Source organism: Oncorhynchus clarkii, chromosome 6 (genome assembly GCF_045791955.1).
Source record: "Oncorhynchus clarkii lewisi isolate Uvic-CL-2024 chromosome 6, UVic_Ocla_1.0, whole genome shotgun sequence".
NCBI lineage: Eukaryota > Metazoa > Chordata > Actinopteri > Salmoniformes > Salmonidae > Oncorhynchus > Oncorhynchus clarkii.
Genome location: NC_092152.1, coordinates 30,201,796 through 30,445,769, shown reverse-complemented (window position 1 = coordinate 30,445,769; position 243,974 = coordinate 30,201,796). Strand labels below are relative to the sequence as shown.

At 43.1% G+C, this 243,974-nt stretch overlaps 8 protein-coding genes and 2 pseudogenes across 12 annotated transcripts; 3 read left to right on the top strand and 7 right to left on the bottom strand.

Moving 5' to 3' along the window:
• Positions 1–4,747: 4,747 nt before the first annotated feature.
• On the bottom strand, positions 4,748–23,502 carry LOC139412347 (myeloperoxidase-like; annotated as a pseudogene).
• Positions 23,503–27,065: 3,563 nt separating this feature from the next.
• LOC139410943 (surfactant protein Bb) lies at positions 27,066–36,768 on the top strand. Its single transcript, XM_071156628.1, has 11 exons — positions 27,066–27,308; positions 29,385–29,446; positions 29,900–29,974; positions 30,356–30,481; positions 30,635–30,769; positions 30,925–31,005; positions 31,098–31,281; positions 31,507–31,649; positions 31,860–31,940; positions 33,231–33,341; positions 36,169–36,768. The coding sequence occupies exons 1-11, from the start codon at positions 27,257–27,259 to the stop codon at positions 36,202–36,204; spliced, it is 1,086 nt and encodes a 361-aa protein (XP_071012729.1). The 5' UTR covers positions 27,066–27,256; the 3' UTR covers positions 36,205–36,768.
• Positions 36,769–36,999: 231 nt separating this feature from the next.
• LOC139410942 (ubiquitin carboxyl-terminal hydrolase 39-like) lies at positions 37,000–44,695 on the bottom strand. Its single transcript, XM_071156627.1, has 13 exons — positions 44,197–44,695; positions 40,578–40,656; positions 40,407–40,501; positions 40,156–40,292; positions 39,806–39,958; positions 39,320–39,545; positions 39,126–39,200; positions 38,878–38,945; positions 38,543–38,731; positions 37,893–38,035; positions 37,645–37,780; positions 37,411–37,497; positions 37,000–37,287 (listed from the first exon to the last, which is right to left on the bottom strand). Exons 1-13 carry the CDS (start codon positions 44,243–44,245, stop codon positions 37,234–37,236), a joined length of 1,491 nt encoding a protein of 496 aa, XP_071012728.1. The 5' UTR covers positions 44,246–44,695; the 3' UTR covers positions 37,000–37,233.
• A 218-nt stretch (positions 44,696–44,913) lies between these two features.
• LOC139410941 (UPF0561 protein C2orf68 homolog) lies at positions 44,914–49,192 on the top strand. Its single transcript, XM_071156626.1, has 4 exons — positions 44,914–45,132; positions 45,529–45,644; positions 45,728–45,873; positions 45,949–49,192. The coding sequence occupies exons 1-4, from the start codon at positions 45,023–45,025 to the stop codon at positions 46,069–46,071; spliced, it is 495 nt and encodes a 164-aa protein (XP_071012727.1). The 5' UTR covers positions 44,914–45,022; the 3' UTR covers positions 46,072–49,192.
• Positions 49,193–57,668: 8,476 nt separating this feature from the next.
• Positions 57,669–72,048, bottom strand: LOC139410940 (S-adenosylmethionine synthase-like). The gene is made up of 8 exons (XM_071156625.1): positions 71,805–72,048; positions 70,462–70,539; positions 69,996–70,231; positions 69,736–69,879; positions 69,120–69,338; positions 65,679–65,861; positions 62,107–62,240; positions 57,669–61,383 (listed from the first exon to the last, which is right to left on the bottom strand). Exons 1-8 carry the CDS (start codon positions 71,896–71,898, stop codon positions 61,281–61,283), a joined length of 1,191 nt encoding a protein of 396 aa, XP_071012726.1. The 5' UTR covers positions 71,899–72,048; the 3' UTR covers positions 57,669–61,280.
• An 8,859-nt stretch (positions 72,049–80,907) lies between these two features.
• Positions 80,908–117,421, bottom strand: LOC139410954 (phosphatidylinositol 4,5-bisphosphate 5-phosphatase A-like). Its single transcript, XM_071156667.1, has 13 exons — positions 116,887–117,421; positions 96,156–96,717; positions 93,496–93,603; positions 93,038–93,146; positions 88,471–88,587; positions 87,158–87,333; positions 86,779–86,890; positions 86,520–86,629; positions 86,190–86,397; positions 85,850–85,987; positions 85,616–85,699; positions 83,747–83,851; positions 80,908–83,493 (listed from the first exon to the last, which is right to left on the bottom strand). Exons 2-13 carry the CDS (start codon positions 96,701–96,703, stop codon positions 83,167–83,169), a joined length of 2,142 nt encoding a protein of 713 aa, XP_071012768.1. The 5' UTR covers positions 96,704–96,717; positions 116,887–117,421; the 3' UTR covers positions 80,908–83,166.
• A 9,710-nt stretch (positions 117,422–127,131) lies between these two features.
• LOC139412346 (selenoprotein M-like) lies at positions 127,132–128,329 on the top strand (annotated as a pseudogene).
• A 2,930-nt stretch (positions 128,330–131,259) lies between these two features.
• Positions 131,260–224,524, bottom strand: LOC139410952 (smoothelin b). Of its 5 annotated transcripts, XM_071156658.1 has the most exons (21): positions 224,059–224,524; positions 196,636–196,799; positions 194,903–194,981; positions 194,576–194,654; positions 189,005–189,084; positions 178,169–178,271; positions 172,176–173,098; positions 171,143–171,188; positions 167,015–167,665; positions 158,942–159,012; positions 140,001–140,195; positions 139,578–139,653; positions 139,176–139,208; positions 138,012–138,194; positions 137,823–137,885; positions 137,630–137,705; positions 137,341–137,496; positions 137,131–137,257; positions 136,692–136,843; positions 134,252–134,433; positions 131,260–132,618 (listed from the first exon to the last, which is right to left on the bottom strand). In XM_071156658.1, exons 1-20 carry the CDS (start codon positions 224,107–224,109, stop codon positions 134,286–134,288), a joined length of 3,456 nt encoding a protein of 1,151 aa, XP_071012759.1. In that variant the 5' UTR covers positions 224,110–224,524; the 3' UTR covers positions 131,260–132,618; positions 134,252–134,285. The 5 variants fall into 5 exon arrangements, with proteins under 5 accessions (XP_071012759.1, XP_071012761.1, XP_071012758.1 ...); XM_071156660.1 differs by lacking the exon at positions 139,176–139,208; XM_071156657.1 differs by lacking the exon at positions 134,252–134,433 and having other exon boundaries at positions 131,794–132,618.
• Positions 224,525–226,718: 2,194 nt separating this feature from the next.
• Positions 226,719–234,262, bottom strand: LOC139410955 (TRAF-type zinc finger domain-containing protein 1-like). The gene is made up of 12 exons (XM_071156668.1): positions 233,966–234,262; positions 233,567–233,603; positions 233,335–233,470; positions 233,145–233,198; positions 232,598–233,039; positions 232,100–232,399; positions 231,857–231,921; positions 229,958–230,212; positions 229,553–229,691; positions 228,726–228,933; positions 227,389–227,440; positions 226,719–227,297 (listed from the first exon to the last, which is right to left on the bottom strand). The coding sequence occupies exons 2-12, from the start codon at positions 233,599–233,601 to the stop codon at positions 227,259–227,261; spliced, it is 1,725 nt and encodes a 574-aa protein (XP_071012769.1). The 5' UTR covers positions 233,602–233,603; positions 233,966–234,262; the 3' UTR covers positions 226,719–227,258.
• Positions 234,263–234,549: 287 nt separating this feature from the next.
• LOC139410958 (MOB kinase activator 1A) lies at positions 234,550–240,700 on the bottom strand. Its single transcript, XM_071156672.1, has 6 exons — positions 240,478–240,700; positions 239,744–239,910; positions 239,412–239,505; positions 237,119–237,252; positions 236,846–237,009; positions 234,550–236,585 (listed from the first exon to the last, which is right to left on the bottom strand). Exons 1-6 carry the CDS (start codon positions 240,489–240,491, stop codon positions 236,508–236,510), a joined length of 651 nt encoding a protein of 216 aa, XP_071012773.1. The 5' UTR covers positions 240,492–240,700; the 3' UTR covers positions 234,550–236,507.
• Positions 240,701–243,974: the final 3,274 nt, after the last annotated feature.

Here is a 243,974-nt window from a genome sequence, read left to right as displayed (position 1 = left end):
ATCACAAATGGAAGTTTCAGTGAACACAAAACGTTTTATTCAGCCTATAGTGCAGTGACATCAATCACCTGTTTATAATATTGGCCTTTTCATTAGGCAACTTAATAAATGATTATTATTCGATGTCTTGTTTATTATCACTTTGTAATCTCTCAGTGCTGCGTACAATTACCGCTGCAGGGAACAAACCCAAATAAATAACATAGACACAACATTCCATTTGAATAAAGGCCTACTGCTGCCATATTTGTCCCAGACATATGCATGAATGGCCTACAGAAAGACAGCTAGGCCTTCATGTTGCAGCAAAGTTGTCTAAAGAGTATAAAATTGAGAAAGCATTTAAGTCTAGGTTACTTGAACATGTAGAATGTAACTATTGTAGCCTACGCAAACATATTGCATCTCCAGCAAAACTATTGGCCTATTTAGTTTGATATTCAAAACGTGGCCAACGTTTCTGTTCTATTGCTTGCGTTAGGCATTCAATTGTAAATGGTCTTTTTAATAGGATAACTGGATTAAAAGTAGAAAAGCAACAAACCTGAATATCTTATTTGGCATTTTCAGTCGCGTCATCAGTAAACACAAGAGTGCACTGCACCTGTCTACTCTCCCTGAACAATGCGCAGTGATTGAAAGCTGTGATTCGATTAAGGATATTAGTGCTAAACAATTGTAGTCTGGTTGTTCTTCACTGCTATACATTCGTGCTGCTCCTCCAAGACAGTGCTGTCAGTCTGAGGAAACACGGTTGGAACTTCTGTCAAAAATTATACAGACACAGTATATGTTAGATATGTTTCAAACGAACACAGGAGAAATAATTATATCCGCTATAACAACAGGCAATGCAATGACAACACATCCATGAAAAATAATTTGGATTTATGTGTACATTTTACATTGTAGCCTAGTCTATTTTTTTCTATTTGCTAAATAGACCATCAATATATATTTGGGGCACAGTTCCAAAAGGTGGAGGAATCAGATATCATGCTTAGATAGGATGTGAACCCGTGTTCAATTGAGTAAACCACATTTCAGTTATAAATGCGTTCAACCTTATTATAAAAAATATTCTAGTTGGAAAGTTAAACCCCAGTTCCCATGTGGGTGTCACGGAAGAGCCTGCGCAGAAAAACCGATACATCTGCACTTTGTCTATCTGCAATAAACACTGGCTGTGTGTATTACGCGTTTTACTCAGGTTATTTGCACCATGAAATGAAAAACGATTTACATAAAAGCTGATGACAAACTGCTGTTTCTATATGCCTGTTGACCGGTGTGCTCGAAAAGCTGGCCGATCATACGTATTTATGCGTTTTAATATACAGAAACTTGTTTTTAATTAATTTCCGTTGTTTCTTTATCCATACTTCTGTATCTGAAAAGGAACGTTTTTCCATCCCTTGCTCCTTGCTGAGGCTATTGTCTCTGGATTGAGCTCGAGCCCCTGAACAATGAATGTAAATCTCCCCCCTTCGATCCCGCCTCAACCGACCATCTGCCAGCGCGACGGAGTCAGATGTTCCCCCAATTATAAGAACAGTCTTGCGGAATCCTCGCCACTGATTCTCCGCCCCTCCCTGAGTTCGTTCCATACTCTTTTGCCCCGCATCCCGACTTGTTTGATTGACAGCTCTGCTTAACCCGAAACCATTAAATAACTACAGATGCTGAAGTAGGTAGGCCTAATACACATCTTGTGAATTCCTCTACAGAACACTACTAGAGATGACATAGCACCCATAGCTAAAATAACCGCACTTGCTTTTACGGATTTTGGCATTGAGGGCTGTCTAGGGCAGGTTTAGGCTACTTATTGTCAACTGTAGCCTACCTGCTTTATGTACCCACTTACTCTCAGGTGAATGGAGTCATCTACTGGCAGGAGAAAGACCTTCTTGACTTGAGGACTCATGCAGGAGGACTATTATCTTTTAAAAATTAGGTTCCTCAGAAGCGCTTGAAGGACCCTCAGAACATCCTCAATGCAATGATTGCGCACTGAGTGTAGGATGGCTATACAGAACACCGCAAATAGTTGGATGACATTAAAAAAACGGACTAGATTTTATTGACATGAGTCCTGTTTGCACGTGGGAAGTTAATGGACCAGTCATCGGGCTTTAGAGGGAAACAACCTGTTTAACTTTACAGATGGGTAGGCCTAGCCCATAGCCATGTAGCCATATCGAATGAAAAATGGATTTGCTCGCTTCGTAATATTGGAGCAGATACCCAGGCGAAAATGAGGATTAGTCAAACCACCTTGAGCGACACAAACGGCTTTCCAATCAATTTTACTCGCTGAGACGGTCAGTGAGTGTTTACGGGGTCTGGGGTGAGGAATCAGTGACTGCTAGACCGAACAATGGTGTATCGTGTGCCACTCGCCATCTCCAGGCATTCCCTCGCTCCCACGGGAGTACCAGCCGCCACTTTCTGGGAGGGGGAGGGGGGGTGGCCCATGACGCAGCAGCTGGCTCTCGTCCCCTCTGTCCACTACAGAGAGAACAACGGGATAATGCGGCCCACCACGTCCGTATCGATCGCTATATATTGCGCTCATTTATTTGTTTACTTATTTAAGTAAGGTAAGTCCCCGGCGACTATAGACGACAACAATTAAAATGGTGCCCAGTCAGACCACATCTTATGTTATCCTCTGCTTTCAGCCTACCATTCTATTAATTTTCTAAATCATAATCTTTACTTCACGAATAAAGCAAACATTTTATTGAAAGGCTAGGAAAGATGTTAATTTGACTGATTCGTTTGCTTTAATATTGAGGATGATTGGCTATAAGATAAGTAGGCCTATTAAAGTTGACAAAATATTAAAGTTCTGTTTTCTGTATCCTATATGCATATTGGTGTTGTTTTTGTAGCAAATATTTCTGTTACTCATTTTCCACAACGAAAACACGCACAGCCTAGCCTAGGCCTATGCACAACAAGTTATGTTGAGTTTATTGTACTTTTTTGGCACATATTGACTCTTTTAGGCCAATCTTCATAAAACTAACATTAAACATAGATTATTAATTATATGTGTGATAAACCACATACTGCAGTGTAGCCTATAGACCATAATCTGAGCAATCCAAGTAGATTTTGAGACATTCGTATTATATGAAAATCCCTACATCTGAGAAGAAGGGTGCAAATCGATGTGGAACCCTCACGCCCCCCTTTGGTTGAGCGTGAAGTGAACATGCTGTGTGTTGTGTGTATCGCAACTCAAACAATGTGAGGTGAGGTCTTGACTTGAGGTGACACAGAAGACAGAGAGGAGCATGTGCACGTGTCATTTGATTGTATTCATAATTTATCATTTGAAAGATGAATCACAGTCAGAAAATAATTGTTTATCAAAGTATACTCTTCATAATAATTTACATCATCCCGAGTGGCGCAGCGGTCTAAGGCACTGCATCACAGTGCTAGAGGCGTCACTACAGATTCCGGGCTGTATCACAACCGGCAGTGAACGGGAGTCCCATAGGGCGGCACACAATTGGACCAGCGTCGTCCGGGGTAGGCCGTCATTGTAAATACGAATGTGTGACTTTCCAAGTGAAATAAATAACAAATAATAAATAAAAACATTCGAAATTTACTGTATAAATGTTGAAACATTAGCTTTAGAATGAATGTTTTGCCGACCCAATGGCAGGTAGGCTCCCTGAGTAACGCAGGGCTCGCTTCTTATTTGTCATCATTTTACCATCACCCCAAAACTCATCATTAGCATATATTAAGTTATTAGGTTTTGTTCTAAGTGTTTAATGTGCAAGATCTAACGATATAATTGAATTAGCCAACAAGTTCATAAGAAGGAAAATACATACCAACAATTAGAAGAAAGTCAAATTAAATAAAATACAATTAACAATCATAAAGCTATCCCAATGCATATCAATCATAAAGCTATCCCAATGCAAATCAATCATAAAGCTATCCCAATGCATATCAATCATAAAGCTATCCCAATGCAAATCAATCATAAAGCTATCCCAATGCAAATCAATCATAAAGCTATCCCAATGCATATCAATCATAAAGCTATCCCAATGCAAATCAATCATAAAGCTATCCCAATGCATATCAATCATAAAGCTATCCCAATGCATATCAATCATAAAGCTATCCCAATGCATATCCCTGATGTGTTAAGATTAATTGAATCTAACTCTCCCACTCCTCTTTCTCTCCTATCAGTGACTCGCCCACTCCTCTTTCTCTCCTATCAGTGACTCGCCCACTCCTCTTTCTCTCCTATCAGTGACTCGCCCACTCCTCTTTCTCTCCTATCAGTGACTCTCCCACTCCTCTTTCTCTCCTATCAGTGACTCTCCCACTCCTCTTTCTCTCCTATCAGTGACTCTAACACTCCTCTTTCTCTCCTATCAGTAACTCTCCCACTCCTCTTTCTCTCCTATCAGTGACTCTAACACTCCTTTCTCTCCTATCAGTGACTCTCCACTCCTCTTTCTCTCCTATCAGTGACTCTAACACTCCTCTTTCTCTCCTATCAGTGACTCTCCTACTCCTCTTTCTCTCCTATCAGTGACTCTCCCACTCCTCTTTCTCTCCTAGTGCAAGTATAACAAACCAGTGAACTGACCTCTTTTCTCCTTGATGATCTGTTAAAGCTTATCATACATTAAAAGATAATAAAAAATGAATTTAAATAATTTAAAAAGACAGAAAAGGTAGCTTAGTTGAAACCTGTGGGTCAGAGAGGGCTCTGGACAGTGAAGATCAGGTGCCCTGAGAAGAAGCTGTCGGAGGTCATGCTGTTGCCACCGTAGTAAGTTGACAGCCAGATCTTGTCCCCCATGTTGAGCTGCAGCAGTGTGCCTCCAGTAGCCGTGATGTAGCCGTTCTGCTGGGTGGTGAAGGAATGCAGCACCAGCTGGCCGTTCCTCCGCAGGTCCACACTGCCCACAATCTGTTATATGGTGCAATGGAACTCAAACTCGTAGACGCCTGGCTCCACGCAGGTGAACTCCCCCGTCCTGGTGTCGTAGTGGTTCTGTCCATTGTAGATTACCTCATAGAATTGGATGGGCTGGCCTGGGGTAGTTGTAGCCGAGCCGCACGGCGAGGGCAGATTTTGCGGAGATGCCAGGCAAACCACGTGGCCCTTGTGGTCCTGAGTGAGAGAGAGTGAGGTTAGGAATGATGTCAACACTACAACAGACACTATTAGTTCTAACAGTGGTTATGCTTCTCCTTGTTAAATACTATTAGTCATAACAGTTGTTATGCTTCTCCTTGTTAAATACTATTAGTCATAACAGTTGTTATGCTTCTCCTTGTTAAATACTATTAGTCATAACAGTGGTTATGCTTCTTGTTAAATACTATTAGTCATAACAGTGGTTATGCTTCTCCTTGTTAAATACTATTAGTCATAACAGTGGTTATGTTTCTCCTTGTTAAATACTATTAGTCATAACAGTGGTTATGCTCTGGGGGACCTCATCAGATAACCACTTAGCACCTCACATCAGGCCTAGTGAGTGACTACCAGAATATTTATGACATAATACAGACAGTAATCATATACAGTGGCAAGAAAAAGTATGTGAACCCTTTGGAATTACCTGGATTTCTGCATAAATTGGTCATCAAATCTGGTCTGATCTTCATCTAAGTCACGACAATAGACAAACACAGCGTGCTTAAACTAATATCACACTAATTATTGTATTTTTCTTGTCTATATTGAATACATCATTTAAACATTCACAGTGTAGGTTGAAAAAAGTATGTGAACTCCTAGGCTAATTTCTCCAAAAGCTAATTGGAGTCAGGAGTCAGCTAACCTGGAGTCCAATCAATGAGATGAGATGTTGGTTAGCACTGCCTCGCCCAATAAAAAACACTCACAACATTTGAGTTTGCTATTCACAAGAAGCATTGCCTGATGTGAACCATGCCTCAAACAAAATGGATCTCAGAAGACCTAAGATTAAGAATTGTTGACTTGCATAAAGCTGGAAAGGGTTACCAAAGTTTAAAAAAGCCTTGATGTTCATCAGTCCACGGTAAGACAAATTGTCTATAAAAGGAGAAAGTTCAGCAATGTTCCTACTCTCCCTAGGAGTGGCCGTCCTGCAAAGCTGACTGCAAGAACACAGCACAGAATGCTCAATGAGGTTAAAAAAAATCCTAGAGTGTCAGCTAAAGACTTACAGAAATCTCTGGAACATGCTAACATCTCTGTTGACGAGTCTACAATACATAAAACACTAAACAAGAATGGTATTCAAGGGAGGACCCTACGGAAGAAGCCACTGCTGTCCAAAAGAAAAATTGCTGCATGTCTGAAGTTTGCAAAAGTGCACCTGGATGTTCCACAGCGCTACTGGTAAAATATTCTGTGGACAGGTGAAACTACAGTTGAGTTGTTTGGAAGGAACACACAACACTATGTGTGGAGAAAAAAAGGCACAGTACACCAACATCAAAACTTCATCACAACTGTAAAGTATGGTGGAGGGAGCATCATGATTTGGGGCTGCTTTGCTGCCTCTTGGCCTGGACAGCTTGCTATCATTGACGGAAAAAATAAGTCCCAAGTTTATCAAGATATTTTTCAGGAGAATGTTAGGCTATCTGTCCGCCAATTGAAGCTCAACAGAAGTTGGGTGGTGCAACAGGACAACGACCAAAAACACAGAAGTAAATCAACAACAGAATCGCTTCAACAGAAGAAAATACGCCTTTGGAGTAGCCCAGTCAGAGTCCTGACCTCAAACCGATTGAGATGCTGTGGCATGACCTCAAGAGAGCAGTTCACACCAGACATCCTAAGAATATTGCTGAACTGAAACAGTGTTGTAAAGAGGAATGGTCCAAAATTCCTCCTGACTGTTGTGCAGGTCTGATCCATCACTACAGAAAACGTTTGGTTTAAGTTATTGCTGCCAATGTAGGGTCAACCAGTTATTAAAACCAAGGGTTCACATACTTTTCCCCCCCTGCACTGTGAATGTTTACACAGTGTGTTCAATAAAGACATGAAAATGTATGTGTGTTATTAGTTGTGTTATTATGTATGTGTGTGTGTTATTAGTTGTGTGTGTTATTAGTTTGTATGTTATTAGTTTAAGCAGACTGTGTTTGTCTATTGTTGTGAACTAGATGAAGATCAGATACAATTGTTATGACCAATTTATGCAGAAACCCAGGTATTTCCAAAGGGTTCACATACTTTTTCTTGCCACTATACATGTAAATGGGGGAGAGAAGGGATGGTGGAGGAGGGTGGTGATTTGACCTTCTGGTCCTGGTGACCCTCTCGGTCCTACTGGTCCTTGTTTAGTCGAGCCAGTTCCACCAGATTTGGGATCTGTGTTGGACCAGGTTCAATAAAAAATAATACTAGAAATCATGTATTACTTCCTGTATATATTGACAAAGTCATATCTTTCTAACTCGCACTTGAGAACACACACATTCCCACCTCAGTAAGGCTCAGTTAAAGAGAGATGTATGTCACACGAGGCCTCAGATCAACACTCACTATCACCATTGTCCTTCCAGGGGCTGAAGTCAAAAGCAGGCATGTCTTCACCAAGGGTGTAACCGGACTCACGGGGGTGATACCGGAAGGGTCTCTCAGGGACATCAGCGATGCCAGTGTTGTCACAGGTGACGCGAGCCAGAGATGTCTTCCCCAGGCTTTTTTTCTGATCCTTGGTGAAGACTATCGTTTTCCCACCACAGTCTGATACACATCACAAAACAGGGTTTTTGTAAATTATGACTGAAGAGTCAAAGATATGAAAGTCCAAACAAGACATTGCTGAGTCCTTTCTAAAAAAAAGGTGGTTTGGACCCTATGCTGAGGTGGCTGGTGGGTCGTCAGGCTAAACTGAACACTCAGGACCACATGATGAGCTGAGGGGTAGGCTGTTTGAGTTTTCCGTTAAAAGGTCCCTGGTCATGGGCTCTCTCAACCGAGACCACGGACTCCCCAGTAAGGTACTCCATCTCTCTGTCTCCTATCCTCTATTTCTCCCGCTCTCTGATTAACTGTCTCATCTAGAAGCTTATCTTTCTCTACAGTAGAACTTTCCTCCACTTATACCACACATGGGAGGACTACTGTCAAAGCTCTCCACACTGTCTTCTATGTGATACTGTATTTCTGTAAAAGGCTGACAATTAACACTTCATCTTCTTGTTACCCCTCTCAGGTTACAACAAATGGTGTGGGTTATGTAACCTGTCCCAGGCCCAGAACCTGGCAATGGTGATAAACAACACTGAGCTGGCCCAGAACCTGCTGAGCCTCTATGGGACTCCTGACAACATTGATTAGGCAGGGTCGTTTATAGACTCTCAATCCACAACATGTTTGACTGTATTTAACAGAGCCTTTTTTTAGCTAGGTAAGTCAGTTAAGAACAAATTGTTATTTTCTATGACGGCCTAGGAGCCATGGGTTAACTGCTTTGATCAGGGGCAGAACAACAGATTTTTACATTGTCGGCTCAGGGATTTGATCTTGCAACCTTTTGGTTACTATTCCAACGCTCTAACCACTACTGCTACCTGGGGGAGCAGATAGCAGTAAGGCCTGATCCAGCTATACTTTAGTAGTAATAATAATACAACCTTATTTTGATCTATACACTTTTAGTGTACAATGGGAAATCACTTATGGTGAATGTAAATGTTCCCCTGAGAAGTGGGACTGAGAGTTGTACCTTCAAAGACAATCCTCCAGGGGGCGAAGAAGGCCCTGTGCAGCAGCTGACTGGGGAACTGGGCGTTCTCATTGTAGTTCTCATCCAGACGGAAGATATTGGAAGATATTGGGCTGGATGGACAGTTGAGCGAAGAGGTAGGCAAACACATTGGAGATGCTGGAGTCGACATTCTCATCATAGCCAGGGTAGGTGGACAGCTGCCTTGCAATGAAGTCTGGGCCCACAATGTGGAACAGGAAGTCCTTGAAGGTGATCACCTGTGAGAGGAGGAAGGACATGTGTGACAGTTTAATCACCCAGCAACTCAAACCCATGTGTGTAGGTAACTACAACAATGTTATGACCTGTGTAACTTTGAACTCCATGTACAGATAGAAACTGAGCTAAATTAAATAGATTTGTTATTAGGCTCTCATTGGAATTACCTGGAAGTAGCATCCCATGATCTTGCGGGTCTTCTAGTAGGTGATCTCTCCAGTCCAATGAGGGTTGAGCTGGGTGAGGGTGCGGGTCATGTGGTTGTGTTCACGCAACATCATTGTGGGCATGGAGGTCAGAGCAATGTTCAGGATGCGTTTGGACACCTCCCTCACCTGGACAGTTGGAGAAAAGGATCCCTCTGGTGAGACTGAAGGAAATGTTGCTGCAGTGCCACTAGAGTACTAAGGATCGTACTGCTAACACTATCTTAATCCTAAGGATCAAGATAACAAGGATAGTTAATAGTGTAGCTTAATCAGTATGATACTATTGGTAATGATAATACGGTTGTAGTACCAGGGGAAGGAGGTTCCCATTGATTTGCATGTTCAGATCCCAGCCCTTGGCCAGTGAGATGCCATCCTCATACTCAGCAAGGAGACAGTGGGTGAAGGGTGTGTTGGCAGAGCCTCTTCAAGGGTTTTCCCTGGAGAGAGGGGGAGGGAAATATACATTGAAAAAGTGAAGGAGATGCCATGGTGATATTCATGTTTTTGGCTTGCGTCACTAGTCCATTCCTTCCTTCTGTGATTTTAGGCCAGTATGTGTTGTGCAACAACAGGATGGTGTAGGAGACTTGTTGCTTTGATGTCATTATTTGGCTTACCTGTTGTTACAGACACTGGTGGCTGTGCGAAACCTTTTCAGGTTGGGGTGGTTTTGCAGGAAGTGGTGCGGGCCATGGCTGAGCAGCAAGTCAGATCAGCAATAGTCTCCAGATCCTCAGAAGAGATTAGGTCTGTGCGGAAGACAGACAAGAGAGCCAGTGAGCTGTGTGATCTGAGTGTTGATGGGGACATGTGTATGGAGCAGTCAGGGTATTTTTTCTAAACCCCGGGGAAATGCCAGAAAAGAGACGTGTGAGAAAAACAGGATAGAGAAACAGGTGTGTGAGAAACAGGACCGACCCGTGGCGTTGAGTGAGCGCTTATGGATGCTGTGTTTTTTTGGTAGATCTTTCCAGGGGTGTTCTCCATGTTGTCTACAGCCCGCACCGCTGAGCGGGCGTCCCGGGCAGGCTGCTTCAGCAGCTGCAGGATGTCTGCAGGTCCAACAGCATTACTCTTTACGTGTGATAAACTCCTACAGGGGGGCAGTGCAGGGACATGAGCCAATGGTACAACTCACTGGTACTGTATGTAGCATCGCAAGCCAGGCGTCTAGGCACTCTTACAGTGAGCTATACATGGCTGGGAAGTTATGTGGTGTACCATAAAGACATTTCCACATAGAAATACACATTCTGTACAATACATACACAAACTGAAACATGTTCTGTGATTCATACATGACACTGAAAAATTTATTCTGATCTACCAGGCTCCAATGGGAAATTTCAAAGAAGAGTTTTCAGACTCAATCTTTTCTGGATTACTCATAGTCCGCATCCACTCTTGCCTTAGCATCATTTTACGTCATCTTGCTCACGCGCCCTTCTGAAGACAAAATAAGCATCTTTCAATTCCTGTGACTGATCTCCACATGTTATACGTATGTCTAGTGCTGGCAACATTCTATATGCAAGAATTATTTATTCAAAGTTCATTTGATTGGTCCATAATAAATGAGAGCACATTCAGGCATTTGTTACCAATTTATGTTCTGACCAATTTATGAAATACTTTCTCTCTTCACCCTTTTCACAGAATGCAATCATTTTGGAAGTTTTATGAAAGGTGCTAAAGCCATCACTCACGTGCATTCACCTGGCTTAACAAAGCACAGGTACAGCCCAAAGGCCAGAAGGCACAGAAAATGCAATAACACACACACAGGATGTCATAAGTTTCCCACAGCCAGACATGTGATGGATGTTGTGGTCACAAAACGAAAACGACGCATACTCTGTGAATTTTAGATCTGTAATTTTTCAGATTGCTTTTACAGGTTTTGAACATTCATGTAAAAACAAAAGTATGTACTACAATCAACCACAATTCATTCAAATTGTACAATTTATCATGGCCCAAACACACCAGCACAGTCGTTAAGAGGGCACGAAAACACCTCCTCCTCCTCAGGATGCTGAAAATATTTGTCATGGGCCCTCAGATGCTCAAAAAGTTATACAACTGCACCATTAAGAGCATCTTGACTGGCTTCAACACCGCTTGGTATGGCAACTGCTTGGCATCCGACCATAAGGCACTACAGAGGGTAGTGCATATGGTCCAGTACTTCACTGGGGAAGAGCTCCCTGCCATCCAGGACCTTTACACCAGGTGGTGTCAGAGGAAGGCCCTAAAAATTGTCAGACTCCAGTCACCCAAGTCATAGACTGTTCTCTCTGCTACCGCAGTCAATTGGTACCGGAGTGCCAAGCCTGTGACCAAAAGGCTCCTGAACAGTTCCTACCCCCAAGCCATAAGACTGCTGAACAGTTTATCAAATGGCTACCCAGACGATTCGCATTGACACCATTTATTTATTTTTTGCCGTTTGCGCTGGCTTTATGCAAAATCACTGGACTTTAACCACATACTCACACATGCTACACTGACACACATGCGTGTGTGTGTGTGAGTGTTGCAGTAGATTGAAGTAGAAATGTTACATGCATAACTTTTAAATGCTTCCAGCGCTTCAGTCTTTTAAGCGCAGACTATTTTACACCTGGCTTTGTATGACAGCACCTTTACTGGGCCTTTAAATGAGTTACTCTTTACAGTTTACACTTAATGGGATAGTTCAGAGAAATAATGTATTCAGATATTTGTTTTCTTACCTCATAAGCAGTCTTCGGACTGCTCTTAAAGGAAAACTCAGCCCAAAAATCTTTGGCTGAGAGTTTCCTTTTGCGAGGGCGGAGACTTCAGAACTCCCAATTTCTAACACGCATGGGCACAGAACTTAAACACGCATGGGCACAGAACTTCATCACGCATGGGCACAGAACTTAATCACGCAGCTGACCAAATTTTTGTTCTAAGGAGTGACTGCAATCAACACTGGTTTTGGTAGAAAAGTCACTGCCAATAAACGCTTATGTTAGCATTTTCGGACTAAAAACATTATTTTACTTAGCATAGTGTGTCTGAAGTTGCACATCACACTATTGTTTGACTGTTTTTGAATAAAATGTCCTATATATTTTCTTGAATATCCTCTGTATTGTGTGCTTATTGTTTAACCATTGATATGCTCGAAGGGCCATTTTGAGACCTTATGGAGAAACAGTTACTGCTGAAATGTCTAACAATTTCATGTCCATCTTTTTGTGAGAAATTACATTGGTCACTCAAAACATTTATAAAGTATAAATAGTCCGCACTTTGGATGAGGCCTTACAAATAGAGTTAGTAGAAGGACCTGTAATAAACATATAGTGAATTATCTTATGAATCATTATTAAATACTTTAAAAGTTATTTATAAATGTGTCAATAACTAGGTTATAAAATTTACAATGTGGTAGTAGGTTTAATGACTAATAAATGAATAAACTATTCACTAATCCATTATAAATGCTTTATTTTATTACCAGGTAAGTTGACTGAGAACACGTTCTCATTTGCAGCAACGACCTGGGGAATAGTTACAGGGGAGAGGAGGGGGATGAATGAGCCAATTGTAAACTGGGGATTAATAGGTGGCCGTGATGGTTTGAGGGCCAGATTAGGAATTTAGCCAGGACACCGGGGTTAACACCCCTACTCTTACGATAAGTGCCATGGGATCTTTAATGACCTCAGAGAGTCAGGACACCCGTTTAACAACCCATTCAAAAGATGGCACCCTACACAGGGCAGTTTCCAATCACTGCCCTGGGGCATTGGGATATTTTTTTAGCCCAGAGGAAAGAGTGCCTCCTACTGGCCCTCCAACAGCATCTGGTCTCCCATCCAGGAACTGACCAGGACCAACCCTGCTTAGCTTCAGAGGCAAGCCAGCAGTGGTATGCTGGGTGGTTTGCTGGGTGGTATGCAGGGTGGTACGCAGGGTGGTACGCTGGGTGGTACGCAGGGTGGTATGCAGGGTGGTATGCTGCTGGCAAATTATTATGTGGAGTTATTATAAAGTGCTACCAAATCATTATTTTCAATGTGCCACTGGCCAATATAACCACTGTGTGATTAAGTGCTGGATTTGCTTTATAGCTCGATTGACATTTAAAGTCAATGTTCCCACGTTCACAGAGACTACATTCACGGTATGTCGGCTCAATCAGAAATTAGCTATACATTTTAATGCAGATCTTCCACGATACTTTGACGATATAGATTGAATCCAGCCCTATGTATAGGGTAGTTAAAGAAATAATAGGCCTAAACATACATTTTGTTTACCACCTTGAATGTAGAGAAATGCAGTTGCAATGGAAAAAGAATGTCACAAATTTGCAGTGCCTTCAGAAAGTATTTCTACCCCTCGAGTTATTCAACATTTTGTTGTGTTACAGCCTGAATTCAAAATAGATTAAATATATGTTTTTTCTCACACAATCCAGTGGTTCCCAACTCTGGTCCTGGAGTACCCCGAAGAGCATACATTTTTGTTGTAGCCCCTGACAAACAAACCTGATTCACCTCATTGAGGGCCTGATGATTAGTTGACAAGTTGAATCAGTTGTGCTTGTCCGGGGCTACAATGAAAATGTGTAGTATGGGGGTACTCGAGGACCGGAGTTGGGAACCACTTCAAGAGCACCTCCTCCCAGCTGCCCACTGCACTGAGGATAGGTAACATTGTCACCACCGATAAATCCACGATAATCGAGAATTTCAATAAGCATTTCTCTACGGCTGGCCATGCTTTCCTCCTGGCTACCCCAATACCGGCCAACAACTCCACACCCCCCGCAGCTACTTGCCCAAGCCTCCCCAGCGTCTCCTTCACCCAAATACAGATAGCAGATGTTCTGAAAGAGCTGCAAAACCTGGACCAGTACAAATCAGCTGGGCTAGACAATCTGGACCCTCTCTTTCTAAAATGATCCGCCGCCATTGTTGCAACCCCTATTACCAGTCTGTTCAACCTCTCTTTCGTATCGTCCGAAATCCCTAAAGATTGGAAAACTGCCGCGGTCACCCCCCTCTTTAAAGGGGGTGACACTCTAGACCCAAACTGTTATAGACCTATATCCGTCCTGCCTGCCATGCCTTTCTAAAGTCTTCGAAAGCCAAGTTAATAAACAGATCACTGACCATTTCGAATCCCACCGTACCCTCTCAGCTGTGCAATCCGGTTTCCGAGCTGGTCACGGGTGCACCTCAGCCACGCTCAAGGTACTAAACAATGTCATAACCGCCATGGATAAAAGACAGTACTGTGCAGCCGTCTTCATCGACCTGGCAAAGGCTTTCGACTCTGTCAATCACCGTATTCTTATCGGCAGACTCAACACCCTTGGTTTCTCAAATGACTGCCTCGCCTGGTTTACCAACTACTTCTCAGACAGAGTTCATTGTGTCCATTCGGAGGGCCTGTGGGGGTACCACAGGGTTCAATTCTCGGGCCGACTCTTTTCTCTGTATATACAGTGCCTTGCGAAAGTATTCGGCCCCCTTGAACTTTGCGACCTTTTGCCACATTTCAGGCTTCAAACATAAAGTTATAAAACTGTATTTTTTTGTGAAGAATCAACAACAAGTGGGACACAATCATGAAGCGGAACGACATTTATTGGATATTTCAAACTTTTTTAACAAATCAAAAACTGAAAAATTGGGCGTGCAAAATTATTCAGCCCCCTTAAGTTAATACTTTGTAGCGCCACCTTTTGCTGCGATTACAGCAGTAAGTCGCTTGGGGTATGTCTCTATCAGTTTTGCACATCGAGAGACTGAAATTTTTTCCCATTCCTCCTTGCAAAACAGCTCGAGCTCAGTGAGGTTGGATGGAGAGCATTTGTGAACAGCAGTTTTCAGTTCTTTCCACAGATTATTGATTGGATTCAGGTCTGGACTTTGACTTTGCCATTCTAACACTTGGATATGTTTATTTTTGAACCATTCCATTGTAGATTTTGCTTTATGTTTTGGATCATTGTCTTGTTGGAAGACAAATCTCCGTCCCAGTCTCAGGTCTTTTGCAGACTCCATCAGGTTTTCTTCCAGAATGGTCCTGTATTTGGCTCCATCCATCTTCCCATCAATTTTAACCATCTTCCCTGTCCCTGCTGAAGAAAAGCAGGCCCAAACCATGATGCTGCCACCACCATGTTTGACAGTGGGGATGGTGTGTTCAGCTGTGTTGCTTTTACGCCAAACATAACGTTTTGCATTGTTGCCAAAAAGTTCCATTTTGGTTTCATCTGACCAGAGCACCTTCTTCCACATGTTTGGTGTGTCTCCCAGGTGGCTTATGGCAAACTTTAAACGACACTTTTTATGGATAGCTTTAAGAAATGGCTTTCTTCTTGCCACTCTTCCATAAAGGCCAGATTTGTGCAATATACGACTGATTGTTGTCCTATGGACAGAGTCTCCCACCTCAGCTGTAGATCTCTGCAGTTCATCCAGAGTGATCATGGGCCTCTTGGCTGCATCTCTGATCAGTCTTCTCCTTGTATGAGCTGAAAGTTTAGAGGGACGGCCAGGTCTTGGTAGATTTGCAGTGGTCTGATACTCCTTCCATTTCAATATTATCGCTTGCACAGTGCTCCTTGGGATGTTTAAAGCTTGGGAAATCTTTTTGTATCCAAATCCGGCTTTAAACTTCTTCACAACAGTATCTCGGACCTGCCTGGTGTGTTCCTTGTTCTTCATGATGCTCTCTGCGCTTTTAACGGACCTCTGAGACTATCACAGTGCAGTTGCATTTATACGGAGACTTGATTACACACAGGTGGATTGTATTTATCATCATTAGTCATTTAGGTCAACATTGGATCATTCAGAGATCCTCACTGAACTTCTGGAGAGAGTTTGCTGCACTGAAAGTAAAGGGGCTGAATAATTTTGCACACCCAATTTTTCAGTTTTTGATTTGTTAAAAAAGTTTGAAATATCCAATAAATGTCGTTCCACTTCATGATTGTATCCCACTTGTTGTTGATTCTTCACAAAAAAAATACAGTTTTATATCTTTATGTTTGAAGCCTGAAATGTGGCAAAAGGTCGCAAAGTTCAAGGGGGCCGAATTCTTTCGCTAGGCACTGTATCAACGATGTCGCTCTTGCTGCGGGGTGATTCCCTGATCCACCTCTACGCAGAAGACACCTCTGGCCCTTCTTTGGACACTGTTAACTAACCCCCAAACAAGCTTCAATGCCATACAACACTCCTTCCGTGGCCTCCAACTGCTCTTAAACACTAGTAAAACCAAATGCATGCTTTTCAACCGTTCGCTGCCCGCACCCGCCCGCCCGACTAGCATCACTACTCTGGACGGTTCTAACTTAGAATATGTGGACAGCTACAAATACCTAGGTGTCTGGCTAGACTGTAAACTCTCCTTCCAGACTCATATTAAACAACTCCAATCCAAAATTAAATCTAGTATCAGCTTCCTATTTCGCAACAAATCCTCCTTCACTAATGCCGCCAAACACACAAACTGACTATCCTACCGATCCTCGACTTCGGCGATGTCATTTACAAAATAGCTTCCATTACTCCACTGAGCAAACTGGATGCAGTCTTTCACAGTGCCGTCCGTTTTGTTACCAAAGCCCCTTATACCACCGACCACTGCGACCTGTATGCTCTCGTCGGCTGGCCCTCGCTACATATTCGTCGCCAGACCCACTGGCTCCAGGTCATCTATAAGTCTTTGCTAGGTAAAGCTCCGCCTTATCTCAGCTCACTGGTCACGATAACAACACCCACCCGTAGCACGCGCTCCAGCAGGTATATCTCACTGGTCATCCCCAAAGCCAACACCTCATTTGGCCGCCTTTCCTTCCAGTTCTCTGCTGTCAATGAATGGACGAATTGCAAAAATCGCTGAAGCTGAAGACTTATATTTCCCTCACTAACTTTAAACATCAGCTATCTGAGCAACTAACCAATCGCTGCAGCTGTACATAGTCCACCTGTAAATAGCCCACCCAATCTACCTACCTCATCCCCATATTGTTTTTATTTACTTTTCTGCTCTTTTGCACACCAGTATTTCTACTTGCACATCATCATCTGCTCATCTGTCACTCCAGTGTTAAATTTGCTAAATTGTAATTACTTCGCTACTATGGCCTATTTATTGCCTTACCTCCTCACGCTATTTGCACACACTGTTTATATACTTTCTTTTTTCTATTGTGTTATTTGACTGTATGATTGTTTTTTCCATGTGTAACTCTGTGTTGTTTGTGTCACACTGCTTTGCTTTATCTTGGCCAGGTCCTGAGAACCTGTTCTCAACTAGCTTACCTGATTAAATAAAGTTTAAATAAAAAAATAATAAATAAATAAATAATGACAAGGTAAAAACATATTTTTTTAAATTTTGGCAAATGTATTGAAAACTAAATACAGAAATATCTCATTTACATAAGTATTGAGTCAATTACAGCTTTGAGTCATCGGCAATTACAGCTTTGAGTCATCTTGAGTAAATCTGTATCAGCTTTGGACATCTGGATTTGGAGATTTTCTCCCATTGTTCTTTGCAGATTTTCTCAAGCTCTGTTAAATGTGGTTCGGCGGTGAACAGTAATAGTCAAGTCTTTCCACAGATTTTCAATGTGATTCAAGTCTGGACTTTTGCCTGTATTTGGCTCCATTTATTGTTCCCTCTATCCTTTACCAGTCTCCCAGTCCCCGCAGCTGAAAAGCATCACTGTAGCATGATTCTGCCACCACCATGCTTCATGGTAGGGGTGGTGTTAGATGGGTGATGAACTGTGCATTTCTCCAGACATAGAGCTTTGTGTTCTGGACAAATAGTTTTTGTTTGATGAGACAATTTTCACTCAACAATATTTGCTTTTTGCAAACTCCAGGCATGCTGTCATGTGCCTTTTTCTCAGGAGTGGCTACCATCTGGCCACTCTGCCATAAAGCGCTGCAGAGACTGTTGTCCTTCTGGCAGGTTCTCCCATCTCAGCCAGGGAACTCTGCTGTTCTGTCAGAGTGGTCATTGGGTTCTTGGTCACCTCCCTCACCAAGGTCCTTCTTTCTGGGTTGATCAGTTTGGTTGGACAGCCAGCACTAGGCAGAGTCTGGGTAATTCCATATGTTTTCCACTTCCCATTGATGGAGACCACTGTGCTCTTGAAAACTTTCAACACTCTAGAAATGGTTTTATACCCTTCCCCCCAATATATGCCTCATCACAATGCTATCTCTTTCTAAATCATGCCCAAACCACAGGAGGTTGGTGGAACCTTCATTGGGGAGAATGGGCTTGTGGTAATGGCTGGTGCGGAATTAGTGGAATGGTATCAAATACCATGGCCGATTAATTAGGGCCGATTTCAAGTTTTCATAACAATCGGTAATCGGTTTTTTTGGACACCTATTTTATTTATTTTTTAACACCTTTATTTAACTAAGCAAGTCAGTTAAGAACACATTCTTATTTTCAATGACGGCCTGGGAACGGTGGGTTAACTGCCTTGCTCAGGGGCAGAACTTCCGGTTACTAGTCCAAAGCTCTAACCACCTGCCTTACATTGCACTCCACGAGGAGCCTGCATGGCAGGCTGACTACCTGTTATGCGAGGGCAGCAAGAAGCCAAGGTAAGTTGCTAGCTAGCATTAAACTTATATTATAAAAAACAATAAATCTTAATATAATCACTAGTTTACACATGGTTGATGATTTTACTAGTTTATCTAGCGTGTGCTGCGTTGCATATAATCGATACGGTGCCTGTTCATTTATCATTGAATCACAGCCTACTTCGACAAACGGGTGATGACTTAACAAGCGCATTTGCGAAAAAAGCACTGTCGTTGCACCAATGTACCTAACCATAAACATCAAAGCCTTTCTTAAAAATCAATACACAAGTATATATTTTTAAACCTGCATATTTAGTATATATGCCTGCTAACATGAATTTCTTATAACTAGGGAAATTGTGTCATTTCTCTTGTGTTCCGTGCAAGCAGTCAGGGTATATGCAGCAGTTTGGGTCGCCTGGCTCATTGCGAACTGTGTGAAGTCCATTTATTCCTAACAAAGGCCGTAGTTAATTTGCCAGAATTGTCAATAATTATGACATAACATTGAAGGTTGTACAATGTAACAGGAATATTTAGACTTAGGGATGCCATCCGTTATAATTAAGTCTATGATTTGATAGAGCAGTCTGACTGAGCGATGGTAGGCACCAGCAGGCTTGTGGGCATTCATTCAAACAGCACTTTCGTGCGTTTTGCCAGCAGCTCTTCGATGTGCTTCAAGCATTGAGCTGTTTTTTGACTTCAAGCCTATCAACTCCTGAGATTAGGCTGGTGTAACCGATGTGAAATGGCTAGCTAGTTAGCGGGGTGCGTGCTAATAGCGTTTCAAACGTCACTTGCTCTGAGACTTGGAGTAGTTGTTCTCCTTGCTCTGCATGGGTAACGCTGCTTCGAGGGTGGCTGTTGTCGATGTGTTCCTGGTTCGAGCCCAGGTAGGGGCGAGGAGAGGGACGGAAGCTATACTGTTACACTGGCAATACTAAAGTGCCATAAGAACATCCAATAGTCAAAGGTATATGAAATACAAATCGTATAGAGAGAAATAGTCCTATAATTCCTATAATAACTACAACCTAAAACTTCTTACCTGGGAATATTGAAGACTCATCTTAAAAGGAACCACCAGCTTTCATATGTTCTCATGTTCTGAGCAAGGAACTTAAATGTTAGCTTTTTTACATATTCCAACACTTTGTTTTTGCATTATTTAAACCAAATTGAACATGTTTCATTATTTATTTGAAGCTAAATTGATTTTATTGATGTATTATATTAAGTTAAAATAAGTGTTCATTCAGTATTGTTGTAATTGTCATTATTACAAATACATGTAAATAATTGGCCGATTAATCGGTATCTGCTTTTTTTTGGTCCTCCAATAATCGGTATCTGCGTTGAAAAATCATAATCGGTCGACCTCTACTTCCCATGTGTTTGACGCCAATCCATTCGCTCCATTTTAGCCATTACTTTGAGCTATCATCCCCTCAGCAGCCTCCACTGATCCAAACAATTGAATTGGCCACAGGTGGACTCCAATCAAGTTGTGGTGACATCTCAGCTCATATCCGTGGGAAGTAGTTAAGGGGTGGGGGTTCTGCATCTTTTTGCAGAGGGGGGATGCAGACTTTTTTTTACTAGTCCTGTAGTAGCAGACCGATATAGACGTCTTCAGCGCGGGCAAAGGCCCAGTTCACTACATTTGTAACTAAATGTACACTCCATGACCAAAGGTATGTGGACACCTGCTCGTCGCACATCTCATTCCAAAATCATGGGCATTAATATGGAGTTGGTCCCCCCTTTGTAGCCTCCACTCGTCTTTCCACTAGATGTTTGAACATTGCTGCGGTGAATTGCTTCCAGTCAGCCACAAAGGCATTAGTGAGGTTGGGCACGGATGTTGGGCGATTAGGCCGGGCTCGAAGTCGGCGTTCCAATTCATCTGTGCAGGCCAGTCAAGTTCTTCCACACCGACCTCGACAAACCATTTCTGTATGGAACTCACTTTGTGCATGGGGGCATTGTCATGCTTAAGTTGGAAAGGGACTTCCCAAAATGGTTGCCACAAAGTTGGAAGCACAGAATTGTCTAGAATGCCATTGTACACTGTAGCATTAAGATTTCCCTTCACTAGAACTAAGGGTCTAGCCTGAACCATGAAAAACAGAACCAGACCATTATTCCTCCTCCACCAAACTTTACAGTTGGTACTATGCATTCAGGCAGGTAGCCTTATACTGGCATCCGCCAAACCCAGATTTGTCCGTCAGACTGCCAGATGGTGATGCATAATTCATCACTCCAGCGAACGCATTTCCACTGCTCCAAAGTCCAATGGCGGCGAGCTTTACACCACGCCAGCCGACATTTGGCATTGTGAACAGTTCTTGTGCTGACATTGCTTCCAAAGGCAGTTTGGAACTCTGTAGTGAGTGTTGCAACCGAGGACAGGTGATTTTGAAATGCTACATGCTTCAGCAGTCGGCGGTCCCATTCTGTGAGCTTGTGTGGCTTACCACTTAGCGGCTGAGCCATTGATTCTCCTAGACATTTCCACTTCACAATAACAGCACTTACAATTGACCAGGGCAGCTCTAGCAGGGCAGAAATTTAATGAACTGACTTGTTGGAAAGGTGGCATCCTATGACAGTGCCACGTTGAAAGTCACTGAGCTCTTCAGTAAGGCCATTCTACTGCCAATGTTTGTCTATGGAGAATGCATGGCTGTGTGCTCAATTTTATACACCTGTCAGCAGTAGGTGTGTCTGACATAGCCAAATCCACTAATTTGAAGGGGTGTCCACATATGTTTGTGTATATATAGCGTATTAGTGTGTCTACCAGCACTTGTAACTTGAGTCTGATATTTATCTGTACAAAACAGTTAATCTGATGATACTTGTGGAATATAAAAATACTTGCTTGATATATATTTTCCAGTTTCTTGAAATACTTTGCAAATTAAACTTACAGTAGTGAGTGCATACATGTTCATACTTTTTTGTACTGGTCCCCCATGAGAATCAAACCCACCATCATAGTATTGCGAGCACTATGCTTTAACAACCTAAGCACAACATCACAAACCACTTAAATGTACTCAAAGACTGTATTGTGCATTGTTTTTCTTCATGGTTTTTCTACAGGTACAAACCTAGATGACCAGCCTATGCACAATACAGTAATGAACATTTACATTAAGTGGTTTGTAAGGATGGTAAATTAATACTGCACAAAAAAATCATGTTATTTGATTTACAAAATATATGTATTTGATGTGGATGATTTGTGTCTTTGCCCATAACTTTGCACCTTTTAGATGTAAATGTTGAAGGACAGGGTTTTGTTATTTCTAGATTCCATTAGAATGACAATCGCAGAGAAAGGTACAGGGCAACAACTTTTTCAATTCCAACTATTGAATCCTCCAAGATACTGTTCTTAATTATACAACAACCTTTTTTTTTGCCAAAGTGGCGATGCTGAAATATTTGTTTTGCCCTGGTACAGTTGTCTATCTGTCCGCTAATATTAGCAAAGGCCAAGTAAAATAATATGTTTTGTATAATTTCTCGTATTATTATTATGATTTTTCAGGGAGTGCTGCAGCACCCTCAGCACCCCTGCTTCCGGCTTCTATGCCTGAGCTCAAATACATGAGTGTCATAGCAAAGGGGTGTGTACTTATGCAAATCAGATGTTATGTTAAATTAGATGTTTGTTATATCATTTTCAACAAATTTGCAAAAATGTCTAAAAACATGTTTTCACTTTGTCATTTTGGGCATAAGTCAAGGGGTTTGAATGTATTTACACGTCGAAAACAAGTGTTGCAAACTGAAATGGTCATTGTTACGGATACAGTTATCCTGTGTGTGTATCCTGTGTGTGTGTGTTTCTTTTCTCTCCTTCTCCCCTCACAGGTGAAAATCATCACTCCCCAATCAGTCAACAATCAACCCATCAATCAGAAGACACACCTCCTCCTGTTTCCTACCCTGTAGTCACGAGCCTTAAAATCCAAACATAATCCACGCACTCATATGCAACATGTAAAAATATGCTTTTTTTGCTGGCGTTCTATAAGAACTTCCCATTGTTCTGCCACCAACTTGAAGTGCATCGCCCTCGCGTGGCAATGTTTGCAAAACACAGAAAGGCATCTGTTGTTATTTGAGAGGCTTTGAAGCCATCTGTTGGCCATATTGGCACTCCCCAGTAGGAGCAGTCATCCATAGGAATTCTATAATATTTAAATGAAATGTTTTCATAGGAAAAATTACATGTATTGAACTATTTTTGTTGTAGTGGGGACAGTAACTTTAGTAATCTAAAAAAGAGTATACTTCAAGGATTTTTTTAATATATATTTACATTTTTATTTTTATGTTTAGCTCAGATAATTTAATTTAAAAGTATGCTTTAAGGTGTCTGTAATAGAATAAATGTAGCAAAATCAAATGCAGACATGAATAAATGCATTTCTAGCTAATAAATGCATGAATAAATGCATTTAAATGCATTTAGATAAGAGGAATACCTATGTATGAATGCTGTTAATTGACTACAGAGTTCAACACCATTGTCCGCTCCAAGCTCGTCACCAAGCTTAGGACGCTGGGACTAAACACCTCCCTCTGCAACTGTATCCTGGACTTCCTGACGGGCCGACCACAGGTGGTGAGGGTAGAAAACATCACCTCCGCCATGCTGACCCTCAACACGGGGGTCCTACAGGGGTATGTGCTTTGTCCCCTCCTGTACTCCTTGTTCACCCACGACTGCATGGCCACGCACGTTTGTTTGCTGACGTTTGCTGACGACACAACGGTGGTAGGCCTGATCACCAGCTACAATGAGTCAGCCTATAGGGATGACCTCTCCTTCAACGTTAGTAAGACCAAGGAGCTGATCGTGACTACAGGAAAAGAGGGGGCGAGCACTCCCCCATCCGCATCGATAGGGCTGCAGTGGAGCAGGTCGAGAGCTTCAAGTTCCTCAGTGTCCAAATCACTAAAGACTTAAAATGGTCCAAACACCCATGCCCAGTCGTGAAGAAGGTGCAACTATGGCTCTTCGCCCTCAGGAAGTTGAAAACGTTTAGCATGAGCCCTGAAATCTTCAAAAAGTTCTACAGCTGTACCATTGAGAGCATCTTGAATGGCTGCATCACTGCCTGGTATGGCAATAGCACCTCCCTCGATTGCATGGCGCTACAGAGGGGGGTATGGACAACCCAGTACCTCACTGGGGCCGAGCTCGCTGCCATCCAGGACATCTATATCAGGCGGTATGGAAGGAAGGCCCGGAAAATCGTTAAAGACTCCAACCCCTCAAGCCATAGACTATTCTCTCTGCTTCCACACAGCAAGCAGTACCGGTGAATAAAGTCTAACACCAACAGGCTCTTCAACAGCTTCTATCCCCAAGCAATAAGAATGATATACAGTGAGGCAAAAAGTATTTAGTCAGCCACCAATTGTGCAAGTTCTCCCACTTAAAAAGATGAGAGAGGCCTGTAATTTTCATCACTTCAACTATGACAGACAAAATGAGAAGAAAAAATCCAGAAAATCACATTGTAGGATTTTTAATGAATTTATTTTCAAATTATGGTGGAAAATAAGTATTTGGTCACCTACAAACAAGCAAGATTTCTGGCTCTCACAGACCTGTAACTTCTTCTTTAAGAGGCTCCTCTGTCCTCCACTCGTTACCTGTATTAATGGCACCTGTTTGAACTTGTTATCAGTATAAAAGACACCTGTCCACAACCTCAAACAGTCACACTCCAAACTCCACTATGGCCAAGACCAAAGGAGATCAGAAACAAAATTGTAGACCTACACCAGGCTGGGAAGACTGAATCTGCAGTAGGTAAGCAGCTTGGTTTGAAGAAATCAACTGTGGGAGCAATTATTAGAAAATGGAAGACATACAAGACCACTGATAATCTCCCTCGATCTGGGGCTCCACGCAAGATCTCACCCCGTGGGGTCAAAATGATCACAAGAACGGTGAGCAAAAATCCCAGAACCACACGGGGGGACCTAGTGAATGACCTGCAGAGTTCTGGGACCAAAGTAACAAAGCCTACCATCAGTACCACAATACGCCCCCAGGGACTCATATCCTGCAGTGTCGGACATATCCCCCTGCTTAAGGCAGTACGTGTCCAGGCCCGTCTGAAGTTTGCTAGAGACCATTTGGATGATCCAGAAGAAGATTGGGAGAATGTCGTTTGGTCAGATGAAACCAAAATATAACTTTTTGGTAAAAACTCAACTCGTCGTGTTTGGAGGACAAAGAATGCTGAGTTGCATCCAAAGAACACCATACCTACTGTGAAGCATGGGGGTGGAAACATCATGCTTTGGGGCTGTTTTTCTGCAAAGGGACCAGGACGACTGATCCGTGTAAAGGAAAGAATGAATGGGGCCATGTATGGTGAGATTTTGAGTGAAAACCTCCTTCCATCAGCAAGGGCATTGAAGATGAAACGTGGCTGGGTCTTTCAGCATGACAATGATCCCAAACACCACGCCCGGGCAACGAAGGAGTGGCTTCGTAAGAAGCATTTCAAGGTCCTGGAGTGGCCTAGCCAGTCTCCAGATCTCAACCCCATAGAAAATCTTTGGAGGGAGTTGAAAGTCTGTGTTGCCTAGCAACAGCCCCAAAACATCACTGCTCTAGAGGAGATCTGCATGGAGGAATGGGCCAAAATACCAGCAACAGTGTGTGAAAACCTTGTGAAGACTTACAGAAAACGTTTTACCTCTGTCATTGCCAACAAAGGGTATATAACAAAGTATTGAGAAACTTTTGTTATTGACCAAATACTTATTTTCCACCATAATTTGCAAATAAAGTCATTAAAAATCCTACAATGTGATTTTCTGGGATTTTTTTTCTCATTTTGTCTGTCATAGTTGAAGTGAACCTATGATGAAAATTACAGGCCTCTCTCATCTTTTTAAGTGGGAGAACTTGCACAATTGGTGGCTGACTAAATACTTTTTTGCCCCACAGTATAGCTAACAAAACTGTATATCTGAGTTAACCTTGTATCTTTAATTACCTTTTATTTTAAGTTGTTCACTGTCTCTGCATACTCACAGGGCCCTACACACTCACACACACACTCACTCCATAATATGCTCACTTACACATAATATCCACATACATTTATACTGACTCTACACACATGCACACCCACTCACATACAAGCTACTGCTACTCTGTTTAGCATATATCCTGTTGCCTAGTCAACTTATCCCTATACATATCTACCTCCAGTATTCCTGTACATTGTAAATATGGTATTGTAACTGACCCTGTACAGTATGCTTATTTGCTTCCTTATTGTGTTCCTCATATTTCTTCTTCTTTTTTGGGTGTTTTTCTAGTATTACATTGTTATTGATTATTGCATTGTTGGGTTTTGAGTTTGCAGAAAGAAATGTCACTGTGCTTGTGCATGTGACATAAAAACTTGAAACTATAGCTTCCAAAATATTTTTTACAACGGTGAGGGGAGTGCCAAGATGGAGGAAAGGTGGCTTCAACACAGCGCCCCCTATTAGTCTTTTAGTGTATATATAAATTATTGGTTGTACCCCATGAGAACCCAAAATATAGGCCAATAGAAACTCTCGTTTGCGTTGCAAAACGTTCTCCGTTTGGAGTAAATAGTTTTGAAACGTTTTTCAACCGAATAAGGTAGTGGATGCACTCCTGGTAAGGAACATTTGACACAGCAAGCCATAACATGTGACTCTTGTTTTTCGACTCTGCCTAAACCATAAAGAATGATAGAGGACTCTTCTTTGTATCGTTCATATTATGGCGTCCGTAAGTACACGGGCAGTGCAATTGAGGCCATTTCCATTTTGAAGTAGTCACATTTATTCTTCTACTACTTCTATGAGTTGGTAAACAAACTAAACCGGTGAATACTGCCACCTGGAATTAGTTGTTGGAACAGGTATAATGCCAAGATTGGCGATTTACTGCCACCTGAAGTTATGGAATGTTAACTCACAAGTATAATTAATTGGCTATGGATGGAATTATGTGATCCTTCCTTAACCCATAGGGAAGGTTTTCCCAAACTCGGTTTTGCACTACACAGCTGATTCAAATAGTCAGCTAATCATACATCTTTGATCATTTGAATCGGCTGTGTAGTGTCAGAGCAAAAAGCAAAACGTGCACCAAGTTTGGGAAACGCTGTAATAGGAAGTCCCACCCAGTTGACAATTTCAAAATTATGAAAGTCCTCAATGGCGCTGCCTATGCTAACATAGGCTTTGGGGCACTAAGAGTCCTCTATCTAACTCTATGGCCTAAACGCATTATTCCGTCTCTAATCTGTGCTTCCGTACTCATAGCCATCGGAAAGATCATACTACGGTCACTTTTATATAGGACCGACTGTAAAATCATTCTCTGTCCTCCCTTACGATGGCGTTTTTACAATTGATTGTCTTGATCTTCATGGCATCTTTTTGTATTGGTAAGTAGCTACTTGACTAGCTTATATATTATTCTATGTTTACAGTCTTTTTGGCAAACCCTTGTCTAACGAGTCGCTGTCACTATATATGAACAATTACAAAATTAGACCTGGGATTCTGCACAAATTCATCAGTTAAAACTGCGCTATGAAGCAGTCGTGCTTTTTTCATTAATTAGTAATGCCAGATCATGGAAGATATTTAGCTTCATTCCCACTAGGCACATACTGGTGCAATCAACTCAACAAAATTACGTTGAACCAACGTGGATAGACGTTCGATTGACGCCTATGCCCAGTGGGTTTTTCTTTGCGAAACGTAGATTACATTAGGCCTGTTCAATATTTGGGACATGACACGGTCTGGTTCTTGCCAGATTAGTATACCAGTCTGTTTATGCAACTCCCATTTTTGTAGACCGAGATATAGATAAATATGAAAAGGGTATTCTGGTGTCACACCTTTCCTCCCCCATCTTTCAGTTCCCGTTTACTGTGCAAATATAGAATACCATATTCTCTGCAACTATTGCAGAAATACGTTAGGCCGTTTTAAATTTGGGACATGATGCGGTCTGGTTCTTAACAGAATGGAATACATTTCTTGAGCTGAAATAAAAAATCACAAAAAGCTTATTCCTCTAAAATGTTGTGCACATAATTGTTTACATCCCTGTTAGTGAGCATTTATCCTTTGCCAAGATAATCCATCCACCTGACAGGTGAGGCATATCAAGAAGCTGATTAAACAGGCTGATCATTGATTTAAAAAAATACACACAAAACACAGGTACACCTTGTGCTGGGAACAATAAAAGGACAATGTGCAGTTTTGTCACACAACACAATGCCACAGATGTTTCAAGTTTTGATAGAGGGGTGCAATTGGAATGCTGGGGGGGGGGTATTTATGTCTGTAATAAAGCCCTTTTGTTGGGAAAAACTCATTCTGATTGGCTGGGCCTGGCTGCCAAGTGGGTGGGACTATGCCCTCCAAGGTCCACCCATAGCTGCACCCCCGCCCAGTCATGTGAAATCGATAGATTAGGGCCTAATGAATTTATTTCAATTGACTGATTTACTTACTCTTTGAAATGGTTGTATGTTGTGTTTATATTTTTGTTCAGTATATAAAGCTCCACTCCACACTTAATTCCTAATGTCTACTGCTTGCAAAGTCATCTTTTTTCATATAAATGTAATGTTTATTTGCATGACAATAATTGTCCTGACTTTTAAGAATACCTGAATCGCTTTGCTTTTCTGATTGGCAAGTTTCACCATTCAATTATTTTAGATCTACAGGAGTGCAAGTTTCACCATTCAATTATTTTAGATCTACAGGAGTGCATGTTTCACCATTCAATTATTTTAGATCTACAGGAGTGCATGTTTCACCATTCAATTATTTTAGATCTACAGGAGTGCAAGTTTCACCATTCAATTATTTTAGATCTACAGGAGTGCAAGTTTCACCATTCAATTATTTTAGATCTACAGGAGTGCAAGTTTCACCATTGCACGGACCGTGGCGATACGTTGGCACAATTATTACAATATGGCAAATCTTAGTCAATTGCATTCTATCCATGCTTGCTTTTGCAAGCTACCCGAGACATGGAGATAGGTGGGAGGGCATACAGGCTGTTGACAATTTATTAATGCGCAATTTGCTTAAATATGTAATGGAAACATTTCAACCACAACATTTTTATTCGACACTAGGTTTCTGCAGATTTTTTTATTTTTATATGTGTGATGTCATTACGTCCATCTGTTTAAAAAAATAAAATAAAAATACGATATGTAAATGGAACGCACCCAAGCAGGCAATTGTCGCATTTATTTTCTATGCAAACTTTCTAATTGGCGAAGAAATAAAAAATCTCTGGACAAGTTCATGGAAACATAGCTGTTGGCAAGAGAGCACAAACAAGACTGGCACCCAGGCTAGTACCTTGTTCCAATATCTGAATAGAAATTATGTCTCGTACTAAAGTCTGCATCTGACCTAGTTAACAACTTTTATTTATACTAACAAACTAAACTGTGGTTTATTCTGTGGGATCTTCACAGGTGAGACCATGGTCATCGGTGAGCCTACCAGGCCCAAGTTGGGCATCACACAGCTGTCCTCAGTAAGATATAAATGGCTGTATGTGTGAAACCAACAGATCTAACATGTCTCTTCCAGGACCAGGTTTGATGGAAACTACACCGGTTAACTCAAGTAGTCCCCTGTTAACAGTTAACAATTGTACAACTTGTATACAACTTGTATTCTCTATTCTAGGGAATATAGCCCAGTACTTGGTTCATAAAGCATTCATCACATCTATAGAAAACTCCATATCTTGGCCACATATTTCTAGTAACACCAAGCCTGTTTCACCAAGTCTGTACTTTCACACACTAGAAACAAGTTATTTTTCAACTTCAGAAAGACAGTTGTTGTGGTGCGCATTTTTTCATCAGAGATTCCATACCTGAACTGTAGAGCATGTGGTTGTTAGGTTAGAGATGTAGGGGGTTATGACTGAAAATGTTAATTGATAGTTACTCGCTGACCTCTCACCTTCCCCATCTACCAGACAACTGACATCTGCTCAGACTGCAGCCAGATCATTGAGCTATTCACAGACATGATCTCCAACACTGACACCCAGGTGAGTACCCATTCTGCTGAAGTATGTCTTCTCTCATTTTATAGTTGTAGCCAGAGTTGCAGATAACACCCTGACCAGAAAGTGGTACTTCAAGTAAATCTGAAAAAAGCCTTCTGTTCCCCCCCCCTCCCCCCCATCTTTCAGTTCCCGTTTACTGTTCCCATCTCCCCCCCCATCTTTCAGTTCCCGTTTATTATGCAAATATAGAATACCATATCTTGCAACAACTCCCGTACAGTACAGTCAACAGTTGAACTCTGCGCTTGAAACAAAGTCTACTAGAAGGATGTCAAATTGACATGTCATTGTGCATCTCACCCCATAACAAAGTGAGCCACCAATAGTGTACTGTAACTGTATATGTACCTATTAATTGTTTAGGAGCTGATCCACAACACCCTGGATGCCCTGTGTCTGCGCCTCCCCATAGTTGAGGCTCAAAGCCACTGTATGTCCCAGGTGCATATGTACCTGCCCCAAGCCCTCCAGTACCTCACTGGCATACTGGTGAGTGCCTGAGAACTGCAAACATGCAGAGAAAGGAAAGTCTGGTTTACAACGTAACCATCCAAAAATGTTCCTACATTGTATCATGGGCAATAATGTTGTTATTCTATAACATAAGGACTTATCAATTGTCTTTCTCCTTCATATCTGTAGAAGCCAGGTGAGACGTGTATGGTCCTGGGCCTGTGTGCTGTCCGCTCAGAGAGAAAAGCGCCCGAACCGCTTCCTCCCACTTTCAATGACATCGATCTTTCGAATGCTGTACTTGACTCAGGCACCAGCCCAGAGGTGAGTGTGAGCGCTGAACTTTTGTACAGTCTAGGAACGGAAGTCTCTTCCCTACCCTTCTTTGTTTGTTTGTCAATGTGTTTTTCTAGTTCTGCATGGTTTGTCATTTTTCTGTCTGCACTGAATGCTCTCTCACCAGCTGATCTCCTCTCCAGGTGCAGATCAGCCCACAGTGTACCTTCTGTGTTTATCTTATGAAGAAACTGGAGAGCATGTTGCCTACAGAGAAGACTGAGGTAACTCTCTCAATAAGTCTATATATTTCTCACAAGTGTCCACACTCACTAACACGCAGACACATTTTGTTGGACACCCTTGACCCTTACAGGATGCCATAGTGAAGCTAATGGGTGAGGTGTGTGGCCTCCTGCCTGCAAGCTACAAAGACCAGTGTGACGACTTCATCAACAAGTATGGAAAGGAGATTGTTGACTTCCTGCTGTCGTCAGCCGCCCCTCACTCCATCTGTGCCCTGCTGCACCTGTGTCTGTTCCAGGAGACCCCCAGCATGGGTGAGTGGGGTGATTTGGTCAGACCAGAGCTCTCGTTTCAATCACAAGGTCAAATGTGTGTGGTCTCATACTGATATGACTATGTGGGCTACACATTTCCTTTCTACTCTCTCCTCCTTCTACCCTCATCGTTCATGCTCTCCTTGATCTGTAGATTATCTCTGTCTCCCTTGGCACTGCTCTTCCACATTGTAGCCCTCTGTAACCCTGACCCCCCCTCTCCAGAGATGCCCCTCCCCTCTGACTGTGATTCCTGCCGTACGCTGGCGGTTCTGAGCCGGCTCCACCTGGGTCTCAACGCCACTGAACCTCAGACCTCCTCTTTCCTCCAGTCTGTCTGCCTGAAGCACCCCAATGCCGTCCCCAAGGTCTGCCCAGCCCCTATGCCCTACATCCACCCCTTAGCCCCTACATGTTTATTTAGAAGCCCCAGTTTCATCTGGCGTAGAAGGAGAATAGGCCTAAATATAGTGCTCTGTGCTGTAGTCGCCGTAAGATACAACAATAACAAAAAGCTTTCAGTTGTGTTTAAAGCATTGACGTCAGTTTCATTGTGCCTGTCTTTGTGTTCTATCCAGTGTGAAATGTTCACCAAACTCTACGGTCCCAGACTACAGAAGGTTCTGGGAAGCCAATTGGATGCTCCGGATACATGTGAGGTAATTAAACCATTCCCATCCAGCCGTAGGAGAGGGTCCTCCTCTGACTCTACAGTGTCTATAATCCCCAGACCACTTCTTCTAATTACTAACCATGACCACTGTCCCATTGACAAGTGGTTTGATTGTGTGTAAGATGACTGAGTCTTGTCTTAGTTAGTATGGGCTCCAGAGTGGTGCAGCGGTCTAAGGCACTGCATCTCAGTGCTTGATGCTTCACTACAGACACCCTGGTTCGATTCCAGGCTGTATCACAACCGGCCGTGATTGGGAGTCCCATATGGCGGCGCACAATTGGCCCAGCGTCGTACGGGTTTGGCCGGTGTAGGCCGTCATTGTAAATAGGAATTTGATCTTAACTGACTTTCATAGTTAAATAAAATAAATGTAAAAACGTATATCACCTGACTATACAAAACTTTGTCCTGAGTGTACAAAACATTAGGAACACCTGCTCATTCCATGACAGACTGAACCAGGTGAATGGGATGATCCTTTATTGATATCACTTTTTAAGTCTACTTCAATCAGTCTAGATGAAGGGGAGGAGACAGGTTAAAGAGGGATTTTTAAGCCTTGATACATGGATTGTGTGCCATTCAAAAGGTGAAAAATATTTAAGTGCCTTTGAACAGGGTTATGTGCTTTTCACACTCAACAGTTTCCCATGTGTCAAGAATGTTCCACCACCCAGGCCTCCCCGGTGGCGCAGTGGTCTAGGGCAGAGACCAGAGACTCTGGGTTCACGCCCAGGCTCTGTCACAGCCGGCCGCAACCGGGAGATCCATGGGGCGACGCACAATTGGCCTAGTGTCGTCCGAGTTAGGGAGGGTTTGGCCGGTGGGGATATCCTTGTCTCATCGCACACTAGTGACTCCTGTGGCGGGCCGGGCGCAGTGCACGCTAACCAGGTCGCCAGGTGCACGGTGTTTCCTCCGACACATTGGTGCGGCTGGCTTCCGGGTTGGATGCGCGCTGTTAAGAAGCAGTGCGGTTGGGTTGTGTTTCGGAGGACACATGCCTTTGAGACAAGATAGTAACTACTAACAATTGGATACCAATAAATTGGGGGTAAAATGTAAAACAAATAAGAAAAGAATGGTACACCATCCAAACAACTTGACATGACTGTGGAGTTGGAGTCAAACTGGGCCAGCATCCCTGTGGAGCGCTTTTGACACCTTGTAGAGCATGCCCTCAGCATATTGAGACTGTTCTGAGGGCAAAAGGGCGTGCAACTCAATATTAATAATGTTTTATACACTCAGTGAATATCTCTTTGTCCTCCAGAGAGCTGATATGTGTGTTGCTGTGAAAGAGCAGCACCTTCTGGGGAAGAACCAGTGTACCTGGGGACCCAGTTACATCTGCAGGGACTTGAAAACTGCTCAGGGGTGTGGTGTAAGTAAACTAGATCTGCCATGGGCCCGGTTTCCTGATTGCGATAGAACGAGTGTTTTTAACAATGCATTTTTCCTACAACGATCGTAGATGTAACATGCGTTTCCCAAAACCATGCAGAGAGAGCGGACGCTAAGTGTGTCGTTGGAGCATGTGTCAATACTGGGAGTGCTTCTCTCGGATCAGGTTTCTCTTTTCAAATCTTTAACATTCAAATTATTTCACAATACTGACGGATCAGCTCCTAGAGAGATATTACCACCTACGGATGTGAATATTGAGGTGGCTAATTATAATGCTTACCCAATCAAAATGCACTAAATAACCGATTTGGCACATTATTGCGCGCTTGCTAGGCTACACATCATGAAATATTGAGATGACTTAGACAGTAGCCTACAAGTAGCAAAATAACTCAACTGATTGAACATGAAATGTAGGCTATTTCAATATGTTATACTGTACGTTGCTTGTTTGCATCAACTGCAAAGACATTGGCAACTTTGTATTTGTAGTCAACTTTATTCAACTTAGTTTTTTTTATTGGCGGTCAGAGACGGATAAACCATGTGATTCCATGTTTAGCGAAGATCTTCTGTGTATAAAAGCATCTAACGACAAACTAACAACAGCTGGTACCCTTACAGCTCATTGAAATAATGCTTAATTCCTCCTGAAAAGTGATTAAATTAAAGCTATTTTATCATGGAATACTTGCATGCCTTTGGTATGTCATAGAATAAAGCAAAGAAGCTGTGAAAAGAGATGAATTGTTGCTTATTCTACAAAGATATTCAAAAATAGCCTGGACACATTTGTTGGTACACCATAGAAAATATAAATAATTGGATTTAGGGATATTTCAAACAAATTAGTTTCTTTAATTAGTATTACACGTCTCCAATCTTGTAATCAGTCATTCGGCCTATTTAAATGGATAAAAGTAGTCACTGTGCTGTTTGGTATCATTGTGTGCACCACACTGAACATGGACCAGAGAAAGCAAAGGAGGAGATCAGAAAGGAAATAATAGACAAGCAAGGTAAAGGTAAAGGCTACAAGACCATGCATGTCCAAGCAGCTTGATGTTCCTGTGACAACAGTTGCAAATATTATTAAGGTGTTTAAGGTCCATGGAACTGTAGCCAACCTCCCTGGGCGTGTCCGCAAGAGGAAAATGGACTCCAGATTGAACAGAAGGAGAGTGCGAATGGTAGAAAAAGAACCAAGGATAACTGCCAAAGAGATACAAGCTGAACTCCCAAGGTGAAGGTACGTCAGTTTCTGATCACACCATCCGTTGCTTTTTGAGCTAAAGTGGGCTCCATGGAAGAAAACCCCAGGAGGACTCCACTTTTGAAAGAAAAACATAAAGCCAGACTGGAATTTGTAAAAATGCATATTGGCAAGCCACAATCCTAGGAGAATGCCCTTTGCACAGATGAGTCAAAACTGAAGGCTTTTGGCAAGTCACATCAGGTCTTTGTTCACAGATGATAAAATGAAGCTTTCAAAGAAAAGAACACCATAATGACAATGAAACATGGAGGTTCACCCAACTACCTCATTCCCCAAATAATTTATTTTTGCTATTTTGCACCCCAGTATCTCTATTTGCACATCATCATCTGCACATCTATCACTCCAGTGTTAATGCTAATTTGTAATTATTTTGCCACTATGGGCTATTTATTGCTTTATACCTCCCTAATCTTACTACATTTGCACACACTGTATATAGATTTTTCTATTGTGTTATTGGCTGTATGCTTGTTTATCCCATGTGTAACTCTTGTGTTGTTGCTTTATCTTGGCCAGGTCACAGTTGTAAATGATAACTTGTTCTCAACTGGCCTACCTGGTGAAATAAAAAAGGCTTGGTTATGTTTTGGGGCTGCTTTGCTGCGCCTGGCACAGGGTGCCTTGAATCTGTGCAGGGCACAATGAAATCAAGACTATCAAGGCATTCTGGAGCTAAACGTACTGCCCAGTGTCAGAAAGCTCTGTCTCAGTCGCAGGTCATGGGTGCTCCAACAGGAAATGACCCTAAACACACAGCTAAAAGCACCCAAGAATGGGTAACAACAAAAGATTGGACTATTCTGAAGTGGCCTTTTATGAGTCCTGATCTGAATCCTATCGAACATCTATGGAAAGAGCTGAAACTTGCAGTCTGGAGAAGGCACCTATCAAACCTGAGACATCTGGAGCAGTTTGTTCAGGAAGAATGGGCCAAACTACCTGTTAACAGGTGCAGTCGTCTCATTGCAGTGATTGCCTCAAGGTTGTGCAACAAAATGAAGTTATGGGTCCCATAATTTTTCTCTATGCCATTTGTTTTATTTACAATAAGTGGAATAAAAAAATCATAAGCAAAGTCTGATTTATATTAAATATGGAACAAACAATGGTGGATGCCAATTACTTTGGTCAGTTTCAAGTTATTACAGAGAAAATTGTTGTAATAAAAAATAAACTTTTGTGGAGGGATGCCAACACATTTGAGCATGTCTGTAGCTGTTCTACGAGTGGTCTGAGGCAGGCTACGACTTCCTTAAATTTGATTAATTGCAACGTTAACAATGGTTTTGGGAAACAGCTTGGCGATTTAACTATGCTCATACAAAGGTTCTAACGAACTTAGCCTTAAGATGTTTTTGGGAAACTGGGCCATGGTCTTATCTAATACAACAACCTAAGCTATAAGTAAATTAAACTATAGGACATGTCTGCCGTGGTGTGTTGTCTGAAAAACAACCCGACCCACACCAATGCTTTGCTGCCTTATTTCTGATCTGGTTTTATTTTCATTTTGATACAACTCCAGATGGTAGACTTCTGCCAGAAGGTGATGTGGAACTAGAGCTGAGAACCACTCCCAGAGTTCTCCCTCCATGGATGAAGCTGATGATTTAACTGCCAAATATATGTTTTAGTATTGCACTTGTTTAGTGATTGCACTATTGCTTTTCTTTGCCACAGTTTAAATTCAATATTTTGTCAACTTCATTTTACAGGTCATCTGATATTGCACTGAGCAATGAGTAAAATTTCTGGATATTTAATTCCTTTATTTTCACTTCTGGTAGACTGTTGTAACACTGAGATGATTTGATGTCAGGTTTGATTTGCACCGGGTGGGCTGTTAGGAGTACAGTAAGTAATTTAGTCAAGCAATGTAAATAATTGACTTTAAATAATATTGGACCTATTTAAGCACATATCCACAAGTATAACAATTTATATTTGAAATGTGACTTTTCAGTTGTAGGTAATAGTATCTTCATATACAATCAGTCATAATCAGGAAGAACATAGTAAATGTAAGTGGCAAAGTGTCTTGAAGAAATGAGTGAACATGTACCTCCTGTTGAGAAACCCTTTCAATCAGTAATGTGAACATTAATTAACATTTTTATTCATTTAATGTACAATTGTTAGATTTCATTTTTGTGATCCAACTAAATGTACATGAGTATTTATCCTATAATGCTTACAATAGGAACATCCTTTTGCAACCCTCACTATTTGGTAATGTCAACATTTTATTTCTTGTTTTTACTTCCATGTTTCACAAATAAACTAAAAAGACCCAACCCAAATCAATACATTTCATCCAAAAAGGTAAAACATCAAATAATATTAATGACTGGAAACAGACATTTCAAAGCTGGTTTATTCCACCATTTACAGTTAAAGGTTGAATAGTAGACATTGTTTTCTCTATCCAAAATCCACCAATAAAAATACCTGGTCCTCATGTGGTGGGGGCTTACCCTGAGGTCATCTTGAACAGTGTCCAGTTCCACTCTAGTGGCTTTTTGGGGCTCGTCTGACCACTGGCCGGCATGTGACATCTCTCTCCTGTACAATCAATCTTTCAATGCCTTATTCACGCCCCTGTGTGGTTAGTTGTGTCATCTTCGTTCTCTCTTCTTTTCCAAATCTGGAACGAAGAGAACCACACAACACAACTGACAGTTACAGGGAGTCAGTAACTTATCTAGACATAAACCTGTAAATTAGAGAACAGCATATGGTATAATCAATGTGACACAATAGAGCTTACCTGAATGTAGGCCTCCGACAGTGTGATCATCTGGGGCAGGATATCTGTCACCTGCAAGTCCTGGAGCTCGTACCACTTCCCAGTGCCCTTCAGTGACCACACATTAGCACCAATAACTGAACAGGATGAGTATTTATTTCACAATGTCATAAAATACTGTACATCTAAAGCTCTGCAAATGTGCACCTCTAGAGTACACTAGCAGAAAGTCCTGAAAACGCAGCTGTCACTTACATGATGCAGGACATGCATTCTGTATGCCCCCTCAGTGGGCTTCCCATCATGCACCACGTTGGCCACCAGGTCATAGGTGGTGTTCTTCTCTGTGACCTGTGCCTCTTCTGTCAGGTACTCACGAAGGTCTACGTTCCTGATCAAGGAGCAAATGCAAGGAGTCAAAAACACAGACATGAACTCATCAGGCTGAGCATGATGCTAAATTACCATTGAGTACATGGGGAAAGTATGCAACAGTCTCTTACGTGATGGGAAAGTTGACGATGGTGGGGTTCTTCTCCACAAAGAAGTTGTTCTTGGTGAACCTCTTGATGCAGAAGATGAGATAGGGGGGCAGCTTGAGCAACTGGAACCTTTTGAGGAAATTCTCTTTGTAGGTTTTATACTCCTAAAAGAAAACAGGAGTGTGAGGGACCAGAGGAAGGGGCGAAGAAGTGAAGAAAATCAAGAGGTGATAAAGCACTTAAGATTATGTCAAACAGAAGCTTAAGTCTCACAGGCCATCCTTCCAAATCTTGTCTCGTTGACTCGACATTTGAAAGATTTTGCTTAGGATGGGAGCGCTGGCTGTTAACACTCACTTTTGTTTTAATAACCTATGAAGCATTAGTTTTGTATCCTATGCTAGCTAGCTTAATGCAAATCAGAAACATTTTCAGAAACAACATTGGTTGGTAGAGCAACCCATGCAAAATATTTGTTTGGCTTAATAAGTGACAACGCATCACTAGTTTCCATCTAGCCCACCCCTCGCGTTTTGTTTGAGGCTTTCAAACAAAACGTGAGAAGCCTAGGCTTCTGAGGCTACTTTTAATTTAACTTGGAGAGATGGTTGGCTTGAAGATAGGAGTGCTAATCCTTTGAGCTAATGTAAGTAGGAGTTTGAGGGCAGTACCTTCTCTGTGTTGCCGTTAAACTTGGCCAGGATGTTGAAGAGGGGGACCTGTGGGATGATGAGCTGCTCCTTCTCATCCTTGTACAGTGGGGCTGTGGGAAGGTCAAGGGTCAGGAAGAGGAAGGTGGACTCCGACATCTCCTCCTGGTACTCCTCCTTCAACAGCAGAGCCACCTTCTCTTCTGGTGGCTGGAGAGAGAAAGGCATGTAACATTAACAATTTAGCTTTTAAAATCTGTAATCATATTGAAGTCAAGAATTCACAAGTAAAAATGTAAACTTTGATACAATGATGCAGTCTTCCTTTTACAAAGGTCTGACAATAAGCCACTCGCCAAATCTGGATGAGGAAGCTTCTTGGAGAATATACGCATGGAACCTTGGAACACTTTGGTGAGGCTTGCTATATTGGCGATAGGCGAGAGATGGGAAAGAAGAGGGAGATATCTTTGTTAATATCACAGGTTGTACAGTAAGGCAGACAACACTGACTTATAAGGACAATGAAAAAGGATTAAGTCATATCCTTCCTCAACATCACTCCCTCGACCCCAGTCATCAGTCCCCTCCACGTCCCACTCACAAGGTTTCTTCTTGGTTCCTCCCAATGCACCATGCAGAGCGTTCATGAACCAGGACAGAAAGTCCACAGCATCCCCTGCAGGACAGAGACCAGTCAGCAGATTTGCAACACATACATTTTACTGTACTAAAAACATTTTGTTCTTGAGAAACAAGGCTCTCAGCCTAACTGAATGTGATATAATAAAATCCTGCCTTGCTTGGTGATCTGGAAGTTCTTCTTGCTACACAGCACTACAGCCTGCAACATCTCGTGGGGTGACACGTGGGCCTTGAAGTTCCGAGGGTTCCACAGCTTGCGCATCAGCTCACCGAATCGCTGCACCAGCAGGAACATGATGTCACCAGGTGGCCTACGGATGCCGCAGTAATTCTCCTCTTCCAGAAAGTAGTTCCGCAGTGGGGGCACATTGGACAGGGCCTGAAGGGTTAAAGATAGTTCACCATAATCATTTTACAATTTAGCAGACTCTCTTATCCAGAGCGACTTACAGTAGTGAGTGCATACATTTTCGTACCGTTCCCCTGTGGAAATCAAACACACAACCCTGGTGTTGCGAGCGCCATGCTCTACCGACTGGGTCACATGGATGATCATCACACAGGAAAAGGTTAAGCAGCATGTGAATGGTGAGAGGTCTGATTCACCAGTGGATACTCTGTGGTGGATAACAGTCTTACCTGCAGCACCACATTAGCGTAGTCATTAGCCTTGATGTTGTTGAGCCCTACGATACCAGGCAGATAGGTGGTGCCATCATAGGCTCGATACAGCTTGCCCTGCTTGTCCAATCCAGAGATGTGCTGTCTGGTGAATGTGGGCTTCAGTACATACTAAACACAAAGAACAAAAATATATGACCACCTCCATTATTGCACAAACCATGGCTGAACATAAACTGTTCAACTTTATTTCAGAACTATTGGTTTAGCACCATTTAATCAGTGCATGTTTGAATCAATGCATCTGACACCTCTGAAATGGTCTTATTACAGGGTTAATGTGTGCAAACCCATGTCTGTGGACCCACCGTGATGTCTTCCAACGATGAGTCAATGATCTCGTAGTTATCTGGCAGACAGTAGAACTTAAGTGTGTGCAGATTGAGGAACACATGGTGGGTGAACTGCACACTGTGAGTATAGGCATGGGACTTCAGACCTCTGCCTGGAAGAGACACACACACACACACAACAGTTTAGGTTGAGGTCAAATCATTTCTGAAAATGTTTCAGGTAGGGAGGGAGATAACGACGTTAATCTGAAGTATTGATGATTTACCTTGGAAGTATTTCCCACAGATGAGACAAGCATAGACGTTGATGTGGGAGAGCGAGATGGAGCACAGCTTCTCAAAATCAAAGTCCAGCACACTCCTGAAGACAAAGGTGTTAGAGGTGAATGACAAATATTACACATTCAGTGTTAAAACCAGTGGACGTTTAATGTTACCTATTGATTGTGTCGAGGTAGGGACAGTGGCGACTTCTGCGATCCTCAGATGAACGGCCTACTTTCACAGGCACTGTAGCTATAAGACAACACGTCAACAAACAATTCAGTGTAACTCGCTAATGTGATGCCTAGCAATGACAACAATCGTGGGTATCTAGCTAAGATTAGCTACGTTGCACCAGAGATTTGTGTTTACAAAAGGCCTCTGGCTAACACTAACTTAGCTAGAAGTTGCCAGAAGATATTTACTATACCATTACGCTTGGACTGCGCTGAGTTCGGAACACAGTCATGGTTACATTAACGCTTCGAACACACTGACAGCATCATTGCGCAAAATAGTATGTAGCATAATCTGGATATGTATGCACTCAAAATTCAACATTCACCTTCTGCTACCATTTCTGTCAAGCCACCTACACATACGTATGCACCCCACCGAACACACTGGGGGGGTCGCTGTATTTTTTATTTATCCCCCCCTCCCCTTTTCGTGGTATGCAATTGGTAGTGACAGTCTTGTCTCCTCAATGCAACTCCATACGGACTCAGGAGAGGCGAAGGTCAAGAGCCGTGCGTCCTCCGAAACACAACCTAACCAAGCCGCACTGCTTCTTGACACAATGCCCACTTAACCTGGAAGCCAGCCGCACCAATGTGTTGGAGGAAACACCATACACCTGGCGACCTTATCAGCGTGCACTGCGCCCGGCCCGCCACAGGAGTCGCTAGTGCGCGATGGGACAAGGAAATCCCTGTCGGCCAAACCATCCCCTAACCCGGACGATGCTGGGCCATTTGTACGCCGCCCCATGGGTCTCCCGGTCGCGGCCGGCTGCGACAAAGCCTGGACCCAAACCCAGAATCTCTAGTGGCACAGCTAGCACTGCGATGTGAGCTTAACATAAAAACTAAAATTATATAAAACACATTTTCCTTAAAGTATTTATGTTACTGTCCCCACTACAACAAAACAAATACTTAAATACATGTAATTTTGTCCTTGAAACATTTAACTGAAGTAATGTAGAATTGCATTCATTCCTATGGGGGATTGCTCCTACTGGGGAGTTCCAATATGGCCGACTGGTGACGAAAGCCTCTCAAAGCCAATACATAGCGTCAGCAATCCAGGGTTTATATACATCATTTTTTCTGACCCCATTTCTCACACAGGCTCCAATGTGTCTTAATGTAGTTTTTTACATGTGCAATGTCACGACAGGAACACAGTTGATACTTCAACTCCTGTTGGAAGAAAGATGGCAGAAGTGGATGCCTTGTTCGAATCAAGCAGCGCGTCGAGCAAAGTTGGTGAAGACGAATGTTATGAATGGCCAACAGTAGTAGTGAAAACTGGAACAAAAAGGAAATTGGAGTATATGTGTATGTATGATAATGAATCGCTTCTTGTTGGGAAGCGTTTGTTGAGTAAGGATACATATGTGGGAGACCCGTTTGAGGAGTTGAAAATTGTGAAATATGCTCTGGGAAAAGTGGAGTCTATCAGAGTGACCAGGAGTGATCTTATGTTGATGAATTGTATTTCTGAAGAACAGAGGAAGATTGCACTGAGCCTCAAAAGAATCTGGACAACAGAAGTTTTGAACTTCGGAGTAGAGCACCCGTCAAAGGAGTCATCTCAGGGGTGACGACCAATGTTCAGCCTGAATACCTGAAGTTAAATCCTGGTGTGATTGGTGCCCGGCGCTGACACGCTGGGTGAATGAAGAAAAATATGAAAGTCTGTCAGTCCTGACAGAGTATACTGAAGACCGGTGTGTAGAAGGACAACGGTGTTGCAATTGTGATGGGGATTATGATCCCGGGTTCCTGGAGTGCCCTGTAAAGGTGAAGGAGATTGAGGTGGCAAAAGTTAGAGCGGAGGCAATTAAAATAATTGAGAAAACAAGCGACGCTAGTGAAGATATGGTAGTGGATGAACCACAGCCTGTAGTAAATGTTTGCTGCCAGTCAAAAGATAAAGGTGGATTTTGTGGTGTTCATTGCCACAATTGTAAACTGTACGGCACAAGTCTCAAAGAAGTCTGGACATTATTGTGGCTGCGGCCAAAACTTTTCTGGGACTTAATGATTTTACATCTGAAGACTGCAAGGGGTACTGGCTCCGGAAGACCAGCCCTCCCTGGTTCCCCTTGAGCCTGTGTAGGGATCAGATCCATTTTATTTTTTTAACAGAAAAGTTGGGTTCGTTTAGTTTATTTTTTGTTACGTTTTTTTTGGGAATCCTGTTTTCACCCTGCACAGTAGGTGGCGGGATGCACATTAAATTGTGCGATCGGCAATATACCATAAAAGTGGGCTGAGTCACAGACGTGATCTTCCCGTCTGGTTTTGCGCCCCCTCGGGGTAGTGCGGTGGAGTAGATCTTCGTGGGCTCTACTCAGCCTTGTCTCAGCGTAGTAGGTTGGTGGTAAGTTGATAACCCTCTAGTGGTTTGGGGGCTGTGCTTTTGCAAAGTGGGTGGCGTAATATCCTGCCTGGTTGGCCCTGTCTGGGGGCATCGTCAGACGGGGCCACAGTGTCCCCCAACCCATCCCTGTCTCCAGTATCTATGCTGCAATAGTTCCTGTCTTATCTGGTGTCCTGTGTGAATTTAAGTATGCTCTCTCTCTCCCTCCCGGAGGACCTGAGCCCTAAGATCATGCCTCAGGACTACCTGGCCCGATGACTCCTGGCTGTCCCCAGTCCACCTGGTCGTGCTGCTGCTCCAGTTTCAACTGACCTGTTCACCAGATGTGCTACCTTGTTCTGGACCTGCTGTTTTCAACTCTCTCTCTCTCTACCACACCTGCTGTCTTGACCTCTGGTTGCTCAGCTATGAAAAGCCAACTGACATTTACTCCTGAGGTACTGACCTTTTGCACCTCCCTCAACCACTGTGATTATTATTTGACCCTGCTGGTCACCTATGAACATCTGAATATCTTGAAGAACAATCTGGCTTTAAATGGCCATGTACTCTTATAATCTCCACCCGGCCCAGCCAGAAGAGGATTGGCCACCTCTAGGTTTCTTCCTAGGGAGTTTTTCCTAGCCACCATGCTTCAAAATGTATACCCGGGGCGGCAGGGTAGCCTAGTGGTTAGAGCGTTGGACTAGTAACCGAAAGGCTGGAAGTTCATATCCCCGAGCTGACAAGGTACAACTCTGTCGTTCTGCCCCTGTTCCTAGGCCGTCATTGAAAATAAGAATTTGTTCTTAACTGACTTGCCTTGCTAAATAAAGGTTTAAAAAAAAATCTGAATTGTTTGTGGTTTTAGGCCGGGTTTCTGTATAGCATTTTGACATCTTCTGATGTCAGGCCTTAATAAATACATTCGATTGATTAAAGAAGAAGTGCGTTCCCGTGCAGCTCAGTGTAAACAAGCGTAACGGTAGGGTCGGTATCTTCTGGCAAATCTAGACGGACACTTGATACTGGGATCTTAGCTAGTTAACAATACATTAGTCAGCTAGAACTAGCTACCTACCAACAATGTTATGTGTTAACTAGCTAACTGGGCAAGCAAACATTAAAATATACGTTTGGAAATAAACACCAGCTTGTTACGAGCTTGAGTTAGGTTATACACGGTTTGAAATCGTTAACTACCTTCATCGTCTTCAAAGTCAAGTTCTCTCTCCCGTTTTACAGAGACCATCGTGTTAATCTTTGTTGCGTATGAAAAAACAGAGCTGATAATAATAACTAAAGTCAGGGTTGAGTTGATTTTACTAGCTGCACACCTCCAAAACTCCCGGTTTCAATATCAAAAATGGCCAACCAGAGTTTAACCCCATATTTTCAAGTTGACTCTGGCAAAAACAGAACGGCGGAGATTGAATAGTGTTAGACATACCCCATATTTTCAAATTGACTCTGGCAAAAACAGAACGGCGGAGATTGAATAGTGTTAGACATTTTTATTTGGGCCTCCAAAGAACAACGCAGCTTTCAAACAACTTTAAATAATATACTTCATTAGGATTAAAAATGTGAGAGAAAAAAAGTATTTGCAAGGGTAGAAGCTTGATCCGAAAAATAAATGATGGACAAGCTCGTAACTCCGTGTGCAATTCCAGTTAGACAGCAGCCCAGCCCACTTCGGAATGGTCGTCACTAGTTACCACAGTCACAAAGTCATACACCCCGCCTATTTATAATTTTTATCTTCTTAAAATATGATTTTGAAACCTTACCTTAAACACAATGATAAACCAATGGCTAACCATAACATTAAATTAAGATCAAAAGCACGTTATTTTTTGTTTTGATTCGTTTTTACAATAGCCCATTTTAACTTAGTGGATGTGATAACTAGTAGTAAATCCCTTTGAAAGATTGATTAACGTTACGATGCAGCTTGTGGTGTTGTGCATATAAAGAAGTACTAATGTTCCATCTTAAATACTAAATACATTGTCCATCATCTCTCACGATGGAGATTTTGCGGGATGATGAAGAACAAGAGCTCAAATATAAACGTACGGGTCGTTTGGACATGAGCCATGGTTTCTTACACCACATTCGAAGGAACCAGATTGCCAGGTGAATCACTAATCTGAGCTAACATGCCGTGCGGGGTGTATATTTTGTCGATCTATTTTGTCAATGTAATCAATTATGAGAGCGTGCAGTTGTTTAGTTTCGAGGGTTTTCTTGATAATGTTGAAATTCATCGCTAGTACGCCTACTCACTCCAACCTATACTGGTCATGCGCACAACGTCTAACAGAGAACTGCCCCTCTTCAGAGTATAAATACCATTAACAGATATTGCTCTCTGCGGTGTACAACTACACCCATCATGGATATTGTTAGAAGTTGGACACTCACAATCATTCCAATGGTTTGAATTAAATTGCCTTGTTACTCTCTAATTTATATAAATAATGTTTCTCTTACTGAAAGATTCAGACACTGACTTATCACTTTGTCTTGCAGAGATGACTATGATAAGCAGGTAAAGCAGGCCAATGAGCGTCAGAGGGCCAGGCTCACCACTACCCCCCGACGCCCCCGCCGGCCAGATATCCAAGTGTACCATCCTCGACGTGGAAGTAAGAAACCACTGCTGCTAGTATGAACTTCTGTCAACTTGGAAGACACAGTTTAGTGGTAATGTGTATGTATGTGTCTCCAGATGGATCTGAGCCAGGAGTGGGTGCAGAGACTGAAGAGTGGAATGAGAGTGGGTCGAGTACAGAGCCAGAGACCCATGGAACTGAACTCTTCTGGCTGGACTACCAGGCTGACTCTGGCTGTGTCACCTCCTTCATTGTACACAAGGTCTGTCTGTCTAGTGTCTATATTTTTATGATGATGCGCATCCTGTGCCCTCGTGACCTGTTTCCTGTCTCTTAGGAGGACAAGCCAGAGAGGGTGGTGGAGCGTGTAGCAGAGAAGAATGTTCTGGACTCAGCCATGAGGGTGGCACTGCAGGCCCGGGTTCGAAAGGAAATGGATAAACGTCTGGACAAACGCTGAAGGAAGTGAATGAAGTTAACAGTGATGAGAGGGGTGAGGAGGAGTCAGAGGCCTCTGTTTACCCTCCAGCCAACCATCTTCCTGTATGTAAGGAATGCTAGTAGCAGAGGACTACTGTGGACCCACATTCTGAGAGACTGTTAACCAGGATCTGAATGACGTCACACAGCCATGCCGTCCCCTCTGTGCTAGGGTACAGCCATGGGGAAAAGACTGACTTACAGAAGGGTAAAAATGGAGCCGTCCTCACATCTCTTGTATTGGGCTGGCATCTCTGACCCTGGGTCATGTCTGTAAGGGGCCCTGTGAAACTGCCGTTGTCTTGTGGTTGAATGGACCATTGGCTGTCAACCTGCTCCAAAGAACAGAGCTGAGAACATGGGCCCCTATCTGAGCCACACCAGGGTAAGGCTGGGCAGTATACCATATTTTACAATATACCGGTATTGACACACGGACTGGTTTTCATTTAGCTTCTTAATATAAATCTACAAGCATTCTATAATTAGTTTGTTTCTTACATCTGTAAACCTCTAGTTCGACTTGTTTTAGCAAGTTGGGCCTAAATCCTGTTAGCTACTAATGCTAATTGCTAGCTAGCTAATAAATGTACTGAATCAGAGCAAACGGAATTAGCTATACAGCCTGATAATACCAGTGATAGTGTAGACCTAAAACAGCATGTTTGTGCAACAGTATCTTCAAAATCAAAGAAGAAGCAAGAATGTTAGCTACATGAAGAAGCTAAGAGAAAACATTCAATGTAGCCACAGATTGAACAGTCGCCTAGAAACACTTATCAACACTTTTGTTCCTAGTTCCTACCCTGTCGCAATAACTCGTCCCTGGCATTTATTCATTGTCATGTCAAACACTGTATTCAAAGTGCCAACTATTATTCTAACTATAGAATTAGAATAATCATTCTATTTCCATAATTCCAACAGTTCACCCAAGTGTTTTTCTCTAAATCACAAGTCAAATTGCAACATTTGGTTAAAAATAAGGCACAGATTGTTTGCCCATATCGTGCAGTCTTACGTGGAAATGATCTCAAATGAGTGCAACAAATGTATTAAAATGCACATTTTGGGGGGGGGGGGGGTTGAAGTTGAATTAAACAGTATAGAACAATCCGAATGGAGAAAGACCCATTGAAATCACTTAGAATGTATGTCTTTCCACCCTAGAGTCATACACTACTCATAAATAACAGTTTGAGCTTTTATTATTCAAAAACATAAAATACCGTCCACTTTTTGTTTTAATACTGTGATATTTTGGCCATATTAACCCCCACACCCACCAGAGGCCACTTTTTTAAAATGAACCTTTATTACAACTAGGCAAGTCAGTTACTGCCCAATGGGACTCCCGATCACAGCCAGTTGTGATACAGCCCAGGATTGAACCAGGGTCTGTAGTGACACCTCTAGCACTGAGATGCAGTGCCTTAGACCGCTGTGTGAGGCAGTTTCAAGGGTGCGTGCACACACGCCTTGCATGTGGCAGTTTTCCCGCAATGGTTGGTATTTATACATTTTGAACTATTCCCACGCAAATCTCAGACCATGCGTACCCACAACTTCTAGTCAACTGTATTGCAAGCAAATATTGTTATTTTGGGGGAAATTTAGGTGTTTGATGCACAGGAATTATAATGGTAGGCTAATATCATTAAAACCTATAGGCCTAATTATAAAACAGATGCATTTGTCATTGGTAAAAATATTGCACCCAATATATTTTTTACTTTATTATATAAGCCTACATCATAATCTTATTGCAGGGCATATCTCTCCTTTTCTGACATGCCGCTACATAAACTATTATGCTACCATTTATCCATCCCTCATTCCATGGCCAACCATGCTAGAAAGTAAATAGACCGGTAGCCTATGACAGTATGGTTAGGCTATAGTTGTGCGAAAGGAGCGCAACATAATAGCCTGTTTAATCTCAACGCCTATACCATGGAGATAGACTAACAATCATGTATTGATAAACAAAATATTTCACAACAATTAATATTTTGCATAGACGTGTGGACTGTAGGCAGCAATTGTTCAATAGAAAATCAATCTTGCAGAATGCGTGGCCTTTTCTCACTGTAGACGTAAAGCATAATTTGTTTTAAAAAAGTAACGGCAAAAGATTAAAACATTCTGCCCACACCTCTACAGAAATGTGATCACATTTGCCATTGCGCTTTCCTTTAGCAACTATCACGGCCCAGTTCCAACATCTCCAAATAATACAGCAAATGAGGGCATTGCTATTACCATAAAAGGTGAATGGAGGGCATTTTCCCAGCGGAGGTGTAGCGCTCGTTCTCACACACATATGGTTTAGCTCTGATTTACCAATTAAGCATGCATATATGTTCTGTGCGAATGTTTGATAAATCCCAATAATTTGTTTGCATTCAAATCCTAGATGCTCCACGTACGCCAGAATTTAGTTTGAAATGTATCCACGTTGATAAATGAGGCCCCAATCCCCAGAAACTGGGACGCCACCCCTGTGAATTTATTTTTCACCACACAGTGACATCCTCTTCCCCATAGAATGTGCGCTGTGTTTACAAAATGTGTACTTTTTGTTTATATGCATGTGGTTTAAATCCATTGGAGGCTGCTGAGGGGAGGACGGCTCATTTTAATGGCTAGAATGGAGCAAATGAAATGGCATTAAACACATGGAAACCATGTGATTGATGTATTTGATATCATTCCACCCGTTACACTCCAGCCATTACCACAAGCTCTTCCTCCCCAATTAAGGTGCCACCAACCTCTTGTGTTTACATTTTATTTGGCAAAGTGATGTGACTGGGATGTCATTGCAGGTATGTTTTTTTTGTTGTTTTCATGAAAAAGTTACCATGTTGATTTGCTGTCTGCAGGGTTACATGAGGTCACTGTGACTCAATATGACTAAGGCAGGAGAGCAAATCAATTGGTCATAGCTGATTCTTGTTTGTTTAAAAAATGTGCTGTGGTCATGACTTCTCTAATTTATTTTTGATTGGCCTATATGTTCTAAGAGTTTTTTTATACTGTCATTTTCTGTAAAGATCCTTATTGTTTCAGTATTACATATTAAATATTTATTTTCCAAAGGTGTTTATTGTATATTTATTTCGAAAAATTGTTTGGATGTTCACTGTATGCAGATTTAGTGTGTGAGTACACAGTTTTGTTAAAGGTGAACGAGACTGTACGTTACTCTATCCTTCTCTTTCTCGAAGACAAGAAAACCTTTTCCAGGTCAATGTTTTAATTTACGGCCTGGGTGATGTATGGCGAAGGCTGTACCATTAGTATGGAGGATAAGGTCATTGTCATGGTTTAAATTCCAGATGATGTGCTTCATGCAATCCTAAATTATATGGCCAGATTAGACTAGCGAAGGTTGTGGAGTGAACAGAAAGTACAGGCCTGTATAATGGGGAAATAACTCCTCTAGGGGCAATGTAATGTTACTATTTGTCACTAGGGGGAAGCATCTATCATTTTGACTTAGACAGGGCACTGAAATGTTCCAGTTTGATGTTCAATACAACAACATTGATCCAACTTGTATTTTTCCATATATTCTCCTTGATGCTCTTACAACATTCCCCTATTTATATGGTTACAATTTATATTTCAATAATGACAGGTGTGAACATGTTTAGACTAGGTTAACACAAATGCATTTGAGTTAAATGACCTCAACACTTTCATACCGATCAAATAATTATAAGTATTGCACCGCAATGTTACTTATTTTGGAAAAAAATTTTGGTTCCTTATTTTGGAAAACTGACTAGCATGGTTAAGTTGTGTAACCAGAGTCAGGCATTGAACCAGAGTGATAGTATCCTGCAACCCTAAGAAGTCACATGGCTAACCTCCATTCATACCACAGGCCTACTAACACTAGTTCACTAATGCAAGGTCATAGAGTTGTATAGAGATCGCAACATTGTATCTTTCCCATTATGGCGGCTGTGATCTCACGACAGCGCCATTGAGGCCATTTCCAAGTAGCCAATTTTAATATACTACTTCTATAAATTGCCAAAACTGTAAACTGCCACTTGGAGTGTGTTGTTTGAACAGGTGTAAAGCCAAGGTTGGAAATGTACTGCCACCTGCATTTATGGAATGTTTTCTCACAAGTGTAATTAATTGGCTGATCCCTCCCGATGACCTGGATGGAATTATGTGATCCTTCCCTAACCCATAGGAAGTCCTACCCAGTTGACTACTTTAAAATGGTCCTCAGTGGTGCTGCCCATACTAAAATGTTTTTTGGGGCACTAGAGTCCTCTATACAACTCTATGTGCAAGGTTTGGAAACTTTGTTAGAGATTAGATTAAAGAACTAACTAAATAATGTTTTTTTTCTTGAGCTGTGGTACAACTTGTTCCTAAGGGACTCAACAATCCCATCCAAAGAAGAATAGAAAGGCAGATTAGAACTAACATTTCAGTGGACAAACTTCTGATTCCCACCATTTGTGGGCGATTAATTCATTGTTTTCAGCAATGCATGAAAATATGTAAACTTTATCCCAGGGCCACATGCCTGGCCAGTCTTTGTTGCTGTTACATAAAAACCCCTTTTCAGGAGGAGTGGTCTCTGTGATGCTATTGGTGGAACAAGGTCACACCCCTTTGGACTCATGCCACCCCCCACGGACTCCTGTGTTATAACAGGTTCACATGTTAAGACTGCATGACTGACTAGACAACAATATTCCTCCAGCAATGACGGAATTGTAAAAATAAAACCAGTGTAACTCCATTAAATTGAGATACTGGATGAGATCAGAGATGCATAGATATCAAAAGTTCCTTATATTATAATTTACAAAAGCATAAAAATCCATAGTAAAATTATGTTTTTATGGTTCACGTAACCCTATAAATTGTATTTTTGTAGCTAGAGAAGTTGCCCTGGGGCCACAGACCTATGGGCTTTGAGAGGTAATGAAAAAGACAGACAGATTAGATTAGCGTCATCCATACACCAGAGGAAGCTGGTGGGAAGAGCTTTAGGAGGACTGGCTCATTGTAATGGCTGGAATGGCATAAATGGAATGGTATCAAACGGGGCAGCAGGGTAGCCTAGTGGTTAGAGCGTTGGACGAGTAACCGGAAGGTTGCAAGTTCAAACCCCCGAGCTGACAAGGTACAAATCTGTCGTTCTGCCCCTGAACAGGCAGTTAACCCACTGTTCCTGGGCAGTAATTTAAAATAAGAATTTGTTCTTAACTGACTTGCCTAGTTAAATAAAGGTTAAAAAAAATATATGGAAACCACATGTTTGACTCTGTTCTATTTACTCCATTACAATAAGCTCCTCCCACCAGCCTTACTCTGGATGGAAGCACAGGATTGGGCTGGGAGACACTACTTTTTTTATCCCAACAAACATGATAAAAACATCTGACATCTCTACTAATGTTGCATCTACCTAACCCTGCAGAGCCACACCCCTAACCTCGGGCCAAAGAGCCAACTGGCCTGATCATGACCTCACCATGACACTACCCCCAACGCCCATTCTTGGAGTCCATTGAGACTCAGAGAACTTTATCCTCCAACTCTTCATACCAAAGTTTGTAAACTAAGAATGTACAGTAATAGAATGTAAAATAAAATAATTTCCATAGGTTTTTTGTTTAGCCTCATCTCCAAGGCAGTGGAGGCTTCTGAGGGGAGGACAGCTCATAATAATGGCTGGAATGGAGCAAATTGAATGGCATCATTCACATGGAAACTGTGTTTGATGTATTTAATACCATTCCACTAAATCCGCTCTAGCCATTACCATGAGCCCATCCTCCCCAATTAAGGTGCCACCAACCCTCTGTGCTCCAAGGCTGTATAAACCTGTCAAACACATGTACTGTCATTTCACCTCTGTTTTGTCTACCTCTTGGACAAAACACACTTAGCTGATACACATCCTTCCCTAAGTGATAACATTAGCTACAGTATAGTTTTATAACACTACACTCCTTCAAGAGAGGGTCAACAGCAGTGGAATTGTGCTGCGACAAAGGTGGCTCAGGCTTGATTAAACCACTCTGCCCCTACCTCCTCCATTCATATTTGTCGATCACATAGGTATTTTTTGTGACTCTAATTGTGTGAAGTACTGTATACAGTACCTTCATAAAGTATTCACAACCCTTGACTTTTTACACATTTTGTTGTGTTACTGGCCTCCAAACAATAACCCATCATTTCAAAGTGGAATTATATTTTTAGACATTTCTAGAAATGAATTCAAAATGAAAACCTGAAAAGTAATGAGTCAATAGGTATTTAATTATTGCAAGCCTAAATAAGTTCAGGAGTAATTAACAAGTCGCATATTAAAATGTATGGACTCACTCTGTGTGCAATAAGTTTTTAACATCATTTTTGAATGACTACTTCATCATCTCTGTACCCCATGCATACAATTATTTGTCTCTCAATTGAGCAGTGAATTTTAAACACAAATTCAACCACAAAGGAAACTTTTTCAATGCCTCGCAAAGAAGGGCACCTATTGGTAGATGTGTAAAATAAAAAGCAGACATTGAATATCCCTTTAAACATGGTGAAGTTATTAATTATACTGAATGGTGTCTCAATACACCCAGTCACTACAGAGACACAGGTGTCCTTCCTAACTCAGTTGCCGGAGAGGAAGGAAACTGCTCAGGGATTTCCCATGTGGCCAATGGCGACTTTAAAACAGTTAAAGAGTTTAATGGCTGTGATAGTTTTCTCCTGAGGATGGATCAACAACATTATAGTTACTCCACAATACTAACCCAAATGACAGGGTGAAAAGAAGGAAGCCTGTACAGAATAAAAATATTCCGAAACATGCATCCGGTTTGCATTAAGGCACTAACGTAAGTCTGCAAAAAAAATTGGGTTAATTAAACACTCCATGCCACTGTTGAACATCTTAAACTAGATGGAAAGTTATAATGGACCTTTACGTTTTCAAATAACTGCCCCTTTTCTGGCCCACAACTTGGTTTTGACTAACAAATTGGTCAGCCCTCCACTGAATTTAGAAATCCTGATGTGGCCCTCAACTCAAAATTATTTCCCACCCCTGGTATACCTAATTGTGAATAAATCCATGGATGTGGTGGATTGAGGCTGCCGTAGTGCAGCCATAATGCAAACCCCAGCAATCTAACAGTGCGAGTTAAAAATAGAAGTTTGAAAAAAACATTCTTGACGTGTGAGTGGACAGCAGCTGCAGAGTGTAGTCAATTAGTGGCAGACAGTTTGGACACATCACAAGAGTAACTTGAGTATCGAAGCTATTCGTGGTCCCTGGTTAGTACAGTGTAACTGTAGTAATGTACTACCTCATGATCCGTAAAATGTGCTTAGGTAGTCCTACTGGAGGTTCCTGGAAATGACAGAGTCAAGACATTAATGTCAGTTTTATTTGGTGTCACAGGGGAGTAGTTAGACTGATGACCTGGACAGGTTGATCACACTTACAGAGAACTGATTCAATTACTATATGGAATTATATAAGTCATTATATGAGGTTGATGATCTCTATGTCTGAGGACATATTCCAGTGCTCCGGAAGCATCAGAAGAAAACAAAGAATGAACAGCTAACATTTAGTCCATTGTTCATTTTGAACAGCTAACCTTTTGCTTTGGAGTCTTCCTTCAGGGTAGACACGTGTCCTAAAGCCGTCAAGCCATGTGAGCCACATACAGCCAACCACACACACACACAGTAGCAGCCACTCCTGTTGAGGCATAGGTTTGCCAAATTCTTTAGGGAGGCACAAGAGAAGGACATAAAACAAACGAATAAAACCCCACGTCAAGTTTGACTGTTTATGCTTTCAACAATTTTGTTGTTGTTGCTGTGACGTTATTTGCAGATTGCATCTCGATTGGCCATATGTTAATGAGGGCCTGTGGGAATTCGAGGGGGTTCACGAGGAAAGCGTCTCTCTCACGCTTGTAATGTGAAGGCATATCAAGCTAGCAATAAATGTATCTTCATAAAGATACACTGTTTGTAGTTATTGTACTCACGACCAGTTAGATTGCACAACTGTTGCCTTTGTCAAGATGGCGATAAACCGGAACAGGCAGAAACAGAATGGTGCCCAGGCTATAGCACAACATTGATACCCAATCTCCTTCGAGATTAGACAGACTCTGGGTTGAGCTACTATGAAATCCATTCATACATTTAAAAACCAGCCAGACAAATACGGTACAATGTAACAGAGCGGTGAACACCGAAGTAATTAGAAGAGAAGCAGCTCAAAAGATTACTCATTTTGAACAGCTAGCCAACCTACTGGTTTGGAATTGTATTAACGAACTGAACAGGATTTGGCTGCTGGTGATAAATGGCCTGCTTCAGAAAGTGTTTCTATTGTCAATCAGACATTAAATGCTTAAATGCCTTTGTAATTCTTTGGGATGTAGATTACTTTAAGAATTACTGGTAGAAAAATCCGTAGAGGACAATGGCGGCCTTTTATATGTAATCAGGAAGTGAAATATAACTGGGCTAACTTGGGCTGGATGCCAGGAACCTCACGATACGATATTATCACGATAAGACGCAATGTATATATGTAGCGATTCTATATGTATTGCAATTCGATGCTGTGATTTTACTGCGTTTCGATATTTCTCACCATATGACTTCTGAAGAGGAACAAGAGAAAGCCATGAGTGTTGACCAGTCATGGAAATAAGTGCTGAAAACAAATTGTCTCCATACGTAAACATATGGGAAACTGAAGGAATGATTTATGTCAGTGGGCCAAGGAGGTGTGTCTGCGTTCTGTGAGGTGATTGGTTTACGAACAGCTGAAGGTGCGTGTTTTCGGAGTAGTTTTTGCAGCCTAGGTGCTGGCGTGTACCCCAGGGCCGAGACACAAATTCAACCGAAAACTGCAGTAAAACATATTCTAAAGATTGTTTGTCCATCAACTTGAATCTGGATTAATCTTTAATTCCTTCAGGCTGGGAGTACAGTACGATACCAAAACTCAAGTATCTGTTTTAGCTATACGTGCAAACTAAGTCCGTGCTTTACTAAATTTGCTACCCAGAGGCAGTCAGTAAAGGCTGACGAGATATAGCGCTGTCCTTTTCGAGAGTAAAAAACGACCGTGTTTTAGGGGGTGGTATTTAATGTGCAATGTACTGTTTTAGCTAGTGATATCGTATCATTTTGACAATATTGCAATATTATTTTTGTGCTATATGGCCGTACCTGCACCAAAACTCCAGTATAGAATATACTCAGAGAAAACCATTGGGTGGGTCATATTTTAAAAGTTTAAGTCACCTTAATTATCCATATCTCTCACATGTAACAAAGTCAAGATGGTGCCAAAGTTTCTAATTCTAAACACTTAAAAACGGACCAAGTCGATTTTTTCTAGAACTCTAAAGGCACGACCTAAAATCGAACCAATGTCTTAAAGTTGAACATATTACTCCAACGTTCCAACCAACCTAAAGAAAGCGACACGTTTTCATTTATCTTAAGAGGATGGCATGCATTTGCGCAGTTCTGCGCGAGGAGATCGTTAGCTCCGATGACGTGTTTCTGCGCATGAGCTTAGTTAGTAATAAGTGTCATGGTGACGACGGCTATGATTTTTGTCAATTTTATTTAACTAGGCAAGTCAGATAAGAACACATTTTTTACATTGACTGCCTATCTAGGCCAAACCCTAACGACGCAGGGCCAATTGTGCGATTGTTTATCCCATGTGTAACTCTGTTTATGTCGCACTGCTTTATCTTGGCCAGGTCGTGGGTGTAAATGAGAACTTGTTCTTAACTGGCCTACATGGTTAAATAAAACAAAACTCCCAATCACTGCCGGATGTGATACAGCCTGGATTCGAGCCAGGGTCTGTAGTGACGTCTGCGATGCAGTGCCTAAAGACCGCTGCACCACTTGGAAGCCCAATTAGCGGGACACCAGTCCTTTCTTGTACAAAACTGGTCTTTTAAGGTCTGACTTGAGTTATTTACAATAACTGACTAAATGTAGAATAGTAATACATTGATTAATCTGAAGGTATGAATTCTGAGAATGCATTTGAGTTGTTTCCCAGAAGACAACCCAGATCTTTTTACAAGCAACATTTAATAACACTAAGCAAAATATGTACAAACATGAGTGATCATGAGAAGGTAGGAAATAGAATTCAAGACAGACCTCAAGATATAAATATTGAAGATGTGATAGATGGTCTGAACCAAATATGTTGTCCTTGGCTCTGGTTAGGCCATATGGAGGTGAACAAAGGAAAGATGGCAGTGTGTCCTCATTTGTCCTGAGTTGAGGGGTTCCTTGCTCCTTTCCTCTGAGTTGGGAAGGTCCCCAGTTGCTTTGTCTGATGGCTCTATGAGCTGCAGAGGGTGTGCCCTAAATAGTCTTCTTTCCTTGAATGTAGTCTTAAAATGTACTGGTCAGGCGACACTAGCTCTTTAAAGACTATGTCTCCTACAGGGACCGTTTAGTGCATGGGCTCTTCAGTCACAATTTATGTACCGAATTACAGGTACAATTCCATTAAAAAAAGTACTTTGCGTAACTTCAGTTCACCAGTTCTTGCCATTAAAGCTGAAGGTCCAGGCCCTTCGGTCAGCCTACTGAAGATGGAGGTTCTTCTCCCTCGAGAAAGGTCCAGCCAGATAAAAGGCTAAGAGGGGGAGCAGTGCCTTTTCTAGTCCTGTGAGGTAACATGAAAATTCACCTAGATGTGAAAGGCCACTTCTATAACCCGGGGTGCACGTTTTTGTCCTAGCATTACACAGCTGATTCAAATAACTAATTTAAGCTTTGAATCATGTGTAGTGCTAGGGCAAAACACATGCACCCAGGGGTTGGGAACAGGTCAGAGTTTGGAAATTCAGTAATCCATAAAAGTTCAGCTTTAGACAAAGGATGGTTAACATGTTAAAAACAGCTTCATTACATCACCTACAAGTGTGATCGGTGAGTTCTATTGGAGATGCAGTCTCTGCCCATCTTCATACTGTACCGTTTGACAGTACACAAGTCAGTACACAAATACAGGTATAATTTCCCACCACAATATTTACCATTTCTTGTTGACTAAATACATTTGACCTGACGAGTCACTGTGCTGGGGAAAACACTGTCAAAGCCACCATAAAACTGTCGAAGACTTGGGAATCGCTTTTCAAGGCAAATTTACAACCATTGAATTAAAATGCAGTACTGTCCCCAGGGGTTCTCAGGTAAAAACAATAATTTAAAAAAAAACCAAAAAAAATTCTGTGCTGCAGACCCAGTTATGAAACAGGTGTACTCAATGGCTCAAATACCCAGAGACACATGAATTATGGCAAATTGCACTGCCATTTTTTCATATTCACCACCCATGATACTTGACTTTGATAACACCAGTCGCTAGTTATTGATGGATGTGTGGCACCACTGGTCAAAGATAATTCCATGTGCACAAAGATCTAGCTACAGAATACACTGACATTTCATTTATGCATTTTAAAAATGTTATGCACAAACTGACAATGAATGACACCAAAAACATGCTTCATGAAGGAAAGCAGACATTTATTACAGATCTTTGACATGAGAAATCAGTATCTAACCTCTGAAGACAGAAGCATTGAGACAAGATCCCTGTTCCTCAGGATGTCGGACCTATGTTGATGAAGAGCAGGAGGGGAGAAAGTACAAGTGGGAGGCACTCTTACACTCAGTAGCCAGAAGACTAGCCAGTGTCAAAATATTGAAAAGCACAGAGGGAAACCCTATCCATACAAACAAGTGACAGCTTGTAAACGAGGCTGGTTTCTCTGTACCACACCAGCCAAACGTTGCCATCTCTTTATGCAAGGATAAGGGGGGACTAAGAATGGCCTCATTGTATTGACCACACATGTAGTAAATACAATCTCACCCCATACAACCGCAGTCCAAAATACTCATCACATCAGCCTGTGACAGTTCCGTGGAGGCAGACCAAAGCTTTTCTGTAGGACACTTTGGAACCATTGAAAATGTTACAGCATTCAGGAAAGTCAATGTGAGATAAAAAATAAAAACCCTCTGGGGTTTAAGCTGCCTTCTGAATCCTTGGCTTCTCTGTATCCACACCAAGATTCAGAGAACAAATAAATATTTAAAAAAAACGTTGTGCCAGTATTAAGAGCTCTTCATTGTGGCAAAGACAGCCTTCCTTCAGGATAAAGAGGGTGGTTTCTCTGTAGCTACACCTGCCCTCAATACCCAAGGAAGAGCCTTGACAAACCATTTTGTAAAAAAAGCAGAACAATATGAAATTAAACTACCTTTTGAAGGAGTTTAACATGACATGCCAATGACAACATGTTTTAAACAATCAAGTATAATCAACACCCCTACAGACCATAGCAGTGACATAGCAGCTTCTGACTTTTCTGTATTACATCAGAACAGCACAGACATCTGCAGGGGCATCCCAGATTTTACTGCGTATATTCAAGAAAGTTACTTGAAAATAAATCAAGATTGTCTCGGTTCTCAGCCTGCAACGCATAGCAACAACTACTGACCCTTAACTTGCATCCTCAACAAATGATAAGGGGAGTGAAATAAAGCTTCAAAAAGGATTTGGGGTGGGTCACAAAACCAGAAAGTAGTGTCAACCAAAGGGAAACGATTAAGGGGCAGGGGGCCTTCATTCAGTAGCACCAGTAAAATTAATATGATCTTGGTAAGTCAGACTTAACATAAGCAAAATATTTGAAAGGACAGCTAAGCCCGAATAACCAAACTACAGAATGTACAGTTCCTCAGTCATGCTGGGCAGGGGCTAAGCGTTGTAGTGCGAAAGACTTCAATGGAAGAGGAAGACTTGGCTAACCGCATAAAGAGCCTAGTAACACTGTACAACAAAGTGGGACTTGAATGGGGTGTAGCTTAGAAATCGAGGCAGTAAAGGGAGCGAGACTGCTACAGCTGTATTAGATCAAACTAAAGCTGTGATATTTTTATTTATTTAACTAGGCAAGTCAGTTATGAACAAATTCTTATTTACAATGACAGCCTAGGAATAGTGGGTTAACTGCCTTGTTCAGGGGCAGAATGACAGATTTTTTGACCTGGTCAGCTCTGGGATTCAATCTAGCAACATCCGGTTACAGGCCTAACGCTCTAACCACTAGGCTACCTGTCGCCCCAAGGTGGATAGAGAATCTATAGACTGACGTTAACAATTGTTCCCATTTGAAAGCTGCAATTTTAAAACACTAAACACTATTAGAATAGCCTATGAGAAATACGCTTCATAACTAACTTGTCTTAATGCTTTTGATAAGCATACTAATTAAAAATGGCCTGCAAAGGCAAGCTTCGCAACTAAGGCATGTTCAAAACTACTGATTCAATTTTACTATCGTTTGTTCTACCTCATTACCTTAAACCAATCATGTTTAGGTAATTCAAAAACACCTCAACTTTGAGAGCCTTGAGCACCGTAAAATAAATTCATTGAAGTAGTAGCGGGAGAAAACCAGCTTGCATAAACTGAATTCATATTCATATGAAAGGTAGAGAAAATATCAAATTAACGTTAGTTTTTGGTGACCTCAAAATAGAGTGTAGAGGCCTCCCGGGTGGCGCAGTGGTCTAAGGCACTGCTAGCTGTGCCATCAGAGACTCTGGGTCCGAGCCCAGGCTCTGTCGCAGCCGGCTGCGACCGGGAGGTCCATGGGGCGATGCACAATTGGCCTAGTGTCGGCCGGGTTAGGGACGGTTTGGTAGGGATTTCCTTGTCTCATCTCGCATTAGCAACTCCTGTGTCAGGCAGGGCGCAGTGCACACTGACCAGGTCGCCAGGTGCAGTGTTCCCTCCGACACATTGGTGCGGCTGGCTTCCGGGTTGGATGCGCGCTGTGTTAAGAAGCTGTACGGCTTGGTTGGGTTGTGTTTCGGAGGACGCATGGCTCGACCTTCATCTCTCCCGAGCCCGTATGGGAGTTGTAGCGATGAGACAAGATATTAACTACTAACAATTGGATACCACAAAATTGGGGAGAGAAAGAGGATAAAATTCCTAAAAAAATTAAAAATAGGGGTGTTGTACAAAAAAAAAAAAGTCTGTGATTAGATCATCCCTAACCAAATCAGAATATCAAATTCAATTCGTTACCCAGGTGTTCTGGCTCTGGACCTGGACCAACCCATTGGCTTCTGGGACCAATTAAAGGAAAGGGGGATACCTAGTACAACTGAAGATTCCTCCGCATTTAACCAAAATCAGAGGTGCGGGGCTTAATCGACATCCAAGTTGACGCGCCCGGGGAACAGTGTGTTAACTGCCTTGCTCAGGGGCAGAACAGATTTTTACCTTGCCAGCACAGGGATTTAATCCAGCTACCTTCCCGTTAGAATGCGTTCTAGAAATTGGTGAGGTATCCAAACTCCGTGCGGAGAAGAAACTACTAGCCCTGTCTAAATTGTGCTCTTGCATTCAGTAAGTTGCTTATTACATTTATTGAAATAGGTTATGCAGACTAGAGCAAAGGAATAGGCCACTTGGCATGTCCTTGCCTGGCCAGCTCTTTACAGCGTGATGCCAGTCAAGTTGAAATAGGCTAGTCCACGGTCACATCACAATATCACCATCAACGACAGCCGTCAAGCATATTCAATATTGTAATAGTCGTAAAACCCCAATACGTACTTTCAGATTTTCCTAACTTAATTGTTTAAAAAAATTATAATCACATGTACTGTTCACACTTAAGTCCACAATGTAGGGGGGGAAAGAGGTTCTAAGTGTTGTGTTCTAGGTGGACAGATCAGCAAATTAGAATCAGAAGTTGTCTGCATCTGCCATAGCCTCCATTCAAGTCCCTTTCTGATGCGCTGTGAAACCAGATGAGTCAGTAGGGCGAGACGGCTGGTGGAAGAGATTAGCTAGCTAACATTATCCTCTCAACATTACTTTCCTGAAATATTTTGAGAATGTTGGTAGTATTACATTGACTACTAACAGCAAAAATACAGTACAGATGACTGGAGAGAGGAAGTAGAAAGGGGGTAGGGTTCTAATACCCCATTAACAGGGAAGATAATTAAGGGCCTTTCACCCCGAAGACCATGTAGGCTTCTCTGTAGTATACACCAACAGGCCTGGGGGGAAAAGGCTTCACAAGTTTAGTATTTTAGCTTTTTGGGCATCTCCCATGGGAAGGAGTCCCGGCCAAAGTGGCCGTAGGCAGCGGTCCTCTGATACATAGGCTTCTTCAGCTCCAGCTCCCTGGAATACACAATCAACTAATTTAGCAGCCCATCACAGGAAATGACCTCAGATCAACATCAATTCTCAGCCATAATGCTAAAAAAAATAAAAAAAATAAAAATAAATAATAAATAAATAAAAAAATCAACCAATAGGGAGTGTCGAGAGCCATGGAAAGAAACAATCAGAAAGGTTAATTAGGCCAGCTAGTAAAGAGGGGGAGGAAGGGATAAAGCGTCAACACTTACCCTGCTAACCAACTCATCCTTGAGCAGTGTGGGGACTGGAGCTTGGAGATTGAAAGCGCACTGATCCCATTTATGAAATGTCATTGAACTTTAACAGGGTCTGAGAAACCAATGACCTTCCAGTTGGATGTGAGCAGGAAACCCTTCATCGTGCTGGGTATTTAACATGCCATCTGACAACCTCAACTGTAGCTCTCGAAGCTTTAACCTTTGGCATTACATACTATACTTCACTGGCATTTAAAGCAAGACTGTTTGGGTAGGGGTGGAATATCAGGTTTGGCCAAGCCCAGATTGCTGCTTTCTTACGTGTCAGTAGCTACTGGTTATGTCATTAATCACAGTAGCGAATCATATATTAAAGGGTTAGAACCATCTGAACACCAGCTGACAGCTCAGGCAGAACAGAAAGACAGGAAGCGTGAGTTAAAAGGCGAGTGACAGAAGGGGCAGAGTCAGAGAGGCACACAACTTCAAAAGGGGTACACTTTACCTGACAATGACACCAGGACGAAGGTCAAAGTTTCTCTTGACGATGTCCAGTAGCTCCCGCTCACTCTTCTGAGATGTGCCGTAGTGGAATATGGAGATTGAGAGGGGGTGGGCTACTCCGATGGCATAGGCAACCTGATGTATAGTTGTGAGCATACAAACATGCATCAGACTTTAGGTTTGATTTCGTGGCACCCCTTTGTGACCGATTTAAGTATAGTACATTTGGAAAACATTCAGCCCCCTCCACTATTGTTAGGTTAGAGCCTTTGTAAACAAAAAACCTACACACAAATGACAAAGCAAAAACTGTTTTAGAAATTAAAGACAAACTTCAAAAACCTGAAATTACATTTGCATAAGTATTGAGACCCTTCACTCAGTACTTTGACGACACACCTTTGGCAGCGATTACAGCCGCGAGTCCTCTTGGGTATAACACTACAGGCTTGGCACACCTTTTCTCCCATTCTACTCTGCAGAACCTCAAGCTCTGTCAGGGTGGATAGGAGTGTTGCTGCACAGCTACTTTCACATCTCTAGAGATATTCGATCAGGTTCAAGTCCAGGTTCTGGCTGGGCCACTCAAGGACATTTAGAGACTTGTCCTAAAGCCACTCGTGCGCTGTCTTGGCTGTGTGCTTAGGGTTGTTGTCCTTTTGGAAGGTGAACCGTCGCCCCCCCAGTCCGAGGTCCTGAGCACTTTCTCTGTTCATCTTTCCCCTCGATCCTGACAAGTCTCCCTGTCGCTGAAAAATATCCTCACAGAATGATGCTGCCACCACGCATCACCGTAGGGATGGTATTGGCCAGGTGATGAGCAGTGCCTGGTTTCCCCCAGACGTGACACTTGGCATTCCGGCCACAGAGTTAAATCTTGGCTTCACCAGACCAGAGAATCTTGTTTCTCATGGTCTGAGTGCTTTAGGTGCCTTATGGCAAACGCCAAGCGGGCTGTCATGTGCCTTTTACTGAGGAGTGCCTTCCGTCTAGCCACTACCGTAAAGGCCTAATTGGTGGAGTGCTGGTTGTCTTTGTAGAAGGCTCTCCCATCTCTACAGAGGAACTCTGGAGCTCTGTCAGAGTGACCATTGGGTTCTTGGTAGTGCAGCACCGATATGACATTTTCCTTGCAAAAACAATAACCGATTTAATTTGATCGGCCTTAAGCATTCTAGTACACTTAAATAGTTCACACATATGGACGCAGCGGTCTAAGGCATGGCATCTCAGTGCAAGAGGCATCACTAAAGTCCCAATGTGTGAATCCAGGATGTATCACAGATTGGGAGTCCCATAGGGAAGCGCACAATTGGCCCAGCGTCGTCCGGGCCGTCATTGTAAATTTGAATTTGTTCTTAACTGACTTGCCTTGCTAAATAAAGGCTACACACACACACCACACTGACCAAAAAGTTGTTGGCATTTACACATGTCCCCATTACCAGTAAAACAACCAAAACCTATTTCTTTCACTTTCTTGCGGATTCGTTGTTCATTTGTTCAGTCGTTTCATTCTCAACCAGGATTTCTATGGAATGCCGTTTGGGTCTTTGCTCGTCAAATAACGCTATTTGGCGTGTCAAATAAGCTTGATGACCAATCAGGACCTGAATATGACTGCACATCACATAATTTAACGCGTTTATTAATTTTGTACGTAGTTATTGCACATGTCGTCGATACATATGCTATGATGCTGGTAAAGTCCACGCACCTACAGTGCTGGTCATAAAAAATAGCTAGCTCATGGCTGCAAACAATGTGCTTCCCCAAAAACATAGCAAAACGACATCCGTTTCAGTAGTTATAGTTAGCTAACTATATAGCTCGGTGTCATCTAAAATAACCCTAATTTCTAAGACAGTTCTTATTTCATTAATGGTGGTCAGACCATCTATGTGAAGCTAGCCACAATAACGATTAGCCACAGTGGCCTTTAGGTTTAGCCTTCAAAATAAAAGCATGGCACACATCCATTTGTATTCACTTGCATCACTGTCAATGAGATGCGGTTTGCCTTAAATGTATTGACAGTGATGCAAATGAACACAAAGAGTAGAATTATGCCACACTTATTTTGAAGGCTAAATCCAAAGTCCACTATTGTGGCTAGCTTCACAACCTGGTCAAGCATCACTAGCCAGATGAAGCTAGCTGGCTGCTTATAACGTTAGCTTTGGCCAACAGGGTTAAGTAGCTGGCTAGCCATTTATTTTCATGAACTGAAGTTCAATTTAAATAGCCAAACAAGTGGCAACCTAGCTAATGCTTACAAGGATTCCTAAATCATTGTTAAGAATAATGAAAATGACTGCAGTTTCTACTGGTCATTGTTTTCAGACTTGTTGTATTGTTGCTAGCTAGGTACCAAGCTAGCTACCCTAGAAGTTGCGATCGAACAAATGATACTTTATTACCAACGCGGTATTGTAAACACATTGTTTGTGGCCGGTGTTTACAGACTTTTGTACAGCTTTGACAGTGCTACCATCTTTTACACGCAAAGTACCCAAACGGCTTTCCATAGCATGTTGTGAAGCTATGACTAACGCCGGTAGGGCAACATCTGAAAAATAGCGCACTCTGTAGTGTGTACTGCTGCCCGACCAGTCGGCAAAAGCCAACATCACCCACAACAGAACAGTTGATTGTCAAGGGGAATGAATCCCATTATCTTGGCTTTAATGGATTTAGCCTTTGAATTCTCTTAAATTCTTACTCTTTCAAATGACTGCTTGAGCCACACAGCAGACATTGTGTGCCAAGTTAATGCTGTGTTGACTGTGTAGTGCAAAATTTTACGTGGTGTCATTATGTCATGTAGCTTCGTTATACAAGTATGCACGTTAGCTTTGACATCGGTTTTTAACGTTGGGCCGATACAGAAATGGGCAATTTTAGCTCATTTCGTACGATTCCGGTATAGCGTGCATCCCAAGTTCTTGGTCACCTCCATGACAAAGGCTCTTCTCCCCAGAAGACAGTTTGGCCAGGCAACCAGCTCTAGGAAGAGTATTGGTGGTTCCAACTTCTTACATTTAAGAATGATGAGGCCAATGTTTATGCGGACCTTCAAAGCACGAGACATTTTTAGTACCCTTCCCCAGATGTGCCGCGACACAATCACGTCTCTGAGCTCTACGGACAATTCCGTCAACCCCACGGCTTGGTTTTTGCTCTGACATGCACTTGTCAACTGTGGGACCTTAGGCAGGTATGCTTTTCCAAATCATGTCCAATCATTTGAATTTACCACAAGCGCACTCCAATCAAGTTGTACAAACATCAAGGATGATTAGTGTAAACAGGCTGCACCAGAGCTCAATTTCAAGTCTCATAGCAAAGGGTCTGAATAATTGTCAATAAGGCGTGTTTATGTTTTAGAAATGCAGTAACATTCTAAAGACCTGTTTTCGCTTTGTCATGTATAGATTGACAATTTTATTTAATCCATTTTAGAAGGCTGTAACAAAAATGTGGAAAAAGTTAAGGGGTCTGAACACATTCCAAATGCTCTATACATGAGGTGCATCAACATCAGTCTCCTTATTAGGATCACCCTGCCCTCACCTGGACAAGGACCCGCTTGCACAGCTCAGCCTTCACCAGAGACTTGGCCACCCAGCGGGCAGCATAGGCAGCAGAGCGGTCCACCTTAGTGTAGTCCTTCCCTGAGAAGGCTCCTCCACCATGGGCACCCCAGCCTCCATAAGTATCAACAATGATCTTACGGCCCGTCAAGCCAGCGTCACCCTGCAGGGAAAGGAGTAATAGGTCATAACGAGTCCTTTTCAAGTTACCCCAAAATAATTCTGACCGTAGTAAAAAACTATGGATCAAATTGCATGTAAAAATGCTTAAACAAGCCCATGCATCAAAGTTACTTTAGCGTTTGCCCCTTCAAGCACATACCATAGATGCCCAGTCCTACCACTACTTATCAGGGTTCCTATACAGTCAGATGGAATTTCAAGATTAAAACATTCCTAATGAACAATTAGCAGCATCTTTATGTACATTAAAAAAAGGGTAATGTACTATTGACACTGGGAGGCTACTTTGTGTGCCCATGTACCATCTGTCATTGTGCAAGGCACTTACCACACCCCCCAAAGTAGAATGCCTTAGTTAGGCAACTAATATATAAATAAAGTGGTCAACCCTCAGTCTGGAGAGCTACTGGGTGTACATGCTTTTGAAACCCTGCTCAAAACAGAGCCAGTTTAGCGGCTAATTTCTAAAAATGTGGTTGGTTGGAGGTGGACTGGAATAAAAGCCTGCAGACCCATTAGCTCTCCTGGAGGATGGTTTTGACCACCCTTGATGCCTTAAATTGTCACCAAAGCCCCATATACTACCCACCATTGCGACCTGTACGCTCTCGTTGGCTGGCCCACGCTTCATACTCGTCGCCAAACCCACTGGCTCCATGTCATCTACAAGACCCTGCTAGGTAAAGTCCCCCCTTATCTCAGCTCGCTGGTCACCATAGCATCTCCCACCTGTAGCACACACTCCAGCAGGTATATCTCTCTAGTCACCCCCAAAACCAATTCTTTCTTTGGCCGCCTCTCCTTCCAGTTCTCTGCTGCCAATGACTGGAACGAACTACAAAAATCTCTGAAACTGGAAACACTTCTCCCTCACTAGCTTTAAGCACCAACTGTCAGAGCAGCTCCCAGATTACTGCACCTGCACATAGCCCACCTATAATTTAGCCCAAACAACTACCTCTTTCCTTACTGTATTTTAATGTATTTATTTTGCTCCTTTGCACCCCATTATTTTTATTTCTACTTTGCACATTCTTCCATTGCAAATCTACCATTCCAGTGTTTTACTTGCTATATTGTATTTACTTTGCCACCATGGCCTTTTTTTGCCTTTACCTCCCTTCTCACCTCGTATATAGACTTGTTTATACTGTATTATTGACTGTATGTTTGTTTTACTCCATGTGTAACTGTCGTTGTATCTGTCGAACTGCTTTGCTTTATCTTGGCCAGGTCGCAATTGTAAATGAGAACTTGTTCTCAACTTGCCTACCTGGTTAAATAAAGGTGAAAATAAAATAAAAAAATAATTTGCTCATTCAGTATGTCAAATATCAAAAATGGTAGGCTACAAATAATTTTAATTCAGCTGAAGCAAGCCCACAAATTCTCATTGGGAAATGTACCTTCTAGTTGTCATATCTTGGCTACCTTAGTGTTGACTTCTCAACTCAATAGATGCTAGTCAGTCTGCAATGTCCCATACATTGGATCCCCAAATCAACTGGAAGTATCTACCAAACAAGTTGAAGCCACATAATCCAGAAGGCTACAAATAGTTACCTAAAATGACAAGTCAAATTATTTTGATTTGATTAAATGTGATTGAACCGAATCACAACTAATATAATGGCAAAGTGAATTGTTTGTTTTGTCAAGAAGATTCATTTAAATTAATTGTTCCAAAAAGTAAATCAACTTTGTAAGACCTAATTTGCAAGTAATCAGTGGAATTTGGGGGGAAAGAAATGCATGTCATTCTGCTATGTAGATTTTTTTTAATATGCCTAAATAAACTACATTAACTTTCACTCTTGAGTTCCAAATATCTCTAACGGTCACCCCAGTGTGAGTGGTTTCATGCATGGGACTTAATGCACCGTTCCAAAATGTGACCGTTATAAAACAGGATAGTTAATTAGCAGGCAGTGCAGTGCCTGCTATCTATAGGCTGTTTCAACTTGTCAATTTCAAATTATTTTCTAACAACTTGTATTTTCTAGCAGTTTGAATTGAGGTGTTCCGCCTCATTAATTCACATAGAATTAATCCATTTCAGTGTCAGACAATTTATGTTTGAGGCATAATGTATTTTAAGTTTTATTCACATTTAGGTACTGGTGACAAATAATACCTTCCGATTTTTGCATGATTGTAATGGACACCTATGATGCGTTTAAAATACTTTTGAATGTTGTACTGATTATAATGAACTAATGCTAAGCTATTTGCCATGTTTGTTGATATTCTACAACGCATTCTGGGTGTAACTTAAACATCTGTAAGACCAAAGATATGAGGTGAAGGAATGGTTGGTTCACTCATCTTGCGAGTACACTTCTGGAAGTGAATAATCCTACACACCAAAGCAGAGGACACTTTACAACCAACTAGATAACCCCTTTCCCATTAACATGCATACTACAAGCAGACCAAACTCATCTGGTCTCTTATCTTTGGTTGACGTGAAAAGAGAAAGGTAAAGAAATATGGCGATGTGCACAAACTACCCATCATCAGATTACTTCAGATTTCTAGAAGTGTTTTAATCAACATTGATCTCACCAATGTGATGATTTATAGTAATTGCTATTGCCAATTCGTATTGTGTTTTATGTCAGCCTAGAGTTATCTAAATATGACCAGTTGTGTTACGTCAATCTTTCCTCTGTTAGCGCTAGGACTAATGTAGCCTACATTTTACAGTTTGGATGATTGTGTATACGGTCGCTACTTCTGTGAATGTCTGAACATGGCATCCAAAAATAAACTGGTCATATTCAGTACATAACTTTGTAAGGACTGTAAAAAAAACAAAAAAACATTCTAAACAAAGCGGTTTGAACGTACGCTGCAGGGGCCACTAGAATGATCACATGAACGTACACTGCAGGGGCCACTAGAATGATCACATGAACGTACGCTGCAGGGGCCACTAGAATGATCACATGAACGTACGCTGCAGGGGCCACTAGAATGATCACATGAACGTACGCTGCAGGGGCCACTAGAATGATCACATGAACGTACGCTGCAGGGGCCACTAGAATGATCACACCCATTTGTTGGTACATGTTAAAAAGTTAATAGAAATTATGAAACACATTTCCATGACTTCGCCAAAACTTTTAAAATTATATCATTTTCCTAAACTTTTCCAGGTCTGGAAAACAATTTAAATTCAACGACTTTTCCAAGATTTATGACCTTTCGAACCCTGACTTATTTATTGTCTCACCTGTGGGCCTCCGATGACGAAGCGCCCGCTGGGCTGCATGTGGTAAATGGTGTCATCATCCAGGTAAATGCAGGGCACCACAGCCTTGACGATCTTCTCCTTGAGAGCGTCACGCATCTCGTCCAAGCAGATGTGCTCATCATGCTGCACGGAGACCACAATGGTGTGGACACGCACCGGCAACATGGCGCCACGGTCTTGGCGGTACTGAACGGTCACCTGCACACAGAAGCATACCAAGATAGAACGACAGCAGGATTGTTCAACCGCAGGCATAGATTAAGGTTGCGTTTCCCCTGCTCAGACATTGCACACATCAACCAATGGATGCAAAAATATTTTTGCACCAGAAGGCAAAAATATATGACGTGGTTAAACCAAGACCTAAACTACCAATTCAGGCGTTGTAAGGTCTGGCATGCGTCAGCCATGTCTGACCAGGGGAACAACCTAAAACGAGTTGGAGTTACTGCTGGCCACAAACCAGGTTGGAGAGCTTGAGTAAGAAAACTAATATTGCACTCATCAGGTGGTATGATAAACAAACTAGTTTGTCTTAGTCTTAGACTATTTACATAAGGCTGAAATGACTATCGATTGCACACACGCAGCTTACCTGGGTTTTGGAGTCAGGCCGGAGCCAGGGCAGGGCGCCATTGCGACGCAGTTCAGCCATCTTAGCGTTGAGCTTGTGGGCAAGCATAATGGTGAGGGGCATGCACTCCTCCGTCTCATCAGTGGCATAACCAAACATCAGGCCCTGACAAAAGAAAAAGTAGAACTTTTACATCTGAAAAGAAAGCTGCATATTTAGCTTACTGATAAATGTACAGCTAACGTCACTAGTGCAGTGGTCCTCTGCACCCCAACTCATACCTGGTCCCCTGCCCCAACATCCTCCTCATTGCGGTCAATGTGAACACCCTGGGCAATGTCTGGAGATTGCTGCTCTAGGGCCACCAGCACATTGCAGGTCTTATAGTCAAAACCTTTAGAGGAGTCATCGTATCCAATGTGGCGGATGGTGTCGCGAACCACCTTCTGATAGTCCACTGTAGCAAGCGACGTCACCTCACCTGCCAGCAGGATCATCCCAGTCTTAGCAACAGTCTCTGAAAAAGGTGGAGGGGGAATAATACATTAACCATATCAATCAGGAAAAGCATATCAATCAATACTCATCTGGCAAAACGTTGAAGAGTTGTGCCATAATATAGGCCTACTACCATTAACAAGATACAGAAAGTTTGAGATTCTTCCATTCATGTGGTGTTCACAGCTGACTCCAGGGCAGCTAGAAGTTGCATCAGACAAAAATAAAATAACATGCTTTTTTCCTTACCACAAGCAACTTTAGCATCAGGATCCTGCTTGAGATGGGCGTCAAGCACAGCATCACTGATCTGGTCACAAATCTTATCTGTAAAATACAGATGTACCAGTTCACAATGCTACATCAACATTTGTGCAATTTAGTGGTATGTTGCTTGTTCAAGAGCATGTAAAGCAGTGCAAAAATAGTAGAGTTCTCCAATAGGTTTGGATTATGCTGAAAATATTTGTATTGTACACTGTTCTACCGACTACAGTCTGAGTTGTATACATGCTGTACCATATGTCAGGAGTATGGCGATGGTGGGAGGGGCCTAGCGGTATGTGTAGCCACAGATAGATTTTATAAATCTGTTCCATTGGTCGGAAGCATCCGGTTGGCGTTTCCACTCATCACCAAATATGGTGATGAGGGTGGAAGCCTCGGGGGAGAAGGTGGATTTTGGCCGACGTTCTGCTTGTTGTCGATTAAATATTTGTTCTGTTATGAACAGAGTGGACAACGTTTAGTATTGTACACCATTTGGCAAAGTTTCCAAAAATTGGGTTGTTTAGAAGGAGAACAAGGACGAATTAAGTTATTGCACACCCCACAGTAGGCGTTCCCTAAAGGAATTTTGCAAATACATTCTAGAACGCGCCAATCGGTTCTCGCTAGAACGTGCATGGCTCTGCCCACTATGGCTCGTTTGCTTCCATTGGGTACGACAGGATGTGGTTCATCTTGTTCAGTTAAAATAAATAAATAAATATAAATATATATATATGGTGTAGCGATGAGCCTGAACCCGCCACCATTTCCGCGGGTTCACATGCAACTAAAAATCTGATTCGTTTGGATTTCCAAGATGAACTACTACCGGTATAGCCAAGGAGTGGCACGGAATACAGCCAATGTAGTGCCCCTTACATAGCAACCAAACGCAAAAGACAACACATATGGCCTTGTTCCCCGAGAGCCCGCGCGCGAACTGGTCGGAATCTTCGGGAGATCTCGTGAAATAAGCATGATGACGACTACAGGATACAAATATTTTTAAAGAGAATATATCCCAAGGACGGATAACGTTCGTAATTGCACAATAGAGACCATGTGAACAAGGCTCAGCAAAGTAGCTAGCTGGTTAGCTAATAAACTAAGAACAATTTGGGCCTCACATGCGGCTTATGCAAGATGCTGACGCCGATGTGGTTTGATCAGCAGAGATGGTTAGCTCGCTAACGTTAATTAGCTAACTAAGAAAGCTAAGCAGCACCGACGCACGTGTGCTAAACAAGCCATCTAAACAAATAACTGACAAGTCATAACACACAAGTCACTGGCTGTGTTTGTAGCTAAATTAACTTTCTCACCAGGGTGTCCTTCTCCAACTGACTCCGAGGTGAATAGGAAGCAGTCCTCGTCGATAAGGGAGTTGTGAAAACCGTTAATCTCTCCGTTCATCATTGTTGCTTTTTTTTGGCAAATATAAATAAATGTTGTAGCTAGCTAAATTATGCGTATTTTATTGATTCGTTTCCTGCGTTGGTGTTCTCACGCAACTTCTCATCAGTCAGTAAATTCCATGCATTCACTGTCATTTAGATGTGGCGCTCTGGTATTTATTCAGAATTTCACAGACGTCACTGTCGGCCGCATTGGACGATACCATATTAAACATGGGGGTGGAAACGTTGACCAGGTGCACTGAGAGGAACACAGTTGTGTATTTGGCGGTTCAACGCCATACTTCTCCTGTAATCAGAGGAAGAGGAGAAGCGAGAGGGTTTACTCACACCAAAATATGTCAACGTTAAGTAGGCTATTTATTATTAAGCAAGAGAGTTTTTGTATGTGTGGGCAATGAGAGTGTCGAATTTAGTCAATTAATTGCTATTTTGATACGAGGCTTATTTGATATAATCGAAGTTTCGTAATGCTTAGGCCCTGGTTTCCAAAAAGCATGATTAGGCTAAATTAATCGTTAGAACCTTCTAAAGATCATCGTTAAATCTCCGAGCTGTTTCCCAAAACCAATGGTATTAATGTTGCACTTGAAAACGCTCGTAATCTAACGCCTGTTAAGTGCGTCGTTAGATGCTTTTTCGCCCTCCCGCATCACTTCATAAACAAAATATCTCCGCTAAACATAGAATCACATGGGTTGTCTGTCTCTGTGACCGCTGACAACTTCAGAACAAATTAGCTACGAATACGAAGTTGCCATACAATGTATTTGCAATTGAATCAACCAAACGAAGATTTAAAAATATGCTTAAAATTAAAACCGAGATGACTGCATTAAAATATAAACAGTAGACTATAGGCCTATTTAACTCGTACTGAAATACATTCCATGTTCAATCAACTTAATTATGTTTTGCTACTTGCAGGCTACTGTCTAATTTGTCTCAATATATTTCATGATGTGTAGCCTAGCATGTGCGCAATGATGTGTCAAATCAGTGATTTAGAGCATTTGTATTGATTGGGTAAGGATTAGAATAAGCCGCCTCAATATTTGCAGGCATAGGATATATTATATATCACCCGCTATATTGACCAGATACTCAAATGGCCGCTCTAGCAATGAAAATACATTTATTTAAAAATGGAAGGCAGTCGGGAGGAGGCAAGACAGATATGGGACCATGTAGATATGCATCTGAAGAACAGGCACAACTTAGATATAAAGTGGGGGGGTTTTCTCAAAATTGCCGGGATACTTATATCAGTACATTCATAACAACCTAAGCATTACGAAATGTATATTCTACAACGGGTTGGCCAACACAGGCTTTGTGATTCGCTGAGACGCGTTCTAAATCGCAAAGTACCAGTGAATGTGCAATCCGAGACACTCCATTTCGTATGTTACCTTTCATATGGTATGTATTAATGTGGTTGTCCATCACCCATTTCGTATGATATGTTACGAATTGTAATTCGTATTATATGTTACGAATTCGAGCTAGGTGGCTAACGTTAGATAGGCTAGGGGTTAGGGTTAGCTAACATGGTCACTTTAATAATGGAACACTTGTCACTTTAACAATGTTTACATACTGCTCTACTCATTTCAAACTGAGTAACCATTAACCAAGAGAAATGTTCAGGGGCAGGAGGTATAAAAACACAATCTGTACAAAAAATAAGAAACTTTAATTAGTAAAATAATGCATGATTTGTGCTCCCTACATTTATTTGCATTAAGAAACATAACAAAAAAACAAATCATTTGAAGATTTATTTATTTTTGCCTGGTCTGATATCACATTCTATTTTGCATCAAATGTTTATAATTTATAAACAGGTGGTCAAGATCCAGCTACTCTCAATACTTTGCTCTTCAACTTCAACTCTCTTTAACTACAGTTAAAGCGACTGCAAATCATTCCATGCACAGACATTATTAATGTTATCTGTGCCCTCAAAAAGGTACTCAATGTTCAAAGCCAGAGCTTTTGATTAAGTTACAAAATGAAGAGGCTGAGCTGGTCAATCTAGCCTAAAGGGGATTGGTGAAATGGGAGCTTTTTGTGAAACCTGGAATTCAGTTATGCAAGAGAACACACAGCCTTTGTCATAAACTTATTTTCAGGTTTATCAGGTTATTGGTTCCGGTCATGTATGTCCCTAATCACTGCAACGGTTGGTAGAACTAAGTCACATTTTGGATGGTTGTTTTCAGTCTTCTATATGCATTGCTTGAACTGGTGCACACCTAAAATTTGCACCTGCTTGAGTACCTTTCTGTTCCAGAACCTCATAGAATATTGGCTCTAAAATAAGAGTACCACAGCCAAAAATCAGCACAGGCACCTATTTCAGTCCACTTTATTGTGTGGTAGATACTGTACGAGCCTTGTACTAGTCAGAAAGTGGAGGCACTTGGTGCTCTCTAAATGGACCTCCCAACTTATGTTCACGGCATATCAGTGACAACACAAGACCTCTGAGAGAGAGGAAAAGTACATCATTTTAGACATTACAATCAACCGACCCATTACAGCTTTCATTCACTGATGGATTCATTACCACTAGTATTGATTGCTGGACATGTGAAATATGTCTGCATGTACAGTATAGCTTTCCAGCTGTACTTTCTACTCCTTAAAATACCTGGGGACATGAAGGCATGGAAGGGTTAAAGAGTGCTCCATTACCAGGCGAGCATTCGGACCACAGATGGTCTGGCCACAGCAAGGGGCACTGTCGATCAGCAGCATCAAATGACAAACATCCAGTACAACACTTTAGCAATACACAATATAAAAAATGATTTAACCTTTATTTAACTAGGCAAGTCAGATAAGAACAAATTATTTTTACAATGACTGCTTACCCCGGCCAAACCCTCCCCTAATCCTGACGATGCTGAGCCAATTGTGCGCCGCCTTATGGGACTCCCGATCACAGCCTGTTGTGATACAGCCCGGGATCAAACCAGGGTCTGTAGTGACGCCTCTAGCACTGAGATGCAGTGCCTTAGACCGCTGCACCACTCAGTACTTAAGTAAAAGCCAACCTGGCAAAGGCCAATACCCTCCCAGGTGCAGGTTTCGGTTTTTGCCCTAGCACTACACAGCTGATTCAAATAATCAATGCTTGGTGATGAGTTGGTTATTTTAATCAGCTGTGTTGTGCTAGGGGTGGAGGCAGGACCGAGTTTGGGAGACCTTGGTCTATGTCAAGTATGGGTGAGTGTATGATTGGCGTGTGTTTGGCATCACTGTATGACCTACATAATATGACACCAACAAAGTTATTTCTATAACAGAAGGGTCCAATATAGTCCTGGGCTTGCCTCTAGTCTTGCATCAAGAGAGGCCTTCATCCAGCCTTCAACATTTTCCATTGTTTCTCAAAATATGGGATTAAGACTGGGATTATATTTCCTAGTGGTTACTGATAATGAAGGGTCATGGCTAGGGTTGCAAAATTCAGTACATTCCCTGGTTTTCCCAAAATCCCGGGTTGGAGGATTCCCGGAATCAGGAGGGAATAAGCAGCAAATCCGGAATCCTCCAACCAGGGAATTTATTGAAAGTTCCCAGAATTTTGCAACCCTAGTCACAGGACTCTTTACAGGGCAGAGGTTGTGCAGCAGGGGTGTTGAGTGTCATTGTGAGGACGCTAACAGAAAGTTAAAGAGAGGACGACAGAAAATAAAAATGAGTCCACTTGGCACAACACTGAGATACATATTAGTCATTAGCAATCAAATCAAATGTAGTTAATTTGCCCTTCTTACATCAGTTGATATCTCAAAGTGCTGTACAGAAACCCAGCCTAAAACCCCAAACAGCAAGCAATGCAGGTGTAGAAGCACAGTGGATAGGAAAAACTCCCATGAAAGGCCAAAACCTAGGAAGAAACCTAGAGAGGAACCAGGCTCTGAGGGGTGGCCAGTCCTCTTCTGGATGTGCCGGGTGGAGATTATAACAGAACATGGCCAAGATGTTAAAATGTTCAACAGCAGACAGTTACATGTGGTACCCCTCCCTCGTTCAATGCCATGCATGACAGAGATAAACGTCTACCTTGCCAGAAATGAGTTACTCATCCCAATTTAGGAGCAAAAAGTACACTGCAAGTGAAGTACAGTGCGAGTGAAAACCCGACAGAATTTGTGCTAACAAAATTTATTTGCAAAAAAAAAGCATGTTGCATCTGAACGGAATCTGCAACATCATCTTTAGTTGGATACTTCTCTCATTCACTCATTGTCATTTGAGAAGAGCAGAGGAGGGCCATACAGTATGAGTCAACCGTCAATCCTATTATTATCAAGCCATTTGTTAATCCAAACATCCTGCTCCACATCAGCCACCCCAGTAGGAATGACAAAGCATATTTTGGGAGGGATTGTGCCTGGGTATGTGACTGACACACAATGGCACTGCCACGTTCACCACTGTCTCTAAACCAGCCCAATGTTGCATCAGGGAGAACAGAGAGCTGAGTTGTTCCATATAACTTCAACAAGTCATGACACCCACCCTCTTACATTGTTCCAAAATCATTTATGTTGTTATAAACAAGTTCGATTGGCATCCTATAACATTATTTTGTTTAAATTTAATTTGATCTAATTGATTGCACCAAATGTGACCATTTAAATGTATAGGATTCAGATCATATTCAATAAATATAATGCCCAACAATCCAATTCCTACCAATGAGTAAGACATGAGGAATCCCCCCCAAAATTCTAAAGCTACCACCGGACACCCAACACCCCATGCCAATCCAACCACAACAATCAGTATACAGTATCAGTTCTCTATGTTTGACAAATATGACGCTGCGGATTGGAGTATTGCTTCTCCATACTATGTCCTCCTTTTACGCTTAATCTGTGTCCAGGAAATGTCCCCTTTGTGTGTGGTTTATTCCCTTCTAAAAAGGTCTGGATTAGTTCTCTTAGACCATTCAAATAGAAATTGAGTGCTTTTGTTGCTTTCCTATGCACCAGCCAGTGCAACGGGATGAGTGAGGAAAATGAGACTATTCCTGGTGAACAAGCAAACCATTTGGCTACTGCAGTTCTAATGGTTTCAATGTCATGGTCTCTAATGGTCTTCAGTGGCAAAAGTCTCAAACACACATTACATGGTGTTTTGCAATGGTAATGGTATAGGGTTTAATGGTAAATGTCAATAATTGTAATACATATAAAACTGTTTCCTAATAATTTTATTGAAAAACATAAGACTGCCATGTAATGTATTATTTTATTAGAGTTGTCACAACATTTTAGTCGCTATCCCATTTCTCCATCAAAGTTTTGAGCTAGAAAACATCCTCATATGAGAATTGCACAATAGGGATAGCCCTTGCAGAGAGCGGCCACTTGTTGGACTATTCAAGGAGAGTTGGATTGAAGCGTTAGGTTGCTAAGAAAAGGAGAAACTGAATTTATTTCATGGAGGACTGGCTACGCAAAGTTGCAAAAGGAAATGTTGTGATATATTCAATAAACACAAGATACCAGAAAATGTATAAAATAGTGTGGCAGTATAGCAGGAACAGTGGTCAAAACATGGTACTTTCACACTACTTGATGGTAACATTTTTATTTTACTAGACAAGTCAGTTAAGAACAAATTCTTATTTACAATGACAGCTTACCGGAGAACAGTGTGTTAACTGGCTTGTTCAGGGGCAGAACAACAGATTTGTACCTAGTCAGTTCTGGGATTTGACCCAGCAACCTTTCAGTTACTGGCCCATCACTCTAGCCACTATGCTACCTGCCAAATAATGGCAGTGACTTCAATTACAAATTTCTCTGAACAGGGGAAGAAAACCATCACCAGATTCACAAGGAACACATTTCGTAGCACGGAGAAGCAATACTCCAAGCCACAGCTTCATACTAATTGTCAAACATAGAGAACTGATACTGTATACTGGTTGTTGGGGTGGGATTGGCATAGGGTGGGGGGTGTCCGTGGGTGGCTTTTGGCCATGTGTTTGATTTCCTCATGTCTTATTCATTGGTTGGAAGAACTTTGGATACTATATTTATTGAATATTACCTGAATCCTATAAATTAAAGTGGCCAATTTTGTTAAAATCAATTAGTTGAATTTCTCTGAAATCAAATTATATTTCAACAAAATAACGTTTCGGGAATGTTAATTGTATCTCTTACTAACTACAGAAACGATTTCAGAACAATCTGAGATGGTGGGTGTTGAAATCCTCTTTCTTGTTCCGTTTGAGGATCCTGGCAATCCCCCTACACACAGGTCTGAGAAAAATAACAAAGTAACTGAAGTCATTCTTATCAATAAATCCAACAACGGTTACTCAACCAGTGTCCCATTTAGGGCTCTATTCAATCCACATTGTGGAAGTATAGCTTTACCGCGTGATTGAAATTCAAGATAGTCTTTGAAGAGGTAGGGTTTCAGTTGTTTTTTTGGAAGATGGGCAGGAACTCTGCTGTCCTAGCTTCAAGGGGAAGCTTGTTCCACTTTTGGGGTACTAGGACAGAGAAGAGCTTTGACTGGGCTGAGCAGGAGCTGCCCTCCCTTAGGGGTGGGAGGGCCAAGATTCCAACCATACCATGTTATTAGACAAATGTTTAAAGGAAGTTTCATGAGCTTGTGTAAGTGAAGTGATAAAAATGCAAGTTTTTGCAGTGAGCATATCTGCCCTTAGGTCGTTTAACTATGACTGTTGCATAAACCATTTACTTAAAAGCCATACAAAGTGCCATGTAGTCTGTTTCATCACCAGCGCTATCAGAGTACTATCAGAGTGCTTATTGACTTGTGGCCCGGACTTGCCCCTTACAGATGCCGTATCTTCATTTGATCATCCTGTTGTTGCAGAATTGTTCCTGCACAAGAAATGAAACTAGTAGTGTATTCAAGGTTTAAAAAGGCTTCTAACGTTTGTAATTTCCACGTTCAAATTTCTGACTTGATTTGCCCTAACGGAAAATGTATCAACCTCTACAAAAAATGTCCATTAAATAGTCCCCATAACAATTCACATTTCCTGTTGCTGCAGGATTAGTTTCAATTATAGATATGGCATCTATGCATGTATTCCAGCAACAGCATTACTTGTGGGGGTTTCTCAAAAACACATTCAATGGCACATTCAAAGTCCAACCACAAGCTATGATCTTTCAACAAACATGACATCATCTCTTACCATGACTTTCGCCCCGTAGCACTAACATCTGTAGCCATGAAATGCTTTGAAACGCTGGTCATGGCTCACATCAACACCATCATCCCAGACCCACTCCAATTCGGATACGGCCCCAACAGATCCACAGATGATGACAATCTCTATTGCCCTCCATGCTGTCTTTTCCCACCTGGACAAAAGGAACACCTACGTGAGAATGCTGTTCATTGATGACTCAGATCATCCAAATGTTCTACAGCTGCACCATTGAGACCATCTTGACTGGCTGCATCACCGTTTGGTATGGCAACTGCTCGGCCTCCGACCGCAAGGCACTACAGAGGGTAGTGCATACGGCCCAGTACATCACTGGGGCAAAGCTCCCTGCCATCCAGGACCTCTTTACCAGGTGTGTCCGAGGAAGGCCCTATAAATTGTTAAAGACTTCAGCCATCCAAGTCATAGACTGTTCTCTCTGCTACCTTATGGCAAGTGGTACTGGAGTGCCAAGTCTGGGACCAAAAGGCTCCTGAACTGCTTCTACCCCCTAAGCAGTAAGACTGTTAAACAGTTAATCAAATGACTAGCCTGACTATTTGCAGTGACCACTTTATATTTGCACTGACTCTCTTGCACCGCCTCTATGCAGACTCATTGGACTCTCCCCACAAACTCACACATACTACACTGACACTCCAACACACACACACATAGCCAACATACGACTGACTTCATACGCTCAAACACATAAAACACACACATGCATTTTATGCCACACACACACTTTCAGACTCTTCACATACGCTGCTGCTATTGTTTATTATCTATCCTGATTCCCTAGTCACTTTTACCCTTACCTACATGTACATATTGCATCAATTACCTTAACTACCTAGTACCTCTGCACATTGACTCTGTACTGGTACTTCTCGTATATAATCTCGTTATTGTATTGTGTTACTATTTCCTTTTGGCAATTTTTCTTACTTTTTAACTCTGCATTGTTGTGAAAGGGCTCATAAGTAAGTATTTCACAGTAAAAATCTACACCTGTTGTATTCGGGGCATGTGAGAAAGAAAATGTGATTTTATTTGGATTTAATTTGAAACCCATTGAAGAGGGCCATCCATAAGAGCAGAGTAATGATATCAAGGACCTGGAAGATTATATATGGAGGAATGGTCTAAGACCCCTACCAACGTGTTCTCCAATCTCATAAAACATTATAGAAAAAAGCTCAGTGTCATTATCCTTGCAGGGGGAGGGAGGGTGCTAGATTATTGCAAACCGGGGCAATAATTTTGACCCATATCTTTTTAGATTTTTTAAATGATTTATTAAAACAAATCTCTGTCGGATTTTCTCTTTTAGCCTACAATATAGCTCCGTTTTTGTATTATTTATTTTATACAGTCTTTTATGCTCATCTGTATTAAGGGTGGCAATAATTAACAACCTACTTTATACAGACTACAATGCGAGCAGAGTTGTGGGTCTTTAGGTTTAGGATACTATGTTGGATACTAATGCTTTTTACAATGACTGTCGTAGACCTGACCTGGTTGTTTTTCAATAGCAACCAACACTGAAAGTGTCTCATAGCGTATTCTTCCTTTGTAAGATTTCTAGGGGTCTTCTCCCCTGCAACCAAACACCCCCAATACAATGAGGTGTCAGAGCATTTTATGTTTTATAAGAGAGCACATACAATACACTAAAACAACATCAAAGTAGTGCAATATAATTAGTTCCTTATCAGAGTGGTCAATGTTATTTGATCTGGCTGACTGAAAACAAGAAAGACTCAGAGAGCAGACCAGCTGTACAGCTTGACGAGGAGTTTTATTTGATCTCTGAACAGCGTGTGTGTGTGTGTGACAGAGGTGTTGAGCTGGAAAGCAGAGGGGTTCCCTCTGTGCCCTGACCCCAGCGGACGATTCCACACACCACCCTCCAACATCAACATTCAACAACTAGCCAATTCATGCCTCTGACAATGTTGCTGTAATGTTGCCCAGATGTTTTAAGACAGTCTCCTCGGATCCCAATCACATACAAGCTTGCAGAGCCAATACAATGCACAAAACCTACTTTTGATCTGAAATCACAGATAAACCAAGTGAAAAGAGGTTGTTTATTTTTGCCTCCACATAAAACTGTTGTGTGCATGAATAAATATAAAAGTAAAATAAATATAAAACCAATATGTATACACAATATAGCCTATTAAATTGAATAGGACTTTTAACTTTAAACCCTTGTTCCCCCACACTGGCCAGCAGAATTCAAGCTCTCTTTTGACACAAAATAAGAAAATAAATGCATAATGTTTAAGTATAATAATCTTTTTGGGCATTGATTGTCATCTGTTCTCTATTTGATATTTGTCATTGACATACATAACCTACTCTCAATTTTTAAAAACATATTAGAAGCTTTCAATAACATTTCTTAGTTACTATTCACATATTTTTCATTGCACGTATAGTATGGGAGCGAGACGTTGCCAAAGACTAAAACAACAAAGGACAATTCAACTTGATTTTCAGATCTAGTCTTTCCTTATCACCTTTTCTATAACCGTACTTTGGATCAATTCAGTTATATTGATTGATACACATAATCAATACATAACAACAACAACAAAAGCCAAGTTCACTTGCACATATGCAGCACTGATCCTTTACCTTGGATGAGCTTCAAACTCTCTACATTGTATTTTGTATATTTTAAATAGGATGAAAATAATTGAATTGAATAAAATAAATACAAGTATTTCTTGTTGTTCTGCTAGCAAACTGTAGCTATATCTACCATATAATGTTGTGTTTACACTGTCATCATCACATGTTTTTCCTAACACTTCTCAACAGCTAAGTATCTTACAAAGAGGAGTCAAAAACAGCACTTTTAACAGCACAAAATCACAGTACCGGAATGTACAGTCCAGAAAACCATGCAAACACATACACACATCACTATCAATCACACAGAAATACACACTCACTTCTGCAAACCCAAACGTTCATAAGACACACTCATACAGTGGCATACTTACATGAACACACACACAATGAGGTTACAGTACAACAGCACACACTGTCCTAAGCTAACAGCCCATAGGTACAAAGTGTTTAGGATGGCTCATTGGAGGTCACACGCTAACAATTCAACACATTACTACTAGTGACATAACAGTGTCTGCTAATCACCTTCACCCAAAGAGAAAAAGAGAGAGAGGGGACATAAGAAGAGAGATATAGAGATGGGGAGGGAAGGAAAGAGGACAACTGGGAACATCAGTAACCTGAAGGTGAACATTACCATTTTTGACCTTGTTTTTTCACCATGGCATTTAAGTGACCCATGCAGCCAGGCCTAAGGATAGTTTTACAAAGACCTGCTGCTCAGAGATGCGCTCTCAACTCACAAGGGGTTGCACATACTGTGACAAATGGTTTTGTCCATGGTAACCTTGTCCCTTAGATAATGTATGTAGCAGTAGACACAATGCTGTATTGAAACGTAGGACAGGACCTGCTAAAGCAAATAGGGATTATTCCTATTTGCGAGGAATGTTCCCTTTGGGAGTCAAACTAATTGTTTACCTCATCGGGAGACAGCATTTCCTCATGCTCACACACATGCTGATCTGCTGACTAAGCCACCAGGGCTGATATAGAGGGGGAAATATTATGCTGCTTCAAAATATCTGTGAAACAACTGCCGATATGGACCCGAAATGCATTTGGTAGCAATTTCCCTCTGCCTGGGATTAGGGAATGATTTGCCATGTAAGGACCTATTGAAATCAGCCAAAAGCTCCCTGTATGTTCTATGCCTGAGAGGGAAGAGTGAGAGAACCTACAGGGAGATATACACTTGAAAACCGCTTAAGAAAAATCACACAAGACAAAGTAGTCTTCCTGCACCAGAAGCCTAACCCCAGTTCTGAAACAAATGGCATCCGCAAATGTACATTTTCAATAAAGGAAACATACAATACAGTACAGTGCAGGAATGTCATGTATAAAGAAACCACACATAGTTGGTAATGGGAGAGCAGGATAACAGGGGCTCCATCACAACCCTGTATTTCCAGCCTCAGCTGAGACCTCCCGATCCATACCCTCTGGGGCATTGCCAGAGGCAGAGCCATCAGTGGTGTTGTGGGCCAAGCCAGGCTGCAGCTTGAGGCCCTTCATTTCGGGCAGAGCAGGGCTGCCACTGCGGCTACGGCTGTGGCTGGGACTGCGGCTTTGGCTGTGCCGTGTTCTGTGCTTCTTTTTCCGGGGGCTGGGACTGCGGGACTTGGTCTTCATACCGTCCACTGTGCTGTCGTCCTCAGAGGTGAAGTCAGAACTGTCGTCAGAGGGGCTACCGGCGGGGCTGGAGGTGGGCAGCTGGATCTGCAGAGGAAAGAAGATGGAAAGGAGGTGGAGGAGGAAGAGAGAGAAAGAAGAGACGATCAAGAAAATTAGAGCATAGGGGAGTAGCATAGGAAAAGGGTGTAGATCCAAATTAAGAAGAGGAGGACAAGGGGGAGGAAAGGGTGTGGAAGAACCAAAGGAGAGTTAAATTACCAATCCCATCATAGTCCAGTGCTCCCATTATACCTCAACATTTGATATATTTACCCTAAAACCAGAGCATTGTAGGTACCTGAAAAGGCTCTGTCACACCCACGAGGGTGCTCGTGTTGTTGCTATAGTAACACAAAATAAAGTCTCCTGAGCCCTTGGGCAATTCTTCCTCAGTAAAGGTCACCTGCAGAGGTAAAGACAGGAAGACAGGGAGAGAAGAGTCAAAACAAACAAAGATACTTAGACAAGGTTCTCCAGTTAATTTATGTGTTTCATATTATACAGTTGAAGTCGGAAGTTTACATACACCTTAGCCAAATACATTTAAACTCAGTTTCACAATTACTGACATTTAATCCTTGTAAAAATTCCCTGTCATAGGTCAGTTAGGATCACCACTTTATTTTAAGAATGTGAAATGTCAGAATAATAGTAGAGAGAATTATTTATTTCAGCTTTTATTTCTTTCATCACATTCCCAGTGGGTCAGAAGTTTACATGCACTCAATTAGTATTTGGTAGCATTGCCTTTAAATTGTTTAACTTGGGTCAAATGTTTTGGGTAGCCTTCCACAAGCTTCCCACAATAAGTTGGGGGAATTTTGGCCCATTCCTTCTGACAGAGCTGGTGTAAATGAGTCAGGTTTGTAGGCCTCCTTGCTCGCACACGCTTTTTCAGTTCTGCCCACACATTTTCTATGGGATTGAGGTCAGGGCTTTGTGATGGCCACTCCAATACCTTGACTTTGTTGTCCTTAAGTCATTTTGCCACAACTTTGGAAGTATGCTTGGGGTCATTGTCCATTTGGAAGACCCATTTGCGACCAAGCTTTAACTGATGTCTTGAGATGTTGCTTCAATATATCCACATAATTTTACTTCCTCATGAGGCCATCTATTTTGTGAAGTGCACCAGTCCCTCCTGCAGCAAAGCACCCCCACAACATGATGCTGCCACCCCCGTGCTTCACGGTTGGGATGGTGTTCTTTGGCTTGCAAGTCTCCCCCTTTTTTCTCCAAACATAACGATGGTCATTATGGACAAACAGTTCTATTTTTGTTTCATCAGACCAGAGGACATTTCTCCAAAAAAGTATGATCTTTGTCCCCATGTGCAGTTACAAACCGTAGTCAGGCTTTTTTATGGCTGTTTTGGAGCAGTGGCTTCTTCCTTGCTGAGCGGCCTTTCAGGTTATGTCGATATAAGACTTGTTTAACTGTGGATATAGATACTTTTGTACCTGTTTCCTCCAGCATCTTCACAAGGTTTTTTGCTGTTGTTCTGGAATTGATTTTCACTTTTCGCACCAAAGTCCGTTCATCTCTAGGAAACAGAACGCGTCTCCCACCTGAGCAGTATGACGGCTGCATGGTCCCATGGTGTTTGTACTTGCGTACTATTGTTTGTACATATGAAGGTGGTACCTTCAGGCTTCAGGCAATTGGAAATTGCTCCCAAGGATGAACCAGACTTGTGGAGGTCTACAATTTTTTTCCTGAGGTCTGGGCTGATTTCTTTTGATTTTCCCATGATGTCAAACAAAGAGGCACTGAGTCTGAAGGTAGGCCTTGATATACATCAACAGGTACACCTCCAACTGACTCAAATGATGTCAATTAGCCTATCAGAAGCTTCTAAAGCCATGACATCATTTTCTGGAATTTTCTAAGCTGTTTAAAGGCACAGTCAACTTAGTGTACGTAAACTTCTGACCCACTGGAATTGTGATACAGTGAATTCTAAGTTAAATAATCTGTCTGTAAACAACTGTTGGATAATTACTTGTGTCATGCACAAACCGACTTGCCAAAACTATAGTTTGTTAACAAGAAATTTGTGGAGTGGTTGATAAACAAGTTTTAATGACTCCAACCTAAGTGTATGTAAACTTCAGACTTCAACTGTATATATATTATACACATATTATATATTAAAAGTCGCCCTTACCTCGTGTTCTACTCTATGGTAATCTGCCTCCTCCTGCTTGGCCCACACATAGCCTACATAGTCCTTATGGTGTTTGAATCCCACCTGGGGAGGCAAAGGCAACACCAATTCCTGATTTAAAAAAACTTAATGCCTTAGCTAATTATTACTTTATCAATAAACATTATCTGGGATACTTCAAACTTCGTTAAACATTGAAATCAGCACTAGAAGGTTAAGAGGAAGAGTGAGTACTTTGTACAGCCCAATCCAGTCCCAGGAGCTGCGTGCGAAATTAGGTGCAGCTTTGAATGTGCATGTGGCGTCTGCAATGCTGTTCCACTCATCCTCCACCATGATCGTCACCAGTGGCATGTCCACCTTATAGGGGAACTACACACAGCATTCTGAACATCAATATCATCATGGTGTACAATCAATAGAACACAACATCAACATCTCTCTGTATCTGTATCTGTCACTACCATGGTTATCCCAGTTTATTACAGGTTTCGGGCAAAGTTATGTGCATGTCACAGCTCAGGTGACAAGTAGGACGTGTGGGGGAAAGAGAGGGAGAGGGGCTGTGTCTCACCTGGAGGGTGAAGATGGAAGAGACAGGCTTGTGGTCGCTGACCATGTACTCCATGTGACTGCGGTAGAAGTGCTGGGTGACCTTGGTCCCGCTGCTCAGTCCTGACACAGAGCCTCTCTTCCCAGCATTAGGGGCCTGCCCAAAGGGAGCTGTGGCCCTCAGACGCCACAGGATCCTGTCTGTCCACGCAGGCTTACGCTTCTTCCCACTGAGAGAGAGAGAAAGATAGAGAGAGCAGGGAGGGTAAGAACTGTGATGATCAGAACACTCATCTCATTACATTTTTAAGTCAAAGAGCTGCAAGGTGGACCCCCCCATGTCATCACAAACCTTGTATCATATGTATCTGTCCCCACGTCAAACTTGTAAGTAGGGGGGAATTTGAGAGGTCCCTCCAGAAAGCCCACCAGCACCGTCTCGCTGTCTTTGGCCATGTTCAGCTGTAGAATGGGGGATAACAATTAATAACGTTAAAATGAAGTGTCTCTGTTATTTTGGTCTCTGTATGCCCTCTAGTGGCATCGTCTATGCATTACAAGCTCCGTTAAAAGACCGTGTCATGGGCCTTTATCTTGAACAGGCATCTCACCTGGTCTTTCTCCCACAGCATGGTGAGTTTATTGTTATCAATGGCTGTTTTCACTGCCGGAATCTCCAGTTCATCAATGCGGAAATTCAGATCTCCAAACCAGAACACCACACTGTAGAGGAAGAGAAAAGTATGGAATGGATTGAGGACAGAGCGGAACTGCAAAGACGCCTTTTTAATGATAAGGTATGTTCTCTAGATCACACAAAATATATTTTTTAGGTATATCGAACCGTAACTATAGCCTCTATATCTTTTCTGGATAAAAGGGAGGTGGACCGCTCTGAGCATGCTTTCTTATGTGTTAGTTTAATTGTGCAAGTGCCTGGATGGAAACTTAAGTGGGTGGGTGTGCGCGTTCATATGTAGAGTGACTAACTCGTGGTCGAGCACCCCTGTGGCAGCCTGGCCTTCAAACTGCTGCTGCTGCAGGATGCTCTCAAAGTCTTCCATGCGCTGCTCAGAGTTCTCCATGTGGGCCGGCAGGTGGCAGTTCAGGAAACAGATGGTGTGACCGAACACAGACATGCGCGCACTCACACCCCCTTTATTACCCTACAACAAGAATGGAGAAAGGAGAGGGAGAGAGAGAATAAAGGAAGGGGTAGAGTGAGAGAAAAAGAGAGAAACAGAATAAGGTTGAAGATTGGGGACAGGAGCAGAAGAATGGCAGGATTAGTTTGATGGGATAAAACATTCAATTTGCAAACCGAGAGAATAAATAGTATGAATAGTAGCCTAGCCTATGAAATATGACCCCCGGTAGGTAAACATATCTGAGGGCAGGAAGTTTGCCGATAGATTTATGACTAGTGAATGGCATGATCAATATTTCACGTGCAGCGATCTGTGTGAATGAAGGCAGGATGGAGCTGTGTGGTTCCTCCTGCTGCTCTCCCTCTACAGCTCTGACCTACTAAAATACAAGAGATGACACAGCAGAGGGAGACCTGCAGAATGTGCTGATGCTTATCTGAGTTCATACAGGGAAGACAATAGAGACTTCACAGTGCATTACTACATGGAACTCTATGTATCTCTCAGTAAGACAGGCAGACAGATCCCCCCCCTGCCTGCACACTTTGATCAACTGCATGGGATTTCATTAGCCTTAAAGAGTACACAGATTATTTTAACTTCTTAAAGAGTAGATTCAATAAAGCATGTTTTCTAATGTTTACATATCTAAATAAATTATCTGGGGAGTGTTTAAGGCTTTGAACCATAAAAACATTATCTTTGGAAATACTAAAGCACCACCATGTGGACATCAGAGGTATGGAGGGAGCACAGATATCCATACAAGCTTTGGGTACAGCCTGCCCCCCAAAACCCTTCCTGCTAAACCCTTCCTACTAATTGATGAACAGTAAGGGAAACAAAGAGGCCAACAGAAGCAAACCTCATCATTAGCACTGTCTGGCTGTCCTTACACTAACTGGCTGTGTGGAGGTTTTAAGGGTGGGTCAGTTCTGAATGTGAACTTCAGTTCAGTAATGCTGGCATGCCATTTTACTCTATCTGGCCTAGAGTGTTGAGTCTTCATTGGTGTGGCTGTTTGACTGGGTCAGTTCTGTCATTTAGGTGTGCTTCTCTGTCACTTGGTCAGTAGGATGGGTCCGTTCTGTCAGTTGGTTATGGTTCTCCGTCAGTTGGTCAGTTGGATGAGGTCTCAACGGGCAGTTGTCTCACCCAGTAGCCCCCCAAGCCAGTGCGGGTGGTCTCTGTCTGCACCCCTCGGAGGAAGGGGAGGTGGTAGTACTTAGCAAACACCAGCAACAACACCCCCTGCATCCGCTGAGATGTCACCTGAGAGAGGGACCAACAGAGAGGGAGAGAGGAGGGGCAGAGAGGGAGAGAGAAAATATTAGTGATGGTGGTGGTGGTAATTTGTGTCCTGCTACCATTCAGGGGATAATTATTACTGTAATCTGTAAGCAAAGGAACACCTCTGTTTCATATAGCTAATTCTACACTCAGTTGCCAGTTTATTAGGTACACAACACCGTTCACGAAAATGGTTCGCTCCTATAGACAGTGAGTCACGTGGCCGGGGCTTGCTATATAAAGCAGGCAGGCATCCAGGAAGTTACTGTTCGATTGAACGTTAAAATGGGCAAAACGAGTGACCTAAGCGACGTTGAGCATGATCGCATGCTCAACGTCACATGACAAGGACTCGTCGTTCCTTGTCATGGATGGGCTATTGTCATGGATGGGCTATTGTCATGGATGGGCTATTGCAGCTGGGTTCCACTCCTATCAGCTAAAAACAAGAAGAAGCGGCTCCAGTGGGCACGTGATCACCAACACTGGAAAATTGAGGAGTGGAAAAACATTGCCTAGTCCGACGAATCACGGTTCCTGTTGCTGATGTCAGAGTCAGAATTTGACGTAAGCAGCATCAGTCCATGACTCCATCCTGCCTGGTGTCAACGGTACAGGCTGGTGGCGGTGGTATAATGGCGTGGGGAATGTTTTCCTAGTACACGTTAGGTCCCTTGATACCAATTGAGCAACGTTTGAACGCCACACCTTGTAGAATCCATGCCCGAAAAATTCAGGCTGTTCTAGAGCCAAAGGGGGGTCCGACCTGTGAATTAGATGGGTGTACCTAATAAACTGTCCGCTGAGTGTATATAAGCAACCTCTCTGTGCTGTCTGTCTGAAGCCTGCTAACTGTATGCCTTTCCGTCTCTGTGTACCAGTGATGTCTCTCTCTTTCCTCCTCTCTCTCTCCTCACATTTGCATTGTGCCCTGCAGGATCCAGTGGCCCAGCTCTTCCTCTGTTTTGCATGAAGCAGTGAACATAAAGGAGGCCATAGCCAGCGGTCTAACCTCTCTGTCTAAACAGTAAACCCATGTGAGGGAAAAACATGGTGCCTGATTTTACAATACTGCACGGTGGAATACATGTTACAGCAGTACACAGTAGGTATGTACTCCCAATGATCACATTGAGCCTCCCAGCCTGCATTTGTATTTAATTGGTCTAGACTCCAAGTAATAAAGTGATTTATTCACTATCTATTGACAGATCCATGAACGATGCAATCGCCATCTCAGTGCACACCTTCCTATCCCACCTGGATAGGTATACCTATGTAAAAATGCCTTTCGAATACAGCTCAGCCTTCAACAACATAGTGCCCTCCAAGCTCATCACTAAGCTCAGGGCCCTGGGTCTGAACCCCTCCTTGTGCAGCTGGGTCCTGGACTTCCTGATGGGCCCTACCCCAAGTGGTGAAGGTAGGCAACAACACCTCCGCCACGCTGATCCTCAACAAGGGGGCCCCACAGGGGTGCGTGCACAGCCGCCTCCTGTACTCCCTGTTCACCCATGACTACGTGGCCATGCGTGTCTCCAACTCAATCATCAAGTTTGCTGATGACACAACAGTGGTGGGCCTGATTACCAACATCGACGATACAGCCTACAAGGAGGAGCTGAGTGCCTTGGTGGAAAATAATCTCTCCTTCTATATTACATTTTTGACTGTGATTTGTCTCGGAAAAACAAAATGTTTGATTGTTTGATACGTCCACCAAAATATCAATAGAGGTAGCCTAGGTAATAGTCTGTTTCTGCTCTCTTGCCAACTCATTATGGAATTGTCATGCCAAACAAAATGATAGCAATGGAGTTGGCAAGAGCACAAATAGATATGGGACCAAGCTACAATAGAGGACAAAAACTCCATAATGCCCTCAAACACCATAGTGCCCTCAAAGCTCATCACTAAGCTAAGAACCCTGGGACTAAACACCTCCTTCTGCAACTGGATCCTGGACTTCCTGAAGGGCCGCCCCCAGGTGGTAAGGGTAGGCAACAACACCTCTGATACGCTGATCCTCAACACGGGGACCCCTCAGGGGTGTGTGCTTAGTCCCCACCTGTACTCCCTGTTCACCCATGACTGCGTGGCCAAGCATTACACCAGCACCATCATTAAGTTTTCTGACGACACAGCGGTGGTAAGCCTGATCACCAACAACAATGAGACAGCCTATAGGAAGGAGGTCAGAGATATGGAAGTGTGGTGCCAGGACAACAACCTCTCCCTCAATGTGATCAAGACAAAGGAGATGATCGTGAACTACAGGAAAAGGAGGGCCGAGCACGCCCCCATTCTCATCGACGGGGCTGTAGTGGAGCAGGTTGAGAGCTTCAAGTTTCTTGATGTCCACATCACCAACAAACTATCATGGTCCAAACACACCAAGACCATCGTGAAGAGGGCACAACAACGCTTATTCCCCCTCAGGAAACTGAAAAGATTTGTCATGGGTCTTCAGATTATCCAAAAGTTCTACAGCTGCACCATCGAGAGCATCCTGATTGGTTGCATCACCGCCTGGTATGGCAACTGCTCGGCCTCCGACCGCAAGGCGCTAGATATGGTAGTGTGTACAGCCCAGTACATCACTGGGGCCAAGCTACCAGCCATTCATGACCTCTATACCAGGCGGTGTCAGAGAAGGCCTTAAAAATTGCCAAAGACTCCAGCCACCCTAGTCATAGACTGTTCTCTCTGCTACCGCATGGTAAGCGGTACTGGAGCGCCAAGTCTAGGTACAAAAGGCTTCTTAACAGCTTCTACCACCAAGCCATAAGACTGCAGAACAGCTAATCAAATGGCTACCCGGACTATTTGCATTGATACCCCCCCCCCCTTTTGTACGCTGCTGCTACTCGCTGTTTATTATCTATGCATAGTCACTTTACTCCTACCTACATAATACATATTACCTCAATTACCTCAACTAACCCGCACATTGAATTGGTACTGTATATAGCCTTGTTATTGTTATTTTATTGTTGCTCTTTTATTTTGGACATTAGTTTATTTAGTCAATATTTTTCTTAACTCTTATTTTTCTGAAAAAGGTTAAGGGCTTGTAAGTAAGCATTTCACGGTACTACACCTTTTATTCAGCTAATGTGACAAATACAATTTGATTTGATTTGATATGTTGCCCTGTAAGTGATTCCTAGTGTTGAGATAGTGTTTTAAAACTGATTGAATAAGCTTTAACAGATGGTGCTGGACAGAGAAAAAGACTTGATTGACTGATGTGTCTCTAGGGTGGATGGTTTGGCAAGCTCTCTTCTGATTGGTCTAATTGACTGCCAGGTCTGACAGTGGGCTGTGAGAGCAGAGGAGAGAGGAAAGAGGAGAGGGCGGTAGGATATTACTGACTGTGAGGAAAGAGGGGGTGTTGGGTTACAGGCCATTTTTGGAAACCTCATGTCTGTGCAACATGCCATGACTAGACAGACTATTACCGTAGTACTGTCATGGTTCAAGTTCTGAGGTAGACTACAGACACTAACAACCCCTCAGACATTCAATTCTACCAAATAAGCCTGCCCATGCATGTGAACACAAATGCACATAAAATGTTCTCATGAGCATTTTGGAGTCAAGCAGGGTATGAGATGGCCAGGGGACAGCATCAGTCTCACTGTCACAGAGCCATCAACATGGAGGGAGCATTAAAGTCCAGAAATAAACCAGCACCCTGGGAGACGTTCTCTTGTCTAGCTCTCTGTTGTTTCTCTGCAGCAGGTTCATCCGCTCTCCCTAAAGCTCCAACAGGCCCAAACAATGTGTTAGACACTGACAGGTCAACAAACAACAACCAACCACACTGCACCAGCTGTGGCCAGGACCCCTACTCTCTATTACTTTGTCTCTCTCTCTGTCTCTTAAATACACACACACACACACACACACACACACACACACACACACACACACACACACACACACACACACACACACATTTGAATGGATGGAGCATAAATAAGCACATTTGAAACGGATGAGAAATGTTCCCTAACCAAGAGTGCTGCAACATGCCATTGGGTGAGGGGCTCAAGATAAGCCACAGAGCTGGCTGTGAGAGCTGTGAGACAGAGCTGAGAGAGAGAGAGAGAGAGAATGTTGTATGAGAGCCTGGCAGACAGAGGAAGATAACAGATAAACCAACACTGCACGCTTGATTGTAGTCAGCCCCCACGCTCCACTATGCCCTAGCATATTATCTCGCATGCATTGGGAGGGATATGAGCACAGAGTGCCAAAACTGGCTCACACTCCACTTACATTGCAAAACAGTTTCCACAAATGTATATAACATGAGCTCCATTTGTTTGCTCTGTAGTTAATTATCTTTTGTGTGTTTACCACAACCATGTGGTGTATGTGTTAGCGTGCTTGTGCATAAGTGTCTCTGTGTCAACCCTTTACTGACCAGTATGTATCCGAAGGGGCTGAGTCTCTCCATGCAGGCATCACTCCATTGGTCTGTGAAGAGAACGTCTTTCAGCCTTTTGTTGATCATGGAGTTGACTTCCTGTAGACTGAGAGAGCAGCAGTTACACACACAGTCATTATACGGAGGCCATAGGGAGAGCGATAAAGATAGGTCAGGAGGGAGGGAGGGAGGGAGGGAGAGAGGGAGAGGAGAGAGAGAGAGAGAGGGGGGGGGGGGTGGCGGGGGAAGGACTGCAACAAGAATAAATATGTAGGGGGAAACAGAAACACAACTAAAGGGAGCTAGATAGATGGATCAATGTCGTTTGACAGTTAACCCAACGACTCATAACCTAGGGGGACTGTATATCGAAGGATATAAGGGACAAGAGAGGTCTTCTGGAATAGTTGGCGATGGGGAGATGGTTGGCTGACTGCCACCTGGGAAAAGCTCACCCAATGATATACATGTCTGTGTTTCCATCCCCAACGTGCAATCCCAGCAGAGCAGTGATGTCATCCGGCGGCATGGCACCGCCCACATTCCATGTTATTATGTGCACTCTATCATAGAACAGGAACACAGAAACTCACAATCAATAGAAGCTTGGTTCAACCCGTAACCAAATAATTAGGCAACAGATTCTTAATGAACTGCAGAACATTTCATTCATATTTCAGGACTTGGGTGGGCACATCCTTATGCATTTAACATACAGTACACACACAAAGTCTTTCTCTGATATAATTCTATTGATTTTCTGACTATCCACTCTCTCCATTAGCTTAATTAGCATCATAAATGAGAGAGGTTAGCAGAGAGCTCTGACAAAGCCTCGGGACACTGGGTCTGTGCTGTGAGTAGCAATTAACACAAAAGCAACACAGAGTGGGACTGCTCGATTTCATAGTTTCAGTGGCGAAGACGGGTGTTTCTCAACATGCATACTACTGTGCTCCCAGCACACAAATTGGAGCATGGTAGGGCCGGAGAATGAGTCAAAATCAAAGTATGCGAAACGGACCACGGAGGGCACTTCTCGAATAAGTATACCGTCTGTACATATTTTGAAGCATGCATCGGTGCAAGCTTCAATGGAAAGTATGCAAACAAATATGATGCAACCACGTTAAAAGTATGCATATTTTCTTGAAACAACAGATCATTCATTATCTTAGCTAAAGCGAGAGAAACTCCGACTGCCTGTCCACATCTCACACGGTGCATTCGGAAATTATTCAACCCCTTGACTTTTTCCACATTTTGTTACATCACAGCCTTATTCTAAAATTAATTAAATAGTTTTTCCCCCTCATCAATCTACACACAATACCCCATAATGAAGCAAAAAAATGTTTTTAGAATTGTTTAAATATGACATTTACATAAGCATTCAGACCCTTTACTCAGTACTTTGTTGAAGCACCTTTGGCAGCGATTACAGCCTCGAGTCTTCTTGGGTATAACGCTACAAGCTTGGCATAGCTGTATTTGAGGAGTTTCTCCCATTCTTCTCTGCAGATCCTCTCAAGCTTTGTCAGGTTGGATGGGGAGCATTGCTGCATAAATATTTTCAGGTCTCTCCAGAGATGTTTGATCGGGTTCAAGTCCGGGCACTGGCTGGGCCACTCACGGACATTCAGAGACTTGTCCCAGAGCCACTTCTGCGTTGTCTTGGCTGTGTACTTAGGGTCTTTGTCCTGTTGGAAGGTGAACCTTTACCCCAGTCTGAGGTTCTGAGCGCTCTGGAGCAAGTTTTCATCAATGATCTCTCTGTACTTTGCTCCGTTCATCTTTCCCTCGATCCTGACTAGTCTCCCAGTCTCTGCAGCTGAAAAACATCCCCACAGCAGGAGGCTGCCACCATCATGCTTCACAGTAGGGATGGTGCCAGGTTTCCTCCAGATGTGATGCTTGGCATTCAGGCCAAAGACTTCAATCTAGGTTTCATCAGATCAGAGAATCTTGTTTCTCATAGTCTGAGAGTCCTTTAGGTGCCTTTTGGCAAACTCCAAGCGGGCTTTCATGTGCCTTGTACTGAGGAGTGGCTTCCGTCTGACCACTCTACCATAAAGGCCTGATTGCTGGAGTGCTGCAGAGATGGTTTTCCTTCTGGAAGATTCTCCCATCTCCACAGAAGAAATCTGGAGCTCTGTCAGAGTGACCATCGTGTTCTTGGTCACCTCCCCGACTAAGGCCCTTCTCCCCCGATTTCTCAGTTTGGCCGGGCGGCCAGCTCTAGGAAGAGTCTTGGTGGTTCCAAACTTCGACCTCTAACATGCACTGTCAACTGTGGGACCTTATAAAGACAGTTGTGTGCCTTTCCAAATCATGTCCAATCAATTGAATTTACCACAGGTTGACTCCAAACAAGTTGTAGAAACATCTCAAGGATTATCAATGGAAACAAAATGCACCTGAGCTCAATTTCAAGTATCATAGCAAAGGGTCTGAATACTTATGTAAATAGGTTATTTCTGTTTTATTTTTTTATTTTATTTTTATTCTGAAACATTTCTAAATAACTGTTCTCGCTTTGTCCTGATGGGGTATTGTGTGGAGATTGATGAGCAAATAAATTAGTTTAATCCATTTTAGAATAAGGCTGTAATGTAACAAAATGTGGAAAAGGGGAAGGGGTCTGAATACTTTCCGAATGCACTGTATGTTACCCGACTACACTATTTTATCTTGATACATTAATAATTACATGCTGTGTTAATTTTGTCATGGTTACATGCCTACAATACCCATTGTGGTGTGCGTAGGTCGCAAGCCCATAGGAAGTCAATAGTTACTACTGTTAGCTAGCCAGATAGCCACAAAGAATTGTTAGCTAGCTACCCACAAAGAATTAACATCTACCTTGGATAACATTGGTTTTAGGTCATTTTTGCCTGTTACACTATCTGGTTAGCTTCATTATTATGATTCACATATAGCTAACTGATAGTTATGAAGTAAAACGTTTGCTTTGTGTATATCTTTTTTCGTCTCTATTTCCATTGTCCTGGCTAGAAGGAAGGTACTCAAGAGAACGTCCTTGGAGAATGCACTTGGAGCATGAGAGTGTGCAGCACGGTAGAATGCATATTGAGAAACACCTGGAGCTCACCTGAAGTCTTCTACCACCTGGGCCTGTGTGTCCGCGGTGCCCGACACGGAGAAGGCCCTCTGGGCATGAGGGTTGAGGTGGGGAGGTATAGGCCTGGAGGGCGGTGGCTGGGGCACTGAGGCTGCCCTCATTGAGATGGGGTTCCGGGCCCCAGGGGGGTGGCCTAGGACTTTAGGGCCAGCCTTCAAAGTGGTTTCAGTGTACCCCACTGGCTCTCCAGGCCCCCCAGGGGGCTTGGCTGCTCCAGGCCGCAGGGGCTTATGACGGCTGGCCCCAGCTGGAGCATCAGGAGTGGATCTGTCCTGGTTAGCCTCTGTGGGGTCAGGTGTGGGATCACAGACGTCTACAGAGCCCTCTACTCTGGGGGTCCTCTGAGGCCGCCGAGGCCGGGCTGGAACTGACGGTTGAGGAGCAGGAGCATTGGCGCAGGGTTCAGAGGTTGGCGTTTCTGTGCCTGGAGGTGCTGCTGGAGTGGGGGTTAAAACCTCTGATAGTCCAGATGGGTTCTCAGGGTGGGGCTGGCTTTGGTTCTGGTTGTCTAGATCCATCTCCCAGAAGCTCACTGAAAAACAATAACAGGGGAAAGCCATGTTCACCATATTCCATCAGTGTGCCACGCAGTATAGACAGACTAGATGTTAAAGAAGCAATCGGAGACAAAAGTTCCAAATGTCTGGTGAGGGTGGGGAGGGTTATCATGTGCTCACACTGACTCAGCTGTTCATGTGATTGAACAGTTCACATTCCCCCCATTCCTAGGCTGCTCTGGCAGCATAATGCCAGCCCTGAGTGTTTGGCTGTCTGTCCTCTCGTGGGCGACTGAGAGCATCTGAAACAGGTAATTAAGAGAGAGAGAGGGAAGAGAGACAGTGAGAGAGAGAAGGGTGAAGGTGTTTAATGAGAGCGGAGCATCGAGGGGAATAAGAGGAAGTGGGTGGGGAGGAGAGGGAGAGACGCAGCAGGTGATGAGCAGAGGATAGAAACAGGAGAGAAAAGAGAGAAAGAGCGCAAAGGAGGGGTCACCCACTTCACACTCTTATTAATACCCTCCTACACTTCACACCTCACACAGGTCTTGGACCAACTCAGAAATAGAATGAGGAGAACAAGCCAGGGGGGGTGGCACGTGGAGTATGAGCCAGCCTCTGGCCTGTGAGTGCCCCTGGGCCTGAGAGAGGTGACTCATGACAAGTCTGGGACACTGGCCATGCACATAACTCAACCACTGTGGTTGGGAGACAGAGACGTGAGGAGAGACGCCATCTCTCAGACTGGACCAGGAGATATAAGGAGGGCTCCTCTTGAATGCCAAGACAACATCACCTCACCCTCTATAAGGTATATCTGAAAATACTGACACTATACTGTACCTATATTACAAAGGAAATGCCAGTGCAGTGTAACAGAACAATCTTAGAAGAGAAAAACCCTTTTTGGTTCCAGGTACAAGCCTTTTTGGTTCCAGGTAGAACAATTTTGGGTTCCATGTATAACCCTCTGTGGAAAGGGTTCTTCATAGAACAGAAAAGGGGTTCTACCTGGAACCAAAAAGGGTTATTATGTTAATTTAGATTCATTTAGATTTTGTGTCACAGATTTACACACAATACCCCATAATTTGGAAATAGGTTTTTAGACATTTTTACTAATTGATAAAAAATGAAAAGCTGAAATGTCTTGAGTCAATAAGTATTCAACCCGGCCTCCCGGGTGGCGCAGTGGTTAAGGGCGTAAGGGCGCTGTACTGCAGCGCCAGCTGTGCCACCAGAGACTCTGGGTTCGCGACCAGGAGGTCCGTGGGGCGATGCACAATTGGCCTAGCGTCCTAGATATCCTTGTCTCATCGCGTACCAGAGACTCCTGTGGCGGGCCGGGCGCAGTGCGCGCTTACCAAGGTTGCCGGAGTTTCCTCTTACACATTGGTGCGGCTGCCTTTCGGGTTGCATGCGCGCTGTGTTAAGAAGCAGTGCGGCTTGGTTGGGTTGTGTATCGGAGGACACATGACTTTCAACCATTGTCTCTCCCGAGCCCGTACGGGAGTTGTAGCGATGAGACAAGATTGTAGCTACTGAAACAATTGGATACCACCAAATTGGGGGAAAAAAATAAGTATTCAAACATTTTGTAATGGCAATAAGTTCAGGAGTAAAAATGTGCTTAACAAGTCACATAATAAATTGCATGGACTCTGTGTGCAATAATAGTGTTGAACATGATTTTTAAATGACTACCTCATATCTGTAGCCCACACATAAAAATATCTGTAAGGTCCCTCAGTCGAGCAGTGAATTTCAAACACAGATTCAACCACAAAGACCAGCGAGGTTTTTCAATGGTTTGCAAAGAAGGGCACCTATTGGTAGATGGGTCAACAACAACAAAAAAGCAGACATTGAATATCCCTTTGAGCATAGTGCAGTTATTAATTACACTTTGGATGGTGTATCAATCAATATACAACAGTCTCTACAAAGATACAGGCACCCTTTATAACTCAGTTGCTGGAGAGGAAGGAAACCGCTTAGGGATTTCACAATGAGGCCAATGGTGACTTTAAAACAGTTTCAGATTAATGGCTGTGAAAGGAGATAACTGAGGATGGATCAACAACAATGTAGTTACTCCACAATACTAACATAAATGACAGAGTGAAAAGAAGGAAGCCTGTACAGAATACAAATATTCCAAAACATGCACCATGTTTGCAATAAGGCACTAAAGTAATACTGCAAAGAAATGTGGCAAAGAAAATAACTTTTTTTCCTGAATACAAAGCATTATGTTTGGGGCAAATCCAACACAACACATCACTGAGTACAACCTTCATATTTTCAAGCATGGTGGTGGCTGTATCATGTTATGGGTATGCTTGTCATCGGTAAGGTCTAGGGAGTTTTTTTATAAAAAGAAACTAAATAGAGCTAAGCACAGGCAAAATCCTAGAGGAAACTTGGTTCAGACACGAGGAGACAAATGAACCTTTCAACAGTACAATAACCTAAAACACAAGGCCAAATATACACTGGAGTTGCTTACCAAGATGACATTTAATGTTCCTGAGTGGCCTAGTTACATTTTTGACTTTTAGAAAACATATGGCAAGACTTGAATGTGGCTGTCTAGCAATGATCAAGAACAAACTTGACAGAGCTTGAAGAATTTAAAAATTAATTATGGGTAAATATTGTACAATCCAGGTGTGCAAAGTTCTTAGAGACTTACCCAGAAAGGTGATTCTAAAATGTATTGACTCGGGGGGTTGAATACATATCTAATTAAGATATATTATGTGTTTTATTTTCCATTCATTAAAAAATATATATACACTACCAGTCAAAAGTTTTAGAACACCTACTCATTCAAGAGTTTTGCTTTATTTGAACTATTTCCTACATTGTAGAATAATAGTGAAGACATCAAAACTATGAAATAATACATATGGAATCATGTAGTAAATAAAAAGTGTTAAACAAATCCAAATATATTTTATATTTGAGATTCTTCAAATAGCCACCCTTTGCCTTGATGACAGCTTTGCACTCTTGGAATTCTCTCGCAGCCCAAAATAAATGCTTCACAGAGTTCAAGTAACAGACACATCTCAACATCAACTGTTCAGAGGAGACTACGTGAATCAGGCATTCGTGGTCGATTTGCTGCAAAGAAACAACTACTAAAGGACACAAAGAATCACGAGCAACGGACATTAGACTGGTGGAAATCTGCCCTTTGGTCTGGAGTCCAAATTTGAGATTTTTGGTTCCAACAGCCGTGTCTGTGGGAGAAGTGATGTGGGTGAACAGATGATCTCTGCATTGTGTATTTCCCACCACAAAGCATGGAGGAGGAGGTGTTATCGTGTAGGGATGCTTTGCTGGTGACACTGTCAGTAATTTATTTAGACTTCAAGACACACTTAACCAGCATTGCTACCACAGCATTCTGCAGTGATACGCCATTCCACCTGGTTTGGGCTTAGTGGGACTTTAATTTGTTTTTCAACAGGACAATGACCCGACAGACCTCCAGGCTGTGTAAGAGCTATTTTACCAAGAATGAGAGTGATGGAGTGCTGCATCAGATGACCTGGCATCCACAATCCCCCGACCTCAACCAAATTGAGAGGGTTTGGGATGAGTCAGACCGCAGTGAAGTAAAAGCATGGGAATTGTAAGGGTTCTCGTCCTACTCTTCTGAGGAGGAGTAGCGAGAAGGATCGGAGGACCAATGCGGTAAGTGTCCATAATGTTTTTAAATAAAGACAATAGAACACTCGAACAAAACAACAAACGATGACGTGAATATACAAAACCGAAAACAGTACCGTGTGGACCAAACACTCACACAGAAAACAAACACCCACAACTCAAAAGTGAAACCAGGCTACCTAAGTATAATTCTCAATCAGGGACAACGATTGACAGCTGCCTCTGATTGAGAACCATACTAGGCCGAACACAGAAATCCCAAATTATAGAAAAACGAACATAGACAACCCACCCAACTCACACCCTGACCATACTAAAACAAAAGACAAAACAAAGGAACTAAGGTCAGAACGTGACAGGAATTCCTTCAAGACTGTTGGAAAAGCATTCCAGGTGAAGCTGGTTGAGAGAATGCCAAGAGTGTGCAAAGCTGTCATCAAGGCAAAAGGTGTCTATTTGAAGAACCTCAAATCTCAAATATATGTTGATTTGTTTAACACTTTTTTGGTTACTACATGATTCCATTTGTGTAATTTCATAATGTTGATGTCTTCACTATTATTCTACAATGTAGAAAATAGTCTAAATAAAGAAAAACCCTTGTATGAGTAGGTGTTCTAAAACTTTTGACCAGTAGTGTATATGTAATTCTTCCACTTTGACATTGCAGAGTATTTTGTGCAGATCGTTGACAAAAAATGTACAATTAAATCAATTTTAATCCCACTTCATAACACAACAAAATGTGGGAAAATTCAAGTGGTTTGAATACTTTCTGTTATCTGCTCTTAAAATATGTTACAAGACCTTCTGGATGCAGGGTTGTGACCTTGATGCAGAGTTGATAGTGGAGCTACAGCTCCTGGAGGTCAGTTCAACTCACGTGACAAGTCCCCCTGAGCTGTACATGTATGGTAACATTTTGTTTTGTATGTGGGCCAATAGCTTGGTTCCCTGGGCACATGCCTATAGTCCATGTATGGTGTTTTTGTGGAGGAATGCGGAGGGGGGTGTCTGGTGATTCGGCACACGCATCCCCAGGCAGGCTGGACAGTACCTACGATGACAACATCCATCTCATGTTTGTTCCTTTCCATTTGTACACATATCCTCTGGTCCTATCTCCTTTGCCATGCCTTAACCCCCCCTCTTCCGACTCCTTATCTTCCATTTTACTTTCAACGTCTCCTCTTCCGTCATTGTTCGTCTCTCATTGTATCTCTCTTGTTTATTATCCTCTATTTTGCCTCTTCCCTGTCATTTTCTCTGTCTGTCTAATTCTATACCTAAAATTACCCTACGCTCTTCCTCTGCCTCTCAGTCTCTCTCCACGCCAAGATGACACATGTGCTGTGCACTCGGCTGGCTGTCACAGTCCCGATGGCCGCTTTCACATACAGCTAGAGATAACTATCAGCAGCCAACGGCGGAATGGGGGGATAAGGTCTGGAAATAAATGCTGGATGACTGAAAAGGGAGTATATGGGAGGTAGTGGTAGTATGACTGCTAGTGAGCAATACAGAAAGTAAGAAAATATGAAATTGTGAACATTATTTGGGAAAAATGCATTCATAGTAACTAACAAGTAAAGGAATGGTATTTTATACCTACACCCCCCTGCGTATTTATTTGGACAGTGAAGCTAAAACGTTGGTTCTATATTCCAGCATTTTGGATTAAAGAGCTAATGTTTCATATGAGGCAACAGTCCAGAAGGTTGCCAGTTATTTGATGGTATTCCCATACATATCTGTTTTGCCGTTTCATTTATTCACATTGATGCACTTTTCTCTCTACGTGTATTCAGACCTTGAATTTAAGCATGAGAATAGCATGCTATTCACCAGCTATTCGTTTGGGGTGATCGAATCAATGAAGGTGTGGCTGAGTTGTGTCTACAGATACGCCATATTCTGACCTTGACGTAATTCCCTAAAAAGTCCACCACCTTTAAGCGCAAGGAAACTATGAATAAGGTCTTGCGAACCTACCGGTTCCAAGTGGAAAAAGCATCTCATTTTTTCGCTGGAAATAACACCATTCTCTATGCACTGTAATTTACAATTTGATAATAGCTATTGATAAGAGCCAGGTAAATGAGTCATCAGTTTGGATAAGGGAATTGTAAATATAAATTACACTTGTTTTATATCTATTTGACCTTATAATCGTGAAATGGCAGCAAATGTGAAATGTGAAAACTGAAGCATATCAAAATATCAACTTTCCCACAGTAAAGTTTATGAAATGCTGTGCCACTTGGCAGAATTTAATTGTACGGCCTTTAAACTCGCAGGGATGGGCACTCTCGAATGTCTTAATTATAGGCTACCCCGACTTTCTCGGTTTCCTATTTCTATCATGTTCAATATTAGCCAATAACAGAAATCGACAGTCAGTAGACCTAATAAACATACATATCAAACAGCTAATGTACTGTTAGTTCCCTTCATTTGGTATAGCCTACATTTAATTACATTGTTTCGTTTACCTTCATTTGCTTCCTCTGTAAACGCGGGCACCGCGGTGAGGTTGTTGCTGAATATCATTAGTAACAGTTGAAATGTAGGCTAATTAAATCGTTATGAGCAGAGCGATTATCAAGTCGTAACAGTTTGAACCCAACACATGGCGCAATACTTGGCGGTGTCATCACACAGCTCCATAGTTGAGCAGGCAACAGAAGAGGGTATAGGCTACAATTGTACACTTTTCTTCCCATTATAATTCTACAAGTTTGTGCACTAATCTTCCAACAATACCATGGGTTGAAGAACTGAATGTGGCAACTTTCAGGATTAATCAAACCACTGTATTTTTTATTAATTAATATATTTAGTGTGTAAAGGCTCTACAAACCGTTTTTTTATGATTCAGAAATACTTTCCGAACCTTAAATAATCTACAAGATCAGAGTATTTTTAAATCTACCAATTGGTGCTGAAACAGAGAGGAATATGCATATATTTAGCTAGCTCCCTTTCATTGATCTATAATATTCTGAACACCTCTCGAAATAATCTACTAAATATTATATTATACGAACCTGCAACCCGACACATTGACTCGGTACCGGTACCCCTGTATTTAGCCTCATTATTGTGTAACTTTAAAAAAAAACTTTAGTTTAATTAGTAATTAACTCTATATTCATAAAACTGCATTGTTGGTTATGGGCTTGTAAGTAAGCATGTATTCGGCGCATGTGACAAATACAATTCGATTTTATTTGAGTCTATCGACAAAATGTACAACTACAAAATACACCTTATTTAATTTAAAGATAAATGTATTGAAAACCCTATTGATCGAAAACTCAATGAAAAAAAATATGTTGGTCATCAGTTGGGAAGGTCTTCAGCAGTTGAAATACATTTATTCAGAGCGTGCAAGGTAGCCACACCTGCAGAGAGTGTTACACGACTAAATAAGGTAAGTCTGAATACCAAATATCAAATCAAATTTTATTGGTCACATACACATGGTTAGCAGATGTTAATCCGAGTGTTGCGAAATGCTTGTACTTCTAGTTCCGACAGTGCAGTAATATCTAACAAGTAATCTAACAAAATGGAAGGTGTAATGGAAGGGCAGGTAGCTTGCCACCGATGATGCGTTGTGCAGACCACCCTACCCTCTGGAGAGCCTTGCGGTTTAGGGCGATGCAGTTGCCGTACCAGGCGGTGATACAACCTGACAGGGTGCTCTCAATTGTGCATCTGTAAAAGTTTGTGAGTGTTTTCGGTGACAAGCCAAATTTCTTCAGCCTGCTGAGGTTGAAGAAGGCGCTTTTGCGCCTTCTTCACCACACCGTCTGTGTGGGTGGATCATTTCAGTTTGTCAGTGATGTGTACGCAGAGGAACTTCAAACTTTCCACCTTCTCCACTACTGTCCTGTCGATGTGGATGAGGGGGTGCTCCCTCTGCTCATCTCCTTTGTTTTGTTGACGTTAAGTGAGAGGTTATTTTACTGGCACCACACTCCGAGGGCGGGAGGTAAGGAAAATGGGAGTGGGTCTAGGGTATCAGGTAGGGTGGAAGTGACATGATCCTTAACCTTTTTGGGATAGGGGGCAGCATTTTCACTTTTGGATGAAAAGCGTTCCCAGAGTAAACTGCCTCCTACTCTGTCCCAGATGCGAATATATGCATATTATTATTATTATTGGATAGAAAACACTCTGAAGTTTCTAAAACTGTTTGAATGATGTCTGTGAGTATAACAGAACTCATATGCCAGGCAAAAACCTGAGAAAAAATCCAAACAGGGTGTGGGAAATCTGAGGTTTGTAGTTTTTGAACTCAGCCCCTATCGAATACACAGTGGGATATGGGTCATTTTGCACTTCATAAGGCTTCTTCTAGATGTCAATCGTCTTTAGAACGTTGTTTCAGGCTTTTACTGTGAAGGGGGGCCGAATGAGAGCTGTTTGAGTCAGAGGTCTGGCAGCAGCCTCGATCTCAGTCACGCGCGTTCACATGAGAGGTAGCTCTCGTTCCATTGCTTTTCTACAGACAATGGAATTCTCCGGTTGGAACATTATTGAATATTTATGATAAAAACATCCTAAAGATTGAATATTTATAATGCTATTTCTGACTTATGTTGACTACACAATATGGCAGATATCTTTTTGACTACTTTGTTGTCTGAACGCTGTACTCAGATTATTGCATGGTTTGCTTTTTCCGTAAAGTTTTTTTGAAATCTGACACAGCAGTTGCATTAATGAGAAGTGTATCTAAAGTTCCATGCATAACACTTGAATTTTCATCAACATTTATAATGAGTACTTCTGTGAATTGATGTGGCTCTCTGCAAAATCACTGCATGTTTTAGAACTACTGAACGTAACGCACCAATGTAAAATTAGATTTTTGGATATAAATATGCACATTATCGAACAAAACATACATGTATTGTATAACATGAAGTCCTATGAGTGTCATCTGATGAAGATCATCAAAGGTTAGTGATTCATTTTATCTCTATTTGTGATTTTTGTGACTCCTCTCTTTGGCTGGAAAAATGGCTGGGTTTTTCTGTGACATGGTGGTGACCTAACATAATTGTTTGTGGAGCTTTTGCTGTAAAGCATGTTTGAAATCAGAAACTGTGGCTGCATTAACGAGAAATGATCTTTAAAATGGTGCCTATGTCACGCCCTGACCTTAGAGATCCTGTTTATGTCTCTATTTTGGTTTGGTCAGGGTGTGATTTGGGGTGGGTATTCTATGTTATATTATTTGTATTTCTATGTTTTGGCCGGGTAGGGTTCTCAATCAGGGACAGCTGTCTATCGTTGTCTCTGATTGAGAACCATACTTAGGTAGCCCTTTCCCACCTGTCTTTGCGGGAAGTTAACTGTTTGTGGCACATAGCGCTTAAGCTTCAAAGTTGTTGTGTATTGTTTATTGTTTTGTTCGGCGTCTTTTCTAAAAAAGGAATATGTACTCTCACCACGCTGCGCTTTGGTCTAGTTCTTTCGATGGCCGTGACAGAACTTCCCACCACAAACGGACCAAGCAGCGTGGTAAGGAGGAGCAGCGTGTTCAGGATTCATGGACTTGGGAGGAAATCCTGGACGGGAAAGTACCCTGGAGGCAGGCTGGGGAATATCGCTGTCCGAAAGAGGAACTGGAAGCAGCTAAAGCTGAGCGGCGGCGATATAAGGAGGCTAACCATCGAAGCAGGCACGAGAGAAAAATGGCAGAGTCAGGATTCAGACCTGAGCCAAATCCCCGTGCTTACCGTGGCGAGCATGTGACTATGGGGTGATGCGCACGGGCCGGTGTGCTCTGTGCCAGCGTCTCACATTTGCCGGGTGGAAGTGGGCATCCAGCCAGAACGGGTTCGCGCCCAGGCTCTGTCGTAACCGGCCGCGACCGGGAGGTCCGTGGGGCGACGCACAATTGGCCTAGCGTCGTCCGGGTTAGGGAGGGCTTGGTCGGTAGGGATGTCCTTGTCTCATCGCGCACCAGTGACTCCTGTGGCGGGCCGGGCGCAGTGCGCGCTAAGCAAGGTTGCCAGGTGCACGGGTGTATCCTCCGACACATTGGTGCGGCTGGCTTCCGGGTTGGATGTGCGCTGTGTTAAGAAGCAGTGCGCCTGGTTAGGTTGTGTATCGGAGGACGCATGACTTTCAACCTTCGTCTCTCCCGAGCCCGTACGGGAGTTGTAGCGATGAGACAAGATAGTAGCTACTACAACAATTGGATACCATGAAATTGGGGAGAAAAAAGGGGGGTAAAATTCAAAAAAATTAAAGAAATAAATAAACAAAATAAATGTTATTGTCTGAGGCTATGCGGAACATATAGTCCATGTGATCGAAGCAATCTTGAAGTGTGGAATCTGATTGGTCAAACCAGCGTTGGATAAACCTGAGCACAGGCGTTTCTTGTTTTAGTATCTGCCTATAGGCGGGGAGCAACAAAATGCATGGTCAGATTTCCCGAAGGGAGGGCCTTGTATCCATCATGGAAGTTAGAGTAGCAATGGTCAAGAATGCTACCAGATCTTGTCGCGCATTCGATATGCTGGTAAAATTTAGGTAATCTTGTTCTCAGATTAAAAGCCCCAGCTACAATAAATGCAGCCTCAAGATATATGGTTTCCAGTTTACATAGAGTTCAGTGAAGTTCTTTCAGGGCCGTTCCTTTATGTTGTTATGATTGCACCATGAGTCGTTAATCATAAGGCATACACCCCCGCCCTTCTTCTTACCAGAGAGATGTTTGTTTCTGTCGGCGCGATGCGTGAAGAACCCAGGTGGCTGTACCGACTCTGACAACATGTCTCGAGTGAGCCATGTTTCCGTGAAACAGAGAATGTTACAATCTCTGATGTCTATCTGGAAGGAAACTCGTGCCCTAATTTCATCCACCTTGTTGTCTAGAGATTGGACATAGGCGAGTAATATGCTCGGAAGCGGTGGATGGTGTGCTCGCCTTCTAAGTCTGACCAGGAGGCCGCTCCGTCCGCCTCTCCTGCGGCGACAACGTCGTTTTGGGTCGGCCTCTGGGATTTAAATCCCATGTCCAGGGTGGAGGTCCAAACAAAGGATCCGCTTCGGGAAAGTCGTATTCCTGGTTGTAATGTTGGTAAGTTGACGTAGCATTTATATCCAATAGTTCTTCCTGGCTGTATGTAATAACACTTAAGATTTTCTGTGCTAACAATGTCAGAAATAATGCATGGAAAAACAAATTACTGCATAGATTCCTAAGGACCTGAAGCGTGGCGTCCATCTCTGTCGGCGCCATCTTAGAAGTGCGTAGGAAAGGCGTGCTTAGGAAAGGCGTAAAAGTCCTAGGAAATGCCGAATACAACCGTGAAATGCTTACTTACAAGCCCTTAACCAACAAAGCAGTTAAGAAAATAGAGTTAAGAAAATATTTACTAATGTCTTTCCTCCTGAGGACTACACATGGGCCTGAATAGACAGGCTCTGACTGACAGCAGGTACTTCTCATTCCACACACGTTCTACAGGGAGAGAGAGCGGAATGATTTAATAATAGCCAATCTGTTATGATGTTTACATGCACCTCCATTGAGAGAACAGGAGCAAGAGTGACAGCGAGTGCAAAAGAGAGGGAGTGCGTACAGCAAACAACACACAAGAATACAGCACAAATAAGTATAAACAGAATTTTAAACTGGATGGTTTCAGCCCTGAATGCTGATTGGCTGACATGGGTATTTATTTCTACTGTTCTAATTACATTGGTAACCAGTTTATAATAAGCAATAAGACACCTTGGGGGTTTGTGGTATTTAAGTGATAATACCCGAGAAGCCGGTGTTTGGAGGATATATTGGCATGGGTGTTGTTAGGCCCGAGGGCTGGCGACCGAAGACGTGGGCCATTTTTGCCACACCTCATGTGTCTCCCGGTCACAGCCGGCTGCAACACAGCCTGGGATCGAACCTGCAACTGTAGTGACATCTCAAGCACTGTGATGCAGTGCCTTAGACCGCTGCCCCACACGGGAGGCCCTGGAATGCGGGTTTAACCAATTAGCATTCAGGATTAGACCCACCCGTTGTATAAATTACCAATATACCATGGCTAAGGGCTGTTCTTATGCACGACGCAACACAGAGTGTCTGGATACAGCCCGTAGCCATGGTATATTAGCCATATACCACACCCCCTTCGGCTTTATATCTTAATTATAAACTGGTTGATTTAAGCCCTGAATGCTGATTGGCTGAAAGCTGTGGTATATCAGACAGTATACCATGTATTTAACAACAAAAAAAAAAAGTTTTACTGTTCTAATAAAATTAATTGTGTGCCGCCCCAAGGGTCTCCTGGTCACGGCCGACTGCGACAGAGCCTGGACTCTGAACCAGAGATATTCTATAATGTTGTAAATGTATCCTCCTTCGTTACAAGACCCCAGGCCGCACCTCGTCTCACTTAACTAGTCTAACTAGAACCACTGCATGCAGTCCTGACAACTATCAACATAACTATCTGAAAATTATAGTGAGTAGGTATTCTATAACCGAGAAATGGAAGAAACGATCCTCAGTAGGCTTTGAGAAGCTGGTATACTTTGGCTGGACAGAGTAGTAGAAGACTGCTCATGATGTTAACTGTAAAGGACAAGTCATGTCTGGGTAATAGGATTTGGTCTTTATGCAGAGGCACCATGTCCGATGCCAGTCACCTGATGGAATCCAACAAATTGTACCGGATAGTGTCAAAATGTAAAATAAAGGGCTCCAGTCATTAAGGAGAATCAGTAGAGGCAGAACACAAAGAAGTTGTGCTTGGATGACTGGAACATTAGACAGGCTCCATGGATCTGGACGACTAATGCCTGCATGTGGCTGAAATCAAAGGCTTTTGCAATCTTAAAGGGAAGTCAATTAAATACCCAAGAGTTCCTTCGTGCCCCGCTGCTATCTTTTAAAATTAGAAATATGAATTCCCTTCAAAAGGCCTTGCCAGAGGATATAACAACACAACATGATTTGGGGTTTTGGGTTTGGGATAGTGGATGAGAGTGAAGGGGGGTGACTTCCTAAACTGGACACTACAATTTAACTGGTGGGCCTGTGGTTACAGGAGCAGGATTGGATAGGCACAAAATATTTTGGTTCTTGAACAGAAATTAGGACACATACTCAAATACTTTATCTCTCTCTCTTTAGGCAAATGGAGACGTATAGCTGCACATTAACAAGAAAAAAGTGAATCCCTATCTGCTAAGGGTTGTTCAGTCTGTGAGCAGCAGAATGAGACCATGAGAGGCCTGTAGGGCAGAGCTATTGGCAGGAGCTGCAGTGACCCAGTCGAGGAGTCTAACAGGCTGATGATGAGACACTAGGGGTGTGATTGTCTGGGCGCCATTAGATACAGTACAATAAGCATATTGATGAACTGGAAACCCAAAACTATCTATACATTATTTGAATTGCAGATGCCTTTGGAAGTTGTGTTTGGAAGTTATGATATAAAAAACATCCTGTTCTTATAACACGTGTAGCAATATGTCATGTACATATAAATGGGTTAATTACTTCTTCAAACTATAGTGAATGTATTTTGTATGTACTTTTGGCATTAAAAATAATTGAATGTCAGCAGGAAACAATATCAATCTGTAAATCCTTTGAAAAAATCCATAAAATGTGAAAAAAAGGGAAAGGTCAGCACTGTGAGTTCACCAGTTCATCAGGCCAGGGGGCATAGGCCACGCTAATAAAATAACAGTAACCGGAGTTGTAATGCTTTCTACCAGTCAGAGAGAAAAAGAGGAAGAAAAAAAGCTACATTAAGTTATATGGTTGAAATGACCCTGAGGAAAAGTAGAAAAAGAAGTCAAACTGAATGAAATAAGCCATTCTGCCGTACTTTAACACAGATCTCTTGGCAAGTGTGCAACAACCATTGGTCCGTATGTTCTAAATTAAGTGACTGACTGAAGAGATGTATAAATGGATTTCTTCAGGAATCCAATCAACCAATGACTGAATGAGGCCAGTCGCTTGTGTGGCCTATTTCTGCTCCCATTTCAAGGGCATTGTGAGAGAAAAATTGAAGGTCGGTTTAATTTGATGTTTCAGTCTCAGATCTTATCTCAGAGCATGTCTGTGTATGTGTCAGGTAGATAACAACAGAGAGAGAGGGCATCTGTGTGTTTTAACAACATGATTATAAATCATGACCAGTATATGGGTGTTGTGGCTATTTCAATCAAGAGTTAGACCATGTTAATTAATTAGTGCAAATGTGTACAAACACGGATGCATGAGGGAACATCAGTCTAGTTGCACAAAGGATTTTTCCACCACTAGACATAACAATGCCCTAGGAGGTTTTTATTATACAATCACTATCCAGACTACTTGCTGAATGTTTATCTTCCCAATGGGCTCGGTGGTCCGATTCCTGTATCTTAACCCCAACCTCTTGCTCCACTTCCTGAAGCTGTGTAACTCAATCAGAGGCAAAAAGTAACATGAAAGAGAAGCAGAGTAGGGATAGATAACATGATTTCCGACAGTGGCATATGGGTTATATAATGATAGCACATAGTAGAGTGCCTATTGCAAACTGATTATACATAGGATAAATTAATTGGACATAACATTTATATTAGCATAATATGATAATGATTATGCTAATATGATAACAATTCTGATAATGATAATGTAAAGAACACTGTCAATGTTTGTTTATATTATTCCTTGCATGTTAGGGTATTAGGGGGTAACTAGCCCCCCCCCCCCCAAAAAAACAATGTCTAATTGTTGACACAAAAAAAGCAAAGTTTAGAGAAAAAAATTGGTATGTGATTTAAGGTCATGCTTAGGCAAATAACTATAAAGGGAAATAAATGGCTACATTTTACACTTTTTTTTAGTTATTTCATGAAATGTTGTATAAAAGGGGAGTTTGTTTTAAGTACCAGGGTAACTGTACTTGTAAGTACACCCTCCTTCACTGTGTTTTTGTGCTTTTATTTGTAGATTGGGGACAGGTGAAACTGATTAGGTTGTTAAGGTGACAAGTTGCACCTGGGTTTGGGACCTAGAAGATAAAAGTTATTGGTGCCCAGTCTTGGCTCTCTTTCTCCACAAGCACCATTTTGTTTTGTGATCTGGTTGATTATGTTTTTAGATTAGGTGCACCCTTCAACACATTTTACCTTCATCCATGCATCTCCATTACACCCAGGAGAATGTGAATCCAAGATGGCGTAGCAGTCAGACGTCTTTGACCTGTCCCTTGTATAAATCGTTTTACATCTTTTTCCTTTAAAATATTTTGCTAAACCTCAACATCTAAATACTCTCCTGCAACCCGCCTCACCTATTTTTTTTTTATATTATTATTTTTTTAAATGTGGCGTGTATCTGCTTTCTCTTCCTATAGTATTTATATTTACTTTACTGGAATCCCTCAACTGAAGCTAGCCAGCTAACTACTAGCTATCAGTCAGCAAACCATTGCCAGCAGTCATCAGCTAACCTTCAGCTCGGAAAACTCTCGTCAGTTCGAACAATGTGACTCTAACCAGAGCATAACGGACCTGTTATTTTTATCCCCGGATTCCTACCGCAAACTGAAAATTTTCATCTGGATCTTCACAACTAGCTAACCGCAATCCCGGATGACTACTCCTGGCTAGCGTTTCCATCCCAGAACAAGCACCAATTAGCTTGAAGCTAGCCGTAACGGCTGTAGAAGGGGTCCGGATATTGTAGCCCAGGAGTATACTTCGGAGGTAGCACAGGAGCCCTGGCCTGGCTAGCTTCAAGCTAATTGGTGCTTGTTCTGGGATGGAAACGCTAGCCAGGAGTAGTCATCCGTAGGGGATCTGCGGGGCATGGAACCCCGCAGATCCCCTACGATTGGAATACCGTCATAATCTGCCCGAGGACTCCAACAGGCCCGCCCCTCAGGCGCGACGCCCGCTGAAGGCCCATTATGCTAACCAGATAGGCCTGCTAGCTACCTAGAGCTACTTGGAACCCTACTAATTCCACGACTGGTCTATCGACGTCACCGCTATCTGCTTGCTTGCTAACTGCTTGCTTGCTAACCCGGTCTACTAACTGCTAGCCCCTGCTAACTGCTTGCTAACCCTACCTGTTAACTGCCAGCTTGCCCCGGTCTACTAACTGCTAGCTGCCGGCCCCGGCCTGCTAACTGCTAGCTTACCTGCCCGGTCTGTAACTGCTAGCCCATGCTAACTGCTTGCTTGCTAACCCGGCCTGCTAACTGCTAGCTTGCCCCGGTCTACTAGCTGCTAGCTTGTTTAGCCCCGGCCTACTAACTGTTAGCTTGTTAGCATCGGCCTGCTAACTGTCTGAATCGCTGTGTCCCCAGCCAGCCCAACCACTCACTGGACCCATATGTTCACTTGGCTAGGCATGCCTCTCTCTAATATCAATATGCCTTGTCCATTACTGTCTTGGTTAGTGATTACTGTCATATTTCACTATAGAGCCTCTAGCCCAGCTCAATATGCCTTAACCAACCATGTTGTTCCACCTCCTACATATGCGATGACATCACCTGGTTTAAACATCTCTAGAGACTATATCTCTCTCTTCATTACTCAATGCCTAGGTTTACCTCCAATGTACTTGCATCCTACCTTACCTTTGTCTGTACACTATGCCTTGAATCTATGCTATCGTGCCCAGAAACCTGCTCCTTTTACTCTCTGTTCTGAACGTGCTAGACGGCCAGTTTGTATAGTCTTTAGCCGTACCCTTATCCTACTTCTCCTCTGTTCCTCTGGTGATGTGGAGGTTAATCCAGGTCCTGCAGTGCCTAGCTCCACTCCCACCCCCCAGGTGCTCTCATTTGTTGACTTCTGTAAAAGTAAAAGCCTTGGTTTCATGCATGTTAACATTGGAAGCCTACTCCCTAAGTTTGTTTTACTCACTGCTTTAGCACACTCTGCCAACCCAGATGTCTTAACAGTGTCTGAATCCTGGCTTAGGAAAACCACCAAAAACCCTGAAATCTCCATTGCTAACTATAACGTTTTCCGCCAAGATAGAACTGCCAAAGGGGGCGGTGTTGCAATCTACTGCGAAGATAGTAATACAGAACTCTGCAGGCTATCTAAGTCTGTACCCAAACAATTTTAGCTTCTACTTCTATAAATTCACCTTTCCAGAAACAAGTCTCTCACTGTTAACGCTTGCTATAGACCTCCCTCTGCCCCCAGCTGTGCCCTCGATACCATATGTGAACTGATTGCCCCCCATCTATCTTCTGAGCTTGTGCTACTAGGTGACAGCCTTGGTTTCTCAAATGATTGCCTCGCCTGGTTTACCAACTACTTCTCTGATAGAGTTCGGTGTGTCAAATCGGAGGGCCTGTTGTCCAGACCTCTGACAGTCTTTATGGGTGTGCCACAGGGTTCAATTCTCGGGCCGACTCTCTTTTCTGTATACATCAATGATGTCGCTCTTGCTGCTAGTGAGTCTCTGATCCACCTCTACGTAGACGACACCATTCGGCATACTTCTGGCCCCTCCTTGGACACTGTGTTAACGAACCTCCAGACGAGCTTCAATGCCATACAACTCTCCTTCCGTGGCCTCTAACTGCTCTTAAACGCAAGTAAAACTAAATGCATGCTATTCAATCGATCACTGCCCGCACATGCTCACCCGTCCAGCATCACTACTCTGGACGGCTCTGACTTAGAATACGTGGACAACTACAAATACCTGGGTGTCTGGTTAGACTGTAAACTCTCCTTCCAGACTCACATTAAGCATCTCCAATCCAAAATTAAATCTAGAATAGGCTTCCTATATCGCAACAAAGCATCCTTCACTCATGCTGCCAAACATACCCTCGTAAAACTGCCCATCCTACCGATCCTCGACTTCGGTGATGTCATCTATAAAATAGCCTCCAACACTCTACTCAACAAACTGGATGCAGTCTATCACAGTGCCATCCGTTTCGTCACCAAAGCCCCATACACTACCCACCATTGCGACCTGTACGCTCTCGTTGGTTGGCCCTCGCTTCATACTCGTCGCCAAACCCACTGGCTACAAGTTATCTACAAGTCTCTGCTAGGTAAAGCACCGCCTTATCTCAGCTCACTGGTCACCATAGCAGCACCCACTCGTAGCACGCGCTCCAGCAGGTATATCTCACTGGTCACCCCCAAAGCCAATTCCTCCTTTGGTCATCTTTCCTTCCAGTTCTCTGCTGCCCATGACTGGAACGAATTGCAAAAATCTCTGAAGCTGGAGACTCACATCTCCCTCACTAGCTTTAAGCACCAGCTGTCAGAGCAGCTTACAGATCAATGCACCTGTACATAGCCCATCTGTAAACAGCCCATCTATCTACCTACCTCATCCCCATACTGGTATTTATTTATTTAGCTCCTTTGCACCCCAGTATCTCTACCTGCACATTCATCTTCTGCACATCTACCATTCCAGTGTTTAATATGCTATATTGTAATTACTTCGCCACCATGGCCTATTTGTTTCCTTAACTTATCTCATTTGCACTCACTGTATATAGACTTTTTGTTTTATTTTGTTCTACTGTATTATTGACTGTATGTTTTGTTTATTCCATGTGTAGCTCTGTTGTTGTATGTGTCGAATTGCTACGCTTTATCTTGGCCAGGTCGCAGTTGTAAATGAGAACTTGTTCTCAACTAGCCTACCTGGTTAAATAAAGGTGAAATAAAAAGATACATTTAAAAAACCCTCACACGCCTACTTTCACACTTCACAGGTTAGTTTTCCTTTGTAGTTTTACACTTTGTTAGTTATTGAAATAAATATTTTTGTTACTCCTTAACTGCCAACGTGTAGACTCCCTTGCTTGTCACCATCTAAAAGCCAGGTTGTGACACCCCCCCCCCCCCCCATGGGTAGAAGATTAAGGGTTTCACACAAGTGTGTTAATATCATTTAATCTGTTTTATTTAGAAATTCTTTAGTAAATTATACTTAAAAGCTAAGTCTAGTTGTCTTATTTGAATTATTTAAATATAATATGGGGGGAAATGGTGTTGCACATGTCACCATTAAAATCCGCACTATGAGGAGATTTGATGTAAAGATCCTCTTTTTAACTCACCTGCACATACATTTTCTTTCTTTGTTGTTTATTTTCTATACAATCCATTATGTACAATTGCACTAAATATTATTTGAATAAATCAAGATTGAATCCCAGCAGTCTTTAAAATGACATTCAAGAGCAAAAGATTTTTACATACAGTTTTTAATATAAAAAGGTATTCATTGGAATATAATATTGGAATGGAATATAATTGATAACACTAAATAACATTGGAATATAACATTTAATAACAATAATTTAAGTAATTAATTCAGTGTAACATTGATTTGTAGATACGTCACAAATAAAACTATACCCAGTAAAATTGGAGAACAACTCACGAGCCCACCTCCTGCACTGCTCACACCTAATCCAGTCCCAACACGTGACTGAAAACAGGGGGAGAGATGCCAATTGAAAAGCTCTCCCTTAAAAATGTAGCTAGATATATAGCTATATAACATAAATGCTGTGTAAAATAGCTAAAGGCTACAAAGTAACATTAACTGTAAAGCTATCAGTCACTAGTGGAAACATTTACAACTGCAAATAAGTTACCGTTATCTTTTTATGTGTTTTACATAAACAATCTGGTTGTAAGGTTGCTAGCTAGCGCTCCTAGCAGTTTATGCTAACGAGCTAGCTGGCTAGCGTTTACTGCTAGTGAAGTTGCTAGCTAGCAAGTTAGCATAAACTAGTGCAAACTGGGATAGTCATTGTCTCAATGACAGGTAGAAGCACATTCATAACCATAAAGGGGTAACTAGCCCCCGGGGGGGATGTGGGTGAGTTGCCCCCAACACACTCATCCAACATATTACTACTTCACTAAAAAAGTATCTTTATTTTTCTGTTTAAACAAGTGGACTATATATCTTAAGGCTTTCCTACTTAAAAAATGTAAAAAACGCTAAAAATGTAAAATACACAATTTCAAAAAAATTGGATCAACTTACCACAAAAACGTTGTGATGATATGGAGGAAATGTTTTGTTGAGCAATAATAGTGGCAACCAGGGAAAGTGTTGGGAAAATAATTTGGTGACATCTTGTGGTCTTCATGTGAATTAAATGTGTGTGTGTGTGTGTGTGTGTGTGTGTGTGTGTGGGGGGGGGGGGGGGGGTCAGTTACCCCCTAGTACCCTACCATCAAGTGGGCTAGATTTTATTTTTTTATTTTTTACTGTACAGCTTGTAGTGGTCATGGTTATGTTAGGTAATAACTCTGGATGTTACAGTGAGTCAGAGGACACCAGATTAAATACATGAAACATCAGAAATAATATAATACGAACAAATATGAAAACATATGCACTCACTACTGTAAGTCACTCTGGATAACAGCGTCTGCTAAATGCCTAAAATGTAAACGTCTAGAATTGGCGGCAGCATGCAATGACGTGTCTTTACTATAACACAGTTACAGAATTAAATTACCTGTTCAGTCAATATCACAGATGAAAGGATGACAGGCGACGAGATAAACCCTCCGAATGAAGGATTGGTTAGTTAATTTAGAGTATCGCCTGATGCTTGTTCGGCGCAACCTCTCCTGGGGATGAATAGGTCTGAGCTATTACTGTATTTACGCCTTGTCAGAGGATGAGGTTTAAATAGCCTTCCACGTTACAATACTGTTATAATATCAGACCTGCCTGACGTTCTTCAAATGAAACCATCGACATCACAGCGCGTTCCACACTGGCGAGCAGATGAGCTACCAAGTGAACTTTTGCAAGGTTCCAAATCCACGCTCACGAGAAAAAGATAGGCTACATTTCATAAACAAACCAGGCGTACGTCCATATTCACCCGTTGCGCTTATCAGTTTATAGTCTGAATGATAAAACAACGGTTACACGACGAATGCAAGTACTGCGTCGATTAAACTGTTATTTCTTGGACTGTTTGGTAGCCTTTGCCCTTTAAATTGTGAATGTGAACACTCTTTCGGCCGGTTCTGTACGCGAACGTCCACTACGAATACGCGTTGCTCTGTTGATGATGAGTAGCTACTCAGACAGCCTACAGTAGCGATTGTGGAGCTTTACCGCCGCACAGCGGTTAAATTTGTGAACTGGCTCTTTACAGAAATGGAACCGTGAAGGTTGCTCAATGTCGTGCAATTTGGCGAGGTGGAACGTGCGTTTTAGCGCATCTTTACAATATTCGTATTTTATTTTTATGAACAATATAATAAATGTGCCTTGATACCTCTTATTTACAATGTATTACATTCAGTCCATTCCGTGTCCAAGGGCTAGTCTATACCCCCTCTAAGGGGTCTGTATGCCTAGGCTTACAGGCCGCCCACCATTCTACACGTGCATTCAAAGACTCCATACGCGCGCGCGACGTATCCATATTTAAATGTCATATTGATACTAGAGCAGGTTTTGTTATGTCTCATGTGGCCTATTATGTAAACATGGGCCGAGTGTGGACTTCTTGTGTTTCTGAGTGTTTCTCAGTTAGGAGAGGCAGTAGGCTACACTTCAGTTCCCACGAACTACACAATAAAGAATTACTTCGGGCCCGAGCTACACCATCAAGCTCTTGATAATGAGGGAATAGAATGTCTCATTTAAAGCGACAGGATTATAATATTGCAAAATATATTATCATTAAACATATGTCCACCATCTATTAAAATGACAATAACGTACAATTATAGTGGAGTAGGCCTATGCCATATTGGTCACAGAATACAAGCTCTGCTTTTCTAGTGACAATACAGAGATAATTTGCAATGCAACTAGGAGACAGGCATTCATAATTGAAAATGATTAATTATTCATATTCATGAATAGGTTTACCCACTGTCTGTATGCATAAGCACTGTGTATATCCTATGACAAATAGCTATGAATCTCTGAGCTGAAATGACACTAAATAGACTCCAGGTTTAATAAACCTTTAAAAAAACAGAATCCTAACGTCAGCATCAACACTAATGAAATTATCACTTTTAATGAGCTATAACCCACTGTCGTGTCTTTGGCTATGCCGGATTAAGTGGTATGACATGCTATTCTATAAAATCCTTTCTCCGCAATTAATATTACCTGATTGACCTAATCATGTAAATGTAATTAACTAGAGAGTCGGGGCACCACAAAATAATATTTATAGAGCTGTTATCTTCCGAATAAACTCTTAAAGATCTAGTAATATTTTACATCAATAGCAGTCAATATTAATCGTCACCTTGATTCAGTCTCATCTGAAAGTTGTAAATTCTTGGTTGTCTTCACAAACCCTGGCTAACAAGTTGAATCAGCAATAAAAAAAAATGGGTTTAATTATTTATTTACTAAATACCTAACTAATCACACAGAATTACACATACAAGGAATGAATTATACCTTGATTACAAATTACGTCATAAAGGAAAACGACCCTAGCGGGCGGAACAGATATGACAGCTGGTTACACAAAAGAAAGGGGGCTGGGTTTGAGTGAAAGAGCGGGAAGATTGAGGGACAAAGGGAGAAGCTGTGCTATCGTAAATACAGTATCTTATGCATTCTAAATTACTGCCCATTTGGAAAAGGAAAATGCAATAAATATTTACTCTGAGCTGCGCTTCGGTAGGTTGGTGGTAGATGGATGGCCGTGTTGCCAAACCGAGTCCTTTGTCCTTTGAAGAATGTCTCTGGTTGTCAATTGGATACGTTGTAGTAACGTCGTTGTGTGGTAGACGGGATACTCTGTCTGTTCTTTCCTAGCCCGCGTTTGCAGCTGCTGTTGCTAACTCAACGGCTAGGAGGTATCACTTCTGTAGTGAATAAGAGTTCAAAGTTCATACCATTCGCAACCAAAGCTCATGCTGAGGTTGGCTTAGTTCTGTAGTTGACATGTTAGTCCTTTAAAGCAGAGGCTGCAGACCTCACATACTTGGAACAGCAGGTTACATTTCCGTCAAGGCTTTATATAGTGGAGCAAGAAGGGTGTGTGGAAAGTTTTATAACCCATGTCTCTTCACAGGGGCGGGCCACTGATTTGAGAAGAGCCCTAACCTTATGAAAAGCCAAATCTCTCATTTGGAAGCTAAAATTACATTTAATCTCTTCACCAATAATTTTATATTCAAACATTTAAATTGAACAACAATTCCATGTGAATCCGATAACTCTGATGTGTAGACTTTCCACTGTAGAGTTTATGTCATCCTATCATTGAGGAGAATGTCTCAGATGACAACCGAACTGACATCATATTCATTAAGTACCACCGCATATGTTCAATTGGTCGGATTACCAGAATATAGTTCATTTCCCCCCACCTTCTGATGTTCCCAGAATCTATGTCAACCAAGGGTTTTTTCAAATGTCACTTCAGTAGGGTAGAGAGAGGAAAAAGGGGGGAAGAGGTATTTATGACTGTCATAAACCTACCCCCAGGCCAACATCATGACACCACATATAACCTTGTTCTGAAGCTGTGATTACCAGCAACATTAAGTTACCAAGGCAACATCCCAGGGTTCCTGTCCACCACATACGGCCTACTGTACGACTTCCTGAATGACAGTGAAAAACCTCTGTAAAATTCATGACCTTCCCCCATTTATTGTGGTGGATGAGTCTGGCTCAGTTCTATCCCCAATGTGGCCATGGGGCATAGCACCTGTAAACTGTATTATTCTCACTTGTTTACCCACCAATTAGCTACTGTTTAAAGGTACAATCTGTCATTTCAACAGTCTGACCCACTTTTGTTTGGTAAAATGAGTGTAGCCAGTGGCACCTAGCGGCTGCTATGAGATGAGTTGAGCAATGTGCATATATAACTAAAGCGTGCTTATTAGGGGGAGTATTGTTTCCTTTTATTTTTTGTCTTAATCTGGCACTATTTCCCTTGCGAACCCTACAGGCTTTTCTTCTAAGAAAGCTATTTGATTGAAGAGCAGAGGCTAGTCCTATCCCAGTGGGAACAGACAATCAATTCAACATCTATTCCATGTTGGTTCAACTTAATTTTGTTAACATTATGTTGAAACAACATTGATTCAACCAGTGTGTGCCCAGTGTGATGTATTCAAGTGGGTGCCTGCATGCTAATTACCACACGTTTTTCAAAGCTTGGCCTACCGAATATACAGTGTCTATGGGGTCAAGTTGCACTTCCTAAGGCTTCCACTAGATGTCAACCGTCTTTAATAACTTGTTTCAGGCTTCTGCTATAAAGGAGGGGGGAATGGGAGCTGAATGAGTCAGTGTTCTGGCAGAGTGTCTCAGGCTCATGACGCGCGGACCTGACAGAGTTCGCTCTCATTCCAGTGCTTTTCTACAGACAATGGAATTCTCCGGTTGGAACATTATTGAAGTTTTATGTTAAAAACATCCTAAAGATTGATTCCATATATCGTTTGACATGTTTCTACGACCTGTAACGTAACTTTTCAAGTTTTTGTCTGGACGTAGTGCTCGCGCCTCATGAAGATGGATTACTGGGCTGAACACGCTAACAACAAGTGGCTATTTGGACATAAATGATGGACTTTATGGAACAAATCAGTCATTTATTGTCGAACTGGGATTCCTGGGAGTGGATTCTGATGAAGACCATCAAAGGTAAGTTAATATTTATAATGTTATTTCTAACTTCTGTTGACTCCAACATGGTGGATATTTCTTTGGCTGGATTGGGCTCTGAGCGCCGTACTCAGATTATGCTTTTTCCGTAAAGTTTTTTTGAAATCTGACGCAGCGGTTGCATTAAGGAGAAGTCTATCTTTAACTCTGTGAATAATACTTGTATCTTTTATCAATGTTTATTATGACTATTTCTGGGATTTGATGTGGCTATCTGCAAAATCACCGGATGTTTTGGAATCAAAACATTACTGCACGTAACGCGCCAATGTAAACTGAGATTTTTGGATATAAATATGCACATTATCGAACAAAACAAACATGTATTGTGTAACATGATGTCCTATGAGTGTCATCTGATGGAGATCATCAAGGGTTAGTGATTAATTTGATCTATATTTCTGCTTTTTGTGACTCCTATCTTTGGCTGGAAAAATGGCTGTGTGTTTTTGTGACTTGGTTCTGACCTAACATAATCATATGTTGTGCTTTCGCTGTAAAACCTTTTTGAAATCGGACACAATGGATAGATTAACAAGAAGTTTAACTTTCATTTGCTGTATTGGACTTGTTCATTTGTGAAAGTTGCATATTTCTAAAAAATATTTTGGAATTTCGCACGCTGCCTTTTCAGCGGAATGTTGTCGAGGGGTTCCGCTAGCGGAACGCCTGCGCTAGAAAGGTTCATTTATCCCACCCTGCTCCCTGCTGCTAATGATTTGTGTGTTCTCCATGTATACAGTGCATTCGGAAAGTATTCAGACCCCTTGACTTTTTCCACATTTTGTTATGTTACAGCCTTATTCTAAAATGTATTAAATAGTTTTTCCCCCTCATTAATCTAAACACAATACCCCATAATGACAAAGCAAAAACAGGTTTTTATACATTTTCCTCCAGTTGTGACGCATGGCATTCAGGTCAAAGAGTTGAATCTTGGTTTCATCAGACCAGAGAATCTTGTTTCTCATGGTCTGAGAGTCCTTTAGGTCCCTGTTGGCAAACTCTAAGCGGGCTGTCATGTGCTTTTTACTGAGGAGTGGCTTCCGTCTGGCCACTCTACCACAAAGGCCTGATTGATGGAGCGCCACTGTGTTCTTGGGGACCTTCAATGCTACAGACATTTTTTGGTACCCTTCCCCAGATTTGTGCCTCGACACAATCCTATCTTGGAACTCTATGGACAATTTCTTCGACATCATGGCTTGGTTTTTGCTCTGACATGCACTATCTACTGTGGGACCTTATATATACACAGGTGTTTGCCTTTCCAAATCATGTTCAATCAATGTAATTTACCACAGGTGGCCTCCAATCAAGTTGTAGAAGCATTGAGCTCACATCTGAGCTCAATTTTGAGTATCATAGCAAAGGGTCTGAATACTTACATAAATAAGGTATTTCTGTTTATTATTTTAAATAAATGTGCAAACATTTTTTTTTAAACTGTTTTCATTTTGTCATTATGGGGTATTGTGTGTAGTTTGCTGAGGAAAATAATGTATTTAATCCATTTTAGAATAAGGCTGTAACGTAAACAAAATGTGGAGTAAGTCAAGGGGTCTGAATACTTTCCGAATGCACAGTAAAGTCTAGCCAGTGAGTGTGTGTGTGTGACTGATGGATCTATGACTTGTATTTATTACTGTGTCTTACTCGTAATAAACCTTGGTCCCGTGGACCTCCCCACTTGAATATAAAGGTGGTGTAGTAAAATGTACATGAGGAATTGAGCAATGGCACTAGGCTACAATTTTGGTTACAGCCTTATTCTAAAATTGATTAAATTGTTTGTTTTTTACCTCATCAATCTACACACAATACCCCATAATGACAAAGCAAAAACAGGTTTTTAGAAATGTGTGCAAATGTATTAAAAATGTAAAACTGAAATATCACATAAGTACATAAGTATTCAGACCCTTTATTCAGTACAGCAGCGATAACAGCCTTGAGTCTTCTTGGGTATGACGCTACAAGCTTGGCACAACTCTTTTTGGTGAGTTTCTCCCATTCTTCTCTGCAGATCATCTCAAGCTCTGTTAGGTTGGATGGGGAATGTTGCTGCACAGCTATTTTCAGGTCACTCCAGAGATGTTTAATCGGCTTCAACACTGGGCTCTGGCTGGGGCACTCAAAGGCATTCAGAGACTTTTCCCAAAGTCACTCCTGCGTTGTCTTGGCTGTGTGCTTAGAGTCGTTTTCATGTTAGAAGGTAAACCTTTGCCCCAGGTCCTGAGCGCTCTGGAGCATGTTTTCATCAAGGATCTCTCTGTACTTTGCTCCATTTTTCCCTCGATCCTGACTAGTCTCCCAGTCCCAGCTGCTGACAAACATACCCACAGCAGGAAGCTGCCACCACCATGCTTAACCGTAAGGATGTGCCAGGTTTCCTCCAGACGTGACGCTTGGCCAAAGACTTCAATCTTGGTTTCATCAGACCAGATAATCTTGTTTCTCATGTTCTGAGAGTCCTTTAGGTGCCTTTTGTCAAACTTCAAGCGGGCTGTCATGCACCTTTTACTGAGGAGTGGCTTCCGTCTGGCCACTCTACCACAAAGGCCTAATTGGCGGAGTGCTGCAGAGATGGTTGTCCTTCTGGAAGGTTCTCCCATCTCCACAGAGGAACTCTGGAGTTCTGTCAGAGTGACCATCAGGTTCTTGGTCACCTCCCTGACCAAGGCCCTTCTCCCCCAATTGCTCAGTTTGGCCGGGCGGCCAGCTTCAGGAAGAGTCTTTGTAGTTCTAAACTTCTTCCATTTAAGAATGATGGAGACCACTGTGTTCTTGGGGACCTTCAATTTTGCAGACATTTTTTGGTACCCTTCCCCAGATCTGTGCCTCGACACAATCCTGTCACGGAGCTCTACGACAAATTCCTTCAACCTCGTGTCTTGGTTTTTGCTCTGACATGCCCTGTCAACTGTGGGACGTTATATAGACAGGTGTGTGTCTTTCCAAATTATGTCCAATCGATTGAATTTATCAAGTTGTAGAAACATCTCAAGGATGATCAATGGAAACAGGATTCACCTGAGCTCAATTTCGAGTCTCATAGGAAAGGGTCTGAATACTTATGTAAATAAGGTATTTCTGTTTTGTATTTTAAATACATTTGCAAAAAATGTCTAAAAACCTGTTTTTGCTTTGTCATGATGGAGCATTGTGTGTAGATTGATGAGGGGGAAAAATGATTTAATCCTTTTTAGAATAAGGCTGTAATGTAATAAAATGTGGAAAAAGTCAAGGGGTCTGAATACTTTCCAAATGCACTGTAAATATGCTATGTAGAACAAACATGCCACTCCAATATGTAGAATAAGGAATCACGGCAACTCTATTCATGGGATTTCTATCTGCAACGTTCAAAAACGTTTTGCAACTGAATGTGGCCCAGGAATGCGATTGACGTGGCAAAGGGTCCAGAATAGACAGTAGTTGAACATTACCTTAGAGTAGCACATTGTGTTTTTCAAGAGTACCTGCTGCAAGACCAAATGAGCAAGACAGTCTGCTCGACACGAATCCGAAAGAGCAAGACCGTCTGCTCTGCACAAATCTACTCGCCGCGCAGGAATCAAAGGAAATTATGTTTTTATTCATTTTTGCCAGCTTATTTCACTGTGTGTCGGTTTATGATGTAGATCTGAAGAAACTGGATGGTCTCGCAGAAGCAAAGCTGGAGGTAGGATATTGTATGCAGTTGTGTTCATATATTCTAATCTATTCTATGGTTATTGTAAACAAATTATTCCTCCTCCACCAAACTTTACAGTTGCTACTATGCATAGGGGAGGGTAGCATTCTCCTGGCATCCGCCAAACCCAGATTTGTCTGTCCGACTGCCAGATGGTGAAGCGTGATTCATCACTCTAGAAACACGTTTCCACTGCTCAAGAGTCCAATGGCGGCGAGCTTTACACCACTCCAGCCAACCTTGTTTGGTTTGTTGATTGATGTATTGCAAGTGCTGATGGATTTGTAAAATGTATAGCGGTTTGCCCAAAAAAGCAGAGATACACTAATCATACACTCTTCTTCCCTCAGGTCAAAGCCTTTGTGATCCAGGATATTCCTCTTTAGAATCTTTTTCATTTTGGTGCTTGTGATGGCAGACGTGCAGAGATGTGGTAGGTAGGGGCTCTGCCGTGATATGGAAGACATGCACTGGATAAGGTCTGGATTAACTTGTTGATCATGTTTATATCTGATTTAGCCACCTTAGAATAAATCAATAACAGCCTTTTCACTGATTTATAAACTACACTACATGACCAAAAGTATGTAGACACCTGTTCGTCGAACATCTCATTCCAAAATCATGGGATTTAATGTGGAGTTGGTCCCTCTTTTGCTGCTATAACAGCTTCCACTCTTCTGGGAAGGCTTTCCACTAGATGTTGTAACATTGCTGCGTGGACTTCCATTCAGCTACAAGAGAATTAATGAGGTCGGGCACTGATGTTGGGGCGATTAGGCCTGGCTCGCAGTCAGCGTTTTAATTCATCCCAAAGGTGTTTGATGGGGTTGAGGCCAGGGCTCTGTGCAGGCCAGTCAAGTTCTTCCACACCGATAAACCATTTCTGTATTGACCTCGCTTTGTAAACTGGGGCATTGTCATGCTGAAACAGGAAAGGGCCTTCCCCAAACTGTTGCCACAAAGTTGGAAGCACAGAATGGTCTAGCATGTCATTGTTTGCTTTAGCGTTAAGATTTCCCTTCAATGGAACTAAGGGGCCTGAACCATGAAAAATAGCCCAACCATTATTCCTCCTCCAACAAACTTTACAATTGGCACTATGCCTTGGGGCAGGTAGCATTCTCTTGGCATACGTCAAACCAAGATTTGTCTGTCCGACTGCCAGATGATGAAGCATGATTCGTCACTCCAGAGAACGCATTTTCCACTGCTCCAGAGTCCAATGGTGGCAAGGTTTACACCACTCCAACCAACACTTGTCATTGCGCATGGTGATGTTAGGCTTGTGTGCGGCTGTTCGACCATGGAAACCCATTTCATGAAGCTCCCGAAGAACAGATCTTGTGCTGACACTTCAGGATCCCTGTCCTGTATGGAGCGCAATGTCCAAACCTCACATGAAACAACTTCCTACTACCTGAACAAAAATATAAACGCAACATGCAACAATTTCTAAGATTTTACTGAGTTACAGTTCATATAAGGAAATCAGCCAAATAAAATACATTCATTAGGCCCTAATTTATGGATTTCACATGACTGGGAATGCAAAAATGCATCTGTTGGTCACAGATACCTTAAAAAAAAGGTAGAAGCATGGATCTGAAAACCAGTCAGTATCTGGTGTGACCATCATTTGCCTCATGCAGTGTGCCACATCTCCTTCGCATAGAGTTGATCAGGCTGTTGATTGTGGCCTGTGGAATGTTGTCCCACACCTCTTCAATGGCTGTGGATAGTTGCTGGATATTGGTGGGAACTGGAACACGTTGTCGTACACGTTAATATAGAGCATCCCAAACATGCTCAATGGGTGACATGTCTGGTGAGTATGCAGGCCATGGAAGAACTGGGACATTTTCAGCTTCCAGGAATTGTGAACGACATGGGGCCGTGAATTATCATGCTGAAACATGAGGTGATGGCGGCAGATGAATGACAAAACAATGGGCTTCGGGATCTCATCACGGTATCTCTTCGCATTCAAATTGCCATTGATAAAATGCAATTGTGTTCGTTGTCCATAGCTTATGCCTGCCCATACCTTAACCCCACTGCCACTATGGGCACTCTGTTCACAAAGTTGACATCAGCAAACCACTCGCCCACACGATGCCATACACGCTGTCTGACATCTGCTCTGTACAGTTGAAACCGGGATTCATCCGTGAAAAACACACTTCTCCAGCATGCCAGTGGCCATTGAAGGGGAGAATTTGCCCACTGAAGTCAGTCACGATACCGAACAGCAGTCAGGTCAAGACACTGGTGTGGACAACGAGCACGCAGATGAGCTTCCCTGAGACGGTTTCTGACAGTTAGTGCAGAAATTCTTCACTTGTGCAAACCCACAGTTTCATCAGCTATCCGGATGGGTGGTCTCAGATGATCCCGCAGGTGAAGAAGCTGGATGTGGAGTTTCTGGGCTGGCGTGGTTACATGTGGTTTGCGGTTGTGAAGCCGGTTGGACCTACTGCCAAATTCTCTATAACGACATTGGAGGCAGCTTATGGTAGAGAAATAAACATGAAATTCTCTGGCAGCAGCTCTGGTGGGCATTCCTGCAGTTAGCATTCCAATTGCATGCTACCTCAAAACTTGAGACATCTGTGGCAACTGCACATTTTACAGTGGCCTTTTATTGTCCCTAACACAAGGTGCACCTGTGTAATGAACATGCAGTTTAATCATCTTCTTGATATGCCACACCTGTCACGTGGATGGAATATCTTGGCAAATGAGAAATGCTCACTAGCGAAATAAGCTTGTGTGTGCATGGAACATTCTGGGATCTTATATATATTCAGCTCATGAAACATGGGACCGACACTTTACATGCTACATTAATATTTTTGCTCAGTATAGCTAGTCTGACAAGACAGCAGGCAGGGTACTGGGGCGTGAAGGAAGTTGTCCTGGACTGGGGTGTCAGAAGCCTGTCCACGGGCATTGCATTTCCCTGTTTGCCTTCTTTTTATGTTTGTGACCCCTGACCCATGCCACCCCAGCCATAACCTGGTAATGTAGCACATCCCTGGGGCCAAACCTGAGCTTGTCCTCCTTAATCACTGCTATGAAGAGCTGGACGTAAGTGAGCTGCTGAAACACACTGAAGTTTTAATGTATCTTTATCACATCTCTGGTGTTAATCATTTTCTGTGCTGTTTGTAGGTTCTCACTAGTGAGCTATAATGGTTAATAAAATATTTGTCATAGAGATGCAAGCATGTAAAGGGTGGGCCTACCATTGCACAGAAATTGTATGAAAAACCTATTTGTGCAATGATATATCTTGTGAAAGAATAGGGTATAGAGAGTTCTTGTGAGGATATGCTTCTCACCTGTATGACTGCCCTGTTCAGTGCATCGCCCTGTCTGACATGGCCTGCTCTGAGATCAGCGAGAAGTTGGGCTTCTACAAGAAGGCTCAGCCTGAGGATGTGATCCCAGTGGAGTTCTGCTTCTCCCCCGCCAAGGACAGCCCCTTCAAAGGCACCCCCAAATCCCAGTCCTCCCCCTCCTCAGCTCCCCCAGACAACGCTTCCTCAGAGTCCACGGAGAGGCCAAACACTATGACCTATAACCCTCACAGCAGTAAAGAGGAGTGTGGACCTGGATAGACAGGGCTACTCACCCCCAGTTCTGGTCCAAGACCAGTTTGTTTCTGCATCTCATAACAGAAATGTTTTGGATCAGAATGACAAGCAGGTCCTGGATTAGCACTTGAGGGAACAGTCTCTGTAGCATCAGAAAAGGTTTTGAAGGTCACACTAAAATTGCATGTACATTTTTCCTGCTGTTTGTCCATTTATTTCTGGTGATGCGTATGATTTACCACAAAGTGTCAAGTATGTGGTCTCTCTGCTGATCTCGTGTGTAAAATGACTTCCTGTACACTGTGGAACTGAATGATGCCTGGTGTGTGGGGCTTAGGCACAAGGGGATTCAAGTGAAGGGGATGACAATTAGTTGTAAAAGAAAAATGTGTCACTCAATATTTTTGAAAATGTGTATACCATCCATTTGCCATTTCTAGACTATCCATTCTAAAAACAAATTCCCATTGCAAACACATACACAATTGTTTTTTTTACAGTAACAGACAACTTAAAGACAAACAATCAACAACAAATATTTATAACTTAAATTGGTTTTAATTGTTAATTTACATTTAATTGTGGAGTACAAATGTATTTATAAAGCCCTTTTTACATCAGCAGATGTAAAAAGATGTCACAAAGATCTTATACAGAATCCCATCCTAAAACCCCAAAACAGCAAGCAATGCAGATATAGAAGCACAGTGGCTAGGAAAAACTCCCTTGAAAGGCAGGAACCTCGGAAGAAACCTAGAGAGGAACCAGGCTCTGAGGGGGGGCCAGTACTCTTCTACAAAAACAAGGAATTATAATGTGTCCAAGCATGTACAGTGCATTCACATTTTGTTACGTTACACCCTTATTCTAAAATGTATGAGATCTACACACAATACCTCAAAATGAGAAAGGAAAAAACGGTTTTTAGACATTTTTGCAAATTTATTCAGACACTTGACTCAGTACTTTGTTGAAGCACCTTTGGCAGCGATTACAGCCTTGAGTCTTCTTGGGTATGACGCTACAAGCATAGAACACCTGTATTTGGGGAGTTTCTCCCAATCTTCTCTGCAGATCTGCTCAAGCTCTGTCAGGTTGGATGGGGAGAATAGTTGCACAGCTATTTTCAGGTCTCTCCAGAGATGTTTGACTGGGTTCAAGTATGGGCTCTGGCTGGGACACTCAAGGACATTCAGAGACTTGTCCCGAAGCCACTCCTGCGTTGTTTTGGCTGTGTGCTTAGGGTTGTTGTCCTGTTGGAAGGTGAACCTTCGCCCTAGTCTGAGGTCCTGAGTGCTCTGGAGCAGGTTTTCATCAAGGATATCTTTGTACTTTGCTCTGTTCATCTTTCCCTCGAGCCTGACATTTCAAGGATGATCAATGGAAACAGGATGCACCTGAGTCTCATAGGAAAGGATCTGAATACTTGTGTTTCTTCTTTTTATACATTTGCAAAAACAGGTTTCTACCAACTTGTTATTGCTTTGTCATTATGGGGTATTGTGTGTATATTGATGAAAATGTGTATTTATTTAATCAATTTTAGAATAAGGCTGCAACATAACAAAATGTGTGAAAAGTCAAGGGGTCTGAATACTTTCTGAATGCACTGTATGTACAGTACAGGATTCACTAGTTTGAGAAAGCTCTCTCTGATTGCCAAATTGGCAGGAGCGGAATATTGAAAAAGTGTAACTTTCTCAAGTCTCTATTACAGATGTACAGAGAACAAAGCAGTTAATTACATCAAAACCAGTTCTAAATCTAACTGAAAAGTATTACAATTCTTGATATATAAATCATAATATATAATGGAATATATATATATTTTTTCTTCACTTAAGTTCAGAAAATATACATTGGAAATAAAGTACATTTAGCCTTTATCAGTAATACTCTCCTGTTCATCGGTCATAGAATCGACTGAGCTGAAAGCCAGCCTTCATTGGGCCAAAGGATGTAGAGAAGAGAAGTTGGCCTCGCCAACAAACCTTTCATATTCAATCAAATAATCACATTACCATAAACTTTGTTCTGGCTATAGGTTTGATTCATAGAAATGAAACACTCATGAAACAAAACTTCAAAGCATATGGTGCTGGCAGTGTGAATGTGACACCATTGTGAATCTGGCAAAAATAACTAAGCACTTCCAGGTCACAGATTTTGAGTCCTGTCCTGTATACTTTGTATATTAATAACTAGGGAGAAAATTATGGAAAATGTGCACAATTATCAATATATTTTATACATTATCAAACAAATTATTATTTAAAGTATTTCTATGATATGTGTCTCTTTTTTCATGCGTAAATGGTCAACAATGTTTTTTTTTCTGTTCTATCATTTTTTGGACTGTACAAAATGTTCTGTACATTGTGTCACAGTAAAAGGGGTGTCCATTCTACTCAACAGCACTTCTAGTTTCCAAATCCACAGAGTTTACACCCCAGTCATGGCTGCTAATTTTGTGGCCCTTAAAGCCCCCATGCAGTCTTTTTAATTGTATTTTTAAATCATCACTCTGTCTAATAAATCACTCTGTGTGTTTATTTAAAGAAAAATATTTTTTATCAATTATTTTCCTGCGCCTATTTTGGCTATTTGAATGCTCAGTCTGATCGTATGGGCGTTGGGAAACTATTTTCCTTTTTTTATATTGTTAAACAAAATATTTAAAAAATTATTAGGAAAGAAAATGTCCTAATAAAATGTTACGTGTTTCGACCATTTGTATTATTTTTATACCATCTTCATTGCTGGACTTTTATTTTGAAGGGAAATCGTTGAGGTCACAGCCTTATTCTTGCTGGCATCTCAAACATGAATGTGACAACCCTATGCTGATTATTTTGATGCCCCAATGAAACAAACTGAGGCAAGGACAGGGAGAAGAGCTGAAATAAAGACATGATAATCTAGAAACAACACCAATGTGTGATTTTACCTGTTTGAGAAGCACTTGGAACCTACTTTTCAACACTGGTGTTTCTACACTTTGACAAAAATGATGTAAATATGAGTGGTGTAAATACACAATTAATTATAGTTACACAACTACTTTCATAACATCTCAGTATTAGAAAATGGCTATTACAACCTTGTCTGGCTTTAACATCTCAGTATTAGAAAATGGCTATTACAACCTAGTCTGGCTTTAACATTTCAGTATTAGAAAATGGCTATTACAACCTAGTCTGGCTTTAACATTTCAGTATTAGAAAATTGCTATTACAACCTAGTATGGCTTTAACGTCATCTGGGTTTGTAGATTCAGATATGGTTCTTACTCAGCATAGGGCTGTACAAACAGATCCACCAATGTCATAATGCTAACTACTATATAACACAATGACTGAATAACATCCCTCCATACCAGTGCTTATGAATAAACTTAAATAATGATAATTATTAACAACAAAATAGAAATAATAAGGACTATTTAAAACAATTCAAGTAGATGTGTTTTAAAAAGCAAGTAGATTTGTTAACACCTTAAACAGAACCAGAGTGGGGACTGAAGGAATATAAAACGGATGCATATTCATTTTCTTCATAATCACCAACAGCTTGAGTAACATCTTACAATTGTCACAGAAAAAAACATGTAGGCATTAAGGTGAGTGAGTGAGTACAATAAAATGCATATTTTTCTCATGTTCATTTCATGCAGGGTTTTGTTGGTGCCATAACCCTAGGACTTCCAAAGCATGAATAGAATTGCCTACTGATAGACTACAACTTCATTTCAGTATAACGTATCAATTAAAGCTTAAAAAGATTCTCTATAATGAAAACGTTGGAGTTTTCCTTTGGGAAGGTTCGCACAGCCTGAACAAATGTGTGTCCAGAGGAGGGGAATTTCTGTCTGACATGCCACCACTGTCAACAAAGATAATCATGAGAGATAGACACTCCTACACAAACACTCTTCCGTCGTTGGCCATCAGAGATGTGCAAATCAGTAACACCCCTCACTCAGAGTCTGGGCTGCTGTCAGCCTGTTGGGACAGGGGTGGTGTTGAGGGACAGGGCTCAGGAGGACAAGAGGGGTACAGTATAGTGGTGCGATGGGAGAGGACACACTGTGAGCTCAGGGGCAGATCAGAAGTCGGTGCCCTGGAGTTTGGCAAAGGCCTTGGCGAGATTCATCTCGTGCCTGCGCAGGTGGTTGACCAGTGACTGCACGTAGGTGAACACACACTTGGAGTCAGGCTTCCTCCCCATGATCATCATGTCCTCCACCTCCAGAAGGGGCATGCAGTTGGCACATTCCCTAAGGAACGGAGATGGAGAGATGGTGAGATGGAGAAAGGGAGAGGTGGGGAGATGGCGAAAGAGAGAGATGAACAGAGTGATGGTAAGGATAAAATATGACATTCTCTCCACAAACACCGCTCCTCACAAAAGCTTTTTTATCCACCCAAACTAACCAGGCAAGAGGGAGACACTACAAAGTATCTGTTCCAAACATATTCTGCCATTTGGTAAACAAAATAATATATGTGCAATGCAGGAATATAACCACATGGAGGAACACTTGACTACTAAACCCTAAAAGTACTGTAGTTGACTGACAAAGTCAACAGTATGGCAGTGTGAGCTGCCCAACCAGGAGCGCAGAGCAGGAGGAGAGGGAGAGCTCTGGGAAACAGCTGCAAGGTGGGAGGGAGTCAGCTACTATACCAGCAGATAGTAACCTAGCCCCTCAAAGACAAACACAAATGTCAACCCTGTAAAACTATGTATGAAGTTTTTCTTTGTTGTGTTAGATACTAAGGAGATAAGTCTATTTATGTCATTCAACAACGGCTTATATAACTGACCAGGCTTTATACACTTCAAGTAGAAAAACATCAGTAACTCTGAAGTCACTAAATGAGGGGAGATGATACACATGCTTCACACAGCACAGGTCTGACATTTCTTTTTCCTCTCCACTTTGTTTCCAATCTCTGTTTCCACTCCAGTGTTGTGTTGCGGCAGCTCCTTTTAAAGTGTGGAGCTGCAGATGGGGTGTGCTGATGGCTGGCCCTCTGCCTGGCTGGAGCCTGGAACCTGGCTCTGACTGCAGTCACACACTCACAGTCCATGTTTGGGCCTCTGGACCCCAGCACCGGCTCACAGGGCGGAGAAAACTGAGCTCTGACTTACACTAAGAGTACGCTTCCTACAACTTCATATGACTTCCTGCAGGATAATGATCTTGATTGTATTAATGGATGGCTTACTCTTCTCCTGTCTGACTTCACCATCATAATATGATGGAACTGGTGGCACTGTTGTTGATCCTGACCCCCCGACAACATGCACTCCTACACCCACAGTCACACACTGGGAGAATCTCAATTGGATTTGCTCAATTCCTCACGTCCTCTTCTCTGTCCTCTCCTCGCCTCCTTTTGAAAAAGGTCAGTGGTAATCGAGGATAGGAGTCATCGAGGAGAGGAAACGTGGAAACAAATGCTCATATATGAAATAAGACTCTCCTTCGCAACTAGCTCGTCATCAGGCAAATGTCATGTGTAAAGTGGTAAAAATACATTGATCTAGTTGTGCTAGATATTTTATGGATAAATGTATAAGTAGCGTATCGTTTTAAATGTGTGTATGTTTTTCTTCTTCGAGTAAACAACAGCTGATTCAAGGGTTTGAGAGAAAAACTCTGGTATCCTCCGCTGGATGAGACGATCTAGGAGATGAGGAAACTCCTCGGTTAACCAATTAATGAATTATCCTACATATGGCGACCCCTTATTGGTTTCTGGGTCATGGCCGGAGAAGAGGACGGAGGACACGAGTAGAGTATAGACTTTCGCTCAATTGAGAATCTCCCACTCACACCAATCCCACCCCATAAACCCCAGCACCAGCGTGAGGTTCCTCCGTGGGCCTGTTCCCTCTCTCACCATGAGTGCATTTGGGGTCCTAGGGGTGTGACTCTTAGGAGGAGTTTTTGGTTTTAACCAGGCCCTTGGTCACCAGGCCCCTGTAGAACTCCTGCAGGTACGTGTACACACACTTCCAATCTGGCTCACGCATCCGCACCATGTCCTCTACGTCCAACAGCTCGGGACAGTCAGCCAGCTTCCTGCACCCGCACCCCGGAGAGGGAGCAGGGGGAGAGAGGGGGGCGAGGGAGGGGGAGAGAAAGAGAAGAGGGGGGAAAGCCGAAAATACAGAAAATACAGATATATGAAAAGTGAACAGGTAGAAGTGAGGGAGACAGAAGGAAGGAGGATGAGAGAGTGAGCAGTGAGCAGCCAAGTGAGAAGAATAGCCAGGGTGTGGAGAGAGGGAGAGAGAAGACACAAAAACACACCATAACATTACATTCCCTGTGTTAACAAACACATCCATGAGTTGACATGCTTCATGAACAACATGACACATATGTGCACACACGCAGACACAACAAAATGGCAAATGAAGCGTCAGGTGACGTCCATTTTGCCTTTTTGTTTGTTTTTTTAAAGTTTTTTTTCTGTGCACTGAGACAAAAGACTTGGGCATGAGGTTATAGAGACATCAATGGTAGAACATTGGCTTTGTTTTGTCCAGTACAAAAACAAGAGACAAGAAAAAAACAAGAAGAATCCTACACTGACATAAAGACATGGACCACAGGGTGAACCTAGAAGAGAAACACACTGGTGGGGCACAGGGTGGTGTGCTTGTGTTGGAGGTGTGTGAGAGAGGGTTCCAGATGAGGCACAGTGGCAGGGGGGGTGAGGTTGGTAAGGGAGTGACAGTGCAGCACAGTGGCAAAGAGGGGGTTGGGGGTCTGGCTAGGAGGAACACGCGTTTGACAATTCGGTGTTTACATCATCATGGTCCTTGTCATGAGCAGCATCATCACAGTGGCTCTAAGGACAGGTGAACACAACAGACACTGGTGGGTGACAGGACAGAGGTCGGCAGTACATGACCTCATCAAAAGAGGAGATGACAGAGGTGGAGTGAGGAAGAGGAGAAGGAGGAGAGGGACAGATTAAAGGAGAGAGGGAAGGAGAGGGGTCTGGGAGGAAGTCACTCAAGTGCCCTTCCTGTACTGTAGTAACCTGGTGGTTGTTGTTTGGGGAGGGGTCAGTCTCAGGAGTTTCCTGGTTTAGATCAGGGTTGGTGGATGGAGGGTCACATCACACAGCGGTTACTGAGGAGAACGTCTCTGAGAGGAGAGAGTGGATGGAGAGTGGAGGTTTAAAGGTACAGGAGATAGTAGTAGTGGTAGTAACAGATCCAGGAGCTGACTGTACAGACATGAGAGAGAGGAGGGATAAAAAAAGAGCAGTGGCCCAGGCCCACCCCAACCCTCTTACTGTAGGGCCCCTGGAAACAGTGAGTTGAGTCCAATCGCTGAATCTGATGAATCCAAAGGCTGTATCCTGTGGATTCACATTCTTTTCCTTCCTCAAGGCAGACATTCTTACTGTACATGAATGGGTAGTTAGGTGGTATTAAGGCTAAGAGATGATGGGGAGAACCCAGAGGTCCTGTCTTGCTGAGCCTGAGGATTCCATAGACTGGCAGCTCAGTGTTGATTTTTACAGAGGTCAAAAAAACATACCCAATAGAGGGATCATATCTGTTCAGAGAAATAGGCGTGTGGGGGTCTGGGGCAGAGAAAGAGGAGTGTGGGGGTCTGGGGCAGAGAAAGAGGAGTGTGGGGGTGTGGGGCAGAGAAATAGGCGTGTGGGGGTCTGGGGCAGAGAAAGAGGAGTGTGGGGGTCTGGGGCAGAGAAAAAGGCGTGTGGGGGTCTGGGGCAGAGAAAGAGGAGTGTGGGGGTCTGGGGCAGAGAAAGAGGAGTGTGGGGGTCTGGGGCAGAGAAAGAGGAGTGTGGGGGTCTGGGGCAGAGAAAGAGGAGTGTGGGGGTCTGGGGCAGAGAAATAGGCGTGTGGGGGTCTGGGGCAGAGAAAGAGGAGTGTGGGGGTCTGGGGCAGAGAAAGAGGCGTGTGGGGGTCTGGGGCAGAGAAAGAGGAATGTGGGGGTCTGGGGCAGAGAAAGAGGAGTGTGGGGGTGTGGGGCAGAGAAATAGGCGTGTGGGGGTCTGGGGCAGAGAAAGAGGAGTGTGGGGGTCTTAGGAGACAGCTACAGTGGATCTAATTCCCCACGAACAGAGCCTTGGGGTGGTCAGACGATTGATGGTCTTTGGGACGGAGGATGGTTCACTCAGACCCTGGTCCATTCTGCTGTAAATGGCCATGGAGCAACTCCAAGAGTAAAGATTCCATTTAGCCCAGGGCCCAGGGCTGAAGTTCTGACTGCATGTCATACTTCAAGACATCACATTCAGTACGTCTATGAGCGCATGCATGATGTACAGTTTACAAGTGTATGTGTGTACTCACTCTGCAGTGCTGAAGGCCACCTCAAAGTTGTGTCTGCGGTTGGCAGCAGTGAGAGAGGAGTAGTCAAAGGCCTCTGGGAAGAAGTTATGGACCAGGGCACAGAACGCCATGCCATCACTCCAACTGGACGAGAAGTTCTGGATGTCCACATTCTGCAGGAGGAAAGAAGAAGAAGAGGAGGAGAGGAATACTATATTCAATCACAAAGCATTAACCAATACTTCCAAATGTCATTAGTCACCTCATAGACTGGACTCAGGAGTATGTGAGAGAACACAGCATTGCAGACAGAGAAGACATGGTGGCAGGTTTTGATTGCAGTAGAGGGGTTATATAAAGGCCTAAGCCTCATAGCAGGATGAGCTAGTGTGAAGTGTGAATGCCTCAGATCTTTAAGGAGACAGGAAACTCAGCATAGTGCCATGGTGGGTTGGCTCACCTCATATGAGCGGGTCTTGGCGCGGCACCAGTCCAGTAGCATCTGTTTGATGGAGTTGGCATTGGGCACCACACAGCTAGCGGAGCGCTGGACCATGTTCACCTTGGCAACCGCTTTATTCCCTGGACTGAAGGGGGATTGGTTTATGTTAGTATAGACTTGTTTAAACTCTTCTCATTCTTTGCTATTCTCAGTTCTTTCTATCCTTACCCTCCGCTCTCCTTCTCCAACTTCTCGATCATGGCTTTGCGGGACTGTGCGGCGGACGTCTTGGGCAGACTCTGGGCTCTCATCAGCTCCTTACGCTTCTCAGCCTGCCGGCGCTCCGCAGCACGGGACGCTGTGTCATCCTCACGGTCAAACACACTGATGGAGGAAGATAGAGAAGGGGTAAATTATAGTTCAACACAATTTCCGTTAATCCTATAGGGGTTTCAGAGGAGGAGGGTTTAGGCACAGAATTCAATACAGCACAGTATTATATGGGTTCAGTTCTCACCTGCCCACTTTCCTGGCAGAGCTGGAGCTGGAAGAGGTAGATGAGTAGCTGTAGGACTTCGACTGGACTGTCCCCACTACAGAACACAGGGAGGTGGTGGTGGTGGTGAGATCACACAACACCATATATGGATGAGAACAGATAGCAATCAAATTATGATTTAAATGAGGAGGAAGATGCATTGATGACTCACTGTCTGTTTTCTTCACATAACTGGCCTCCATGATGGTGCTGTGAGCTGTCCTGCTGCCATCACCTAGACACACAAACACGTACATTAGAACCATTTCAACTGACCTGGGAAGATCATGCAGGAGCTAGTGTTCTGCCCAAATGTATCAGCCATGTTGTCAGCCTAAGACATGGTGTGTGATTGGCCTACCAGACTGGGCGAAGTGGTTTGTCTTGGTGACTTGGCTGAGGGTGGAGCCATCAGCTGACTTCTCCACCTTCCTCATCACGACCTCTTCAGCTCCTCCTCCTCCCGTACGACCCTTCTGAGCGCGCTCTTCTCTCTGCTGCCGAAGCTCCACAAGACGAACCTCTCTCTCCTTTTCTCTTTGGTCTGAGATAGAGGAGAGGAGGGATGGCAAGAGGAAAAGGTCAGTGGAAAAAGAGGGAGAAGAGGCACTCAACAAGTTGACAGCATCTCATCTGCTACAAAGCCAAACTAAACATGGGTTGAATGTTTGCGGAGGTACATTTCAAGATTCTTTCCAAAGCACCATCAAATGCCTTGGAACACAAACAGCCACCCACAGGTGAAAGACAAACACAACCAACCCCAGGCTGTGCTGTGGTGGGGCATGTGCTAAACAAACATTAAAGAGTGCAAACAGAGACCCTGAACGTCACGTCAGACCAGTGAGACACGGGCATAGAAAGGCTACTGAACGCTGTCCAACACTACTGTTACCCGATGCCTGGGAGCTCTAGCAGTCTTACCTGTCCCTATACCTTCCTAATCCCCAGAGACACAGTTAAGCGCTCATTATAATGGAACTAAATACCTCCGGCCTCTCACTTACTGTTTCAACAGATTGGCTAGGGTTAAGGGTAATACAGGGATGAACTGGGTGGCTAGCTACTAAGTCCATGGAAACTTCTCTGATACAGAGTTCCGAGTCCTGCCTGGAGTCTCAACAAACAATTAGCACTTTGCACCCAGCCGTCCATATATGGAACAACATGAGGTGTGTTTGCCCTGAGACAGTGAGTGAATCATAAAGTCCCCGCATCCTCCTGATAGATCACATATGGCACTGTGGTGAGTGCTGGGTAGTCACTCCAACATCTACAGAAAACATAAAGACTCATGCGTTCCCTCATTGTCCACCATACAGGTTCCGCGTGTTCATGGTTGTTGCTGGTCAGTTCATGATCAATGTGTATCATTGAGAAAACTCAAATGACAAGCTCGAAACAGCACTGGTGGGACAGTATGGTTGACAATGAGGGGATACAGCCAAGTGGGACATTGATAAATGACTAACACGGATGCATATACTGTATTAACATAGTCCGCAAACACACAGGATGTTCCTACCTATTTCCTCCTGTGTACATCCCAGTACGGCTTCTGAGAGCAGGATGGGAGAACGTGAAAATAAGATCAGAAAATAAGGATGGAAAATGGCGAGAGATGAGGCAGACATAATGCAGACTAGATTTGATGAAGGTCAAACTACCAGCAGAAAGACCCAGCAGTTAATATCATAACTAAAACAAGACAATGATGGAGAAAAGACAACAGCTACAAATATGAAACCAGAGGGGGAAAATAACAAAGAGATGGATAAGGAAGAGAGAAAAAGGAGGTAAATAAAGAAATGAGGTTGAGGTATAGAGTGGTCAGGTAAGTACAGAGAGTGAAAAATTGAAAGGTGTTAAGAGGTTGGAGAGAGGGAAGGGACACGAGGTTGGTTAGTCTGGCTGTGGTCTCTCTCACCTCTCTTCCTCTTACGCAGATCTCTCATGGCCTGTCGGATCATCTTCCTCTCCTCAAAGTCCTTGGACTCATCCAGCTGTCGGAAAGAACAGGACAGACGGAAGGAATGAGAGGGGTCGGTCTTCAGACAAACTCAGTCATATAGCTACAAATACACACAGCACACTCACACAGAGTGTAGTGTACACACACAGACACACAGAGTGTAGTGTACACACAGACACACAGAGTGTAGTGTACACACACAGACACACAGACACACACTGAAATGTAAAGGTACGACCTTTCCAAATATAAGTTCTCTCAGCAGATCAGATTAAACTCTTCACTAATACACAAAAACAACAACACCACATTGCAACACATTTACGTTTGGGGATTTGAGGACTGTAAGCATGTGTGATATGGGGGAGTGGGAAGTACCATTTTATCCAGGAGCTCCTCATCGTCGATGGCGGCCAGCTGTTCTGTAGTCAGTTTTCCAGAGCGTTCTTCGACTTTGGCCCGAGCTGCAGAAGAGCCGTTGGGTACAGTAGCCGGGGCCTGACAGCATGCCACCTGCACCGTGGGCTCCACTGCAAACACTGGCTCTGAGGCCATCACAGGCTCTGCCTCCATCTACACAGACAGAGAGAGGGGGCATGATGGGTTATTTTCATGTTATACAGCTTTTTAAATCAGGATTGGTATCCATTTTAGACTGTGAGTGTGAACAATTTTTTATCCTCAGCTGAGGGTCAATGTTAATTTCAGCACAGACATAAACAGATACAAAAGGTGGTCGATCATACTCAAATACCATTTTCCAGCTGGTGAGAAACCATGGGACCAGAACACACAAGGCCAGGGGAGGGACAGAAAAGGGAGGCTTCTAAACCGTCAACCCCTACAGCTGTGTTTATAGCAGTTTCCTGACATTTAGGGTGGAATGAGCACTGGAGGATTTCAGGAAAACTTCCTGGAACGTTTGGAGGTGGGAGGGGGAGCATGTACTCCAAGAATCAACTAGACTCAGCCGCGGGACGATTTGTACTTGAGTGGATGGTCGGGGGGCTGGAACATAATTATAAATACGTTGTAGGCTGCAAATTGACCGCAAGAAGGCCAAATAGATCATATTTGACTAAAACATAACCATTTCAAACCTTGTTTACATTTGTATTTGATCACGTGTCTCTATGCGTGGTAATACTTGGGAACAGATTTCCAAAATTAAAATCACTTGAAGCTGATTTGCAGGTGTTTTTAACTTGCAACAATGAATAAGAGGGACATTTGAGTACTTGTGAGGCATCTGTTTCTCAAACTAGACACTCTAATGTACTTGACCTCTTGCTCAGTTGTGCACCGGGGCCTCCCACTCCTCTTTCTATTCTGGTTACAGTTTGCGCTGTTCTGTGAAGGGAGTAGTACACAGCGTTGTACGAGATCTTAGGTTTCTTGGCAATTTCTTGCATGGAATAGCCTTCATTTCTCAGAACAAGAATAGACGGACGAGTTTCAGAAGATAGTTATTTGTTTGCCGCCATTTTGAGCCTGTAATCGAACGCACAAATGCTGATGCTCCAGATACTCAACTAGTCTAAAGGCCAGTTTCATTGCTTCTTTAATCAGAACAACAGTTTTCAGCTGTGCTAACATAATTGCAAAAGGGTTTTCTAATGATCAATTAGCCTTATAAAATGATAAACTTGGATTAGCTAACACAACGTGCCATTGGAACACAGGAGTGATGGTTGCTGATAATGGGCCTCTGTATGCCTATGTAGATATTCCATTAAAAACCAGCCATTTCCAGCAACAATAGTCATTTTCAACATTAACAATGTCTACCCTGGATTTCTGATATATTTTATGTTATTTTAATTTACAAAAAATGTGCTCTTCTTTCAAAAACAAGGACATTTCTAAGTAACCCCAAACTTTTGAACAATAGCACACACACACACACACACACACACACACACACACACACACACACACACACACACACACACACACACACACACTAGTGCCTTTGGAAAGTATTCAGACACCTTCACTTTTTCTACATTTTGTTACATTACAGACTTAATCTAAAATTATTATAATTGTTTTTAAACCTCAGCAATCTACACACAATACCCCATAATGACAAAGCCAAAACAGGTTTTTAGATTTTTTTGTAAATGTATTAAAACAAAAAAAAAACAGGAAAACCTTATTTACATAAGTTTTTAGACCCGTTGCTATGAGACTTGAAACTTCATTTGAGTCCACCTATGGAAAATATAATTCATTGGACATGATTTGGTAAGGCTATATAAGGTCCCACATTTGACAGTGCATGTCAGAGCAAAAACCAAGCCATGAGGTCACAGGAATTGTCAGTAGAGCTCAGAAACGGGATTGTGGCGAGGCACAGATCTGCGGAAGGGTACCAAAACATTTCCGCAGCATTGAAGGTCCCCTATCGTCTAGAATCGGCTTTCTATTTCACAACAAAGCCTCCTTCACTCACGCCGCCAAACTTACCCTAGTAAAACTGACTATCCTGCTGATCCTCGACTTCGGCGATGTCATCTACAAAATAGCTTCCAATACTCTACTCAGCAAACTGGATGCAGTCTATCACAGTGCCATCCGTTTTGTTACTAAAGCACCTTATACCACCCACCACTGCGACCTGTATGCTCTAGTCGGCTGGCCCTCGCTACATATTCATCGCCAGACCCACTGGCTCCAGCTCATCTATAAGTCTATGCTAGGTAAAGCTCCGCCTTATCTCAGTTCACTGGTCACGATAACAACACCCACCCGTAGCACACGTTCCAGCAGGTATATCTCACTGATCATCCCCAAAGCCAACACCTCATTTGGCCGCCTTTCCTTCCAGTTCTCTGCTGCCAGTGACTGGAACTAATTGCAAAAATCGCTGAAGCTGGAGACTTTTATTTCCCTCACCAACTTTAAACATCAGCTATCTGAGCAGCTAACTGATCGCTGCAGCTGTACATAGTCCATCTGTAAATAGCCCACCCAATCTACCTACCTCATCCCCATGCTGTTTTTATTAAAGGTAATGATTAAAATATTCCACCCTGAAACCATATAATTGTATGAAATCTTTAGAAACTATAATCTGATGATGTATGTAGTTTTCGTCAGAATTAGAACAAGGACCTTTTGCTCCTTTTTAGTATGTAAGCAGGGTGCAAGTGTGAAACAAATGGTAAGAGGAGCTATCGACAGACAAGTTGTACTACTGTGTTCCTTACAGGACATTCTGTCCCCACCCGTGGAGGGGAGAAACTGTTAGGCTTGCAGAAGATTATGAAGCATGTTGCAGATTAAAGAAACAATGTATCTGTGAGGTGGAAAAACACCGACTGTCTGAGCAAGGCGTAGCTTAAGATTTGTGTGTGTTATAAAGACTGTGTTTGCATTCTTGACTTTAGAACGTTCTCGTGAATAAATTGTACGAGCCTTTTGCATAAACTGAGTCTTTGCCTAATTATTATTAATCCCAAGGTCTTACAAACAGAGAGATACAGCGGTTCGACGTCCCTGCCAAGCAACAGTTAGCTCACTCATCATTGGCCCTCTCAGTCTGTCTAAGCAGTATGATGAGGAACAGAGGGCTCATGTCATGTGACAGGAGTAAAGCACTACTTTGGCTATGGGCCTGTAGAGGTGCAATAATGTAAACTGTGTAGGATTGAATCCAGCTTAACTCCTATAGTAGTATACACACTACAGTACTGTAAAAGCACAAGCACATTGTCCAGGAGCAGATGGTGCACCTCAGTCAGTGCTGTTACAGACAGGAGAGATGTAGGCTTTTTGTGTGCTCCCACTGCTGACAGACGAATAAAGGAGATGAGACATGGACATAAACGCAGCACAGTCTTCCATTAAGATACCACTGGCTTTGTAACCATTTCTTTTAAGAGGCCATAAAGCCTATAGATAACACCTCTTAAATAGATTTTCATATGGTGCCACATGCCTTTTTCTGACTATAGAGGCTGGGCTGGGCTGGTCTGCTAGACTTTAATGCTTTTGTTGTAGATGTCCAGGTCCAGATTTAGCCCCAGACTGCTGGCACTGACCCCATCAGCCCCCCCACCCCCTCTCCTCCCAGAGAGACCAGCCAGGGAGAGGGTGCCCCCCAGCCCCAGTGCAGACAGAGCTGTGTGATCCAGGGTGGCCTCTGGTTCTGGTCCTGGAGGTCTGGACTGAGATTCAGGGGTCTGACCCATGGGACAGGTCAGAGTGAGAGCCACTTGACCGCAGTGGAATGTTATTGGACACAGCCCTGCATAAAAACACCAAAACAAACAGGGCCTCACTGGAACAGATGCTTGGACATTGTGGGGTTAGGGGTGAGGGAGTGAGGGAGAGGGGTGAGGGAGAGGACATATCCACTTTAAATGGCTTGTTATATAATTAATTAGTGATTAGGGTTCCAGTTATAGTACCCTAGGGCAAGAGATGGGGTTATTTTCTTCTGTGAGAGTGTGAGAGTGGACATAGGTTAAGAGTGGTGGCGCAGTGGTTAAGGGTGCTGTACTGCAGCGCCAGCTGTGCCATCAGAGTCCCTGGGTTCACGCCCAGGCTTTGTCGTAACCGGCCGCGACCGGGAGGTCTGTGGGGCGACGAACAATTGGCCTAGCGTCATCCGGGTTAGGGAGGGCTTGGTCGGTGGGGATGTCCTTGTCTCATCGCGCTCCAGCGCGATGAGGTGGGCCGGGCGCAGTGCGCGCTAACCAACGGTGTAGCCCCTACACATTGGTGCGGCTGGCTTCCGGGTTGGATGCGCGCTGTGTTAAGAAGCAGTGCGGCTGGTTGGGTTGTGTATCGGAGGACGCATGACTTTCAACCTTCGTCTCTCCCGAGCCCGTACGGGAGTTGTAGCAACGAGACAAGATAGTAGCTACTACAACAATTGGATACCACGAAATTGGGGAGAAAAAGGGGTAAAAAAATTTAAATTAAACAAATTTTTAATTAAAAAAAAAAAAGAGTGGCTGGTGTGCCTAACACTATGCCATTGTGTGACGTGTCCATACACTTTTAGTACTGAGAGCTGGGAAAAGAGATCCGCATCTCTAATTCATTGATGATTGGAAAGAGACAGGCTTTTTTGTCTTCTTTCATGGGCATGAGAGTGAACATTGTGCTAAGGGTGTCCGGTTGAGTCTAACACTATGCCATTGAGAGTGTCCGTACACTCTAGACCTACGGCTCGGTTATGTAAGAGGTGTTGAGGCAGAGGTGGATCTATATAGTACGGCATTGTGAAGCGTAGGGGTCGGGTAAGATCAGCTTCCATGCATGCCAGTCATCTGTCAGTCTGTGACATGACTGAACTAAAGGAGAACAGCTTCCCTCTGGGTGGGAGAGGCCTGACGGACAGGACCAGCTGGTCTGGGAGCATTACTGGGCTAAGGACCCTGTCCAGCTGAATAATACCACATCAATTCCCTTCAATATCCCTCAAAATGTCATCAACATACAACAATAAACATACACTATAGAGCCAGGATGCTCTGTCACTCAGAGCAGCTCAGAATACATTACATTATTAGGAATAACAGACTTGGCAAACTTTCACACACACCAATCTACAGCAACATACAGTATGATTTCCCAACCAACAGAGCAGAGAGGTCAACAGGTTTCAGAGCCTATCTGTGTCAGTGTTAGTGGTAACCGGTGTTCAAATCAAAATCAAATCACATTTTATTTGTCACATACACATGGTTAGCAGATGTTATTGGTCACATACACATGGTTAGCAGATGTTATTGGTCACATACACATGGTTAGCAGATGTTATTGGTCACATACACATGGTTAGCAGATGTTAATGTGAATGTAGCGAAATGCTTGTGCTTCTAGTTCCGACCATGCAGTATCTAACAAGTAATCTAACAATTTCCCAACTACTTATACACAGAAATGTAAAGGAATGAATAAGAATATGTACATAATACCAGACTAATACCATCAGAGTAATTTGAAGGTAAATAACATAGGACAGAGAGAGAGAGAGCCTCTACATTGTCAGCTCTTGGCTGGGTTCCCTTTACCCCAGTCAAAACACAGAGCAGAGCTGACCTTTTTGACCTGGACTACAGCAGGCTGCAGGGTTCAAGAGCAGTCTGACTGCCTCTAGAAGGCTGAGGAGCACATCAGGTCCAATTTCTCGAGTCCTGTAATTACAAAGGGTCTGATGGAGTGCCATTGGTGAGTCACATACCTGAGATGTAATCAGAGAGAGCACCCAGGCTGTGATCCATCAGTTGGCCACAGAGAAGGGTATGGTTCAGTATCTGACCAGGATATCCCAAATCAAATCGTAATGTCAAAGAGAGGTGAGGAGTTCCTAAAAGACTGAAGGGTAGTCCAAGTCCAACACAATGTTAGGGACCTATTTTAGGAGGAGAGTGCCACAGAGATCTTAGGAGCCCAGTGTTTGGGCAGTAGACCAGAGGCTTTCATCATGACCAGGCGGTTACTCAGAAGATTAAATGACAGCAAACAGGATACTTCCTCCCACCACAGGATGTGTGTCCCCTGACAGAACACGGAAACAAACAAGAACACCTGCACAAACACTCAGGGCAGTGAGGGCACCTCCACAAACCCCAACATCCACCCAATAGGATTAATGCATTTAAAAACTCAGGTGTCACACAATCACAGGTGTCACACACTCACAGGTGTCACACACTCACAGGTGTCACACACTCACAGACAATGAGAGAGGGGCTGGCACGAAACAGAGAGAGAAGAGAGAGAAGGTCATGCTTTGTGGATAGGAGGGGATGATGTGGATGGGAGGGGATGATGTGGGATGATAGAGATCATGTTGGAACTGTCCTCATAAGTAGAGGGTGGAAAAAGACAGCAGGAGAGAAGGAGGGGCTACAGGCATGAAGGAGGGGCTAAAGGAAGGAGGGGCTAAAGGCATGCAGACGAGATGATTGGTTACGGTTAAATCCCCTTCTTCACAATGATACACCTAACCCGGGGATGTAACCAGACATCTGTACTGACAATGTACTCTAATCTGCTGTCAAGCTGAACACTAAAACAATAAACTAACCTAGACTGATCAGATGCTTATTATAGATGCGAAAACCTGTCATCCAAGATTAGAGGAAAATCTAGGCATCAAAGAGGGATGGGGAAGAGAGTGTCAGTAAAGAATAAGAGACTGGAACTGATTCTAAATATTTTGTCAGGAGGGGATCCATACAGGCATAGAGAGAGAGAGGTATACCATGCTGTTGCTGTGAGAGATGCCTCCTAGTCCTATCAGTGAGGAGGTGGAAGAACAACGACGTGTGGCAAAGGTGGCACAGTGTGGGACTGGTGTGGCCTCAGGTTGACAATCTCGTCCATCGGGTGTTTTAGGGCTGAGGCGTGTGCTGGATGGAAGTTGGAGGTCATTGGGAGTGCTGGGTGTTGGCTCCGGGACGAAGGCTGTGTAAGGTGGTGGTTCAGGCAGGCCCAGGGCCTGACACAGAGCCTCCACCTGGCGGGCCAGCCTCTCCTGCTGGATACGCAGCCTCAAGTTCTCCTCCTGCAGAGCTGCCAAAGCTGTAGACAGAGGAGCCACACGCGCTGCAGCCTCCTCGAGCCGTGCATCCACCCGCTTCCCAAAGGCCTGCAGGTCACTGTGGATCTCCCCCACAGCACAGCGCAGTGTCAGCTCCAGCCCACACTCACCTCCCTCACTCTCCTCCTCCTCAGCCTGATCTTGGGCTAGCAGGTCACCAATCACCTCCTCCAAACCAGACTCAGCACACAGGCTGTCTGGATTGCCCACCAGGGGCTGTGGAGCCTCTGAGGCCGACAGGAAGTCCAGGTTCACTCCAGGCATGGTGGGTAACTGCTCTCAATATCAAAAGTCACACCGAAGGTCGTATCTCATTACAATGAGATGCAAAGTCCCTCTCTTTCAACTAAGCGCTAGGAACCAAATCGAGCTCTAAGAGTTAAACAATCCAAGAGCAATGTTGGTTGAGTTTTCAGTACGTATCCCCTGGGAGAAGAGGACAGTATGTCTCTGTCTGCCTGTTTATAGAGACCCTCCAAAACAACTCTAGTTCTTTATACCCCCCACAAATCCCAGACAGCCAATGAGCATTCACAGAATCCCGTTTCCAAGGCAGCAGAGGCCCCCACCCCTTTGTTTCCCTCAGGTGCCATAGACATGTGTATTTATTTATCACTAGCCCCATCTATTATTCCACTGAGTCAGTCAGGGCCTGGGTGTCTGGTGGGGGGCCGGAGGGGAAATACGGGTGACAACAATTCATAACCCCCCCCTCAACTCCCCATTTATTTAGAACCCTTGTCCTTCACACCTCGATTGGCAGGCGACTGGGGTTTGGATGGGGCTGTGTCTGTGTCTGGCCGACTGAGAGGGCAGACAGAATTTTACTTAAAGTGTTTGACAGCAGCCTCTCAAGCCTCTCAGGCTTGACATTATGAGTCAGTTGAGCTGCATGGGTCAGGTCAGAGGACAGGTCACCAAGGGTTAGGAGAACCTAAGAAGCACGCCGAGCTGTGAGAGAGAGACAGATGGTGGTCAATGTGGTGGGCTATAGACACCCTGAACCTGGTTCTGGTTGACCCTGGCCGTGGGGAAGGCTCTTGTTAAAGGCCAGCTGCTCTCTGCCGTGTGCTTGCTTTGGAACTTGCTGATAGAATATAATATCACAGTGGTCTGACCAGCTGCTGTAACGTGTGCATTCTTCAAGTGCTTTGTGTGTCAAGTTGAATGCTTTGAGAGAGTGTTGAACAGTCTGTGTCTATATGAATGTGTGCCTCCAGCATGCATTTGTGTGTATGTATGGAATGGTTATAACCATTCCAATTTTAGAAAATTACAGCACTATAGGTCTGCATGAATCAAATCATCTGAACTCAAACTACAGTGATCTACAGTGATATCAGGTGAACAAGGTTAGCGCAACACAAGCAAGCCCTCTTAGCACGTAATGTTGTTCTTAATCTCTGGTACACACACCTAAATGGTGCTTAAGCAATATAGCTAAAACTGTGTTCACTGAAAACCAGCATTTTTGTAGTTATTTGGCATGGTGGTTTCCAGGGATGGGTTCAGTTACGTTTCAATTCAGAAAGTAAACAAAATTCTTATTCTAATTCAAAATGTTCCTAATTGAAAAGCATTGATGAGAATTGGAAATGGAATATCACTGTACTTCCTGAATTGACTGGAATTGAAATGGAACTTCCCCAACCCTGGTGATTTAATCAAACCCCTAGGCATTCCTTAATATTGATATTGAGTGTGTAACTGAACTGTTGATCCTGGGATTTAGAGGACAGCAGAACGGCTTCCAGGAACGGGGAGCAGGCCAGAGAGACTGTGGCCAGGCAGGCCAGGAGAAGTGGGTCAGACCCTATCAAGGACATCACTTTAGTCTGGCGCGCACACACACACACACACACACACACACACACACACACACACACACACACACACACACACACACACACACACACACACACACACACACACACACACACACACACACACACACACACACACACACACACACACACACACACACACACACACACATCTGAACACTGCAACAAGGTTTGTGTTTGTGTGTGTGTGTGTGTGTCTGTCAAAACACAGGGACAAAGAGACAGAGAGAGCATGTGTTGTGCATGTGAATGTTCTCTATATCTCTGAATGTTATGTATCTGTATAATAAGCAAGTGACTGTATTCATGCCCTAAGGCACACCTGTGTAAATCAGATAGCCATTAATTGCGTCCGTCTCAGAGAAGTGACAATGTCTTTGATCGTTGTGACTGGAGGTCGACCGATTAATCAACATGGCTTATTTCAAGTTTTCATAACAATCGGTAATCAGCCTTTTCGGACGCCGACTAAATTGCAATCCACGAGGAGACTGTGTGGCAGGCTGATCACCTGTTACGCGAGTGCAGCATCAAAAGGACCTTGTGACTGCAAGGAGCCAAGGTAATTTGCTAGCTAGCATTAAACTTATCTTATAAAAAACAATCAATCTTCACATAATCACTAGTTAACTACACATGGTTGATGATCTTACTAGGTTAACTAGCTTGTCCTGCGTTGCATATAATCAATGTGGTGCCTGTTAATTTATCATCGAATCACAGCCTACTTCAACTTGATGATTTAACAAAAGCGCATTCGCGAAAAAAGCACAATCGTTGCAATAATGTACCTAACCATAAACATCAATGCCTTTCTTAAAATCAGTACACAAGTATATTTTTTAAACTTGTTATGTAGTTAAAAAAAATAATTAATGTTAGCAGGCAATATTAACTAGGGAAATTGTGTCACTTCTCTTGCGTTCAGTGCAAGCAGAGTCAGGCTATATGCAGCAGTTTGGGCTGCCTAGCTCGTTGTGAACTGTTGAAAAGCCATTTATTCCTAACAAAGACCGTAATTAATTTGCCAGAATTGTACATAATTATGACATAACATTGAAGGTTGTGCAATGTAACAGTAATATTTAGACTTTGGGTTGCCACCCGTTCAATAAAATATGTAAAGCTGGGCCTCCCGGGTGGCGCAGTGGTTAAGGGCGCTGTACTGCAGCGCCAGCTGTGCCATCAGAGACTCTGGGTTCGCGCCCAGGCTCTGTCGTAAAACACAATTGGCCTAGCGTCGCCCGGGTTAGGGAGGGCTTGGCCGGTAGGGATGTCCTTGTCTCATCGCGCACCAGCGACTCCTGTGGCGGGCTGGGCGCAGTGCGCGCTAACCAAGGTTGCCAGGTGCACGGTGTTTCCTCCGACACATTGGTGCGGCTGGCTTCCGGGTTGGATGCGCACTGTGTTAAGAAGCAGTGTATCGGAGGACGCATGACTTTCAACCTTCATCTCTTCCGAGCCCGTACGGGAGTTGTAGCGACGAGACAAGATAGTAGCTACTAAAACAATTGGATACCACGAAATTGGGGTAAAAATAATAAAAAATATGTAACGCTTCCGTATTTCACTGAAAGAATAAATGTTTTGTGAAATGAGAGTTTACGGATTTGACCATATTAATTCTGTGTGTTTATTATAATTAAGTATATGATTTGATATTTGATAGAGCAGTCTGACTGAGCGGTGGTAGGCAGCAGCAGGCTCGTAAGCATTCATTCAAACAGCAGCTCTTAGCAATGCTTGGATGCACAGCTCTGTTTATGACTTCAAGCCTATCAACTCCTGAGATTAAGCTGGCAATACTAAAGTGCCTATAAGAACATCCAATAGTCAAAGGTATATGAAATACAAAATGTATAGAGAGAAATAGTCCTATAATTCCTATAATAATTACAACCTAAAACATCTTACCTGGGAATATTGAATACTCATGTTAAAAGGAACCACCAGCTTTCATATGTTCTCATGTTCTGAGCAAGGAACTTAAACATTAGTTTTTTTGCATGGCACATATTGCACTTTTACTTTCTTCTCCAAAACGTTGCATTATTTAAACCAAATTGAACATGTTTCATTATTTATTTGAGATTAATTGATTTTATAAATGTATTATATTAAGTTAAAATACGTTTTCATTGTTCATTCAGTATGGTTGTAATTGTCATTTATTACAAAAATATATATACAAATTGTCCGATTAATCGATATCGGCTTGTTTTGGTCCTCCAATAATCGGTATCGGCTTGTTTTGGTCCTCCAATAATCGGTATCGGCTTGTTTTGGTCCTCCAATAATCGGTATCGGCTTGTTTTGGTCCTCCAATAATCGGTATCGGCGTTGAAAAATCATATTCGGTCGACCTCTAGTTGTGACCCCGCTGCAGTTATTTACAAGAGAGTGTCTAAAAATAGTCAGCAGCTTAATCCAGAACACACCAATAAAACTCAGCTGGGACTTCACCCTGGTCCCCCCTCCAGAGAATAACAGCACAGTGAGATAAATGATCTCAGGCCACAGATTTAAGTCATATAGCCATAAAACACCAGGGATAAAACAGTAACACACTGCATCTGACTTACGGCTCCACTAACAAAATCCACAGACCAGGATCATCTCCAAAATAGTCAGAGACCTCATCTCTCTCTCCCTTTCTCTTGTCCTCCATAAAAGCCCTGTACAGGGGCCATATACTAGGGAACATGTGTGCTGGTTGGGTAACCCGTGCTCAGTGTTTGTTCAGGCTGTGCTGACAATAGGGAGATTAGTGTGCTGTATGACAGTGAGTGGCCAGGACTGACAGTTGATCATTCACTGTGGGACTGTGGCCATAAACCCCTGTCCAGCGTTACCAGCATGACCCAGGGCTCTGCTGTAATCTCCATGCCCGCAGGAGTGCCACTGCTTGTCCGTCGTCACCGCAGAGATAGAACGAAGGCATTATTTACGCCCGAGGGCACGGGTCAGCAGACAGCCTGGACGGGTGGCAGAGATGAGTGGGCACAGGTGAGGGTACCTAAGCCAGGTCCGACGTGGGCATCAATAACACCAACGGCCGGTCCCATCTGCCACATACACCCAGAGCTATTCCAACAGCACTCCCTCTTTCTCACTCTCACTTAGCTTAAGTCTCCGATCCACCTGTTTGTTGATCTTACCCTCCATTTCCATCCTTAACGCTCCCACCTTTTTTTTATCCTTCCAATTACCATTATTTATCATCTCTCCCCAACCCGCTTCTTGCTCGCTTTCTTCAGAGTTGATGCATTTTTATTATTCTGCCCATTGTAAGATTCAATGCTACCTTATCTGCATTATCCCAGTCCAAAAGCCTATCTGAACCTGAGCCGTCATTAAGTAACTGGTTGTGTATAGGGGTGATAACGATGATAAGGTTTGAGTACATACCACCAGAGAGGAGCAGAGGACCACCCACACAGATCACAAACAGTCTGTGTACCCCATGGCTGCTCCTTTACCAAACACCAATAAAGACTAACTCATCCAAAACAACCCTCTTATCACACAGCTTTGATTGCAAGACCTCCATAATAGGACTGTTCCATCAGTGTGTCTACAACCCTACGATCCTATAGAGGACAGAGGAATGTGAATGAGGATCAATGTCAATGCCTTGTCATGACATTGCCCTCTTTGGGTACAGCAAGCCCCACCCCCCTCTCCCTGTCTCCTACACCCAGGCTGCTGTGGTCAGAGAGAGGTCGTAAATTCCTGGAGGAGATTATCTCCTCATGGCCACAGTATAGCGAGAGAGTAGAGTTTTCATAGAAGAGAACAAAGGAATTTCTTACACCTCACAGAACTGTGTTTCGGAGAAGGTATAAAAGATCGGTGAAGAATCCAGCTACAAACTGGTCCGTTTGGTGCAATTTTGTGGAGCTCATGGGAGACGGTGCGGCCACATTACCATAACGCTGTTTATTTAATAACCTCAGATATGAGGTTTACATCTAATTGTTGTATAAGATGAATGAGTGAAGATGATACTGTTTGTAAAATTGTGTAATGTGATTTGACTGTTTAATGAAGGAAACTCCAATTCCCTTTTGAGTTTAACTAAATCAGAGCCCATGAGCCCAGTTAGGGTCGGGCATCCTGGGACAGGCCCTTTTCTGCAATTCCGAATAAAACCTCACCTTCAGAATTTCTCAACAGACCATGATTCTCTCAATTACGAGAGGACAAAAGTTGCAGACCAGCTTACCTCGATAACAAGAGGGCCAAGGTGAGACCAGACTGCTGAATCTTTTAACCATCCCACGCGGTTAACCTCTTAGACTATCAATACCGACAGAATAAGAACAAGTCTTTGATATTAATTACTAGTCTGCAGCTAGGAATTCGGTATCATTGAACGCGAAGACCGACAACTGCCGAAACATCTATCCATAACGACATGAATGAATGTCACACTGAACTATCCATTCTATCCACGACAGAGAGGGCAGACAAACTCTCCAACAGAAACAAACTTTTCAACAGAGCTCCCGACGACACACTGAGCGTAAATATATATATTGATTGCAATAGTTCTCGAATGAGTGAGCGTTCATGTGCAAAGGATTAGCATTTCAATTGTTATAATTATCAACTGTGTGTTGTCTTATCTCAGTCGACCCCCACTTCCCTTTCGTACACCAAGCCGCGATACCGGTTTATCCCACTAGGGAAACTCCCTTATCATTTCTTTGTAACTATCTACTGTTTGTTTATGCATTTCTGTGAATTACTTAGTAAATTAATGATTTAAGACAATTGATGTATGGATGACTCATAGTGAAGACTGGGTTCGTGCAGATAACCAACAATTTACGACGTTTGGAATGAGACTAACGTGAGGTAAAGAATAATTCATTCATCAGAAGACTATTGATCAGATATGAAAATATCTGAAAAGTTATATTAGGAAAATTACAACTTTGTGATCTGAATATTTTCCTTGGTGCCGCGACTTCCTAGTTAATTACAGTTACATGATTAATCAGTTTAATCGCGTAATAATAATTACAGAGAGTCATTTGATAAAGATTCATCTTCAGTTTAATGATGCCAAAGACATGACAGCCTGTTAATGGTGGGACTGGAAGCCAATCCAGACAAATTCATCGTCCATCATTGTCACGCACCCTTGAACTTCCATGGGCCTGATAGACTGTGGGACAGGTGGTGGGGCCTAGACCCAGGACAGAGGTACAGTGCAGCAGCCCTGCTTGATGCTAACCTAGAGCGAGAATAGCATCTGCCAGCTTCCCTTCACAAATCTCATTAGCAGAGTTATTTCCACGTGTCTCTAATAACCTGAATAAGCCCGGCTGATATACCATGCTGGTTGCTTTGGCTGAAAAAGCGTCCCCTGTTTGCCTACACAAAAAGAAACACGTCTTGTGCTCTTATTCACAAACACATTCGAAACCTCAACACATGGTCTCAGTACCTCGAAACAAGGACAAGTGCACATATGTAGCGCAACTGTCTTGGTGTAAGTCCTTACAAAAAGGACATCAAAATAATCCAATGGTCGTATCCATGACTTTCACAACGAGCCACCAAAGTTTACCACTGAAAATGGGAAATGTTTTCAATTCAATTGTAACACATCACATACACAGACATGCAAGCCTCTCGACCAGAGTTACCTATTAGTCCTGATTATGCCTAGCACGGGTCAAGCATACACCTCATCTTCAGCAGAATGAATACATGTCTTCTTGCCCCTTCATCTGGCTCAGTCTGTCTGTGTGTAACTGCAGGGTTAACTGATAGAGACAGTCTCTCTGCAACATCTTTCATCCCCCCCTCTCAGCCCCAATCCCAGGCAGCGTCCTCCCAGCCCAGCCCAGCCCTGATCCCCTAACCAGATTACTGCTCCGCTCTACATGGGGGGGTGAAATAGAAAACCATTAAGGAGGTAGGAAACTAGACTACACTTTTCCCTTACCCTACATTCACTTCCCTTCATTCACTCATGATAGAGCTTATTCATTTTAAGAAGTGCCGTTTAAGAAGTGTAACTTTCATCTAAATTGTAACATTCTGTCATTAACAGTGCATGTTCAAATGTATAGCAAATAACACGTTTTCATATAAAACATTTAAAAAAGACTATAGTAAGTGCCTATTACAGTAGGTGCTGCAAAGTAACAGGGTTATTTCTTAAGGCAGACATAAATCCCCTTGTGACAGGGGGAAAGAAGATTGTTGTGTGCAACAGGGAGAGGCAATTGAGAAAATGAAAATGTATGGGTAACATGGTTGACATGTTATGATCATACCCACTCAGTTTCCCACCACAAAACACCAGGAAATTACCAAAAAGAGTAGAACCAGCTCACATGCTTTTACTATATGATGACTATTGGATTCAACGTTAGGTTCAAAGTTTCTTTTTAAAATATATATTTTGTAAGGAATAGATTCAGCACATTAAAACAAGAGTTTAGTTCACATGACTGAATTATCTTAAAATGAGGGACAGACGTAGATTAATCAATAATCACATGAAACAAATAATAATCTTCAGAAATGACTGTCAGAGCATCTAGGGCTTTACAATGATGGTGAAATGTTGGAATTAAGTGGGTTCAAATCTTCCTAGAAATGACACAGGGTTGACGGAGGGAATTGTGAATTTGCTGAATTTTGCAGATGTATTGAATTCTCTATGTGGTCTATATAAAAGGTCACTTAATTTATAGAACAGGATTTTAAAATGCCATATTGGTGCACAATTTCTACTGAAAAATATCATAGGTACGCAAAAGGCACCCATTTTGTGGAACGACCCCTGTGTCATCATCTAGCTGAGTGGCTAGGACTGTAGAGAGGTGGCATGGGACTGTAGGGAGGTAGCATGGACTGTAGGGAGGTAGCATGGACTGTAGGGAGGTAGCATGGACTATAGGGAGGTAGCGTGGACTGTAGGGAGGTAGCGTGGACTGTAGGGAGGTAGCGTGGACTGAAGGGAGATAGCATGGAATGTAGGGAGGTAGCATGGACTGTAGGGAGGTAGCATGGACTGTAGGGAGGTAGCATGGACTGTAGGGAGGTAGCATGGACTGTAGGGAGGTAGCATGGACTGTAGGGAGGTAGTGTGGACTGTAGGGAGGTAGCGTGGACTGTAGGGAGGTGGCTCAGACTGTAAGGAGGTGGCATAGAATGTAGAGAGATGACATAGATTGTAAGGAGGTGGCATGGACTGTAGAGAGATGGCATGGGACTGTAGGGAGGTAGCATGGACTGTAGGGAGGTAGCATGGACTGTAGGGAGGTAGCATGGACTGTAGGGAGGTAGCGTGGACTGTAGGGAGGTGGCATGGACTGTAGGGAGGTGGCATGGACTGCAGGGAGGTGGCATGGGACTGTAGGGAGGTGGCATGGGACTGTAGGGAGATGGCACAGACTGTAGGGAGGTGGCATAGAATGTAGAGAGGTGACATAGATTGTAGGGAGATGGCATGGACTGTAGAGAGGTGGCATGGGACTATAGGGAGTTGGCATGGGCTGTAAGGAGATGGCACAGACTGTAGGGAGGTGACATAGACTTTAGGGAGGTGACAGACTGTAGAGAGGTGGAGATGGCATAGACTGTAGGGAGGTGGCATGGACTGTAGGGAGGTAGCATGGACTGTAGGGAGGTAGCATGGACTGTAGGGAGGTAGCATGTACTGTAGGGAGGTAGTGTGGACTGTAGGGAGGTAGCGTGGACTGTAGGGAGGTGGCACAGACTGTAAGGAGGTGGCATAGAATGTTGAGAGATGACATAGATTGTAAGGAGGTGGCATGGACTGTAGAGAGGTGGCATGGGACTGTAGGGAGGTAGCATGGACTGTAGGGAGGTAGCATGGACTGTAGGGAGGTAGCATGGACTGTAGGGAGGTAGCGTGGACTGTAGGGAGGTGGCATGGACTGTAGGGAGGTGGCATGGACTGCAGGGAGGTGGCATGGGACTGTAGGGAGATGGCACAGACTGTAGGGAGGTGGCATAGAATGTAGAGAGGTGACATAGATTGTAGGGAGATGGCATGGACTGTAGAGAGGTGGCATGGGACTGTAGGGAGGTGACATACTTTAGGGAGGTGACATATACTTTAGGGAGGTGACAGACTGTAGAGAGGTGGCATAGACTGTAGGGAGGAGGCATGGACTGTAGGGAGGTAGCATGGACTGTAGGGAGGTAGCAAGGACTGTAGGGAGGTAGCGTGGACTGTAGGGAGGTGGCATGGACTGCAGGGAGATGGCATGGACTGTAGGGAGGTGGCATAGAATGTAGAGAGCTGACATGGGACTGTAGGGAGGTAGCATGGACTGTAGGGAGGTAGCATGGACTGTAGGGAGGTAGCATGGACTGTAGGGAGGTAGTGTGGACTGTAGGGAGGTGGCATGGACTGTAGGGAGGTGGCATGGACTGCAGGGAGGTGGCATGGGACTGTAGGGAGGTGGCACAGACTGTAGGGAGGTGGCATAGAATGTAGAGAGGTGACATAGATTGTAGGGAGATGGCATGGACTGTAGAGAGGTGGCATGGGACTGTAGGGAGGTAGCATGGACTGTAGGGAGGTGGCATAGACTGTAGGGAGGTGGCACAGACTGTAGAGAGGTGGCATAGACTGTAGAGAGGTGGCATAGACTGTAGAGAGGTGGCATAGACTGTAGGGAGATGGCACAGACTGTAGAGAGGTGGCATAGACTGTAGGGAGGTGGCATAGACTGTAGAGAGGTGGCATGGACTGTAGAGAGGTGGCATGGACTGTAGACAGTAGGGAGGTGGCATAGACTGTAGGGAGGTGTCATAGACTGTAGGGAGATGTCATAGACTGTAGGGAGGTGGCATGGGCTGTAAGGAGATGGCACAGACTGTAGGGAGGTGACATACTTTAGGGAGGTGACATAGACTTTAGGGAGGTGACAGACTGTAGAGAGGTGGAGATGGCATAGACTATAGGGAGATGGCATAGACTGTAGGGAGGTGGCATGGACTGTAGGGAGGTGGCATGGACTGTAGGGAGGTGGCATGGACTGTAGGGAGATGGCATGGACTGTAGGGAGATGGCATGGACTGTAGGGAGGTGCAGAGATAAATCTCAGGAGGGATGGGATGGGGCATAGAGAGAATGAAGTGCCCAGTGCACCTCCCTCCCTCTCTGTCTGTTTCTCATACCCTACAAGGACACTCTTTGTTTGATAAACACCACGTCCACCCTGCTCGCTCGCTCTCTCTCCCTCCCTCCCTCTCACACTCTTATTAGGCACATGAGGCACTTGCTTTTAGGGGCAAAGCAAGTGCTTTGTGACAACAATGATACATTTAAAAAAAAATAAGAATAGAATAGAATTAAGTATGACATTTTAAGGCAAGAGGAAAACCATGACTGTTCAAATTATTAACTACATTTATATAATAAATGTAGTATAATAAATAATAACTACGTTTATTGATAGCTTTTAAAGGCATCACATGCAAAACTCAGGTTTGACACGTTACAGTCATTTAAAGTCCTACTCCAGTCTCCTTTTCACCTCATTTAACATCTGATTTACTTAACAACAGGCACACCTCAATAGGTGGTCCAGGTATGACATGTCATGGCACAAGTGGGGGGGGCTTTCCTTTTTTGTTCTCTATTGCTCCTCTGTTGTTCGTCAAGCAAGTGGGGAGGCCGGTGACATCACATCAGACCATCTCCTTAAATGCCCTATTCCTTGAAGTTTGCAGTTGTGTCAAAAAAAATGCTTTGCTGAAAATATATATGTTTTACCCTTCAGTGTGTACTGTACACATTACTGTATTTATACTTGGGATACTGTGTTTCAATTGGATAAGTCAAAAAAATTGCTGTAGTGTGTCTAACCCTGCGTTTCTGCCAGGACAGGAGGAGTGGAGTGTTACAGTACCTTGAATGAGGATCCAGACGTGAGGCTGGAGGGGGTCTTGAAGGGGGTCGCTCTCAGACCCATGGTCAACTCTGCCAGGGAGAGAGAGAGACCCATACAATGAGAGACTTACATGGAGCTGAAGTGTCAAAAGCTCTATAAAACAATGTCACAGCACACCACCAGTGTTTAACCATAAATAGTTACATGTTAAATGGACTCAAGTCCCTAAAGCATCTATGTTTTTGTATATTGTACATGATGATGTGAATATGGCTCTGAGTGTCCATGAGGGGACCATCCCTCACTTACATAAGCCGTCATGGTGCCTTCCTGTATTATACTTATGCAACAAACCAAAAAATATTCTACTGAGCCATTTACTTCATATAATATTCTTATCTTGTATTATTTCTTATTGTTGTTGCATTGTTGAGAAGGAACCTGCGAGTAAGCATTTCTTTGGACGGAGTATACCATGTGTATCCTGTGCATATGACTAATAAAACTTTAAATGATGTCATAAAGGATGGTAGTGGGTCACACTATGGACCCCGCCACCGCTAATACAAACACCCATGTTCCATCTTTCTCTGCACACATACAATGTCATGTGACCTTGTGCACCAACACCAACACACAGTAAACTGGGGACCAACATAATACGTTTTTTTCTGGATCAAAAAGGGGCTTAGGTGGTTGGGTGTGGCAGGGGGGCGTGGTAATGGGCACAGTCAGCCCGGTGGAGAACATTTTAGAGGCATCCACCTTGGCAGTGTAGCTTTAATATTTAAGCCAATTAATTACCTGCCATTCTCAAAATTTCTCCATGAAGATGAAGAGAAATAGTTTCAGTTTTAAAGCACATTTTCTCCAATCCTACACATTTTCTCATAGAGCGGAGAGAGAAAATGTTGCCTTTTTAAAGCTAATTTCCTGCAATTCTATGCATTTTGACATGGCTAATGCTGTGTTCCTTTGTCAAACATAATAAAATCAATACTGCTAAATTCAATGTTTTGGCAATTTTAAATTCTCCCTGACTGTCTAGCTTTTATTTAGATGATTGATAGTATTCTAATATCATATTTATATATATATAAACAATATATAGATACAGTGCCTTGCGAAAGTATTCGGCCCCCTTGAACTTTGCGACCTTTTGCCACATTTCAGGCTTCAAACATAAAGATATAAAACTGTATTTTTTTGTGAAGAATCAACAACAAGTGGGACACAATCATGAAGTGGAACGACATTTATTGGATATTTCAAACTTTTTTAACAAATCAAAAACGGAAAAATTGGGCGTGCAAAATTATTCAGCCCCCTTAAGTTAATACTTTGTAGCGCCACCTTTTGCTGCGATTACAGCTGTAAGTCGCTTGGGGTATGTCTCTATCAATTTTGCACATCGAGAGACTGAAATGTTTTCCCATTCCTCCTTGCAAAACAGCTCGAGCTCAGTGAGGTTGGATGGAGAGCATTTGTGAACAGCAGTTTTCAGTTCTTTCCACAGATTCTCGATTGGATTCAGGTCTGGACTTTGACTTGGCCATTCTAACACCTGGATATGTTTATTTTTGAACCATTCCATTGTAGATTTTGCTTTATGTTTTGGATCATTGTCTTGTTGGAAGACAAATCTCCGTCCCAGTCTCAGGTCTTTTGCAGACTCCATCAGGTTTTCTTCCAGAATGGTCCTGTATTTGGCTCCATCCATCTTCCCATCAATTTGAACCATCTTCCCTGTCCCTGCTGAAGAAAAGCAGGCCCAAACCATGATGCTGCCACCACCATGTTTGGCAGTGGGGATGGTGTGTTCAGCTGTGTTGCTTTTACGCCAAACATAACGTTTTGCATTGTTGCCAAAAAGTTCAATTTTGGTTTCATCTGACCAGAGCACCTTCTTCCACATGTTTGGTGTGTCTCCCAGGTGGCTTGTGGCAAACTTTAAACGACACTTTTTATGGATATCTTTAAGAAATGGCTTTCTTCTTGCCACTCTTCCATAAAGGCCAGATTTGTGCAATATACGACTGATTGTTGTCCTATGGACAGAGTCTCCCACCTCAGCTGTAGATCTCTGCAGTTCATCCAGAGTGATCATGGGCCTCTTGGCTGCATCTCTGATCAGTCTTCTCCTTGTATGAGCTGAAAGTTTAGAGGGACGGCCAGGTCTTGGTAGATTTGCAGTGGTCTGATACTCCTTCCATTTCAATATTATCGCTTGCACAGTGCTCCTTGGGATGTTTAAAGCTTGGGAAATCTTTTTGTATCCAAATCCGGCTTTAAACTTCTTCACAACAGTATCTCGGACCTGCCTGGTGTGTTCCTTGTTCTTCATGATGCTCTCTGCGCTTTTAACGGACCTCTGAGACTATCACAGTGCAGGTGCATTTATACGGAGACTTGATTACACACAGGTGGATTGTATTTACCATCATTAGTCATTTAGGTCAACATTGGATCATTCAGAGATCCTCACTGAACTTCTGGAGAGAGTTTGCTGCACTGAAAGTAAAGGGGCTGAATAATTTTGCACACCCAATTTTTCAGTTTTTGATTTGTTAAAAAGTTTGAAATATCCAATAAATGTCGTTCCACTTCATGATTGTGTCCCACTTGTTGTTGATTCTTCACAAAAAAATACAGTTTTATATCTTTATGTTTGAAGCCTGAAATGTGGCAAAAGGTCGCAAAGTTCAAGGGGGCCGAATACTTTCGCAAGGCACTAAGTTCATTAAGCGTTTTTCCATTCCGAAAATTAATTTAAAAAAATATACAGTGCATTCGTAAAATATTCAGAACGTAACAACATTTTGTTACATTACAGCCTTATTCTAAAATTGATTCAATTGTTTTTTCCCCCTCAACAATCTACACACAATACCCCATAACGACAAAGAAAAAACAGTTTTTTAGACATTTTTGCAAAGTTATAAAAAATGAACAAATGAAATAACACATTTACACAAGTATTCAGACCCTTTACTCAGTACTTTGAAGCACCTTTGGCAGTGATTACAGCCCTGTGTCTTCTTGGGTATGATGCTACAAGCTTGGCACACCTCTATTTGGGGAGTTTCTCCCATTCTTCTCTGCAGATCCTTTCAAGCTCTGTCAGGTTGGATGGGGAGCGTCGACGCACAGCTATTTTCAGGTCTCTCCAGATATGTTAGATAGGGTTCAAGTCTGGGCTCTGGCTGGCCCACTCAGAGACTTGTCTTGAAGCCACTCCTGGATGGTCTTGGCTGTGTGCTTAGGGTTGTTTTCATGTTAGAAGGTGAACCTTTGTTGTTGTCCTGTTGGAAGGTGAACCTGTGTGCTTAGGGTCATTATCCTGTTGGAAGGTGAACCTTCGTCCCAGTCTGAGGTCCTAAGCGCTCTGGAGCAGGTTTTCATCAAGGATCTCTCTGTACTTTGCTCCGTTCCTCTTTCTCTCAATCCTGACTAGTCTTCCAGTCCCTGCCACTGAAAGACATCCCCACAGCAGGATGCACCTGAGCTCAATTTTGAGTCTCTTAGCAATGTCTCTTAGCAAACTTATGTATTCAGACCTTTTTTTTTCAGACTTTTGTATTTGCATACATTTGCAAAAACCTCTAAAACCCATTTTTTTCTCTTTGTCATTATGGGGTTTTGTCTGTAGATTGATGAGGAACACAATGAATTGAATCAATTTTAGAATAAGGCTGTAACGTAACAAAATGTGGAAAAGTAAAGGGGTCTGAATACCTCCCGAATGCACTGTATATACAGTGCCTTGCGAAAGTATTCGGCCCCCTTGAACTTTGCGACCTTTTGCCACATTTCAGGCTTCAAACATAAAGATATAAAACTGTATTTTTTTGTGAAGAATCAACAACAAGTGGGACACAATCATGAAGTGGAACGACATTTATTGGATATTTCAAACTTTTTTAACAAATCAAAAACTGAAAAATTGTCAGTGCAAAATTATTCAGCCCCTTTACTTTCAGTGCAGCAAACTCTCTCCAGAAGTTCAGTGAGGATCTCTGAATGATCCAATGTTGACCTAAATGACTAATGATGATAAATACAATCCACCTGTGTGTAATCAAGTCTCCGTATAAATGCACCTGCACTGTGATAGTCTCAGAGGTCCGTTAAAAGCGCAGAGAGCATCATGAAGAACAAGGAACACACCAGGCAGGTCCGAGATACTGTTGTGAAGAAGTTTAAAGCCGGATTTGGATACAAAAAGATTTCCCAAGCTTTAAACATCCCAAGGAGCACTGTGCAAGCGATAATATTGAAATGGAAGGAGTATCAGACCACTGCAAATCTACCAAGACCTGGCCGTCCCTCTAAACTTTCAGCTCATACAAGGAGAAGACTGATCAGAGATGCAGCCAAGAGGCCCATGATCACTCTGGATGAACTGCAGAGATCTACAGCTGAGGTGGGAGACTCTGTCCATAGGACAACAATCAGTCGTATATTGCACAAATCTGGCCTTTATGGAAGAGTGGCAAGAAGAAAGCCATTTCTTAAAGATATCCATAAAAAGTGTCGTTTAAAGTTTGCCACAAGCCACCTGGGAGACACACCAAACATGTGGAAGAAGGTGCTCTGGTCAGATGAAACCAAAATTGAACTTTTTGGCAACAATGCAAAACGTTATGTTTGGCGTAAAAGCAACACAGCTGAACACACCATCCCCACTGCCAAACATGGTGGTGGCAGCATCATGGTTTGGGCCTGCTTTTCTTCAGCAGGGACAGGGAAGATGGTTAAAATTGATGGGAAGATGGATGGAGCCAAATACAGGACCATTCTGGAAGAAAACCTGATGGAGTCTGCAAAAGACCTGAGGCTGGGACGGAGATTTGTCTTCCAACAAGACAATGATCCAAAACATAAAGCAAAATCTACAATGGAATGATTCAAAAATAAACATATCTAGGTGTTAGAATGGCAAAGTCAAAGTCCAGACCTGAATCCAATCGAGAATCTGTGGAAAGAACTGAAAACTGCTGTTCACAAATGCTCTCCATCCAACCTCACTGAGCTCGAGCTGTTTTGCAAGGAGGAATGGGAAAAAAATTCAGTCTCTCGATGTGCAAAACTGATAGAGACATACCCCAAGCGACTTACAGCTGTAATCGCAGCAAAAGGTGGCGCTACAAAGTATTAACTTAAGGGGGCTGAATAATTTTGCACGCCCAATTTTTCAGTTTTTGATTTGTTAAAAAAGTTTGAAATATCCAATAAATGTCGTTCCACTTCATGATTGTGTCCCACTTGTTGTTGATTCTTCACAAAAAAATACAGTTTTATATCTTTATGTTTGAAGCCTGAAATGTGGCAAAAGGTCGCAAAGTTCAAGGGGGCCGAATACTTTCGCAAGGCACTGTATTTTTACACTGTTTTACACATAAGACAGCAGCTATGTCAGTTTAACCACATCTGTAAAACAGAAGTGCCTGTTTGATGCATTCCAGTGTTCTGTACTGTACACTCAGGACTGTTGTTAGGAGCTGCTGGGTGAACACAAGACATTCTCCAAACCGGTCTTCAGTCAGTGGCAGGGAGCTTCCAAAAAAGGAACCCAAAGGCATTAGAGCAAAATTGGGCTTAACGCCGGCCTCTTGAAGAAGCCCAGTGGAGCTGTCAGAGGGTCTGGGAGGAGGGAGATGAGGCGAGGGGGCTAATCAGAGTCTGACTGGGTGCTGTAATAGTCCTGCTCCAGGCAGGGTCTTAAGTAAACTGTTTGGGTTGGAGGTCCTAGTGGTTGGAAAATGCTGGAGCACAAGACTGGTTGTTTGGACAGATGTCCACAGCAGCTGTGAACAGGCCGCTTCTGAGACACATCAAAACACTAACATACACATACACAGAAAGATGAACAGAAACATACACAGACAAGTAAGTGTCCAGAGGGGTATCCTACGAAGAAAGCTATATCTACTCAGGGTTTTCTGAAGCTAACCAGCTCCAGTTAGCTTCACATTCCAGCTCAGACTTCATACTGTACGTATTAGGAAGGTGGATATTGCTCGTCTGCTTGCCGCTAACAATAGCAGGCTTGTAATTGCGCGTGCATGTCGCAGATGGCTAGTTGAACATTGAAAATCTTAACTGAGATAATGCTGAAACATATTTTAATTTGCGCCGAAAATAAAATTATGGAAATGTTACCTTGCAAATTCATGGTGTGAAATATACTTTATTTTATTGCTTATTAATATTGTTAAGTCTTTATTTTTTTTACTTACTATTATCGTTAATACAGTCTATTTTGTGTTACTTATTATTATCGTTAATACAGTCTTTATTTTATAACTTATTATTATTGTTAACACAGTCTTTATTTTATAACTTATTATTATTGTTAATACAGTCTTTATTGTATTACTTACTATTATCGTTAATAGTCTATTTTGTGTTACTTATTATTATCGTTAATACAGTCTTTATTTTATAACTTATTATTGTTAATACAGTCTTTATTGTATTACTTACTATTATCGTTAATACAGTCTATTTTGTGTTACTTATTATTATCGTTAATACAGTCTTTATTTTATAACTTATTATTATTGTTAACACAGTCTTTATTTTATAACTTATTATTATTGTTAATACAGTCTTTATTGTATTACTTACTATTATCGTTAATAGTCTATTTTGTGTTACTTATTATTATCGTTAATACAGTCTTTATTTTATAACTTATTATTGTTAATACAGTCTTTATTGTATTACTTACTATTATCGTTAATACAGTCTATTTTGTGTTACTTATTATTATCGTTAATACAGTCTTTATTTTATAACTTATTATTATTGTTAATACAGTCTTCATTGTATTACTTATTATTATCGTTAATACAGTCTTTGGTGTGCTTATCAATGCACAAGCACCTTTTCCCCCACTCATATCAATATATATTTTTAAGTGTTACATTGTATGAAGTTTACTAAATGTGTAAAGTGATATATTTCAACATATAAAAAACTAAACATTTTATTTATAAAATATTTAATCAATTGTCAGAATCCGATTTCATTGGTCCTCAACTCTCGGCTCAGTCATTTCATTCAGGGTAAGTGAAGTTAGCCGCGAGTTAGCCTGCCCCGAAGCAGGTTAGTTCTGAAGGATTTCTTGCCATAGAACTTTACCTGGCTAAAAGGTGAGCCACTTTCATGACTGGTTATCCCAAGTTGAACTGAGAGTTGACGAACGTTACCTTGCCAACTCCTCAAAACCTGCTTCGTAGGATACCCCTCAGGAGTAGGATAAAGTTACGTTTAGCGATAACACCTGTTTTCAACATTTGTGTTGACAATGTATGCCCAAGTACTAGAGTACAGTGTGAGTGTTTGTATGGCATTTACAGAGTGGTATACAGACCATAGTCTGTTGTGGATGTCGCCAACTCTGCAGGAATGCAACAGAAAGACTACAGTGTATTGTGCTGTTAGACCATACAGTTTACTCAATAACTGCCCATTGTTGTGTGTCCTTGATCCCATACCACCCTCCAACCCCCTCCACCTCCACACAGCGTGCCTGCCCATCATAGAGACAATGCTGCTCGTCCACAGCAGAACCCTGCTCCCACACACACACACACACTCCCTGGCCCTAACCCTGGCCCTGGTCTGTCCCCAGCCTGGGGTTCAGCCCTGCTGACTTACCCATACAAATGCATTCTATTTCTATGGACTGACCCCTGTCCCTGATCTCAAGGCTGATATTAGCATGCAGAGGTGGAGCTGGGACAGAACAGGAAACATCCAGTATCTACACAATCTGTCTCCACAAACAGACACAGAGCCTATGATCTGCTGCAGTACACTGGGCTGAAGGGATGAAAAATGGCTCCACTGTTAATGATTTCTGATCTATTCTAAGATTTAAAAGGGAGAAAAAGATTTAAAGGCAAGTCTATGACTGATGTAGGCTCAAGGCACTCAGTCCGCCTGGTACCACTGGTAACGCATCATTTCAAATATCAACTTCTGTTTTTGGATTTAACACAAATCTATCAAAAGCTATGGTCTGTACATATAAAGAATCTGGTACCAGAAGTCTATCTAGCATCCATTAGGCAGTGCTCCTACCTGCTCTCTGTCCCAGGGAGTTGGTGGTGATGCGTTGGGCCATGGGGGTCATGGAGGCCAGGTTGCCTCTAGAGGAAGAGGAGGAGGAGCAGGAGGAGGAGGAGGTGATGGTGCGTCCATCTTTGATCTCGATAGTTAGGAAGGTCTTCATGTCGGGGTCTGCCTCTCCCTGGTTCCCTGGGGTCTTGTCTTCCTTTGAGATGCCCGAGAAGTGCTGCAGCTTTTTAGCCGGCTGCTTCGCCCCGCCTACAGTGCTCATGGATTGAGCAGCGGTTTGCAGATCTTTGGTGGCCACGCCCCCTGGCTGAATTGTGCCCTGACATTGGACAAGGTTCTCTGAGGAGGAGGAAGATGAAGAGTACGATGTAGAACCTACATGGGGTCTCCCGTGCCTGTCTGTAAGGGATCTGATGGATACTGCTGTGGTCATTGCTGTTTGGTTGACTGGCCCTGCTGCTCGTCCCTCACTCAGCTCGGTGGCTCTGCCTAGGACTCGGGCACTGGGGGCTGTCCCATTCCTTAGAGACTGAGAGCCCCTCTTCAGGAACGGGACACTGGGGCTTGGGCTGGGCTCTGTGAACTTACGCATACGGTCCCGCACAGAGTTAGCCCGGCCAAACGGGGCCAAGACAACCGGCTTCTTTTCAGGCACTGCAAAACACAGACAGCACATTAGTGGAAATGACTTACACACAGTAGCAAAGAACAGAGGACCACAGACACAGTCAAGTAATACAAACTCAGTAGTTAATTACCCAGCTCCCCGGTACAGCTGACACACAAAGACTGGAAACATTTCAAAGTCTTCAGCAGGGCAATATGACTAAAATCCCCTAAACTCAAAGCAGCACACTCACTGCCTTTGTCTCCTCATCCTAAAGCTCTCTACAAATCCCTTGATTTTATTTCCCTTCTCTCACACTCCCTCTCTCTCTCTTCCTTTTTCCAGCCCCCCTCCTTTTCTTCACTCGCCCTCCCTCATTCTCCCTCTTTTTCAGTGCGTCAGCTTTGGCCATAAGCTGACAGATGTCTAGGTTGCCTGAGTGTTTCTGGATTTCTGTTCCTTTATGTACAGTAAAATGATGGTCTGCTTTCATCACATATAGGGAAAAGCTACACACTCTTTTAGGGAAGAAGTTTCCTCCCACTTAGTAATCTCGATCACACACACACACACACACACACACACACACGATCCTGTGCACTCGTATCTTCCATATTCTATCTCTATCCTGTCCTCCTCGGTGCACCCTCATCCTCCCCTGTATGAAAGGCCCTATACGGCCATGCTGGCCCCGGAAGGCTCCTTCGAACGGAAGCCATTCAACTGATAGGACTTCGGGAGCAGGGCGTCTTGATATTAGAGAAACAGCTATAACTCAGCAGCACCAAGGGCTTCCAGCTCACAGGTCCTCTGGTGTGATGTTATCAACACTGCCGGTGGAGTTTAACAGTAAAGCACAAGTAATGAGGCACACATCCTGGCTGGCTCCCACTTTAAATGTCAGGTTATTACATCTAGAGTGCCTTCAGAAAGTAAAACATACCCCTTGACTTAATCCATATTTTGTTTTGTTACAAACTGAATTCAAAATGGATTAAATAGATTTTGTTTCTCACCCATCTACAAATAATACCCCATAATGACAAAATCAGGGCTGAGTATGTAAATATCTTCAAATTTGTTTCCTAACTCCCACATGATCAGACTGAGCATTCCAATGGCCAAAAGAGGCGCAGGGAAATAAATGATAAAAAAATATATATTGGAGATATTTTCATGAAATAAACACACAGAGTGATTTATTAGACAGAGTGATGATTTAAAACCACAATTAAAAAGACTGCATGGGGCTTTAAGGGCCACAAAATTAGCAGTGATGACTGGGGTGTAAACTCTGTGGATTTGGAAACTAGAAGTGCTCCTGAGTAGAATGGACACCCCTTTTACTGCGACAGAATGTACAGAACATTTTGTACAGTCCAATAAATGATAAGAGTACACACACACACACACACACACAAAAACATTGTTGAACATTTAGGCTTGAGAAAATAAAACAACTAAATCACATATCTCAGAAATATTTTAAAGACGCACTATGCAGAAATCGCTCTGCCATTTCCCGGAGGCTAAAATTCGAATAGTTCACTTAGTTACAGTTTCTGTGGCAAAACAAGCAAGTACAGTGTAGAGAATCATTGTACTATCTAAACCACTGAAATATATTTTCTATAACCAAACATATTGTATTTTGATTGAAGCTGGTGTCCAAAACCAAAATGTAATAATGGTAAGTATAGAACTAGCGCACATAAAACAAATCTACCGCTTCTTAGATGAGAATGACATATAACACACATTTCTATGTGAATTTGGTCAGGTACTGACAAAAAATAAACCGAGTTACAGTTCATATAAGGAAATCAGTCAATTTAAATAAATTAATGAGGCCCTAATCTATGGATTCCACACGACTGGGCAGGGGTGCAGCCATGGGTGGGACTTTAAATCATTATTTGACGATAACTAGTATAAAATATATCGATAATTGTGCACATTGTCCACCATTTCACCCTAACTATTAATTTACAAAGTTTACAGGACAAAAAATCCATGATCTTATTCCAAATTTTGTTGTGTTACAGCCTGAATTCAAAATTCATTTAAAAAAAATTCACACATCTACACACAATACCCCATGACAAAGTGAAAACATGTTTTTAGAAATAGTTGCAAATATATTTAAAATGAAATACAGAAATATCTCATTTACATAAGGACTCACACCCCTGAGTCAATACTTTGTAGAATAATCTTTGGCATCGATTACAGCTTTGAGTCGTCTTGAGTATGTTTGTATCAGCTTTGCATGTCTGGATTTGGGGATTTTCTCCCATTCTTCCTTGCAGATTTCCTCAAGCTCTGTTAAATTAGATGGGGAGCGGCAGTGAACAGCAATCTTCAAGTCTCTCCACAGATTTTCAATGGGATTCAAGTCTGGGCTTTGGCTGGGCCACTCAAGGTCTTTCACATTATTGTTCTGAAGCCATTCCAGCGTTGCTATGGCTGTATGCTTGGGGTCATTGTCCTGTTGGAACTTAAATCTTTGCCACAGTCTATCGTTGTTTGCACGCTGAAGCAGGTTCTCATCAATTCATTGTTCCCGCTCTTCTTACCAGTCTCCCAGTCCCTACTGCTGAAAAGCATCCCCATAGCATGATGCTGCCACCACCATGCTTCAAGGTAGGGATGGTGTTAGACGGGTGATAAGCTGTGCCTGGTTAATCTTTTGCCTTGTGCTCTCAAAGTCTTTCACGTGCCTTTTTGCAAGCTGGTGCCTTTTCTCAAGAGTGGCTTCCATCTGGCCAATCTCCCATAAAGCCCAGATTGGTGAAGTTCTGTAAAGCAGGGTTTCCCAAACTCGATCCTACAAAACAAATATTTGCATAACCAAAGAAATATAGAAACTGACTACACCAGAGGTCATTGGGTTCTTGGTCACCTCCCTGACAAAGGTCATTCTTTCCCGTTTCCTCAGCTCTAAGCATAGACTAGTAGTTCCTTATTTTTTTATTTCCCAATGATGGAGACCACTGTGCTCTTGGAAACTGTCAACACTCTAGAAATAGTTTTATACCCTTCCCCAGATATACGCCTCATCACAATAATATCTTGGAGCTCTACGGACAGTTATTTGGATGGTATAGTTTCTGCTCTGACATGCACTGTCAACATTGGGACGTTATATAGACAGGTGTGTTTCTTTCTAAATCATGTCCAAACAAGTGAATTGGCCACAGGTGGACTCAAGTTGTAGTGACATCTCAAGGGTGATCAAAGGAAATTGGATGCAGCTCAATTTGGACTGTCAAAGGCGTGTGAATAGGAACAGTATTTAAATGAGAAATTTCGGTATTTCATTTTCAATAAGCAAATATTTCTAAAAACATGTTTTCACTTTGGCATGATGGGGTATTGTGTGTAAATGGGTGACAACAATATATTTGATCCATTTTTGAATTCAGGTTGCAACAACAAAGTGTCAATTAAGTCAAGGGGTAGGAATACTTTCTAAAGGCACTGTACACACATAGATTCGTTTTTTTATCTGTAAACATGCTCACCTGCATCGCTTGCTTTGCTGAGAGTAGTGAATAAAGTATCTCTGACCTGAAAATGAGAGAGAGAGAGAAAGAGTTTAGATGAAAATAAAACACAGTAAAGCATCACAGGGCAATAGTGCAGATCCATGGGATGGCACAAGGCACTGGGGGCATAGAGGATCAAACTGGTCATAGTGGCAACCACATGCACACGCATACAGGTGACCAGGGTAGTGTTTGCATTATGTAACAGTGTTTAGAGCGAGGGAGACAAGTTTGTGTCTCTGTTCTTTTTTGGGCTGATCAAGGGGCCATGGGGCCACGATGTGCCTGAACATCCACAGCGTAATGTAAACATACAGAACACAAGCATATTATATTGCAGGGTCCTATAAAAGAGCCTGTAGCCTATGTTGGGTAAACACTCCCGATAAGGGCGACGACGTGGTGTCATGGTGACCCAAGTCCCTGATGAGAGCTTTGAGCAAACAATAGAGAGACTCAGAATGCTGCAGCATTCTCCTGCCTGTGTGTTTGGCTGTTTCTAGCCAGCCCCAGCGGCTCTCCCTCTGACAGCAGGTGAGGGAGACAGATCTGAGGGGAACCAGAACCAGTTGAGCACAATAAAGGACTTGGGCCCGGCTCTGAGGTGCTGGGTTTATTTGTGTAGCAAATTAACCATAGCTTAACAAAGCTATTAAAGACATACAGAGAAAGATGAGATGTTTATTGTTGCCGACGTGATGAAGGTACTGAGAACTGGTGTTTCAAAATAGAGGGAGGGATGGAAAGAAAGGGAAACGGGATACCTAGTCAGTCGCACAACTGAATGCATTCAACTGAAATGTGTCGTCCACATTTAACCCAAGCCCTCTGAATCAGAGAGGTGTAGGAGAGGGACACTAGGAGAGTGAGCGAACATTGTAGCCTCATCATCATTGCTCAACATCCCCCTCTAGTGGTGTACATATACCTACATATTCTCCTGTTCTACCTAGAGACACATCAGATCATACCAGCAAGCATCACACTGGAAGATTAAACAAGAGTGTACCTTCTGTTCCTGGATGTCTCCCTTTCCCTTGGAACTGCCATTGAGCAGGGTACTGTGGGAGTCTGAGGCTTTCCTGGATGGGACGGCCCCATCAGGCTGATCACAGTTGGTAGTGGAGCGGTCTTGGCGGGGTTGGGCTGAATGGTGGTTGGTGCTCTCAGCCTCTGAATCTGTGCTGGAGGAGGAGCTACTCATGGTCACCTCTGGCTCTTCCACACGGCCCCGCTCAACAGAAGACACACCCACGCTCAGGTCAGAAGTCCCAGAGTCCAGTCGTTTCCGTGACAGCAGCCCTGCGCTGTCAGAGGTCTCAGAGCCTAGAGGGGCTGGCGGTCCCGTGCTGGAGTCTGATGTGCCAGAGTCTAGTCTCGGTCTGAAGCGGGACTCGGAGGCCCCAGAGTCCAGTCTGCCTCTGTGGACTGAACACTGGCTTCTGTCTGACGATCCTGAGTCCACCCTGGTCCTGAAGGCTGAGCCCAGACCCAGGCTCTTTTCTGACGCTCCTGAGTCCACCCTGGTCCTGAAGGCTGAGCCCAGACCCAGGCACTTTTCTGACGCTCCTGAGTCCACCCTGGTTCTGAAGGCTGAGCCCAGACCAAGGCTATTTTCTGAGGCTCCTGAGTCCACCCTGGTCCTGAAGGCTGAGCCCAGACCCAGGCTCTTTTCTGACGCTCCTGAGTCCATCCTGGTTCTGAAGGCTGAGCCCAGACCCAGGCTCTTCTCTGAGGCTCCTGAGTCGAGACGTGGCCTGGAAGCCACGGTGTGGTCCGAGGATGTCGAGTCAGAGCACTGGCGGTGGGACAGGACCACATCCACCTCTGATGATGTCACAGGGTCCCAGATCTTTGGGTGGTTCAGCAGAGGGCCGGAGACCTCTTTCCTCACCAGGGGGTCCAGAACTAGAACCATGCCTGTGTTGGAGCCTACGGAACACAACCACCACAATACAGTGAGTGGACACAGTGGAACATACCCATGATCTAGTTGGAGAGCAAGATGGCGCCGACAGAGATGGTCACCTCGCTTCAGGTCCTTAGGAAACTATGCAGTAATTTGTTTTTTTATGTATTATTTCTTACATTGTTAGCCCAAAAAATCTCAAGTGTTATTACATACAGCCAGGAAGAACTATTGGATGTAAAAGCGACGTCAATTTACCAACATTACGACCAGGAATACGACTTTCCCGAAGCGGGTCCTTTGTTCGGACCTCCACTCTGGACATGGGATATAATCTCAGAGGCCGACCCAAAACAACGTGGTCGCCGCAGAAGAGGCACACGGAGCGGCCTACTGGTCAGACTTAGAAGGCGAGCACACCATCCACCGCTTCCGAGCATATTACTCGCCTATGTCCAATCTCTAGAAAACAAGGTGGGTGAAAATATGGCACGAGTTGCCTTCCAGAGAGACATCAGAGATTGTAACATTCTCTGTTTCACGGAAACATGGCTCACTCGGGACATGTTGTCAGAGTCGGTACGGCCACCAGGTGTCTTCATGCACCGCGCCAACAGAAACAAACATCTTTCTGGTAAGAAGGGCGGGGGTGTATGCCTTATGATTAACGACTCAGGGTGTAATCATAACAGCATACAGGAACTTAAGGCCTTTTGTTCACCGGACCTTAGAATTCCTTACAATCAAATGCCGTCCACATTATCTCCCAAGAGAATTCTCTTCGATTATAGTCACAGCCGTGCATACACCCCCCCGCACCCTCTGCCTAAGTAGATACCTCTACGGCCCTGAGAGAACTGCAAACCATATATCTTGAGGCTGCATTTATTGTAGCTGAGGATTTTACAAAGCTAATCAGAGAACAAGGCTTTCTAAATTCTATCAGCATATCGAATGCTATGCATATAAAGCCTTCCCCCGCCCTCCCTTCGGCAAATCTGACCATGACTCCATTTTGTTGCTCCATTTTGTTGCTGCTTGTTGATTCCACGCTTCAAGATTGCTTTGATCACATGGACTGGGATATGTTCCGGGTAGCCTCAGACAATAACATTGACGCATACGCTGACTCTGTGAGTGAGTTTATTAGCAAGTGCATCAGAGATGTTTTACCCACTGTGACTATTAAAACCTTCCCTAACCAGAAACCGTGGATTAATGGCAGCATTCACACAAAGCTGAAAGTGCAAACTACCACTTTTAATTGTGGCGAGGCGACTGGAAACATGACCGAATACAAACAGTGTTGTTTTTCCCTCCGCAAGGCAATCAAACAAGCAAAGCATCAGTATAGAGACAAAGTAGAGTTGCAATTCAACGTCTCAAACACAGGGTATGGGGTAGGGTCTACAGTCAATCACGGATTTCAAAAATAAAATCAGCTCCGTCGCAGACATCGACATCTTGCTCCAAGACAAATTAAACAACTTCTTTGCTCGCTTTGAGGACAATACAGTGCAACTGACACAGCCCGCTACCAAAGCCTGTGGGCACTCCTTCTCCGTGGCCAACGTGAGTAAAACATTTAAACGTTTTAACCCTCGCAAGGCTGCCGGCCCAGACGGCATCCCTAGCCGAGTCCTCAGAGCATGCACAGACCAGCTGGCTGGTGTGTTTACGGACATATTCAATCGATCCCTATCCCAGTTTGTTGTCCCCACATGCTTCAAGATGGCTACCATTGTTCCTGTTCCCAAGAAAGCTAAAGTAACTGAACTAAATGACTATCGCCTCCCGTAGCACTCACTTCTGTCATCATGACGTGCTTTGAGAGACTAGTCAAGGATCATATCACCTCCACCCTACCTGACATCCTAGACCAACTCCAATTTGCTTACCGCCCCAATAGGTCCACAGACAACGCAATCGCAAATCACACTGCCCTTTCCCATCTGGACAAGAGGAATACTTATGTAAGAATGCTGTTCTTTGACTACAACTTAGCATTCAACACCATAGTACCCTCCAAACTCGTCATTAAGCTCGAGACCCTGGGTCACACTGCCCTGTGCAACTGGGTCCTGGACTTTCTGACGGCCGCTCCAGATGGTGAAGGTACCCTGCTGATCCTCAACACTGGGGCCCCACAAGGACGCATTCTCAGCCCTTTCCTGTACTGCACTGTTGGAACTAGAAGCACAAGCATTTCGCTACAGTCGCATTAACATCTGCTAACCATATGTATGTGACCAATAACATTTGATTTGATTATAGTGCAGAGGAACACTATGGAAATACAACTCTGCTCTGTTCAATTCTGTTCTTGCATTTTTTTTGTTTCTCTGACCAAACATAAAAAAATATGGAATGTGGGGTCACGTGAGAGGTTGGTTGCTGGAGAACTTGTGGATTGCTGATGGATATGAAAGGTTTCTGCATATGCCAAATCCCCAAGAGCGTGGGAGAGACATGTGAGCGTCACTGGGTATACGAGAGGAGACACATGGAGACATAATGGGATGTAGGCATTTCCTCCAGGTCTGACTCAATTCCTGGACCAGATGTCTACGTGTGCGTGTGCGTATGTGAGAGAGAAAGCGCCACAACAGTAGGTGGTAACCGAGCAGTAGGAAGTGTAGGGGGAAGTGTGGGGGGGGTGAAATAGAGACTAGGATAAGTACTTCCCCTCCCCCGGTCCCTATCCAACATCCTCCATTCCTCCTCCATTCATCAGGAAACCACACTCCAAACAGCACTGCAGTGCCCACATCCTACCCCTCCTAGATCCAGAGTATCTCACTCCGTCTCTCGCTCTCTCAACCTACCTCTTACCCTGTGATGCTCACTGCTCAGTGCCTTTAACTCTGGGTGGCTGTACAGAGACCACAGACAAGCTGCGTAAAAGACACCGACAGAGTGGAAAATCACAGTGTCCTTACAAGAGACACATCATTGTATGATAACACATCTCTGCATACCCTAGCCATGTGTTTGATCCAGAGTTCACAAAGTGTGCAGGTCTGTCATTTACAAACCAAATCAGTGAGGGAAAGCCCCATTCTGGCCTAAGACGTCCACAGCCTCCGCAGCCTTTTCAAGACCCCCGAAAGGCCTCCCAGAGCCAGGAGCAGGATGAGGTTCACTTGATTGGTTGATTAAATAGTTATTGACTGGGGTTGAATAAGAAACGTGCTTATTATAGGCATTCACTTCAAAAATCACAACATGGCTGCCTTTCTCACATGAGGCCCTATAAAATAGACCATGTGATCTAATGAAGGCCCCAGTCAACTCCAATGAAAAGAGAACTAAAGTTAAAGGGATGATGTTTGTCCAGTCCATTGTGCCCTGTTGTGAGGGTTTCTGGGAAAACCCCTACTGCTCTTGGAGAATGGTTTTAAATAACCACACTCATGCATAAAGCAGAGAGCCCCCCTCCTCTAACCCTTCTTTAAATAGCAACAACAACAAAAGCAGTCTTTTCAGTGACAAGTTCAAATTTGAGGAGTCTGGCTCCCTGTCACTCAGAGTGGCTCAGTGGAACGTGCCATGTCTCTCAAACGGGTAATTTCCTAAATCACAGCCTTGTCACCAACACTGTGGACTGTGAGCATGTATACGTGTGCAAGACATGCTGCTGTATATTTGTGTGTGTGTGTGTGTGTGTGTGTGTGTGTGTATGTGTGTGTGTGTGTGTGTGTGTGTGTGTGTGTGTGTGTGTGAGAGAAAAAGGAGAGAGAGGTATGTGTGTGCCATTGTACCCCCCTAATCTTCAAAGTTAAGTTCTCTCTTTCTAGCCACTTCTCTCCTTCTCTCTGTTAAAAATGACATCTCACCCCCCCTTGCCACTGGCAGAACCCAACCCACCCTATCCTGTTTGTTCCCAGCCTCTAACTTCCGGTGTCTTTGTGTATCGGCGTCCATTTCAAACAGCTCCTACCCTCAATCCTTCTGCTCTGTGGAGGTCTGCTCCTGCCAGCTGCTGGCCCTGACTTCAACCCGGTACAAATTGTAGGGCGAGGGCAGAGCAAGGAGAGCTGGGTGTTTCTGGTCCATGTCAAGAAAGGATTCTGTTCTAGTTCTGGTATGTGGTTTAAATAGCAGAGGTATCACTACTGGCTGTGGGTTCCCCCTTGAACAGATGATATTCCTGTTCCGTCTCATAACCCCACTACTACCAGGCACTGGCTGATGAGTGGGATGCTGAGGTCCAAGGGCAGGCCAGACCACACGTGGTGCGTCCCAAATGGCACCCTATTCTCATAGGCTTGTAGGGTTCGGGTCAAAAGTAGTGCACTATATAGGGAATAGGGTGCTATTTGGGACGCCTATAATGATTTAAGTATTAGAGGCGGGTATATTTGTTCAACAAATACTCACTTTACATTCAGGCATTCAAATCAGTATGGGCGTAAACAAATGATCTATTCTACTGCATGCTTCACTCAACTATTCCTCTCTCCTATATCCTGCTCTTTCACTCTAGCCCTTTATTGGTCCTTTCTCATTTAAACATTTACATTTCGATCACTTTGTGTAGGGAGTGGGTGTACAAGTCAAAAGGTCATGGATGAAGCTAGCACACCTACAGTAAAGCATTCACTGTGTTTGCTAACATTGGTTAATGAAATGACTACACACCCAAAACCAGAGTGTTAGTCCCATGACTGTGGTGCCTCTAACCTCAAAATAAAAAGGAGGAGCTAAACCAATGTGACCGACCGACCACCTCAGCTCCACTCCCCTACAGCAGTATGGCTCTATTGGCTGGCTATTTTCACTTGCAGGCCAGAGGAAATTGCATCTAAGTGCATAAGTGTGGAAATCCCAGAAATGATTTCAATCAATGTTGTGTTTAAGTAAAATTGCCTATCCAAACTTGACCCTTAAACTAATGCAAACGTTATCATAAAAGCATGTCATATATAGAACAGAGATTTAAATGGCAGGAAGCATATAAACTGTATGTGTGTGTGTGTGTGTGTGTGTGTGTGTGTGTGTGTGTGTGTGTGTGTGGTGTGTTGGACCTATGGACAGGCTGAGAGGAAAGGAACAGTCGACCACTCATTCAGATGGTCTTTGACGTTGCTCACCTGTCCTATGTAGCTCTCTGCCCTGCTGCGTCTGGTGGCTGCGCAGCTCCCGGATCTGTGACTTGATTCTCTCTCGCTCACCAAAGCTCTCCCTTTCTGTGTCCTGCAGAAACAACAGTAAATCAGAGACACTTGGTGCTTTTCAATACATCATCGCATCAATGCAGAGACAACAGAGTCGAGACGAGGGCATTTAGTTATTTTCACTGGCAGTATGACATAGACAGAACACAGTCAGTCAGCCCAGCCACAACAGTGAGCTGAACTCATCTCTCTCAGTGGTATGATCAGAAGATATGTAGAACCATCAGGTGCACAAAGTCCTCTGTCTGTATAGGCCAATCAGAACAGTGTTGTGTGTCAGGGTCAAACGCTCCTCAAAAGAGAGAGGCCATGATGAGGCCCTGCCTACAGATGAGATGATAAGACAGCTGTTGGCTGCCTCTACCCTGTCCCTGTTCAGAGACTGCGTAGCACAACACACCCTGAGAGCCAGGCAGGTAAATCAACCATCCCATAATACTTTGAAGCTGGATTCTACACCAAGGGAGTTAGTGAGCCAGCTGTATGGACACGGCCTTCTGTTGGGGGTAATGATTGAACTCTGCTGGGTTGGGTTAGCATCTGCCTGACCTCTCTGACCCCTCACTCCTCCACCTTGGGCTGGTCCTCAGTACAGACAGAGCAGTACACACTGCACAGCCAGCCCAGACATGAGAAACACACAGGGCCTCAAAATCTGCCATGAGAGAGGAAAGAAACAGTAGGAGGGAGACGGTAGAATCGAGAGCACAACGTTTCGGCATATGGAGAGGAAATGGGAGGTGGAGACAGAAGGAGAGAGAAAGGGAGCGATATAGAGGCTGCCACTGCTGTAGGCCCCTGCTGCCTGACCTTGAGAGACTCTACAGGAGGAGCAGCTGTACAAACACCAAGGCCAACACACGCACGGACACACACACAACCACACTCTCCCTCCAGTGCACCCCAAACCTCTCCACTGAAGTGCATCTGTGTGGAAAAGGATTGGGTGGTTTTATGGGCTTTCTACACACACTTATTTAGAAATATATAAATAACTTCCCAGTTTTTCTTTACAACCACAAGGTATTTGGCATATTGCATCCAAGAATAGTCCAACCAGATCTGTGTCTGGTTCACTGGTCTATAAACGGGTATCATGAGAAATACTCTGCCCTGAAACAACATAATGCCAGAATTACAGCAGAGTGACACTACTAATACATGTATACCCAGTGTAACGAAACATACACACACACACACACACGAATTACAAGACACAGGCCTGGAGCATACTTGATTCAAATCCACCATCTTTAAACAAACACGGCACATTTGCTTAATGTACGTTATCCTGGGGCTGATAAAGGTGTCAGAAGTGAGGAGGTTAAAAATCACAGCCTTGTGAGTAGAGTCAATCAAATCAGGCTGTGATCAGAGAGAAGTGAGAGAGTGTAAGGTGAGGGAGTGAACAAACACAAAGCCTGGTACCACACAAACACACCTGAGCGAGAGAGGGAGGGAGATGTAAAAGAAGAGAGCTTAATCACTTGTTAGCCTGTGTCTGATGAGCCAGGACCAGATTGTGACTATAGCAAAAAATTTAAAAAAACACCCCAAACCTGAATAGCTAATCCAGAGAAAATGTCAAAGAGAAAAAATGTAGAAGAATGAGAGAAGTTGCTTCTTAAATACTCTCTCCCTGAGGAAGGTTCTTCATTCAAAGAAGCTGAGGGGAAACAATGACGTTTCAGCTGGAAATACCCCCCCCCCCCATCTACCCCTCTTCTTCATTTTCCTCCCCTCAGCTGCCACGAACAGGAGACAAACACCCAGACAGTGATCATTTCACAGCTCCCTTATACCACAGGGAACATACTTCTCAGAGACAGAAAGAAGGAAAGCATTGATAGTGATGTTTGAGAGAGAAAGAGAGAGAGCAGGGGTGTATTCATTAGTTGCAGATCTTTGCAAAATGTTTGGTATGTTGCAAAACGTTTTGTAACGGAAACCGTTTACTCCAAACGGAAAACGTTTTGCGTTTCTATTGGACAAATTCAGGTAGGTCCCTCCGTGTTTCGTTCCGTTTTATTCCGTTTGCTTCTGTTAGTAAGAGGTAAACGGTCTTCGTTGCAAAACATGAAACAGACCAAACATTTTGCATCCCAGGACCTGTTGCCAATCCCACACTGTCATCACTGGCCTCTGGCCCAGGCTGACAGTGCAGAGCTGACAGAGTGGAACCGAGGCAGTCCCACTGCAGAACCCTGGCCTCATCAGCTCTTAGGCCTCAGAATCGGAGCTGAGCTTCTCTCCTGTAGTGCTCGTGGCCTCACCATACGGGTTCACGAGTGTTTGGATCGGTCAGGATTTTAATTGTGAAAGCTCTGGCCCGTAAATGCACAAAAATGACAACTGTCCTTTGGCCTGACCACAGCCAAGGCGTGGGCCATCTGGACTCATCTGAACACTCAGAGCCACAAAAACAACAATCAGGCGGAACAAACAGGCACGGAGCAGAGGTAGACTACAACGGATTACTGCACCACCCAGAGTAGAGCAGAGCAGAGGTAGCTCAGCTAAACAAGGGATTACTTCAGCTACCTGGGTTAGAATGGACACATTTTCCAAGGAAGCAGAATCCATTATTGTGCAAATGAGATCAGAATGCGATGAGGTCAGGCTATCCTCTCCATGGCTCTCTGAGGGAAGTCTGACAGGGTCCTTTTCCATGACTTCATGGCAAAGCCTGAGGAACCACACACAAGGCCGACCTCCAGTAAGTGAAATACATTAGCAGGAATGAAGTAGCAATCCTTTCTGCATCACACACCCATCAGCCTCGTTGTCACGCCCTGACCATTGTAAGCTGTTTATTATGTATGTTGGTTGGGTAGTGAAAGTGACAAGGGTGGATCATCTAGGTTTTTTGTATGTCTATGTTGGCCTGATATGGTTCCCAATCAGAGACAGCTGTTTATCGTTGTCTCTGATTGGGGATCATATTTAGGTAGCCATTTCCTCATTTGTGTTTGTGGGATCTTGCCTACATTGAGTTCCCTGAGTGCACACCAGTAGCTTCACATTTCATTTATGCTTTATTGTTTGGTGCGTTTCAGTTGATTAAAAATATGGGGAACGCTATTCACGCTGCGCCTTGGTCTACTCATTACGACGATCGTGACACCCGTTTTTCACTTACCCACACATCATTCAAAGTCCAGTTAAAGCCGTTTCCCTCCATCCAACTCTCAATTTTTGCCATCTATCTCCCTTTGCGTGTCGGTTTCTTTCCCCTTTCTCCATCATCCATCCTCTCACTACAGCAGATCTTACTTACCATTATGCTTGTCATCATAAACTGCTAGTCTCAGTTTATTACAGATTTATGATCATATCAGATTAGTAAACAAACAGCGTCTCTGCCCCCAGTCTGGTCTACCTCACCTGCTCCATTCAACACACACCTGGCCATGGAGGCAGATCTGATACATTATGGTTTTGTAAAGTTGCAACAATGTACCAAAAATACACACCTGTATACTATTAACTATGGATTTATGAAACCAACTGATAGAAACTGTCTAAATGACTGCCCAATTATCCCAAAATGAAACCTCAGTTAAACCTTAGAGGCAGCTCCTCGGGTCTCAGCGCAATGAGAAACAAAAAGAAACAGGCACAAATTGTGTAAAGAGAAGTAGATGGAATTTGATAAGGAGGAACAAAGTCTGAAAAAAGGACAGGTATTCAGAGAGGAGAACTAGGTCTGTGAGAGTGGAAGAACTAGAATGTGTCATTTACCTTCTTTTCCTGGCTCCGCTACCTGTCTGTCTGTCTTCTCTCTCGCTCTGCTCTCGCTCTAGCAGTCATGACATCCTCTACTCTACCTCTCCACTCCCTCAGTCACCACACACACTCCTACATACCACACACACCCACCAACAGGCCACTCCCTCCACTTCCCTTCCCTCCCCTTCTGTCTCTACAGGGCTCCTTCTAAGTCTCCCTCCCCCTCTCCTTCCTCTCAATATCGCAATCCTTAAGACGTCTGCATACATAGGTTCGGTTTGCACCTAGCAGAACTCTAGGCATACTCCCTAAAGACCTTCAATTGAAAAATGTCACTATTACTGTTGTTGGTCCCCATTGAGCCACTGTAGCAACAACATAGCCAGTAACACTTCTTCAAAATAGTCAGAATTAAGCTAAGATAAATCAAGAAATCTGTATTTAATTTTTACGTTTTTTGCAGAGGTGGTAAAAAAAAAACATCACAAAATATGCAGTTTCGACTGGGAAACATCCGACAGGCTTTACAGGTTAGCCGGTTGCCTGGTTGACAAGTTAACTTTTGACATGCTCTTTTGACCAAGGTATACTCCATTGTTTTTGTGATTACTGAGACTGCCTTAATTGGCATGTTACTTCAGACAAAAGATACATTTAGCATGAAACAGCTGCACTGCTGAATACCAAAATATATATATAATTTTTTTTGTCCCACAAAAAAGTAGTTTTTTCTTGCCAACATTCCTTTACCCATACATGTAATTACATTTTTCAGCTGCTAGGTGTGCAAACTTCTCTTTCCTTACCATATGGAAACTGTTACCTCAGCTATCCTCTCTCAATTCAAGCACATTCATTATAAACATAGTCATCAATAACCACTAGCAGGCCTACTGGTGTCTGGCAAAAAACTAAGCATACATCAACAGTCAAAATCAAATAAAAACTCCCTCCATTCTTGAACATGTATATACATATTTCTCATTTGAATGTGAGATTTGAAGGAGATACACTGTTTGACATACACTATGTGTCAGCAGCTGATCACTACACTCCGTGTGTCTTTAGTTTGCTGCCATAGACCTTTTCTCTCTCGCTCTGTGTATGTGTGTACTGTATACATATATACACACACACATACTGTATACGCACACACACACACACACACACACACACACACACACACACACACACACACACACACACACACACACACACACACACACACACACACACACACACACACACACACACACACACACACACACACACAGATAGATAGATAGATAGATATATACAGTACCAGTCAAAAGTTGACACACCTACTCATTCAAGGGTTTTTCTTCATTTTTAATATTTTCTACATTGTAGAATAATAATGAAGAAATCAAAACTATGAAATAACACATGGAATCATGTAGTATCCAAAAAAGTGTTAAACAAATCAAAATATATTTAGAATTTTAGATTCTTCAAAGTAGCCAGCCTTTGACTTGATAACAGCTTTACACACTCTTGGCATTCTCTCAACCAGCTTCACCTGGAATGCTTTTCCAACAGTCTTGAAGGAGTTCCCACATATGCTGAGCACTTGTTGGCTGCAAACCATCTCAATTGGGTTGAGGTCGGGTGATTGTGGAGGCCAGGTCATTGGATGCAGCACTCCATCACTCTCCTTCTTGGTAAAATAGCCCTTAAACACCCTGGAGGTGTGTTGGGTCATTGTCCTGTTGAAAAACAAATAACACTCCCACTAAGCGCAAACCAGATGGGATGGTGTATTTCTGCAGAATGCTGTGGTAGCCATGCTGATTCAAGTATGCCTTGAATTCTAAATAAATCACTGACAGTGTCACCAGCAAAGCACCCCCACACCATCACACCTCCTCCTCCATGCTTCACGGTGGGAACCACACATGCAGAGATCATCCGTTCACTTACTCTGCGTCTCACAAAGACACGGCTGTTGGAACCAAAAATCTCGAACTTGGACTCATCAGGCCAAAGGACAGATTTCCACCTGTCTAATGTCCATTGCTTGTGTTTCTTCACCCAAGCAAGTCTCTTCTTATTATTGCTGTCCTTTAGTAGTGGTTTCTTTGCAGCAATTCGACCATGAAGGCCGGATTCACGCAGTCTCCTATGAACAGTTGATGTTGAGATGTGTCTGTTACTTGAACTCTGTGAAGCATTTATTTGGCCTGCAATTTCTGAGGCTGATAACTCTAATGAACTTATCCTCTGCAGCAGAGGTATCTCTGAGTCTTCCTTTCCTGTGGCGGTCCTCATGTGAGCCAGATTCATGTCTTAAAGTAATGTTGGACTGTCATTTCTCTTTGCTTATTTGAGGTGTTCTTGCCATAATATGGACTTGGTCTTTTACCAAATAAGGCTATCTTCTGTATACCACACCTACCTTGTCACAACACAACTGATTGGCTGAAACGCATTAAGAAGGAAATAAATTCCACAAATTAACTTTTAACAAGGAACACCTGTTAATGGAAATGCATTCCAGGTGACTACCTCATGAAGCCGGTTGAGAGAATGCCAACATGTGCAAAGCTGTCATCAAGGCAAAGGGTGGCTACTTTGAAGAATATCAAATATAAAATATATTTTGATTTGTTTAACACTTTTTTGGTTACTACATGATTCCATGTGTTATTTCATAGTGTTGATGTCTTTACTATTATTCTACAATGTAGTAAATGGTAGAAATAAAGAAAAACCCTGGAATGAGTAGGTGTGTCCAAACTTTTGACTGGTACTGTATATCTATGTGAACTATAGACCATTATCTGGGGCCTCCATCTGCCTGGGGACAATTGATCGCAGCTCAAAGAGATCCGCTCCTGTGATGTATGGAAGGAGCCCTGCTGCCAGTTGATGCTGTTGTTGTTGGCTACAGCCCCATTACAGACAGAGAAGACTGACTCAAGACAGACTGCTGGAGCACAGCTGGTGGGCTGAATGTGTCTGTCTGCCCCCATCACCTCACCCCATCCACCCCACCTGTAGCCCCTCTCCGACAGCACGAGGGCCATGTCAGACCCTCCACCTGAGAGGATGCAGGCATTGTGCCACATGACCTGAAAAAAAGCTATTGCTTCTTCCTGACTAGAACGCCAGACTCCAAACATACAGACTCAAAGAAACACAGACACTGGCTCAGATATCCAATGCATATGGGACCCACTCCAACATTGACAACTAGACAGCCAAGAACAAGAACAGACACATACAGAGTATATCATACAACCTTTCTAGATTGTTCTAACCAATAATTCTTATCTGCTAGATGTGTGGTCTGAATTGTTACCTCCAACATCTTACAATTGCATAGTTTCACACAATACTAAATCCAGTATATGTTGCCAAAATATATGACAAACAAAACCAGACCTAAAGGAAATTCAGTTTACGAAGGAACAAAAGGTGACTAACTAATCTTAAAGCCTTTTGTTCGGAAGCAACACAAGACTACTAGAGCGTTAAGCATTGCTACATCGTAGTTACTGTATAGCCACAAGTACTTTACATTTTACATTAAGATTTTAGTAATTTAGCAGACGCTCTTATCCAGAGCAACTTACATTACTGAGTTCATACATTTCCATACTTTTTTTCATACTATAGTATACTATGGAACAAATAAAATATGGTATAAATACTATAGTATTCACTGTAGTGTTTTTGCAGACTTTACTGTAGTATACTGTAGTATTTTTACTGTAGGATTTACTGTAGTACACTGCAGTATTCACAATGAACTATAGTTTAAATACTGTAGTAAAGGAGAACTAGCATATAAAAAAAAAAGTTAAGAACATATTCTTATTTATAATGACGGCCAACACTAACCAAACCCGGAAGACGCTGGGCCAATTGTGCGCCGCCTTATGGGACTCCCAATCACGGTCGGTTGTGATACAGCCTGGATTCGAACCAGGGTGTCTGTAGTGACACCTTTAGCACTGAGATGCAATGACTTAGACCGCTGTGGCACTCGGGAGCCCCTAAATACTATAGTAATGTATTGTTTTAGCAAAATGTAGTATACTGTAGTGTTTACTCTATTGTTATTGCAGACATCACTGTAGTATTTTTGTTTTATTATCTTTGACATAGAAGTGGGGGCCTACCAGGATACCTACCAGAGAAATACTAAAATAGTACATTTTCTATAACCTGTAGGAAGGTAGGACTGGGGTCTGAACAGAGAGTTCAGAGCTTCTGCTCTTTTCTATAACCTGCAAGGAACACAGTATGGTCTATACTTGGCATGTAGGTTTCTAATTTATGGGTGGCACAAATTGGAGTATGGGGGAGGGGAATAGGCAGGGTATATGCAAATTCAATACTGTAGTATTTACTATAGTTTAGTGCTGAGCGAATAACCAAAATGTCTGTTATTTTTTCCACAAGGAACTGACCAACGTCGGTTCAATAATTTGAATTCCATTTTGTTTGTTTTGGGGGGGGGGGCTCGATGCGCAGTTTCTCTAGAGATAAATCAGATCAAGCCCGAGCTGTGCAATGTAGTAGGGAGTTGTAGAGTCCAACGGGCCAATATTCTAAATAGTTTCGCGCAGAAACCATGGTAATTACCTACAATGGCCATAATCCATTGTGCGCCCGCCTACTTGTCCGGTCTGTGTGGAGCAGACACGGAGAGAAGTGAGAAAGAGCAATCGAGAGGGACAGAAAAACAGTTGCTTCGTGAGGTATCTCTACCTGAAAATACATGATCTTTGATTGATAGTTGGTATTCAGCAGTCATAGAAGTATGCCTTATTTACTTTGAAGAACTACAAAATAGTGATTTTGTCAGACAGCATAGGCAAAGATGAGATGATGACTTGGAATTAATTAATAAAGTAATCAAATAAAATAAATGTAATATACAAAACTGTCACACCCTGATCTGTTTCACCTGTCTTGTGCTGGTCTCTCGAGGTGTCACCCATTTTCCCCATTATCCCCTATGCATTTATTTCTGTGTTTTCTGTTTGTCTGTTGCCAGTTCGTCTAGTCTCATCAAGCCTACCAGCGTTTTCCCCAATACTCCTGTTTTTCTCTCTAGTCCCTGTTTTCTAGTTTTCCTGGTTTTGACCATTCTGCCTGCCCTGACCTTGCCTGCCCTGACCTTGTGACACTGCCCTGAATTACTGACCTCTGCCTGCTCTGACCCTGAGCCTGCCTGCCGTTCTGTACCTTTCAGACTCTGCTCTGAATTACTGACCTCTGCCTGCCCTGACCCTGAGCCTGCCTGCCGTTCTGTACCTTTCAGACTCTGCTCTGAATTACTGACCTCTGCCTGCCCTGACCCTGAGCCTGCCTGCCATTCTGTACCTTTCAGACTCTGCTCTGAATTACTGACCTCAGCCTGCCCTGACCCTGAGCCTGCCTGCCATTCTGTACCTTTCAGACTCTGCTCTGAATTACTGACCTCTGCCTGCCCTGACCCTGAGCCTGCCTGCCATTCTGTACCTTTCAGACTCTGCCCTGGATTACTGACCTCTGCCTGCCCTGACCCTGAGCCTGCCTGCCATTCTGTACCTTTCAGACTCTGCTCTGAATTACTGACCTCTGTCTGCCCCATTCTAGTAATACACTTTTGCTACTTTCAAACTCAGCACTACTAAAAGTGTCGTGTTTTTACGGACTGTTGTGTTTTTCTGGACATTACTATAGTATTTACAACAATGCTTTTTTGCAGATAATACTGTAGTATTAACATTCTATAGTAAGTACTACACATGATTGAGGGATACTACAATTTGTAGTATAGCATTCTAGAGTATACTACAGTTTACTATAGGATTCTATAATAAGTACTGTAGTATTCTATAGTTTTTCATGTTGGTACAGATTCCCGGCTGAGCATGCAGCCTAACCCGCATCACCAACCCAATTCTTACAGGAATGACGGCATACAATAGGAATTAACTTTACCCAACAGAGATCCTGTCTTTAGAAAACAGAGCAGGGAGTACAGACAAACTGATCGTGCAACAGTGATAAGATAGCATCTAGCCCCAGGCAAGCAGTTCTGAAAAATGATTACGTTGTTACTATTACGTCTTTCAGCATTATCAGCACATAAACTCATCAGTCAATCTGCAATGCTTTCACAGGAAACTGTCATATTGAAATTAACTGAAGCTATTAGGGTTACGAATACAGTAGTTCACTTCACTGACCACAAGGGGGCCTCTCCTAACCAAATGTGTAAAGGGCTTTGACATGCAAAGCCTCAAATCTGAAAGGGGGAAAAAGGAAACAAGAGAGGTGAGAAGGAGGAATATAGAATGGGAGAGAGACTACCATCCCTCTTCCCTTCAATCTCCGACACACAGATGGACAGATAGGCACGCACAGACACGCCCAAGTTCTGGTTGCCACACATAATCAAAACATAATCATTTCCCTTTAGTGTGATGTGAGAGTTTGGAGAGTGACAGCCTGGGTAACCAGTAGTGTGTAGAATGACAGGCCTGGCTCGCAGGGTGCTTATCACAAAGGATTTACTGCCTATACCAAACACCAGAGCCTGAACAAATCTCCTCTCCTCTCAGTCTCTGAGTGTACTTAGCCAGAAATGAATGAGGTATGAAGAATGAAAATACATTCCTTGCGTCGTGGCAGCCACTTTGGCGCAAGCTCGCCTGCGTGTCTGTCAGTTTATGTGTTCGGAACATGGTGAAGAGAAGACACAGTCATGAGACAGACAGTGTCTGACGGAGTCACATGCCTGGGTGTTGTTGTTGTCTGCATTCTTCATTGTGGCAGAAAAAATGGTCACTGTTCTCTGCAAACATATACTCAACACCCACAACTGAGTCTGTGCTGCTAATTAAAGTTGACGTGTAAGTTGCAACATGATCTCTCTTCATATAAAAAAGTTTGAGGCATTGACAGCCAGTCAGATCATACAGCTGTCATAATCAAACCTGTTTGCCACCTCCTCTCTCACTCACTCACTCACTCACTCACTCACTCACTCACTCACTCACTCACCCCTGCTCCCAGGCTGTTTTGGAGATCCAGGCCCTCAGATTCCAGGCATCGGCCGGTGGTTCCCCCTTTCTGCCCTGTACCTGAAACACACACCACATCCAACTGGTTACACACTGACTGATGAGGGGGGAGACAATACAAACCTATCAAATCTCCAATGGGAGCTGAGGAGACACACTTATGGAGAAGCTAAAGTGGTTTATTTGTCAAGACAGGAGCTTACTACTGAATGAACAAGCCAGATAGGGTGAGAAGGACAGAGAACAAGAGGGTGAAAATAGAGAAAGGGAGAACCTCTGGGCAACAGGGGACAGGATTATTATAGAGTAGTATCCTAACATGTCCTTCAACTTATCAGGTAGCAGGGGAGTGCTGTATGCCTGCCCCCCTGGAGAGATGTGTGTACTGTAAGTGTTCTCCTCTTCCTCCTCATATCTGTTCCTTCTCCTCCTCTACCTCCATCTCTGTTCCTTCTCCTCCTCTACCTCCATCTCTGTTCCTTCTCCTCCTCCTCTACCTCCATCTCCGTTCCTTCTCCTCCTCCTCTACCTCCATCTCTGTTCCTTCTCCTCCTCCATCTCTGTTCCTTCTCCTCCTCCTCTACCTCCATCTCCACCTTCTCCTCCTCCTCTACCTCCATCTCTGTTCCTTCTCCTCCTCCTCTACCTCCATCTCTGTTCCTTCTCCTCCTCCTCTACCTCCATCTCTGTTCCTTCTCCTCCTCCTCTACCTCCATCTCCGTTCCTTCTCCATCTCTGTTCCTTCTCCTCCTCCTCTACCTCCATCTCTGTTCCTTCTCCTCCTCCTCTACCTCCATCTCTGTTCCTTCTCCTCCTCTTCTACCTCCATCTCTATTCCTTCTCCTCCTCCTCTACCTCCATCTCTGTTCCTTCTCCTCCTCCTCTACCTCCATCTCTGTTCCTTCTCCTCCTCCTCTACCTCCATCTCCGTTCCTTCTCCATCTCTGTTCCTTCTCCTCCTCCTCTACCTCCATCTCCATTCCTTCTCCTCCTCCATCTCTGTTCCAACTCCCCCTCCCCCTCCTCTACGTCCATCTCTGTTCCTTCTCCTCCTCTACCTCCATCTCTGTTCCTTCTCCTCCTCCTCTAACTCCATCTCTGTTCCTTCTCCTCCTCCTCTACCTCCATCACTGTTCCTTCTCCTCCTCCTCTACCTCCATCTCTGTTCCTTCTCCTCCTCCTCTACCTCCATCTCTGTTCCTTCTCCTCCTCTTCTACCTCCATCTCTATTCCTTCTCCTCCTCCTCTACCTCCATCTCTGTTCCTTCTCCTCCTCCTCTACCTCCATCTCTGTTCCTTCTCCTCCTCCTCTACCTCCATCTCCGTTCCTTCTCCATCTCTGTTCCTTCTCCTCCTCCTCTACCTCCATCTCCATTCCTTCTCCTCCTCCATCTCTGTTCCAACTCCCCCTCCCCCTCCTCTACGTCCATCTCTGTTCCTTCTCCTCCTCTACCTCCAGCTCTGTTCCTTCTCCTCCAACTCCATCTCTGTTCCTTCTCCTCCTCCTCTACCTCCAGCTCTGTTCCTTCTCCTCCTCCTCTAACTCCATCTCTGTTCCTTCTCCTCCTCCTCTACCTCCATCTCTGTTCCTTCTCCTCCTCCTCTACGTCCATCTCTGTTCCTTCTCCTCCTCCTCTACCTTCATCTCTGTTCCTTCTCCTCCTCCTCTACCTCCATCTCTGTTCCTTCTCCTCCTCCTCTACCTCCATCTCTGTTTCTTCTCCTCCTCCTCTACCTCCATCTCTGTTCCTTCTCCTCCTCCTCTACCTCCATCTCTGTTCCTTCTCCTCCTCCTCTACGTCCATCTCTGTTCCTTCTCCTCCTCCTCTACCTCCATCACTGTTCCTTCTCCTCCTCCTCTACCTCCATCTCTGTTCCTTCTCCTCTTCTACCTCCAGCTCTGTTCCTTCTCCTCCTCCTCTACCTCCATCTCTGTTCCTTCTCCTCTTCTACCTCCAGCTCTGTTCCTTCTCCTCCTCCTCTACCTCCATCTCTGTTCCTTCTCCTCCTCCTCTACGTCCATCTCTGTTCCTTCTCCTCCTCCTCTACCTCCATCTCTGTTCCTTCTCCTCCTCCTCTACGTCCATCTCTGTTCCTTCTCCTCCTCCTCTACCTTCATCTCTGTTCCTTCTCCTCCTCCTCTACCTCCATCTCTGTTCCTTCTCCTCCTCCTCTACCTCCATCTCTGTTTCTTCTCCTCCTCCTCTACCTCCATCTCTGTTCCTTCTCCTCCTCCTCTACCTCCATCTCTGTTCCTTCTCCTCCTCCTCTACGTCCATCTCTGTTCCTTCTCCTCCTCCTCTACCTCCATCACTGTTCCTTCTCCTCCTCCTCTACCTCCATCTCTGTTCCTTCTCCTCTTCTACCTCCAGCTCTGTTCCTTCTCCTCCTCCTCTACCTCCATCTCTGTTCCTTCTCCTCTTCTACCTCCAGCTCTGTTCCTTCTCCTCCTCCTCTACCTCCATCTCTGTTCCTTCTCCTCCTCCTCTACGTCCATCTCTGTTCCTTCTCCTCCTCCTCTACCTCCATCTCTGTTCCTTCTCCTCCTCCTCTACCTCCATCACTGTTCCTTCTCCTCCTCCTCTACCTCCAGCTCTGTTCCTTCTCCTTCTCCTCCTCCTCTACCTCCATCTCTGTTTCTTCTCCTCCTCCTCTACCTCCATCTCTGTTCCTTCTCCTCTTCTACCTCCAGCTCTGTTCCTTCTCCTCCTCCTCTACCTCCATCTCTGTTCCTTCTCCTCCTCCTCTACCTCCATCTCTGTTCCTTCTCCTCCTCCTCTACCTCCATCTCTGTTTCTTCTCCTCCTCCTCTACCTCCATCTCTGTTCCTTCTCCTCCTCCTCTACGTCCATCTCTGTTCCTTCTCCTCCTCCTCTACCTCCATCTCTGTCCCTTCTCCTCCTCCTCTACCTCCATCTCTGCTCCTTCTCCTCTTCTACCTCCAGCTCTGTTCCTTCTCCTCCTCCTCTACCTCCATCTCTGTTCCTTCTCCTCCTTCTCCTCCTCCATCTCTGTTCCTTCTCCTCCTCCTCTACCTCCATCTCCACCTTCTCCTCCTCCTCTACCTCCATCTCTGTTCCTTCTCCTCCTCCTCTACCTCCATCTCTGTTCCTTCTCCTCCTCCTCTACCTCCATCTCTGTTCCTTCTCCTCCTCCTCTACCTCCATCTCCGTTCCTTCTCCATCTCTGTTCCTTCTCCTCCTCCTCTACCTCCATCTCTGTTCCTTCTCCTCCTCCTCTACCTCCATCTCTGTTCCTTCTCCTCCTCTTCTACCTCCATCTCTATTCCTTCTCCTCCTCCTCTACCTCCATCTCTGTTCCTTCTCCTCCTCCTCTACCTCCATCTCTGTTCCTTCTCCTCCTCCTCTACCTCCATCTCCGTTCCTTCTCCATCTCTGTTCCTTCTCCTCCTCCTCTACCTCCATCTCCATTCCTTCTCCTCCTCCATCTCTGTTCCAACTCCCCCTCCCCCTCCTCTACGTCCATCTCTGTTCCTTCTCCTCCTCTACCTCCATCTCTGTTCCTTCTCCTCCTCCTCTAACTCCATCTCTGTTCCTTCTCCTCCTCCTCTACCTCCATCACTGTTCCTTCTCCTCCTCCTCTACCTCCATCTCTGTTCCTTCTCCTCCTCCTCTACCTCCATCTCTGTTCCTTCTCCTCCTCTTCTACCTCCATCTCTATTCCTTCTCCTCCTCCTCTACCTCCATCTCTGTTCCTTCTCCTCCTCCTCTACCTCCATCTCTGTTCCTTCTCCTCCTCCTCTACCTCCATCTCCGTTCCTTCTCCATCTCTGTTCCTTCTCCTCCTCCTCTACCTCCATCTCCATTCCTTCTCCTCCTCCATCTCTGTTCCAACTCCCCCTCCCCCTCCTCTACGTCCATCTCTGTTCCTTCTCCTCCTCTACCTCCAGCTCTGTTCCTTCTCCTCCAACTCCATCTCTGTTCCTTCTCCTCCTCCTCTACCTCCAGCTCTGTTCCTTCTCCTCCTCCTCTAACTCCATCTCTGTTCCTTCTCCTCCTCCTCTACCTCCATCTCTGTTCCTTCTCCTCCTCCTCTACGTCCATCTCTGTTCCTTCTCCTCCTCCTCTACCTTCATCTCTGTTCCTTCTCCTCCTCCTCTACCTCCATCTCTGTTCCTTCTCCTCCTCCTCTACCTCCATCTCTGTTTCTTCTCCTCCTCCTCTACCTCCATCTCTGTTCCTTCTCCTCCTCCTCTACCTCCATCTCTGTTCCTTCTCCTCCTCCTCTACGTCCATCTCTGTTCCTTCTCCTCCTCCTCTACCTCCATCACTGTTCCTTCTCCTCCTCCTCTACCTCCATCTCTGTTCCTTCTCCTCTTCTACCTCCAGCTCTGTTCCTTCTCCTCCTCCTCTACCTCCATCTCTGTTCCTTCTCCTCTTCTACCTCCAGCTCTGTTCCTTCTCCTCCTCCTCTACCTCCATCTCTGTTCCTTCTCCTCCTCCTCTACGTCCATCTCTGTTCCTTCTCCTCCTCCTCTACCTCCATCTCTGTTCCTTCTCCTCCTCCTCTACGTCCATCTCTGTTCCTTCTCCTCCTCCTCTACCTTCATCTCTGTTCCTTCTCCTCCTCCTCTACCTCCATCTCTGTTCCTTCTCCTCCTCCTCTACCTCCATCTCTGTTTCTTCTCCTCCTCCTCTACCTCCATCTCTGTTCCTTCTCCTCCTCCTCTACCTCCATCTCTGTTCCTTCTCCTCCTCCTCTACGTCCATCTCTGTTCCTTCTCCTCCTCCTCTACCTCCATCACTGTTCCTTCTCCTCCTCCTCTACCTCCATCTCTGTTCCTTCTCCTCTTCTACCTCCAGCTCTGTTCCTTCTCCTCCTCCTCTACCTCCATCTCTGTTCCTTCTCCTCTTCTACCTCCAGCTCTGTTCCTTCTCCTCCTCCTCTACCTCCATCTCTGTTCCTTCTCCTCCTCCTCTACGTCCATCTCTGTTCCTTCTCCTCCTCCTCTACCTCCATCTCTGTTCCTTCTCCTCCTCCTCTACCTCCATCACTGTTCCTTCTCCTCCTCCTCTACCTCCAGCTCTGTTCCTTCTCCTTCTCCTCCTCCTCTACCTCCATCTCTGTTTCTTCTCCTCCTCCTCTACCTCCATCTCTGTTCCTTCTCCTCTTCTACCTCCAGCTCTGTTCCTTCTCCTCCTCCTCTACCTCCATCTCTGTTCCTTCTCCTCCTCCTCTACCTCCATCTCTGTTCCTTCTCCTCCTCCTCTACCTCCATCTCTGTTTCTTCTCCTCCTCCTCTACCTCCATCTCTGTTCCTTCTCCTCCTCCTCTACGTCCATCTCTGTTCCTTCTCCTCCTCCTCTACCTCCATCTCTGTCCCTTCTCCTCCTCCTCTACCTCCATCTCTGCTCCTTCTCCTCTTCTACCTCCAGCTCTGTTCCTTCTCCTCCTCCTCTACCTCCATCTCTGTTCCTTCTCCTCCATCTCTACCTCCATCTCTGTTCCTTCTTCTCCTCCTCCTCTAACTCCATCTCTGTTCCTTCTCTTCCTCCTCTACCTCCAGCTCCTCCTCCTCCTCTGTACTCACCCTGCTGCTCCTCGTCTCGGAGGCGGCGGATGGCAGCTCTGATCAGTTTCCTCTCCTCATACTCAGTGGCCCCGCGCAGCTGGAATACACAGACAGGACAGCCATCAACACAGGGAGAGTGATGCTCAGAACCATTCATGTGGATGGGGAGACAAACTCAGAGGGCCACATAGAGAGATGCAGAAACAGATGAGTGAGACTGGCTGACTTGTAATTGATTTACTAATCTAGAGCAGTATGTGCATAGAGATTTGTGAAAGATTGATATTGATGATGTCTAACTGTAAATTCACAAGTAATGTGTGTGGTGTACATCACTGTTCTCACCAGTCCAGTCAGTTCCTCCATGTCCTGGATGGCTTGTAGTTTCACAGAGAGCATGTTTAGGGAGTCACCCAAATCTGACCTGAGATACAGACACACAAACAGAAACACACACTGACACATCAGAGTGCTGCTTTCATGGTAGTTGGTGATGCTTGACCCTGCTCATGTGTTAAGGTGGCCAGAAGGGCAGTGTAATCCACATTCAGAGGCATCCTGCAGTGTTGTGTGCCTCACTGGCTCCACTCCTGGAGTAAATCAAGACGCCAGACAGTTTTTCTTGGCCGGGAAGAAAACTTTTTTTTTTTGCGAAAAAGATTCCCAAATCCAGCCTAGAAAAAGTGACAGCATGATAGACATGTAAAGGAGAGAGAAGCACATTGCCAGGCAAAAACGTCTTCCTCCTCTCTGTCGTCATATAGCTCTCCATTTCTCTGCCTCTTTTTTCTTCCTCTCTGACTCATTCCCCCTCTCTTTCCCTCTCTCCTCGCCTCATTGGAATTGGAGGATGTGTGGAACTTGGAATAGAATATTTGACATTCCCGCAGTGAGTAGAAAAGGATAATATTGCTTTCAGGAGGCTGTGTGTGTGTGTGTGTGTGTGTGTGTGCACGTGCTCGCAAGCCTCTATGGACACGTGCATACATGTGGCAAATAGACATATTCTTCCAGCTTTAAAAAGGGGCACCTCTGTTATTTATGTAACCCAAGTAATCCTACTACCCAGCAAACGGATCCCATTTAACAGTCATTGTCCCTAATGTGATCCAGTAGGAGCAGAGATGTAGGAGGGCCAGCGTCCTCCTCATGTTGTGGATCTGCAGCCCAGAACACGAGTCAACTAGGAGCAGTTGTCTGCTGGGGCCCTTCCCGGCTGGCTGCAGTAAGCTGCTGTAGTAGAGCCAGTCATTAATTAGCAGAGAGGAGCAGCAAGCCAGCATGGCCCACAGGATTCAGCCTAGACACTCCAGCCTGAAATCCCTCACTACCATTACAGCCCAATGAAAACCGGTAAAAAGTACAATGGTGATGATGATTGGCACACGAAGGGATGTTGTTGTCTTGTTAGTCTTGTTTCTGATTGGGTTGTAATGAAAAACAAACGGGTGTAAAAACAGATGACAGGAGGCAACGACTGCAGACTCGTCAGTCTTTCCGTTTGCTATGGCTGCGCGGCGTGACGGGTTCTGGCGGCCGCGCATCGCTGAACCGGTAAAACGTTCAAGCCTGCTGTAACGGGTCAATAAAGACTAATGAAATACAAAAGAAATAAAAAACACGTAGACGACTGTATTGACGTCTTTACTTCCAGGGATATGGCTGGTAGCCTAATAGAATGTGTCTGGATGCGTCTGTAGGCTACATGACAGTGATACTGTTAGGAATAGGAGTAAATGTATGAGAATACATACAGTACACACAACTTATTAAACGTTATGCCTACACAGGTGTGTATTTGCATAACAAAATATTGCATATGAGTTCTTCTACCTCCCCTGTTTTTTATGGACTCCCTGTCATGGTTTTTCCAGATCTGCATTGTTGTGGCCCAACTTCCCAGAATGCCTCCCTGGAGAAGGAGAGGGAGTGCTGCATCTGGGTTTCTGTGCTTGTTGTCTCAGAGTTTCCAGGCAGCTCATCTGGACTGCTACAATCTGTCATGGATAATGGGTCTGTATGCAAGCGTGAGTGTGTGTGTGTGTGTGTGTGTGTGTATTCAGATTCAGGAGGCTCACCTATTTGTGAGCTGGTTCTCTTTGTCGTCATTCTGGTTGAGGCGTTTGTGCCGGAAGCGTTTGCTGGCCAGGGCTGCCTCCATGTCCTCTATCTCTCTCCTCCTCAGCTCTCTGATGGCTGAACGGATCAGCCGCCGTTCATCCAGGTCCATCGTCCCATCCAGCTACACACACACACAGAGGGGAAGAGCAGGAGTGTCAGCAATGGAGAGCAAGCACATAGGGACACACACATCTAAGAGACAGACTCAGCACCAAGATAAAGTTACTAAGAGGGCAGTTGAAACCAGTGCGGGGGCACAATTTAGGGAAGTTCTTGCATTGGAATTATATTGAATTCGGCTTATATCACGCCGTGTCCTCTGTCCTGTAAAGACAAACCACTGTGGCAGGCAGGGCAGTCGAAGCCCCTCTGGAACTGCCTCTTCAAGTTCATCCCAGTCTCTCCATGGGAAACAGGCCCTACCCTCTTCTCTTCTCCCCAGCCTGCTTTGCATGGTAGCCCTCTGGCCCTCTGTAATTAAACCACTCTTAAGCTCGCTAAGAGATGTGCGTTTACACGAGGCCAGAGTTCTGGCGCCCCTGCCCCGCTGAGCACACACGGCAGAATCCCCTGCAATCTTGAACATTTTATCCCTGATCTCTGATCAGTCGTAGACCACAAAGTTACATGGAATTCTACTTTAATGAGTCAAAATTAATTTCATGGAGCATGAGCAGAAGGAAGTGTCAGTAGTATGTCTGTGAGAGCCAGGCAGCATTGTGCTGTTGCTGCAGGTGGGCCGTGGCTTAGCTTACAGAGTGTGGTGGGGAGTCATGGGGTCAGTGGGGCTTACATGAGCTTTTATAGTTTGGCGACAAGTGATTTAACTTCAATAAAGCACAGAGTGAGGACCACCTGAGAATGGAGCAGAGGATGAGAAACAGACAGCTTCCCAGCTGTTGCTGAGCTAATGGGCTGTAGGAGGGAGTCTGGGCCAGGCTGACTGTAAACCTACTGGGCTGTAGGAGGGAGGCTGGGCCAGGCTGACTGTAAACCTACTGGGCTGTAGGAGGGAGGCTGGGCCAGGCTGACTGTAAACCTACTGGGCTGTAGGAGGGAGTCTGGGCCAGGCTGACTGTAAACCTACTGGGCTGTAGGAGGGAGGCTGGGCCAGGCTGACTGTAAACCTATTGGGCTGTAGGAGGGAGGCTGGGCCAGGCAGATTGTAAACCTACTGGGCTGTAGGAGGGAGGCTGGGCCAGGCTGACTGTAAACCTACTGGGCTGTAGGAGGGAGGCTGGGCCAGGCTGACTGTAAACCTACTGGGCTGTAGGAGGGAGTCTGGGCCAGGCTGACTGTAAACCTACTGGGCTGTAGTAGGAGGGAGGCTGGGCCAGGCTGACTGTAAACCTACTGGGCTGTAGGAGGGAGGCTGGGCCAGGCTGACTGTAAACCTACTGGGCTGTAGGAGGGAGGCTGGGCCAGGCTGACTGTAAACCTACTGGGCTGTAGGAGGGAGGCTGGGCCAGGCTGACTATAGACCTACTGGGCTGTAGGAGGGAGGCTGGGCCAGGCTGACTGTAAACCTACTGGGCTGTAGGAGGGAGGCTGGGCCAGGCTGACTGTAAACCTACTGGGCTGTAGGAGGGAGGTTGGGCCAGGCTGACTGTAAACCTACTGGGCTGTAGGAGGGAGGCTGTGCCAGGCTGACTGTAAACCTACTGGGCTGTAGGAGGGAGGCTGGGCCAGGCTGACTGTAAACCTACTGGGCTGTAGGAGAGAGGCTGGGCCAGGCTGACTGTAAACCTACTGAGCTCTAGGAGAGAGGCTGGGCCAGGCAGAAGGCGTTAGCATGCTTCAGTCTACTGACGCCTAGCCGAATGAGTGTGCTCGTATACTCCCTTAAAAGGCCTTCAGTTGAAAAAATGAGAAAAAAGCAGCAATAGTACTGGTTGTCCATTTTGAGATGCTGTAACCAGTCTACACTTACTCAAAATAGTCTGAATTAATCTAAGACAACTCAAGAAATCTGTCATAAATGTTTTACATTTTTGCCATGGGGATCTTAGTCGCACAATTTTACATCTAAATAAGATGTTTGTATTTCTCAAGTGAGAAATGTGCATGAAAACAATTAGTCTCTAGTTAAATGACAAAACAAGTCATTAAAGAATCCCTACTGTTGAACAATCACAGACGAAGGGGTGTAGACTTGGGCTATCAACTTCGGCTTGCCTCGAGAAAAATGTTTGTGTGCCCATCCTCAAGTTGCTCCATCTGTTAGAGTTATTTTATTAAACAGAGACAGGAAGTGTACATGTGTGCATGTGTCTGTATGTGTGCAGACACACACAGAAGCCGGGAAAGCCAACTGCATTATATAAGCGGGTTGACATTTATTGGGATGACTCATGTACTGGAGGTAGCTCTGCAGGGTAGTCACTAGCCGGCAAAGCCACAAAGTCATAAAATCTGATTTTAAACCTAACCCTAACCTTAACCACACTGCTAACCTTATACCTAACCCTAACCTTAACCACACTGCTAACCTTATACCTAACCCTAACCTTAACCACACTGCTAACCTTATACCTAACCCTAACCTTAACCACACTGCTAACCTTATACCTAACCCTAACCTTAACCACACTGCTAACCTTATACCTAACCCTAACCTTAACCACACTGCTAACCTTATACCTAACCCTAACCTTAAATTAAGACCAAAAAACACATTTTTGTTTTCATGAATTCTTAGGATATATAGTCAATTTTGACTTTGCGGCTGGCCCATGTAGTGGAAATTGCTCCGCTCTGTCTCCAGGACACGATTCATCCCAATCAACCTGCCTGCATTAATGTGAGTGATAGCAGCACAAAGTGATGGGAGTAGGGAGAGTAGGGAGAGAAAAGGGAGGAGAGGGAGCCGTCCTCTGTCAGGTATGACAGGCAGCAGAGCTCTACTCCAGCATTGACTGAAGGAACCTGTCAACAAACACACGAGGGATGAACAGCACCATTTCCTCTGGCAGAGACTTTCCTGGACCAGCCCACATGGCCCAGCCACGTCATAATGGTGTACTAACTTACAATAGTAGTGTGGGGGCATGGGGGTTGTAAACCGGAGATCAAACAGACCACCCGTGAACAGCCCTGTGAATCGTAAAGGAGGAAGCAGAGGAGGTACAGTACTTTTCATGGGGAGGGACGGGGATGGGGGGGGGGGGGGGGGGGGGTCGCTGGATTTGAGGCCTCTCTGCGGTTTGGTAGAATGTAATTTGGAGAAATTTGGAGTGTTGAGCTGACCGAGGAGAAAATGTGTAAGAGGAGTAGAGACAGAGAGAGGGTAAGAGAAGAGAAAGGATATGAAGGACGGGGAGGGAAGGAGAGGTGGGAGGCAAAATACATTAGTAGTTAATGGTGGGATAGGATGACAGAGGGAGAGAGAGGAATGAAGCAAAAAGAGAGAGTCGGTCATGCCTAAAAATGGGCAGACAAGAGTAGGGTGGGAAAGGTTCAGTCATTCCTCACATTCCTGCTGACTCAGGAGGAGAGAGAAATCAGCTAAAGACAGGCACTGGGACAGACAGGCAGGCAGGCAGGCAGGCAGGCAGGCAGGCAGGCAGGCAGGCAGGCAGGCAGGCCTACACAGATGACACATGGGCTGGAAGCATGGCCAGAGAAGGAGAGGGTCGAGGGTGCAGAAAGAAGAGGAGTAAATGAAAAACACACTGTCACTTCCATTCTGTTTCTCTCTCGCACACTGTCTCGCACACACCACAGACAGCTCTCCCTTTCTGCACAATTGAGCTTATTGCTACATGAATGCCATGATTTGATTACACGTCCCATTATGCTGCCAAGTTGTTAACCGAGATTTTGTGATCGATTTCTTGTGATTAGAGATGTATTTATACATGTTTCAGATAACAGAGAAAGCGCCTGGAGCCTGGGAGAAAAATGTGAGACAAAAGGTGAGAGGTAGTCTAGCTAGAGCATGAATCAAGCACACCAAGTCCTCCACCATACGCTGCCTGTGTGGGAGGGAGGTCATCAAATACTTCCAAATTACATCCATTTCTGATGATGATCAGTTTAAAAAAAACAAGACCAATATGAAGAATGCCATAAAAAAAAGGTTATTAATCCGATGAACAGAGAATGCGATGGACTGCAGATTGACAGTGGTCCGGCTGGCATTACCAGCTGCCCAGATGAATTAGCCCAATCCTGCCCAACACAAACAGACAGACAGGGATTAAGATCACAAGGTGATGGTACAAGATGAAACATAATCCACAACTTGTGATCATCAGGACTCTGACCTTTCCCCCATGCCCACAGCACTTACAGCTTACAGCATCAGGTGGGTTCCAAACAGCCTCCAACTGGCCAGTAAATTGACAAGCTTAACCTAACATCAACCCTGATTGGTCCAGACATGCGGGGGCGAGGATATTACTGTCTGTTGGCAGCAGGCCGATGACTGGGCCGGTACAGGAAGGTTGAGTAATGATAAAGCAAATAAAACACACCTTTCACTTGGGCGTCTGCCAAGAAAAACACAATAACTGTTGCAGAACCAGACATGGAAACACACACAGAGTTCTTTGACTTTTGACCCCTAGAGGTGTATAACCCATATACAGGGAACCCACTGTAGTGGAATATGGCAGGACAGAAGGGAGAATCAAAGAAGGAAAGTATTGAACAGGTCTACAGTTCAGAACCTGCTCCAACGTGCATTTATCAAACTGAACCGCTGTTGCTTCCGGGTTACCAACCGTCACTTTGGTCAAACCAAACAATACTGATGGAGAAGGCAGCGTTTCCTGAGCCAAGGCACTATGCTCACAGGACTGAATGTTCTGTAGCCAGCACTGAGCTCTCTCCTGGACCAAGAGCACTCCGCTCTACCGGATTGTTCTGTCCTGAGCACCGTGACACTGGTGGGAAGGGAAGGAAGCCAAAATGCTATGTCACAGTTCACGACATCCGGAGGAAATGTGCATGAGTCAAGTACAAGAGATTAGCAATGGCTCACACACAGTAGAAAGCTACAGTAAACATCATTAGAACGTCAGCACGCTGAGTCACAACAGAGAGAGACATGTTATGACACAACCAGTCTCTCAGGAAACTGAACTGTGGCCTTGGTGGAGTCTCCTGATTCAGGTGGTTAGGGGTAGGGTTTGGGCACGAGGAGTGATGCGTTAGGAAACAGGAGGGGGGGGTGGGGGGTCGCAGACAGAAGAGAAGAGGGTGACGAAGATGGGCAGGCAGCCAATCATGTGATAGCCAGTGGATTCTACCATGCAGCCTCGAAGTCAGGTTATTGAAGTAGCAAACAAATGACATTTCAACGCTTTTCATTTCCTCCATCAAACCTCTGAAGTTATGAGCAAAGTTGAGAACCCTGTTTGAATGGCCCACAGGAAACTTGCCAAATGACTCTGTAAATATACTGTGGTAAACACGAGGAAAAGAAACAGACAATCCTAATTTTTCATAAGAAACCTCGTTAAGTCACGCAGCCCTCTGTGAGTCAACTTCCTGTAGATTAACAGCACACCAAATAAATAAATCTCCATGGAATGAAAACTCCCAAATTGTCCATAAAGGCATTCAGCTGTGGCTCAATCAATAACGGTCAAATAGAGGGTGATTATGGTGCACCAGAGCCCGCTCATAATGCCCACCAGCTGGGGAAAGGCTCCAAAGGATGCCCAGCACCCAGCCCATGCCGGTCTCTGCCTGTGGTGAAACACTACAGTAGGGAAAACAAACCAGAGCGTCTACATACCACCACAACGTGAAAGACATAGTCAGGAGTTAGGACTGAATGTTCTGTAGTCTTCTACACTTATGTTCAGTGCAGTCTGTGTCTTAACCAAAAGACATATAGCCCTGCTCTGGTCCCTCTCCCTGTAGGCTGACGGCCAGGCAAGCAGACCGACAAAGACACAGTGTCTCACTGCTGTGAGTCAGGGCAGAGGAGGACCAGCCACCAGCCTCTCCATGGTACTGAGTGACTCACAATCACACGGCCTGAGCAACGTCATGCTGCTTCTCCACTCCAGTCTCTAGCTACATCACAGCCTACGTCTGGCAGGAATCCCCCTCTCCTCCTCTTCCTCCTCCCACAACGGTCTCAGAGCACAACAGATCCTCAGGCTGTGCCGTTAACCTTTTGACTGACAGAGGGTGTTTGTAAATGAAAAAGTATTTCTCATTTACAGTTCAACTGTTTTTACTTAGTTAATTTGACAGGTATATCAAAATGAGTGTTTAGGGTGGGAACCCTGACGGGCAGCCAGCAAGAGCTCAAGTGAGTACGGCTGAAAAAACATTAAAAACAAATGATGAAAAATGTGTGCGGGTGTTTGTGTGTATGGTGGAGGGGGTGTAATAACTTCCAGCACGGGGGTTAGAGTGCAACCAAAGCAGCAGATCGGATCATTGCTTTAGAATCCAGTGTTAGCCCAGAATCAGTTTGTCCTTATAAGGCCACAGGACACTCGAAGAGAGTCAGAGCCTGAGCAGATTACCAGCTGCCACTGAGGAAGCCAGCCTGGCACAAGCCAAGAGATAGACAGAAACAAACAAACAAATAAACAAACAAACAAGAGGAGAGAGTGATCGAGACAACAGAGATAAACAACATATATAACGAGAGGGCCTTGGTTGTCCTGCTCTCCAACATCATGTTATTACCTTGGCATCCCTCCACTAGCCATCGACAGTCATGAAAGAGAACAAAGTCCATCATAAAAGACAGGTAAAACCTTATGAACCATTCCCTGATGCCACTAGCAAACAACTCAAGTCATACATACAGTACCACACCCAAAACAAAGGCCTCTAATATGTACCGAAGAATCCAGGGTCAGATTGCACCTCACTATACTGTGCAGCCATTGTCTGGAGAGGGGGAAGACAGAGCAAGAAAGAGAGATGAGATATGAAAGAGGGAGGGAAAACAGATCCTCTTCATGCAGGCCTGTGTTGTCAGGGAAGTTCCACGCAAGCGGGAAAATATCCCACCTCAGAGCTACATGGCAGGACAGTCAGAGGGCCAGGCCAGGAGGAACAGTGTTGTGTGTGTGTGTGTGTGTGTGTGTGTGTGTGTGTGTGTGTGTGTGTGTGTGTGTGTGTGTGTGTGTGTGTGTGTGTGTGTGTGAGAGAGAGAGGAGGGTACAGGATATGAAGGAAAGCCCTACGGGAGAGTAATGACGCACTGAGAGAGGATTGGAGACCTCATGCTATTGTGTGATCTGTACTCGGGCCTGATCATGCTGGGTGTGTTAGGGTCCAAAGTACAGTCACACGTTCTGGTAGTGTTGCATGTGCAGGTAGTCAATCATTAGCGAGTCACACCGACATGAGCGTTGACGTGAGGTCAGTGCCCCCAGCTGCACTGTAGGTTCAGTCCTACAGCGAGGGCATCTTCAAAGGTCCAATGCAACCCTTTCAATAGAAAGTTACACCCCCTTGAACTGTTTCTTGTGTTACAAAGTGGCATTGAAATAGATTACATTGTAATTTATGGCCATTAATCTACACAAAACACTGCATAATGTCAAAGTGAAAAGAAAATCAAAATCAAAAAATCTAATGAATTACCTAAAATATAGTTGTTGCATAAGCCTTCACCTCCTTTGTTTAGGCCCTAAATTAAAGTAGAATTTGGCTTAACAAATCACATAATAAGTTATATGGACTCACTCAGTGTGAAATAATAGGGATTGTCCCCCATACATGTACATACAACATCTGTAAGGACCCTTAGTCAAGTATTGAATTTCAAGCACAGACCAGGGAGCTTTTCGAAAGCCTCATAAAGAGGAGCAGTGATTGGTAGATGGGTAACAATAACAAATCAGACATTGAATACATATTTAAGCATGGTCAAGTTAATAATGATGTGGTGGATGATGTATTACCACCCAGACACATGATGCAGTAGTCTGTTTGAACTGAGCTACAGGACAGAAAGGTAACCGCTTAGGGAAAACTGAGGATGGATCAACAACATTGTAGTGACTCCACAATAATGACCTGAACGACAGAGTGAAAAGAAGACTACAAATATACAGAATAAAAATGTTCCAAAACATGCATATGCAAGCAACAAGGTGCTAAAGTAATACTGCAAAGAAAACATGGCAAAGGAATACACTTTCTGGCCTAAATGCAAAGCCTTATGTTTGGGACAAATCCAACACATCACTGAGTAACTGTCTCCTTATTTTTCAAGCATGGTGGTGGCTGCATCGTGGTATGGGTATGCTTGACATCGGCAAAGACTGGGGAGTTTTTCGGGATGAAAGAAATGGATGGAGCTAAGCAACCTGCTTTAGTGTGCTTTACACCAGTCACTGGGAGAGGAATTTTCCATTCAGCAGGACAATAACCTACAACACAAATCTACACTGGATTTGCTTACCAAGAAGACAGTGAATGTTCCTAATTAGCCGAGTTACAGTTTTGACTTAAATCTGCTTGAATATATAGTATATGGAAAGATATGAAAATTGCTGTTCAGCCATGATCCCCAACACCTTAACAGAGCTTGTAGAATTTTGAAAAGGAAATAGGCAAATATTGCACAATACAGGTGTGCAAATCTCTCATGAGACTTACACAAGAAGACTCTGCTGTAAACGCTGCCAAAGGTGTTTATAACGTTTTGACTCAGGGAGTTATATATACACAAAAGTATGTGGACACCTCTTCAAATTAGTGGATTTGGCTATTTCAGCCACACCCGTTGCTGACAGGTGTATAACATCGAGCACACAGTAATGCAATCTCCATAGACAAACATTGGCAGTAGAATGGTCTTACTGAAGAGCTCAGTGACTTTCAACATGGCACCGTCATAAGATGCCACGTTTTCATAAGATGCCATAAGATGCCAAGTCAGTTCATCAAATTTCTGCCCTGCTAGAGCTGCCCTGGTCAACTGTAAGCGTTGTTATTGTGAAGTGGAAACATCTAGGAGCAACAACGGCTCAGTCGCAAAGTGGTAGACCACACAAGCTAACAGAATGGGACCGCCGAGTGCTGAAGTGCGTAGCACGTAACAAGTGTGTCCTCAGTTGCAACACTCACTATCGAGTTCCAAACTGCCTCAGGAAGCAACGTCAGCACAATAACTGTTCGTCTGGAGCTTCATGAAATGGGTTTCCATGGCCGAGCAGCCGCACACAAGCCTAAGATCAACATGTGCAATGCCACGCATGAACTGGAGCGGTGTAAAGCTTGCCACCATTGGACTCTGGAGCAGTGGAAATGCGTTCTCTGGAGTGATGAATCACGCTCCACCACTTGGCAGTCTGACGGACGAATACCTGCCCCAAGGCATAGTGCCAATTGTAATGTTTGGTGGAGGAGGAATAATGGTCTGGGTCTGTTTTTCATGGGTCGGACTAGGCCCCTTAGTTCCAGTGAAGGGAAATCTTGATGATACAGCGCACAATGACATTCTAGACGATTCTGTGCTTCCAACTTTGTGGCAACAGTTTGGGGAAGGCATTTCCTGTTTCAGCATGACAATGCCCCCATGCACAAAGCGAGGTCCATACAGAAATAGTTTGTCAAGATCGGTGTGGAAAAACTTAACTGGCATGCACAGAGCCCTGACCTCAACCCCATCGAACACCTTTGGGATTAATTGGAATGCCGACTGCTAGCCAGGCCTATGTGCCCGCAGCAATGTTCCAAAATCTAGTGGAAAGCCTTCCCAGAAGAGTGGAAGCTGTTATAGCAGCAAAGGAGAGACCAACTGCACATGAATGCCCATGATTTTGGAATGAGATGTTCGACAAGCATTTGTCCACATACTTTTGGTCGTGTAGTGTATATTAGTTTATTTTTTAAATTAATATTCTAATTATAGAATTTGTCTTTCACTTTGACATAAGTATTTTGTGTAGATAGTTGACAAAAAAAGACAATTAAATCAATTTTAATACCACTTTGTAACACAATAAAATGTGAAGAAATCCAAGGGGGGTATAGAATTTCTAAATACTGTATGTCCAATGAAAACATGGTTCACGTGATCTGGACCAACTTTCTAAAAAAGATGGCTCCTCTCACCAGCCTCCTCTGGTGTACAGGCAAACTAAGAGAGTTCAAGGATACACAGTTCTATTCCATGCCATATCCCCATCCCTACAAACCTCAGTCATTTTCACATTCACTGTCCTCTCCCTCAGTCTTCTGCACCTCCCTCCTTGATTTCAACCATCTCTTTATTTTTAACATAAAATCTTGATATCTCATCCTCATTTTCCTCCCTCAAATATCACACTAGCATTCATTATCCAGTCCAATATCCGCTATATATCCTTATCCAATTCCCCCCCCAAGTAAAGACATTTCAGACCTGCCTAGTTTGTCTTCGATATCTATTGATCTTCACCGGTGTCAATCTTCTGCCTCCCACTCAAAATCACCATGTTCTCGGTTTCCATTTGCTTTGTTGCTATCGCTTTCTTCTGACCATTATCTCCATACCTGATCTTAAACGTATTGTGCAGCACATAAGAGGGGAGTTCAAGTCGACCTGATATTAAACGTATTGTGTAGCACATAAGAGGGGAGTTCAAGTCGACCTGATCTGAAACGTATTGTGCAGCACATAAGAGGGGAGTTCACGTCGACCTGATCTTAAACGTATTGTGTAGCACATTAGAGGGGAGTTCAAGTCGACCTGATCTTAAACGTATGGTGCAGCACATAAGAGGGGAGTTCAAGTCGACCTGATCTGAAACGTATTGTGCAGCACATAAGAGGGGAGTTCAAGTCGACCTGATCTTAAACGTATTGTGCAGCACATAAGATGGGAGTTCACGTCGACCTGATCTGAAACGTATTGTGTAGCACATAAGAGGGGAGTTCAAGTTGACCTGATCTGAAACGTATTGTGCAGCACATAAGAGGGGAGTTCAAGTTGACCTGATCTGAAACGTATTGTGTAGCACATTAGAGGGGAGTTCAAGTCGACCTGATCTGAAACGTATTGTGCAGCACATTAGAGGGGAGTTCACATCGACCTGATCTTAAACGTATTGTGCAGCACATTAGAGGGGAGTTCAAGTCGACCTGATCTGAAACGTATTGTGCAGCACATAAGATGGGAGTTCAAGTCGACCTGATCTGAAACGTATTGTGCAGCACATAAGAGGGGAGTTCACGTCGACCTGATCTGAAACGTATTGTGCAGCACATAAGAGGGGAGTTCAAGTCGACCTGATCTGAAACGTATTGTGTAGCACATAAGAGGGGAGTTCAAGTCGACCTGATCTTAAACGTATTGTGCAGCACATAAGAGGGGAGTTCAAGTTGACCTGATCTGAAACGTATTGTGCAGCACATAAGAGGGGAGTTCAAGTCGACCTGATCTGAAACGTATTGTGCAGCACATTAGAGGGGAGTTCAAGTTGACCTGATCTGAAACGTATTGTGCAGCACATTAGAGGGGAGTTCAAGTCGACCTGATCTGAAACGTATTGTGCAGCACATAAGAGGGGAGTTCAAGTCGACCTGATCTTAAACGTATTGTGCAGCACATAAGAGGGGAGTTCACGTCGACCTGATCTGAAACGTATTGTGCAGCACATAAGAGGGGAGTTCAAGTCGACCTGATCTGAAACGTATTGTGCAGCACATAAGATGGGAGTTCACATCGACCTGATCTGAAACGTATTGTGCAGCACATTAGAGGGGAGTTCACATCGACCTGATCTGAAACGTATTGTGCAGCACATTAGAGGGGAGTTCACATCGACCTGATCTGAAACGTATTGTGCAGCACATAAGATGGGAGTTCACATCGACCTGATCTGAAACGTATTGTGCAGCACATTAGAGGGGAGTTCACATCGACCTGATCTGAAACGTATTGTGCAGCACATAAGAGGGGAGTTCAAGTCGACCTGATCTTAAACGTATTGTGCAGCACATTAGAGGGGAGTTCACGTCGACCTGATCTGAAACGTATTGTGCAGCACATAAGAGGGGAGTTCACGTCAACCTGATCTGAAACGTATTGTGCAGCACATAAGAGGGGAGTTCACATCGACCTGATCTGAAACGTATTGTGCAGCACATAAGAGGGGAGTTCACATCGACGTGATCTTAAACGTATTGCCAAGTTCACAACTACATGCAGCTTAGAGCAACGTATTAATGCTGTCATCATGCCTTTACATTAGAGGAGTAAACAGGCACAAAAGAAAGGGAGAGGACCCCTCATCTTTGTAAAGAACATCATTGTACACCATGTCACATTAGCTTTCTAAGCTGGCCTGGTTCTTAACTCTTGCTGACATTGTCCACTCTAAAGTCCCAGAGCACGGCAACTTGGACCAACTAGAGCATGATGGGTAGCTCTGCACGACTGACTTGTTTGTCTTAATCAGGGAGGCAACAGAGGGAAGTACCATGGGATGGAACACAGAGATTGTAGCACACTGGGAGGTTCTAGAACTGGAACATGGTGATCAGCAGGATGCATAAACCCAGTGAGTCCAGCCTCCTCCTCCCCTCCACCGCAACATGGACAGGAGCAGAGAGTGGCAGGCAGACAGAAAAAAAAACACAATCTACAAATCAGCTGTGTTTATTTTGGGAGCACCACCATTTTAAACACTGTAACAAGGAAAGCAAAATATCAACATCCGCTCGAGGACATCTTTGGTGGATCTCAGGAAATGCCTCTATCCTGAGGGATTCCAGACAGGAAGGCTAAAACCACAGTTATGTGCTTTCACTCTCTCCCTGTCTGTAAATAACTAGCCTGTCTGTCCGGTTTGTTTTTAGTTTTGACTATGGTTTCTTTTGCAAAAGTATTTTCATGTTAATACGTTATGCTTGACATTGGTTATGGCAAGTGAGGGTAGAGACCATGACATCACTATGTGTGTGGTGTGTCACAGGGGTTCTGCAAATCCCCATCTTACACCTGGAGATGATCTTTACAGGCCTGTCTGATATACAGCTCCTGGTGGAAGAGAGGAGTGCTGCTAAGGTGCTATAGCCAAAGATGATCCTAGGAGTGATGAAAAGAGACAAGATAATGTAATAGAGGACAGGGGAGAGTTCTGCATCCATCATAATTTCCCCCCACAAATGCAATAAGTTTCCAGGCTGGCTGGGCATGGAGTGTCAGGGCTGTCATGGCCAGGCTGAGGGCAGCTGGGGGACCAGCAGTCACTGACAACGGCTGGCTGAGGGTTGTCACACAGGACTCTAAATATCTGTTGAATGTCCCCACTGGGATCACAACACCTGCTCCATGAATCTGACGCAGGTATTTGCCAGAGAAAGCAGAAGACAGACATTATTTCCAAACTCAACACCCCCAAAGCGTGAAGTCAGACTGGAAACACTGGGCCAAACCAGATCCCTATCCATTCGTCTAGGAGAAGAAGATCCCTTATCCAGAGCTTTCCGTTTGACTGGGTGTTGCTGCAGACAAGCAGGGAGCAGCCCCCAAAGCCCTGCCTGCTGCTTCACTTTATAGAGCCAGACCAGACCAGGGCTGAGCCCTGACAGTGGAATATCTCTAAGACTAAGATCTAGTGCTAACTAACCTATCAATTAGGACTTAAAAGCTTGTCTGACACCCCTCTCTCAAGAGGGATTATACATATGTTATATTATTACATGCCGTTATGCATTGGCCACTTACAGATGTGGTTCAGGTTAAGAGTCTTGCAGAAGAGAGCAGCTGTGTAGAGGTCTCTCTTGCTTTTCAACCTGCAGCTTTCTGGATGTCCTCCCTTTAGTCTGTCAACACTGCACCGAACTGCAGCAAGCATAGTCAGACTGGGAGGAACACATACACACAGATATCCAGAGCACCGAGAGACAGGTAGTGAAAGGAACCAAAGCCTCAATTTATCGCTCAAGCCTTGTCTTTTCCTGTTACCTCTCCAGGAACTGCAGGACAAATGGGTAACATAACTTATTCTGTTGCCAATATACAAAGAACTTCATGTACACTTATGGTTTACAAGGAGTCACGATTTACAAATATAATATTTGACTGAATATCATGGTATTTTGTTTCAATTTATACATAAGTCTAGAGCACATAGTATATTTAATAAATGAAACTAAACATCCATACTATATTTACTCAAAGCGATTGTTCTTGTATCAAACATTGTGCAATACAATGGACTAAAAATAACCCACACTATAAATATAGCCCATCTCAAAGTTCATTGCATTTTTTCTCACCACTTCTGAGCCAAAAATACTATTTTAAGCACTTGGCAGAGACAGAAATGTCCCATCTTATCAAATAAATATGCTCTGCCTCATCTCCCTGGCTCTGGTTCCAGTGCGTTCTAACGTTATAGTCAGTGCGTATGTACGACTCCACCACCACACTGCTGTCAGTCAATGACGTGATACACTGTTGTCAGTTAAGTAGTGGGACAAAGCATTGTGGCTGTCACACACACAAGTCCAATGACAACACAGTCATTGGGCATTGTCTGATGTAAGACAGTGGCCACTAGGTAGAGAATACATTTGTTCTACTTGAGAATCGGAATACTAATAGAGGCGCTCTGTCCAACATAAAGTGACTAGTAACGCCTGAGAATGACAACAGGTCCAGTGGAGAATCAGGCCTGCCGTCTGAACTCTGCTCACATAATTTACAGCTCTGCTCGCTCTGGGTGAGAAAAACACCAGCCATAAAATGTTCTAAACAGCCATAGAGGTCAACGGTAATTTCAGCTACTAATCAGCAGTTGTTTGGGTTGTTGTAAACTAAGACTCAATGGTTTCTGCTCGGACACTACCTGGAATCCTATCGGCTCGCGCATGCGTGTCAGCCTGGAGCTGTGAGAGTATCTGTAAGGCAGGCAGCAGCTTGAATCCGGGGCCTACATGGAAAACACGGGAGTATTAACTACACCATCTTCCCTCAGCCTCTCACAGCCCCTCAGAAGGGAAACCAGGGCAGGGCTGGTTTTCTTGATGCCTCAAAAGGTTGGCTTCAGTCAAAAATGAATTTATATCCTTCCAATGCCAGTGTGCTGTAACCAAAATCTTGGCCTCTGAATGTAACAGACTTACTGCGAAAGACAAACATGAAAACAGAATACCCACTTTTATCTAAAACATATATAAATAATTACTGACTTTATAATTCTGTGTAATTCTTCCAATTTTCTCTGATGATGGAGCTGGCATTTCCGAGCAGGCCTCTTGGGACCTGAGGACATGGGACTGGTGTGTGAGTCTCCAAAACAAACCCATTCCTTCTCTCCACTCTTTACCTCCCAAGCCCCTGTCAACACAGAAGGGCCCAGAGAGCCATAAACCTCCAGCCCAGGGGTCCCATATATCGCTGGACCTGAACCACACAGTGTAATTACTCTATTTTTAACATGTGAATCTCTCGCTGGAGAGAAAGGGTGGGTCACAGAGCCTGCAAGTCACAAATCACCATGCAGGACATCCTACACGGCTGATCAGCCCACATGGCGCCTGGGACAGAGAGACCTCATATCAATCATGTCTATCAGAGGGTTGGGTTAACAGCGGAAGACACATTTCAGTTGAACGCATTCAGTTGTACAACTGACTAGGTATCCCCCTTTTCCTTCCCTTTATCCAGTGATCAAAAAACACAATACAGATTAATACACTTTTCACGCTACTGAGCAAAACAGAACCGAGCTGTATTGGACTGGCCTGGTTAGGCGTCTCCCATAGTTGCTGGATTTATGCTGGCAAGGACAATGTGAAAAGAAAATCTAATAGCCCTGTATTGTAAATTTGGCACTAGAGACACAGAAGGTGCCATCTTAGAACCAACATCAGTTCAAAGGGAAAGTTGAGCTCAGTGCCCAAGCTTGTACACTGTCTTCAGCTAATTATCCGAACTTCAGAGATAAGATATAAAAGGTTTGTTAACCAGATGATCACCTGCACACACAGGCTAGAGCACAGAAGGGAGGAGGGAGAGAGTAACCGCTACAGGGTCAAAGCATCGCAGAAAGAGTGGGTAGGCTGCTTGACGCCAGAGATCTGTCAGACTGTCAATCTCATGTGAGTGAGCAGGTGCGCCCTGCCTCCTGTGCTGGTGTGACAAAGCAGCCCCTGGCAAGAGGGAGGGGATCGCAGCACTGACAGTACCCCTGTCTAAAACACCTGCGGGCTGGCCCATCCTACAGGTCTGTCACATTGGCTCACAGCTTAGAGCATAATGACTAACAATCATACACAGCTAACCAGCTTAACTGAAAAACTGGGTCACTATTTATCTAATATCATGGGTTATTATATACCCATTTCACAGCCGCGTGGAAAGGTTCAAATAAAAAGTTGCGCGTGCGGCTTGTCATCAGAAACATCTTTGTTTTGATACAATCAAATGCAACTTTAAATGGCAGTTTAAGCAAATTAACATAGAAACGGGTGTTATAGATCTATCATTCTCATTGGGGTGGCAGGTAGCCCAGTGGTGAGAGTGTTGGTCCAGTAACCGAAAGGTTGCAAGATCGACTCCCCGAGCTGACAAGGTAAAACTCTGTCATTCTGCCCCTGAACAAGGTAGTTAACCCACTGATCCCTGGTAGGCCATCATTGTAAATAAGAATTTGATCTTAACTGACTTGCCTAGTTAAAAAAAGGTTACATTAAAAAAAGCAAGTCCAAGAAGCAGTTGATCTGTTCTATATCCACTATTTCTATGCTTCCCTTTCTTAAGTTTGTACACCAGCTTCAAACAGCTCAAATTACAATATTTTGGATTATGGAAAATATTTTTCAGTGGTTTAAAATGGTACAATGATTCTCTACACTATACTTGCTTGTATTGGTCACAGAAAACTGAAATTATGTGAACTATTCAAATTTTTGAAACCAGGAAATGGCGGAGCAATTTTTGCAAAGTGCATCTTTAAGTTTGTTAAGGTCCTGACTTTAGCATTAGCTATCCTGCTACAGAGCTTTTTGGTGCCGGGATGCGCACATCACTCGAAAGTGACACTTGCTTGTAATCAAAAAATGCTTCTATGGGGACGCATGGCAGAAAAAAACATGTCTGTTTCCCAATTTTCTTAAACAGCTTCCTTTTTTCTTTCCTTTGGGGCAGCTAATCATGAAAGACATAGCAATAAAAAGTTTAGCGTTTCCCCCCTGCTGCTTTCATAAATATTTCAGATCAGCACAAACACTCAGCACAGCACAGTGGCCAGAAATGAAAAATCACTCCATGTTCATTTATGAGTATTAGGGGACATATTTTCAAAGGAATCTTGACCCTAGCAATTGTCACTGCTCTGTGACCATGTCCTTCTTTTTCTGCATTTCACACTAGACATGTACTTAAGCTTTCGGAACCAGCCTCCAGTAGTTTGGTGTCAAAAAGCCAGAGAAGACACCAACTGATGATTGTGTGTGTGTTCAAGGAGTCCAACTGAAAAGATTTTTCCTGGTTGCTGTGGAGGGGAACAAATGAGCAATATACCAGCAGGCAGGCAGCTGGCAGTGGACTGAATGGAAGAGTATTCATGAGATTAGTACCGTTAGGGAGACCACCATATGACCTCCTCGCTGTTTAGTTCATTAAGCACAGCAGTGTGTGTGTATGAGGTTATTCCAAATGTGTTTTTGTAGCAACCACACCCCAGACTCCACAGTGCCTGTTGTAAATATAGGCCAATCACAGTTTTACCGTTAAATTCTTGTCAATGGCTTTTTTTAAGCATCTTCCTGAGTAGCAACAGGTTACAAATCCTATGTTCACAAACTGCTACCCTGCTGCTGGCGTCTTTAAAAAAAAAAGTTGGATGCTGTGGGCCATCTTTTATTGGGAGAGAAAAAAATTCAGCTGAAGAAAAAAAAAAACATTTGGCGCCATTCATCCTTCTCTCCAACAGCAGGGCCAAATCAGATCAGACCTCCATATAAACAACTCAACTGGAGCAATAAGCCCCAAACAGCCTTTTGTTTCCTTTGGAGATGATTCTTCCATGGAAAAAAGTGACACTTAAAACATCAAGCATCTTTGTAGAGCTCAGGGGGGGCTGGGAGCTCTGCGACCCTTGTTTGTGGTCACATCTGAGATGAGGGGGGGGACAACGGGAGCCATGGGGGACAGGCACCAGTGAAGGCCTAACTTAGTCCCATACATACTGCACTGGAGTCTGGTGAGAGACATAGAATTCCATTCTTTGTTATTATGTGATTATAATGGCCATTATCAGCCTAAATACACCAAATGTATCTACTACACTGAACAAAAACATAAATGCAACATGCAACAATTTCAAATATTTTACTGAGTTAAAGTTCATATAATGAAATCAGTCAAATTGAAATAAATTCATTAGGCCCTAATCTATGGATTTCACTAGGAGTACAGATCTGTCACCAACAGATGCATACCTTAAAAAAAAGGTATCACCATTTGCCTCATGCAACGAGACATCTCCTTCGCATAGAGTTGATCAGGCTGTTGATTGTGGCCTGTGGAATATTGTCCCACTCCTCTTCAATATCTGTGCAAAGTTGCTGGATATTGGTGGGAACTGGAACATACTGTCGTACACGTCATTCTAGAGCATCCCAAACATGCTCAATGGGTGACATGTCTGGTGAGTATGCAGGCCATGGAAGGGACATTTTCAGCTTCCAGGAATTGTGTACAGATCCTTGCAACATGGGACCGTGCATTATCATGCTGGAACATAAGGTGATGACAGTGGAAGAATGGCATAACAATGGGCCTCAGGATCTCAGCATTGTATCTCTGGGCATTCAAATTGCCATCGATAAAATGTAATTGTGTTCGTTGTCCGTAGCTTATGCCTTCCCATTCCATAACCCCAAAGCCACCATGGGACACTCTGTTCACAACGTTAACATCGGAAAACTGCTCGCCCACACGCTGTCTGCCATCTGTCCGGTACAGTTGAAACCAGGATTCATCCATGAAGAGCACACTTCAGCATGCCAGTGGCCATCGGAGGTTAGCATTTGCCCACTGACGTTGGTTACGACACAGAACTACAGTCAGGTCAAGACCCTGGTGAGTACGACGAGCATGCAGATGAGCTTCCCTTAGACGGTTTATGACAGTTTGTGCCGAAATTCTTCTGTTGTGCAAGCCCACAGTTTTATCAACTGTCCGGGTGTCTTGTCAAAGACCATCCCGCAGGTGAAGAAGCCGGATGTGGTCCTGGACTGGCGTGGTTACACTTGGTCTGTGGTTGTGAGGCCGGGTTGAACGTACTGCCACATTTTCTAAAACGACATTGGAGGCAGCTTATGGTAGATAAATTAACATTACATTATATGGCAAAAGCTCTGGTGCACATTCCTGAAGTCAGCATGCCAATTGCACACTCCCTCAAACCTTGAGACATCTGTGGGATTGTGCTGCATGACAAAACTGCACATTTTAGTGGCCTTTTATTGTCCCCAGCACAAGGTGCACCTGTGTAATGATCATTCTGTTTAATCAGCTTGTTGATATGACACACCTGACAGGTGGATGGGTTATCTTGGCAAAGGACAAATTCTCAGTAACAAAGTTGTGCACAACATTTGAGAGAAATAAACTTTTTGTGCGTATGGAACATTTGTGGGATATTTTATTTCAGCTCATGAAATATGGGACCAGCACTTTACCTGTTGGGTTTATATTTTTGTTCAGTCGATATTATATATTTCTTAGGGTATATTTTCCTTCACTGTCAGTCTACTTTCGTTCTACTGGCTCATGGGTTTACATTTGTATAGGAAAGTTCCTCCAATTCCTCCTCTGCTGTGGTTTGATCAACATTTTGTAAACCTCCAATCTTCTTCCCATCCTGGAAAATACATACGCCTTTCATTTGGGAAATATGGTCAGTGACGCGGGAAGTGTGGAAGTGCGAAGAGGAAAAACGATTAAAGCTACAGATATTCCCATCCCTAACTATTCCATATATAGTCCATACTGAATTCAGATCATTTTCAAGCTGAGGACATTAAAGAACGTCACGAGAGGGAATATTATGTTAGTCCTGTTTACATTCTGCCAGATTCCTGCCTGTGGTAAAAGTTTGCCCTCTCGAGATTTACGAGGATAAAGTAACACAGTCCCTGCCTAGACAATACCTCCCATGTGATATTTCTGAAGGGGATTCATGAGTCACGGCATTCAGGAAAATATATCAAATAAGCCTCAGCAGGTCAACAAATCATCACACCCCTATCCGCCTCTGCACAAACAGCTTGCATTCCTCTACCAAAATGAGCAATTTTAACAGTGCAAATCATGTTATTTTAAGATGGCCTTTTTGCTTTTTCATGTAGACAGACTGTGTTTGTATCTGAACACCAATTCTTGGGAAAGTGGCCTATAAGGATAACAACCCTGAGCATTATTTCTTGCCACAAAAGGAGAACTTGAGCCTCCTCTGATAGCTGGCCAGCTAATCAAACTGACCTCAGCTAGCCCAGATGTTAAGTGTTTTACCAGCACAGAACAGCACTAGACAAGGCAGGGATTCTCTCTTTTTCAGCAGTATCAGATGTCACTGGGGGATTATTACCAGTGACTTAGATACTGATATGACTGATGTAATTTTGTGTTCCTCGAATACATGCTGGAAATAGAGCAGTTATACCATCCTCATTCCAAGGTGTAATGGTCCTCAACAACACTTGAGTGTGGATTGTGGAAGTGTGTACAGTAGTTGGTTTTATGGTGGTATGTGTGTGGGAGATACAGAGTAAGAGTGTCTGATAAGGCCCAGGTGACTAATACATCTCCAATGATCACACAGACAGGTGTTATGAGGCATAAGACACTAATGTTACGGCAGTTTCCTTAAAGGCCCAGTGCAGCGATTTTCATATCAATATCACATATTTTCTGGGAAACAATTAAGTAATTTACTGTAACAGATTTCCATTATAAAAAATAATAAATAGGCAAAAATTGCTTTTTAGCAAAACACTTTTTCAAGCAAGACATTTGCAAGGAATGTCGGGGTGGTTTGAGTGGGGAGGGGAAAGCTGAAAACTATTGGCAGAGAGGTTTGGAACTCTTTCTTATTGGTCTATTAACCAATTTATCGCATGGTGATGTCACCATGAAAAGCCGGAACTCTCTCCCATGCAAACCTGCTGATACAATCTGTGTAGATTGTCTTTTCAACCAGCAACTATCAGAAAATAACACACTTTGACAGTTGGTGTCATCAGCTGTTGTACAATATCATATGAAACAGGAAAACTGAATGCTGACTGCTCTGGGCCTTTAAGTAAACACCATTAAGCCCTGTCTCTAGGTGTCCTGTCCATCAGCATTTCTGTCTGGAAGATTTTATGACTAAGCCTGTTGAGCAACATTGTCTGTCATGTCACCTCCACCACAACTGGGATTTTAAAAAGGTACTGTCTGTTAGTGTTCAGCAAGGCAATACCAATCTGGCTAAAATACTTCTAAATGGGTGTCTAGACTCATTTAGAAGTATTTAGAACCAGGTGTCTAGAACCAGTAGCTCAAACTGCTACAAATACGTGCATCCTAAGGGGTCAAGGGGTGCATTGAGGAATGTGTGTGCTCATCAAAACAGTTCAAAATTCCCAAGCACTACTACGTGCTCAAACTACTATAGAAAATTTGAATAATTGGGATGCCATTAACATGTAGGCTAGGATCTACCATACATCAAGCATAGACCTACACTGTCGTCTGAAAATGTTGAGACTCACCTTAATCTCCAAAGGTAAATTGTAGCCCATTTACATTCATCTTTAAGAAAACAATGTTTGAAAAAATATATATAAAACAATAAAAATGCAGAATTGGGTGTCAGAGACTTGTTTTTATAATTCTATATTGTCTGGGACTCTGGGGCTTTCTGGACATACTGGTTAAAGGCCTGCTGTCATTTCACACCAGAACATTCACTGTCTTCTTGGTAAGCAACTCCAGTGTAGATTTGGCCTTGTGTTTTAGTTTATTGTCCTGCTGAAAGGTGAATTCATCTCCTAGTGTCTGGTGGAAAGCAGACTGAAGCAGGTTTTCCTCTAGGATTTTGCCTTTGCTTAACTCCATTCCATTTTTATCCTGAAAAAGTCCCCAGTCCTTAACGATTACAAGCATACCCATAACATGTTGCAGCCACCACTCTACTTGAAAATATGGAGAGTGGTACTCAGTAATGTGTTGTATTTGCCACAAACATTACACTTTGTATTCTGAACAAAAGTGAATTGCTTTGCCACATTTTTTGCAGTATTGATTTAATGCCTTGTTTCAAACAGGATGCATGTTTTGGAAATGTTTATTTTGTAAAGGCTTCCTTCTTTTCAAATTGTCAATTAGGTTAGTGTTGTTGAGTAACTTCAATGTTGATCCATCCTCAGTTTCTCCCATCACAGCCATTAAACTGTAATTGTTTTAAAGTCATTGGGCCTCATGGTGAAATCCCTGAGCAGTTCCCTTCCTCTCCGGCAAATGAATTAGGAAGGATGCCTTTACCTATGTATTACTGGGTGTATCGATACACCATCCAAAGTATAATTAATAACTTGCTCAATGTTTTCTTTTTTAACCATCTATCAATATGAAATTTACTGCTCGACTTTACAGATAATTGCATGTGTGGGGTACAGAGATGAGGTAGTAATTCAAAAATCATGTTAAAACACTATTATTACATACAGTCCATGCAATTTGTCACTTGTTAAGCAAATGTTTACCCCTGAACTTGTTTAGGCTTGCCATAACAAAGGGGTTCAATACTTATTGAGTCAAGGCATTTCAGTAAACATTTCAAAAAACATAATTCCACTTAGACATTATGGAGTATTGTGTGTAGGCCAGCGACAAAATCTAAATGTAATCAATTTTAAATACAGACTAACGCAACAAAAAGTCAAGGGGTGTGAATACCTTCTTGAAGGAACTGTATTGGACTGCATAATTGCATAGGTGGCATAATTATGTACACTGTACAGCCTTACCCCATTTTATGGGTGCACACTCCATAGGATTCAGCCTACTCAGTGACACCCACAGAATACAACTCCATGGAATAGCGTTTGCACAAATATTAGCATCATAGTTCTTATTGCAGAACTATGCAAATCAGTGCCCCAGTCAACATTTATATTGGACTGTACAGCGTTACACCATTTTATGTGTGCACACTCAATAGGCATCAGCCTACTCAGTGAAACCCAGAAAACACAACGCTGAAGAGTGCACACAAATATTAGCATCATAGCCCTTATTGCGGGACTTTGACACCACTGTGACGTGAGCCACATTAGCTAATGGCAATTCCACTGGAACAGAATGATGCTGGGAATCTGATTATATGCCAAACCAAAACAAAAGTTAAACAAACCGTACAACTCGATGCACAAGGATGACTTTTAATGTTAAATTTTTTGATTAAAAACGGTGCAGATGCTAAGTTTGGTAACAGAATGACAGCACAAACCGTCACATGGATGAATCCCGGAACATACTCAAGTCTGTGCTAGCAAAACAGTCGCTTAGAATCCGCTTCATCGGACCACTTCCGTATTGAGCGTGTCACTGGTACTTCCTGTTTGAGTTTTTGCATGTAACCAGAAATCAGGCGGATATTTATGGTCAGATTTGCCAAAGGGAAGGCGAGGGAGAGCCTTGTACGCATTTGTGTGTGTGGAGTGAAGGTGATCAAGAGTTGTGTCGCATATAGCTGCACCAATGACATGCTGGTCAAATTTTATCAAACGGATTTCAGTTCCCCTGCATTAAAATCACAGGCCAAGAGAAGCACCCAGTCAAGTACAAGGGTGGAGTGAAAACCTGCAAACTCTCGCCCCTCCTTGGAATGAGTTTGACTCAGGAGGTAAATAGACAGCTACGAAAAACATGACAATTCTTGGTAAATAGTATGGTCTGCAGCTTATCATTAGGTATTCTAACTTAGACGAGCAAAAACTCGAGACTTCCTTAACATTAGATTGCGCACCAGCTGTTAACAAAGAGATACACCCCTCCCCCTTCCCCCTTCCAGAGGCTGCTGTCCGGTCGAGACAAGGCATGAAAAAAACAGGGATGTATATTATCCCATGTCCTTGTTCAGACACAACTCAGAAAAACAGAATACAGTTCTTCAGGTCCTGTTGACAAGATAGTCTCAAGCAGAGCTCGTCCAGTTAGTCCTCTAATGACTGTACGTTCGCCAATAGAACAGTGGGTAGAGGCAGTTTTTTTGCTCGCCAACATAGTCACATCAGGATGCCGGCTCATTTGCATCTCGTGCGCCGTTGTTTTCTCTTTAAAGTCTTGGATATTAGGGCCTGGTAAGCAGAACGTCCAGAGCTGCCGACAAGTAGAAATTGTCATCCAAATCGAGGTTAGTGATCACTGTTCTGATGTCCAGAAGCTGTTTTTGGTCATAGGAAATGATGACGGAGACATTATGTTAAAAAAAAATAAGTTAGGCTCAGCATAAATTCTTCTTATTTTTTTAAATAGAGTAAAACGGCTGCTATCCACTGCAGCGCCATCTTATACTAGCTAGCCTGCAACGAAACATCCTGGAGTAACTCAAACTGCGCATGTTATGTTTCAATTGTCACGTGCACAGTGAAATGTCTTTCTCGCTTGCTATTTCCCAACAATGTAATTTATAGTACTATAAAAAATAAAATAAGTAAAGAAGAACAAAAACACAAGAAATGTAAATAAGAACATGAGAATGTAAGCTAGCTATATACAGGGACAATGCCAATACCATATTTACAATGTGGCGGGATACTGGAGTGGTAGGGTTAAATATGTATGGTCAGAGCAAACATTTAAAAATAAAAAAGTTAGAGTTAGAGCAGACCGTGCGTGTAGCCATTTTGTTAGCCATTTAGCAGTCTTATGGCTTGGGGAGCAGCGAGAACAGTCTATGGGATTGGGTGGCTGGAGTCAATGAGACGCCATCTCAACCGACTTCATTTGGTTTCAATGCGATATTGAGTCTTCACATAGCAATAATTGGTGTCACGTGATCGATGGCTTTGTCCATTCATATATACCAGGGGTACTCAACTCTTACCCTACGAGTTCCAGATCCTGCTGGTTTTCTATTCTACCTGTTAATTAAATTGCACCCACCTGGTGTCCCAAGACTAAATCAGTCCCTGATTAGAGTGGAACTGGCTTCGAGGTCCAGGGTTGAGTTCGAGGGATACAGTTGAAGTCGGAAATTTACATAGGTTGGAGTCATTAAAACTCGTTTTTCAACCACTCCACACATTTCTTGTGAACAAACTATAGTTTGGGCAAGTCGGTTAGGACATCTACTTTGTGCATGACACATAATTTTTCCAACAATTGTTTACAGATTATTTCACTGTATCACAATTCCAGTGAGTCAGAAGTTTATGTACACTAAATTGACTATGCCTTTAAACAGCTAGGAAACTTCCAGAAAATGATGTCATGGCTTTAGAAGCTTCTGATAGGCTAATTGATATAATTTGAGTCAATTGGAGCTGCACCTGTGGATGTATTTCAAGGCCTACCTTCAAATTCAGTGCCTCTGCTTGACATCATGGGAAAATTCCTAGAAATCAGGCAAGACCTCATGAAAAACAATTGTAGACCTCCACAAGTCTGGTTCATCCTTGGGAGAAATTTACGAACACCTGAAGGTACCACGTTCATCTGTATAAACAATAGTACGCAAGTATAAAACACCATGGGACCACGCAGCCATCATACCACTCAGGAAGGAGACGCATTCTGTCTTCTAGAGATGAACGTACTTTGGTGTGAAAAGTGCAAATCAATCCCAGAACTGGTGAAAATGCTGGAGGAAACAGGTACAAAAGTATCTATATCCACAGTAAAATGAGTCCCATATCGACATAACCTGAAAGGCCGCTCAGCAAGGAAGAAGCCACTGCTCAAACTGCCATAAAAAAGCCAGACTACGGTTTGCAACTGCAAATGGGCACACAGACCCTACTTTTTGGAGAAATATCCTCTGGTCTGATGAAACAAAAATACAACTGTTTGGCTATAATGACCATCGTTGTGTTTGGAGGAAACCGGGGGAGGCTTGCAATCCAAAGAAAACCATCCCAACCGTGAAGCACAGGGGTGGCAGCATCATGTTGTGGGGGTGCTTTGCTGCAAGAGGGACTGGTGCACTTCACAAAATAGATGGCATCATGAGGAAGTAAAATGATGTTGCTTCAATATATCTACATCAAGACATCAGTCAGGAAGTTAAAGCTTGGTCTCAAATGGGTCTTCCACATAGACAATGACCAAGCATACATCCAAAGTTGTTGCAAAATGGCTTAAGGACAACAAAGTCAAGGTATGAGTGTTAGAGTCACCTTTAGTAGTGATTACAGCTGGAAGTCTCGAAGAGCTTTGCACACCTGGATTGTACAATATTTGCACATTCTTTTAAAAATGATTCACGCTCTGTCGAGTTGGATGTTGATCATTGCTAGGCAGCCATTTTCAAGAATTGCCATTGATTGTCAAGCCGATTTAAGTCAAAACTGTAACTAGGCCACTCAGAAACTCCAGCTTTGTGTTTTAGGTTCTTCTCCTGCTACTCTGTTTTAAAGTCACCATTGGCTACATGGTGAAATCCCTGAGTGGTGTCCTTACTCCGGGAAGGAGGCCTGTATCTTTGTAGTGACTGGGTGTATTGTTAACTTCACCTTGCTCAAAGCGATAGTCAATGTCATTTTTTTTACCAATTGGTGCCGTTCTTTGCGAGGCAATGTAAAACCTCCCTTTTCTTTGTGGATTAATCTGTGTTTAAAATGCACTGCTTGACTGAGGGACCTTACAATTTACTGTATTTGTGTGGTACAGAGATGAGGTAGTTATTCAAAAACCATTATCGCACACAGTGAGTCCATGCAACTTAATAAAAATGTTTTCATAATTGCACTTTCATAGTATGGGGGTAGTGTGTGTAGGCCAGTGGCACAAAATCTACATGTAATCAATATTACATTCAGCCTGTAACACAACAAAATGTGGAATGCTTTCTGACACTGTAATTATTCCCCCAATGCAATTATGCAGTCTACATCCACAGTGTGATTTCAATGTTCTGTTTATTGTAAAATGAATTGGATTCCAATTTAAATTGTAACATTACAATGTATAATTCTAGTCCAAATATGGCATGATTACACTATTTGTATCCGTTTGCATCACTTAATGCGTGACTTATTTTGAAGGCAAATCGCAGATTCCACTATTGTGGCTAATCATTGTCGCTCCCTTTTCATAGGTACTGGGGAGAACCTGAGATTCCATGCCCAATTATTCTCAGGTGTGTAAAAAAAACTTTCATATTAGCCTCTAGTAAAGTGTAATATGTGCCGAGGAACACACAATATAAATAAAGCAGTATTTATTTCACACCATTACTCACCAGATTCCGAAGCGACGGTTCATCCAAAGTTGAATACCTTTCAGCAGACATTTTCAGTCTTTTGGCTACAATGACAGGTGAACGGTAAAAAGCGCCAACTCAAAGACGAACAAAAAGCCGGCTTTTGCTTTGGAAACGTCCTTCAAACAAATAACTGACCTATCAATGTAATAACGTAGGCCAGTAGCATACAAATGCTGGCAACAATTATATCCCAAAAGAAGATCCAAGTCCCCTTTTGACGTGTCGGGATTGATGCTCCACCTGCTCGAATCGGAGTTTCTTCAAAGCAACTTTACAAATAATTTATGAGAGTGATCACAATGAAAACCCCTGCCTCAAAATAACTTTTGGATTATGTCAATAAAAAACGATTGGAGTGATTTAGAGATTAAAAACATATTTAAAAACCTCCCCTCTATCTGGCTTCCTTCACTTTTCTCTCACTCCTAAATTTTTTTTGAATAAAACGAACCAGAGTTTGAATACAGAATCCCACTAGATTTGATGTCTGCCCCGCCCCTGAAATACTCATCGACCAATTGAATAACATATTCAAAACCGCGTCCCTTCGTGGGTACTCAAGATGTAGTTATTACAGTCAATAAGTAATACACGTAATTAAGTTCAGAAAAAAAAACTAGGCCAAGAGGACAAAAATATTTAGATTAACAGTATCATTATGTTGCCTTCATTAGATACAATGTATTTTATAAATATTATCTAACAATTTTGAAATCCAATATCTACTAGATATGGTCAATAAAGTAGGTTATAATAAATTTGGCTTGGAAAATATTGTTTCGCCTAAACGTGATGGTATCGTTGGCTATATATCATGTGAACCTCATGAACCTCTTTCGTAGACATTCAGGTGCCGAATTGTTTCAAAGGCAGAAATAGATGAGTAGACTCTGCCCACCAGTGAACAATATGTGAACTACCAGAAGGCAACGCTTAACTTTTGACTTACACTGAACAAAAATATAAACACAACATGTAAAGTGTTGGTCCCATGTTTTATGAGCTGAAATAAAATATCCTAGAAATTATCCATATGCACTAAAAGCTTTTCTAATTTTTCACACAAATATTTACATCCCTGTTAGAGAGCTTTTCTTTGCCAAAATAATCCATACACTTGACAGGTGTGGCATATCAAGAAGCTGATTGAACAGCATGATCAATACACAGGTGTACCTTGTGCTGGGGACAATAGAAGACAACTCTAAAATGTTTTTTGTTTTTTTTCACACAGCACAACGCCTCAGATGTCTATAGTTTTGAGGGAGCGTGCAATTGGCTTGCTGACTGTGGAAATGTTCACCAGAGCTGTTGCCTGAGAATAGAATGTTCATTTATCTACCATATGCCGCCTCCGTCATTTTAGGGAATTTGGCACTATGTCCAACCGGCCTCACAACCGCAGACCACGTGTTTGGCATCGTGTGAACGGGGGATACCTAGTCAGTTGTACAACAATGCCTTCAACTGAAATGTGTCTTCCGCATTTAACCCAACCCCTCTGAATCAGAAGTGCGGGGAGTTGCATTAAATCGACATCCACGTCTTCGGCCCCCGGGGAACAGTGGATTGACTGCCTTGCTCGGGGGCAGAACGACAGCTTTTTGGTCACTGGCCTAATGCTATAACCACTAGGCTACAGTGCACCACATGTAGGTGGGGTTATGGTATTAGCAGGCATAAGCTATGGACAACGAACACAATTGCATTTTATCAATGGCAATTTGAATGCAGAGATACCATGACGAGATCCTGAGGCCCATTGTGTCATACATCTGCCATCACCTCATGTTTCAGCATAATGCATGATCCCATGTCACAAGGATCTGTACACAATTCCACTTATTCCATGGCCTGCATACTCACCAGACATGTCACCCATAGAGTATGTTTGGGATGCTCTGGATCGACAGCGTTTTCCAGTTCCCGCCAATTTCCAGCAACTTCGCACAGCCATTAAAGAGTGGGACAACATTCCACAGGCCACAATCAACAGCCTGATCAACACTACGCGAAGCAGATGTACTGCATGAGGCAAATGGTGGTCACACCAGATACTGACTGTTTCTGATCCATGCCCCTACCCTTTTATTTGTTAAGATATCTGTGGCCAACAGATGCATATCTGTATTCTCAGTCATATACAATCCATAGATTAGAGCCTAATGAATTTATTTCAACTGACTGATTTCCTTATGAACTCAGTCGAATCTTTGAAATAGTTGCATGTTATATTATATTTTTGTTCAGTATAATTCAGATGATGTTTAACCTATTGAATGAGGGATACAGCCAACACTGAACTGAAGAAATGAATGCCAATGGTCTGCAAACTATACTTTTACAGGTGGGGAAAATAGAGGACCATTGACCAAGTACTAATTTTGAATCTCTGCAAATCTCACTCTCTGGTCATACTGCAGTAACCAATGTGATATGTGTAGGTGATGTGTGTAGGTTTCAAAGCATTTTAGCCTATTACAATTCTAGGATGGCCATGTGATGAATAAATACTTTGTATTGAGAACATTCTTTTACATTAAGAGTGATCAACACTAGGATTTATTAAAAGTATGAAGATGACATCAGTGTATTTTAATAAAAAAACTTATAGGTGCAGTCTGAAATACAAATAATGCTTAGATAATGTATTTATTTGTCATTGATTTTCCCTTATTCAGAGAACAGTACAATTACTTTGTGGCGCTTCAAGATGTCTTACATATACATTTTTTTCTTCTTTACATAGTTTTTTTCAAGATTATATTAAGGTGGGTTTTAAATTCTATACAATTTATTTTAAAAGTTTAAAACTGAAAGGATTACAATAAGCTTAAAGTTATAACAAAATATTGGAATCACAAAAATGTCAGTTTGACTGTTTATACTTTTTTTTTTAAAGGTAGAGCGACTGATACATACCGACACACATACAGGCAATAAAGAGACTGATCGTGTTCCAGGCCAACTATATTGGATTGAATCAACCACTGGTTGCGCACCACGTAATCTGCTGCGCAGTTGGGCAGTGTTAAACACCAACCTAAGCATGGTGAGACCTCAGAGGTGTCTTCAATGTTGTCAGCCAGAAACACCACTTTTAGTGTGACAGACCACAGCTCACACAAAAAGCATTTGGTGATTGCCTGATGCTCTTCCCATCGACAGTCTCGACCTCACTCCTCGTCCTGTTCTTTGTTTTGCTTCTTAGGCACCTAAAAATTAATGTGGTCACAGAAAACATTCAAATTTACTTAAAAGATGACCCCCATAGAAGCTCTAAAGAAACAACGATTGTTTGTTTACCTTTGATGGCCCTGCATTCCTTCTTCCCCCATTATTCTCTCTTAGGGGTGGTCTGGTGGATAGAGGCAAAATATTTAATTTCATTTGGAAGCATTATCATTAGGGACGTGCATCTCTCCTTTCATGAACGATTTGACACCTATCTAGATGCATTGGCTCCAATATGATCCAGGAACGATACTTTTTAGTTTGAAATGATTCGGTGCAATTCGGTTTGATTAGAGGTGGATCTGTCTGAGATTACTTCCCTAAACTGAGAGGCCCTCCGTGTGTGTAGGCACCTGAGCCGAGCCAATGGGCAAGCCTGAGCATCTACAACCCCACTATCAGATTAGGGGTGGGGTAAATGTATGCTTTTGGTCCGGTCCCCCCCCCCCACCCACTTTTTATCTGAGATCCCCATCACCACTGATTACCTTGTAATTTTTAACAGATTGAAAATGCTGAGCTACTACTATGTCAATATTTATATTTAGAAATTAGCATGGCATTTAGCCATTTAACAATGTAGTTTGGGATTTTACCCCCCTTTTGAAAGCGAATGGTTTAGACCATTTTTACCGCTTCAACCAATGAATGCGAAATGATTGCTGTCCTTTATGAAATTACCATGTTCAGGTAAAAATGACCAAATACACTAACTGTTTAAAGCAAATCTACCAAAATTATTTATGGTGAACCTGAACAATCTAAATAAAATCTGAATGATTTAAAACCCCAATCATCAATTGGATGTGCGTTGCATCCACTCTGGTAGGCTACACAACTCCGGTAAAACAACTTTCTACTGTGCATTCGGTAACAATGACCCAGCAAACTACATAGGTTGTAACTAATAAAGCCTATCATTTGACATTGTGAAAGCCATTGTACAAGCATCTGAATGCTGAAGTGTCAGATATTAGAACAGGGGATAGGTCTACCTCTCGTTTGCGCGAGCAGCTGTGTCTCCTGCACAATGCACACAGTTGTTATCTGACAGTCATATGCAGAACATGCATGAAAGTTCGATAGGCTACTGAACTGAAGGCGGCATCAATTCAGTCACAACAGATAAGAGGTATTTGGTAAATAGGCAATTTGGTAAATAGGCGATTTGTAACGTTTGAGTGCACTCATATATTAAACATTTGAACCAGGGAGCGATGTGTATTGGTGAATCGTTATATCCTTTAATTATCATTCCTATATTATACTAAAGAAAACCCTTAACACTAATTCTGTAACACAAAACATAATCCAGATATTAGGTTTCCAAACCATTTTAAATGACGTTTTTGTACCAAAACAAATTGTTTGTTAAAATTACATTATGGAAGGTATGTCATTGTTCTTACCCCACAGCTGCTGCAGAGGTGGATTTGTGGCCTTCACTGAAAAGTGAGTGGCCTCCATCTGCCTCTCTGCCATGCTGGAGTCTGTTCTTCACCTGGGGATCACAGTTTGAGATCTTCCCTGTAATGGGCAGCCCACTGTGGTCTCTCTGCCATTCGTTTGGGCTTCGCACCAGGGGCTTCTCTCTGTCCAGCCCACTCAAGGAGTCCACTTTAGATGCAAGCGAGTACACACACACAAAATTAATCAGTCTCTCTGAATTTGATGTACAAATTATACATAGCAGCATACCACCCTGCATCCCACTGATGCCTTGTCTGAAGCGAAGCAGAGTTGGTCCCGAGATGGGAGACTAGATGCTGCTGGATGTGGTGTTGGAGGGCCAGTAGGAGGCACTCTTTCCTATGGTCTAAAAAAATATATCCCAATACACTATGGCAGTAATTGGTACATTACCCTGTGTAGGGTGCAGTCTTTTGGATGGGATGTTAAACAGGTGTCCTGACTCTCTGTGGTCACTAAAGATCCCATTGCATTTATAGTAAGAGAAGGGGTGTTAACCCCGGTGTCCTGGCTAAATTCCCAATCTGGCCCTCATACCATCATAGCCACCTTACCATCCCCAGCTTCCAATTGGCTTATTCATCCCCCCCCTTTCCCCTGCAACTATGCCCCATGTCATTGCTGTAAATGAGAATGTGTTTTCAATCAACATACCTTGTAAAATAACATTTTAATAAAATAAAACATAGGTGGATAGACGTCACCCAAGCAACATTGACTTTGTTAAAAATGATTGAGCATTGGTGAACATGGGGTTGTGTCTTACATTGGTGCTTGAGTCTCCTCTGCACCTCAGGGGAGTTCTGTCCACAGCTCTCTTTTGGAGGAAGAGATGGTTTCTGAAAGGACACTTTGCTGACCTTATCCACTGAGTGAACAGAGCAGGGTCGGAGGTCACACTTATCCTGTAAAAAAAAAAAGTGTCATGCTCTACTCGATTACTAGGAAATTACTATGGAGCAACATGTTAGTGCAATAATACTTGAGTAATTACCATGTTAATACACAGGTATAGGAGCAAAGTTACCAGATCTTCTACCCGTCAAAAGGACTTTTCTCCCTCATTTGTATTGTGACTAAGGACTTTTCAAAATGATTGGCATACACTCTTTGATTATGATCTTCAGTTCTTACAGTACTACATCTTGCAGAGAAAATAACATAGGCCTACCTGGTGGTGAAAGACAACGGCCTCCGCCAGGGCCACGCCACAGAACTCACAGGGAATAACCACGTCCCCCTCTAGTGGGCTGGCAGGTGAACTGTAGGAGAGCGGGGAGACTGAAAGGGGCAAGGTGGGGAAGCTAGGGGTGTCAGGTGGTATGTGCAAAAGACCAACAGCACCCCTAGCAATCCTGTCATCATAGCGTGGAGATGGAGGACGCTTGCTGAAAGATGCAAAGGCTGAGGCTGGACTACAGCCAGTCTGAAAGACAAAAACAGCCATGAGGGGAAAAATGTATTTCTGCTCAGCAGATAGATCAGGTGGCTAGCTACCTACCCTCAGGTAATTACCACATGATCCACACTATGAAATCAGCCCTCAGATAGAAAATGACTAACAGTTCTAAACATTTACATATTGTGGCATTCCACCATAACTATCGACGTTCCATAATTGTGCATTTAAAAGGTGCGGGGGTGGGATACCAAGTAGGGTTGAGTGATATTACGATAGTATCGTCTATCGACGATGATTGACAGGCATCGTCGATGGTGACGACATCGTGATGTGACGAACGATGGTTTATCCTATTTGAACTTGACTGGCAAGGGCAGCACACAAGTGACATTCTGAGTAATCTGCCTAGTCCTATTTCAATAAATAGCACATGTTATATAGGCCTACAGAACAGAGGAATATAGGCTAGACAGGGAGGCGCAAAATGTCCAGTCAGAAAATATTGTCTCTCTCTCCCGGGTGCATGGGCCTTATAGCTGAAACCGAGAATTTGTTTTAGAACAGACACAATTCGTTTGAATTCAATCACTTTTTGTCAGAATAACTTGATTTTAAAACTTTGCATACGTTTACCCATAGAAAGAGTGGTCATAAAGGGACGTTCTGGACCTGAATGCCAAAACATTCATGAGATAAAGGTACATGGATGTCTCATGGTATGGTATGTAAAATAAGTCAACTTTGAGCACCTTTATTTCCTGAATGTTTTGGCATTCAAGCCCAAAAGGTCCTTTTCTGAGGACTTCTACAATGGAAAAATATGTATGAAAGGTTTTGTTCAAATCAAAAGGGGTGCTGTGAAAAAGTGATTGAATTCAAGTGGATTCACCCTTGTGCCTAACTGTTTAAAAAAAGTAGGCTATATTCCCTTGTCTCTCCATTTGATTTTAATATGACTTTGGGCTAGGCTTTCATTGTTTTGTGCATGCATGCTTTCTCTACCGATCAAACAATGAATGAATCTAACAGATATCCATCGCAAAAAGTTTTATTAATAGCCTAAAAACGTAAGGCAGTCAGGGGACTAATAATGAGAGGAAAAACAATATCAATGGCCTATAGAAAAATTAAATGATACGTTTTATCAAGTTTAAGCTTATTAAGACAGGAATTGTCCGTGCAGTGCAGAAAAATCCCACCAAGCGAGGTTGAAAAATCAAATGGCCAATAACCTATCCTCCTATTAGGAGTATTAAATTCATGAACAGTAGCCTATTTCCCAAATATTCTAATAGCGTGTGTTTTCCCCATTTAACACAACCCCTCTGAATCAAAAGGGAGAAATACCATCGTACATCACGTTTTATAAGTACATAATCACAATAGGACAAAGGTTGACATCGCCCAATCCTAATACCAAGTGCAAGACAAAATGAACGGTGACCAAGTATGAACTGTTATCAGGAGGGAAAACTAGGAAATTGGACCAGAGGGAGTGAACAAAAGAAAAACAACATCCACAGGAAGGAAATAAGGAGGGGGGGGGGGGCCTGAGTTTATAACTAACTGATGCAGCCTATAAAGGACATGTATTCCCAGGTCTCGTCAGACTCAGCCACCATTGAGTTAGCCTGACTTGTAGGCTAAGAGTTAAAAGATCCTTCTAACCTGGTGTAAAATGAGGTCCACTTCAGGAAACAGATCCTCACAGAACTCACAGGGCAACATGGTGTCTACATAGGAGAAAAAGAGCAAATGAATAATGGGTACAGTAGAAAACACAAGATTTATTCAGAAGAGGGGTGGAAACGTCAAAATGTAAAAGGCAGAGGAGGGCAACATACTGTAACAGAAAATAATTCTCACATGAAAACAAACTGGGACAATAAGTTATTTTTAATAGTATCTCACCTGTCTGGTCAAGGTCTGTATTGGTGCCTGTGGTGATATGTTGGTAGTTGTTTGGGGCAGATATGGGAGAGATGAGGGAGCCGGTGTTGGACATCCTTCCAAGTTTGTGGTCCCAGACATCCGTCCACAAGGCCCCCTCTCCTCCCCCTAGATCCCCAGTGTCCCCATCACTCTGCAGGCTGAGGGCCAGCAGGTAGTCCAGGTTGGCAGAGTCCTCTCCCAGTGATTGGCCTGCAGGCCATGCCAATGATGCCATGCTGTAATTGTTGTTGGCCATCACTGATGATTCCTGTTCCAGCACTGGGGAGGTGAAACCACAAGTGAGATATGTTTTTACAAAGCACACAAAAAAAATATTCCAATTAAACAATGTTCCACTTTAATATAGGCCAGGGAAGTTTGTCAATACCAGAATATAAATTATAATATATGTTTTTGGGAAAATGCAAAGGGACAAGAAAAGCTTGAACACTTTGTATGAGCCATTGGCTGACGTACAGTGGCTGAAGTCTGTATTCCTCGGGGCAATGTCCCCCCTTCCTCCCAAGCCCACTTGCCCCCGGGTGCTGTTGTGCACTCTGGCCTCCAGGGGCCGTGGTAGGGCCCTGCGGTCAGATGCACTGGCGTTGTTGTTCTTGTGGCCTCCTCCCTCCTTGGCCCTCAACAGGTTACGGATGGAGTAGGCTTCAAACCAGGCTCCTGGGGACTGGGGTTCTGCTGGGCTGTGACTTGCCCGGCTGTTGTTCCTCTCTTGAGGAGGCGTGAGGCTACCACACCAGGTTGGGTGGACAGCCTGCTCCCTCAACATTACATTGCACATGCAGAATGGACAGGGCTCTGTGCGCGTACCACAATAATCCTCATGCTCCTTAGACTGACTGAAAACCAGCTCCAGGTCACAGTACTGACATGGCACCATTCGCTGATTGCAGTCAGAGCTCTGAAAAAGAGAGGTCAGATAAAAGCCACGTCTCAGTTGAATTTGTAATACATGACCATCACGTCAGGTAGATGAGGTCTCCATCCTGATACAAGTTTCACATACCTGGTGGGATTCGATATGGCTTTTCTCAACCTTTAAACCACACTTACATTTCACCTGAAATTTAAAGAAAAAGTTTGAAGCCTCCTTTGCAACAACTGTACAGCAACTTAGGGATGTCTCCCTAGCTTTGAATATGCTAACTTATGACTAGCCTAACCACCTCCCACCCTCTCCATGTTTAGCACTGTACCTGCATATGCTCCTGCTCCTTGTGCTGCTTAAGATCTGAACGGGGCACTGGCTCTTGGCACACCTCACACAGAGCAATATTCCGGCAACAGTGAATCTCATGAGTAGTGAAATTAGCCTCTGGAATGTCATGCTGACTAGAGAGTGGGAGAGAAAGAAAGAATGAGAGGGAAAGAGCCCTAATGTGCATTTATCCACATTGTCCCTCAACTTCCCTGAATATTCACACTTACCAATTGGCACAGAACGTTGTGCTTTCATCTGCCATGGCTTGCATTGAAATAAGAGGGAAAGAAAAATAGGTTGAAATTGTCAATAGGCATTTGAAAAACTCGCGGCAAACAATCCCCCGAAAACGTATGTGGCATCAAATATCGCCTTTTATAACAAGTTTACTACAAAATGTACAGATAACGTTACAATGACCCACAACATTGCTAGCTAGCAATCTGTCCAAACTAAATAGTAACGTTAGCTAGCTAGAAAACGTTCCCATTTAGCTAGTATCGTCATTTGGCTGACAATGACAAAGCGAACATTGAACGTAGCTAGCTATTGTTTCAGTTCGATGCTGGTAGTTTCGATTTACCAGATTGTACCGGTATCTATAAATGAGAAAGTCACATAGCTACCTGTGCTGAGTTCAGTCCCTTGTTTGTTTACTGTACTTGGCTAACGTAACTTTAGTTATCTCTAGACGATAGCTAAATATGGAGGGCGGCTTTAAATCCCCATTTTGAATAGCTAAATGTCAGCGTAAACTTCTGGGGTGACAATAAAACTCTTTCGCTGCTAACTTTGTATGATTTTGACCCTAGCTAGCTACTTTCCAAGCTAGTTTATGCAAGCCATTTTTAGGTTGCTAGCTAGCGAAGTGAGAGCGTTTCTTGAAAGTACTAGTGACGCACAACTCTGATTCGCTAGTCATCGAAAGACAGTTGACCAATGAGATCACCCGAGTGGAATTTTCTCATTTGATCATTGGCACGTCCATATCCTAAATCCTTAACCCCTATTTATCTAACCTTCCTTAACCCTTGTAAATGTAAACTTCAATGGGGTAACTTCCGAATAGTAGATGCGATCTTACATCAAGCAAAGTTATTATCAAGAAAAGTGTAATTTAGTTTCCCTACTCTTTTTGATCCTTTGAGCAACCAATTAATTGTTGTGAGGCTCTCATACACATTTAAAATACTTTCAAAACAGACACATGCAATCTCCACAAATTCCTTTTAATGTTTATCAAACTATTGTGCCATCAATACTGTAATTTCAGACACATTATTTTCTCTTTTCTAAGGCACAGTTTTGTTCACATAATGTACTGTAAATTATCTTATTTACAGCAGAGTATTGGACTCACAGTTGTAACATTCATTTCCCACAAATTAGGCTACCTCCAAAAGGTCTATAACCATCTAAATATATATAAAAAGTCTAACCCTTTTTGAATTCTTTACTCAAAGTTACAATTCATTTTACAGCAATAAAAAAAAAGATTAAATTTAACTCTATGGCATTGGATATATGGGAGAAAAAGGTAGAGAAAATGAAGTAAATCTGTAAAATAAATCATATGAGATCAAAATAAAAACCAAAAGTAGTCATCTTTCCCCCCCAAAATTAAGAAAACTACACCTGATACATTCCAGAAACATATGGAGTGTGTATGGTCTTATTATTCCCAACAGCTCATTACCTATGGGGACTAACTCCACATTCAAAATTACAATGTTGAATGCAATAAAATCGTTAAGTACACATACCGGCGGTATATTAGGTCACTTTATCCAGACAGATCAAACATATGAGCACATATTAGGAAAGATGATGAATATCACAAACATGCTGGGGTTTTGAAAAGACATGCCAATCTCACAACTGCTTAATGTTGACTAGTAGACCATATTTCTACAAGGATGTATTTTCCAAACTTGGGGCCAAAAGAGAGATAAGCAGTGTAACATGTATTTACATTGCCTAAGATTCCATTTTGGTGATCAAAATTGCATTTGTGTCAAGGTGGCACAACAAACAGCCCTGCTGCTTTAGCCCTGTGTGCCAAGATTGAACATATATAATGACTTGGGTGAATTAACATGTCACACTCAGATAAGACAAATAACAGAAAATATCAACCAAAAAAAAGTATATCCTGTACATTGACCCTTGTCATGTATCGGTGCAAGCACTATTGCTATTATTGCATTTTGCATACATGACTAAAGTAAAATTATGTTTAATAAACAATAAAACAATGTTTGACTTGATACTGATATTAAAATTAAGTACCAGCATGTAGGACAAAGATATCCAAGGAATTTGACACAGTTAAAACATCAGAGGCACATGTGTGCTGTTTGAGTGAAATGACAGAATGAGTCAAATCTAAATATTCACATTATACTACATTTCATTTTTGACATTCCATATACATTTTCAAATGTATCCTGTGATACTTTGATTGCTTTCTCTTAAAATACCATATATTATAATGTCTAAGTAGTCAAGTAAAGCATACAAATATGATCACTGATTGTTTATGAACTATGGAGGATCATCTATTTCACAAGTATATCAAGTGTCACAGCAAATATTTATTGATCAATATTCCCTGGCTTTTGCAACTTCTTTCACCCTAAGAGAAAAAAAATCTACAAATCTAAAACCGTGTCAGACACAGATCCAAAAAACTGTATCGAAGTACATTATTGACCAAAACTTCAACTGAAAACATGAGTTAAAATGTTTTTTAAAAAGCATGTAAAACTGTTTTAGAATATAGATATACTTTAAACTGACCCAAATGTTATAGGAAAGAAATGCTGGAGTCCATTTCAACTCTTTAAACATCTTGGTCCACAGTACAGGTCAGTAGGTCCCAATTATATAACTTGTTTACCAAAATTACAAAATACACCTTTTACATACTACACTCTGGTATCTTACCTTAGAGCTCACTCTAACAATACAAGCTCTAAAACAAAGCGGACAGACAACTAGAGAGCAAGAAACTGGAACAGAACAACAAAAACATACAGTTAATGAATGGAGGGAGAAAGAAAAAGGCACAAAGTGAAAGAGTGGACAATTATTGAAACCCAGAGAGGTGGTAGGCACAGAGAGAGCGAGAGAGAGAGGAGAGGGGAGGAAAAAGAGAGAGGAAGGAGTTTATCTGTCCTTGGAGCCCAGCTTCTCAATGAGGTCCTGCAGGGGGGCCAGCTCACGACGATCAATGAGGTTGAACTCCTAAACAGACACACAACCAAGGTAAAAAGCATATGTGACCGTGATAGGACATAAAATCAAGGTTCCTGCTATATTTACACAGGATAGTAACAATTACACCTGTTAACTGAATAATAATTGCACAATGCATCAATGGGAATATAATACTATTTACTACATCCATGGAAGCATGAAAAACCCCTGTGATAGAATCATGACAATCATTTCTAAACACCAATAAAAGAGAATATTTGATATTTTGAATGTATTAGCAGTGTCACCTGGACAAAGAAGATGAAGTGTTTGAAGGAGGTATTGAGGTGGGCCTCCTCCTGCAGCTGCATCACAGAGTCAAAATGCTGGTGGTAGATGTGGGCATAGACTCTGAACAGGCGCTTCAAAATGGTCTTGGCCACAGACATGAAGTTCTTAGGAAAGGGCACTCCTGGGGAGACAGAGCAGGGGAGTTATATCATCGTCTCAAAGCCAAAAGGTCTAGGCTAAGGTTGTGAAGGTTTAAAATTAATCCGCACAAATGTGAATTTTCAACTAACCTATCTTGGAGGGGAAGAGTGTCTCATCATCCAGCTGATCCTGCACCCAGGTCATCAGGTAGTCTATGTACTTGGGAGCAGAGCACTTGATGGGCTTTTTGATGTTGGTGCCATCAGCCCAGTGGTATTCATACCTTGAGGGAGGTGAGATGGAATTTTAATAACATGCAATTCTGAATCCCTCTGTTTTTGGCACAATTCAACATCACTGATTGTTGGACAATGTCACACATGGCTTAATACTAGACCTGCTAAAGCAGTCATTTGGACTGCTCATGAATGAAACAAAAATATTACTCTGCCATTTAAGTAAACCCCCCCTTTATAAAGACAAAATAAGTCTATATAACACACGGTCGTTGTTAGAATCTTAATATCAAAAACAGAACCTGGAGTAATAACCAGATTGAGGAGGGCATGTAATTTTTTGCAATGGTTTCCTCCCTGTTGCCCTTCTTTTCCTGACAGTAGGGCCTGCTGCTCCCCTCCTTCTCAAGACAGTTGAAGAAAGTATTGTGCCCAGTTGATAATCACCCCGATAATGTATTCAAAACTAAACCTTAACTATACCAAAACTAATTTCACACATAACAGATGAAAGTTAAGTACGATGGGTGAGTTGATGAACAAGGGGAAGTGAACATGCACTTGTATATGCATATGTAATCCCTAATTGTGAATCAAGAACAGGGTGGGCCATTCTATTGTGTTGATCCATTATAATTTCTAATCTCAAAATGGTATGTACCTTATATCAGCCCACCAAATCCAAGCAGTCTTCTCAGTCTACTCTGGTCTACTTGGAGTACACAGTGAGAGCGTGAGGAATTTACAATGGCAAGAATCCCAAGACGAATGGATGCACATGCTGTGTTAGCGTCGCTACTAAATCTGAATGAAAATGACTCAGATGGCAGGGAAGAAATTAATCATGACATCTCCGATGATTATTCTTCTGAGCCTCAACCTGAACCTACACCACCAAAGCCTAAGCGCAAAAAAGCCAGAATGGTACTCATTGAGTAGGTGCCCGCGCCACCACCAAATGAAAACGGTGAAACGGGAGAGAGGAAGGGACAGCACCGTTTGGATAGAACAAGCCGGTGACAATGCTACGGGCCGATTGGGAGCACAAAATGTATCTGTATCTCAAAATCATTGTAATGTGGTTAATCTTAAAAACCTAAGTGAAAATAATCCAAATCTAAAAGACAAAATTCAACCAGAGTGCGCCCTTTGATCATGGGAAAAGGCAGCACTTGAATCATTCCCACGATGAGTGGCTAGGCACGCTATGCTATGAAACCACACACTAATGCAGGGCCACAATTGATATGGTGAAAACAATGTGTGGCAAGACAGGCACAGAAACTCACATCAATACCTTTGTCAGATAAGACTGTTAGAGAATTTATGCTCTGACTGAACGACTCAAAAACTGCCCAGCTTTTGCTCTCTAAATTGACGTTAGCTGTGAGGGCCGAGACGGCCATTCATTGATTTTTGTTCCCTATACATGTCGGGTGACTGTATTCACGAGGATATGTTGTTCTGGCTCACAATTCCCAAGCATGAAACGACATAGGGGATGTTCAGTGTTCTGCGTGGCTATATTGATGAAAAACAGATTTCATACGGGATCAAAATGGTAGTCTTTTGCACAGATGGGGCTCCATCTACGGCAGGCAGGCCTCCCGATTAGAGACCAAAAATAGAGCAGGGGAAGGAGCTGAGGAAGTGCCAAAACTAGATACCACTAAACTAACGACAGTACTTAAGTGGATTCAGTTGACAGAGGAATCAGTATTCAGAAAGCACATCAGAGAAGGACAGCTGATCTAGGATCAGTATCTCATTTTATATCATAACGAATAAGTTTGCATGATTAGATCAGCACTCCTCTGAGATGCTTTGTGAATACGGTCCTCCTCCAGAAACGATTTATTTTGTACTGCACTTACATTGTAAAAACATGAAGTGAAACCAACACACTGAACCAAAGGTTAAAACTAGGGACCAAAATAAAACATGTCTATGTGGGGATAGTCTGCACTGGGCTGACCATAGCAGTAGCTATGGATAAATAAACATATTAAAGTGTAACATTTTCATCACCCTTTTCAGGCAATTTCAGAGAATATTAGAATTGAAATAGACAGCACATGCATCAAATGTCTGTATGTTACCCTGATGAAGGTTCTTTAGCTGAAACATTGGTCAAATAAATCCACAGCAAAGATAGATGAGCGTGCAGCTTCCTTTTCCATTTGAATTGTCTGTCTGCCTGTATTACCTGGGGCCGGCAGACATCACAGAACAGCTGGTCTCAGTGCAGAACTCAGTAATGGTGCCGTAGAGCATGTTGATCTGATTAAAGAAGTCCACAGCTGAAACAGAGAGAAGACCAAAGGCCCATATTATTTCATGTAAAAGTACAACTGAACAGGCAACTAAATGCCCAATGACAAAGTACTTGATATGAAAGAGGCAATTACCACAGACTGAACAGTCAGACTCAAATCTCATCTCAGGCCACGTATATAGACACTGTGCTACAGCCTATAGGCCATGAAGTCTGTGTCATTTCAATCTCCCGTGCTCTCCTCCATCACCCATTTCACTCACTATTAACAGCAATCCACTCATTGAGATCTTCCCCCTCTGGCAGCATCACAGCCTGTCTCAAGTTCCCACTCCCCAGTGTTGCCTCCGCATGCTTCAACAACTCATACTGGTGGGAGCCCTCTGGGATGTTCTTCTTCGGCTTGAAGGTTTTAGAGGAACGACTGCCACTGGATGAAGGGATGAGGGGGGAGATAGAATATCACTGTTGATATTACTCTAAATTGTGGCTACTGTGATGAACAGATGGTAGCTATGTGCTCACTACTCAAGATATGAAATCATACTGTGTTAACCTTCCTGTTTAACACTTTCCTCTGATTAGCTGACTGTAACAAAACAGGAAGGCACCCAGACTATCTATAATTGCTTGCCACTGACTTGTTTACTAGTTAGCTACATGGTAAAAACAAAAATATATATATTATTAGTTCCCCTGATGTGACACACATAGCTAGCTAGATAACAATTTTGTTGTTATTTAGCTAATGTTCTCAACCCAGCTAGGAACGTTACGTCAGTGGCTAGTCAGTCACAAGCTAGCTACCGTTAACTAAAATGATCAATAGTTTCAACAAATATTATGATAATCTGTGGTTACAGCATTTCTAGCTAGTCTTAATCTGAATCGTAAATTATGCAAATATAGCTAACAGCATAGCTGGCTAATTAGCGAACTAGCTACGAGCACAACCCAACAAAGCTAACGCGTTAACTAGCTAGCAAACGTTACTTACAATAGGAAGCTCATCGTTGAAAACTCCGTGTGCAGACCAACGAATATCGTAGATATAAGCAAAACTGTCGTTTCCAAGGTTTCACTGCTTTTTGGTGAGAATATAGTGTTTCTAGATTCCACTGCCCTGGTGAAAATTCTCCGAAGTTTGCAAACCTCTTACTTGTCAGTGTGTTGTCGTCGTGCAAGATGTACGGAAAAGAAAGAAAATTTTACGTAACTACGTAGATAGCGCAACATTTTCTCTCGCAAGAATCTTCCTCGGCATGTTGACGCCAGAGTCGTAAACAGGCAACTGCCAAAATAATGGAAGCACTTGAGTCAATTATAGATATAAAGTGTATTGAAAGCAAATGCTTCCACACAGGTGTGGTTCCTAAGTTAATGTATATGTATATATATATATATATTTTAAATGTATAAAAATACTGGACAGGCCATTATTTTGGCTACCACTGCTATACCCCCATAGGATGACAATGAACCCATCCACAGAGAAAGAGTGGTCACTGAATGTATTGATGAGCATGAAAATGATTTAAACCATATGCCATGGCATCTCATTCACCAGATCTCAACCCAATTGAAGACTTATGGGCAGGGCCAGTCCTATCCTTTGCGGACCCTAAGCGAGATTTGATTGTGGGCCGCCCCACATCATGCGCAAAACATTTTAGTGGTCCCCCTCTTGACAGCTGAGAGAACATTTACAGTTTTAAAGCTAATTTCATGCAATTCTACTAATTTCACAATGGGGCGGAGAGAAGTTTAGCAATTTTATAACTCATTTCATGCAAATCTGCTCATTTTGCGTGCAACGCCAGGGTTGTGGGTTCGATTACCACGGGGGACCAGTACAGGTGCAGGTCCTGTGTGGCTGAGTTGGTAGAGCATGGCACTTGCAACGCCAACATTGTGGGTTCGATTTCCACCCGGGGCCAGTATGAAAATGTATGCACTTGATAAGAGCATCTGCTAAGTGATTTAAATGTAACTCAATATTAGGAAGATGTTCCTAATGTTTGGTATACTTAGTTTATATGGCTCTGGTTGACATGCATGATGTCACCCTCATCTGGACTCAAAACACAAATAAATTCTGTAGTCTGAATCAATTTTATTCACCAAGTACATTTACATATACTCAGAGTTTTACTTGGTGATGTGTTGCTGCTAGTGATATACAAGATTTAGAGACAGAAGTTCATTATATACAAATAGGTAGAGTGAACATAGAGCTATAAAATAATGATATATATACAGTGGATATACAGTGAATGTACAAATGTACAATATCAGTATAAATATATCTAAATGCAGACAGATGCAATGAGATGAACAGAGTGCACAACTGCAGTATAGTGCAGTTATTTTGTGTACAGGTCAGAAAAGGCTTGATGATGTTTGCAGCATAGAGTGCATAGTTCTTTAGGCTCTATTGGCCAGATGGCTGGTTGGTCAGGGACACAGCACAGGGAAAGAAACTATTCAGTTAGCGGGTGTTTTTTTTGGTCATGATTGACCTGAATCCCGTGTCAGAGGAGAGTTATTGGAAAGGGCTGTGACCAGGGTGGGAGACAATGATCTTTCCTGCACACTTCCTTGCCCTGGAGTTGTGCAGGGCCTCGATGGAGGGCAGGTGGCAGCCGATGATCCTCTCTGCAGACTGGACAATGCGTTGCAATTTGCCCTTGGAGTGGGCCGCAAGTAATACATCCGCTGGTGTGCCTTCTTGGTGATCGCTGTGATGTTGTCCTCTCACTTTGAGGTTGTGGGAGATGATGGTCCCCAGGAATTTGAATGATTCAGCCGTGCTAACAGTATAGCCTTCTATCTCGAAGGGGGGGATTGGTGGGGGGCGTTTCATGAAGTCAATTACGAATGAAAAAGGCCACCAGCTGGTCAACCTCCCCACGGTACATGGACTCATTGCTGTCAGTGATGAGACCAACCGGGGTGGTGTCATCTGCAAAATAGTTTGACAGATGCATTGTTGGTGTTGAAGTCATTGGTATGAAGTGAGTCGAGGAGAGAGCATGCATCCAGCTTCACGTGTTTTGCTCCCATTGGTCAGAAGTCAGTGATCCACTGACAGATGGAGCTGGACACGCTCAGCTGGGAGAGTTTGTCTTGTAGCATTTCTGGGATGATGGTATTGAACGCACAGCTAAAATCCACAAACAATATCCTTGCCTTGCATATGTCTTTGGGTTGTCTATGTGTTTGAGGATGTAGTGGAGGCCACTGGCGTAAAGCAGTTTCTACAGACCCCTGCAAGGTGTCGTGCTCTCTCCCAGCTTGGATAGAAAGTTGTTGTGCGTAAAACCAGTCTATTAATGCCAGGGATTGTTTTATTATGCAGGGTAGCCTACTATCTATAGCTATATACTGTAGCCTACCATATTTAGCTGCTATTTAGGGGCAATTTATAAAAGAGAAATGAAGGAAAATGAGAGGCTCAATTAAAGATGTTGCAGAACTGCTTCAATTCAAAGGGCTTTATTAGCATGGGGAACGTGTGTTTACATTGCCAAAAGCAAGAGTAATAGAGAATAAACAAAAGGGAAAATAACAAGGGAAGTAAACAATCAGAAATGAACAGTAAACATTACACTTACAAAAGTCTTAAAATAATATAGACATTTCAAAAGTTATATTATTGGCTATGTACAGTGTTGTAACAATGTGCAAATAGCTGATGTATGAGAGGGAAAATAAATAAACAGATACATTTAGGCTGCATTTACAATGATGGTTGTGCTCCACTGGTTGCCCTTTTCTTGTGGCTTCAGGTTACAAATCTTGCTGCTGTGGTGACACAGTGTGGAATTTCACCTAATAGATATGGGAGTTCATCAAGGTTGGATTTGTTTTTAAATCCTTTGTGGGTCTGTGTAATCTGAGGGAAATATGTGTCTCTAATATGGTCATAAATTTGTCAGGAAGTTAGGAAGTGCAGCTCGGTTTCCACCTCATTTTGTGGGCAGTGGCCCCATAGCCTTCATTCCCCTTTTTGCCAGATGTCTAGGTAGAATTGGTATCTTTTTGGAACACCATTATTTTTGTTTTACTGAGATTAACTGTCAGGACCCACAGAATCTGACAGAATCTGTGCAGAATATCTAGGTGCCACTGTAGGCCCTCCTTGGTTTGAGATAGAAGCACCAGATCATCTACACACAGTAAACATTTGACTTCAGAGTCTTTAGTAGGGTGAGGCTGGGTGCAGCAGGCTTTTCTAGTGCCCATGCCAATTCATTGTTATATACAATATGTTGAAGAGGATGGGGCTCTGTGTGTTTTTTTGCCAATTTTAACCACACACTTCTTGTTTGTGTACACTGATTTTATAGTGTCATATATTTCCCGCCAACAACACTTTCCATCAATTTATATAGCAAACCCTCATGTCAAATTCAGCAAAAGCTTTTTTGAAATCAACAAAGCAAGAGAAGATTTGGCTTTTTATTGTTGTTTTTTGCCAATAAGGGTGTGCAG

Bases quoted from the DNA above. Each gene is read 5' to 3' on its own strand.
- LOC139410952 (XM_071156657.1), bottom strand. From the start codon at position 224,109: ATGTCTGCTGAAAGGTATTCAACTTTGGATGAACCGTCGCTTCGGAAT. The intron at 189,085-194,575 runs GTGAGTACAGAG...TGTGTGTTTCAG, and splicing joins CCGAGACGAGGAGCAGCAGG to GTACAGGGCAGAAAGGGGGA. The intron at 139,209-139,577 runs GTGAGAGAGACC...TCCTGCTCTCAG, and splicing joins TCTGCGTAAGAGGAAGAGAG to AAGCCGTACTGGGATGTACA.
- LOC139410954 (XM_071156667.1), bottom strand. From the start codon at position 96,703: ATGGATCTAGACAACCAGAACCAAAGCCAGCCCCACCCTGAGAACCCA. The intron at 86,630-86,778 runs GTGAGATGCCTG...CCCATTCTACAG, and splicing joins TGCTGTGGGAGAAAGACCAG to CTGAACATGGCCAAAGACAG. The intron at 85,700-85,849 runs GTACTCACTCTT...TTGCCTCCCCAG, and splicing joins ACTGGATTGGGCTGTACAAA to GTGGGATTCAAACACCATAA.
- LOC139410943 (XM_071156628.1), top strand. From the start codon at position 27,257: ATGGCGTTTTTACAATTGATTGTCTTGATCTTCATGGCATCTTTTTGT. The intron at 30,482-30,634 runs GTGAGTGCCTGA...TCATATCTGTAG, and splicing joins AGTACCTCACTGGCATACTG to AAGCCAGGTGAGACGTGTAT. The intron at 33,342-36,168 runs GTAAGTAAACTA...ATACAACTCCAG, and splicing joins AAACTGCTCAGGGGTGTGGT to ATGGTAGACTTCTGCCAGAA.
- LOC139410941 (XM_071156626.1), top strand. From the start codon at position 45,023: ATGGAGATTTTGCGGGATGATGAAGAACAAGAGCTCAAATATAAACGT. The intron at 45,133-45,528 runs GTGAATCACTAA...TTTGTCTTGCAG, and splicing joins CGAAGGAACCAGATTGCCAG to AGATGACTATGATAAGCAGG. The intron at 45,874-45,948 runs GTCTGTCTGTCT...CCTGTCTCTTAG, and splicing joins CCTCCTTCATTGTACACAAG to GAGGACAAGCCAGAGAGGGT.
- LOC139410958 (XM_071156672.1), bottom strand. The intron at 239,506-239,743 runs GTGAGTGAAATG...TCTCTGTTTCAG, and splicing joins TGAGTGGATTGCTGTTAATA to CTGTGGACTTCTTTAATCAG. The intron at 237,010-237,118 runs GTTAGTTGAAAA...CTGTCTCCCCAG, and splicing joins ACTCTTCCCCTCCAAGATAG to GAGTGCCCTTTCCTAAGAAC.
- LOC139410940 (XM_071156625.1), bottom strand. From the start codon at position 71,898: ATGATGAACGGAGAGATTAACGGTTTTCACAACTCCCTTATCGACGAG. The intron at 70,540-71,804 runs GTGAGAAAGTTA...TGTATTTTACAG, and splicing joins AGTTGGAGAAGGACACCCTG to ATAAGATTTGTGACCAGATC. The intron at 69,880-69,995 runs GTATGAGTTGGG...TTCTTTTGTCAG, and splicing joins ATGTTGGGGCAGGGGACCAG to GGCCTGATGTTTGGTTATGC.
- LOC139410955 (XM_071156668.1), bottom strand. From the start codon at position 233,601: ATGGCAGATGAAAGCACAACGTTCTGTGCCAATTG. The intron at 233,471-233,566 runs GTAAGTGTGAAT...CCCACTCTCTAG, and splicing joins ACAACGTTCTGTGCCAATTG to TCAGCATGACATTCCAGAGG. The intron at 229,692-229,957 runs GTAGGCCTATGT...TTTTTTTTACAG, and splicing joins CCGTTGTCTTTCACCACCAG to GATAAGTGTGACCTCCGACC.
- LOC139410942 (XM_071156627.1), bottom strand. From the start codon at position 44,245: ATGGTCTCTGTAAAACGGGAGAGAGAACTTGACTTTGAAGACGATGAA. The intron at 39,546-39,805 runs GTAAGACTGTTA...TTAACCCTTCAG, and splicing joins ACGCTAATGTGGTGCTGCAG to GCCCTGTCCAATGTGCCCCC. The intron at 38,946-39,125 runs GTGAGTGGGACG...TCGCCAATATAG, and splicing joins AGGAACCAAGAAGAAACCTT to CAAGCCTCACCAAAGTGTTC.